General features: G+C 42.6%; 2 protein-coding genes across 2 annotated transcripts in view; both read right to left on the bottom strand.

Moving 5' to 3' along the window:
* Positions 1–1,118: 1,118 nt before the first annotated feature.
* PARVA (parvin alpha) lies at positions 1,119–155,297 on the bottom strand. The gene is made up of 13 exons (XM_012456639.3): positions 155,141–155,297; positions 57,267–57,356; positions 57,118–57,188; positions 55,280–55,382; positions 35,551–35,691; positions 28,315–28,430; positions 23,729–23,787; positions 20,908–20,927; positions 19,097–19,158; positions 18,387–18,455; positions 14,805–14,906; positions 14,008–14,080; positions 1,119–3,344 (listed from the first exon to the last, which is right to left on the bottom strand). The coding sequence occupies exons 1-13, from the start codon at positions 155,274–155,276 to the stop codon at positions 3,268–3,270; spliced, it is 1,119 nt and encodes a 372-aa protein (XP_012312062.2). The 5' UTR covers positions 155,277–155,297; the 3' UTR covers positions 1,119–3,267.
* An 11,984-nt stretch (positions 155,298–167,281) lies between these two features.
* The window catches only part of MICAL2 (microtubule associated monooxygenase, calponin and LIM domain containing 2), a 250,253-nt gene continuing 189,815 nt past the window's right edge, over positions 167,282–227,719 (bottom strand). The window contains exons 31-36 of the mRNA XM_064365173.1: positions 200,188–200,303; positions 195,951–196,043; positions 192,501–192,594; positions 177,090–177,189; positions 172,223–172,296; positions 167,282–168,773 (exon numbers count right to left, since the gene is read on the bottom strand). Coding sequence (XP_064221243.1) covers positions 168,589–168,773; positions 172,223–172,296; positions 177,090–177,189; positions 192,501–192,594; positions 195,951–196,043; positions 200,188–200,303 — 662 coding nt within the window. The 3' untranslated portion in view covers positions 167,282–168,588. The remainder of the gene's footprint in view (positions 168,774–172,222; positions 172,297–177,089; positions 177,190–192,500; positions 192,595–195,950; positions 196,044–200,187; positions 200,304–227,719) is intronic.

Genomic DNA, 227,719 nt, shown 5'->3' on the forward strand with positions numbered 1-227,719 from the left:
TCATAATTAAAAAGTATCAATAGCAGCAATTGAAAATCACAACCAACTCAAGGCAACACTGATGATGTGCTGATAAAGAAACCTTCTCCCAGATCGGGAAATGTCATCTCCGGGCCTGCACGTGTGAAACTGGAGCCTTCTACAACAGCAGGCAAGCACTGCATTGCCGGCAGCTAGATTTTATAGCACAGTGTTATAGGGTGCGTGGCAACCTTTGTGATGCTTAGTGGATAATAAATTAGCAGCGCTGGTCAGATGTAAAAATGAAACCTTCATCAATCTGCATACAATTCACCATCATGTTCCAAAAGAGGACTTAAAAACGTTCAGTTCAAGGCACATGAGGGTGCCTCCGGTAATGTGCCCCAGCCTCTGGTCCCACACCCCATAGGTTTTACTCTCTACCTTTGAAATCATTGTCTAGGCAGCCTTTCCTCCTTTGGCCAGGGCTTTTTTCCTTTCCTAGATCAAGCAGACTGGAGATATGCATTTGGATTTATGAAGGGCTCAGATTCTTATTATAAAATGTGAAAGGAGTTCTTTTAATACCCAGGGCAATGTAATATCCAAGATATAACATTAAGTGATTAAAAAAACCAACGTGTACAACAGTGTGTATAACATCCTACTTGTATTTTTAAAAGCCCACAGACTTTATACGTATGTTTGTGCTTTACATGCCTAGAGTATCTCTGGCAGTATGTATCAGAAATGGATCAAAAGAGTTGCCTCCAGGAAGAGGTAATGGCTGCTGGAGGAGAGAGGGCAGGCTTAGGTTTTCCACTAGATACCTATTTGTGCTTTTAAAATTTTGCATCGTTTATGTATTAACCATTAAAAATAACTATGAATTTAAATTTGAAGAAAAAACAAAACCCAGTGAGCCTGTAAAGTGTTGATTCTCGATTTCTTTTTTTCTTTTAAAGATGAAGGTTAAGTTTGTTTTATTTATTGTTGATTCCTCTTCCGCCTTTCAAAGTCATGGTCATATATTAAGTAGGAGATTCTAGAATCTAAAGTAAAATATCAAAATGAGATGACAGTGTTAGAAAGCCAGGCCCAGGACCTGGAATTCTGGGTCCTGGGCCTGAGGCAAAGAACTCAATCCGAAAACACAATTTTCTGATAAATTAGACCTGTTATTTAAAAACTTTCCTAGTGTTCCAATGTATTTTCACAAGGTGTATATGTAAAACACAAAAGAAGCACTCTTAGTAAGGATACTTGTACATTTGTAACTTGAATGTAAGAAAAAAAGACCCAAAAAGAGACAAAATTCATAAAGCAAAGCATGTTTAAATGAATGCATTTCTCTTATTTCATCCTGCTTCGGTATTGCTCAAGAAAATGAAGCAATTATTCATCTTGATTTGCTACCAGGAATTCTTAAAAAAGCAACAGAAATATTACACTATTTAGTGTTTCCTAATAAAAAATAAAATTTCACTAATTGTGTAAAAAAGAATTATATTCTTTTACATAGATCAACACAAAACAGTACATTGCCTATGTATGTTAAATGCTCATTATAATGAGTGGCAGTTCTAAGAGTAAAGACATGTAGTATATCTGAATTTCATGGGTCCTGACTTACTGCAGATAGACAGTTTAGTAAGAAATGGTAAGAAGGCTGAAAGGAATGTTTTAGACACTATAGGAGGCCTCACTGTGGGTGGTGTAGATACAGATCAAGATGAATTTCTCAAACCGGAGACGGGCTTTGTGGAATGGACCTAAAGTAATGACAAGACAGTCACAGACTTCTGGAGGAGGCTAACTGGGCTGGTGTCTATCTGGCATATTTATGAACATTCCATAATGAGATGTAATATCAGCACAACTGATTATTTAGCCTAAGGCCTTGGTCAATTGACAGCTACAAGCGTTAAGTACCACAAGCCCCACCTCTGTATGTTTAGAATGCAAATATTTTCCCTATGCTTCTCGTCCCCTAGTCACTGCCCAACCCCCTCTGCCCCTTCCCTATTCTTACAGGACCTAGCAGGCTGGCACACTGGAGCTCTGTATTTTAAAGGCAGGTTCACAGGGAGGAGATACAAGTAACCACAAGCCCTGGAGTAACCCACGCAAAGAAACTGCTTGGCTTGGTCTAAATGACTTAAATTTTTCCTCGCCTGGAATTAGCTGGTAATTGCATGTGGGCAGACTTAGCCAGAACAGTCCAAATGATCAATTAGAAGGCAAAAATTAGTTCCTTTCTTTAAAGTTCAAGGGTCCCTGTTGAAGAGCCCTACTTCCAAAGCGATGCTCACATGGGCCCGTGCCCAGCTCTCTGCGGTGCCTGAGCATATTGTACATTTGCTTAACGATAATGAATTTAGTACTTATTTTGCAGGAAAATATAGGGCATTTCCATTACATGCAATCAAGCAAAAAGGCTGCAAAATGTGCCACTCCATTAATTCCAAGCAGAATCTTTCTCAAATGTCACCCTGAAACTAGAGTACAGAGTTATTATGAATCTGAAGGAATTAAGAGTAATTTTCATTTGTACAAAGGATTTGAGGGACATGACTCCTGCCACACACACACTATTAATTGGGTTAAATCCAATTTGCCAATTTCGGTGTGAATCACCAAGCTCTGACCTAGCTTCCCCAGTGGTGAGATCGGTAGGTTCTCATCTCTTTTGGCTCAGGTGTACATATGCACGTGCTCTTATGTGCACACATATGCACAACTTTAGAACATGCAAAGAACATGATGTAATTGACTCGTTGTAAACATGTTGTCCAAAGAGGAAAAAAAATGCCAACTTCTGGGAAGTCATTTCACCTCCGAGCCTTAGTTTCTTTATGTATAAAAGGGGACTGTAACACCTACTTCAGTGGGAGTCCTGAAGATTAATGGCCTTGAGTGTATCAAAACAGAGCACTTAGTGTGGTGCCTGACACATAGTTAGCACCCTTTGAATGGTAACTAGGATCTTTATTTTCATCTTGTGGGGACTCTCTTGCCTAAGCTAGTTCCCAAATCACAAGGGAAATCTGGACGTGGCACCGGGATGGGAACAACCTTCCCAACCTTCATTGCTAGGTTGGTCCCCAGGGCCTGGGAGGGACGGGTCAGCCCACTGAGTTATTGATCATTTCCTTCCTAATTTCAATTCCCACTATCTCTGGGTTGCAGCTGGATTGGTGGGATAGCACAGTGCGAGAGACAGGAATAAGCGGTTAAGGCAGTTCAGAGGAGGTCCGGTCTGCCAACAGCAAGAACTCCTGGGCGGTGGGGGCCCAGGGCAGCCCCTCACTCCACGTTCCGGTACTTGGTGAAGAGGTTGTACAACACTCGTAGTGTGGATTTCAGGTCACAGTTGACAATGTCTGCGTAGAAAACAAAAAACACCAATTGCTTCCGTGGGGCCACGTGTTCCAAAGCTGGCATACACTGTCCCTCCCTTCCACCCTCCACCCATCCCTGTGCACCCAGCATGTTCAGGGGTGGATGGGTAGAGTGGGCAGCGAGAATTCGGAGCAGGGGGCAGTGAGGGTAGAGGTGCTGGGGCACAGCGTCTCCTGATAAGGCCCGACTCTCCCCACAATCCTCACCTGTCCCAGGGGCTCTTTGCCCACTGCCTCCAGCCTCCAGCTTCCACCATAGCGCCAACCATGTGTGGTGGAAAGGAGGGGAATGCTGGGGATACAGTGGGGGACAAGGGGGTGAATTAGGACTCAAGTTGCCTCACAGGAACGTGCCTAGCAGAGAAGGGGGACTTGCAAGGAGTACTCAGGAAGTAGGTGTTATGGGGGACAGACAGCTTCAGACTAAGAACAGAGCAAGGCAGAAGGGTTTGAGGCACTAAAACTTCAGCTGGAGGTTCCTCAGCTTCTATGCCACCATTCCTTCTCTCACTCCCTCCCTCTCTCACTCCTTCCCTCCCTCTGATCCTCCCATCCTCCCTCCCTCCTTCTGATCCTCCCATCTTCCCTCCCTTCCTCCTTCTGATCCTCCCATCCTCCCTCCCTCACTCCTTCTGATCCTCCCATCTTCCCTCCCTCCCTCCTTCTGATCCTCCCATCTTCCCTCCCTTCTTCCTTCTGATCCTCCCATCTCCTTCCCTCCCTCTGAAACCATCCTCCCTCCCTCCCTCTGATCCTTCCATCCTCCCTCCCTCCTTCTGATCCTCCCATCTTCCCTCCCTTCCTCCTTCTGATCCTCCCATCCTCCCTCCCTCACTCCTTCTGATCCTCCCATCTTCCCTCCCTCCCTCCTTCTGATCCTCCCATCTTCCCTCCCTTCTTCCTTCTGATCCTCCCATCTCCTTCCCTCCCTCTGATCCCATCCTCCCTCCCTCCCTCTGATCCTCCCATCCTCCCTCCCTCCTTCTGATCCTCCCATCTTCCCTCCCTTCCTCCTTCTGATCCTCCCATCCTCCCTCCCTTCCTCCTTCTGATCCTCCCATCCTCCCTCCCTCACTCCTTCTGATCCTCCCATCTTCCCTCCCTCCCTCCTTCTGATCCTCCCATCTTCCCTCCCTTCTTCCTTCTGACCCTCCCATCTCCTTCCCTCCCTCTGATCCCATCCTCCCTCCCTCCCTCTGATCCTCCCATCCTCCCTCCCTTCTTCTGATCCTCCCATCTTCCCTCCCTTCCTCCTTCTGATCCTCTCATCTTCCCTCCCTTCCTCCTTCTGATCCTCCCATCTTCCCTCCCTCCCTCTTTCTGATCCTCCCATCTTCCCTCCCTTCTTCCTTCTGATCCTCCCATCTTCCCTCCCTCCTTCGATCCTCCCATCTTCCCTCCCTCCCTCTGATCATCCCATCCTCCCTCCCTCCCTCTGATCCTCCCATCCTCCCTTCCTCCTTCTGATCCTCCCATCTTTCCTCCCTTCCTCCCTCCCTCCTTCTGATCCTCCCATCTTCCCTCCCTCCCTCCTTCTGATCCTCCCATCTTCCCTCCCTCCCTCTTTCTGATCCTCCCATCTTCCCTCTCTCCCTCTTTCTGATCCTCCCATCTTCCCTCCCTCCCTCTTTCTGATCCTCCCATCTTTCCTCCCTCCCTTTCTGATCCTCCCATCTTTCCTCCCTCCCTTTCTGATCCTCCCATCTTTCCTCCCTCCCTCCTTTGATCCTCCCATCTTTCCTCCCTTTCTCCCTCTGATCCTTCCTCCTTCCCTCCCTCCCTCTGATCCTCCCATCTTCCCTCCCTCCCTCTAATCCTCCCTCTTTCCCTCTGATCTTCCCATCCTCACTCTTTGCCTTCCTTCCTTTGCAATAGGAGCTTTCCAGGTAAAGAAGTGGGCAAAGAATTCCAAGTGGAGAGTTTAGTGTATCTTACTAAACCTAGCTATGCTGCAGAATTCCCAATAGTCTAGGATGGCTAGAGAGGCTGGGGTGTGTGCAGCTAGATCCCGGAAGGCCTTGAATTCCGAAGTATGGAGCTTGCATGGTTTTGTAGCTAGAGGCTGGAAACTGGCAGCTGGCAGGCTAGCTGGGACTCACTAACACATTTTGCTTAGCCCTTCCTCCCTCCATCCATCTATTTACTCGTCACCACTTTCTCTGGCTGTTCCTCTAACCCTGTTCTGGCTCCTCTACCTTCCTCCCTCCCCCAAAAAGACCCCCTCTCAATCTTTGAAGATAAGGAGAAGAGAAAACAAAAATATGGAACTCTGTCTACTATTGAGGAATGCATACTTAATAAAATTATAAAGAAAAGCAAAAACAAAAAAGCAAAACCTTGAGGATTGGACTCAGAATAGTGGTCACCTTTAGTGAGAAGGGAGAGGTTATGTTCAAAACGGATGCAGGGCAAGTTGGAGGGAGCTCTTGGGAGCTGGCATGACTCTTTCCTCTGACCTGGGTGGTGGCTGTGTGGTGGCTCGCTTGGTAAAATCTCACTAACCTGGACGTTTATGTTTTGTGCACCTTACTCTCTGTCTGATATTTCTCACAATAAAAATGATTTAAAAAGCAATTGTATGGGAGGTCAAATGAAGAGGTGATTAAGAGAAGGTAATAAATGCTCTGGGATTCAAAGATGGGAGAGATGACACCAAGCCATTGGGAAAGAAGGGGTGGGGGAAGGTGTCAGGATTCTAGCAATGCTCTGCTCAATCCAACAGGGATCCTTCCAGAGTAGGCAGAGTGGGGAGCCAGGGGTCTCAGCCTTGGGACTTTAAAAAAAAAATTTCATTTTATTTTTTATTTCAATAGCTTCTGGGGTACAGGTGGTTTTCTGTTACATGAATGAATTACACAGCAGTGAATTCCGAGATTTCAGTGCACCCATCACCCAAGTACTGCGCATTGTACCTAACATGTATTAGTTTTTTCACTCCTATCCCCGCTCCTGCCTGCGCTGTTCTGTCGCTAAAGTCCATTTTATCTCTCTGTATTTAGCCTTGGGATTCTTGTAACTGGGACTGCCACGGCCTGGCATGCTCAGGCCCCAGGCTCCAGGCCTAGGGCCCGGGGCTAGGGAACCTCCTTAGGTTCCCCCACCTCAGGGCCCCTCCTGCCTGGTCCCTCCCAGGGCTTATCCTGGTTATAGACCAACCCTGCTCCACCCTGGCTGGGCCCAAGGTCTCCTACTGATAGACCAGGGGCTTCCAGAGATCCCTGGAAAGGCCTCAAGTGGCCTGGAGCGCACAGCTTCTGTTTCTGCTCCCGTGGTGGCTCATCACAGATCTGAGCCTCTAGCTGGGGCCGAGCCCTGCTACCCTGCCTTGCTCCTGCTGAGCCAGGAGTCCCACCCTGGATCACCTTCTGCCAGGTAGAATCCCGTGCCCTCTGGGCTGATTCCTGTCTTCCCCTGACTGCTTTTGTTGAGCGTTTCTTAAATTCCACTCAAGTCAAATATTAGGAAGTTACTCCAGGGAGGAACTGCTAGAAACGCAGAGAGGGGCAAAGGTGAGTTCGTCAAGGGAGTGGGTGTAAAGGGGAAGGTAAAGTGGCCCTGGAGCCGCTGCAGCAGGCTCCTAATGAGCTCCTCCTGCCCTCTCCAATCCATTCTACCTACTGGAGTCAGACTATTACAGTCCTCCAGGTAGGGTTGTGCAGGATGTGCACTGCATAACTCCAAGGCACGTCTTTCACACTCCCAGGGCACCACTGTCATAGACTGCAAGGTAAACAGAGCCCTTTTGAGCCGTGTAGCTCACAGCTTGTATGGCCATACAACTATCCAAAATCCTAAATCACGGCTTTGTAAGGTGTAATCTGACCGACCTGCCCACCTTTCCAGTCTCACTTGGTGCCACGCTGCCTCGCTCACTACGTATCACAGTCACTGTGGCTTCCTTTCACTACCCTCCCCATGGGCCGTGCTTGGCCTCTGCCCATGCTTTATAACACAACGTCTAGATCACTGTTCCCAAAGAGCTGGCTCTGGGTCCTGCTGCAGACCTCAGCTCAAAGCACAGGCTCCTGGAGGAGGCCCTCCTGACCTCGGCCTGGGCGCAGCGGGCCTGTTTTATGTTCTCAAGCTCCCACATGCTTCCTTCATAGCACTTACTCCAGGTGTAAATCAGTGACTTGTACGCTTATTGACTAACATCTGCCTCTGCCCTGGACTCTGTGTTCCTTGAACACACAGAGCATGGGCCCTCCAAGGATATTAACAGATCCATGAATGAACGGTTGCCCAGTGTCTTGGAAGCCAAGGAAAAAAGTTCCAGAGAGGATGGACAGCAGGGCCACGTGTTCCCAAGAAGGTGAGGAGATTAAGGACTGAAAAGAGTTCCCAGGGGACACAGGCCCAGCAGGTGACTTGGAAGACAGCAAGGCAAGAGAAGGTGGAGGTAAAGTGTTCACAAGAGCATGGGCAGATAGGAAGTGGAGTCAGTGAGCACGGGTCACAAAGGAGGAATCTGGGGGCCTGATGAAGGACAGATACTGACGGAGGCAGGGGAATTTTTCCCTTTTGAAAGATGGGCGAGTTCTGAGGTGGCTAGAGAAAGAAAATATCCAATATGGGAGAATGTTTTAAACTGGCCATTAGTGGTTACTAAGTGACATTTTTACATTCACAAATGTTTGAAGCCCATCTCTACTACAGCTGTGTGACCCTGGCAGTCACTTAAGTTCTCTGAATCAGTTTTCTCACTGGTAAAATTGGGCAATATCTTTAGGAAAAACACCCAGAATATATGAAAGGCACTCCAAATGGTAGTTTTCTTTCCGTTTTCCCATCTTTGCCCATTCGCAGAGCTGCTATGTACAGCCGTGCAGTCTGTGCACTGCCCAACTCCTGCACCATTCACATGGACTAACAACAGTCAGAGACACTGCTTATCACCTTTCTTACCAAGAAAGCCAAGGGCTGGGCCCCCAGGTAGTCCCAGGCAGACTAGCAGGCCAGCAGGAGATTGGACTATCTCAGCCAGGAGTGGGGCTGTGGATTCCTGGGAACTCCATGCTGTATAAACAAAGCCTCTTCAAGGCCCTGACCTTATAAACGGTGTGATTAGCAGCTCAGTTCAGTTCTGATAGCCTCTGTGTGCTGGCCCAGGGCCCCTCTCTGGGTGCAGACAGCCAGGACTACAGGGCTCCTGGTTAGATACACCAGAACAGAGGCTGTCTGGCAGCCTGGGGCCAAGGAAGAGGCGGCTTTGGAGATAAAACAGCTTCTGGCCAAGAGGAAAGAGCTCACGGTTGACTCCTCCCATCCACTGGCATTAGTGACTCTTTCCATCAGGAGAGGACCATCCAAAATGAGTTCATGATTCTCTAAATGATGCAGAGGTCAAAGGAAGGAGAGGAACTCTCTTCCCAGCAGAAACCGCCTTTGCACAAAGGGACAAGGCCCTCTGTGGCCATTGTGACACCACATCCCGAGGTTTCCTTCATCCCAAGGCACTGCTGAGGTCCCTTCTCCGAAGCTTTCCCCTGGGGTCTCTGAACCCCTTGACCAAGGTGGGAGGCCCCTGCTGGCTCAGGGCTGGCAGCTGGTGGGGCTGGAATCGGTTAGGTGGTGACTAGGCGGTTACTTATGCTCCAGTCCCCAGCCCACCTCCCGGCGCCTCTATCTCATCCTACCTCTGCCTTGCACCTCTGCCTGCTCTCTCTTCCCCACTGGGGCAGGATCCATGCTGTACAGATGCTTCTTTTAGTGGTAACGCACTGCCCTATCTGGTGGTGAGTTTGCCATTTGCTTTAGTTATTTTAAAAAACTTTTAAGTCACGAAAAAAAATTTTAAATATGATAACCAGAAAAAAAACATGCAACATATATGTACTGTTTTAAATATTTGAAAATGAACTCCTGCTCATGTCAAAAATAAAACATTGTTAGTAGCCTAGAAGCATCCCTCTCCTTCTACATTCCCTCTCTCATTCCCCAGAGATAACCACTGTGCTGACGCTTATGATTACTTTCTTGCTTTTTTTAAATTTTTTTGAGACAGAGTTTTGCTCTTGTTACCCAGGCAGGAATGCAGTAGTGTGATCTCACCTCACCACAACCTCCGCCTCCTGGGTTCAAGCAATTCTCCAGCCTTAGCCTCCCAAGTGGCTGGGATTACAGGCAAGTGCCACCACGCCTGGCTAATTTTTTGTATTTTTAGTAGAGACAGGGTTTCTCCATGTTTGTCAGGCTGGTGTTGAACTCCCGACCTCAGGTGATCTGTCTGCCTTGGTCTCCCAAAGCGCTGAAACTACAGATGTGAGCCACTGTGCCCAGCCCTATACCTCCTCGCTTTTCTTACCAGTCCTACATCAACCCGTGCCCTTGAACAGTAGATTCTATTGTTGCCTCTTTGCATATTTCACAGGATTCATCTATGTTGTTGCATGAGCTGCCTGTTTTTTAAGTTTTACTGAAGCATAGTTATGATTATCCAACTATAATTCTATAATTGTTCAAGAATAAAGCTTCTTGACCAGGCGCAGTGGCTCACGTCTGTAATCTCAGCATTTTGGGATGCCGAGGCGGGCGGATCACCTGAGGTCAGGAGTTCAAGACCGGTCTGGCCAACATGTAGAAACCCCATCTCTACTAAAAATACAAAACTTAGCTGGGCGTGGTGGTGGCAGCCGGTCATCCCAGCTACTTGGAAGGCTAAGGCAGGAGAATCGCTTGAACCTGGGAGGGAAAGGTTGCAGTGAGCCAAGATGGTGCCATTGTACTCCAGCCTGGGTGACAAGAGGGAAACTCAGTCTCAAAAAAAAAAAAAATAAGCTTCTTGATTTATTGTCTACCTCTGGTAGTTTTTCAATGCTTCGAAATCATTGTTTTTGATCATTTTGTCCAGTTTTACACTTGCTTTTCTGCAGAGAACAGTTACTGATCTCTTCATGCTGTAGTAACTAGAAGTTCCTTCCCTGACTTCGCAGTTCAGTCTTTTTTATTGTCGTGGTTGTATTAGAGTCCATGATATGAATATGCTCCAGTTTACACAGGCAGTCTGCTGGGGATGTTCGCTCCAGCCTATGCTATCGGGTATTCTTGGGCTTGTCTCCTGGTGTATGGATATGCATGCGTATGGGTGGAATTGCTAGGTCAAGGAGTGTGCTAACTTCCCATTACTGCTGCAGTAAATTAGCATGCATTTTGTGGCCTAAAAACAACACGTATTTATTATCTCTGAATTCTGGAAATCAAAAGCCTCAGTCTCACTGAGATAAAATCCAGATGTCAGCACAGCTGCATTTTTTTCTGGAGGCTCTAATGAAGATCCTTACACTTGCTCTTTCCAAGTGAGGGATGGAATGTTAGGTGGCCATAAGGCAGTTACTCATGTTCTGGCTCCTTACTCATGTTCTAACCCTCTGGGGTTGCCTGCATTCTCTGGCTCATAGCCCTCTTCCATCCTCAAAGCCAGCAATGGTCAGGTGAGCCTTTCTATGCTACGTCACCCTGACACTCCTGACTCCCTCTTCCACTTATACTAAGGACCCCTGTGATGACATTGGGACCACCTAGATAATGTCATCATCTCCAGACCCTAAATTTGATCACATCTGCAAAGCCCCTTTTGCCATGTAAGATACACATGAACAGGTTCTGAGGGTTAGGACCTAGACATTTTTGGCGGGGGGTGGAGAGAGTATCTACCACATTATTTTATAGCATATTCAACTACGTTAGATGAGAATGAACTGTTTTCTACTTTCAGCCAAATAAGGACTGAATAAAAATAAAATGGTTCTATCAATTTAGAACACCAGCAGTTTCTGTTGCTCCACATCCTTGCTAACACTTGGTATGATTAGAGTTTTAAATGTTTGTCACTGTTGGCTTGTGCACACTATTTCCTGGGGAGCTGAACATTTTCCATATTATCAGCCACTGACCAAGTCTTCCCCAAATGAAGTCATCACCTGGAACTAAGCTGCCATCACCTGCCTGTTTTTCAGCATTGGTTGCCATCTAGTCCCAGGTATGAGACTCCTTAAATTTTACACATTTAGTCCTATAGACTTCAATCCTGCCTGGTACTAGATGTCTCCTGAGTCCCTGCCTGCCTGTTATTCTGGGCTCTTAACCATATTTGATGATGAGTCTACTTGAAGGGCGATAACAGGGTGACAGTGCATTTGAAGACATGTGGCGCAATGCCCTAAATAAAAAGCTGCTAGCTTCATGACAATATGTCTTTTTATTTTCTTTTTTTTCAGACAGGGTCTCACTTTGTTGTCCAGGCTAGAGTGCAGTGGTCCAATCTTGGCTCACTGCAACTTCCGCCTCCCAGGCTCAAGTGATCCCTTCCCCGTGGCCTCCCAAGGAGCTGGGACTACAGGCATGCACCATCACACCTGGCTAATTTTTTTGTACAGATGGGGTCTCCCTATGTTGCCCACGCTGGTCTCAAACTCCTGAGCTCAAGCCATCTGCCCGCCTTGGCCTTCCAAAGTGTTGAGATTACAGGTGTGAGCTTCCATGCTTGGCTATTATTTCAACTGCTCCACTGGTTATGAACTTGATGCTAACCCTTGGCTTACACTTAACTGAGGTAGTAAAAGGTCATGAAGCTTGGCCAGCAAGTCATCTCAGCTAGAAACCCAGTTACTGGGGTTTTTCAAGGCACAACAGAGTTTTAAGTGTTAAACAGCATGACAGAGAATGCATTTTCCTGACCTTAAAAATATTTTGTCATGAAAAATGCCTCCACCACAACCAGTTTGATTTTGAAATGTCCTTAAAGAGTTACCGACATTGGCGGCCTTTGAAATGTCTGCATCATTTACTTCCGAATCTCACTTTCCAGGTAGAAGCATAAAAACCAGAGGGAATGCTGGGATATACGTCTCACAAAGTCCAATTTCATAAAATGCCATTTCCATTCCCCTTTACGTACTGGAAATCTACAGCATGGGCATTATGCCCTGTGTCATAACAAATAAAACACGTGTTTTTCCATTCACATCTGTCAGTTTCATATTCAGCTTAATAACTGCATAAAAATATCATCTGTATTCCAAAATATTCCTACAGATTGATTTACGTTGGGAAAATTACCTGTCCCAAGGGAAAGAAATATCCCAATTCTAAAATATCAGAAGTACTTACAATCTGTAACCAGGAAGTTTCATATTAAGCAGTTTAATAACATGGAAGCAAAATGGTGGCCAGAACTTTCCCACTGTGCCTGTCCTCCCAGAAGCAGGGCGCTCATCATCTGCCCACAGAACACAAAAAGTCCATCATTCTCAGTGGCACTGGGAAGGCTGGAGTGGCCTTGCCAAAGAGAGAGCCCTAGAGGGACACCAGCCTTGCCAGAGGTCCTCTGCCAGTTCTCAGTTGACCAGGGGCTTAGGACAAGGTGGTAATAAATGAGAACAGGGGTTGATGTTGGCTAGAGACAATAGATGCTGAATCTGGAAGAAGTCGTGAGACAGGGTCCCCATTCTTCCCCAGGGGGATCTTTTGCTCATGCGGTTATTCTTTCTGGGATGTGCGTACCTCTCTCCCAGTCTCCGTACACCAAAGCTCTACCTGGTCCTTATGGTTTAGCCCCAGTGTCACCATCTCCAGCAAACTCTTCCTCCCCCAAGACGGAAGTGGTATCACCTCTTCAGTTCTCACAGCCTCTTCCTTGTACCTCTTTGACAGCAGTTCCCGTGACTGTCATTTCATTTTGCTTAACTGGCTGCAACTTTTCTCTTCCCTGGTTGACTGCAAGTGCCTTGAGGTTCAGGATGGTCTTACCCCTCTTGGTATATCATGATGTACAGAGTCTCAGGCACACTAGACCAGGGCATGGCCCCCACTATGTGGGGGTTTGGATAGAGGAGCTCAGAGCAGAGGCAGCAAGGGGGCATGAAAGCCCACCATCCTTACTCATCCACTTGCCTGTAAACTACCAGGAAAGTGTAAGCAAAAGGGCCACAAATGGCATTCTCAATGTTCTCATGGGACATATGCAGAAGATTATTGGCAAAACAGTGGTGACTCACCAGCTCTGGTGACATGGAATACTTCAGTCAGTAAGGGGCAGAAAGCAAACATCTGTACCAAGAAGACTGCTAGGAGAAGCATGCCTCCTCTGCTCCCAAATGCACACGCGCACTCCTAGCATGAGTGTGCAAGGGCTGCAGGAGCACTTGTTCCTTCTGCATTTCCCCAGTCTTATATTTACAACCCAAACCCCACATATCAAGCCCTATCCTCAGGCAGAGTCTGAGCAGGCGGAGCTCCACTTCTGTCAGGATAGTAGAAGCAGTTTTGCTCAGCACAGAACTGTCTGCGCTGCACCTTCACCCTGACTGGCAGCGACACAGCTCTTTGGCAGGTCAGCACTCTGTGCAGGGACAGAAAAACCTGGAAATCGGGCACAGGACAGATCCTGCAGCAGCACTTCAGCTCGCGCCCTGATCCCCGCGATCCCATATGCATGGCATGTGTGGGATTTCAGATTCTTTTCTTCCCCTGGCTGTGCGGTTGGCATCTCACAAAGGGTCTCCAAGACTGAGCAGCTGCACCAAGTCCCACCTTCCCCAGCAGTGAGGGCTTCAGAAAATGCTTCCCTCTGCTACAAAATCTGAGTACTTGCATGCAGGGAGAGGGTCTCATTCTGTTGTCACAAACCCAGGAAAGAGCAAAGTACCTTCCGGCCGTGGTTTTGGCTTTTCCAACCCTCCGTCTTGCATGAGCTCAAAGGCAAAGGAGACATTCAAGACCTGGCAAGAGAAATGCAGAGAGCATGCGCCATTGCACACCCAGGAGCCCTGGGACCTGACCCCAGTAAGTGAAGGAGCCCAGCACTGTAGCTAGAGGGGCAGAGGCTGAACTAATTTCAAGGAAAAATATGGCTACCAAAATGGGCAGGCCACAAGGAGAGAGAGCTAGCTGATCCTAGCTTGCTACTGGAGAAGCTCAAAACCCTCTTCATTTCCTACTATGTTCCTCTGTAAACTGCCAGGACTTCAAACTGGGGGTGTCTGTCAGTGCACATGTTGGGAAGAATCAGATGGCAGGACACGTTCAACAGGCAGAACAGACTTTCTGTTGTGGACCAAATGCCTTTGTGTAGCGAGGAGGATGTGGCAGCCTAGGAGAGGCCATCAGAACCAGGCTAAGCGTGAGCCTCAGGTATGACCAGCTTCACAGTCACTTTCCTTGTCATCTCTGGGGAGATATGAGTCAGGCCTGGGGCACTTGACAGGAACACAGGGCAGGGGACCAGGGCCAGGCTTCAGGGGAAGGCAGAGGCAGTCAGGGATGCCCAGTGGTCTGCAGGTAGCTCCTTCCCAGCTCAGCTCTTATCATAATGGGCCCCACCTCCAGGCATTGATGACCTTGGGCAAAGGAGAAGCTCTGCCTTTTTCTGGATAGCCTCAGCGTGGATATGGGCAGATGAGCTGGGGATGTGGGCTAGAGGGCCTCCCTTGATGTCCTTCTTACCTTCTGTTCGAAGCTGTCCGGGGTCAGGAAAAAGCTGTGCAGGGGCACAAAGTAGCCCTCCAGGAGCCCCATGAGCAGCACCAGGTACACCCCATCTGCAAACTGGAGGGAGAGCCAGCTGATGGCACTGGCCCCTGAGCCTCCCAGCCAATCCCCATCCAGGTGGCCCATCAGCTTCTGTGCTATGCCACCTGAAGCCTAACACCCCAGGCAGGCTGCTAGCTGGGGGATAGGGGAGGTGGCCTGAGACAAGGAGGTCTGCTCTGCCCCACGTCTGGCCGGCCCAGCACAGGAGCCACAAGCCCATGGCTCTGCTCAGCTGACCCAGCATTTACTGAGCAGAGGCTGTGTACCAACTCCCTGTCTAGGCATGGGGACCAGAGCGTGGGGGGTCAGAGTGGCTCCTGCCCGGGAGGAGTGGACAGTCTAATAGGGAAACGTGTGGGGGCAATGCACAGCTGCTCTGATGGAAGGAAGAATGGTGGCTTGAGTGGGGTTGAGAAAAGTCACCCATAAGTACCGAAGGCATCAGAGGAGTCCTTCGGAGGGGACAGCGTCTGAGTGGAGGGCTCAGGATGAGCAAGACTGACTAGAGTGGGGCAGAGGGAGGAGGGGGAGGTGATGTCCACAGTGAATGGCATGAGGCTCCTGGGGTGATCTGTGCTTTCCGAACAGAGAAAGGCCAAGTGTCGCATAAGCCTGGGCACTCTTCTTTCTCCCATCTCTCTTTGGTGTTACAGCAGCAGAGTGCAGCTGTTATGAATGTGGGCTCTGAGGCCTGGCCTCCCCAGTGCAAATTCCAGCTCTCTCACCTACCAGCTGTGTGCCTTGGGCAAGTTCTGTCACTTCTCTGTAATCATATCTCTCATCTGTGAAACAGGGATGGTAATAGTATAGTATCTACGTCACGGAGTTATCATGAGGACCAAGCCAGTTAATACGTGGGGAGGGCCTGTAACCTGCTTAGCGTGCAGCATTGAATAAATATTAACTATTGCTATTACTGTCTGGGAAAACAACAACGCAATTGGGACATTACTTATTGGCTCTTGCTGGCAAAAGCAGAACTATGTGCTGAGGGCCCTGGCAAGAGGCTTGGAGCCCGGTCCCTTCCTAGGTAGAAGAGGCCAGATGGGTTGTGAAACCAGGCCCAAGGGACAGGAGAGTTCTTGGTTAATTGCAGAGGCTGCTGGTCTTCTGCTCGGGGCTGGGTGAGGTAGGCATACACTGAGCGCTCAGGGCAGGCTTGTGGAGGCCGGGACGATGGACCTTGGGAGGAGGAGGGGTTCCAGGTATGGGGGATAGACTGAACAAAGACATAGAGGCCAGATGCACATCCGACATTCTAGAACCCTTTCAAAGGAGGCTGGGCCACCAAATGTTTGTGAGTGTAAACAGCAGCTAGGGATCATAGAAGGCCAGATTTCTTGGAATCACCTTAGGAGCCCAGAGTCTGCTCAGAGAGCTTTCCCGGTAGCCAGCTGGCCGGACTGTGGCTCAGCCTTCATTAAGGGCAGAAGACCCTGAGCTTGGGCTTGCCTTAAAGGCAGCTCCTGGCTGAGTGCAGTGATTCATGCCTGTAATCGCAGCACTTTGGGAGGCTGAGGTGGGCAGATTGCTTGAGCTCAGGAGTTCAAGACCAGCCTAGGCAACATGGTGAAACCCTGTCTTTACTAAAAATACAAAAAAATTAGCTGGGTGTGATGGTGCACGCCTGTAGTCCCAGCTGCTTAGGAGGCTGTGGGGGTGGGGGTGGGGGTGGGAGGATCACCTGAACCTGGGAAGTCAAGGATGTAGTGAGCCGTGATCGTGCCACTGCACTCCAGCCTGGATGACGGGAGTAAGACCCTGTGTCAAAAACAAAAGGGTAGCTCCTCCCAGCATCAGGCCTGCAACTCAGGTGGGAAGGGCCTAAGCATGACTCACCCTAGGTGGACATGGGAGAGCAGACTCCAGAGTCTGTCAAAATCAAGGCCTTTCTGGTGGGAGCTGAGCAACTAGGCTTCATTCCAGCTATGGTGAGGAGGAGTTAGGAGTAAAAAAGTCCAATCTGTGGTTGGGGTTGGGGTCACTCACAGCTCTGAGTGCCAGGCTTAGACTGCTCCCCATCTCCCATGGCTGGTTCCGCTGACTTGGTAGGAATAGCAGATCAAACTGGAGGGACCCAAAGAGCTTGGCAGTCACCCCTGTCATAGCACTCCCTGCCCTGAGCCCAATGCAGCTCACTCAAGGAAGCGTCACTTTCTAGAACGTTCTTTATTTCCTACAAGAGTGTATGAAGTTGATTTCAACAGTCTAGACACACTCAGGTGGAGCTCAGCGACAGACTGGCATTTGCCTTTAAAATAAAAGGAGGCACCCAGATGATTGAAAGAGAAGCACAAGGCAGAAGTTCACCAAGAATGAAAGGGGGTGGAGAAGCAGGATTCATCAGTCTCAAAGTATCTCCCCAACAAAGATTAGTTAAGTATAAAGGGAGGAAAAATAACTTTATAGTAGAGAAATCTGGTGACCACCACCCTAACCAAATAATCCAAGTTATCACTAGCAATGGGGATAATGGACAGAGTGGCTCCTCCTGTGATGCCCTGGGAAGAACACAGCATGACTTGGGGAGTGCTCTTAATGAAAATGCATGACCTGAATCTAACATGCGGGGAAAAGACAGTCTATAAACCAACCGGCCTGAACGCTTCAAAAGGTGTCAATGCCATGACAAGAAAGGCCAATATACAAAGTTGTTCTATATTAAGGAGAGAGTAAAGAGATGTGACAAGTAAACGCAGCATGTGAGCACGCTGGGAGAACCGGCAAAATCTGAACAGAGTGTTTTTTCCACCTATATGATGTTGCCATTTTAGTAGGTTAAAAGCAGGAGGCTGGGTGCAGTGGCTCACGCCTGGAATCTCAGCCTTGGGAGGCCGAGGCGGGTGGATCACCTGAGGTCAGGAGTTTGAGACTAGCCTGACCAGCATGGTGAAACCCTGTCTCTATTAGAGATAAAAAATTGGCCAGGCATGGTGGTGCATGCCTGTAATCCCAGCTACTTGGGAGGCTGAGGCAGGAGAATCAAATCGCTTGAACCCGGGAGGTAGAAGTTGCAGTGAGCTGAGATTGTGCCATTGCACTCCAGCCTGGGCAACAAGAGTGAAACTCTGCCTCAAAACAACAACAAAACTGTCGAATGTCAGCAATTTCATATGATTCAATCTAAACAGATTAATGTATTGCATTATGTTAAAACTGCCTGCCTTTGATAGCTATATTGTGGTTATCTGAGAATGTGCTTGTTCTTGAGAGACATATGCTCAAGCACTTAGGGGTGCAGAGAAAGAGAGGTGTGGCCGAATATTAACAATTGGTGCATCCTGGTGAAGAGTATGAGTATTCATTCTTGTAACTTTTCACAATAAAACCTTGGAAAAAATCCAAGAGATGCAGTTCAACCCTCGGAGTGGAACAGATTCCCATGCCCTCATCCCCCTGGGCTGGAAAAGCCCTCCTGGCCATGTGTGGTGGGCCACTTAGAACAGGGGCTGCAGGGCAGGCTTGCCTCCACCTGTGCTGGGGGCTGTCACTCACCTGGGTTTCCAGTTCTGTGACCTCCAGGTTCAGTTTATTCAGGTGCTTATTCACAAAAGTGATAAGTGTCTAAAAGAGAAGCAGAGCAGACCTTGAGCTGGGGACTCGCACTAATGCAGGCATCCTGTGGCTACCCCACGACTCCCGTGAGGGTGAGAGTCAGGGTGAAAGCACAGGATCAGGCCTAGCCAAGAGCCCCGGGCCCAGGAGCTCTCTCTGCAAAGGTCTTTGAGTGTACAGGGAGGGCCACAGGCTCCAGACCTTGCAGCCCCACATGACTCAGGGCTGTGGAAGGAACAAGGAGGCCACAAGAGGCCAATAATAGGAGGAGTGTCTGAGCTGGTGTCGGGGCAAAGTGAGGGGCTGAGATAAAATGACTCCACTGGGTTTCTCCCTCCCGTCCCTTCTTTTGTGCAGGTGCCTAGGCCAGGGAGACAGGGAATTCTGTGAGGAGCAGGGAAGGCTAGGATTGCTGGGGTTAGCCTGGTGGAAAGACAGGGTGCTTATGCTGATGGAGAGGAAAGGGCCTGGTGAGACATCCAGTGAGGATCAGACAGGTACAAGGATGGCATGGGGGAAAGCCCTGCGTGTGCAGAGATTAGGTGATGGCACCAGTTCCGACAGGAAGCTTGCAAGCTGCAGGGATGGGTTTTCCCAATACTCTGCTGTATCTCGCTTCCCTCTCTCCGTCCCAGGCACCCCTTTCCCACCTTTTTCACCACATTCAGCTTGTCTGGGGCATGGTCGAACAAGGTGTCAAAGGCATCACGTTCTGAAAAAGAGGCAAACACAGTGTGGAGCACCAGAGCTGATCCTTGGCAGGGAAGACCACCTGGGGTCTCAGGGCCAGGCGCCTCTCAAGGTAACAGGGTCAACTATCCATGGGAAGCCTCTGGGGTATAGACTGTGCTGGGAACTCTGGAATGTGATCTGGGCCTAGAGTCCGGGGTGATTCTCACCCTGGGAGCCTGTGTCTGTGTCCGTGCGCGTGTACATTATTGGGTTGGGGCAGGCTCAGGGCTCTCTTTGACAGTGTGACCCGGGATTAGTCATTTCCCTTCACTCTATTCCATTATATCCTGATTTAGCCATGGTTCAGGTGTTTCTGAACCTTTGTAGAGGGAGGATGTTATCCAACTATTAAATCATTTCACCCCTAATTTTCAAAAACAGGAGACCCAAGACAAACAAGCTGGCAGAGGGCATAGAGAAGAGGGCTGGGAGCCAGGGATGGGATACGAGCTCTTCCTCTTAAGTGATCTAGGCCACTTCTACTCTTTGTGCCTGAGTTCCCTCTTCTATAAAAAGTCATCTTAAAAATAAACCTCCCTCAGGTTTTTCATGAGGACGAAGGGTGAGAACAAGCACGCACGTGTTCTGTAAAGTCTGACATGTTCTCCTGAAGGGAATATGTTTTAGCATGATTGAAATATTTCAAAATATTACCCACAGTAAATACCAGGATCATAGAAAATAGCAAAGCCGTGCTCCCTGCAGGGATGCTCCTTGCTGCAGCCTCCATGTTCTCAGAACCAAGAGTTGACACAGTGGAAGGGATCTGACTCAGGGAAAGAGAAGGGTCTCCGAGGTGAGCCTGGGGCTGGGAGGCTGTGAGACCCTGAGGCCTGCCTTTTCCAACTCTGGCACCAATGGGTAAATCTGAGCCTATCAGGAAGGGAACAGTGATCTCTAAACATTCATGGACTTCATAAACAAGCCCAGTCCTGAGAAATGGAAGAGACAGGAGCTGCAATGAGGGAAGAAGGAGAAGACAGCCTCTAGAAGGGCTGGACAGAGTGGGGAGAGGGGACAGTCCTTGTGTTCGTACATGTGTTCCTTTATTTCCATGACAGCATTAGAGCAAAGCTGCCCTGAAAATGCCCAGGACCCATCCAGAAGCCTTGGACAAGCTAATGAATCTTTCTGGGCTCCAGGTCTCTCATCTCTAAAATGAGGATAATTACAGTTGATATTTCAGTGGGATGTTCTGAGCATTAGATGATTTAATATCTAGAAATATTTTAGCATACTTCCTAGGATATAGAAAATGCTCAAAACTTTTTTTTTTCTGAATACACTTTCGGTTCTCTTTAAGATTATTACATTGGTTTATCCATCTGCACACCTATAACCCACTAAGCACTTGCAAGTGGTGTACTGGAATGAATACTAAACTGGAGTTAAGTGCTGGATAAACCAAGAGCATAATCTCCTCCCTCGCCCTTGGGGCTACGGGGTCTCGGGGTGTAATTGTGGCTTCCTGTGTTTATCATGAACGTCAGAGATACAGAAGTGCTTCATAAATGGCAAGGTCAATGGCCTGATAACTTTCAAGACAACTGTGCAGGTGTAGGTAGTCTTCTTCCCGCCAGCAAGCTGTCCCTCCCAACCCAATTTGCCATGTCACCAGGCTGATGCAGACATATATCCTGGTGACAAGCTTAGAGCTCGTTCTTCCCAGATGCTGCAGAATTAAGCCCCAGTGCAGCCACCAGTGCCAGAGGTTTCTTATGCCACTTACCATGCCTCCCTGAAAGAGCCCTGGAGGAAAAAGAGAAAGAAAACAGTGTGACTCTTCTGCTGTCCCTTACAAGAGGCCAGTCCTCTGAAAGGCTACTCCATCACTGCTGGAAGCCCACCCCATGCTGCCTGCCACCCACCTGCCTTGGTTGAGGAGCTCAAAAAGCCTTCTTCCATTGGCACTGTATTCTGCACAGCCTCTCATTACCAAGACTTTACCACATTACCACCTATTTCCCCCCTGATGTTACACAGATATAGGGGTGTAGTGCAAAGCCTGGCATAGTGATGCCTAAAGGATTACTTTTTACCTTAGATTTCCAACCAGAGAATCTTAGGATTCTTATGGGTGAACTCAAGCAACCCCTCAATGTGGAATTTTACTGCCTCGGTTGCTGTGGGCAGGTCAGCTTTGTCTCTCTCCTGTCCATCCTGTAATGCCCACCAAGATGAACCTGCCATTGACCCAGGGTAGGTTTTCTTAAAGAGTGCAGGAACTGGAACCACACTCATGGCAGAGAAGCACTGAAGTATCAAGAGCACAAGCTCTAAAGACAGATCACTGAAGTTTAAATTGCACTGAGTGATTTTTTTGCCGTGTGACTGATATGGTTTGACCATGTCCCCACCCAAATCTCAACTTGAATTGTGTCTCCCAGAATTCCCACATGTTGTGGGAGGGACCCAGGGGGATGTAATTGAATCATGGGGGCTGGTCTTCCCTATGCTATTCTCGTGATAGTGAATAATTCTCAAGAGATCTGATGGGTTTATCAGGGTTTCCTCTTTTGCTTCTTCCTCATTTTCTCTTGCTACCATGTGAGAAGAGCCTTTCGCCTCCTGCCATGATTCTGAGGCCTCCCTAGCCATGTGGAACAGCTAAGTCCAATTAAACCTTTTTTCATTCCCAGTTTCGGGTATGTCTTTATCAGCAGTGTGAAAACAAACTAATACAGTGACCTTGGGCAAGCTAATGAACCTTTCTGGGCACCAGGTCTCTTATCTCTAAAATGAAGATGATTATGGTAAATACTTCAGTTGATGTTGTGAGCATGAAATGATTTAGTATCTAGAAATATTTTAGCATAATTCCTAGTATATAGTAAATGCTGAAGACTTTTTTTCCAAATACATTTTTGATTCTCCTTATGATTATTATATTGGTTTATTCATCTGCACACCTATCAATCACCCACTAAGTGAGCACTTGCAAGTACTGCCCTGGAAACAATAATGAACTTGGAGTTAAGTGCTAATAAACCAAGGGTACGGTCTCTTCCTTACCCTTGGGCTGTGGGGCTTTAGGGGGTATAATCATGGCTTCATGTGTTTACTATGAACATCAGTAGATAGGAAAGTGTTCCATAAACTGTACTGTGTTGTCATTATTAGGATGTTGCACCCATGTTTATGTCTTTGTGGCAGAGAGTGGGGCCATGGAAAGCATAACGTGCATCAGAGAGACTGTTTGATAATCTGAAACTTCACACTCCCCGATTCAGGAGTTTCTCCCAGGCCATGCTCCTCTCTGCTCTGTTGTCTTCTTTCCCAGAGGTGAAATAGGGGGCACAGACAAGCCCAGCATGGGGGAGGGGTGGTAGGCAGTGGGAAAGTGAGGAATTCTGCTCCTTTCCCAGCAGGCCTGGCCCCTCCCATCCCTCACAGAACCAAGGCCAAGGCGTACCCTATATATCAGCTGACCCTTCAGCTACCAAGACTGGCCTCTGTGATGATACAGAAGCTGCTTGATGGGGTCTCCGTAGGCCATAAACAGGGCATCTTGGGAAGGGCCACTCTACATCTCTGGCCCCTAGTCTTGGCCTGAAATGCCCATGCCCCTTAGTCCTTGTTAAGCCATGTGCACAATGTGGTCTAGATGGTCAGTGCTCCGGACTTCTGTCAGCCGTGGCTGGGGAGGGAGAGGGAGGGAACCTCCAAGAGACTGGTTGGGCTTGGAAGGTGCAGGTCAGCTGTGCTGGAGAAAAGCTGGAATAGCAGCTACAGAGGGCAAGGGAAGGAAGGCATAGCTGTGACCACAATAAATCCTCCCTACCTCTCTGGGTGGGGAAACTGAGGTTAGAGAGGTTAAGGGACTCACCTGTTAAGTGGCAGAGCCTGGATTTGGATTCAAGTTGGGTTGACTTAGCAGTCCCTGCTCTTTGCACTATGCTGTTCTTGTTCAAGCGGGACTCAGAGAAAAGTCTGGGGAGCAGGGAATGCTGAAAGCTGACTGCCTGGCTTTGCATGGGACCAGGGCTCAGTTCTGCTCGTGATCACAAACCCACCCCACGCTATCCATCTTTCTTCTGCTTGAGGACAAAACTCCTGTTCCTCATGGCAAACTTTTGATAGGTTCTGATATCCCAATTTCTAAAAATAAATGGAAAAAAAAAATACCGAACTAAAAGACAACTCTAAGGTAGGGAGGCTTTCTGGGTCATGGCACATGACCAAACAGATTCAGAAAAGGAGGAAAAACGTCCTTTGAAGGTTAACAATTTAAATTCAACCCAGTGTTTATGGCATGACAGTTTCATGCTGGGTTGGCTTTTTTCGGGCACACTTTTTCCTGGAGTGGCACAAAATTAGAATTTTTCAATCACTGCTAATTCCCTCTCCCCGCTTCCCCACCCAAGTTTGTACCTTAAGCATTGAGAGGCATGTTTTGAATGCATGGAAAAGGCTAAACTATAATCATTGGCTGAAGTCTAATCCCTCCTGCAATCCCAATAAATGAAAACTAAATATCAGCAAATGGATGAATTTCGGAGAAACATCTGTGTTCCATTACAGAATCTCTGGCAACAATGGTGTTGACATACTCTGTGTTACCAGTTATTTCCTCTTGGATTTGCCGAGACTGGAGGATTCCTTCTCGTTTCTGAAATGGGGGTGGGGAAAGGGGTTGGGAGGAGAAGAGAAAACTATGCTTTAGAAAAATACAGAAACACTGATGAGCATTCCTGATATCGGGAAAGTTACTGGTGTTTAAGAAATGCACCCGAGATAAGATAATGCTGGAAGTGAGAGGAGGTCCTGCTTTTCTGGGACCGGCCCGAACCATTAGAACGCAAGTGCAATTAGTGTTTAGTCCAAACAAGTAGGCTGTTTCTTGGATGGTGAATCTTTCCTTTCTTTATTGGAAGACATTCTGCTGGAAGCAAACTGTTTGCCTCCTGGAGTAATCCACAATAAACCAAATGGAAATGAAGGCCAGGGTGTGTCTGCCCTCCAGCTGGGGCCATAGAGGGAAGCTGAGAAACACATTTAACTGGGGGGCAGGGTGGAAGAACTGAGGCCAACTCAGGGAATTCAGACAAGAGGCAGAGGGTTTTTTTTTTTTTTTTTAACTGATAAATATAGGAGCTTTTAAATAAGTAGTACAGTCCTCACTCAGGTAACTAGCTTATTCTCTGAGAAAAGGTTAAGCATGTTGGAAACCCACCCATCCAGCATCCATCCATCCGTCCGTTATCTGTCCTCCCTTCTCCCATCAACTCATCCTTGTTCTTATTCCATTAATCAGTACCTTCTATGTACAAGGCCCTGTGCTGGAGTTAGAACAAATACTATGGAGTATATGATATGGTTTCTGCCCTTGAGGAGCTTAGAGTCAAACGGGAGAGATGAAGCAGACACCTGAGAATGCTTTCCCCAAACAGTCCTGGTTTATGCCTGATGTCCCAGCATATTAGTCAGATTCCCTTTCATCTCAAAAGTGTCATGGATAATAGATATTGTGGTCACCCTCTCCAGAAAGTGCTGAACGCAGGCCAGGAGCAAGCACTTTTAGCTAGAATGGTCAGGAAAACCTTCCAAGGGGAGGGGTGCTGGAGCTGAACTTCAAAGACAGATAGGCTTTGGCTGGGCACTGAGAAGGGGTCACTTCAGTGGGAGGAATGGCCCCAGCCAGGATGCAGAACGCACAAATGCGTTCCAGAGGCCGTCCGGGGCAGGGCGGCTGCCATCAGTCAGTGGGCAGCTCTGAATGCGTTTGGAGGGTTTACACCGCATTGTGTGGGCATGGGAGCTGATGAAAGAGGTAATGTTAGGGTTGAGGAAGACTTTCTGATGGGTGTGAGGAGGGAGATTCATCCTACTAGGTCCCTCCACAGCCAGCACCAGACAACTGGAGGATGGTATGGACATAGCAAGCGACTGACAAAGCAAACGCGTCTTCCCCAAGACTGAGATGAGTGTAAAGAAAGAAGGAGCCTCTGAACGTGGGTGGCTCACCTGAGCCCTGCCTTCTTGAGCCTCCTGCCCAAAGTTCCAGAAACAGCCACAGAAACCAGCATCCTTGTGAAATACTTTTACAGAAGAAAGGAAGAGCTGGATAAGCAAGAGTCTGTCTGGCTTAGGTTAAGAATGGACTTAGCAAAACAAAAAAGGTGAAAGAAAAAAAAATTATCATTTAAAGGGGACCAGGTAAGATAAATCTTGAATTGGTCCCCTTTGTCATTTAAAGAGGACCAGTTCAAGATAAATCAGAACTTCTTTCCACATGCAGTTTCAACACAGGCAATGTTTTCATGTGGGGCTAATGGAGTCTGTGTCCTTGTCCTGCATGGCCATTCACAGACTAAAACCTCCACTCCAACTTCATGCAAAATTAAATGCTTCTGCAAAGAATGGAAAAGAAATCTGGGTTAAGTAACCCCTCACACAGCATCCTGATTCATCTCCACCCATTATTTGTTCCCTAAAGAGTTCTCCCTGTGGTTCAGTCTGTGACTCACCACCAATTCCGAGTCCTGCTTCTGTGCCTGTCCAACCTGATAAAGCAAAAACACCCCATAAAACCTGACGTGCATTAATGCCATTTTATGGAACGCGTCCTCTTTTCTCCCGCATGCTAACAAAACATCCTACAGGAGAAATTAAACCAACAACAGCCTTCTGATGGCCTATAATTGAGCTCAAAATAAGGCAGGAGACACAGGCTTGCAATGACCACTGTTTCAAAATAGTAGTCCCCTCTCTCCTGGTCACATTTGCAGTCATCATTACTGCTTTCTGTCTGTAGTAATTCCAGCAGGCAGATTTTATTATTTCTACTAGAGGGCTGTTTATTCTAGCAGATAAGAAAAGCCCTAAGATGGTCAACAAATTTATGCACCAAGAACTGGAATGGATTGTCACAGAACAGAAGATAAAGAAGGGCAATTTAAATAAAAGTCGTTACCTCCTCTAGTGATAAAAGAGCTATTATAAATGAATATGACAGTATGTTTACTTATGAAAATAATTTTTAAAAATTTCAATGTTAGGGATATGTGGTCACTTTTAAAGTACTCTTTCATGAACTGTTACAGGAACCATGATTTAAAAAACAAATAGATTATATTTTCCAGAGCAGTCTGAGGTTCACAGCAAAATTGAGAGGCAGGTACAGACATTTCCAGAGATTTCCTATGTATTCCCTGACTCGACACATACATGGCCTCACCCACTTTCAACATCCTACATCAGAATGATACACTTTTAATGGCTGATGAACTTATACTTGATATTGTCACTATCACCCAAAGTCCGTAGTTCACATAAGGGTTCACTCTTGGTGCTGTTCATTCTATGGGTTTCAATAAATGTACAGTGACATGTACCTAAAAATCCTCTGTGCTCCCACCTATTCATCCCTGCCTCCCTAATTGTCATCTTTAAAAACATAAAGAATTAAATTTACACATTATTGATTGATAAAAATAGCATGATAGAGATGACCTGGACTCACTAGGAAGATGCTTGAACCAGGGTACTCTGAGTTGGCCACACATCCACAGCAGACATAAAATGCTTAGTGCCATGTTTGATACAGGTGAGGAGCTCAACAAGGACAATTAGGGCCTTTTGGTCAGTAGCATTCAGTATCTGAGCCACACACATTCCCATTTTCTTTCACTCATTCATTCATTCATTCATTCATTCATTTGATGGAGTTTTGCTCTTGTTGCCCAGGCTGGAGTGCAATGGCATGATCTTGATTCATCACAACCTCCACCTCCCGGGTTCAAGCGATTCTCCTGCCTTAGCCTCCCAGGTAGCTGGGATTACTGGCATGCGCCACCATGCCTGGCTAATTTTGTATTTTTAGTAGATATGGGGTTTCACCATGTTGGCCAGGTTGGTCTTGAACTCCTGACCTTAGGTGATCCACCGCCTCGGCTTCCCAAAATACTGGGATTACAGGCATGAGCCACTGTGCCTGGCCTACACGTTCCCATTTTCTATGAGCTCCTGACAGCCCTCTCTGCTTCTTATTTGTAGTCCTATCTCCTCGGCAGGCAGGGCCGAGGTGTCATGTTCCTGTTATACCTTCTTGATGCCTAGTGGAGTTAAGTACCCAGAGATGGGGAAGAAATAATTTTTCATTGGGGGACAACTGATCAGTTGATTAGGAGGACATTGTCCTCCTCTCCTCCTGTTAACAGCTGATCCCTGAAAGTTCAACTCAAAGTCCTTTTGTCTTGGAAACTGGCCTGGTCTAATCAGGCACAGTCTACCAGCCCTCAAGGCTTTTTCTCACCAAGATATGGCAGAGCTGCCGTTATTCCCTATTCCCAGAGGCTGTATTGTCAAGGAGCTGCTTAGATGGAGAGTTCTCTCTTGCTGTATGTTTATTTGCAAAAGAACAGAAACGAGCAAACAAAAGGATGACCTTTGGCTAAATGGGTATAAAGTTGGAAAATAAAATTGAATTTGAGTATTTAATGGGGTTAGGAGCAGAGTGAGATAGTCACAGGGAGAGAGCACACCCTCACTGTGGAAATTACACAGCCATATGTGAATGGAAATTCCATCCAACAATCTGGAAAAGATGACCTGAGATCCCAGCTGTGCTTCTGTGGGTGGGTGAAAGGTGGCAGTGCCTTCAATACAGACATGGCCAGTTGGGGTCTCTCTCAAATGCACGCACATGTACAAACATGTACACACACACTCCATTATATGCACAGATATCTTTTCCCCATACCTAAGTATCATTTGTTTAACCAAAATATTATGGTTTTCCATGGTTTGCAGGGCACCTGCACACTCCTGTATACAAATTCACACACACACCTCTTTCCTCCTGACCCCATGACACACAGCTCACATACATACCACACACCCTCAACTACATATTACAGAGAAGACTCATAAAACACATAAACCATAGGCACATACCCTATACAAGGCGAGCTATACACAAGCACACGCTCTTCCATCTTGTGGACACTTATACCAGGGGAAGCCAATATGCATCAGAAAGCTCACTCAGTGCCTCCCAATATCCTGCACACTCAGCTCACTCAGCATTCATTCAGCCTTCCTTCTAATGATCTACTAGATACACCTTGGCTCTCATAGGAACTTGGCCTCCACAACTCTTTAAAGACACAGATGTTTGTAGTGTTATCTGTCTTACCTGGACCACAACCACTTGGATGGAAACATGGTCTGGGAGTCGGATGGGTGCCCGGAAATACTGAGATAGAGCCACGAGCAGGTGTAAGATGGCCACCAGGCTCTTGGCATGAACAGCTGAAATGAAAGAAGAGGGAAAATTATAGCATCTTCTTCCAGGTTCTAGGCAACATAAACAGATGTCAAAGTATAGTGGTACCTCACTGATAGAGTTTGGATATTTGTCCCTGCCCAAATCTCATGCTGAAATGTAATCCTCAGTGTTGGAGGTGGGGCCTGGTGAGAGGTATTTGGATCATAGGCTGGATTCTTCATGAATGACTTAGTGCCTTCCCCTTGGTGATAAGTATACTCGTGCTCTGAGTTCACAAGAGATCTGGTCGTTGAAAAGTACATAGCATCTCCCCAAGGCCCACTCTCCCTCTTGCTCCTGCTTTTGCCATGTGAAGTGCCTGTTCCCGCTTTGCCTTCTTCCTTGAGTAAAAGGTCCCTGAGGCCTCCCTAGAAGTCACACAGATGCCAGCCAGTTAAACCTCTTATTTATACATTACCCAGCCTCAGGCATTTCTTAACAGCAATGCATGAACGGCCTAATACATCAACCCAATGTCCCTTTATACCATGCCTGAGGGTCGGGGGCACCTGTGGTCATCACAGGCCTCACTCTGGGCCCCTGCAAATCTCTCCTTTCTTGAGGCAGGGTCTTGCTCTGTTGCTCAGGCTGGAGTGCAGTGGCACAATCCTAGCTCACTGCAGCCTCCAAATCCTAGGCTTGAGCAATCCTCCCGCCTCGGCCTTTGTGGAGTAGCTGGGACTACAGGCATGTGCGGCCATGCCCAGCCCCCTCAGTTCTTTGCCAGGTCCCATGGATCTCCTTCTTGGGTCATATAATTGCCAGGTTTCCAATGTGTCACCTCTCTAATCCCAGGTTCCTATCAGGACACTGACAACTGCTAAGTTCTAAGCTCAGATCTGTTCTCCCCAAGTCCCATGTCCCTGCCCACTCCATTCTAATCACCATGAGTATGTCTGCTCTGCACTCCATCTCCCTTTCCACTTTTTTTTTTTTTTTTTGAGACGGAGTTCCGCTCTTGTTACCCAGGCTGGAGTGCAATGGCGCGATCTCGGCTCACCGCAACCTCCGCCTCCTAGGTTCAGGCAATTCTCCTGCCTCAGCCTCCTGAGTAGCTGGGATTATAGGCACACGCCACCATGCCCAGCTAATTTTTTGTATTTTTGGTAAAGACAGGGTTTCACCATGTTAACCAGGATGGTCTCGATCTCTTGGCCTCATGATCCACCCGCCTCGGCCTCCCAAAGTGCTGGGATTACAGGTGTGAGCCACCATACCTGGCCTCTCCCTTCCCACTTAACCATGAACTCTATAGATTATCACTACTACTTTCTCAAGACTTTACACAAAGCAGACCCTTAATAAATCGATGCTGAGTCTGAAACGCTAGGTCCCTTCCTTGGTTCAGGGCTTTAAGATCCCTGGAAGAAGGCATGAGAGAGACATTCAAAGGGCTGTGTTACTCGCTGGAGTGTCACTATGGTCACTGTAGGCAATGCTCTTTAAAAAGCAGTTGTATGGGATGTTATTGAGCCAGGGGACTGCCACAGTTGCTGAGTCATGTGCTGAAAGTTAAGCCATTTACACCAGAGAAGGCTGGGTCACAATAGGTTGTAGTTTTCTTTCTAGATGAGGAGAAATAGACTGACTCAGTGAGGTACACAGAGGATCAGGTAGACTGGAACCTGAATTCTAACTTTATAATCTACCATTTATTTACTGGCTACATGGCCCTGGGTAGGGTAGGCCACTAAAGGCCCCTGAGTCTTAATTTGCTCATCTTTACAAATGGAGGTAGCAGAACCTATGTGGACATACAGGTTTTAAAGATTTTCAAAAAATTTCATTAAAAAAAATGAAAATAGTTACACTAGAGTGGAAAGATAGTCTTAATTTTTTCCTATTTCAAAATATTCTTTAGAATAAAAATATGCCATCTTTTCAATTAAAACAAATTCTAGCCACTGTTGAGCATTTGTGCACTCCTATCATTGCTGCCTCTCAACATGTCTCCTGGGAGTTTTCTCTCTGATGCTCCTGGAACACAGCAGCTGCCCAGGAATGGCTGATATTTTTTATTATAGCTTATGTGAAAGTACCTGGCGCCTAGGCAACTAAAATATGCCAGCTTTCTTCCCTTTCTTTCTCATCAAAGGGAAGATTCACCAGATATTTTGCCTGCCTTCATAGCCCCACCAGCTTCACGGCTCTTCATTATAGGGGGCATTTAAGGGAATAACAAAAAAATGCCTATTTTGTATACTTCACATGCACTCGGTCCATTATTAGGATGTCATCCTGTCTTCCCTGGAATCAGTGAGTCTGCTTTAGCAGAAGCTTTGATAAATCACCAAGAAAAGAAAATGATTCAGACATTCCTTTGTAACTCATTAGGGTTTCTTGTTATCACTGCTACTTCTAAGAAGGTTTTCTACTGATTAGGAACAGCAGCTCACCATCACCACAAACAGAAGATAAACTGCTCTGAACTCCTATCCTTCCAGAAGGTTTCAGTTTTGGGCTTTCAGGCCTTGTCAACTAAGTTTTACCAAGACTCACAGCCTCAAAAAAAGATCCTGATGTGGCACTGACCCACTGTGACCCACTGACATGGTGTGGTCACCATCGGAGGCAAATCCAGGTTTGCTCTTCTGATCAGAACCACCGGCCCACCACCTGGCCTCACTGAGGGTTGTAAGAACATTTGCTACCCCTCTCCCATTTAATGGAAAAATATAATGCTAGAAAAGTTGTGATCAAACAAGTTGTTCTTATACCCTGGTGACACTGTAAGCCATCTCCCTGTCTTGGTGAGCAATCCAGAGCTATATTGTAAGCATCATATAGATGTCAAACTCTTTCAATGAGTGCTCTATCCTTCTGGGATTGTTTTTGAAATACATAGTCTACAGTCTCACACACATACATACCATACTACGTGTACAAAGATGTTAGTTACTGTGTAATATACTATCATTTTGTAAAACCCTGGAAAACACTTTGTCTGATAACAAGAGGATGGTTTAGGTACGCATTTTTCAAACTTTTTAATATTAAGCACAGAAATACTTTGTTCTAAAAGCTGATAGTTAAAACTCACGAAAAAAGTACAACTGCTCTGGTTAAAGTGAGGATTCTGAGTCCTAACTGCAGCCTACCCATGACTTCATGTCTTCTCCTTGGTGATGCTAGAATTTCTCCTTGCAAATCCCTAGTTTTGGACCAACCATAGTTGAATAACCACTGCTTTAAGAAGTTACGATATAGCCACAAAATTAATAGTTTGCATGCATTAAAAATCATAGTTAAGACAGTATAGCTATATGTGTGTGTATGTGTGTATATATCTATACACATGTGTATATGTGTGTAATATACATAGCTGTAAAGTTCGCATTTATGGATATATACATACATAAAAATATATATATACAGATATATATATACACACACACACATACATAGACACACATAAATATGTGCTTGTGGCCAACATTTGGAAAGAAATACATTTTTAAAAATAAAAATAGCTATGCTAGAGTGGAAAGATAGTTGTTGTTTTTTTTTTTTTTTCTGAGATGGAGTTTTGTTCTTGTTGCCTGGGCTGGAGTGCAATGGCACGATCTCGGCTCACTGCAACCTCCTTCTTCTGGGTTCAAGTGATTCTCCTGCCTCAGCCTCCTGAGTAGCTGGGATTACAAGTACACGCCACCACGCCTGGCTAATTTTTGTGATTTTAGTAGAGACAGGGTTTTACCATGTTGGTCAGGCTGGTCTTGAACTCCTGACCTCAAGTGATCTACCCATCTTGGCCTCCCAAAGTGCTGAGATTACAGGTGCCAGCACCCGGCCTTTTTCTCTAATTTGAAATATTCTTTAGAATAAAAATATGCCATATTTTCAATTAAAACAAATTCTACCCACTGTGCACCCTCATCATCATTGTTTAATTTGTTTAAATTAAAACAGATTCTACCCACTGTTTGTGCACCCTCATCATTGCCGCTCTCAAAATGTCTCCTGGGAGTTTTCTCCCTGGTGTTCAATAGAAGCTGAGGCCAACATGTGCCTGCACTCAAGTCAGGATGGCAACATGTGGGATAAGAGCAAGCGCCCAGGTCTCACTATGCAAGCCAGGAACCGCAGCTGCAAGGCTAAGAGTGTCACTGCAGGGCTGGAGAGCAGTATTTAAAATGGAGCTGCGGAGTTAGAAATAGTCTTCCAAACATGTCCCGTGGTGGAAACAGAAATTGGTGTAATTGAGGCAATTTAACATTATGTATTATGACCTTAAAAATGCTCTTACCCTTTGGCCCTCAAATACCACTCTTGAGTATTTATCCTAAAGAATTAATTATGGCTACAAGCAGGGAGAATGCATCCAGCTGTATTGATGATATCAATGGGAAAACGGAAAGCAATCTAAAAATCCATTTTCAGTTAAATAGATTATGATAGATCCATACAGTGTCATGTTATATAATATTAAAGGTGATATACAGAAGAATAGTTAATGATTTGTTAATATACACATCTTCTAAACAACATAAACAGGTTGATCTCATTTTTGTTAAAAATCATGTTTTTTATATATATACATATATAAAGTATTATATGCTATTTACTTATTATACATGTACAGACACATACACACAGAACTTGCAGAACACAGCACAATGTTCGTGGCTCTTGTCTCCAGGTGGGCAGTGAAAAGACAAAAGTCCCTGCCCTCAGGAAGGTTACATCATAGTTTCTTAACCTCTCTATGTCCCAATTTTCCCATCTGTAACATGGGAATAAAAGAATTCTTACTTCAGATGGGTGAGTGAAGATTACACAGATACAAGACATACAATAAGCATCATAAATATGTTAAAAGTATTTAAATTTTAGTTACACTTTCTAAATTTTTAATAATGAAAATCACTGTTATGAATTAGGGGGAAAAAAAGGAAGAAATCTCTGAAGTCCCAGATTAAGAACGTTGGTAACTCAGCAGCCTGTCCCTACCACCCTCATCCTGAGCAGAGAGGCACCACAGTGTCCTCAGGTTTACAACCAGGGAAGGTAACTGAGACAGAAGGAGACAGGGCTTTTCCGCAGGAGCTGTGCCAGCCACATTCCTTATGGAACAAGCCACTGTGACTTTGTAAACAAGCCCAGCTCTTTAAAAGCCCCAAGGCATCACAGGGAGCTAGCCACTGAGGTAATTATTCCCTCTGACCCAGTAATCCATCTCAGTTCTAGAAATCTCTATCTAAAGGGAGGAATTCAAGAAAAGCAAAAAGAGGCACAAGCTAAGATATTCAGTTTGGTGCTATCTGATATTAGAAATAGGTTGGGAAACATCTTAGAAGGATCGGCATCAGCCTAAGGTTTAAGTTAACTATGAGATGTCTACCCTATGAAATAGAAACAGCTATCAAAAATTTTAACTACAAAGACCAAAGGAAATGTAGAAAATATGTGTGATGTAAAAGCAAGAAAAAAATAACAACACACAAAAGTGTATATGACTTGGGCTGGGCGCAGTGGCTAACACCTATAATCCTGGCACTTTGGGAGGTCAAGGCGGGTGGATCACCTGAGGTCAGGAGTTCGAGACCAGCCTGGCCAACATGGCAAAACCCTGTCTCTACTAAAAATACAGAAATTAGCCAGGTGTGGTGGGCATGCCTGTAATCCCAGCTACTCAGGAGGCTGAGGTAGGAGAATCACTTGAACCCGGGAGGCGGAGGTTGCAGTGAGCCAAAATCACACCACTGCACTCCAGTCTGGGCGACAGAGAGAGATGTCTGACTTATTTTTTTGGAGGGAACAGGTAGTTGGTCCATATTCAAAGGAGTGGGAGATAGGATCAAATAAAACTAAGCAGCAGTCTTCATTAGAGGACTTCTCTCTAATGTTCATGACTATTGTGGACTTATAAAATGCAGACACATTTCCCAAACTAGTCATCAACCTCCCTGCCCTCCCTTGTTCCACCCCATTGACACTACTAGCATTCCTGGAGCACAGGGAAACGAAGCCCCTCTCCCTGATAGCATCTAGGGCCCAGAGCACGGCCTTCCCTGCTCCTGTCCTCAGGTGTCTCCCTCTGCAGGCAGAGAATGACCTGTTTCTGGCGCCATGCTGCTGTGCAATGCAGCTGATCACTCTGTGCATGAAAATGTGTAATTATGCTTAGGAGGCACTTGGTGTCTCAGCCCCAATGTCAGATGTTAGAGACCTGCTGGAGAGATTGTGACTGGCCGTTGCTGTATTCCTAAGTTTGCGGTAAAGATTCCTTTTTCTTTCCCAAGTTTGAAAGGTATATTTTTTTGTAGGGGGCTGTTGATCTTAAGTTATATAAATTAGACGTGATAATGCACAGTACTTAATCCCTTAATATTTAAAGGCAAAACAGAGTCTAACCTTTTATTAATCTAAATTTGTATTTTTATCTATTAGAATAAAAAACACAACTTTGGAATCCAGTTGTTGCTGCTAGACTCACCTTATCTGCGGATTAATTCTGAAAGGGACTCATTTAGTCCATATTAGACACCAGGCCTTTGAAGCAGCAAATGAACTAATAATTTATAAACTAATAATAATCACTATAAACTAATAATTTATGCCTTCTGAGGTCTCTGAGCTATGCTAGTTGTGAAAAGCTGAATTTTAAAATCCTGTTCCAGTGCATGTGATCTCAGCCATATCTTTGTTCTTTCTAGAAAATGAAAGGAGGTTGGAAGGGCATGGGCTTTAGAAAAGACAGAGCTGAATCCTTGCTCCCTGCTTCTCAGCTGTGTGAATGTGGGGACCTCAGCTTCCCAAAGCCTCTCCTAGCTGCAGACAACAGCTCTCTCAAAAGGTTGTGCTGAAATAGAAGAAGTAGCTCAGTGAATGAGTTTCCTTCCAGTCCCCATTTCACATGAGGTTTCTATGGAAAGCCTTTTACAGAAGAGAAACATGAGATTTACACATTTTGTTATTTTTCCCCAAGGGTATGTATGGAACTTCTTCCAAGTTCTAAGGAAGCAGGGCATCTTGTTCAAAGACAGATGAGTTTGACCCCCCCACCCTGAAGCCTGCCAAGCTTATGGATGGCTTCTTGGGGAAGCCTCATGGCAGGGACCACAGGCATTGTTTAGCGGTGTCCCTTTCCTTTGTTCAACTCACAATCCACATTCCACTTGATGCTCCTGGGAGGAAGTTTCAGGGTTTCATTGATCTTCTCCAGGACAGTCTGCAGTTTTTGCTTCTGAGCAATCTCTGACTGGGTAACCTCAGCAACATTTAGCTTCTCACTCTCAAGTTTCTCTGAGGGTGACAAGGGAAAAGAGAACAGCTGTTATGCTGGGCCCCAGACCACATGCACTTATTCAGTTATTCAGTCTCCCATGCACTCATGTACTCTCCAAACAATAGATACTGAGTGCCTACCAGCAGAGGGACACTGCTGTCCCCTCATCACCTTATGGTGGCACCAGCAGCATCAGCACTGTAACAGCCTCGTGATGATCTTGAATCCCCAGATCCCAGGAGCATTTAACCTAGCCTGTCATATTTGAACTCTTTTCTATCATTCTGGAGTTTTCTCCTTCTTTTCAAGTCTGCCTTCTCCAAAGACATCTCTGTGTCCCGACTGGAAAGCCTTCTCTATAGAGTTAGTCAAGATATTTTATACATTCCCATAGTACAGTCTGTGTCACGTCCAATCATATTTACCTGTTTTAAGTATCTTCTTTCCTTTTAAACCCACCTGGAAGGTAACTTACTTACTGTGTCATATTTAATCAATTCTAAGGCACATATTTTTCACATTTTAACATCCTTAAAGTCAGATTGTGTCTTACTGGCATCCTACAATGACTGCCAGTTAGGTGGAAGGTCTAAGAGTTATCACTGTCTCTATGTGCGTGAACTTGCTCATAGCTCTTCATAGTGTGATTACTTACATGTCTCAATAAGCCCACATGAGCACCTTCAAAAAGTATAAAATAAAAATTCTCAGCAACAAGAAAGCATTGAGTAAGCTTAAAGTGATTTTTCTCTTTCTGAGTGGTACTTATATGACTTATATAATGGTGTGTTTTAAAAGCAATGGTTTTTGTATGCAATGACACAACTTAATTCTGAAAAGGAAAAACACAGTCTAATCATTTTATTAATCTAAATATATATTTAAATCTATTACAAAGAGCAAAACAACTTTGGACTCCTTAACAGGAAATGGGTTGCCTACCACTGGAACTCGCCTGATCAGTTCTCCAGAATTCATTTAAGATTGACACATTTAAAGTGTCTTTTCTCTTAATTTTTAAGGGCTGCTATACAAACAGATTTTACTATGTATCAGTGTTTCCCCTAATGCTTGCTTGCTTGCTTTATTATTTATTTATTTACTTATTCATTTATTTATTTGAGGTGGAGTCTTGCTGTGTTGCCCAGGCTGGAGTGCAGTGGTAAGATCTTGGCTCACTGCAACTTCTGCCTCCCGGGTTCAAGTGATTCTCCTGCCTTAGCCTCCCAGGTAGCTGGGACTACAGGCATGTGCCACCACACCCAGCTAATTTTTTGTATTTTCAGTAGAGACAGGATTTCACAGTGTTATCTAGGATGGTCTTGATCTCCTGACCTAAACATCCGCCTGCCTCAGCCTCCCAAAGTGCTGGGATTACAGGCGTATTTATTTTTAAGTAACTGTGGCTTATCTAAGCCAAATAACCCTTGGGTCATTCTTTGAAGATAAAGTTGCCCACTGGAGAATTTCTGCAGGTTCTGTGGATTTATGAATTCTTTTAAGCACCTCAGCAGGATAATCTCAAGCTATTCTTACCTGTGATGGCCTGAAATGTTCTCTTTAGTTGCTTCAAGCCATCTTTATCTCTGTAGTTCAGGGATTTAATAAGAATATAGCTACACATCTTCCTCTTACATCTTGAGGAGATCTTGTGTGTGCCTTATCCATTTTTAGGCTGAATTTTTACCTTGGATCCTCTCTTACTGAAAAAATGGCAAGTTGTTTTCTTTTATTTTCCCATTATTTTCGGATGATGTAATTGTCTCTATAGAAGCAAATTATTTTAATCTTACTTTGTAACTACAAGCATTGGATAGAGGCTGCCCAAAATGCTAAGGTAAGAACCTTCTGGTCTTGTCTTGGCTCAGAGGAAAATATTGCAGGGAAAGAGTATTGATTACTGTTGTGGAATGGGTGGGGAGGCGAGGAGTGAGGAGGGGCCATTTATTTGCTAGCTCTGCTGTATGACATCATTGTCTAAAAACGTTCATGTTTAAAATCTGGCATTGAATAGATTTTCAGCTTAGGTCTCTGAGTCTGTTTTCTAGGTCAATAACTTTTTCTTGCACAGTTGTCTATTTGATTCTTGTTTTGTAAAAACTGGTGTGACACAGTAAGAAAGATATATCTAGTCTCCTTGATCCCCTTGCTAGCACAGAACTTCTAAAACCCTTGTAACTTTCTGAAAGATAAGATGATAGCAGCATCTTTTGTTATAATATTTGGGTTTTGTTCCCAGTTCCCAAAAAAGCTCTGAAGCGATTAAGGTGAAAGGAACATCTTCTGTTATTCATAACAAGCACCCTTCACCTACATCTGAGTTTTATGTTAATGAGACAACTTTTAGAAAGTTCTGAGGATGGGGGAGCTGACTGCCAGGAGAAGCCAGTGGATTGGAACATACCCCCGACCCATGAGAAAGGGGAGGGAAGCTGGAGGTTAACTACCAATGGCCAGTGATTTAATCAATTATGCCTACTTAATGACACTTCCATAAAAACTCTGGCCGAAAAGGTTGAGAGAGCTTCCTGGTTGGTAAATACATGAAGGTGCTAGAGGGTCGTGCACATGAGAAGGCATGGAAGCTCTGTGCCTCTCCCGCGAACCATGCCCTATGCATCTCTTCCTGTTGGCTGATTCTGAGTTTTATCCTTTATAATAGACTAGTAAACGTAAGTTCCTTCCTGAGTTCTGTGTGCCATTCTAGCAAATATTCATATCCGAGGGAGGAGTTGTGGAAACCCCTGATGTATCATAGCTAGTTGGTCAGAAGTATGCGAGATCTGAACTTGGTGAATGCCAACTGAAGTGGGGACATGCTTGTGGCCCTTAACCTGCAAGGGCTGTGCTAACTTTGGGCCAGTGGTATTAAAATTAAATTGTAGGACACCCTGTTGGTGTCCATAGAGAACTGGAAAATTGCTTAGTGTGGAAAACCCACACATTTAGTGTCAGAAGCGTTAAGAGTATAGAGAAATGTGTTTTTCATTATTGGATTTCACACCTTACCTACTAAAGAGTCCATTGTTTTTCTGTTTCCATTAATATATTTAACTAGTCTATGATACTAAAATTGTAGTGCATTCTTCCTAAAATTAAATTTTTTCCCTTTGGTGTTTTTTTTTTAGCATCTGGTATTTCTTATTTAGGAGAAGCATTTTTGTGGCTTTGTTTTGCATTGCAAATGTTTTATAAAATGTAATTCTGCTTTACTTCTTTCCATTTTAGTCATTATGCTTTGGATTTATATTCTTGCTTTTAATTTTTGCTGTTGGATATTTTATTTTAGGCATTGATATTGGTATTAAGTGGATTTGCATAAAAATATATCTTGAAATAATCCTTATTAAAACACATACACACGATATTCTTTCTCTCTTTTTTTTTTTTCTTTGAGGTGGAGTCTCATTCTGTCACCCAAGCTGGAGTGCAGTGGCACAGTCTTGGCTTACTGCAACCTCTGCCTCCAGGATTCAAGTGATTCTCCTGTCTCAGCCTCTTGAGTAGCTGGGATTACAGGCATGCACCACCACGCCCAGCTAATTTTTATATTTTTAGTGGAGACAGGGTTTCACCACGTTGGTCAGGCTGGTCTCGAACTCCTGGTCTCAAGTGATCCACCTGCCTCAGCCTCCCAAAGTGCTGGGATTACAGGCATGAGCCACCATACCTGGCTTTCTCTTTCCCTTTTAATAAAAATGAGATTATAGTATATACATATTTTTGCTATTGGCTTTTTCCCACTCATATATATCATAAGTCTTTCTAGGTCAATACATATTAATATAACTCATTATTTTTCAAACCGCATAATGCATTATATGACTTTTTTTTTTAATATGACTTATAACTTATTCAATCAGTCCCCTTGACATATAGCCAGGTTATAACCCACAGTCGCAATAAACATCTTGTGTGTGTGTGTATGTATTACTAACTGATTACTGCTGGTAAACATGAAAGCTATTGCCTTACAGATTTTTTCCTAATATATTGTCATTTTACCAAATCCCTTTATTAGTTCGATTGCTGTTTGAGTCTTCAGCATTCTCTGGGTATGCAATAAAACACTGTTATCTCTATTTTGCAGGCTTATGTCACATATTTTAATTTTCTAACATTTTAAATAAAAGATTAATTTGAGAACTTTTTCTGCTGTTCCTACCCCCTCCTTTATTTTAAGGTATTCAACCATTAAAATATAAGAGGCCCACTCAAATATTTCTATAGCTCAACAGTAATTTACTCAACATTACTAAGGGTTTAAAGATAATGTTCTTTCATGGGCTACTTTCAGTTAGTTCCATAAAATTCTCTATTGCTGAAGTTTTATTCTTCCAGGAAACTGTTTCTCTCATGTTTCCATAGTTACAGAAATTGTTCATAACTAGTTTAACTCTTCATAAGTATTAGGCATGATTTTGAAATTGATAGGATGTGATTTAGAAAATTTTCTCAGGTGGATTATTTTGTGAATCTTTGAGTTGCTTTTGAAGATATTATCCGAATTTGCTTTTGGAGAGACTGTATTTAGAAAACAATGAAACAGTATTCAAAAAGTTCTGCAGCATAAAGACAAGTCAGAATAAACTCAATTACCCTGAACAGTAGAGAACTGAACTGTTCTAACAAACACAATTGTCATATATACCACACTATATTAATGTAACCACCCTTCAAGAACTAAAATATGTAAAATACTCTTTTCATTATGAGCAATTCCTGAGTTGTTTAAAAAATACTTTTGTCTCCAAGTATATTAGGAGGGAAACTTGCATCGTAGTCAGATAATTTCATCTGTATACTAATTTGTTGAAATTTGCTTTATGGACATAGTCAAATTTTTAAGTATTCCATAAGCAGTTGAAAGGAATACAGTTTGCGGGGTATCATATGCTATATGAAGATTAATTAGAGCTGATTAACTGTATTATTCAGATATTCTCTATCAACTTTTTTCTTAATATGTTAAGAGAAGTATGTTAAAAACTACTGCTATGATAGGTTTGTCAAGTTCTTGCAGTAATGATTGTCATTGTTGATTTTTAAATATTTAATATACAAAAGTGCATGTAAGTTTAAAATTTCTATATTTTCGTAGTGACTTTAATTTCTTATTAACATGTAGTGACTCTCTGTAGTAATGCTTTTTGCCTTAAAGTCTATTTTGTATGATGTAAAATAGTTACCCCAGCTTTTAAAAAATTAGTCTAATATACATAATTATTTACACCCTTTTTCTTTCAACCTTTGCATGTCCCTCATTTGGCTGGGCACAGTTGCTCTATGCCTGTAATCCCAGTACTTTGGGAAGCTGAGGCAGGAGGACTGCTTGAGGCCAGAAGTTGGAGACCGGCCGGGCAACATATTGAGACCCTGTCTCTACAAAATATAAGAAGAAACTTAGCTGGGGATCATGATGCACACCCATAGTTCCAGCTACTTGGAAGGCTGAGAAGGGAGGATTGCTTTTGAGCCCAGGGGGTAGAGGCTACAATCAGCTGTGATCATGCCATTGCATTCCAGCCTGGGCAACAGAGCAAGACCCTTTCTCAAAACAACAAAACAAAACTGTGTCTTGTATACAGTAGTTGGCAAGATTTTGTTTTGTTGTTTAGTCTGATACTGATTTTTATCAGTATACTTGGATTCACTTCTACCAGCTTATTCTGAACTTTCTTTTTAGTAGGTTTGCTGATTCTTCTCCCCCTTCCATCCTTGCCTTTTTTTGGATTAATGTTTTTATTCTTTCTCATTCCATTTTCTCCCCATTATTAGTAAGGAGGTTATATACTCTATTATTTCAGTATTTATGATAGAAAATTTATCATTCATATTTAACTTAATAAAATCTTAAGCTAATTAGTATCTTTGCCCATATACTAAACAATATAAAGACCTCGGCACAATTTGACTCCAATAACATAATTCCTGATTTATGTGCTATAGTTGTATGGGATTCTGATTCTATCTTAATTATTTTAATTAATAAATTAGACATTACTGTGATTATTTTATATTCATTTAGATATGGCTTTGATCTACCCACCATGATAATTTTTGTTCATTATTTATTGCATTTTAGATATTTTTGGGGGGTTCATTTTCCTTCCTATTGTACATTCTTTAGAAATTCCTTTAGAGGGGTCTATTGGTAGTAAAACCTCTCAGTTTGTATTCATTGAAAATGCCTTTATTTTCTCTTCACTTTTTTTTTTTTTTTTTTTTTGGAGACAGAGTCTTGCTCTATCACTCAGGCTGGGATGCACAATCTCAGCTCACTGCAACCTCCACCTCCAGGGTTCAAGCGATTCTCCTGCCTCAGCCTACCATCTAGCTGGGATTACAGGCACCTTCCACTATCACCTGGCTAATTCTTGTATTTTTAGTAGAAACTAGGTTTCACCATGTTGATCAGGCTGGTCTCGAACTCCAGAGCGTAGGCAATCCACTTACCTCAGCCTCCCAAAGCACTGGGATTACATGCGTGAGTCACCGAGCCTGGCCTCTCCTCACTTGTAAAGCACACTTTTTTGGCTGTGTATGAACTTATAAGTTGATCACTTTTGTTAGCACTTTAAAGACATCAAAGTGTTTTGATATCTTCAATATTAATTGTTTGGCTTTTTTTGTTCCTTGTGAAGGACAGCTTTCAGTCTGTTGTTCCTTTATAAATAATCTGTTTTTTCCTCTATGCTTTTAGTCATTTGTCTTTAGTGTTCTTAGGTTTCACTGTAAAGTGTGTAGGCGTAGATTTGTCACTACTTATCCTATTTGGGATTGATTCACTGGGCTCCCTGAATCTGAGGATTCACGTCTTTCATCAATTCTAGAAAATTCTCATTCATTATGTTTTCTTTAAATATTTACTATACTCCATTTTTTTTTCTTCTTCTAGATTTCCAACTAGTCACGTATGTTGGATCTACTTAGAGTAACCTCTATGTTTTCTTTTTTTCTTTTTTTTTTTAATCAAATTTTTTAAAAAGCAAATACCTATTAGTGAAGGTAGATTGATCTTATTTTTGTTTTGGTTTTTGGTTTTTGGTTTTTTTTTTTTTTTTAAAGAAAGAAAGAAAGAAAAAGAATAAAGAGGAGGAAAAAGGAAGAGAAAGAGAGAGAGAGAATGGGAGTATTGCTTTCTTGCCCAGGCTAGAATGCATTTTAATAATGGGTATTGAAAACCTCTTTTATACCAATAATTATACTTGATGTAAACAGGAAGGAATAAGGAAAGAAAATAACAAACGAGCAGCCAACCAATATTTCATTTAAACCTATGAAATGCTATGCGATTACTAAAGAGTGATTTACTTCCAATTATGTAGTCACTTATGGAATAGGTGTGAGGTGGTAATGTATGTTTTATGTATTTGAAGTGGAGAGTTCTGTAAATGTTTATTAAGTTTACTTGTTCCGGGTCTGAGTTCAAGTCCTGGATGTCCTTGTTAATTTTCTGTCTCGTTGATCTATAAAATCGTTAGCTCTTCTTGTTACATTGATCCTTTCGCCATTATGTAATGTCCTTCTTTGCCTCTTTTGCTCTTTGTTGCTTTAAAGTCTACTTTATCAGAGGCGAGAATTGCATCTCCTGCTTTTTATTTATTTGTTTATTTTTACTCTCTGATTGGTTGATAAATCTTCCTCCTTCTCTTTGTTTTGAGTCTTTGTGTATCGTTGCATGTGAGATGGGTCTGGATGCAGCATACCAATGGGTTTTGGCTTTTTATCCAATTAGAATATATATAACTTTAATACTGGCATTTGATGCTAGCTGGCTGTTTTGCCCATTAGTTAGTGTAAATTTTTCGTTGTGTTAATGTTCTTTTCTTTTTGATATATTTTTGGAAAGGCTGATATTGGTTGTTCCTTTATATGTATAGTGCTTCTTTCAGAAGCTCTTGTAAAGCAGGCCTGGTGGTGGTGAACTCTCTAAGTACTTGTTTGTTCGCAAAGGATTTAATTTTTCCTTCGATTATAAAGCTTAGTTTGACTGGATAGGAAATTCTGGGTTGAAAGTTCTTTTCTTTAAGGATGTTAAATATTGGTCCCCACTCTTTTCTGGCTTGTAGGGTTTCTGCTGAGAGATCTGCTGTAAGTCTGATAGGTTTCCCTTTATGGGTAACCTGACCTTTCTCTCTGGCTGCCCTTAGTATTTTCTCCTTCATTTCAACCCTAATAAATCTGGCAATTATGTGCCTTGGGGTTGGTCTTCTTGAAGAGTATCTTTGTGGTGTTCTCTGTATTACCTGGAGTTGAATATTACCCTGCCTTGCCAGGTTGGGAAAGTTTTCCTGAATGATATCCTGAAGAGTATTTTCCAACTTGGATTCATTCTCTTCATCACATTCAGGTACACCTATCAAACGTAAATTAGGTCTTTTCACATAGTCCCATATTTCCTAGAGACTTTGCTCATTCCTTTTCATTCTTTTTTCTCCAATCTTGTCTTCTCGTTTCATTTCAATGAGCTGGTTCTTGACTTCTGATATCCTTTCTCTACTTGATCAATTCGACTGTTTAAACTTGTGCATGCTTCGCAAAGTTCTCGTGTTGTGTTTTTCAGCTCCATCAATTCACTTATATTCCTCTCTAAATTGTCCATTCTCGTTAACATTTCGTCAAACCTTTTTTCAAGGTTCTTAGTTTCTTTGCATTGGGTTAGAACAAGTTCTTTTAATTCACAGAAGTTTCTTATCACCCACGTTTTGAAACCTGCTTCTGTTATTGGAACACACTCGTAATCTATTAAGCCTTGTTCCGTTACTGATGAGGAATTGCGATCCCCTGTAGAGGGAGAGGCATTCTGATTTTGAGTATTCTCTGCCTTTTTACGCTGATTTCTTCCCTTCATTATATATTTATCCGTCTGTTGTCTTTGTAATTACCGACTTTCTAACTAGGTCTCTGAGCAGACGTCCAACTTGTTGATTCCCAGCGCCGACATCTGAGCAATCCACTGCACCGGCCAAAATAGCGGTGTTAAGATTGATGGTGCTTTTCTGCCCCGGAATCTCTGGACTCTGCACCAAAAACTGGCACGCTAAGGCACCAGCAAAACCGCCGTGCCAGCCACAAGAGTCGCCCTGGCGACATGTGGGGCTCCTCTGCTGGGAATCTCCTGGTCCGTGAGCCACAAATATTCATCTGAAAGTGTGTCGTCCTCTCGTTCTCTGCGCTTTCACTGGGAACTACGAGCCTGAGCTGCTAGTGATCAGCCATTTTGGATCTCTCTCTTGTTTTCAAATTCTCTTTCTCGTTTTCTATCCTGTTGTGTCTCTATACTGGATTCTAGGTAATTTCTTCAGTGCTTTCTTCTGGTTCATGAATTCCTTCTTTAGCTGTATCTAATATATTGAGGTTTCTAGTTTCATTATTATTCATGCTTTCTCATTTCTAGAAGCTCTATTTGGTTGTTTTTCATATCTACCTCTCCAGTCTTAATAGTTTCTTGTTTTGTCATTTTTCAAGTCTTTTAAAACATTTATTTTGGCATACTAAACATACATATTTTATATTCTATAACTGAATACTTTTTACTTTCTTTTTTTTTTTTTTTGATAGAGATGGGGTCTTGCCATGTTGCCCATGCTAGTCTCAAACTCCTGGGCTTAAGCAATCCTCCCACTTTGGCTTCCCAAAGTGCTGGGCTTACAGGAATGAGCCACCATGCCCAGCCTATAGCTGAACAGTTTCTAATATTTATAGTGTTTGTGGGATGAATCTACAGATTGTTTCTGTTGACAGTGCTCATGGTGGCTTATACTCATGTCTTTGGTGAGTTCTAATTTTTAGGTCATATTTCTTGGAATTTTAACTCTGGGAGTTCTTTGTGGTCTGGGTTTAGAGTTCATTCCTCTTTAAAAGAAGGACATATGTTTACTTCTGCCTTAGGGAACTAGTAACCAGGGATAACTTATAACTGAAATTTTAGTTTAGAGTTTTTAAAATCACATAAGTAGTGTGAATCCTAGCCTTAAATCTGTGTGAGTACAGACTTTTGATTAGGAATTATCTGAAGCAGACTTCTTTTTAGTTGTTCTATTCACATCCAAGGCTAAGATAATTTATTCTTATTGCCTCTTTCTGTGGGACAAGATTTTGTAGTTTACTCATTGAAAGGGTTGCCTTCCAAGACCATGGCTCTGTTCAGGGAGCTCAGATCCGAGCCTCTCTCTTGTTCAGACTCTACCCAGGATTTGTCTCTTGACCCTGTACATGTGACCCTTTAAACTTCAGGCTATAGGCCATTAGGAATGAACACTTATCCCACTAGATGTATACTTCCTTCTTGTTTTTGGAATCAGAAGAATTTCCTTCCTTTTCCCACCAGTTTAGCCATCCCATACAAAAATATGTTCTTAAAGGCTTATCCAGATTTTTTAAGTGTGCTGTACCAATATCACACTTAAAAACATCTAGTCAGTCATAATGCTGATCTATTTCCTTACTATATTAACTTACTATATTAAATGAGTATCTATTTTCTTACTATATTAACTAGGACCTCTACAACACTTATAATAGTTGTAATAGCCATTATTTCTCATGTGTCCCTAATACCACATCTTTGATATTTCACTGTTTAATATGTTCACTGTTAGGTTTTATTTAATGGTCTTTATCATATTTAAGTCCTCTTTCTATTTTACTTGAAATGGCTGTTGAAATATATCAAATGTTATTTGATATCTACTGATGGGTTAATGCAGTTTTGCTCCTGAAATTTACATATACACTCAACCACTTTTAGTAAGACTGATAATATATAAACAGAGAAAATTCAGGCTGTGAAAACTGTCTCCTTTCCATGGCAGTCCCAAGTTCCCTAGTCCCATTCCATAGAGACAGTTTATTATGACTTTATCAGAAATATTCTATGCATACAAACATTATATATGTCCCTTGACACATACACAAACACACAGTAGTTCTCTACCATGCTTTTTTTCTACGTAGTAAGACATTTTAGAGAGCTTCTCTATTACTTATAAAGAATAATAATAAAAAACTTTCATCTAACTTTTGAGTTTTTCAAAGATCAGAAAATGCCTCTTTCAGTTTAAGAATAACAGCATATATTAACAATCCTAAAATCAGACTATTATAGCAGGAAGATCTTCAAGTAGTGCTATTCAACAGAACTTTCTGCTATGATAGCAATGTTCATTTTTAAATTGTCCAATATGGCAGCTACTAGCTACATTTGGCTGTTGAGCACTTGATATGTAGCTGGTGTAACTGAGAAAATAAATGTTCTATTTTAATTGCTTTTAACAGCTGCACATAGCTATTGGTTGCTGAATTGGATAGCTCAGTCATAGAGGTTTTTAAATCACCTTCCTGACTTTACAGAAGCATGATCTGAGTGGCAGAGGTATGTTTTAGTGGTAGAACCAAGATTGGAACTCAGACATCCTGTTTCTTCATTCTTGCTTCAATTTTAGCAGAGCTGCCACTTCAGCCCAGCATTTTGGGGCATAGAAAAGTAGCCCTCAAAGTCAACAAGATCTAACTCTTCAAGATGAAGCTCCTCTTGGGGTTCATGGAGTCACCCCCATTTAACATCCGCCACATAGAATCAGCCTGGTTTACTCTGGCTACAGCTACTCATTCCCTACATCTCTAGGTCCTCTAAGCTTTTTCCCATCCAAACTCTAGTTTGACACTATCCATATCTCATGAGGAGATCTCTGCGGGAGATCTCATGAGGAGACCTTCCACTGTCTCTGAGCAGCCCCCATACTGCTCCTATGTTATTTCCTAAAGCCCCATTTCTGATACGTGTTGTTTTGCTCATAAGCCACCAATAGTTGCCACTACCCAAACAATACCGTCTAAAACCCTTAGTTCATGGACCTCTAATGTGAGCTTCACCTTCTTTCTTTATTTTTTTGATACAGGGTCTCACTTTGTCATCCAGGCCGGAGTGCAGTGGCACGATGTCAGCTCACAGCAATCTCTGCCTCCTGGGCTCAAGTGATCCTCCGGCCTCAGCCTCCCGAGTAGCTGGGATTACAGACACGTGCCACACGCCCCACTAATTTTTGTATTTTTAGTAAAAATGAGGTTTCACCATGTTGGCCAGGCTGGTCCTGAATTCCTGGCTTCAAGTGATCTACCCGCCTCAGCCTCCTAAAATGCTGGGACTATAGGTATGAGCCACTGCACCCAGCCTCTTTCTTTATTTTAAAGAGACTTTTCATTTTAGCATGGTTTTTAGATTGATTGAAAAGTTACAAACAGTACAGACAGTTCCTATGCACTCTGAACTCAGGTTCCCCTATTGTTAACATCTCACATTACTATGGTACATGTCTCCCAAAATGCTGGGATTAAAGGCATGAGCCAAGGGCCGGGCGCGGTGGCTCACACCTGTAATCCCAGCACTTTGGGAGGCCGAGGCGGGTGGATCACGAGGTCAAGAGATTGAGACCATCCTGGTCAACATGGTGAAACCCCGTCTCTACTAAAAATACAAAAAAATTAGCTGGGCACGGTGGTGCATGCCTGTAATCCCAGCTACTCAGGAGGCTGAGGCAGGAGAATTGCCTGAACCCGGGAGGCGGAGGTTGCGGTGAGCCGAGATCGCGCCATTGCACTCCAGCCTGGGTAATAAGAGTGAAACTCCGTCTCAAAAAAATAAATAAATAAATAAAGGCATGAGCCACCTCACCTAGCCAGAGGGGGCATTTTGAATGGGGACTTACAGAAAAATATTTTAACTAAACTCCCTATCTTACCTGGATTCACTAGATTTTTCCAATGCCCTTTCTCTGTTTCTGGAAACTGTCTAGGATACCACTTCTTTTCTTCATCTCTCCTTAGCTTCCTCTGTTCTGTGATGGTTTTTCACTTCCCTGTTTTTACCATGACCTTGGCAGTTTTGAGAAGCGCTGGTCAGGAATGCCTTATTTTTCCTGTTTTTCTCATGGGTAGGCTGGGGAGCAAGACCACAGAAGTGAAATACCCTTTCATTATACCCTCCTCCCACCCCATCCCCACTTCCACACCCTAATCATAGGAAGCCTGTCACTAAATTCAGCCATTCAAAGACTGGGCACTTAATTGCCACCTTTTGAAGGGGTTGTATCTAGGTAAAGTATTTGAAATTCTTTCTATAAGGAAGAGCTGTCTTTTTGTTCCCATTTATTTATTTGTTCAGTTATTTATTTATATCAGTATCAATTTAAGGATATTTATATTAGACTTTGGGTTATAATCCAATACTACTATTAATTTTTTCACTCAAATAATTCCAGCTTTGGCCACTGGGAGCTCTCTCTGGTTGGTTCTTGACATTTTCAGTGTGTGGCCCCATATACATATTTTTTCTTAGTACTTCTTTTTGGCACCTCAAGATACTCTAGGCTCATCTACATTCTCTGCCCCAGGTCTAAAATTAGCCATTTCTCCAAGAAGTCCTGGTTTCTTCTGTTGGAAAACAGTTTAAAACCACGACCTGGGAGCTGGGTCTCATTTTCTTTGTTAGCTTCATATCCCTTTCACCCAACCCTGATGGTCACCTACCTACCCACTGGTTCCTGGCCTCTACAGCATTTTCCCTCTATTAGCACCAAAATTAACAGAAGCTTCCTAGGAACTCTTTTGTTTATTTTTTTGAGACAGGGTCTCACTTTGTTACCCAGGCCGGAGTACAGTAGTGCTATCTCTGTTCACTGCATCCTCTGCCTCCTGGGCTCAAGTGATCCTCCCGCCTCAGCCTCCTGAGTAGCTGGAATTACAGGTGCATGCCACCACGCCCCACTAATTTATGTGGCCAAGGTATCCTGGCTAAAGTGTACTTTTTCCTTCCTCATATGGTTGAGAATCTTTTTCTGTAAGGCCTCATTCAAAATGCCCCTTCTGGCTGGGTGAGGTGGCTCACACCTTTAATCCCAGCACTTTGGGAGGCCAAGGTGGGTGAATCATTAGAGCCCAGTAGTTTGAGACCAGGTTGGGCAACATGGTCTCTACAAAATCCCATCTCTACAAAACATACAAAAATTAGTTGGGTGTGGTGGCACACACCTGTGACCACATCTACCTAGGAGGCTAAGATGGGAAATCTCCTGAGTCCAGGGAGGTCAAGGCTGCAGTGAGCCACGACTGTGCCACTGTACTCCAGCCTGTGGTCTCTCTGGATGATGGTGATGGTCCCTCCCTGAGCTCTCTGGCCCACCTGCATTCATCTGCAGCTGTAGATAGCTCCTAGCACACTGACGGCCATCTCTGGCCCCGAGGCTCTCTCCTTCTCCGTCATCACAGGAGCACAACCTGGAAGTTTTTATTTCCTGCACAGGCAACTCTCAACCACAGTGGGAAGGGAGCCATAGGATAAATGCCCTTGCCACCTGGAACCGGGAAGGGTGATTCTGAGATGTGCTACTAACGTGGTTTCTCAGAATGCCCAGCTATGAGCCCTGGTTGAAACAGAGCTGCTGTTCTTATTAACACACTCTTGTTTGGCACTTCTCTCTTCCCTTCTTACATGCCCTACTCAGTTATTCATATGTTTTAAGGTTACCTCTCATATAAGCTTCCTCCACCCATGTCCTTGTCTCGGCATCTGCTTTTGGGAAAACCTAAACTAAGATCTGCTACTAGGGAAAGTGGAAAAAAGACCCAGGGAATACAGGCAGCAATGGGGCAGCTGGTTTAGGTGGCTGAGAAAGGAGGACTGGGGAGAAGCTGTTCTGAAAGAATCTACCAGAAATGCCTGGGACCTCTGAGAAGGGTGATTTTTCTGCAAGCAAGGAAGACACTGCTGTGAGCAAGAGGTATGTGGCCACACAGAGGTGAGCCAGGCATGCTAATGAGCTCACGATCGGAGAACACCCAGCCAGTCCTTGCCAGCCAAGGTCACATGGCATCTCATGGATGCCCACCTGTTCAGGATTTCACCACAACAACAAAACACACACAACCATCTGCCAAGAGGTCCCTGCTGATATGGTTTTGCTGTATCCCCACCTAAATCTCACCCTGAATTGTAATAATCCCATGTGTCAAGGGTGAGGCCAGGAGGAGATAACTGAATCATGCGGTAGTGAATAAGTCTCACAAGATCTGATGGTTTTAAAAATGAGTGTTCCCTTGCACAAGCTTTTTTGCCTGCCACCATGTAACACATGACTTTGTTCCTCATTCACTTTCAGCCATGATTGTGAGGCTTCACCAGCCATGTGGAACTGTGAGTCAATTAAACCTCTATCCTGTATAAATTAGCCAGTCTTGGGTATATATCTTTATGAGCAGTGTGAGAAGACTCGTATGCTCCCTCACCTTCTCACACACTTCGGCTTCTAGGTTGTGAGTCTTTGCTCCACATTGAAGCCAACATGGCTTCCTGGATTCCATATCCTTTTCTTTTTCTTTTTTTCTTAGAGTTTTGCTCTTATTGCCCAGGTTGGAGTGCAATTGCATGATCTAAGCTCACTGCGACCTCCACCTCCCGGGTTTAAGTGATTCTCCTGCCTCAGCCTCCCAAGTAGCTGGGACTATAGGAACGCACCACCATACCCAGCTAATTATTTGAATTTAGTAAAGATGGGGTTTCACCATGTTGGCCAGGCTGTTCTCAAACTCCTGACCTCAGGTGATCCACCCACCTCGGCCTCCCGAAGTGCTAGGATTATAGGTGTGAGCCACTGAGCCCATCCCCATATCCTTTTCTTGATGTCGGATGTGTGTGCTCTTGGGCTACCAGAGGCCCCTATGCCATTTCCATCATCTTCTAAGTGCTAGTGTTTCATAGTTATTTTACTAATCTCAAACTCAGGCCCCTCCAACTCGCTGCCCAACCAACTCAGTATTAAGGAAGCTCAAGTCCCAGTACGATTAGAAGCTGATTTCTAGGAACAGTCATGCCCGGTTAGTACTACCACGTAAGGGGACTGTACCTAGGTACAGATGTTTGGTTGTTTATGCTGCAGACAACAAGTTAAAAACATTCACCATTATGCCCAAATTTTTATATCTAAATTCTATTCTCCCATAAAATAAATCAGGGCTCCTTGGAGAAGTGATTGATACCAGGACTGGAGTAAGAAAAATATAAGATGGTCTTGGAGTATCTTATGATGCAAAAAACAAAGGAAATGCTCAGGAAAAAAAATATATGGGCAGCTTGTTGAAAGTGTCCCAGAGCCAACCTGAAAGATCTCCCCATGGCCAAAGTTATAAGCAGATGAGCCAAAAAAGTGAACGATAAAGTAGTACTGGATTAAACCCAAAGTATAAAATACATATGTCCATAGTGATAGAAATAGAAATGACGACTCTTCCTTTTAGAATAATTCCAGTTAATAAATGCAGAAGGAAAATTGTGGCAGACACATTCCACCATGGATGCTAAAACTAGAGGGAGAAGTTTAAAGAGAAACAGGATATTTACATGGTCTCAAGGCATCTCTCCTCACATAAATCAATTAAAAAGAGAAAAACAGTAACTTTATAATGGAGAAATCTGGCAGATACCACTTTGACAATGTGATTGAGGTTAACATGACCAGTGATAAGAAAAATAGCCACAGGGGAGCTTAAGGTTGGAGTGCTTACTCAAAACTCTGCCTCCTTTAGACTCACAGGGCTGTTAAACAAAAAACAAACCAAAACATTCCCCAAAATGTCTGCTTCCAGACTGATCCCTCCCAGGAGCTCCTAATGCATATATATATTTTTTTTATTGCAAACTGGCTCTTTCCATCTGAGTATCCTACCTATAGGCTTTGAATATGTATGCCCTGCCTTAGACCTTTGAGATTAGGGTCTAAACTTAAGTTTACAAAATTAGCATCACCTCCATAGTGAATCACCTTTTCAGCATGAAGGGCGAGACTTGAAATGATCTAATCTGCATGTACGTAATGCCTGACTTGGATTGCACAGATGTGACGCTGGACGGTTTCGTAACCATTCCTGGAGGCAAGATTACTCCATGACCATGTTCCATTACTCTGTGGCCATGTTCTACCCTTGCTTTGACAGCCTAGCATAGAAGATTTTGGCAGTTTCAGATGCTGACTAGATGTTTGCTGGAGGAGTTAAAAGCTGTAGTCACTGGGAGAGATGCGTAGTGAGGCTCCCGGCTTAGCCATGTCTTCATGTGCCAAAGCTTTTTCATTTTCTCTCTGTATCAGTTGGAGTTTACAATCCTTTAAATATTAACACTCACAAATACTGATGTCTGAGAATCCAATCAGTTTAGCTTCCTAGAAATTACTTTAGTCGTTCATTCGTTCATTCATCAGTACATTTTTTTTTTTTGAGACAGAGTCTCACTCTATCCCCCATGCTAGAGTGCAATGGCATGATCTTGGCTCACTGCAACCTCTGCCTCCCAGGTTTAAGTGATTCTCCTGCCTCAGCCTCCTGAGTAGCTGGGATTACAGGCACCTGCCTACCACCACACCTGGCTAATTTTTGTATTTTTAGTAAAGATGGGGTTTTACTATGCTGGCCAGGCTGGTCTCAAACACCTGACTTCAGGTGATCTGCCTGCCTTGGCCTCCCAAAGTGCTGGAATTACAGGTGTGAGCCACTGTGCCCGGCCTCAATATGCATTGATTAGGTGCTAGACAACATGTGCTAGACAACCTGTTGGTGCTGGAAAAGCCTGGATAAATATATAGGACATGGCTCTTGCTCTTGGGAAGCCCACACACATTTCCAAAACAGCTACAGACAACATGGCAATTCTTATAATAAGGCATGTATATATACTTAAACACATGTATGTATATAGATAGATATGTGTACATATTTGTATATATACATTCACATACACATATGCATATATGTGCATGTGTATATATATTCCCTCACAGAGAGAGATACATATATGTTGGGGGAACACAAAAAAAAGAGTATATGACTATCTTTTCTAAATGTGACTATAGGGCCAGGTGCGGTGGCTCACTACTATAGTCCCAGCACGTCAGGAGGCTGAGGCAGGTTGCTTGAGTGCAGGAGTTTGAGACCAGCCTGGGCAACATGGCAAAACCTCACCTCCACAAAAAATACAAAAATTAGCTTGGCGTGATGGTGCATGCCTTGTAGTCCAGCTACTCAGGAGGCGGAGGCAGGAAGATCACTTGAACCCTGCAGGTCAAGGCTGCAGTGAGCCAAGATCATGCCACTGCACTCCAGCCTGGGCGACAGAGCGAGAACCTATCTCAAAAAAAAAAAAAGAAAAGTGAAAGTATTGTAAAGGGTGTAACAGGGAGGCACATTTGATTAATTCTAGAGATCAGAAGGATGAGCAATAGTGGTTTGCCCTGGTGGTAAAGGAGGAAGGAAAGCCTTAGAGGCAGAAGGACTAGCACGATCAGAAGTACAGGCATGTTAATATGCATGGCATATGTAATGATGCAGCAATAGTATACATAAAAATAGTAAAACCAACAATGATGACAGACATTTATCGAGCATCTACTATGTGTCAGGCACTATCCTAAGCGCTTTACACATATTACCACACGGATGAGCCGCATGTGTGGGAGTGGCTGGAGGTCTGAAGGTGAGGCTGAGAAGACAGCTGGGGGTCACTGGATGATGAAATGCTTTGAATGTTGTGCCAAGGGGTTTGGACTATGTCCAGCAGGAGAGAGCCACTAAGAGCTATAAATAAGTATTGGTAAGACTGGACTTGTGATTTTAAAAGTTTCCTCTGCTAGCTGTGTTGGTTGGAGGAGGTGAGATGGGACACAAATAAGTGTTTGGACATTTTTTCAATAGTTCAGAGAAGAGCAATTCACAGAAATGAAAATGGCAGAGGATGTATTCAGGAGAGGCAGAAAAGGGTCTTGCTGATCCCTGTATACATGGGGGCAGGGTAGCAAGGAGGAGGGGATTCTGTGAACTCAGAGAGGAACAAACAGCTTTAGAAAAGTGGATGAATTCAGTCTACAGTCTAAGGTAGACTCAGGCAGAGGGGCCCAGAGGGCAGCTAAGGACTGAAGTCTAGAATCTGAGGGGACGGTCTGGGCCAGAGTTAGATTAGGAGCAGTGGGGGACATCTAACTCCATTCAAGCTGAAATTTATCCTTTCATCACTAAGATTACCCCTAAAGAAAGATAATTCTCCTTTCTCTACCCTTTGTCCTTACATTTTCATATGAACAGCTGCAAAGTGACCCAGGGAGGAACACACACACCCACAAGTCCACAGATCACAGAGGAATATACACACACACACACACATGCATCTGAACGTGATGGAGATCTAAAAATTCATACTCATGCCCACACATGTAAATATACCTACAGAGGCCACACATGCATGCTTTTCTGGAGTGGGGGAGGTATACTTTCTAGCTATTAATATATAATGGGGTCCTTTTATCTAGCTGATGATCCTTGGCTGCTAGAAGGAGCAGGCCCATCTGGTCATGAAGACTCCTTCTACAATTCATTCATGTGAAACAGATTCTAAGAGTATATCTAAAGTCTTCACTGAGCTATTATTCCACACTCCACACATTTGTAGTCCATTTCTAGGTAAGCCACTGTAAACTGAGCATAACTAACTCCTTCTAGCTGCAAGTAGGTGATCCAACCACCTGCCATTAAAGCCACATCCACTGCAGCGCTCAACTCTCCTACCGAAAAGCTTCTGTAGGACTTGTCCATCATATAAATCTTCAGCCAGGTCTTTCACAATGATTCTTTCTCCAACCAACACATCATTAATCCAGTCAATTAAGACCTACAGAGAGAGAGAACGTGTAAGAATAAGAAAAGAGTCATGGGGTATTTTCTTATAGACCAGCTTTCTTATCTCAAACAATTAAAATGTAAATGAACTTCAGATTTTAAGTTTCACTTTATTTTAGAGACGGGGTCTCACTATATTGCCTAGGCTGGACTCAAACTCCTGAGCTCAAGTGATCTTCCTGCCTCAGCCTCCTGTAAAGCTGGGACTATGGGTGAGTTTCACTGTGCCCAGCTTTGAATTTCAGATTTTAAAAGCAGCAGAACTAGCCACATGACCCAGTGTGTGCACAGGTAGCTACAAGTGTGAGCCCTATTGGCCTTCTTAATTTTCAGATGTGCATCCTGCTAGTGCTGGTGGCACCAGTGTCCCTGTTAATATCGATAGCCCGTTATTCCTCACTCTAATGGCAAGCAACAAGGATGGACAAAAAAGACAGTCTCTAACCCCAAGAAGCTCACCATTTAGTGAAGTGCATGAGACGCTGTAACGGGACCTGGAGAGCTAAGGACAGGGCCACAGCAGCCGCGGAGGGGCTGAGCCATGGCACTAGAGTTTGGAGCAAGCTTCCTGGAGCAGGTAGCCGTGCTGAGACTTCCAGATGAAGGGCAGGAGAAGCATTCTAGTCAGAGTGGACTGCATTAGCTAGGCTTGGCAGTGAGGAGTGCTGGGAGCATGCATGGGCTGCTGGGAGGGGCAGGTCTGGCATCCCTGTGTTGCTGGGTAGCGGCTGATCTGAGATTGAAGAGGCAGCTAGAGCACGGACTCTAAACACCACCTCCAGAAGTGGCCTGCAACCTGTGGTGGATGGGAAACTCTGACAGGTCTTGCACTGGGGAAATGCGTATTCAGATTTGCGGGGGGAATGAATCACTCTGACATCCAGTGTTTTTTTTTTTTTTTTTGAGACAGGGCCAGGCTGGAGTGCAGTGACAGGATCACGGCTCACTGTAACCTCTGCCTCCCAGGTTCAAGCCCTCCTCCCACCTCAGCCTCCCGAGTAGCTAGGACTACAGGCATGCGCCACCACACTTGACTAATTTTTATATTTTTAGTAGAGATGGTGTTTCACCACGTTGCCCAGGCTGGTCTTGAACTCCTGAGCTCAAGTGATCCACCTGCCTCAGCCTCCGCAGAGTGCTGGGATAACAGGCCTGAATGCCTTTTGTCTTAAGTGCAGCTTGGTTAAGCTGAAGAGGAGGAACATAGAACAGGGAACAAGATGCAGGGGAGAAATTAACAGTTTTAGAAGGACAGGCACACACCAGCCACTATGCAGTTACGTTACACACAGTATGTCACTTCATCTCCTTTATTTCTGCTTGAATTCCGTCTCCTTGTTTATGATCATGAACAAATCACTTGGTTTTTCTGAGACTTGGTTTTGTCATCTGGAAAATGGGAATGAGACTAATTTCTACTCCACTGCATGCTTTTCAGAGTCCTTGAGAAAATAAGCATTTTATGCACTCTGGAATCCTGGCCAACATGAGATTACCTGTACTGACCTGTCTGGTGCTATGACCAGCACCACTCACTGGGCATTTGTCACGTTCCATGCTTACACAATCAGTTATGTTTTTGATGGCCATCTGCTAGACTGAGGCAGGGGCTGCTGTGACTTTTTACCTCCTGTGAGGGGCTCGCGGGGTGCTTGCTCACAGCAGGTGTCATATGGACATCTGGTGGGTCTGTGAGGCACCAGAAGACACTCCTGATTTCTTCTTACCTTCATCAGTTCTTGAAGCTTGGGGTCACTGCGTGAGTTTGGATCCACCATTGTTCGCACCTCATTCTCCTCTTTAAAAAGAAAAGGAATTCAGTGGGGGTGCTGGCACCGGAAAGCTTAAGCCAATTCAGAGAAAAGAGCACAGTTACCCAGCATCGTGTCCTCGGGGTCCAGCTCGAAGGGAATCGGGCTGAGGGGCAGGTTGATGGCGTTCATTCCCTCCTCCTGCAGCTCAGACACTGGAAGAAAAGGAAGAGCAGGGTCACATTTCAGCCGACGGACGGACGGCAGGGGGTTGGAGCTCTGTAACAAGGGTGTTGGATATTGACATTGAGAAAAATACCCACTAAGGGTAGATTACAGCTGTTACTCAGCCTACGATCAATTCACGGCCTCGCCTGGCTGACAGGACCTAATTGTCCCCTTAATCTCACCTCTGCCAATTGTCACCTCACTTGCTTTCCTCAGGGAAACAGGGAAATCTCAACAGCACAGAAATCTCCCTCCTCTCAGAAAAGATTTCAGAATAAACAGAAGCGAGGTGGGCGCTGACTTCTTTCTGACTCTGCCTCCTGGCCGTCCCTCCTTCCAGGACTTCCTGTCTGGTACCCAGTGACTGCTGACAGGATGAACAGGGTCATGGGTTTGAGGCTACATGTACGCTGTAAGGCATTTCCATCCTCAGCTCCAGCCTCCTCTGACTTCTCACCTTTCCTGATTATCTGCCCTCCCACCTCCACCCAACCCCAGCCACTGCTCAAAAATACCTTGGTCCCAGCCCTTCCAGAGTTCGGTCCTATCCCTTCAGATGGAACCAGCTGTGAGACCTGAGGCCAGGCACTTCATCTCTCTTGGCCTGTTTCCTCTGCTAAAAATAGAAAGTTTGACTGGATGAACAGTAAGCTTTTTTACAGTCTTCAAATCCTAGAAATCTACAATTCTATCTTCCTTGGAAAAAACAATAAAAAGAGGTAAAAACTACCAAAGACTACCAGCCCACTCTCCTCCAAGTGCCCAGGCCCCACATGGAGGCTTAGTACAAAAAATTCCTCCCACAAAACCAGTTGTGTGACAGACATTTGCTGAGTGCTGACCTTGGATTACCCCTCCTAAAAGCAGTGACTTAAATCCCCTTGCTTTTCGCCAATTAAGCACAGAAAGGCCATTTTCTCAGAAGGTGTTGGTCACCAAGAGGTTCTTAAAGAGCTAACACAGCAGCTGCAATCAACCTTAATAAAAGCAACGTCCCATCTTTCCATTTTATTTTTTTTTATTGACTCTGGCCTCACCAAGTGCCAGCATAGACTTGCAAGAAATCCTAAGCACAAGGCAGCCACTTACAAAGAGCTCTTTCACATCAGCACACTCACTGATAGCCGCAGTTGGACTGGAACGAGACTGACAAAGGGAGTGAAACACACTATGCCCTGAAGAGACACAACTCGCATGACGAGGCTGCTATTTAGTACCTTTGTAGCGGGCCCTGGACATTGATAGAGGGTACCAGCCAGTCACCACCTTGAATCTCCAAATTCACAGACACACAACATTTCATAGCATTCTCCATAAAATGTAACAAACACCGAAGGGATACCTTCAAAGCTTAAATCAAGCTTGTCCAGCCTGCAGCTCACAGGCTGCAATGTGATCCAGGATGGATTTGAATGCAGCCCAAAAATGCAGAATTTTTAAGAAAATTCATAAACTTTCTTAAAACATTATGAGATTATCAGTTTTTTTTTGCGTATTTTTTTTTTTTTTTTAGCTCATCAGCTATCATTAGTGGTTCATGTATTTTATGTGTGGTTCAAGACAATCTTCCTCCTTCCAACATGGCCCAGGGAAACCAAAAGATTGGGCAGCCCTGGCTTAAATGATTCTGTAGGTACAGGATTGTGTTTGTTTTCTAGCTAAGCACAACTGCTTCCTTAGACTTCTATAGTTTCTTCTAATATTTCCCCTAGAACTACCAGTTTTCTTTCTTTCCCAGGCTATTCCTCACAAAGAAGCACGATTTTCATTACTTTGTTAACAAGCGTTGCCATGAATGCTGTGAGCAGTGGAAATAAAGTCATGTTTAAATGTGGCTGCAAGTCTAGGCTTACTGGCTAGTGAAGGAACTTGCTCCTGCCTGGGACTTTCTCTCCTGAAGCTACACTGATCTGCACTGTTCAATACAGTAGCTACTAGTCACTTGAGCTATTTACATTTCAATGAATAAAAATTCAGCTGCTTAGCTGCACCAACCACATTTCAAATACTCAGTGGCTGCAGGTGGCTGGTACTACAATACTGGACAGCATGGATGTAGAAAGTTTCCATCACAAGATCAAGTGTATTCTCATGATTTAAGTGAGGACGTGCTGTATTTGGTTTTTTTGTTCCTGTGTTAGTTTACTAAGAATAATGGCCTCCAGCTCCTTCCGTGTCCCTGCAAAGGACATGATCCTGTTCTTTTTTTATGGCTGCAGAGTATTCCATGGTGTATATGTACCACATTTTCTTTATCCAGCCTATCGTTGATGGGCATTTAGAAAACAATCCATAAAGCAAACTGTCAAGACACAAGTTTGCCTATGTAACAAACATGTACTCCTGAACTTAAGTGAAAGTTAAAACATAACATTTTAAAAAAAGATTAAGTGGAAAATGTTGTCCTAGGTCATCCCATTCAACTAATGTCCATGTCCACATTTAAATCTCCAGCCTGGGTCTGACTCTGAGCTCCAGGCTTATGAATCTAACCGTGTGCTCCATGTCTCCTCTAAAGTCTATTAATAGAGTTCTCAAATGTACACATCCACACAGAACTTGAGATTCTCAACACCCTCACACCCACTATACCAGCACTAAAATGAACCTGTTCTTCCTTTATTCTTATCCTCCTCAGTAGATGGCACCACTGTTTACACCATGGTTCACACCAAGCTCCGAGGAATCACCCTTAAGTTCTCATTTTCCTCACCTTTTGCATCCGTATGAAACACCGGCAAGTTCTGTGGGCTCCACCTCCAAACCAGGACTCAATTCCAAACACTTCTCACCATCTCCCCGCTCCACCATCCTGACTTGAGCCACCGTTATCTTTTGCCTGGACTATCAGAACCACCGGCTAACTAGTCTGCTGCTTTGCTTGCATTTCCCCAACTCTCACCTACCTCCCACAGTGCAGCCAGAACGTCTTATAAAAACGTAAATAGGATCATACATTCTCCTACTTCAAGCTTTCCTGTGACTTCCCATCATACTCAGAAAAAAACCTCAACTCCTATCTATAACCTATCAGACTCTGATTAGCACTCCCACCTCCCTCTCATGTTTTATATTCTCATCATGATCTGAAATAATAATTTATATGTTTGTTAACTCTCTCCCCCATCAGAATGTAAGTTTTGTAAGGACTGGCACTATTTCTCTCTTGTTCGCTATTAGATCCCCAAAGAGGCCAGACGGTACAGTGGTTAGAAGCCAGGCTGCCTACGCGCACATCCAGACTCTACCACTCACCAGCTCTGTGGCCTTGGGCAAGTTCATCAGCCTCTCAAGCCTTAGATTCCTTATCTGCAAAATGGGAGTGATAGCAATATTGCCTACCTCCTAGGGTTGCTGAGAAGATTAAATGAGTTAATATATGCAAAATACCCAGAAGCATGCCTGGCAGCTGCTAAGAAATAGGTAAACATATGCTACTATTATTATTATTACTTAAAACAACACCTCAAGCATCGTAAGCACTCAAGAAATATTTGTTGAATATCTAATCCAAACTGTCAAGACCACCCTTCAACTGCACAGGTTTTGAGTTGAGGCAGAATTTGCCAAAGTAGAGTATGGGATGCAAAGGATTTTACCTTTTTCCCAGAAAAACAAAATACATGTGCATTTTAGCCTAACTGTGCATGTGTACTTGTGCGTGTGCATGCACGCACATTTCTGGGGGCAGCATTTCCAGCTTACATTTTGTAAGGGATGAAAAGACATATCTGTCCCAAGACTTGTTGTATAGCCAAAGGGAGCCAATTTGCAAATAGAGAGGTATTGAAACATCTCTAAAATGTGACTAGAAACTCAATATTTGAAGCCGAGACTCTGAAAGGTGGGTCTGAACAGGATCTCTTTTTCTGTGTAGATCATCGTTAAAAACGTTTTCAGATGAAAAATCCCCAGTCAGAAACATTCCCCTCTGCCCTACCTCTTTAATTCACTCACAGAGACATAACAAATCCAAGAAGAAAGGCCAAGATATGTTTGCAATTGGAAATGTTTTTTTCAGGAAACGATTTGGTACAGGAACATCATCCCCATTCCATTAACTGCTGACTTGGTGCCAACTGTTTGTAAAAGTGAATATGCAAACTGCCCAGTGCAGGCCTGGCCCCTGCCCCATGGGGCCCCATTAGTGGCCACTTTCCCAAAACAGCCCTCCTGCTTTGGAGGTTTTGTTTCTATGAAACCAAAGCAGGACCCAGCAGAAGCCCCTTGCCAATGCTCACACACTGAAAGAGAAAGAGCTGCAACTGAATTTTCTCAGCACAGAATGGGAATCCAATGTTTATCCCCTGAACCTCCTCTAACAATCTAAAACTAGGTCCAAATCTCGTGGCACCATTAAGTCATAACACACAGATCAAACGCCCAGATGAAGGCTGGGCTAGGGAAAGCAGGGAGATCGCCTGAACCCCTAAAGAGCTCACCATGAGAAACAGGACTTCTGTTTCCAGGGATATGTGGTCTGACTCTGGGTCCACATATACAGAAGAAAGCACCTGGTTAGGCTTTGGCGTGTGGATTTGAACCCTACTTCTATTGTTATCAACTGTGGAACCTTACATAGGTAAGTTAACCTCCCTGAAATTTGGTATAAAACAATTGTGTCCACAACAAGGGTATAGCTGACACTGCTGGTTTGCTCCCCAACATTAACCTGTTTTTCCCGCTGAAAGAACCCTCATTTTGTTCCAGTATACACCCCTCCTTCCTATGCCTCCAGGTAAAGCCCCTATTGGTTTAAACGTATCATGATGATCTTGATCCCCGTAGCAGTGGTTGGCTCAAGCATCACCATGTCAATGCTGGTTAATGAGCTGTGAGAGAAAATTTCTAGAAGCTTCTGGAATCACTTTCTTCATTTTAAAGAGAGGCCCAAGGAAGAGAAGGCAACCTTCTCCTTCTAATCATTATTATCATTATTGTGTCAGGATGTTATACCTGGGTTTGTTGCAGCCATTTTGTGGCCATGCGGTGAGTAAGCTCAAGGAAGAAGCTACTGTGTTGAGGCTGGCAGAGAAGAAATACAGAAAGATGGGGTTCTTATTGATAATATTAAGCCACCACCCCTGGAACCACTCAAGTTCTGTATGTCTTGTTACAGGAGATACAACAAATTCTCTTATTGTTTGAGCCAGTTACAAGAGGTATTTTTCTGGGCCTCAGAGCCCAAACTCCCTAACTGATAACATGGGGATACCAGGATTCTAAAATCAATGGGTGAATAGAGTAGGTCTGCAATGAATGGTAATTTCCCCTGATTTTTGTCCATGAGGAAAAGAAAAGCTGTGTCATCTCTTATACTCTAGAATACATCTAGGGACTCAAGGAATACCAAGGAGAAAGCAAACATGGAGACAAGAATAGACAGAGGTCTCTAAATACGCAAGGCCAGTAATTTCATTCATTCGACCAATAAGCGTTACTGGGCGCCTCCTCTGAAGCAGCCCCCATGCCAGCACTGGGATACATGTTTGGGGATTTGACCAGCCTGCCTCAGTCTGCTCAAGGTGGTGGGAAAGGTAGGCCCATAGATACCACGGTGCTAACACTCAGGGGTGATAGAGATATAAGGAGACAGCCACAGTGGCTCACGTAGAACGAGGCTAACTTTGGATGGAGAAGATTGGGAAGGAGTCCTAGAAAAGGGAACATTTGAACTGGACCTTGAAAATGTAAATTTTCAACCAACACAGGTGCACTACAAAAGGCACATCTTGTGTAAAAATAGCAAGATATGGAAAAACGGCAGGTGTTGAAGTAGTAGTGATTATGTCTGAACACAAGGAATGTAAGTGTGCATGGGGAAGGGGGCGAGGAATGGAACAGCAGATAAGTGGGGCGGGGATCCAGAGTGTTAGGGTCTTGAATTCATCTATTCTCTATGCTCCCTGAATCACGCTCCCTATATCTGTACTTGCGAAATAATCATTCTGAGAGAGGGCAAGAAAAGAGCCAGGATGTTCTTTCTCCTTCAGTGCCAGTGGGCCCCAGGTGAGATGTTCAGGCTGCTCTAGATCCTTATCAGAACTTTGATTATTAATTTCTAGTCCTCTCGAAAGTTACTAAAGCTCCCTTAATTTCTAAATGGTACAAGGGACTATAAAGAAGCTCTTGGCGGCTAAAGACAACTATATTGTCTGGTCAGCAAGTCCATGTTTCTCTATATGAAAAATCAATCTGAAAGAACATCAACAACAACAATTTTTAAAAACCTACAGCTAACATCATACTTCATGGTGAGAAAATGGGATGCTTTGCCCCTAAAAACGGGAACAAGTCAAGGTTGTCTCTTCTCACCATGCCTATTCAAAATTATACTAGAAGTCTTAGCTAGTACAGTAACACAAGAGAAGAAAATAAAAGGTATACAGATTGGGAAGGAAGAAACTGTCTTTGTTTGCAGGTAACATTTCTAAAGAATCAACCAGAAAAACAAAACCCAATGCTCCTCAGTCCCCAAAACTCCTAGAATAAGCAATTCTAGCAAGGTTGCAGGATGCAAGGCTAATATACAGAAGTCAATTGCTTCCTATATACTAGTAATGAATGGTTGAAATGCCACGTATGCACCTATGCAACAATCTTGCATGTTTTTCACATGTACCCCAAAACCTAAAATGCAATTAAAAAAAAAGAATTGAGGTTATGTAAAAAAAAAACAAAAAAAAACACAGTATCATTTATAGCATTACAAAAATGCAATACTTGGGTGTAAATCTAAAAAGATGGGCACAATATATATTTTCTGATGTGCAGAAGATGATAAACCCAGATGAAAGAAATTAAGATCTAAATAAAGGAAGAGATACTCAGTGTTCATGGGCTGGAAAACTTAAGATGTCAGTTCTTTCCAAGTTCATCTATAGATTCAATGTTAATCTCAGTTAAAATCACAGAAAGCTATTTTGTGGATATTGTCAAACTGATTCTAAAGTTTACACAAAAAGGCAAGAGACCTAGAGTAGGCAACAAGATATGAAAGAATAACAAAGTTGGAGGCCGAACACTACTATACTTCAAGACTACGATAAAGATACAATCATCAGTTGTTAAAATGATCACAGATCTATGTTAAAACACAACACCGTAAAACTTCTAGAAAAAAAAATATGAGGAAATCTGTGTGACCTACAATTTGATAATGAGTTTTTAGATATAACACCGAAAAGACAATCAATAAAAGAAAAATTGGTGAGTTGGGCTTTATTAATATTTCTACTCTACAAAATATACTGTTGAGAGAATGAAAAGATAAAGCATAGATGAGAGAAAATATTTGCAAAATACCTATCTGATAAGACTTGTATGCAAAATATGCAAATAATTCTTAAAACTGAACGAGAAAACAAATGACCCAACTACAAAACGGGCAAAAGATCTGATTAAGCCTGTCACCAGAGAAGATGTACATAAAGCAAAGAGGCATATGAGAAGATGTTCATTATCATTTGTGATTAGGGAATGAGAAAACACCAATGAGATATCACTAGACATCAATTAGCATGGTTAAAATGCAAAAAACTGACAACACTAAACACTGGCAAGGGATGTGGAGCACCAGGAACTTTCATTTATTGCTGGTGGGAAAGCAAAATAGTAGAGCCATTTTGGAAGACAGTTTGGTGTTTTCTTTCAAACTGTAATTTTACCATTTAATCCAGCAGTCAGGCTCCTAGGTATTTACCCAACTGATCTGAAAACATGTTCACACAAACCCCTGGATGTGGATATTTATAGCAGCTTTATTCATAATCACCCAAAACTTTAAGCAACCAAGATATCCTCTAATAGGTGAGTAGATAAACTGTAGTATATCTATATGAAAATATTATTTAGTGATAAAAAGAAATGAGCCATAAAGCCATGAAGAGACATGAAAGAACCTTAAGTGCATATTCCTAAGTCAAGGAGGTTGGTCTAAAAAGGCTACATACTGTACAATTCTAATTATATGACATTCTGGAAAAGGTGAAACTAGAGAAAATAAAAAGATAAGTGGAGGAAAAATTGAATAGGCAAAGTACAGAAGATTTTTAAGGCAGTGATAGTGGTCTGTATGATACTGTAATGGCAGACACATAGTATTTATAGCATAAGGAATGTCTTAGTCCATTTTCCATTGCTTATAACAGAATGTCTGAAACTGCGTAATTTATAAAGAAAAAAATTTGTTACAGTTATGGAGGCGTTGAGGGACCACATCCAGTGAGGGCCTTTGTGCTGGTGGGGACTTTCTGCAGGGTCCTGAGGCAGCACATGGCAAAGGGGCTGAGTGTGCCAGCTCACATATCTCTTCCTCTTCTTATAAAGCCACCAGTCCCACTCCATGATAACTCATTAATCTATTAATGGATTAATCTAGGGGCCCCCAACCCCCAGGCTATAAACTAGAACATGGACCAGTACTGGTCCATGGGCTGCTAGGAATTAGGAGGTGAGTAGTGGTTGAGTGAGTATTAACCACCTGAGCTCTGCCTCCTGTCAGATCAGTGGCAGCATTCGATCCTTACAGGAATGTGAACCCTACTGTGAACTGTGCATGCAAGTAATCTAGGTTGTGCACTCCTTATGAGAATCTAATGCCTATCTGAGGTGGAACAGTTTCATCCCAAAATTACCCCCTACCCAACCCCGTGTCCACAGAAATACTGTCTTCCATGAAATTGGTCCCTGGTGCCAAAAAGGTTGGGGACCACTGTATTAATCCAGGTATTCAATCACCTCTCAAAGGCTCCACCTTTCAGTACTACCACATTGGGGATTAAGTTTGAACATAAGTTTCAGAGGGGACAAATATTCAAACCATAGCAAGGAGTAAACCTTAATGCAAACAAATTAAAAAATCATTTAGAAGGTTAGCGGACCCAAGGATGGAATGTGGATTGTAACAATAGAATCTAATTGTATTACAAATGTATGAGATGATCTCACTGAAAGGGGTGGTGGGAATGGTACTAACTTAAATATCTCTGGAAATGAGATGATTCTGTAAGACCAAAGGCAAAAGGAACTGTACCTAAGCACTGCACTCTAGTTGATAAAGTTGTTCCCATAGGGTATGGATTAACAATGCTGATACTGCTATACATGTATACTAGAATTGAACGATTAAGTAAATGGATGGTGGATGGTAGGGGCCAGGTTTCTCACTGGAGTGGGAGGTTACAGATAAACAAGGGGAGAAAGCTAGGATGGTCCATGTGGTAATGCACTGGAGTTAGAGACATCAGTACGAACTTATGTTTACCTTAATGTGGATACAGATGGTTACAAGATACGTGCATATTTCTCTAAGTGTTTCTATAAATTAGTGCACATACATATATTTCCTTACTGTGTTAACTGAGAGGGCCTAGATGCATCAATACGCAAGTAACAATGAATGTACATAGAGCCCAAATGTTCCTTTCTAGTCCTATATTCCAATAAAAGTAACCAGGGCTCCTTGGAAAATGGCTGATTCTAGGACTGCAGAGAAAATACACCAGATAAACTTGGAGCCAGAAAGGAAGTAAGTACTCAGGAGGGGCAGGGAGGGCGAGGGGAAGAGGGATATCAAAGGCCCACAGGAGCTGATTGAAAGAGCTGGCCGAAGTTGGAAACAATTTGAATAACAAAATAAAGTAGTATTGGATTATAATAATCTAAGGTGTAAAATAAATATCTGTGAATCCATACTGATATAAATAATTGAATAAATGAACACATGGATGAGAAGAGACTAATCTGTGCAGAATTTCAAATTTACATAGATCCTCTGTTCTGAAAGAATGGAGCATAATTCCCCATTCTTTATATGAGGGCTGCATCTAGTGACTTCCTTCCAAAGAGTGCTGTATAGGAAGGAGGAAAAAGTGTGCCTTTACAGTGGAGAAAGGTGACAAATACCACCTCAGCCAGGTAAACAAGACCAGCATCCACAGTCATAAACCATGTTGATGTTATGGACCCTCGATATGATGTGATGAAAATGCCACTTTACCTCTGGGACTTCCCTTCCACAAACCCATAACCATAGCCTAAGCATGAAAAAACATCAAATTCCAACAGGAGGACACCCTAAAAAATACTTGACCAGTACTCCTCAAAACTGTCAGTCATAAAACAAAGTCTGAGAAACTGTCACAGCCAAGAGAAGCCTAAGGAGACATGAAGACAAAACGTAGTGTGGAACAGATAGCATACGTTAAGTCCAAGCTAAAGAAATCTGAATAAACTATGGATTTAGACAGAATACAGTATTATCAATAATACTAGTAATATAATAAAAGTAACAATATATCAATAACTGTTAGTAATGTATCACTACTGTCTGTTAATTTTAAGAAATGTACCATACTAATGTAAGATGTTAATAAGAGGGAACTCTGGGTGTGGGATATACAAAAACTCTGCACTACCTTTGCAAATTTTTTGTAAATCTAAAACTATCCTAAAAATATATAGTGTTCATGAAGGGGGGTGGAAATCCATGATTTTATGAGACACAAATGTTTCCTCCCATCACCAAGGAGGTAGTGGTCATTTATCCAACTGAGCTCTGTAGAAGCATCTGGACAGGAGGCAGAGCCCAAACGTCACGACAGCGGAAGCAACTGAGAACTCAGAGTTGTGTTTTGTTGTTTCTGGGGCTGAGATGAGAAAAGTCAGGAGAAGACAGAGCTTCCTCCTAACTTAGGGATGCCTGGTAGGGTCATTTCTACTTTATTAAGAAGGGATCTGTCCCCCTAGTACAAGTGTCACTGAAAGTTCGGTGGTCTCCTCCATGATTTTTCTGTGGAATTGCCTCTATCCATGGTGCCCTATGGAGGTCTTTATACCATGGGCTTTTGTATTAGTTCTCTATTGCTGTAGTAGCAAAAACTTCGTGGCTTAAAACAATGCAAATTTATTATCCTTGTAGACCTGTAGGTTAGAAGACCAACGTGGGTCTCACTGGGCTAAAGTCAAGGAGTCCGCAGGGCTGTGTTCCTTTCTACTGGCTTAGGGAGTCATCCATTTTCTTTCCTTTTCTAGCATCTAGAGGCTGCCCTCATTCCTTGGCCTGTGGTCCCCTTCCTCCATCTCAAAGCCCTTAGTGGGGGTGACAGGCAAATCCCTCTCACTGCATACACCTCCTCTTCTAAGTTGCCTGTGATTATGGAGCCCACCTAGATAATCCAAGCCACTCTCCGTATTTTAGGATCAGCTGATTAGCAACTGAAATTCCCCTTTGCCACATAAGGTAACATATTTACAGATTCTAGGGAATAGGGCATGGACCTCTTTGGGAGGATGAGTATTCTGACTACAATAGCTTTTTCTGTTAAGGGAACAAGTTCTGTTCTTAATACTCACCCCTCCCTACAACATGTGAATTCACTTTTTTTTTTCCATGTGAGATTGCCAAAAGAAAATGCAAAATCTGTACCCCCTCAACCCAGTCCCTTAAACAAGAGAAATTTTATTACTTTTAACAAAAAGGATACTTATTTCAGCGGTCATAATATGTGGCTTCAGGTAAACACGGGAGCCAGCTCTGGGTAGCCCTAGCAGACTGTTGGGGTCTCACCAAACTCTCGTACTTGACACAGCTGTTCAGTCACCAAGGTTGACATACAACCCTTGGAGCACAGCCAAAAAAGGGAACTTAGAGGCTGGTGTTGTGATGGGAGCTAACAGCAGGATCTACAGTCCCAAGTCCTACAGTTTCCACCCATCTTTGTTTTGTTCGGTTTCATAGGCTCTGCAGAGTTGGAAGTCTGCTGAGCAAATGGCCCCAGGCACTTATTCACTGTTCAGCCAACCGCGTGACACGGCTGCCCTCCAATTGCTCACAGGCACTGAATGCTATGGAAGCACCATCGGCTGGCTTCAGGCAGTCCAACAATTGGAGTTGAAACATTGGTTGAAGTCTCAAGTAAGCCATGGGAGTTAAATTTAAACACAAAACAGGCATAGGGGGCCCAGGGAACAATATTCATCACTGTTGTTTGTCTTTTGCCATGCCATCCCCTATTATCTTTTTAGATTGAGAACCAGAACCATTTCCTTGGTTTGAAAGTCTGCTCCTACTTAGAGCAGAAGTGCCATGCCTTTGGGCATGGGTGTGCATGTGTGTGTGGCCACATGCCCTAAGCATTTGTAAAGGCCTTGGGGAGAACACAGAACTTGACCTGGTAAGCTGGCTAATTACATATGAAATATACATACAATAAACCACCTAAACCAAGGACAGCCAGGGTGGAGCTGGCATTACTTATCTCACTGATTCATAAGCATGTAGGGGCATCTCTGGTGACAGGAGATGGGCCAGGAGCTATGAATACAAAGACATGTACCTGCCTTCTGGAGCTGGTTGGTTCCTGAAGGGCAGCCACCTTTGTGGCCCTCAGAGCCCAGCACAGTGCCAGGCACCTGATAAGCACTTACTAAGTACCTGGAGGATGTTTTAATGTGGGGAGGGGGGACACTGCCTTCCCATGAACTGCAATGCAATATGACGGTGCTCACACAGTTCTGAACCAAGTCCTGGGAGCAGCGTGCTCTTCCAGGATGGAGGCAGCAATAGGGGAGCATTTTGGAGCCACAGGCTGTCAGCAGGGCCGTAGGCAAAGGCCACTCGGGCACAAGAGTCACCTGGTGCAGCCTTGTCATCTCACTGGCCTTCATCTTCGCACATCACCTGAGTTTCCTCTCTTCATCTCATTCTCTGTGGCTCTTTGACCTTCATGTCTATATCCTCCTTATTTATGAGTCCTGAAATGAATGACTAATTCATTTTTGCCATGGCTCAATGCTGCTTAAAAAGTGCTACATCCACTACTAGTCCACTGAATTCCTAAGCCTCCTTGGGAACAGCTCTTGGTGGGGCTAGGAAGCAAACAGACATGCTGTGTTCTGGTTGGATCGAGTCACTGGTGGGTCAAATCTGGGTTTGTCTGAAGAGTCAGTGGTTTACCCTGAAAAGCACTGTTTGTGGAAACTCTCTCTTGTGATTGATAATGATGGTGAGAGCGCACACACATGGTACGTCCCTTGTATCGGGTGCATCAATATGACACTTTTTTTTTTACATGTATTAACTCATGTAATCTTTGCAACAATCCAATGAGCAGGTAGTATTATTATCATCATTTTACAGATGAGGAAAATGAGGCCTAGAGAGGTTATATAATCTGACCAAGGCCACACAGCTAGAAAGTGGAGCCCAAGTTTGATCCTGAGCCAGCTGGCTCCAGAGCTCGCATCCTTAACACTATGTTGTCCCAGTTTTATGCAGCAACTTTTGCTTTTTATATGAAAATGTTTCATTCATTAGGTTAGGCAGAGGAAATGCACCCCAAACACAATGCATATCTCTAAAAAAGGCCTGAAAATATATATCACGCCATTTTTTGCAAACTACATTTGTTGTGAAGGCATGGGAACACAGTCACTTCTGCATTCCCATGTAAAGCCTGGAGAAAGTTTAATGGATAATAATCTTGCATAAGCTAAGCCCTAAGGGTTGCCTGGTCATTCTATGGAGGCTCAGCCCCTGCAAGGACAGATTAAAAAGGAGGTGATATTTGAGCAGTACTTTTGTTTGTTTTAAATAACGGTTGATTTTTTTTCTGACTATAAAACATGTTCTTCAAGATAACTTGGAAAATATTTTTAAAAAGAGAAAATAATCCCACTGCTTAGAGTTAAACTCTAACATGTCATATTTTCTCACAAGCATGTCTATGTTTTATCCATAGTTTTAAAACATACTGGATACTTGTAGTTCTATAGCCTGATTTTCAGGTCATATAATCTTGTTATATCTCTATATGCCATGAGAAATATCACTTTAAGTGGCTTCTCAGTTTCTACAGAAGCTACACATTGCACATAACCATTCTGTGACTGTTGAATGTTTAGGTAGTTTCCAGTTTTTGGAAGGGGACAGTTGAGTCATTTCCCAGCTTCAAGGGGTGAGTGGGTGCCCACAGGCAGACCAGCAAGGAATGTGGGGCCTCTGGGAACTCGTGCACAGTCCTAGATGAGAATTATGGCACAGGCTATATTCTTTCATCTTCTTTTTATTTTTGGAGACAGTGTCTCTCTCTCTGTTACCCAAGCTGGCATGCACTAGTGTGATCACAGCTCACTGCAGCCTTGACCTCCTGGGCTTAAGTGATCTTCCCACCTCAGCCTCCTGAGCTGGGACTACAGGCATATTCCACCATGCCCAGCTAATGTTTGTATTTTTTTGTGAAGACAGGGTTTCACCATGTTTCCCAGGCTAGTCTCGAACTCCTGGGCTCAAAAGTGCTGGGATTACAGGCTCAAGCTACCATGCCCAGCTGGCACAGGCTATATTCTTTCTCTTTCATGGATAAGGAAGCCAACATCCAGAAAACTTCAGTGAATTCCCCGAAAAGATCCCTAGAGGATGATTCTAACAGTGAGTTGTCTCCTTTCTCCAAAGTCTTAGTTTGGAGTTGCTTGAAAGCAGGAAAGAAATCCCAGGAAAGGAAAGAGGAAAATGATAGACCCAAAAAGAGGCAATAAAGGTGGGTTTCTACTCTGGTCACCTGTGGGTAACTGGGGCTTACTCCCTACTGGGGCTGAGAAACTGCAAAAAGTATCTCAAGGAGACTTCCCTATTAGTTGCCAGGGAGCTCTGTCTCTTCACACCTCCAGGCTGTGCTGAGTGCATCTAAGTGGGCTTCAGAAGCTAGAGCCTTGAGACAGCAAAGTGGAGGTGTGAGAAGCTAGCACCCTACTGTGTAGACCACAGTCTCCCACAGTGCGGCTGACACAGAGGGGGTACAGTGTGGGGTGCATAAGCATCTGCTGTGCCCACCCAGAGAACTGGGGGCCAGAGTCTTTCTCCTCTTTCCCCAGGAGAGAAATCACAGGAGACTGGCAGGGAGTTAAGGGAGTATATTTTTAGGAGCAAATCTGGGAACACAACATGCTCTTTTCCTCCAAGGAAGAAGCAACCAAGAATGAGCAGTTTGCAGAATCCTGTTCTTTATATGTGACACTAGGCCAGTGTCCTGCAAAAGGAGACATTTCCTCAGTCCTGACTCTATGGAAGCCCCTGCTGAGATGATCAGGACATGAGTCCCGTTCCTGGCCTGACTCAGTCTGGTCTGAGAAAATACAGGCCATGCTGGCTGTGCAGCTCACTCTCAGTAGGGTATGACACTGTCCTGGGAAAACACCTGGGGCCAGGCTCCTGTGCCGAGGACTCTCTATTCATTATTTCATGCTTCACAACTCTTCTGGGAAGAGACACCTTCCTGGGAACGGAGCTTAAGTTTTGGAGCTTGTGCATCATATTAATACAATCATGATCACAGCACTGGGGGAAGCCGGTGACCCCTTCATCTGATGGAATAAAGACATGTAAAATGTGCTCACTCCCTTCCTCCCAGTCTTACACAATAATTGAGCACCTACTGTATGCCACATCCTATTCTAGGAAAGAATGAACCCTGGCCCCAGGAGCTCGCAGTCACACATGCCCCCAGTCTCAGTGGGCTGAGGGCCGACGCAGGCCTAGCTCTAGTGATGAAAGAGCACCTCCAGGTGAGCCTCACACCGCCAGGAGGGCCCAGGGAGGGCTTCATGGCAAAGGTAGTACCAGATCCTTTTGTGGATAGATCTCTGCTCTTCTATCTCACTCACCACAGTTTGCAATTGTGCATCTGTGTGCATATCTGAAGAACACCTGTCTCCCACACCATTTTGAGTGGTCCAAGAGGACTGAGGCCTTGCGCACCACTGTCCTGCCAGCACCTGACACACAATACTTGCTAAATACATATTTACTGAATGGCTGAGTGGTCTGTCAGCACTGGCCCTGAGCAGTCTTCCCCTTCCAGCAGAGCCCCACATCCAAATACACATCTCCCTTCTACACCAGAGCCAGGGCGTTAATCATCAGAGGGTCTAGGTTTTAAGAAGAGAAGCTGGAATGGGGAAGGCTGAGGAACTGAGGCAACAATGGAGGAAGCAGAGGGTGAATGTGTGCTGGTTCTGAGAGTAGGGGTTCAGGACATTTACTGTGAAGCATTTTTGCTTATAACTTAGGCCTCTTCAGCGTGAATGACTAAGCCCTGTTGGCAACTGGAAATCTGTGGACTACTGCGTTGGAAATGGCAGAACATTGCCAGTCACTGTGCAGCACAAGAGCCATGGCAGTACTCTGATGTTTTTTTCTAAACCAACAATTCATGTTGACAGCAAATCTGTACAGAGAACCTATTAAAAGAAATTGTAGTAAATCGAAGATGCTTTAACTGCCTGTCTGACGTTGTGCTGATTGCATGCCTGACACTTCCACTATAGCTTCCTTTTGTACAACCTTCCATTTGATTCGATTCAATGGATAATTATTGAGTCTTGACTATGTGCAAGGCAATGCGTTGGGAGCCTCATTCCAGTTGCATCTTCTAGGCCTAGGGCATAATTTAGCTTGTAGACAAAAATAAACATGCACAATATAAGCATAAATTGGTAAAGGCCATAAGAAACTGTAAAAACCATTTCAAAGAAGATGACATTTTACCCATGTGAGCAAGTGTACAGGCTCATTCATTTAAATATGCATTTAACAACACTGGTGACCAGTGTTCCCAGGTCAGGCCCTGTGCTGTGTCCTAGGGTAAAATGGATGAAAAAGAACCAGCCCCAGAGTACAGTACAGTACGCTATGGGAGCCCGGGGGTATCAGTTAAGTCATCCGAAAGTGGAAATCAGGGAGGGCCTCATGAGGGAGGACATGCTTCAGTTGCTTCTTAAAGGGGATTAGGAGCTCACCAGGTGAAGAGGGAGCCAGACATACAAAAAGACTGGAGACATGAGAACAGGGAACATTTTGGGGAAGGCTGGCTGGAGGGTAATGCAACTGTGGAGTATTGATACAGAGTTAAGTCAAGACCACACAAGCCAGAACATACCAAGCAGGAGTTTAATCCTGAAAGCAATGGGGAGCCACAAGATACTAGCAGAGTTTTACAAGTTTGTAGGATGGCTGGGAACAGGTTCCCTAATGGATCCATTCAAGCAGAAGTCTTCATAGGATATATACCACCCTGACAATACAGTTTAAGTTAGCCTGGGCTCTGGAGAAAGGTAGATCTTGGATTAATCCCAGCTCTGCCTATTATTTAACTTGATCCCCCTCTAAAATGGGAATCATGATACTTAGCTCACAGGTTTATAATGAAGCTTAGATGACACAGCACATATGAAATGCCCAGCACAGTAGCACATGCCGCCGTAAGCACCCTCTAACTCTGGGTTTACCCTTCCCCTACCTTTTCTCAGTACATGCCAACAACTCATACATACCGGGAGGGAGGGAAGGACTGCTCAGTGATGACCTAGTGAAATAAGAATGACTTGGCAAGCCAGCAGAGCTCCAAAACAGAGTTGAAGGAGACTTTAAGAAATTATCATCTATATTCTTGTCTTGGGTTTCAAAGAGACAGCGGGGTAAAAGAAGGACTAGAAAAGGCCCACATAATGAATGCTTCATGACACTGAAGGACATTTTGGAACAAGTGGCATGGTCAAAGTACCCAGGCAGGTTGGAGAAGGAATGTTTCACGGGTGTTACGGAGTCCAGAAGCTAGACGCTTAAGGAAAGAGGAAGATGGTATAGTGGTGGCCTGGGGACTGTCACGGGTGGTGGTGCTGAGAGTGGAAATCGTGTTGAGATGACGTTTCAGAGGTGGCAAGAAGCAGAAAAAAAATAGTGCTCAATTCTCACAGCACCTGGACTGTGGTCTCTAAATAAACATGAATGGTATTATCCACTAAAAGCAATCAGAGCTCCTTGGAAAAATGGCTGATTTTACATCTAAAAATATACAGAGTAGAAAATATATGAGAAGAGCCTAGAACCAGAAACCAATGAGCTATAGATGAGTGCCAGAAACCAGCAAACTGTAGATTTCTACTAGAGAGGGTTGTATCAAGGAGGCTTCCACTGGCCAAAGACAGAAAAATTTGAGCATTAATAAGGATATCAGCAATGGACCAAAACACATCAAAAATATTTAAATCCAAGAGTTAATAATGACACTAGAAAAACAATATACAACCCACGATTAGTTGCCTCTGGAGGATGCTAGGAAACCCACTCATTTTGAAAACTGGTAAATAAAGGGAAATAATCTAATATTTATCCTATCTTTCTAAATCGAAATGTATCTCTGGCTAGTCAAATACTTAATGAGGAAATGTTTACAAAGTATTTCAGCTAATAAATAATGATGGAATGCATGAATGGGAGTATCACCACTTGGAAATCCCTGATGGATTAATTACGTACTCAATGATAATCCATGGCTCCTAACATCACAAAAAGAGAGACAACCAGAAGTAATGCTTCCCCATCCTCCCTGAAGTGACACATCACCATCAGTTCTAGATCTACCCATCAGTTTTTGGGAAACGCAGGAGGCAGAGGAACATGTTAAATGACATCATCGCGGTACAGTAGCAAAGTCTAGATTGTAGACAATTCTACAGGTTTATTTAACAAATACATTTCCAGGAATAAAAGAGACATGACAGGATGTCCACCAGCTGCAATGCATGGACCTTATTTCGATCTTGATTCTAACAAACCAGAAAAATAATAAATAACGATAATCAGAAAAATAAAAAATAAAATAATAAAAAACAGTTGGGCATGGTGACTCACGCCTGATGAAAAATCAAAATTATGAGACTCAATAGCTGAACATGTTAAGGAATTATTTATTTTCCTACATGTAATATAGTTGTGTTTTTTAAAAAGGATCCTTATTTTTAAGAGCTATAAATACATATGCTAAAATGATATATCTGGTAACCACTTCAAAATAATCATCTAGTAGGGGCAGAGGGGCAGATGGGAAGTGTGAGTGAAGCAAAGATGGGCCATGGATTGATGGTCGTTGGCTGCTGGGCGCATTGGGGGTGTATTATACTATTCTTTCTACATTTCTATTTGTTAGAAGTTTTCCAAAGTCAGAAGTTTTTTTTTTTTTAATGATACTTTAGAACTGGATTGTGGGGGTAAAGCAGAAGTGACCCACAGGTTTGTTTGATAACATAAGGAGGCAGATCAAGGCAAGAAGCTTTTCAGATTCAGAATAACGTCCGTCTGAAAAAAGTATTCAACTAACATAGCAGGCACAGATTACTATATTTAATATATAATGACTTTACTGTCAAAATCCATAATGAAAGTCTATCAAAGCCCCTAAGGAAAGTCAACAAATTACATTAAGTAGCAATTCGTGTAAAGAAAAAATTTACACTATTTAGTCAATATTAGAGAAAATGTCCATCTCCATTGGTCTCCACTGAAATGTAGGTGAAACAGTGAAAGGGCTCTTTTCCACAAGCAGGAGCCCCGGGTCCTCTCATCACCTTCTTCCCTTAGTATCTGCTCCGCCCACTTCCTGGATCTAAGGGCAAACCCCAGCTCTGCTGAGGAGCTTCCAGGGGTTGCTTGTGACCTCTGGATCTCTCAAAGTCTCCTGCTTTCCCCACAAGTTACTGTCTTCTCTGGTTGTGACCTTCAATACAAATGCCTTCCTCGAGGGAGCCAAGGATGGATTTGTGGTTTATACATTTATCCGTTAGGAAGGGGCTGCTAATCTGTGATGACAGCACAACAGACCCCAGGGAGAAGCTGTGTCCCCTCCACCCCCCTATGTCTTCAGGGGAACCAAGAGGACTCCCTCACCATGGCCATTCCTTGGGATCCCCTGTGGCTGAAGGTTGCTCAGGGCTACCCTTTTTGTTCCTTTATTAATTGTGTGTGTTTTCAGAACCTGATCAAGGAGCCCAAACTGATGTAACCTTTAACCTGTCAAAATCAACAGGGAGGCGTTTCAGCTCAGCCATCAACCCAAACGTGAATTTTCAAAACCATGTTTAACCTATGGGTGGAAACTGAATGGAAAATCTTGCCAAGAACTTGTATGTGCATCAATAAAATCCATCTCAGTTCTGTTTTAATCTATTCCAAACTATACGGGAGAATTAGAAGGGTCTATTAGCCATTACAGATTAGGAGCTCTTAAAGTAAGATACCTGTACTTCTCCTATCACCATCACTAATGAGAACGACAACACTGTCTCTGCTCCAGCTGTGGAGTAGAGCTGGCTGTCAGGTCTCAGGAAAAGCAAGTAGCAGGCTCATAGCTCACAAAGGCCCAAAGCTGCTTTGTATTGTTTCAGAATCCCCGATTATATTTACCACTATGTAGGAGCACAGGACAGCAAGCAGTAAAATTAGGTAGCGCTTTTCTTCCGTAAGTCCTTCACCCCTTCATTTCTTTGTTCATCTTCACCCCTTCCCTCCTACCCCTAAATATCAGACACCCACCCCCACCCCCCATAGCTACCTCTAACAACAGAGCCACGATACGGCAGGCCAGGATGATATAAAAACCCTTCAGAGGCAAGAGGAAGAGCACTCACCATCTCAGAAACCCAAACCCCAGAGAGGAGCTGGGAGCTGGCCAGGGCGCCCCCAACAAACAATCGCTCCCACCACAGCATGTGCAATTTGTTCAGACTCTGACCTACCTTGAGAGCAAAGTGCCCCACAGCCCATGGTCTAGGATTTCATGGTGATCATGGCAACTTCCTCCCAGAGCTGACCCCCTCCCTGTGGTTTCCCACACCCTTCTGCTTTCAGATCAACTGGAGGTCTGTGAAGCTATAGGATCTTCTCAAATGCTTCCCGAAGAAAATGCCTCCTGCTCAGCACAACTCTCAACTCAGTGCGTCAGTTGCAAACAAGTGGCTGCCTATATAATTTAATACGATGCCACTTGAGACTCACAGACCTGCTGCAAAGCGAGCAGGATTCTGCATCTTCCCTCTTGGCAACCTGAAATCTGAAGTGCCTGCTTGTTTCTGCTCATTCATGGTATATACCTCAAGTTATCTGAATTATCTGTAGAGCAGGGTAGGGGTGGAGGCTGGGCTGGGTACTCAATGTTGGGGGTTACTAAGAAATGTGTCTCACCTGGGGGATCTGAGCTTTCTTAGCTGACTCACAGACTCAGGGTCATGGGTATCTGCAAAGGCAGAGGCAAGTTGTGGATGTAGCTGGGCGACCCCGCAGGCTACCTTGGACACAGAGTGGCCCTGCTGTGCCCTCAAAGCTTTTTCTCAATTTTTATGGGGACAGCCTGTCCTATCAGGTCAGATAACCTAAACCAGTAGTTAGTTCATGAAGATCACGAAGATCTAACTACTAGTTTAGGTTATCTGACCTGATAGGACAGGCTCTCCCCATAGGAGAGGACAGCATTTACATACACTTTTCTAAGCACAAGTGTGTCATCTTAGGCGTGCATTAAAGAAAAGAAGAAAACTTACTCATTTTCGAATAACTGTCATTCTGTCCCTTTAGGTTTGCTGGTTGGTTGCTTTAATGCAAAGCCCTGCCTGGGAGGCAGGCCCTGGAAGCATACACCTGTTTCTGCTTGCAGATAAGGCAGGGAGATGAGCAGCACTGGCCCTGGGCTAAATGGATTGCTCAGGTGCTGGGACCAGTTCATCTGCTCCCTGTGGAGTAGCCCTGTAGGCACTCAGGACTGGTTCCCAAGATACTCGATCTTAGGGGGCTCAGCAAGGATGCCAACCACCGTGGTCTGTCCTCCAGGACCCTGTGCCAAAGTCACACTGCCTCAGGGGTGGGGAGAGACTGAGTAAGGGGACAAAAGTGGTCTTGCTGAGTATCAGACCTATGGAAAATCTCATTTGGAAGGAGGCACTGTGGCTAGAATCCACAGGGACTCTTCCTTCCTGCTCTGTCTGACCCTCAAGACCAAGATGTGGAGTGTTCTCTGAGGGCTGCAAAGGTCCTCAAGGATGCTCAAGAGCCCTGCAGTTTCAGGTGCATTTTCCAAGGCAAGGTACTTGGTGAACCCAAAAATGGAGGGCGGGGTTAGGCCTGGGGGAATTGATATCTAGACCTTCCTTGTTGAGTCCTCTCTAGGAGACTGCTAACTCCCGATGATAGATGGTTTGTTTTATTTTGTTGGAGTGGGGCAGGCGGGTGGTGGCAGCAGGAGACTATCTGGGGTACTCCTCCCTTTTGGAAAAGGACAAAAGTCTAAGCCTCCACAGATCCCCTAAAAGCTCTAGAAGGAGGAATCCTGAGATGTAATTACTATGCTACCCATGATCATTTGAAAAAAGGGGCTCTTTTCATAATCATTGGCTTATGATGTTCATCTAAGAAGCGTAATATTCTTCAAAGAGCCCCTTGAAGAATCAGGCTAAAAACTAGAGTATGCATGCAAATTTAGGTAACATTCTTGGATTAATAACTATTATGTAACTGTTAAGTTGAGCCTTTTGCATACATTTTCTCATTTAATCTACAGGATGTAGACTTTGTGAAAATGAATTTATGTTGTACCTACTGCCTAATGCATTAGCGTACGTAAAAGAGAAAACTAGAAATAGCACTGTAGGACTGAACTAAAAGGTTTTGATTCACGGCAAAGGAAATTTAATTAAAGCATGTAATGTCAATTACTGTCATTCATAATCATATTATACCTCCCCAGAAATAATACAGATATAAAAGTCTAGAGTTACCTGCATGTTTGATATAAATAGGATAAAATTATCTAGGTTCTGAAAATATCCAGATATCAGACAGAAAAGAAAAGCATCTCTACCTAGCCTCATGTGTCACCAAATTTCATTAGGTGGGGACGTGAGCATCCAGCAGCAGGAAAACCCTTCCCTCCTCTGAGAGCAAGTCATAAGGCTTTCGAAGGTGCCTGAAAATCTGGGGTTTAACATAGTCATGAGCTTTTAGCTGCTAGAGATGAGATGCTCTCCTTGTTTTGACAAGCCCCAGGAGAAACCAGAGAACTCTCAATAAACTTCCATCATTTTGAGGACCCTGTATAGTGATAAGGACCAGATCCTCTCATGGGGCAGTTTTGAGGTCCAGTGGAAAGAAGGAACCACAGGAATGCATCAGGGCAGGGAAAACACAGCACATTGACCAAGCCACAGCTAGGCCTCAACTGACTGGAGGCCAACAGCAAATCCCAATGTACAGTGTGATGGTTAATATTGACTGTCAACCTGATTGAACTGAAGGATGCCTAGATAGCTGGTAAAGTTTTGTTTCTGGGTGTGTGTCTGAAGGTGCTGCCAGAGGAGATAAACAATAAAGCAGGCAGCAGAAGGTGGAAGAGCAGACTTGCTGAGTCTTCCCGGCTTCATCTTTCGCCTGTGCGGGATGCTTCCTGCCCTCAAACATCAGCCTCCAAGTTCTTCAGCTTTTGAACTCTTGGACTTCCACTAGTGGTTTGCCAGGGTCTCTTGGGCCTTTGCCCACAGACTGAATGCTGTGGGTCTGACTAACCAGCTACTGGCTTCCTTGCTCCTCACCTTGCAGATGGCCTGTTGTGGGTCAATTCTCCTTAATAAACTTCCTTTCATGTATGCATATCCTATTAGTTCTGTCCCTCTAGAGAACCTTGACTAATACATATGGGCATCCAACACCCTGACGCTTCATTCTCTTTTCCCTTAATCACTTAGCATATGTAGTATTGCCAGACCCAGAGCTGAATAGTGGGGTTACCATAAGATCCACCAGATCAGCAAGGTCCTCACATTCTCTGGATTACTGTGCAGTGGGGAAAATAGACATTGATGTAAGAAATATACAAATTCCTAAATACAAGCCAAGTTCTACTGAATCCTAGTTTCTGCATGTGTGAAATGGGTATTAAAGAATATCTATTCTATGGTGTTGTGGCAAAGATGAAATGAGTCACTATGTGCAAAGCTCTTGACTTAATAAAAATTCTACTGGTACTACTAACTATTATTCTTACTACTACTAAGCAGCTTCAGCTGTTACCAGATGTGTGACCTTGGGCAAGTTACTTAACTCTCTCATGTCTCAGTTTTCTCATGTTCCAGTTTTCCCAAATTGATCAGTTTTAGTAAAATGGGATAACTAGAATTCTTAAGGAAAAAGATTAAATGAGTAAATATGCAGGAAGCGTTTGGAACAATACCTGGTACACGGTAAGAATCTGATCAATGTTGGTTGCTAGTAGTGATTATTATTTTGCAAGAATCGGGGGAATAGAATCCTAAGACATTACATCAGCTCAAAATATGCTTACAGTCTAGCCCAGAGTTTCTCAACAGAGGCACTATTGATCTTTGGACAGGATAATCCCTTGTTGTGGGGGGCTGTTCTGCACATTGTAGAATGTCTAATGGCATCCCTGGCCCCTACCCACTATATGCCAGGAGCACCACCACCCCCAACTCCCACAGTTGTGACAACCAAAAATATCTCCAGACATTGCTTAGTGTTCCATAGAGGAGAGGTTGGTGGGAGCAAAGTCGTCCCCACTGGGAACTACTGATCTAGCTGGGAAGTACCATGTACAGAGAAGAAGGAAGAACAATATGGAGCTAGAACCTGTGGTAAAAGAGCAGCAGTAATCCCATGAAGGGAGCTCATTGACAGAAAGCCAGGGAGGGTTCCATAGATGAGAGAGCCTTAAATGGTGCTTCATGACCATTTTAAATGTATGTCCTGCCAGGCATCGTGGCTCACACACATGTAATCCTAGTACTTAGAGAGGCTGAGGTGGGCAGATCACTTGAGGCCAGGAGTTTGAGACCAGCCCGGCCAACATGGCGAAACCCTGTCTCTACAAAAAGTACAAAAATTAGCCAGGTGTGGTGGTGCGGGCCTGTAATCCTGGCTACTCCAGAGGCTGGGGTAGGAGAATTGCTTGAACCTGGGAGGTGGAGGTTGCAGTGAGCCAAGATGGCACCACTACACTCCAGCCTAGGTGACAGGGGGAGACTCTGTCTCCAAAAACATAAAATAAAGTAAAATAAAAATCTATGTCCCTCTTGGTAAACATAAAAATCTTTTTATTGAGATTTGAAATTTCAAAACAAATTAAACATCATGACTAAACCCAAATTAAAGCAACTATAATATAGTGAGTATTATTTTCCATTACAAACAGTTCCTTCCTCACAAATTCTGATAAAGCTTCTTAGCTGAATGTCAACTCACAGTAATTTAAATAAGCTGGGAAGAGATAACAGAGAGACAGAGAGAAGGGAGCAGGGAGAGAGAACCTACGTCTTCCCTGAAGAAACTGAAGAACTTTTGGAGCTAAGTCCACAGACATCTCTGAAAATTACTCTAAATTTTTTACCCAAGTGGTAGTGAGTCTGCTTTCAAGATAGACAATGATGCCTGGCTTCCAGCTGTTACATCCCATTCTATCCCCTCCCCATGACAGGGAACAGCTATAACTCAATTTTGCCTCATTTTCCAAGACCCATCTTGACCTGAGGCTAACTTGGACTCAGCAGCATCACTGTCTGTCCCCAGGGCACTGCCTCATTCCAATAAACGACAGTTCTGATCCATTACCCAGGTTCTTATCACTGAAGTTCTGCCTGGTCCCTGTTGATGAATCCCTTTCCAAGAATCTGCTGGGCACCCTATCCTAGAGACTTGCCAAGCACCCTTACCCAATGTCTGGAGCTACAACTCCAGGGTGTCCTGAGGCTGCCCTTCTGGACGTCTGAGCATCGTCCCATCTAAAGTTCCTGCTGCTGCACTCATCTACCCATGGAGACATCCTACTACTTTGTCTTGGATCCTTCTGTGTTGCTGTTTAATCTCAGAAGGATCAGACACTGCTGCACCCATGCTGGCCAGACTGCATCTTCACCATTAGCATGCAGGCCAGCGATCCTAGTGCAGTCCTAGCCTGGCGGACAGGTTAGTTCTCTATGACCCCCGTCCGCCTTCCTCATTCCATCGTAGGTAACTGGCCATGCCATAAGACAACCAACAGCAAATCCCAATCTCTGAGTTTTGGTTCTCTCTACTGTATGGTAGATTAATCAGACTGCAGCCCTGCATGTGATTCAAGGTAATTTATATACATTATAAACTGAGCACTTTCTACATGCAAGTTAGCCTGACAGGTGAGGGAGAGAGAGGAGGGCTAATGCTGAAGGTTTATTTTGTACCAGACATTGATTTCTTGCTTAACACAATTATTTTAACTCATAACAAACCCAAGAGGTAGATATATCATCATTAACATTTTCTGTATGAGAAGATCATGTTCAAAGAGCCAGCAAGGCATCAGGCAGGGCCCTCAACAGGGATCCCACTGACTTCAAACCTCATGTTCATTCCCTGATGCTGGGAGTGGTCTTTTTGATGGGTACCTGGAACCCTATGAAGTTTTTATCTTTTTCTTTCTTCCTTTGATACCTTTTGATAATATATTGGGCATCTACTCTCAGGGTTAGTGACTGTACTCAGAGTATCATACACTGCCCTCAGCATCCTCTGCCAGATTTTTCTACTATTAAAATTCAGGTCACACAGAATATGAAATGTGGAGTTCTGCAAACTCTTTCAAGGGAGCTGAGTACAAATAGTCATTACAACTTTATGGGAGCTGCTGTCCCAGCAAGCAAGGCATGAGTGGGACCTGGATTTCTCAGAAGGAAGCCAGTGCACCTATACTGACTGGGACTGTATCTGCAGGGCTCAGCAAGGCGCTCTGGTCCCCCTCTTTGCTAAAGACATGAGGTATGCCAGGGATTGCCCAGGGTGAGCTACACACCAGCCCTGATGGGCTGCTGTTTATAAAAGGGACATGGGGCAAGGCATTTGAAAACTTCACATTTGCATAATGAATTATCTCCTCTCCTGACCCCACCTCTACTTTTGAGATCAGTACTTAATGCTTTAAAAATACGACCAAAAAAAAAAAATACACTAGAGATTGTACTGGGTTTTCCTTACAGTGAGGCATGGCGGGGTGTGTCATTAGATTGATCTTTACATGGATTGACCTGAGCAATTTTATGGTCAAGTAGAAACTGTTACATTGCAGGGTTTGAGTAACACATAGATGGAACCTCATCACGTGTTACAGGTCCCTGGCATTCTCATCAGTCACATTTAGGACAGAGAGAGGAGACAGAGAGCCAAGCATACAACACAGGCCTAAAGAAGTTACTTATCCTGTATGTAAATTTTTCTAAAGACACCACCAGCATTTACCCTGAGACTTAACCTACAGACTTATAGGAGTCATAGCTGTGTTCTCAATTTTCTCTGTTTTTATGGAAAACTTGGCTACATTGAGAATGTATAAAATGAACAATCATGAAACAACGGGCCAGAAACCACAGAATACACTTTTACCACAGGAAAGCAATGAACTGCAAAGTTTAGACTCATCTGAACCTTATAATTGGACAAGGCTATCTTTTACATGATCACAATCATTACTGCTATAGCGTTTTATTGTATGTTTGTCACTTAATATTTAAAGTATATCTCTCCACATACTTACAAAGTGAACCTATCTGATATTTTAATGATAATATAATATTCATTTATCCTAGCCTATTTTAATACATTTAAGTCATCACATAATTGTTGGCCATTGGGTTGTTGCAGTGTAGGTAAAACTATATGATTTTTTATTACTTTAGGATATATTTCTAAAAGTAGAATTGTTGGGTCAGAGTGGAGGATTGATTCTGTGATCTCTGTTGTACATCATGACACTGTTCTCTAGGAGGGAAAAAAAATTATAATGCCTTGTTCAGTGTATGGATGTATCTCTGTCCATGTTAGATTTTGTAGGATTTTTTTTGTGTGTGTGATAATGTAGTAGGGTGGGAGTGGTAACTCATAGTTGTTTTAACTTGAATTTATTAACTTACCTCCCCAGTATTTATATACAGTTGTGTGAATTGTCTACTCATATCCTTTGACCACCTGTCCAATGAAGTCTTGATTGGGACCTTTCAGATTTTTCTAAAACTTTCCCAAAATGTTTGGATATTAAGTTTTTAGATGTCATGTTTATTGCAACTATTTCTCCAATCTGTTACTTCTCTTTTTACCTTTTCGTTTTGTTGATTTTCTTTGTACAAAAAAAAGGTGTATGTGTTTTCTGTAAAGTAATTGAACCCTTCAAACTTGTCACTGATAATTTCTTCAATTGCTTCAATAGTCATAAAATTGTCTTTCCCCAACAACTGGGGTAAGAATACTATTTTAAAAAATTAGCTTTTAAACCATCTGGCGTTTGTTGTGGTATAGGAATACACTGACCATATTTTCTGAATCAAAACTGGAACATGTGATCTGACAAATGCCAGTGTTCTTATGGGCAAAATGGGACAGAATATTTGAAATGGAGACTTTCCTGGAAAATTAAGGACATATGGCCCCCATATGTATGGAGCAAGCTGTTATTTTAAAGGTACAATTCCAGACCCCACTTTTCTCAGCCCCTGTCAACTCTAAGCAACAGCGGTTTTTAGCCTAAGGTTCAGTGTCACCCAGGTCCTGAGCCCAACCTTACAAGGGCAGGCAGAATGTCAGTAGAGCCAGTCCTAAGAGAAGGAAGTATCCAGAATTAGTTATGTTGCAAAGAGCCCGGTGTTTGCCCCTCTAGATCCGTCTCTAGATCCATGCCTTCCCACCCTGTTCCCTGCTCCATGTATCAGTGAGCACACTTACTCTCTGTCCTCAGCTTCCATTAGATCAATGGGAAGTACCCCAAGAAACCTGGGAGAGAGGGAAGAGACAGTCGGGATGTTTATGTCCTGATTCCCCTGCTGTAAGGTCACCATGATCAAAGGTCACAGGCCCTGTCTGTTGGGTGGCCCCTCCAATCCACTTTCTCTCTCTCTGGAATTTAGTAACCATTCACATCCCTCCCGCTTCAGGCATAGGAGAGATACCTGTTCCCCACGATTCCCAGGTTTAGAGTATACTTAGCCCATTTCTATGTGAACAAGTCCTTTATTAGACTGTACTTATGTTAATCAATTGGAGTGTGCCATGGTGTTGGGCGGGGACCCTGATATACCCAGTATGTGGAGCCCAAGACAGGTAATGGAAATGCAATGAAAGACACAGTAACTGGCCTCAGTGAACAAGTACATATACAATCAGAGTTCATTTTCCCCAGACCCCATCACAGTTGGCTCTGTGCACACAAGGGTTAAAAGTCCAGTTCCTCCTAGAAGTACGGCCCTCCTCTAGACCACTGCCTACTTGGCTACTTTGCCAGCTCCTTCTTTATAGGACATGCCCTCTCAGCTCCACCTACTGACTGCAGAATTGCCACACTCTGGATAGACCACCAGGCACAGCGATCCGCTGCTCATGCTAACCTGAAATCCTGAATTCCTATCTTGGTTCTACCCTATCCTAGCTGCTTTCCTTTCCCCCAGACCAGGGCTGAGATCTCAGCCTGGCTCTGGGTTCATCTATGTAGCAATAGCCAGTGGCTTCAGGGGCAACCAGAATACCGGAGATTATATAATGCATTTAAGATAAACTGGTTGGGAGACTGAGGTGGGACGATTGCTTGAGGCCAGGAGTTTGAGACCAGACTGGGCAAAAACAAAAATGTTTTTTAAATAGCTGGGTGTAACTGGGGGGGCATGCCTGTAGTCCCAGCTACTCAGGAGGCTGAGGTGAGCAGATCACTTGAGCCCAGGAGTTCCAGGCTGCAGTGAGTTTTGATCTTGCCACTGCACTCCAGCCTAGGCAACAGAGTGAGACCCTATGTCACTTAAAAAAAAAAAAAGATACACTGGGCTGAGTAATATACATAAAGATTGGTTCGGTCATCACCATGAATTAGTGGGTATTAATTGTCTGAGCTGCCTGCTCTGGCCCTCAACACCCATCTTTATAGGTTACCCATTTCTTCTGGGCCCTTGAATTTCACTGTTGGTACTCTCTGGAACACTTTGCAATGCCTCCACTGACCACCTCTTACCAACAGCAATGCCTGATGCCCTTCTGCATGTTCCCATGAACAACCTGGATTCCGCTTCTACCAAATCCTTACCACTTGGGGCTAACATCAACATGCCCCTCTCTGTGAGGCAACCATGAGCAAAGGGATGCTGAGAGGTGGGTAGGAAGCTACAAACCTGCCTCCCTGAAGCCTCCACATGGTGTCTGAAGTGAGAACCTCGAGATTCAGCTCAATAAGTGTTCATGGAGCCAAGTTTGGTACTACAAAGCCATGCTAAAAAACGACGTGGGGCAAACAGGAATGAGATAGTAAGGCAGTAAAATGGGAGCACAGACAACAAGCAAGTGGTAAGAAGACTGGTAAAGCTTTGGAGAAGAAGCAGGGCTCAACCTGGAACTTGAAGGTAGAGGAGAAGAAGCAAGACCAGAAGCAAAGTCTTCGGAGCAGGAATCAGCAATGGTGACCGTATTGCCTAAGGGGACAGGCAATGGAAAACAAAAATTATGCTACACCTGCTTCCATCCAAGCACCTCGTGTTTCTATCTGATATCCACTAGGCTTCATCTCTGAATCCCCAGGGCCTAGAACATGGTTGAGCAAGTATCAGTAAATGCTTATCAAATAAAAGCATGAATGAATATGCTTAACTCTGTTATTGCCAAAAGCCAAGAGTTCAGTAGTCCTTTTGAACCCTACATCTGCAGGGGAAACAGGTCACTCAAGAGAAGAAGAGGTTTGTGACAGATGCTTTTCAGAAGTCAAGTCAGTGAACATTACAAAACACCTTGATATAGCATCACAAGTTGCCCCATGGCTTTTGGAAACTGCCCTTATGTCCTTTATTTCATGTGTGGCAGCCTCTGCCTTCTACCCTCCTGAAGCTTTGTGGGCAGGCTCTTTTCCCCTCGGTCCTCATGGTGCCTGGATTCTCAGTGAGCCTGGTGAGTAGATCATAGGGGCTCTGCTCTTAGGCTGCACTCCTAAGAGCTCGGCTGGTGTACCTGTGGACAGCCAAGCAGTAAGGCCTTTTTGTCTTGTGCCTGAGACTTCTGCCCTACGTCTCCCCCGCATCTCCCTCTTTACACTTGATCTTAGCCAAAAGGCCGAGAAGCAATCCATCTCCCTCTTTAAAGCAGCCTCAAGCTCCTGAGGTCATAGTTACTGACATTGAAAATGCGGTGTCTTTCATTGTATTCCCATTACCTGTCTTGGGCTCCACATACCTTTTCTTCAGGCACTGGCCATCCACCATCCTAGGTTAGAGTCTCATTTTCTTCCTATTAATAATATGAATACCATCCCTTGCATTTGCTTCATGGTTCCCAAAGCTTATACATGTATCTTACTTAACTCTATAGCAATCCTGCTAAGTAGGCATTGTGATCTCCATTTGACACTGAGGCTCAAAAGAGGTAAGAAGTTTATCCACCTGGACAGCAGCAGCATCGGGCACTGCCCAAAGGTCCTCCCTGTCTAGGACTCCTTATCCTCAATCATAGTTGCTGCCTCCCTACTTCTCACTCACTCTGAAGAGTGTGATTAAGTGGAGCTGATGGCCTCCTGCCTCCGTGCTGCTGAACTGGTCCAAGCCTCAAGGTTTGGACTGGTAGGCTACAGGGGGCAAGGCCCCTTCCAACTCTGAGTCTCTCTGACTCTCTAATCCCACAATCCTTCAACCTGTCGGCAATTTTCCACAAAGTAAGCTTCTCCCTTCAACTCCCCCCAACTTACCACATGCTATTTTTTGACACTCAACTATTACTATACATTTTGTGGAGCTAGGCAGTGAACTGGATAGCAATTCCCTATCTCCAATTTCCTGCAGCGTTGTGGAAAATTGTGTTACATTGGGCAAATGAAAGAGCTAACAGCAGCGGGGGAAAAAATCATTAAAATGTAGTCGTTTTTGTTTAATCCTGCCTCCCTCAGCAGATTTGGTCAGTGACCTCTTTCTGAGTCATGAAAACGCTTTAAAACTTGCTCTGATTTACATCTGAAGGAAACAGAGTTTATGCCTTGCGTTTTAATTTTTTTCTTCATTCTCAAACCATACTTTATTCCCTTCTATGTGGAATTTCTTGATAATACCTCAGGACAAAAATATACATACATAATAGCTTTTTGGCTTCATGGTGTGGATTAACCAAAACCTCTCATTTCAACAAGAGCCTGGAGGCTTTAAGCCAATTACCCCAATGTATTCTGTGAGATTTAGCTGGGCGGTCCTCTCTTGGTCAATTAAGTCATGGGAAAAGGCTCAGGATCACCAATGATCTCACTTGGAGAGTGATCCTCAAGGAAAAGCAATTAAAAAAAAAAGTTTTCTACCAGAGTATAGCGGCGAGGGGCTGTTTTCATTATTTTTGGCATCTGAAGCATGGCAGATGGTCTAATCTTTTGCATCTCTATAGTCTGAACTCAATTCCAGAGGAAAAATAAAGAACCACAATTTAGTAGAGGTCAGGAAAGCAAAGTTTGTAACTTCAGCCCCACCTCCACCTCTAAGGCTGGGGCCTCTGTGGATTATGGGCCATTACTCTTTAGTTGTAAGAAACAGAACCCCCCTCCCCTAACCTAATTAATTAAAGGAGTTTGTTTAAAAATACAGTAGCAGGCAAAATCCTGTGCCTTAAGATTTCCTGCTCCAATCCTGGGACTGAATGTCATGAGATATCATGCCCTGACTATGATAGAGGGATTTTGCAGATGTAATCAAGGGTACTCGTTTTGATTTGAGTTACTCTTTTAAAAGAGGTGATCTGGGTAAACCTAATCTTATCCTTCTTACCCTTTAAAAGCAGAGTTTTCTTCTGCACATAGCAGAAGAGGAAGTCGGAGAGACTCAGTGTGAGAAGGATTCGTTGTGTGAATGATTCTCTGTTGCTGACATGGAGGGGCCCTGTGGCAAGGAGCTGAGAGTAGCCCCTTGGAGGTAAGAATAGTCCCTGGCCAAGGTCAGCAAAGGAATAGGGACTCCAGTCCTATAATGCAAGGAAACAAATTTTGCCAAGAACCTGAATGAGCTTAGAAGCAGATTCTTTCCCAGGGCCACCAGATAAGAACCCTGACTGGCCAACACCTTGGTGTTAGCTTTGTGAGATTCTAAACAGAATTTAGAGAACCCAGTTGAACCCACTGGACTTCTGACCTGTAGAACTGGAATATAATATATGGATTGTTTTAAGCTGCTAAGTTTGTGATAATTTGTTATGCAACATTAGAAAACTAATACAGAGTCCCAGTTCACGGGCACAGGAACTCAAATGTGGTCAGGTCCCAGCGGGAAGGACAGAAGTCCCAAGGAAGCAAAACCTCTCCATCAGTCAGGGGCCACCTGGATGCTCCCCTCAGCTTCCCTTTTTGATCTTGACCAGCTTCCTACACTTACCTATGACCACACATGGCTGCTGGCTCCACGCCTAACTGAACTCACAGAGCCAGCACCAATCACTGACCAAAAAAGCCACTGTGTCCTTAGTTCAAATTCTGAGATTTCTGTATGAAAGGCCAGCCGGTCGTTAGTCATTTATTCATCCAACAAATGTTAATTGAGCATATACAGTGTGTTAAAAATTGTTTCAGGTGCTGCGGATACAGCAATAAACAAGATGCCATCCTGCTCACAGGGAGTTTATATTCTAGTGAAGGAGAGAAACAATGGAAAGGCAAACAAGGAAACAAGCATGCTACTCCAGCAGTGACAAGATATAAGAGAAAACAGAACAGGGTGATGGGATAAAGAGAACCAGGAAGGAGAAGGATTTGAACAGAGACTGCAGTGAAGGAGCCAGTTATGCAAATACATAGGGAACATTCAGGAAGAAGAAACAGGAAGTGCGGAGGCTTTGAAATGTAAATGTACTTGGCTCCTGTAGGGAACAAGAAGGCCAGCAGAGCTGGGGCAGAGAAAGCAGGGAGAGAAGGATAGGAAGTGGGATGGGAGGAGCAGCATGGGCCAACACAGGTAGGGCCAATATAGGAAAACCATCAAGGAGTTTACTGTGAGATAGTGGCATGGATTGCTGGTCCTCAGTCAGAGATCCAAACAAGGTCTAAAACGTGGCATCCCAAGCCTGCCCCTGCAGCTGGCCCTCTGAGTGCATTCCCAGGGCCACTCATTCCCAAATAAAGGGGTAATGAGTGAGTCAGGCTAGACATCTACTTCATGCTCCCATTAGCACTAAGAACAACTTTGGTTAATTCAATAATGTCTCACCATCTTTGATTCCAGCTGGAGGACTGAATCAAAACAGGAGGGTCCACAGACTTAATGGAACATCAGTGGTAAATGAAGGAACAGTATCTATACTGAAGAATCCTTCCTACAGAGATAGCTGGGCTCTCTTTCCATCTCTCCTACCGTGTAGTTTGGAGAAGAATTAGCAGAACCACTGGCCAAGGAGTGGTCCCCTTCCCCATTCACCCTCAAATTCCTATAAAGATGCATCCAATCGAAAGGACACAGTCATCTCAGAAACCATGAAAGGGACTCCAAAAGAATTACTGTTCCTAAAGTGCCCCTGGGATCAGAACTAGATCAGAACTCCTCTGCCACTTTCCTAAACAGTCTACTGTCTGTCCCAAACACGGTCTTATTCATGCATCCTCTCTTTCCCGTGTCATTAGGCCCTCCTGAAGACATGAGCCATCCTGGGCACTACAGTACCTGCCCTAAGACCATTCTGCCTCAATCTTCCTCTGAACTGGTTGGGCCAATTTTTAATCCCAAAGGGTCTCTTTCTTCCCATCCTGGTTTCCGAATTTTCCTGGAATCAATCCAACAAACATTTATTGAGCGCCAACCTTGTGGCATTGTGCAAGGCAGGAGGGACTTAAGCCCTAGGTTCAAAACCTAATGCTGCCACTGACTATCTTAATCTGGGCAAATAACTCAACTTCCTCGAGTCTCATCTATGTAATGGGGACAATAATACCTACTTTAAGGAGGTGTTTAGGGGTTGGGAACAATAAAAGTCAAGTCTCTAGCATGATGCTGGAGTGGGCCCTTAGTGGATATTTATTGAATAAATGAATAAATTGATGAATGCTATGCTTGAATGTCCCCTTCAAAACTCATGCTGAAATGTAAATGCCACTGTAACAGTATTAAGAGGTGGGGCCTCTAAGAGGTGACTAGGCCATAAGGGCTCGGCCCTCATGAAGGAATAAATGCCATTATTGCGGGAGTGGATTCGTTATCCTGGGAGTGGGTTTCTGATAAAAAGGATGAGTTTGGCCTGATTTCCTGTCTCTGGTATGCTTGCTTGCTCTCCCATCACAGGATAAAGTAACAAGGAGCCCCTCACCAGACGAAGCCCCTCAATCTGATACTTCCTAGCCTCCAGAACCTCCAGAGCCAAAAACAAGTCTATGTATGGTATTCTCTTATAGAAGCAGAAGACGGACTGACAACGAATGACAAGGTTGGAAGTACATTCGATGACTGCATATTGATGAAACTCCATGACGAATGTGTCAGCAGAGGTACGAGGTCACGGGGTGAATGGGAAGCACAGACCAAGCTGCCACCTTTCCTTTCTACTCTCTCTCTCTGCCTCCCCTGCACATTCCCCATATGGGCTGCTCAACCTGATTCTGTCTTCAGCTTCAGTGTCTTCCCCACACCATCTGACTCCTCTCCAAAGGAGACTTGGACACTAAGCACAGCCTCTATGCTCTTTTATTCCCACCCCGCACCCCCAACATAGCATCATCCCCGTATCCACTCTCTAAGTCTGCTCTCTCAGTTCAATTCATGTGAACAAACCTTCACTGAGCACCTAAGGTGTGCAAGACAAAGTGGACACAGAGATGAAGAGGCCATGGTCTTTACTCACAGAGCTCATATTGTAGTGAGAAGACCACCAAGATGGCCAGTTCATACACTGTGATGATGCTGGCCAATGGAAACACGTCCATGGCACAACAGCACCACGCAGGCTAATTAACCTCTGGTAAGAGGCTTAGGAGGTGGGGGCAATGTGGGGAAGAGAAGGCTTCCTGGAAGGAGGGACCCAGGAAGTGGGCTTCACAGTATGAATAGGAACTAGCCTGGCAAAGGCAGGGAGAAGATATCCTTCTTATACCTCACTTCTTCTTTCTGAAATCCTTTATTCTTCTAGGGTTCCTTAATCTCTCTGAAGTAAAGGACAAATTTCTTCTATTTTTCTTCTTTCCAAATCATTGCAGACTGATACTTTGCAAAACTATAATAAAATAAACTACTATAAAATATTGAAATATAACACACAAAATACAAGCATGCCAATCACATGCTCAGATGTTGCAGCAATGCCAAACTGCTGTAAACGTTTCTCCTTTGGTGCTGATGGTCCCACACTGAACTGTGCACTTAAAGACAGTGAAGACAGCAACATTTTTGTTATGTGTACTTCAACACACATAAAAAGTTTCCCTTTCATTTTCATAGTATCCCCATATTTCAAGTTTCATTGAAAATTTGGAGTTGTTTTTAAGCCATTTTTGTTCTCATCTCCAATATCAAATTTACCATCAACACCTTTAATAACTTTTTCTTTTGAAATAGTTTGCATTTCCATTCTTTCCTTCCCAATCTAACCCCATACTTCTTCAGATCAGGGTCTGGTTCCAGCAACAACCTGCTGAATAACCTCCCTGCCCCCATCCTCCCAAGCAAAAATGCCTTCCATATAAAAAGGAAGCAAAACTGATCCTCCCAAAACATTGTTTCTTGGCGTTCTCACTCAATAATATTCAATGGCTCACTGTGGCCTCTGGCATCAATTTTAGTTCCCCAATCTAACTTTCACAGATGCCTGTATCACTCATTACTCACTTTATACAACATGACATTTCTATTCCAGGCAGCCAAAGGTCCTCCCAGGCCACCTGTCACTTGTCCCTCTACTCTGGCCCACACGGATCTCTCTCCATCTCCAGGACTTTTACTTTCCAAGGCCACTGAGACCTTGATGGGAGGCTGTTACTGAACGGGCTCTAATTGTATTATGTGTTGCTTCCATAGTCTGAGACCAGCAACCAGTTCTGCTAATTCTCTCCCTTCAACTCTGACACTAGTGTACGAGACAGGTTAATAAAAAATTTTTGGTGAGTTGTCAGGTTTATAATTAGTCTAAGAGGATTTCACTATATCGGCTCAATCATCTTAGCGAATTAAGTCTAGCAAATAATATGTTCCTAATATGCATATTATTCTTAATCCTCAGAAGAGGGAGATCTTGCTATCTATTTTACAAATAAAAACAGAGACTGGGCACAGTGGCTCATGCTTGTAATCCTAGCACTTTGGAAAGCCGAGGCAGGTAGATCACAATGTCAGGAGCTCGAGACCATCCTGGCTAACACGGTGAAACCCCATCTCTTGTAAAAATACAAAAAATTAGCCGGGCGTGGTGACACACACCTGTAATATCAGCTACTTGAGGGGCTGAGGCACGAGAATCACTTGAACCTAGGAGACAGAGGTTGCAGTGAGCCTAGATCACGCCACTGAGCACTACAGCCTGGGTGACAGAGTGAGATTCCATCTCAAAAAAAAAAAAAAAGATACAGCCAGGAGAAGTCAGTTGCCCCAAAATCAGACAACCGTTGAAAGGACAGAGGGATTCTTAATTTAATGTGTAACTCCAAACCCTACATGGTTTCCACTGTACAACCCAGCTTTTGAAATGGAAGCTCTTCTCCAGGATTTAGGAACCACCCATTCATCATTCCTTATGACCTATGAGAGTTTGTACACCCAACATGCAGCTCAAACCCTCCCGTAATTCCATGGGTTTGGCCATTCGGAGCATTGGACACCAGCACTTGCTATCATGGCCAAAACGAGAACTCTTCATTTCTGGGACTTAGAAATAGACCAGAAGCTCTGTCACCCATCTGCGTGTTTCACATCTCATCTGTGTTGAGCGAGAGGGATGTTTTCAGAAGTGTCCTTTGGAATGGTCAACCCTCTGTATTTTTCCCCATGTTCTGGAATCAGGACCTTGACTGGAGTGAGAGGAGAGGGGGCAGAGGATGGGAACTAAGGGAGGAATATATATATATTTTTTGAGACGGAGTCTCGTTCTGTAGCCCAGGATGGAGTGCAATGGTGGGATCTTGGCTCACTGCAACCTCCAGGGAGGAATAATTCTTAAGAAGAAAAGGGAGTCAGTGGGGAAAATGGAACAAATAATGAAAGAGAAGAGAGAGCCTTGAGCAATACCTGTCACAGCTGAGGAAGAGGAGAGCTTCAAGAAGCAGGCAGCTGAAGAGAAATCAAGGAAGATTGGAAAAGAAAGTCTGGAAATTGGGAAGTCCCAGGTAAACTTTGCCAGAACAGTTTCAATGGGTGTTCAAGTCAGACTGCAGTTTGGTGTATGAGTGGAAGCAAAAAAGCAGCACCTTATCTATACGTGAGTTTTCAAGACATTTGGCGAATATGGGCAGGAAAGAAGCTGATTGAGAAGGGACTGGTGTGGGGGGTGGCGGACTCAGGACTGGGGTAATGTTAGAAGCCGGGGGGTTGTTATCAAGTCACTTAGGCAGACAAGTGATTATCTCCAGACCTGGAGCAGGCTCAGTAAAAAATGCCTTCTGAGTTGATTCAAGTTGGGGACTGCTCAGTTTGAGCAGTAAGAACAAAAGGGGCTGGGGGACGGAGGTGGGGCGGGGACTGAGGATGCTGTGAGTATGGCTGGAATAATCAACAGATGACCAGGCTGGGTTGGGAGGGTCTGGAAGGAGAGAGGCCCAGAAGCTAGAGGCTGGAGAGCAAGTCTTCATGGGAGTTACAGAGTTGAAGCGACCTGGAGGTGGGGGGTTGTGGTCAGGGGAAGCTCAGAGGGCACTATGTGTTCAGACACAGCATGATCCAAGACATGAACCATGGGAGCACAGTCACGTGGGTGGGGGCTGTGCTAGCCAGAAAAGCTGAGAAGGTGGAGGAACTCCAAGGCTGGGAGACAGGTCAGCAGGGACGCTGTTAAACTCTCCAGGAAGAAGGAGGCCTGTTTGATAGAGAGCAAGCGCCAGAGTCCCTGCTAAGCATGAAGAGTGCTGGGGGTCCCAGCAGGCACCTCAGCTTCAAAGTAGGGGGCCACAGGGGGATAAGCAACAGTGAACCAGGAGTGTGTATGGAAAACCAGGGAAGCTTGGGAAGAAAGCAGTGGCCCGGAGACAGGCCCAGGTTTCCAGGAAGGCATGAGGAAGGGGCTAAGGACATCGGATGCTGGGAACTTTCTTGGCAATAGAGTCAGGACCCAGACAGGCCCAGGTTTCCAGGAAGGCATGAGGAAGGGGCTAAGGACATCGGATGCTGGGAACTTTCTTGGCAATAGAGTCAGGACCCAGACAGACAGCCTGGGAGATGGGATTAGTAAGGGGCCTGGCAGGAGGAAGGGGAGCAGAACTGAGTGAGAATGAGAAGACAGGAAATGCAGGTAACCAGAGGAGTGGGCCCCATCTCGTGATGGGCCCCACATAGAGAGGTCACCCAGGAGTCTGCACTGAAAGATGCTGGCCATCTTCCAGAGGCCAGAGAGGCCTGTTGTTATCCAAGGGGAGAATTTTGGCCCTGGCTGCTGCCAGCAGACCTGCAACCAGAAACTGGTCACCAGAGTGTGGTTATGGCCACAGGGAAGGACAAGAGGTAAAATCAGCACGGCCTTGGCCACGGAGGACAGAGCTGAGGAAGTGAGGTGGAAAAAAAAGGGACTTCCTCAAGCCTAGCTTATCACTTTGGTTGGACACTGTTCTTCCGAGGGTTTAAAATGGCATTTATGCCTACATAATCCTGAAAAGCACGGGCCTGTCTCAACAAGCTCCTCTCTATACTAGGCCCATTCTGGGTAGTCAACTCTTTTGTCAAGCTCTGACATATATTCCCAAGAACAGCAAGGGCCTCATTCTAATTAATCTGGCTCATCCTGCAGCTGAGATAGCCATCAAAGCAATGGGAATGCAGAATTTATCCACACTCCTTGGGCTGCAAAATGCCACTCATTTCTCTCCCTCTGGGAATGCAGGGCTGCAAAACTGCTCGGTGTCAGTACGTGGGCCTTGACCCCCGCACCGCCTTTCAAAACAGGATGGAAAAACTGCTGACATGATTTTAACCGGAGGGCACTTGGAAACTCAGCATCGAGGGTACCCTGCACATGAGTCCTGGGACCAACCTTGGATTTCTGAACACGTAAAACAGAGCGCTTGCAGTGCTCAGACCTGTGCCACTGAGGTAAGGCAAGCTCGTTCTCGGCTGGCCTCACATTTTTCTCTTTATTTTTATCTGTGGGATCAGGCGCATTGGAGAGAAACGGAGAGGCCTGGTAACAACAGCTTCCCCGTCATTCTTGGTTACTTACATCTGTGGTCAATTTTCCACACTTTATTCCATAAAAGGTAAAGGAGGCACGGTACTTGCAACAGGATAATCTAAACAATATGAACCATGTTACTGTTAAAGACCATCTGGCTGATCACGCCCAGGCCCAGACTTTTAACTCCTTGAGGTAAGAAAGATGCCAAACCCAGAGAGGCTGGGGCAGTTTTCTGGGCTCTTCCTCTGGAGTCTTTTCCTCCCTCTTCAAGTCAATTAAAACAAGAATCTCTAAAATCTCTGCCAATCCTAATATTCTCTCTGATTCTAGGCCGGCTGCCGGTGAAACTCTGCAAGGTTTGTGAATGAGCAACTTACAAAATGCTTCTACCAAATGCCTCTTTTCTTTCTCTTTAAAAGGAAACATTAGAAGCTAAAAAAAAAAAAAAAAGAAAGAAAAAAAAGCCTTCCACACAACCCAAACTGAAATACTCTCAAGTGCTGGGGTTGCTTCCTTCATTGCTGATTCTCTCACTTAAAGCTACGGTATCATTTACATAATTGTAATTTTAAGAAGCAGCTGATACCAGTGAAGAACCAGTGAAGCCCATGCTTTGCTTTTATTTGGGCTTACACATTTTGTGGCCATCTGTTATCCAAGAAAGTTGCAAACTCAAATAAGAGATGGGAAAACTGTAAATCAGATGGTGTTTTTCATCCTTTGGGTGGGGAGCTAATGTTAAAAGATTCCGGGAAAGTTTCAGTTGGGTAAGGTCATCGCAAAAATGAAACTTGGCCTCACTTGTGAGGTGCAGCCTTTCCACCTGCAGAAGGAATTTAGCATTTGACCTAGAGGTTTGGGTGGATTTTATTCTTCAAATAGAATAAGTCATTAAGAACTCTAGCTTTCCAAAAAAAAAAAAAAAGAACTCTAGCTTTCCTAGCTTCCTTTATGGGTATTAAAAACAATTCAATTTAATATAACTTTTAATTTTTTAAACCATGTCTTGCAACATTCCAACAAGAAAGCATCTTTCAGCACCACGGCTACGACAGAGTCCTCATTTCTAGCCACCATCTCTTGTGTGTGTGACCACAGGACCTAAGCAGTCAGTTTTTTGGGAATGGGTTTTCAAAGGTCATGGCAGAAAACAGGTTCAAATACAATAGCTATGCCTGGCTTCAACAATGCAGCCTAAAACCAACTGTGCTGGAACAGAATTTCTCCATTTAAAAGCTCTCCGCTTTTTAAAATATTCTGGAAAAATCTCCATGATACAGAAAAAAATGATGTAAGAGCCTAAAGGAAGACCAGTTGTCATAACGTACACATGACAGATGTGGTTCTTACTTTGTCAGATTACACTGCACAGGCCCAGGTAAGCAGTTATTTTTGGTTTGGTTCTGCTGACTCGCCAAACTTCAACATCCTTCCTTCTTCCTCTATCCACCTTGTAAGTTACCTCTTTGGATTCCCAAAGACAGAGCTGAAGGGGTTAACGGTCACTAGCAGAGTCCTTGGGAGACAAAGCATTGGATCCCATGATCATAAATCTCTTTCAAGGCAAGTTAAACTCAATTCTACTACAGCTCCCAAATTTAGCATTCATCTTCAATTAAGTAAAATGACATTCACATCTATTTGTATTCTCTCTATTTCCCAACACATTTATCTGATGAAATAAAAACTGGAACATACTCCTGTCCTAAACATGCACATTATTTTTAAAAAGAGTTAATGAATCAGGCTAATAGGCCTTTTATTGGAATTCACTTTTAATATACATTCTTTAACACATGTGAGCAATTTTTTTTTTTTTGAGATGGAGTTTTGCTCTTGTTGCCGAGGCTGGAGTGCAACGGCACAATCTCGGCTCACTGTAACCTCTGCCTCCTGGGTTCAAGCAATTCTTCTGCCTCAACCTCCCAAGTAGCTGGGATTACAGGCATGAGCCACCGCGCCCAGCGTGAGCAATATTTTTAAAGAGACACGCGAGAAAGAAAATGAGGGAAAAAAAGACTTAGTCATTTCTCAACTATAGTAGTAATTTCCCAACCCAAAGCAAAGTAGGAAAAATTTAATGTTAATTGTAAAAAGGGTTATATTTTAATTTTATGATCAGATATTGGGCACATTATAGCTCCTTTGCAGAGCTCTTCTCTTTTGGAGAAAGGGGTTTCATTTCATTTATGATTCTGATTAAATGGACAAGCAACCCCAATGTAAACTAGTACCCTCACTTCTATAAGGACCAAGGCTGCAGCCAGAATAAGAAACTTGGGAATTTCAAACAACTGCTGGGTTCAAATGTTTGCTTAGATTTAGAAGCCATAGAAGAAGATGAGAAAAAGTCCCAGAGGGCAAGCGAGGCAGTGTGGCTGTTGATGGCAGCAGAGAGAGTAACAAGAGTGGGGGAAGTTGGCAGGAAGTGGGGAGCCCACGGTGGCATTGGCCTCAGGGGCATGCAGATACAGGCATAAGGCCCAGCTGGGCACAGGGTCTGCCTTTAGGAGGTTCAATAGATGGTTAGGCCCTAGTATGGGACAGGTGGCCTTTCAGGTCAGGTGAGAGCACACAGGTTCTTTAAACCATTTAAAGGACCTAGGATGTGAAAATGAATGAGTGAAGTCACCTGAGAACATGAGGACTGAAAATGTGGGGCAGGAACTTCAGAGAAGGGGCCTTGGGTTCTGCAGACTCTTGCCTGATTCTAAGCTGCTAAGTTCTTCTCTAGTGAAAAACAAAAAATCAGATGGGTCCCACAGCCATGTGGTGGGCCTGAGCCTCCTGGTTTGGATTGGAGGCAGGGGCTGAGTGCACAGGGTGTTAAGTGGCTAAAGGCCACGATTGTGAGGATGGAGGCAGGGGTGACAGATATGTAACAATGTGTAACATCCGGGCACTATCCAGTCTGATACCAGTGCAGGGTCTGGAAGCACTTGCTGTTGCTAGATTATGGGAGGGTCTGGCAGGCCCCAGCGGGAACAGGCTGCCTGCACAGGATGGAAAACACTGGCAGGGGTATTGGGGGACCAGCTATTTATCAACCACTGCAAACATAAACTGATGTGAGTCAGCCTTGAAAGCAGGGGCAAACAGGTTATTCCCGCCTTCCAGTTGGCAGTCTGTCCACATCTGTGTGAAAGGGATATTGCTTAAGAAAGGAAAATAAGGCTCGGGGTGGAGCCAGGAGGAGCCTGTTTTTGTCAGATTTCTCAATAAACATTTGCTTTGCTGGTTAGCACAAACAAAAGCTTGTGCTTTTGCGATTAGGAAGTGTCTCTTTGTTCTTGTGACATGGTTGAGGGAAAAGAAAGGCATAGACTTCTCTGACCTGTCAAGTAGATTTAGATTTCTTCTAGGAGGTGAGATCGGGAGGGAGCTTTTGTACACTTTAGAGTAACTAATTTGACAGCTGCCCAAGTGATCTGTCTGTAACTATCCTCTATTATAGCCAGGCATGGGCCTCCTTTCTTATTCTTTTTTTAAAATACAGATATAAGGGAAAATAAGTGTGAGATGGGAAGGTATCAGTGAATAAGTTAAACGTCATGATTCGTGTGAGTAACAAGGCTTAGGCAAGATCCATGTCAAACCCCGCACAGCATCTCAGTATCAGACTCAGGAAAGAAAGGAGCCTCTACTGTATAAGTTTTCTGCTGGAGGCAGCATGAGCAACCAAGACCTGCATGTCCAGGAGGACATGCTTCACCCAAAGAGAAGAGTTTGACCATCATTAGGAAAGAGGGCAATGGGTGTGTTGGAGCTGGCTCCTACCAGCGCTCAAATGTTAAATGTTCAGGGATTCAGGGAGCCAGTTGTTAAATACAGTCATTATTAAAATCTAAACTTGCAATTAAATAAATTATGCTTAGAAAGGTAATACTAAAACTCATCACTTGTACTGATGATCTGTGTTCTTGAGATTATGTTCTGCATCTATATGGCAGAAGCACTGCTACACAATCGTGTGCTGTTCTTCCCAATTCCATGTCCAGGATACCGCAATATTGGCCCTAGTGGAGTATTTATTTCTTGGAAATCAACAAACATTGCAAATCAGGGTTTGATTTCTCATTTTGTTGATTATCTAGACTTAAGAAAATGATGAAGAAATGTCAATGATGCAGATTAAACTTGAACTGAGTCTGTAAAACTCAAAAGTGTCTATAGTCATTACATCGTGAATAACAAAGAAAGGAAAACACTCTGCCAGTATTTAAAACTGTTATATGATCAGCAAAGAAGGTGCTCATGCCATTGGTGAATGAATGAAGTTATGCCCAGCGCTGAAGCTGAAAGAGGTTTCAGTTTATCCCAGTTATGTCTAGTGTTCCATTACTGGAATGCTAAGCTTGTGGGAGTTATTTATATCCTACCGCTCAAGGTCATCACCAAGGTCTGATTTTTCACAACAAAAATTTGCAACCTCTGGCATAAATGGGTTAATAATGGATGCCAAGATGAAAAATAGTTTAGTGAGCACATATCAGATTTAATGACAATAAATTTATTGGGAAAAGATTAGTGGAGTTATGAAATTCCACTTGACAAATCATTGCTAACCATAGGTTAGCTATGGCTACAAGAGCTCAAAGAATCAATAAAAGTATTCTATCAGAATTGATTGGCTATATGGAATTTACAATAAACAGTGTTGATATTTTATTATTTGTAAATTATGAGCTATACATCCTTTATATCAGTGAAATTATAATTAACTTATACATGCATTAGCACACACATTTTTACTGGTAAGCTGGTTGTTAAACATTTACCAGCGTGCAACTTATTGAGGGTGTCTGCAAAGGTATGCCTCAGGGAGGGGTTTATTCTCCCTATTCTCACTGCTAAAGGGCTAAAGGGTTAGTACTTATTTTAAAACTTTGAGCCAGGCATGGTGGCTCATGCCTGTAATCCAAAGGAGGCCAAGGCGGGAGGACTGTTTGAGGCCAGGAGTTCAAGACCAGCCTGGGCAATAAAGTGAGACCCTGCTTCTACAAAAAATTAAAAAATTAACTGGGCATGGTGGCATGCACCTGTGGTCCCAGCTACTCGGGAAGAAGCTGAGGCAGAAGGATCATTTGAGCCCAGGAGATCAAGGCTGCAGTGAGCTATAATCGTGCCATTGCACCCCAGCCTGGGCAACAGAGAGAGATTCTGTCTCAAACAAAACAAAACAAACAAAAACTCTGAGCCTGGTTTGATTCTAGATTAATAACACACATCATGCTTTTACCAACCCACACAATTTACCCTTCGCCCAAATTCCTGAAGCTCCTTCTATTTTTATTCACTTAGCAAATGATACCCCTGTACTGGCTTTTCAATTTACAACATTTTAAATGTATACTCTGTCTTGTTTTAGGCAAATGTCAGTCTCCAAAGCTTTCTTCGAGACTTTTAAAGGTGCCTGCATGGGGTGAGCATTAAAAAAATTTATTTGCTCAGTCAATTAGTCAACTTACTGTCTTGAACTCTGTACCAGATACTAAGCCAACCCAGGGATTCAGACATGCATGAATATCTTGTCATAATGGAGATGATGGTAATGCAATGATGGCCAGAGTTTACTGAGGACCAAATAGGTGCCAGATACCATACCAGGGACCCTGCATACACTATCTAGATACAGCGGTATTTGTGAACATATGGCTAACTAGCCAAAGATAGTGACTTGAGACTGGGTCTTGGTCATCTCAGTCTTCAGGCCCAGCCGTGTCCTGGCTTAGTAATGCCGAAGCACACGTGTCTGCATGAATGAATGACTGAGTGGCCTACTATTAGCATTTAGTTATCGATCTGCTCTGTCTCTTCACTTCTTTCCTATGTTCCTTCCTTCCAGATGAGAGACTCTATATGGAAAAGGAAGGTGAAGTGGCCTGTACATGACATAGAAAAGCCATACTGCTTTCCTAAGACTGGCAATGTGGCAATACCTAATGCAACACATGGCTGGAGACTCCACATTTGCCTGACTTCTCTGCTCATCGTTTGCCACGGCGCTGTAAATTTCCCAATCCCCTCACAGAAAGCACATGGCACCATTTTAAATGGCTGCTCACTCTCTAAGGGAGGTCCCACAGGCTGGTAGTGAGCCCTGTCCCAATTGTTAAGTTTTCCACAAATGGGGAGACTTCTCCCAGGATGAGGAGAGGCCTGGAGATGGGCATGCAGTGGGCAATGTCAGCTGCCCTTCAGGTTCTGCTGCCCTTTTCCCACCTGGTCAGTATACAAGCTTTGGGGACACACCCTAAACCAGACACAGTTGCATTACCTAGAAATCAGGAACAGGCTTCCTCATCTCTCTGTTTGAGAACCTGAGGGCAACTGACTTCTAACTACTGTCATTCACCTTTTCTCAAGAGAATAAAAGTTAGGAACATAGCAGCTGTATTTGACATTTTTACCTAAAGCTTACAACTTCAATTTGCCCATAGATACTTCATTCTGACTTTATTCAGCCCTACTGATGACCCACAAGACAAAACCTTCAAGATAATTGATTATTTAAATGCCGTTAAGTGTCAAACTTGCTTTTTTTAAAAAAAGTGTCTGTTATGGATGAAAACATTCTGAAGCGGATCAAGCCCACGCTTGCTTCCATCAACAGAGAAGGCTGTACATAATTTAACCTTTGGATCCACTAGTGCAAGGCCATCCTTACTGGTGATAACTGTTGATTTGGGCTACAATAACCATGTATTCATGTCAATGATTTTCATTTTTCTGTCCTGGGAAGGGATTTGAACAGGGTCATGAAGACTAGTCAGCCTTTAACAGGCAGGGAAGGGAGAGGGGAGAAAGTGAAAGCGTAGGCCTCACACAGGGCAGTAGATTGCAGATCAGATTTAAAGACAAATTGTTGACCAGTTTCATTATCTCATGCTATCTAAGTATCTGTTTCAGCTGGATTAGCTAAGTCAGCAAGAGTTACAAATAATATGCCATATACATGACAAATTTATAACAATTTTATTTCCTTTCTCATTCAGTAGTTCTTTCTACTGTATTAATTAAAATTGAAAACCCTGTCTTATTAGGCTGACTTTTACTTCATTTCTGTTCCTATTCTTATTTCCTTTCTCATCCTGTACACTTTAGCTTACTACTTTGTTTCTTTTCTAAATTCTTTAAAATGAGACTTCAAAGCCTTTTTTTGGTCCAAATAAATCATGTCTATTTACTTCAACCCGTATTTCCCTTTCTCTCTCGCTGTCCTCATTCTGCCCCCAGAATATCCATTTCTCTCCAGTCACACCGCATCCCCTGGTCCAAGCTACGACCTCTCACCTGGACTGCTGAAAGTCTCCTCATTTTACCTGCTCCTATACTTGCCCAACTCCTCCAGCCACACAGTGACCAAGTAATCTTGTGGTGGCCAGGCAGTGGTCAGAGCTTGGGCTCTGGAGGCACAAGACAACCTGGTGACATCCTGGCTCCTTCACAAACATACGATGTGACCCTGAGCTTGTTGCTTAACATCTCTGGGCCTTGGTTTCCTCCACTGAAAATGGGCATATTAAAAGCACATAATTAAAAGCACATAAGTCATCTGGACGCTCTCAGTATTAAGTGAGAGAATATATGTATATTGCTTGGAGCAATAAACTGGCTTTAGGCACTTTAAAAAGTCTCTGAAAATGTATATCAGACTGCCTAAAACCCACTTTAACCCAAACACTCTGCCCTGGATCATAAGGGTCCTCCAGATCAGGGCCTGCCTCATCCCATGCCACTTCCCCTCCTTGCTCACCATGCTCCAGCCACACGCCGGCTTCTAGATGACTCTCAAGTCCATTTAACTCTTTCACACCTCAGTGCCTTACATATGCTGTTCCCTCCAACAGGCTTCTTCACCCAGCTTCTCATGGCTAGTGACCCATCCTTCAGCTCTCAGCTTAAATGTCACTTCCTAATCTGACAGAAGCCCAGCTCAACCACCCAGGCTAACTCTAATGGTCCATGTCATTGTCATTCCTTTATAGTACTTAGCAAAATTTGAAGTTATACACTTATTTGTTGGTTGACTTGTTTAAATACGTCTCCCCTGCTAGAGTTTGAACATCATGAAGCATGTTTGCTTTGCTTAACCCTGTCTCCCCAACACCTGGCACATGGCAGCTACCCAATAATTGTCTGTTGAATGAATGGGAGTGGATGGCTGATTACTGAACTTGGAAGATGAGTGTGGTTCCTTGCAAAAACTTTTGCCTTTTTCTCCACATAGGTTATACCAGTTTACTGAAGCTAATAAAACCTGCCCTTGGCCACAGATTTTTACTGGCTCTGCCTGGTAACGAAGTGAGAATTGTTAACGTCTCAACACACTTATTCAATAAGTATTTCTTAACATCTGCCATATATTTAGCCATGTATAGTGGACTCTGTTTGCTAAACAAAAGAAATAGAAGACTTGAGATCTCCCTCCACCCCTATCCCTACAGGGATATTAGACATATGAGATGTACATAATAACACAGGAGATAATTAGATAATATGACAAGGCTATGAATAATTATTTGCCAAGATGAATGGCATACTTAAGGGAAACATTAAGATGAGAGCAGAAAGAAATCACTCGGAGAATCACAAAGACAGGAACTTTGGGATGACTGAAAGGTGAAAAGGAAAAGGGCATTCTCTGCAAGAGAACCTTGGTGTTGGGAAGAGGCAATGAGGAGGCTGAGGTATTTTGGGGATGGGGCACAATTAGAAGACTGATCTGGTAAGATTCACGCTGGGGAAACTAAGGGGTGAGGGAGGGCCTTGAAGAATCCAATGTAGAGGTGATACGACCATTCTCATTTCTTTCTGATGGCCAAAACTGTGTTCACCTTATCCTCTAGCACGTTGCCTAGTGTTTCACAGGCATTTTACGTTCAGCAGTGCTTGTTGAACGAATTATGTTGAATAAAACATTAAAACATAAACAGACAAATGATAGAGAAACTGCTAGGGAAAGTTCTGTCCTCTCTACACACTTCTAAAGGAAGCCCCTAATGGGTTCTCAGAACATCTTCAACTGTTCAAATACCAGTTACATAAATGATTTCAAAATACAGACAAGATTATATGTTACATAAATAAGATCTTGATCTGAAACACCTGAGGACAACACCAACCGAGAGAGAGGGGAAGACAGAACGTATGGATTACAGACATTTTAATTCACAAATATAGTTTAATCATAAATAATATCCTACATACGGAAAAGGGAAATGTTTCAAAAACAAAAACAATTATGAGCTATCCTACAAAGACAGAGCTAGCACATAGGGAAATGATTAGGATAATTCAAAACTTTGATAGAAAAAAATTTTTTACGGTAAGAATTATTTTGGTGGATGCTGGGGCCATCAATAACATTCAACATTAAATCTTCAAAAGAACTCAAAATTGGAAGAGGTGATTTATTCCTTACGATAAAACTAATGATTATAGATGTAAATCTGGGCTTCAGTATTATTCTTTATGTGGAAATTCTAGAGCAATGATATCTATTAGGACTTTCTATAATGACGGAAATATTTATTTCTGCACTGTTCAGTACACCTGGACAACCAGTATTGATAGCAACTAGTTATGTGTGACTATTGAGACTTCAATAAGCTAATGTGACTGAAAAACTGAATTTTTAATTTTATTTTTAATTTATTTAAATTTGAATAGCCAGAAGTGGCTATTAGCTACTGTAATGATGGCACGATCTTAGAGACTTCACTTTGCAAACACAGGTAGACGCATAAGATGTTCCTCTCAGCACTCATGTTGGAGGTAATGGGAAGTATTGCAGGACAAGATGAAAAAGAAATAGAGAATATAGGAAAGATGGAAACAGACATTTCAACTTGTTTTTCATATGATATAAAAGTGTAAATAGAAAAGGCAAGGTCGACCAAACGCATACCACTGCTATAAAGTTAGAAAAGGCAATGAAAAATGGTGCTATTCACAATATTAAAAAACATCTGAGAATTTATATATCTAGATAAATATCTAGTGAGATAAAAGTAATACAATTATAATGGGAAAAATAAAGGAATACCTAAAGAAACAAAGTTATATCCATTCCTCTTGATTTAGAAAATTTAGAGTAATATCAGTAACATTAATCCATATAACAAAAACTAGGTTAACATAATAACAATTATATTCCTGCAAGAATACTCTAGAATGTGATAAATCACTGGCAAAATTAATAAAGAAGAATAAATACATAATAATTCCAAAGAAGATTGCAGGAGGATGTAATAATCAAATTTTAAGACATATTATAAAGTGATCTTCATCAAAACTGAATTTTGCTGAATCAAAGCCAGGACAAAGACTCTACTAAAATAGTGATTCCAAAGATGGATTTAAGCACTTATAAGTCCTCAGGATATAGCAAACAAAACAAAACTAAGAATCACAATAATAGATGTCGGAATCACCATTTAATAAATGCTGGTGGAACAACGTGATGTCAATATGAAGAAAAGTATATTATATCCATAACTCACCATATGTGATAGTACTTTCTAAATTGGTTAATGAACTAATTAAACATGGAAAGCATTTAAAAGAAAAAAAAAGGACAGCATATTTATTTCAGCTATAGCAGAGAGAGAAATTCATGATTAAAAAACCTAAATGGTATTATAGACTGAGGCAGGTGAACTCAAATATCATAAAGTCTATTTAAAGTCCCTTTATACTTTGGAAGGCTGAGGAAGGCAGACTGCTTGAGTCCAGGGGTTCAAGATCAGCCTGGGCAACATGGCAAAACCTTGTCTCTACCAATAAGTAAATAAATACAAAAATTAGCCGGGCATGGTGATGCACACCTGTGGTCCCAGCTACTCAGGAGACTGGGGTGGGAGAATGGCTTGAGCCCCGGAGGTCTAGGCCGAAATGAGCTGTGTTCACACCACCGCATTCCGGTCTAGGTGAGCAAGACCCTGTCTTAAAAATAAATTTTTTTTAAAAAAGCCTCCTTAATGAAAAGTAACATCTAGCCAGATGTGGTGGCTCATGCCTCTAATCCCAACACTTTAGGAGGCCAATGCAGGCAGATCACCTAGGGTCAGGAGTTTGAGACCAGCCTGGCCAACACAGTAAAAGCCTGTCTCTACTAAAAATACAAAAATTAGTCAGGCATGATGGCAGGCGCCTGCAATCTCGGCTACTCAGGAGGGTGAGGCACGAGAATCGTTTGAACCCAGGAGGTGGCGGTTGCAGTGAGCTGAGAAGCTGAGATTACACCATTGCACTCCAGCCTAGGTGACAGAGCAAGACTCAGTCTCAAATAAATAAATAAATAAATAAAGTAACAAATACAAAGGGAGCCAAAAAATGTTAAATTATGATAAATATAATGGATATTTATAATCCAAAATAATAAAATCTTATAGTGTGATATAAACATATATTGTCATCGGTAATGAGAGACTTCATTTGACAAATGGCTAAAGAGTCAAGGGGGAAAGCAGGAAAGAGAAGGACACTAGCAGGTGGCAGCCCTGTGCCAGGCACTTCATAGGTGCATTACACACACTGGGAAATGTACCTTACGAGCCAACACAGGGAAGGTGCTCAGTCTCACTAACTAAGAAACATGAATCAAAATAACTGTTTACCTATTTAAACACAATAAGAGACACACCGGTAAAATAATATTGGGCAGAGCTGTTGGACGACAAGCCCACTCAGCTACTGCCAGGGGCATCGTACATTACTCCAGTGCTTCTGTCAGATGTCTAACAATTTGGAACTAGAGCTATAAAACCATCCATATTTTTGATCCTTAATTCCTCTTTGGGGACTATATCTTGAAGAAATGCTCAAAAAAGAGGCACACAGAAAGAAAAGTAACTGATGTGAGCAATGTTTCTAACAGCATATTAGTAAGAACTGAATCCATCTATATGTCCAACCACAGAGAAATGGCTTAAGTAAATTCAACATAGCAATTCAATAGGATTCTATGACATTATTCAGAACTTTTAAGTGATCATGTGAATTGACCTATGGATAGAAATGTAAATACAAAATTATTTTAAGTTAGGAAAAAAACAAGCAAAAGAACCCTAAATGCAAAACATTTCAAATTGTACACAGAAGATGATGATTGTGAATCAAAATACTTTCCTGGCTGGAATATCCTCCAAATGTGGGGAGAAGTCAAGTTAAAGCAGCAGCAACTGGCTTAGACAGCCGCCCGGGGAGGCTCTGAATTCTACTTGAACTACTCAATCAAGAATGTTCTAGGCCTGACCTGTCCCATATTTCTAGAACTTAGTTCAACTCCAAAACAGCATAATCAGATAAAGATCTGATCAGCCCCAATATTTGTTGAATGCATCCTTTCGGCTTTTCCTCTATTATGTGGATTGAAGAATGAAGTATACCAACTATATTTGCACAATTGCAATTCAAGAATTAAAGCCATTGTTTGCCCCTGAAACACATCAATAACTAAAAACACTACAACTAGAGCATTGCTGGTGAGAGCCTGGTTTGTGACAGCCCATGGCATCATTACTGATCTGTCCACAGAGCATGGCCTGGGCAGCTGTGATACCACCATGTGGGCAGTTGATAGACGCCCCTCTGGCTATCTTACCATGCAAAATCCACTTCGGCAGAACTGTATTCTGCAATCACTTCAAAGGTGTAAGATTTTAAAAGGCAGATTAAAGAAGAAACAAAATCTCTTGCTGAGATTTTTCTGGAATTTAGACTTCCAGTGGAAGAATCTGATAAATGGTGTTGAGGTTACCATCCTGCACACACTCTCTAGGAAAGTTCATTCATTCTCGTGGCTTTAATGGCCACCACCATCGCCCCACAACCTCAAGTCTAGCCTCAGGCCTTTACTTGGATTTCCTAAGGATATAATGTGAATAGTTGAGTTTTGGGCAGAGATGTTTATTCCCTCTTGGGTGCCACACTTGGATGCCCTATCTATGCAACTCTTTGTAGCTGGGTCAGATCCTTAGTTGTCCTTCTTACCAGCCCATCACCTTGTCCATCTCATGTCTAGCAATTCTTAATGGCAAGCTCCAAGTCCATCAAGATACACCAAGTAGTAAGTCATGGTAGTATCACTGTTAGAGCTGGTACAGACTGAAAAGTACAAAAAAGAGTTCTAATAGGCTGATATAAACAGACGGTTGACCACTGCTTGAGTGATCATTGAAGGGTACAGGAATTCAAGACCTCTGGCAGCTAACTCCTTCCATTCTTGCTGGGTAGGGTGGTGTGAAGAGGAAAGGCTCTGGGCCTACCGCTGGACCTGAATGGTAGTTATGCCATTTACTAGCTGTATGACCACGGGTAAACAGATCCATTGGGCCTCAACTTTTTCACCTATAAATTGGGAATAATAATGGTTCTTGCCCCACAAGATTGGTAAGAATATTAAGCGAATTAAGACCTGTAAAGTGCTTAGAACAGTGTCTGGCATGTAGTAAGCACTCAATAAATGTTAGCTATTATTATCATTCTTATCATCCACTAAAAACGTGTTGGGCTCTGGAACTGAGCCCAAAGGACCATCCTTACTTCCAGTAGCTTATAGAACCATACTCTATTATTAGGTGGAAACATCCTCAGTGCCTTTAGGTATAGTTATTTTCCATGTGTCTGCTCCAATCTCTCAGGACACATTAGCTTTATTATCCCTCTGTTCTAGATCTTTTGTCTATATTTAAGAATTTGAACACACTGTCCACACTTTTAAACAGAACAAAAGGTTTAAACCTACGTTTCCTCTCTCTTGCTTGGTGCACTTGGAAGACATCTCATTCGCAAAGTTCCTGTTCAAATTAAACACACAATAATTTGATTTGGTGTTTTTCAAAAAAACCACAAACCTACATTCTTTGCTGGAATTAGTGTCTCCAAAAGGAATAACAGATGTGTACAATAAATGACTATTAGGAATTTTTAACGAGTCCACATTAGAAGGTAAGTCTCTCAGAACTAACCCTTTTTCTCCTAAAGCCTTCATTCCTGTCTAGAGCCATGAATGCCTGATTTCCTTAGTTTTCTCTATTAGTGGAAACTCAAAGACTTCAAGATGTGAACTAGCTACATATGTACTCAGAACATCTACTGAACAGAACTTACAATTAATATAGTTGATTTAACATTTGCTAAAAATAATATACTTTTCCCCATAATGATGGGAGACATTCTGAACAGCAGTATATATGAATCTTAAAAGTGTTTCCGCCAGCATTTCCCTAGGTATTGCCACCACACCTTCAGCAACAGTGTAAGAATTCAGTTTGACGTTAGCTGCAGAAGGGCTAGACTCAACCCATAAGACACCTAGGACAGGTGTGGCCTTGGGTAAGTCCCTGTCCCTCTCTCAACCTCAGATCCCATGTATATAAAATGAAAGGCTGGGCAAGATCACCTCTAATGGGACCCTTTCTAGCTCTAAGAGCAATGATGTCAGTGACTCTAAAGTAATTAAGAAGGAGAAGGCTCCTGGAGAAGACTTGCTCTCTTCTCCACCAGTCAGCTGGCTGCCTCGTAATGAGCCTGGGGTCCAGTCTGCCTCTATTTGCCTCCAAAGGTAGAGTGGTTCCTCATCTCACTAGCCCCACTGCAGGTGGGCAAGGAGCTCTGCTTTTGGTAAGCTAAATCCTGGATTTCCCTTTCCACAGTAACCATGTATACACATGACTTCGGAAAGACACTTATTAATAGAAAATTTTCCTGGTGTGATCAGAAAAACATTGGTGAGCTCTGTGGCTATCCGCTGAATTCATGGTAACAGCCCAGTCCCTCCCTCCAAAGAAATGCATGTTCTATGTTTAGCAAGTTGGGTTGATAGGATTTTAAGAATTTAAGAAAAGGAAATCCCTGGCCCTTATTCTTTTCCTCCTCAGTCATTAATTCTGTCCAATCACTGATAATTAGAAAGAAAGAGACCCTATAAAGTTCTCTTAGAAATATTGATTATGTTGCTGACATGGTCTGTATTCCAACCCGCTGAGGACAGAAATGGGTTGGATGGCCTGTGTTGTACCACACAATCCCACAGCCTGGCCCCGGCTGACTGAGCCCCATGGCCAAGCAGTAGCCCTGCCTGTGGTCTATCAGGAGGCCTGTCACTGCAAGACGAGCTGGGACAAGCCGATGGTCCCTCTCAGGAGTCTGACCAGGGAAATATCAAGAATGAGGTGGCTGGCAGGTGGGAATTACTGCTGAATTGTCCTGACGTCACTGCAGACTGGGAGAGGGCCTGCTGTACAAACAGTGTCCTAAAAGAGCAGGAGCAAGAACAGAGAGAAAAGGTCTCAAGTGGAAATCAAGGAGGCCATCCAGCAGCCAGAGAACAGAACAGTCATGTAATGGCGACAGAGCAGGATGAAAATCCGAAACTTCTACCCTGCCGAGTCCTCTCCTGCCGCCTGGGATTCTGAGCACCATTCTGGCTCCTTCATGTGGTGGACACTCGGCCTGTGGCCTGATCATTCTACTTTTTCAGAGTTCTTGTCAATGGACATCTGTAAAACAAAACCCCAGTTCCCTGAGATGATCTGAAGAAGACCCTTCGCCTCTCTGAAACTCAGACCAACTAGTTGCGGCCTTTGTTTCTGGACGAGGGTCTGAGGAACCACTAAAGCAGAGTGACTGACAGCACAGTCCAGCTGCCCCGGGCTTCTCGGCTCCCAGAACAGTGCTCTCTCCTGGCTTGTTGAACTGTCTTCAGGTAACGCTGCCGCTGCTTTACACTTGCCTGCCTCAGACACGTAGCCCTCCCCTGCCTTTCCGGGCTTTGTAGCAGCAACGAGACCAGGGCTTCTCTTGCCAAGGTGCAGTTCTCTCTGTTTTTAAAATAACGGAAACTGACGGACATGCATGCGTGTCAGCGCTCCCTCTCCTCCCGTTCCCTCGCTCACTCTGGCTGTGCCAGATTGTCACCGAAACCCCTTACAGGGTATGCTGAAAGGGACTAAGAATTTGGCTCTGTGGTCATTTCCTCGGATCTCTGGAAAGCCCTCCCTCTCTCTCAGTCAGCAGCCTCAGCTTCTTCCCGTCATAGCTTTTCTCCGATGCCCTGGCAAAGTCCATTTTATCCCAATCAGTAGATCCTCCCTTTTCCTCAGCTAGGAGAATCTGTCAGCTTCTCCACTCAAATTTCAGCTGAATAATTATTTCCCTAATACGCAGGGCCACTCCTCCCCTTAGATGGTCAAGGGCCCCTCATTTCCCCATCTTCTCCTCATTTATTATGATTTGGACTTTCTAGCTCTCGGCCCTTTAGGACTTTTCTTGCTTTGTCGCAAATAGTGTCTGGTATTGTCAATCTTTTTCTGTCAATTTTGGGCTGGGATCCAATCTCAAATCGCCTTCCCTTAGTTATACTTTCTTATCTTTTTTATTAAGTCTTTCTGAACTGCTCAGCTCCATGTAGGGTGGTGGCTTTTGTCTTCATGTCTTATTTTCCAAACAAAACGGGTGGAATTTGATTCCTCCCTCATCTTACCTGAACTATAAATCATTTCAAATAAACCCACTGGTCAGATATGACATCAAAAGCTAGGAAACAAAAGTAAAAATAGACAAATTGGGCAACATCAAAATGTAAAACATTTATGCCTCAAGCAACCAAATCAACAGAGTGAAAAAAGCAACCCACAGAATGGGAGAAAATACTTATGAATCATCTATCTGATAAGAGGTTAATATCCATAATATACAAAGAGCTCCTACGACAACAAAAATCCATTTAAAAAAGGGCAAAGGACTTTTTGTTTCCAAAAAAGATACACAAATGGTCGTTACACACAGGAAAAGATGCTCAAGTCACTAACCGTTAGGGAAATGCAAATCAAAACCACCAGGAGACACTGCTTCACACCCCTTAGGATGGTCACTATTAATACCAAAAAATACTAACATTAAGTGTTGATGAGGATGTGGGGAAACCGGAACCCTTGTGCCCTGCTGTGGAATGTAAAATGGTGCAGCTACTGTGGAAAACGGTATGGTCACTCCTCAAAAAATTCAACATAGAATTACTTGTATGATCCAGCAATTTAACTTCTTCATACACTCAAAAGAATTGAAAACAGAATCTTGGAGATATATTTGTACACCCACATCCACAGCAGCATTAATCACAATAGTCAAAAGATGGCAGCAATCCAAGTGTCCATCAACGGATGAATGGATGAACAAAATGTAGTCTAAACATGCAATGGAGTATCATGCAGCCTCAAACAGAAAGAACATTCTGACACATGCTACAACACGGATATAGCTCTGGATATTATACTGAATGGAATAAGTCATAAGAAGGCGAATATTTTGTGATTCCACTCATAGGAGGTACCTAGAGTACTCAGATTCATCGAGACAGAAAGCAGGATGTTGGTTGCTAGGGGCTGTGGGGAGGGGAGAAGGGGGGTTGTTTAATGCGTACAGGGTTTCAGTTTTGCAAGATGAAAAGGGTTTAGGAGGTCGGTTACAAAACAGTGTGAATGCACTTTATACTACTGCGCTGTATGCTTAAAAATAGTTAACAAGTTATATGTATTTTACAATTTTTTTTAAGATGGCTGCAAAGACTTTTTAAAAAACCAAAAAAATTTTAAAAAGCAACTCCTTGGTCACAGCCTGGTTACTTCATAAATTCAACCACTTAATAACTGGAGCAGGTTATTCAATCTCTCCATGGTTCAATTTATTCATCTGTAAATGGGATTAGTACCTACCTCATAAACCATTGTGAGGATTAAGTAAATTACTACATGTAAAATGCTTCTTTTCTTTTTTCTTTTTTTTTTTTTGAGATGGAGTCTCACTCTGTCACTAGGCTGGAGTCCCAGTGGCATGATCTCGGCTCACTGCAACCTCCGCCTCCCAGGTTCAAGTGGTTCTCCTGCCTCAGCCTCCCTAGTAGCTGGGACCATAGGCGCCTGCCACCACACCTGGCTAATTTTTGTATTTTTTGTAGAGATGGGGTTTCACTATGTTGGCCAGGCTGGTCTCAAACTCCTGACTTCATTATCCACCCACCTTGGCCTCCCAAAGTGCTGGCGTGAGTACCAAGCGCAGCCCATGTAAAGTGTTTCTAAGAGTTCCTGGTGCAAAGAATTGTTCAGTAAACATCAGTTATCACAGTGACAATGGTTATTATTGTTACAGGGCGCAAGGCAGCATTTGAAGTGCTTCCCTATGTTATGGCATTTAGTCTTCAACCCCCCCACCTCCATTCTCAATATGGTTACATTTTACAAATGAGGAAATAGAGGCTCAGAGGCATTCAGTGATCAGTCTAGGTCACAAAGCCAGTGGTGGGGTGGTAGCAGGGAGCAGGATAAAGATGGACTTTGGCTCCAGTGAGATACAGTTGCCTGATAGAGAATCAAGCAGTCATCACGCTGGCCCAGACCTTCTGTCCCATCCATGAACTGGGTGGGGGAGGCTGTGGTAGGCACGCTGAGAAGCTGGGCTCTGCTCCAAGCCAACAACCCACCCGCTAAAGAATCCCAACTGTCTTCATCCTCCTCCCACACCATCCTGCCCCAGGGATGAGACCAGCTGCTTCCAACACAGAGAACACAAGCCCAAAGTGGGAAGCTGGATCCAGAGGTCACCACTGCGGCCCTCAAGCAGATGGAAGGGCAAGACCTAAACAGGAGGCCACAGAGGCCTGTGGGCGGAGCCTGCTGGGCACCATCACCCAGCCCAAACTAAGGGAACAAAACTCACATCACCCACCCAGGGACCGCGAGTATCTGTCGCAGAGAACTAGGCCCAGGTAGGCGGCCTGGGCTCCAATGATCCACTTCCACCTCAGACTCTCATTGGGCCCCTTGGCCCATGCCGATTTCTGTGGAAAATTTCTGAAATGTGGCAGGAATTCGGTTCCTGATTCTTATTCGAGCCCAGAGGGGGTACCAGCAGGAACCTTCCAGCGACTTGCAGTTTCAGTTTTTTTTGTTTTTTTCTTTCAAGTGACTTCTCTTCCTCACCCCACTCCAAGCTGGCCTTAGGTGGCCTCCAGGCACTCTGCATCAGAACCTGGCAATGCTGGGCTCTCTAATCTGGAGGAAAAGGTGCCTTGCAGGAGGTGCTCCCTGGCCAGAGATGCCTCGCCACTGGGAGATACCCAGCCAGAAAGGGCTAGTTGGCTCCAGAGGATAAGTCAGGTCAGGCCATAAGCAAGAAAGAAGGCTTGGCACCAGGGGGCCCTGAGGATGAAAAAGATCCAGAAACAGGATTTTGACATTTGGGAAAGTTTTTCCCCTTCCCAACACTGGGAGGGGCTCTGTAAATACAAACTTGGGCCCTTCTCTGTGGAAAAACACTTAAATAAATCCTCTTGCAGAGTGAAAAATCCTCCTCTCCTACTGTTTGTTTTTTATATTAAGCAAGTAATACATATTCATGGTAGAAAAGAAATTAGAAAATGTAGACAGAAAAATTAAAATCACTCCAAATCCTACCTTCCAGATTTAGCCACTGTTAATACTGTAGGTACACATTTCCAGACTTTGTTCAATGCAAGTATCAACATATTCTTTTTTAAGTTTCAGTTAATATACCATAAAATTATTCCACAAAAATAATATAGAACTGTAGTATATTTTAATGTTATAGTATTTAAATTATAATACACCATAATTTATTTAACCAAACTTTTCATATTAGACTTATAATTTATCTCAAGTTTTCCATAAGTAGGAACAATGCTGTTATCTACACAGGATTTACAACCTCGTCCAATTATTTCTTAAGAATAAATTCCTAAAGGTGGAACTGCTGGATCAAAATGTATTTGTAATATGCATAAATCTCCCTAATCAGTCGATTTCACTGATACACAAGTTTCCTTACAGTGACAGGCCTTGGCATTGTGCTTATAATCTGAACCAGCCCTGGGTCTTCTCAAACAAAGTTCTCCATTATAAGTAGTTCCAACAAAAATGATTCAGTGGCATTTAAAAGATACACAATTTTATTTTGACTTTAGTAATCTGCTGAAAGAGACCCACAAGACAGATGTCCCAGGATATTGGCCACACAAGATGCATTTGTGCAAAATTAGACTTAACCACCTGCCTTGTGATCATCCCTCATTCTCTCACCTGCCATCTCTCTGTCTGCCCTTATGCCCTCTCCTCCTTTCTCCTCCCTCCCTCCTTCTCTTCCTTCCTTTCTCCCTCCATTGCTTTCTTTCTTCCTTTCTTCTCTCTCTCCTCCCTCTTATCTTTCCTCTCTCCTCCCCTCCCTTTGTAAAACTGCTCTCCTTCTTTCTCTCCATTCCCTTCTTTCTCTTTCTCCCCTGATTTTCTTCCTTCTTTCCTTTTCTCCCTTCCTTCCTGAAGCAGTAGGGACCCTTCATCAGGGCAGACGGACAGTGCTGGCGTCGGTGAAGGTTTCAGCTGTGCAGAGAGCCGTATAAGCTGTGAAATCTTCAGTTTTTGGTATTCATTATTTAAGTTCTGTGGAAATGGGTTTGCTTTGAAGTCTACTGACTCATCTTCCTCTTTAACTTCTTATTTCCTGTAAATGATCCATCAGTTTTTGGCAAGATTCTTGTCACACAGCATTTCCACCAGAGGGGCTGTTCTCCCGCTCGGGACAGTTTGAACACTGTCGCTTGAGGTGGAACTGGATGCAAGATGGGAACGTGTAGACTCTGCTTTCCTCAAAGTTGCCTCAACCAGCCCTGACACTGCCTCGAATTAATAATGTGAAACACATGCTCCATCTGCCTGCTGAAGGGTGACAAAGCCATTTATGCTCATAATGGCCAAAATTATTCTACGGATGAAAATTTTCCTAAAACTAGGCTAGTCAATCAGTTTCACCAAGGGGGAAAATTCTCCCTCAATCATTCCACTTTTGACCTCTTTGCCGAAACAGCCAGTCCACCATAGCATTATGATGTTGAAAGGGAAAACAAATGGAAGCTATAAACAGTTCTAAGTTTTCAAACTTTCTGCCCCTAATAAGGCAAGCATAGATTAGTGCCAAAAGCTAAGCAGAGAAGGTGCTACGCCTTTTCACCAAGATCCAGGGGGCTATGCAGGACTCTGTGGGTTTCAGAGACCAAACAAATCAATTACAAGCCTTCGTCTTTAAGAAAAAAAATAAAATTGGGTTGAAAAGGTACTCAGCAAAATGCTTAATATCTCTTTCTCTCTCTCTCTCTCTCTCTCTTTTTCCTTACTGGTGGGAGAAGAAAGATATCCCTTTGATAGCAGAGCAATAAAATTTGAATTACTGACTGCTCATGTTAATGCTGAATTTTACTACCACCATATTTCAAAATGAAATTATTCTAACATCTATGCCTCAAATTAAGATCTGTGATAATATATATTGCAGTCCAGAAAATGTCTTAGGCTCAGATGAGGTAAAGGCTGATTCCTCTTGAGAGTAAACTCTGGTCATTGTTTCTCATGGACTAAAGCTCTCCTGGTCCCTCCCAGTAAATCTAAGTATTGATGACATCAGGGAGTGCTGCCTGGTTATCGAAGCACATGTGGGGGTGGGCGTGGGGAGGGCAAGGCCATGCCACTTCATTGTCAAAGTGGTTGGTATGTCTTAAATGCAGGGTTGTCAAAATACGGCTTTCTGCTCTGATTTACAAAAATGAAAGACCTATAAGAAAGCTTAACATATGACACATGAAACTTTATGTTCTCTTCCTGTCATGTTGGAATCCTAGTTTCAAGTTTCTCATGCCACCTTTGCTCCCATGAGCCTTATAATGTCTTCTGGGGGTATTCATAGATTTCCAGTCCCCAAACGCCCATCTGTGTAAGCACAGCCTGTAGCTGACGTGCCAGAAATAAACTCTCTCCCTAAGCCACGCCATCCTCAATATTGCCTTTCCTGCTGTTAACACATCACTTCATCAAGGTGTTGGGATGGGATGGAAAGGAAGGGGTTAAGCTACCCACCAGTGCCCAGGCCGGGTTCCTGACAGCCGATGCTAGGTCCACCCTTACATTCTGCAAAGAACGCTGCCCTTGAATCTGTGGGATGATTCCTCCTTAGGGAGGAAAGATGTCTTCACCTCCCCAAAGCCTTCTTATCCAAAGGCTTGCCAACTTCCACCAGGCCCACTAATTAGATATTAGTTAACATCGATCCAGGGCTGGCCACAACCCACAGAACTCCTGGCCTAGCCCTGCAGATGGCTCCACGCTATGAACGCTGTAAGAATCTAATTCCATGTTTTGAATTACTTTTCACAATTCTTTCACTTCATATGAAAACAAGATCAAATGTTTATAAGGACTCATTTGAATATATTTTCACTTTCCAAGCACACACTTAGAGACAAAAAAAAAATGAAAATTTCGGCAGCCACAAGAGAAGAATGTATTTCTCCTGCTACCAAATCAGATCATGATGTAATAAAAACATCATCTCCAAATGCTTTCTGATACATTCTCTCATTTAATCTTACAACTCCTTAACGTTCACATTTTAATTGCAGTTTTAGAGCCTTAAAATCCTCCAGCAGTGCTGAAAGATGAAAGAATTTAAAAATTATTTAATACTAACTTCAAGCAAAAGCAAAGGCCTTTCAGGAGGCTAACACAAAAGTTTCACATTTAAACCACTCAAACTTCTCAGAATCTGCATAAAACTCAGCAAACTAAGTCTGCTGGATCTTTGACTAAGGAAGTGGGCTGCTATAAAATGTAAACTCCTAACGGGCATCTCCAGCTCTTTTTGTTTTAATTTAAAAACTGGAGTGTAATTATCTCTTATTTACAAGAGTCACAAACACTGCCAAAGGGAAAATAAACCACTTCTTTTGGGATGAAGTTGCTGACAAAGGTTTGACATAGAAAAATAATTAATAGCTCTGTGCTGGCACGGGGCGAGTCCCAGAGCTTGCTGAAGTGAACTTGAGGATGTGCCACGCACAGCTGCCATGTGGCCCTGGGATCCCAGGGTCCCGGTCAAAAGCGGGGAGCATGACTGGTCCTGAGAATCCGGGCAGCTTTGAGAGGGACTTAAGCTATGGCGTGGGACAAAAGTCCAAGAGGTTTTTGAACATCCTTCTTAAGTTACTGTTTTGTGCAGAAACTACTTTGTTCTCTGGTTACAAACTTTCTCCTGTTCAAGAGACCTGTCCATGGGTGATTAATGTCTTTCAGCTGGGGGCTCGAGTGTTCTCCAAGTTTAGTTCTGGGCTCTACTGTTTAGAATCCCCATCCTGAGAAATAGAGGCAAGAGAGCCTTCGGGACAGGGAGCCGCCTGTGCCTGCTCCCTGGAGCCTGCCTGGCACCTCATCTGACCACAGTTGTACCTGAGGGTTAAAGCAGAGGAGAGATGCAGGTAAGATCATTTGCAACTGGGTCAAAACCCTTGGAAGGAAGAGTCTGCCTCTTAAAAGGGTGTGAGTTTAGCTAGGCGCAGTGGCTCACGCCTATAATCCCAGCACTTTGGGAGGCCGAGGCAGGCAGATCATGAGGTCAGGAGTCCAAGACCAGCCTGGCCAACATGGTGAAACCCCGTCTCTACTAAAAACACAAAAATTAGCTGGGCATGGTGGCGGGTACCTGTAGTCCCAGCTACTCAGGAGGCTGAGGCTGAGGCAGAAGAACTGCTTGAACCCGGGAGGTAGAGGTTGCAGTGAGGCCAGGTAGTGCCACTGCACTCCAGCCTGGGCAACAGAGCGAGACTCCATCTCAAAAAAACAAAAAAAGTGTGAGTTTACAGGTTCCATTGTAACACTGCTTTTAAAGTAAACTACAAGAATCTTTTGAATACAAACCATATCACATTCTAGCAGACATCCCTCTGTATTTTCATTTGTCTACATGAATGCTAGGAAGCTCATGGCCCAAAACAGTAAGATATTATCATCCTTTCATCATTATTATTAATGATGGATGTTCTTGTAATGCCTACGCATTTCTGCCTCGTGTAATAATCCCATCCCTTCCCTCCCCTGGAGCACAGATATGTTTTAAGATTGGCAACTATTTCATATCCTTTTGAGGTGTGTCTGGGTGATTGGAAAGGGTTCAGGTCTTGACGCTAGACACAATCTGATTTCTAGCCTTGACAAATCATGCAATGTTCCCGGGCCTCACTTTTCTCATCTATGAAATGGAGATAATATCTTTGCAGCAGAATGGGCAGGGATTATACTGGTCTAATTCCCCTCGCATGCCCAAAAACAAATGCCTGGCACAGGCAGATGCCTCCATCCCAATGCCTGGCATGAAGCTGGCACCCAATGCACAAGAGCTATTGTTAGTATTACTGTTAATAACGCAAACAAAAAAAAAAAAACAAAACAGTGGATGTTACTGACCCCAGAGAGCAATTTCTAATTCAAGCTTCATTATTTCAAATTAACTCAGCTGTTTTCCCCTCTCCTTATAGAATTTTAAAAAAGCCCCGAGATTTTGGCTTCAACTTCTCAGTGATACTTCTGGCTTTAGGAATATCCATTAAGAGTTTGCAATCCAAGGAGAATTATGAACACTGACATGGAAAGGGAAATTAGGAAGTCCGAATGAAGTAAAGGTCTGCTCATGCATATAACAAGACCATTTTTCCTGCAAATATTATTTCTTGGCTCTCAGGATCTTTTGTTCCTATCTCTGTAGACTGGCACCTCTGGGGCAAAGGACAGTGAGGGGCCCACACATGTTTGAAGAACAGGCTGGTACATCCTGTCCTTGCTACAGAGCCTGGCACATCAGCAGCAAAACAGACCTCTCTTTTTACACACTTTCTTAGGATTCTGCCAGACCAAGGCTTGCTGCTGAAGCCACCACTGAGCCTTCCTCTCGGCCTGGGCTGGTGAACTGCATCCTGGAGCCCCCTGGTGGCCCTTTCCATATTCACACCTCATTCCCATACCTGCTGGGGCAGGGAGAAAATGGCCTTAAAAGATCCACCCAAGGGTAAATCACCAGTATCTATCATCCACTGGGGCACCCCATTTGCTTAGGACAAAGGCAACGTGCTCTGTGTTAAGGTTGGTATAAAACAGCATGTTTCTCTAACATCAGAGTCATTCATTAAGCATCTCTTAAGCACCTACTGTGTGCCAGGCTCATGCTGGACATGAGGAATAGAGAGGATTATGACTCAGCTCTTGCTCTCCAGAAGCTTCCAGTGTAGAGGAAGATTCAGACACAAGAGCTGACAAGGACAACAGAGAGATGTGCCCGGGAAGCCCTGGAGACAGTGTCAGTCTCTGTGGGGAAAGTGGGAACGGAATCAGGGAGGAAGGAAAAGTTAAACTGGATCTTAGAGTCTGTGTAGAGACTAGAAAGCAATTAGGCAGCCAGAGAAAGGAGGGAAGGCATTCCTGGGGAATGAGTCGATATGCCTCAATGCCCGGACCTATTAGGGGAATGCTGAGAGGCTGGGGGTGCCTGCAGCAGGAAGGAGTGATAAAGCAGCCTGGTGATGTCAGCAGGGGTTGGAGTGAGAAGGACCTCGTAGGTCACACCAGGGAGTGTAGACTTGATCTTCTCCAGTGATTTTTCAAACCATGTTTTTGGACTTCCCATAAACATTAGATTTTAATTTCATGGATGCTGAGACTAAGGGAAAACGGAATTGGTCATCCAATATCCGCTAACTTTACATTTCTGTGTTCAATTCCAGTCTAACCATGAGAAGAATATCAGATAAATCCTAGTAGAGGGGCATCCTACAAAACACCTGACCAATACAACTAAAAATTGTCAAGGCCATCAAAAACAAGGAAAGTCTAAAAAGCTATTACAGCCAAGAGGAACCTAAGGAGATGTGACAACCTAATGTACTATGGTACCTTCCCTGATGGAACCCTGCAACAGAAAAAGAAACCTATTAGGTAAATACTAAGGAGTTCAAATAAACTATGAACTTTAGTTGATGACTATGTATTAATATCGGTTTGTTAATTGTAATAAATGTACCATACCACTGTGCAATGTTGACAACTGGGGAAACTGGGTACAGGGCATGTGGGAACTCTCTGCACTATCACGCAATGTCTTGTAAATCTAAAACTCTTCTATTAGGTTGGTGCCAAGGTAATTGCTGTTTTTACCATAAAAATGGCAAAGATTGCAATTACCTTTGCAGCAACCTAATAAAAAGTGAAATCTTTTAAAAATCCTTTGTTCATCCAAACAGTCAAATTATTGTCACTGACGGGCTTTTTAACTGTTATAAATTAGAACTTAGAAAATTAATTTACGCTCTAGTAACGTTAACTCATTAATTTGGTAGCTCTACCAGGCCGGGCATTCTGCTAAGTACTCTACAGACCTTATCACATTTGATCTCCACAACAGCCTCATGAACTAGGGATCGTCAGTGTCACACCCCCATTTTACAGCTGAGGAAAGTGAGGCACAGAGAGGTTAGACAGCTTGCTTGAGGTCATACAGCTAAGTGGCACAGCCTGCATATGGACCCAGGTCTGTCTGATGCCAGAGTCCAGATGCTTAATGATGAACATTCCATGTGATACTTCATTGAAAAAGAAGGGCACATACAAGTTTCATTTATTTATTTCTTTTTAACACAGAAAGCCATAGCTATAGATGGGGTGAAGGGCGGAAGAGATCCTCGGTAGTTTTCCACTGTAGGAGGAACTAGGTCAGAGTTGGGTTTGGGAATGAACATTCTGGCAGCTACAGTGTGAAAGATGGGCTGGCGTAGACACTGGGCCCCTCCTGCTGAGGTTTCTAGTGATGTCTCCAAAAGGAGAGGGAGAAGCAACCGGAGAGAATGAACTTCCCTAAAAGGATAAAGCAAAAGCCCTCACGTAGCAGCCCTTCGGATCTAGCCCCAACCAATCAAACCACAGGCATTGCTGAGCCCCTAAATGTATGTCTGGCACAGGCCTGTCCCCACAGACAGGAGCCAACAGTAAAGAGAAAATAACCGCAGCTCAAGAGATGAAGCAGCTGGCCTGGAGTCCCTGCCGGGGGAAGGGCAGACCTTGGAGGGAATGCTTCCTGTGGCCTGGGGTAGCAGGGGTGCTCCCTGGAGGAGGCCTGTGGGCTGAGGCCTGTGGGCTGAGCCCTGAAGATGAAGAAAGGGCAGATAGGTGGACTTCAAGCAGAGCCAGGCCAGCACAAGGCAAACCTGATCCCTGCCCTGCTGTCCCAGGGCCTGGGTGGCCCAGCCCAGCAGGGTCTAGGGCTAAGAGCCTAATCCCTTACCATGAGCTCTGTAGTTTCTCCTGCCCTCCTGGGTCAATCAAAAGTGGGACTCACTTCGCCAGTGTACTTGAGAGGCTACTATGTGCCACCTAGAGGCACATTTGGAATTTGGCACTCCTACAGTTTACAGAAAACAGCAAGTCCCATAGATAGTCAACTCTGCAAAAGCAAAGATGCTGTCTCAGACCGCCTGGCATGTAGTAGGCACCAATCAATAGACAGTGAACTCAAGAAAGAATGAAAACTGCATGGCTCATGGGTAATACTGGAGTGCAATAAACTGAAGCTGACAATGTTTGGTGCAAAAACCTTGTACTTGCTTCCAATTGTGGCTCTAACAAATTATTAAATGCTTAGTGGCTTACAACACTAATTTGTTATTTCACAATTCTGGAGGTTAGAAGTCGAGCAAAATCAACATGCTGGCAGGGCTGCATTCCACGCTGAGGGCTCTAGGGGAGAATCCATTTCCTTGCCATTTCCACCTTCTAGCAGCCACCTCCTTTCTCGGTTTGTGGCCCCTTACTCCATCTGCAAAGCCAGTGGCATCACATCTCCATGGCCATTCTTCCATAGTCACACCTCCTTCTGACTCTTTCTTCTGTCCTCTCTTCCACTTTTAAAGACACTTGTGATCACATTAGGTGCACCTGGATAATTCAGGAAACTCTCCCTATTTGAAGGTCAGCTGATTAGCAACCTTAACTCCATCTGCAACTTCAGTTCCCCTTTATCATATAAGATAACATACCTACAAAGTCCAGGGATCAGAACATAGACACTTTCAGGCTGCCACTATTCAGCCTACCACCAAACTCAGATTTTACGGTCAAACGGTAGGAGGTAACCATTCTGTCTCCAAAATGTGAAAACAGTAATGACTTCTTATGAAACACCTCTGTGTACCAGGCACACCACTACATATTTTATGTACATCATCTTACTTAATTGTGTTTGATGTTCAAAGAACACTGTTAAGAAACCAGAACTGGTCACTCACTTGCTAAAATCCTCTAATGACTTTCCATATGTTCTTGAGAAAATTCATAGCCTTCCAGTGACCCTACGAGGCCCTGTGGGACCTACCCTTGGCCCAACACCTACCACCATCCCCTCTGGCCTCTCCCAGGACCTCCATGCTTCAGCCATGGGGGTCTCCTTTTGGTTCCTGGAACTCTCGTGGCTGTACCTACTGACCCCTCTTTCCAGAACATTCATTCCCAAGATCATATAGTTAGTCCCACTTCATTATTCCAACCTCAGCTCAAATACCCTGTCCTCAAGGAGGCCTTCCTTAGCCATCTGCCCTGAAGTGACCACCCCGCTTCCCACCAAGCCACTGTTATCTAAAATGCTCATTGTTTGTTTGATATTGCCTGTCTGGTCCATGAGGTCAGAAACCTAGTCTACCCTATTCACTGCTATATCCTCCAACTCCTAAAATAGGGCTTAGTACATAGTAGGTTCTTAAGAAATATTTGTTAAGTGAGCAGTTCTGAATTGCATACATGAAAAAACTAAGTGATACCAGCACAGAGGAAAGCAGTTTGATGCTCTAAGGCCTGGAAGTAAGTGTTATGTTCCCCCTGCATCACCCTCCGGGTGTGCATGGCTCAGCCCTCTTGAAGGACCTTAGCACGGGGGTTAAGAACTGGGTAGCTGGGATTCCAAAAAAGGATGTACTCTACATTCCAGCCTCTGAAGGAACCATCCCTGACCTCTTCATCACAGGGTCTGGCTGGGAGGCACAGGAATGAAAACACTGGGTCCAGCTCCCAAGCAGTCCCCAGCCCCAGGAAGCACAGTGAAACCATGACAGAGGCCTTCTTCTGTGGCCCAGCCAATCAGCGCATCTCTAGGTATGGTCTGCAGCTCAGCCATCCGAGAGGGCTGAGACAGGAGAGGATGTGGTCACCACAAACCAGGAATGCACAATCAAGTTGGGGAAACCAACCCCAAATGTGAAACGGTCAGTGGCACCAGGAGGCGTATGTGCCTGGGTTCACTGCTGCGACAGGAAAGGCTGCAGGGCCAGATGTGTGAGAGACAATGGGGTGGCAGTGTCTGGATTTAATAAGTAGGGCCAGGCCGGGATGGGGGCATGTGGTGACAACACAGAAATGTCCGAGCAAAGGTGCAGACCTTAGAACTGGCAGGACACACGTGAACAACAGTCAGCAGAAGCTGCATATTATAGAGCAAAGGAAAACAACGCCAAGGAAGAGCCAGACTCTAGAGTCCTTAAACCTGGACTCAGGAACTGATACTTCCTCTTTCAAAGGATGGCAACTCATTGCAGGTTCTTGAACAAGAGAGAAGCCTGTGTTTTAGGAAGATTTGTTTTAGCAGTAGAAGGTAGGATGGGTCAGATGGCAGGGAGACCTGCTCCTTATGAGGTGCAAAAAGGCCTCCAATCACAAAACACCTTTGCATCTCATAGCCATCTGTCAGGGCTCTGTTAAGCATTGCCCTCATGCAAAGGTCCTTCAAGAGGGTTGAGCCATGCACACCCTGAGGGTGATGCAGGGAGAACCTAACACTTCCAGGCCTTAGAGCATCAAACTGCTTTCCTCTGTGCTGGATGATTTGAACAGCTGGGGACGTTTAGGAGCGTGTGAGAAGAGACCACAGGAGAAAAAACTGGACACTGGGACATGTAACTGGAGTCTAAGAAATCCCTTCTCTCATGCCCCCAAAGTGAATATTTACAGTTTCCTTATTTCAGAAAACACCTTAAAAATCTGGCTGGAAACAACTGTTTATTTACTGGGCATGTTTTAAATGAAACATTTAAAAATATCCTTTCATGATTGATCTCCTCTATGCTTCAACTCCAAAGAATAGCAGTGTACATTTCTATGCGCTTTCCCTAGCATCAGTTCTATCTATGATGCCTACAGTAGAAAACTAAATTTATACACTATTTCTGCTGAAGACATGCAAGGTAGAACTGAAACGTCAGAAATAAGCCTTAAAAAAGAAAAAAGATGGTTCCAGACTCCCAAGGAATTGATATTTCCAAATGCTAACATATCACAGGTATACACATTTTAAACATCAAGACAGTCGATCCACTTTGATACTGATGGTATTGGCCCAAGGATCACACTTTGAGAAGCAACATCCCAGGGAAACGTTAGCAATGTACATCAAAAGCTTAAAATCTTCATACCTTGACCCAGTAATTCCATGCTAATGAATATCTTCTAGGAACTAATATAACATACAGAAGAATACGCACAAAAAGATGTTAATAAGAATATTTATAATAAAAACCAGATACAACCTAAATATCTAACAATGTGGAAATTTTAAATAAATCATGAGGAAGCCATTTGATGAAAAGTCAATATAGTCATTAAATATCAAATTCTTGTAGAATGTTTGGTGTTATGCAAAAATGTGCATGACATGCAAAGTAAAAAAAAAAAAATCAAAATATAAAACTGGGGTATGCAATATGTTACAGTTTTATATGTTACCTTGGCTAGGATACAGTATCCTGTTATTTAATCAAACACTAGTCTAGATGTTGCTCTGAAGGTATTTTGTAGATTTGATTAATGTCTACAATCGGCTGACTCTAAGTAAATGAGATTATCCTCCATAAGATGTCTGGACCTCATCCAATCAGTCGAAGGCCTTAAGAACAAAAACTGAGATTTCTCAGAGAAGATGGAATTCTATTGTAAAATAACAGATTTAATTAATTCCTGCCTGAGTGTCCAGCTTGAAGGGTTGCTTATGGATTTTGGACTTCCCAGCCTCCACAATCACCTGAGCCAACTCCTTAAAATAAATCTATTTGTGTGTGTGTGTGTGTGTGTGTGTGTGTGTGTGTGTGTGTATCTTCCCTATTGGTTCTGTTTCTCTGGATAACCCTAATAAACAGTATGATTTCATTTTTGTAAAAACAAAGCTAAAATCACATACGTGTATAAATAACACTGAAAAAATTTTGGTCTCATAATTGAATATGTAGTATGATTCCAATTATTTTTTCTTTTGAGCCAGAGTCTGACTCTGTCTCCCAGGCTGGAATGCAGTGGCAGGATCTCAGCTCACTGCAACCTCTGCCTCCCAGGTTCAAGCAATTCTCCTGCCTCAGCCTCCTGAGTAGCTGGGATTACAGGCATCTGCCAATACACCCAGCTAATATTTGTATTTTTAGTAAAGATGGGGTTTCACCATGTTGGTTAGGCTGGACTCAAACTCCTGGACTCAAACTCCTCAAGTAATCCAACCACCTCAGCCTCCCAAACTGCTGGGATTACAGGTGTGAGCCACCACCACGTTCAGCTCCAATTCTATTATTACAAAATTAGATATATGAACAATGAAAGAGAAAACATATCCAACTATTAACAGTAAAAAGACTACGGTTTATTTTAATGTTTGTCTTTAGTATTATTTTTTTAGGCATGGTCACACTCTGTCACCCAGGCTAGAGTTCAGTGGTGGACTCATGGCTCACTGCAGCCTTGACCTCCAGGGCCCAAGTGATCCTCCCCCTTAGGCCCCAAAGTGCTGAGATTACAGGCATGAGGCACCGCTCCTGGCTTTTCTTTATACTTAATATATTTTTCTAAACTTTTTCCTATAAGCATGTGTTATTTTTGTAATCAGGGAAAACATAATTACAATGTGATTTGAATTCAGTGAAGCAATTTCAATGCCCACTCAAAGGTATATGGTGCAATTTTAGGTAATCTGAAGAAGAGAACACTCTTCTTTACCAACTCACATCAAAAATCCGATTCCTGGCCTTTCCTCTGGACCTGTCCCAGCCCCGCCTTAATGTTGTTCTTGTTCCTTTCTGTCTTCTGACTCTTTCTTCTTGCCCAGAAGGAAAAAGCCTATTCTCTCAAATGAAAAACCTGTTAGATGAGCCAGGCAGAGACTTTTATTAGCTGTTTTATAAATGAGGAAACTGAGGCAAAGAGGGTTTAAGTGAGTTGCACCTAGATTCCCAGCTGATAGTTAACACAGCCCAGATTCCTTCCTTTGTAAACTGTAAAGCTAGACACATGGGACTTTCACTACTGTTCCTATACGGACAGTGGGAGAACCATGTCAATTACATTACAGGGTTTTCTCCTTGGCCTTCCACAGCTTTCTTCAGTGACTTCAGACAATGGGTCATTAAGCTCCAGAAAAGATGAGAATGTGAGGATGGTCAGGGTCAGGTGCCAGGACCAAAACTGCTCTGGGCTATGCCATGTGCCCAAAGCATCTGGCCAGGACCCCTAATGACTCAAGCTCCACAGCTGGAAACAAACAGGGCCACCCGCGCTACCCTAAATGGGACCAAATTCTGCACTTTCTTTCAGTCTCAGCAGCCTCTCCAGTCCCCATCTAATTATTGGCACAAGGCCCTGGCCACCTGCCATCCCATGCACATGAAGGGATAGCTCAACTGCAGAAGATTTAGGATACAAAAGCAACTCCTTTTGCCAGCAACTTCAAATTCTGCTTCTGTGAAGGCTTTGATTGAGTCCTAGCACCAAAGGTTTTCCCTCTTCCCTCCTGGGCCCACCTAGACTGAGCGTACTCTTGAATCCCTTTAGGACTGGACCCTTTTCTGGGGCCCTCACGCTCTCCTTGGCACCCCCAGGGAACTGGGCCCTGCTATATCAGCATCCCTGCAACAAATGGACTGATCTCCCCAAATCATGAGCCTTTCATTCCCAAGCACTGACACCCTGGAATATCCTGCTATAATCTGCAACCCTAAGACCTGGTGGTAATGCAGGCTGGGATAATTTCCAGTGTTTGCTGAAAAAATGAATAAACAGACTACACATAGGCTACACTACTGAGGTCCTGGCAAGTCTCCTATCCAAGCATTTCTCAGTGATTAAAAAAAAGAACTATATTAAACAGCGAGCCAACTGGGCAGCTGCCTGGGGTGCGAGTTTATAAGAAATGCTAAAATATCCCTAGAATAAATTGGAAATATGGTACCAGTTAACTCAGGTTTCTACATGCTGCTTCTTCCATAACTGGTAAAGTGTAAATTGTTTCCATTTCTGTCAAAGAAGATAGTGCATTTGGTGAGGGGGGGTAAAAATCACAGTCCTCTCTGAGAGCTACTTTGGATGAACATGTTCATACTGCCAAAAGGGCAAGGTGCAAATAGAGGTGCCACCAACCCCGAAACCAGCTGGCTGACAGAACCTGATGTTGGGAGGTGCAGGTCAGCTGAAAGTTTGAAACCAAACTAACCCTAGACATTAGAGCTGTTTGGTGGGAATGAGCAATGTATCTGAGTAGCTAAATTTTAACTCCTTTACTATATTTTCTAAGACATTGCTTAGTGCAGAATATGACATATAATAAACACTTCTAATCTCTCATTTTGAATATATAGAGACCGGCATACTGGCTTTGTTAATGTAACGTCAGTTTCTCCCTATAACTAAACATTGAGCACACACCTCAAGTATTTGGCCTGCTACCTTCTGGGTACCACTGCATCAGAACCTCCTAGGCACATCATCACCATGCAAAAGCCTTCACCTTCCCTGAAGGTGTGTAGGCTTCCATCACCTGCTAGGGGACTCGTCAGAGTACCTGTTGCTCCCCATCCTAGTGACCTCAAAACCAAGGACTCAGGCTGCTCCTGGCAAAACCAGAAAAGCAAGAGGATATTGCGATAAATATAAATGGTGGAGGGAGGGGGACAGGAGTGGGTTAAATGCAAGGCGGAGTAGAATAGGGGTTTCACAATGAAGACTTGGAAAAAAGAGAGAGAGAGAAAGGAGACTGAGAAGAGGGGACAGGCCCTTCGAGCTGCCCTGTGCCGGCCCCTCTGGGGAGGCAGGCAGCGGGGCTGACGATGTGTGCTTTAGTACCAAGATTTAATGGGCAGGGCTAACCACAGCCTACAGAGAGGGACTGAGAACGACACATTCTCAGCCGTGCCAAGTACATTACAGGAAAGTTACCATCAGCATCAGAAAAATGTATTTAGATTTCTGAGACAGAGTTGAGGACCAGAATGGAGACCCATCCACTCTAAGTAACAAAATGAGAAAGGCATTCAACTTTCCAACAGAGGGCCAGACCCAGGAGGAAAATAAACTCCTTCTTACGTATGTGTGCACAGTCTCTGCAACAAAGCAGAATGAACATGTCAACATCTCTTTGAAACTGTGAGGAAGGGAAACAGCTCATTGCTTCATACGTATTGAGAGCCTACTTATGGGTCAGGCACTATTTGCTCTATGCATTTAATGTGTATTAACTTATTAACTTACATCATGGAAATAAACTAGTAATATCTCCTTTAGAGAGAGAGAGAAAGCTTAGGCACAATGAGGTTAAGTAATTTCCAATTTTCCAAAAGTTACACATATAGTAATAGCAATCCTATAGAACTTGTGACCAAGGGGAAAAAGGAAATTAACTGCATAGTACCCATCAACCTTAGTTAACATTTACTATGCTAAATATCCACTTGCCCCTCCGTCCACTCTGTACTGTGGTTGGGTTTGGCCAACGGATGACATCAGGAATGATGGATGTTTATTCCTCTGGTTCCCTCCCTCCTGGGCCACACATTGGCAGTGATTGTTTTGCTCTTCTGAGGGAAACAGTTCCTGCTGAGGGCATCTTCTGCATCTATAGCTTTCTCCCCAGCTGCAGGTCAATATCCTGTCCCCTTACCCCTTAAGGTCTAAGGATAGTCACTGCTCCCTGCTGTTGCCTTGGGCGCTTCACCCTCATTGGTTCCCTTCCAGCCCACTCTTTGTGAATGGTCCCTTCACTACTCTATTCAATCGCTCCATAGAGTGTGCAAAGTGTTCCCTCCCAGGGCCTTGACTCATACATGAGGTTGTAACACTTTACATGAATTTTTAATCCCTCCATCAACCGATAAATGGGTGAAATTATTATCCACATTCTCTAGTTGGGGAACTTGAAAATTCTGATGGGTCGACTAACTGCTTAAAGCTAATTAAGCAAAGTCTGGATTTGACACAAGCAGTCACACTCCCATGCTTGTATTACACCTTAGCTACTGTGCAGTATCGTACCAGTACTGTAAATTGTGTAAAATATCCTAACATACTGGGCTGTCTTGATTGTTCTATTTTAGTAAAAGGAAAAAACATTTTTTTCAGTGTCATCAGAGACTGCCCTGTGATCATGGTTTCCCAATTCTATTGTTCCCTAAATGTTTCTGCTCTGTCACTGGACACAAAGGAAAGTTGGGGAACATGACTGCATTCACATCCAGCCCTTATAAAGTAGGGACCATCATTCCCACTTCACAGATAATTCTATACTTCAGTACAATGACCTCAACTTCTTAAGATTCATGACCAAGGTGGACATCAATGCTACAGATGCTGGGCTGGCACCAGCATGCTCCACTGTCTGTGTGTGCTGCAGAAGGGTGCTGTGCAAGAGGTTAGTAGGTGCTTTTTGAAAAATAGGATCCAGCTGCAAAAAGAGTTTTGAAAAAACTGCATATTAAATCCTCCCTTTGCGTCTTCTTTGGAAATTGAAATAGTGTGTTAAGCCTTAGCAGAAAAAGAAGCCCCTTTAGCCTTGCTTTTTCCAAACTAATTTGAGCGCACTATATACTTTTTTCCTGTGGATATTTACTAATTAACAGAGCTTTCCTAAATGTAAAATTGATATCCACATATTTTAGCCACTTATAATTATTTGCCTGTGAGGTTGCTGCAGATTCCAAGTATGCTCTTTCATTTTGATTAAAAATATCTGACAGCCCAGGGAAGGGACCCAAAGCTTGTTAAGGTAAGAATCGACCATGATGGAATACCCTGGTCCCACTACACGCCACAGTGGCACACACTTTGAAAGGGTACACTTTGGTGCATACTGAGAAGTCATTGTCTTATTGATAAACATCTCCTCACATTACTAAACAACACATGAGCCCTCAATAAGTCTCCTCAAGGAAAATACAGGTCAACATTTATCGCCAGACTCCAACCCAAACTGCCTACATTGCTCCTCATGCCTCACTTTGCCCACACTGCTGGTATAGTACAGATCACATGGGAATACGGATAAATGTCTGTGTTCAGGCATCTAGAAGTTCCTAAAATCATCCAGATTTCAAATATTATTCTTGCTTTCCTTATAATTAACAAAAATATGTCAGAAATTCCAATGGATGAAAAACAGTTGCAAAAATTGATTAATTCAAGCTGGTATGTAATGCTTATAAAATAGGCCCAATTCACATAAAAGAGAGGGAGGGAAAGAAAAAAAAACAAGACTGAAGAAATAAATGGAACTACTCAAGAAAAGTCCCACACACTTGCTACATTATCGATGAATAGTATTTGCTATGAATTCAAGAGTGTTTCTAAAGACAAGGACCATCAAGATCATATAAAAGTACTCTCTGGCCGGGCGCAGTGGCTCACGCCTGTAATCCCAGCACTTTGGGAGGCTGAGGCAGGAGGATCACCTGAGGTTGGGAGTTCGAGATCAGCCTGACTAACATGGAGAAATCTCGTCTCAACTAAAAATAAAAAATTAGCCAGGCGTGGTGGCGCATGCCTGTAATCCCAGCTACTTGGGAGGTTGAGGCAGGAGAATCACTTGAACCTGGGAGGAGGAGGTTGTGGTGAGCCAAGATTGCACCACTGCAGTCCAGCCTGGGCAACAAGAGCAAAACTCTGCCTCAGAAAAAAAAAAAAAAAAGTACTCCCCAGTTCTGACAGCAGAGAAAAGGAGAAGGATCTAGACAGTGGAGATAAGGTATGTCCATATGCACAGACTTTCTGCACAAATTTACTTGGCCTCCAATCTAAAGTAGTTTGAAATCTACTCAATAAATTTTTATTCTAGTGTCCAACTGATTACAAAGCAAAAGAAGAAATACAAATGGCTTTATGCAAGAAAAATGTTCAACCTCACTGGTAATCACGAAATTCAAATCAAAACAAAGTTGTTCCCACTAAGCAAATTTAATAAATTATAATAAATGCAGAAAAGAATATAGTTAAATAGGCACTCTCATAGACTACTGCTGGGAACATATGTTGGCACATCCTTTTTAAAAAGTAATTTGGATTCGGTCAGGCATTATATCAAGTAATTTTTTTAATTTTTATTTTTTAATAGACATTGGGTCTCACTATGTTGTCCAAGCTGGTCTCAAACTCCTGGGCTCAAGTGATCCTCCTGCCATCTATCGAGAAATTTAAAAGTCTTCGTAATGTTTGGCTCAGTAATTCCATTCTAGGAAATCTACCCTAAAGAAGTAACACTAACTATGGAAAAAAATTTATATATAACTTTATCAATGTATCTTTATGATAGCAAATAACTGGAAACATAACCGAGGGAAAAGGTTGGTAATCTATGGTACATCTTCCAAATGGCACAGATTATTTACATTGTAGTCACTAAAGAAAATATACGAGAATTATTTTCTGTATATTGTAATGGGAAATGTAGTGAGAAAAAAATTTTAAAAAAGTATATACAAACTAAAAACAACAACAAAACACAAAACATTTTTGGAAATAAATACGGTAAAATGCAAACAGTGTTTATCTAGGTCAGTCCCACACAGAGTGTGATCTGCAGCCCAGCATCAGCCTGGGAACTGTTTGCTACCAGTCCATGACAAGACAGTTTATTCATGCATAAAATGAGGATAAAAACAGAACCTATCTCGTAGGGTTCAGCATGATTAAATAAGTCAATAAATAAAATTGGAACACGAAAACCTCTAAATAAGCACCCACTATTATTATTACAAGTCATGGGCATGGGTGATAGCCACAGTCAGACCATATCTCCCAATGTCTTATTTGCAACATGGGTCAAGAGGAATGGTATATGTGGTAATAACAGCAAGTAATATTAAGTGCTTTATATGAGCCCAGTTCCATGCCAAGCACTTAACATGAATTAGCTCCTTAATTATTAACACTAGAGATCGGGTACTGAGTTCTTATGCCCATTTTGTAGATGGGAAAACCAAGATTCAAAGAAATGAACTGATATGTCCAGGGTCACCAAGCTATTAGGTCTGTCTCCCTCCAGGGTGCTAGGCTAGGCACAGGAGGACAGGGGTCCCTAGAAGCTAGACTGTGAACCCCTTATAAAAGTAGAAATGCCCTCTCATTTCCAGGGGTTCACAGTCTAGGCTCTAGGGACCCCTGTCCTCCTGTGCCTAGCCCAGTCAGGGCTCTTACAATAGCCAGGGTCACCAGCCTATTCAAAAGACCAGGCCAAAATAAAAATCCAGAACTTGTTTCCAGCCAGGGCCCTCAGCTGGTCCCTGTCACACAGGCCAGCAAACAGCAGCTGTCTTCCTCCGCAACCTGGTTGGGGTGCTGTTCCCAGGGAGTGATCTAAGTCCCAAGGAAGGCAGCTCTTGGAATATAACAGAGGATGCAGGGGCTGGTGAGTCATTCAACACTCCCTCCTGAGCATGGCTTTGGATGTGATTTATTATCTTCATCATTTGGGTGTCTGCTCCTAGTTGGCTGGGGGTTGGTCACGCAGTCATCCCTAAAAGGAAATCAGCCTGTTAACAAGTCCCATCTCTCCCTGCCAAATGGACTGGAAGCAGAGGGAAGGGCACTGGCAGGGCCAGCTGTTTCGGGGCCTGGAGGAATTCGAGGGGGCAGAGAGGCATGTGCTGGGCTGGTGGAACACTTAGCAACCAGGGGCTTCAGACCTCCACGTGGGGATGCTCTTCCGTGACTTCCTTCTCTAGTCAGAAATCAGGGCCCTCTGCATCCAGAGAAGTATACAATCTCTAAACAATTATCCTCAAAGTTGAAGGAAAAAAAAAAAAAAAAAGACCTTCCCCCAGAAAATGGGGCAGGAGACTTGAGAGTGGAGAGATGGTTAAGAACACACAGGATTTCGCCTTGAAATTCAGAGCATCCTTTCTAGACCAACGTGCTGAAGTTAGGAGCCTGAGAATTTGTTGCCTAAAAATATGTGGCCAAAGAGAAGTATTTCCAATAAAATTAGAGATTGGGATAACTTTCAGTTTCCACCTTCTCTTTTCAAGACTGAATTCTCAAGAAGAAATAAGAGTTTTACTAAAATGTGTGTAGGTGTTTTTCTTCCCTAGCATTTCCTTTTTGGAGAGCAATGTGGTAAAATACAGCAAAATCCAAACTTAAAAACGTTTTGCCTCAGCAATTCCACCTCTAAGAATTTATTGTGCAGATAAACTGATGTAGAATATTGTTTGCAAGCATGTTTAATACAGCATTGTTCAGTGTAGCAAAACACTAAAAAATAATTTAAGCTGGGTGCAGTGGCTCATGCCTGTAGTCCCAGCTACTGGAGAGGTCAAGGCAGGAGGATCACTTGAACCCAAGAGTTCAAGTCCAGCCTGGGCAACATAGCAATAACCCATCTCTAAAAATAATAAAGATATGATCAAATTATCTCCAGTCTATTAAAAAATTTAAATGTTCATCAATAGGGAACTAAACGCCTTAATGCATTGAGTGGTACATCCAAGCAATGCATAAAGCTGTTTATAAAAATGAGGTCAAAATTCCCCATGTGAAACATACCCAGGACAAATAGGTATGTGAAAAAGAATAAACTGCTGAATGCTCTTAACAACAGTATTGCGGTTGCATATAAACAAGTACATATGTTTGCAAAGTAAGCATTTCTGACAGGCTACACTATTACCGTCAAAGCCTGGAAGTGAGAAAGAGGGGGCCCTTACTTTTCAGTTTATATTTCTATCCTTTAAAAATTCTGTTTTACCATAACCTAAACAGTTTTAGCCAGGTTAATACACTTAGAAGTCATAATATCAACTGGTTAAACATACTCTGAACAAGAGGAAGTTCCATGAAAGCAAAGACATAGAGCCTGGGCCATGCCTGGCAGGGGATCCTATTTCTGGAATGGGTACTGAAGGCCAGGCCCTGTTTTAAACAGTTTACAAGTATCAATTCCTATCATCTTCAAGGCAACCTTATGAGACAGGTGCTAGTCATGCCATTTTGCAGATGAGGAGTCTGGAGCTCAGAGAGAATGATGAACCTGTCCCAGGTGACACAGCCAGTGTGTGCTAGGACCAGGCTCTTTGCTTCCAGGACCCAGACACCAACCGCCCAGGCTTGCCTCGCAATCAACATTTGTTGAACAAATGGACAAACTAACAGCACCTTTAAAAACTAAAGACATGGCAAATTATTAAACAGTTTCTATTGTCACTGTTAATTTATCACTATTAATAATTATCGATGAATGAAAAATACTTCAGAAAAGTCAGCTGTGTTATAGGGGGCAAAGAGTTAGACTTCAGTATGAAGAAACCAAATTGAAATCCCTGTTCTACCAATCAGTAGCTGGGATATCTCAGACAAGTCACTTCACTTCTCTGGGCCTCAGTTTCCTCATCTGTAAAATGGGGACCTCCCAGGTTCCTGTAAGGATTAAATGTGACATCACACATGGAGGCCCCTAGGTGCTTGGCATATGTTGGATACGTATATAAATAAAAGGACAAATGCTGAAGATGGAATAGACTATATGCTCAGAGCATTGCCAAGCATAATCTTTCTTTGTCAACCTTCTGAGTTTTTAAAGATAACTGCAAATCTTATATTCACACATATTCCAATGATCTGAATAGGAAAGCAGGGTTTTAATTGTTATGATCCTGCCTCCAAAATATTGATTTAGGACATTTAATACCATCTCCAAATGCCAGGCTTAATTTGCATTGAGTCAGAAGCTGGGCTGCCAAGTGTTGGCTGCTGATTTTAGGAGGAGAATTGGGAGGTCCTCCTGGCCAGCCGTGAGCAAGCTTCACCTGGGACTCAAGAGAATTGGCCAGTGGAGGAGGTCGACTCTTTGATGGATTTTCACTGTTTAATTAAAGTGCACCTGGGGTCTGGGCTTTCAAGCAAGATATAAGTCATGGATTGAACAACTAACCCAGGCTGAGCCAATCTGGCCAGGACAGAGCCCAGACTTTGGCCTGGCCTCCCTGTCACCCAGGAAGCCTGTGCTTCTACCTTTTAGAGGGTCCAGGGCCCATTTTCAGCAGCCTGATTCTCAGGCACTAACCACTGCCTCCAGGAGTATCTCAGAATCAGAGTTCAATAGCTGACCAATGACTCCCAGAGTCCCAGAAGACCTGTGTAAAGCTGTGTAAACATGTTTGACGCTCTGAGTTTACTATCTGGGGACTACAGAAAGTCTACACTCATCGTTCATTGAAGTCTTTTTTTAAAATCATACAGTTGACCCTTGAACAACACCAGTTTGAGCTGTGAGGACCCACTCATATGTGGACTTTTTTCAACCAAACGTGGATAGAAAATAAAGTATTTGTAATATGCAAAACCCATGGGAAAACCTCCATAGGGCCCTCCCTCCCTCTCTCTCCCTCTCTCTCTCTTTATTTTTTGAGACAGAGTTTCACTCTTGTTGCCCAGGCTGGAGTGCAATGGCGGCGTGATCTCGGCTCACTACAACCTTCGCCTCCCGTGTTCAAGCGATTCTCCTGCCTAAGCCTCCTGAGTAGCTGGGTTAAAGGCATGAGCAGCCACCACACCTGGCTAATTTTGTATTTTTAGTAGAGATGGGGTTTCACCATGTTGGTCAAGCTGTTTTCAAATTCCTGATGGCTGGTGATCCACCCGCCTCTCCTCCCAAAGTGCTGGGATTACAGGCGTGAACCACCACGCCCAGCCCATAGGGCCTTTTCATATAGGTTGGTTCCATAGAGCTGACTGCAGGACTTGAGCGTGCTTGGATCTGGGTATAAACAGGGGTCCTGGGACCAGTCTCCTGTGTATATAGGGGTATGACTGTAATCATAACGGAAAATTTCAGATATACCCGGAGTAGACAGAATACTACAGCAACCTTCCACATACCCACCACCATTCTACAATACAGAACAACTTGTGCCTACTCTTGATTCCATGTTCATCTTGACCCCCACACTGCATTATTTGATACAAATCCTAGACATTTTATCGTGTCATCCACAAACATTTCAGTATGTACCTCGAAAAAAAAAAAGATAACCGCAACATCATTCTTACACCCAGTAAGTTAACAAAGATTGCTTAATATCATCGGATATCCCATGAGTGTTTACATTTTCTTGATAGTCTCCTAAGTGACTTGTAGAAGTTGATTTGTTTGAAACAGGATTCAAACAACTAGCTGGGTTTTGACTTTAAATTGTGTCTCTGGTGGCTTTGGATTTTTCATCTTTTTTCCTCTTCCCTTCAATCCCTTCCTAGCACAGTGGTTGTGTGGGGAGCATTCAAAGCCCAGTGATACCTCTCTTAATAATATAGCCTTGGACATGGACCCAAGCTCTCTATTTCAGCTTCCTCACCTGGTAAATGAAAATAACAATAATTCCCTATCTAACAGGGTATTGTAAAAATTCAATAAAATAGAACATGTAAAATGCTTATAACAGTGGCTGGCATAGAGCAAATACTTGCTTAATATTGGTTTTTATTGTTTTTCTTTTTCTGAAAGGCAGTGACTTCAGCAGCATCTAGGCAACCAAATGTAGTTATATGTAGGAAGAAAACTGAGCAAAAACCTGTGCAACCACACATTTTCCCCAGGCCTCTGAACTACTGTTCAGAGGAAGGTAGAAGAGTGGGCCACTCAAGAATGAGCTTCTGCAGCCAGACTGTCTGGGTTCAAATCCATGTCTTCCACTTGCTACCAGTAGCAAAATGAAGCATGTGTTTGCCCAAACCCATTTCCTTTCCCCTGGGGCCAAGAACAAAATTATTTTTCTCTTGCACTTAGGTGTGGCCACATAGCTGAGTTCTGGCCACTAGGAGGTGGCAGATGTGACATCCACCACATTCAGCCTGGTCCCCCAAGACCTCCCACTGAGTCCTTGCTTTCTTTCTCACCCACCAACTGAGTGATGAAGACTTGAAGAACCTTCAGGAAGGCAGAGCCATAAGATGAAAGGGGCCTGGATCCCTGAATGACCATGTGGAAGACAACTCAATCAAAAACAATGCCACCAGGTTCTGCTGCAAGCAAGAAATAAGCTTACTATGTTAAGCTTCCAAGAACCTAGGGTTTATCTGTTACAGCAACTAATGTTATCTTAACTAGTACACTAGCTTTCACTTTGGGCAAGTTACCCGGCCTCTCTGTGCCTCAGTTTCCTCATCTGTAAAGGGGCAAAGATGCTAATAATATTAATACCTATTTTGTGAGGTTGTTGGGAAGACCAACTACATTAATAAATGTAAAGCTACCACATTGCCTGGCCCATAATAGCACTTTATAAGTGCCTGTCCCTGATACACTTATATTATTATTGTTGTTGTTATTAATAATATTATTTGAAAAATAATGGTACATCATCGAGAACGTCTACATTTCACTTATGTGTAAATCTTTGCTACTTTTCTGGTATTATTTTTTCTTTTTTCTTTTTTTTTTTACAATTTGGAGTTAAAATTGTTTCCAGCCAACAATTTCCAATTTGACAATAAAAGCTAGTGATGTAATAGGATTGTGACAATTTTCTTCACAGGAAATATTTCAGGAGCACAGTCATTCTGCAAGATGAAACACCTAATACAAGATGCAGCATGTCTCTGGTGTCCTAGTCAGGGTTAAAAAATGGGAGGAGACCCACAGTGCACACCTTTCTGGGTTAACAGCTAGATATCTCATAAGGCTTGGGACTGAGGAGATGTGCACTGAACTCTGTAAAGTTTTAAAATATACTTGGGTGTATATTCCTAGGTATATATCTAAGACAAATAAAAATATATGTTCACACTGAAACTTGTACATGAAAACTCATAGTCACATTATTCATAATTGCCAAAAAGTACGAACATCCAAGTGTTCATCAACTGATAAATAAACAAAAGGTAGCATATCCAAATAATATTTTTTAGCCATAAAAAGGAATGAAGTGGCCAGGTGCGGTAGCTCATTCCAATAATCCCAGCACTTTGGGAGGCCAAGGCAGGCAGATCACTTGAGGTCAAGAGTTCAAGACCAGCCTGGCCAACATGGTGAAACCCTGTCTCTACTAAAAATACAAAAGTTACCTGGGCGTGGTGCCTGTAATCCCAGCTACTTGGGAGGCTGAGACAGGAGAATTGCTTGAACCCAAGAGGCAGAGGTTGCAGTGAGCTGAGATGGCACCACTGCACTCCAGCCTGGGCGACAGAGTGAGACTCCATCTCAAAAAAAAAAAATAAGGAATGAAGTACTGATACATGCTACAACATAGAGGAAACCTTGAAAATATTATGCTAAGCATAAAGGCCAGTCACGAAACACCACATATTCTATTATTCCATTCCATATATCATTCCATTATTCCATTCCATATATATGTTATTCCATTATTACAATAATATATATTATCCCATTTACATGGAATGTCCAGAGTAGGCAAATCCAGAGAGACAGAAAGTAGATTAGTGATGACTTGGGGTTAGGAAGTGGGGAGGGGAGGGGGAGTGACTGCTAATGGGTACAGGCTTGCTTTTTGGGAGGATGAAAATGCTCTAAAATTGATTGTGGCAATGGTTGCACAACTATGAATATAATAAAAACTACTGAATTATGCCTTTAAATGGGTGAATTGTATCTCAATAAAGCCGCTTTTTTAAAAAAGTGCCCACTCCTCCAAATGGGTCAGACCACCTCTCCTCTGGACTTGAGCTTCCAGCAGAAGGCAGAGCACATTCCCAGCTCATAAGAAGTCTTTGGGAATTCCGTGCTCTGTGTTAAAATCCAGGACCATCTCTGTGTGCAAGTGACAATGACATGACACACACATGCTAATGAGTCTGAAGTAAAGATGAGAGGTCATGGCTGGAAGTGTAGCTTGGGGAGTTACCAGCATATACAGGTAGGAGATGAAATTGTCGTCCACACTCACATGAAAACTGATAACCCATTGATACCAACCCTGCACAAACATAGCCTTCCAACCCAGAGATACAAGCAGGAGTGTTGTTTTTCTTTTTCACACAAGAGCATAAGCTAGACCATGAATCACACTTCCCAGAACCAGTAATACTGAAAGGGCTAGGTAGCTGGGAGCCCAAATTACTTAAATTGATGTCATATCATCTGAAGAGGCGACATTTGGGTCTCACAAACTGAATGACAATTGCCATCTAGCCAATTCATGGCCCCGGACTCCTGTTTCCCACCTGCTCTAACACCAATTTAAGCAATTTTGAACTTTGATCTCCAAAGCAGAATGTCTCAGATTTATTGAAGCATCAAGTCCCAATTGTGCTAACATCCACCCTGGCAGGGCCATTATGAGGTGTGAAATCTGGGTGCCTATCACCCCGGCCACGTTCAGCATAGTGACAATCAGAAGGAACAAATCAATCTGCCTCTCTGTAGTCATCATGAGAGCCTTGCAATTTACTGTAATGATGGCCATGGAGGAAGTGCAGGCGAAGGGATCATTCTGTTCTCTGGGAACTTGGGCATGTGCTGAGGGAGCTGCTGAGCCCACCAAGAGAGGCCTTGCAACATTCAGCCAAGAGGCAGCTGCTACTCCTTACATGGGGCTATTTCATAACTCGCCTGTATCCTCAGAGCTGCTTTAAAATGGAATTGTGTTACCCTCCTCCTGTGTTTTGCAAACAGCATCAAAACTGTTGGTTCCTGCTGCCCCAGCTTCTCCCAGCTGTCATTATTAATTACCTGTCATCTGTAGGTCTGCCTCACCAGGGCTGGGAGCCAGGGAGAGCTCAGCCTTATGGTAAATAGAAAAACCCCTCCCAACAGAGAGGAAAGTTTATTTCCAAGTCTTAAATGTGGGAGAATGGGATGAGGGAGGCAAGAACCAGGGTACCTTTGTGAGTCTCCCCACCAACTTCCACTTTGTAGGGCTAGGGAGTTCTGATTCCACATAGAGACTACAGCAGCCTCTGCCCCTTACCTACTCAGCTAGGGTCGTAACCTGCCTGCTACATTCTGCCAGCTTCTGTCCCCAGGACTCCGAATCTGAGACCTCACCCTAGACTCTGAGGAGTCTCCTTGATTCAGGACTCAGGCACTTGAGAGATGCCAAGAATTCTCTGCTCAGAATCTCTGCACCCTGCTGTCTCGCTGCCCACCTCAAAAGACCTGGTGTGTCCTGCTTCCTAAATGTGGCGATTAGAACTACAGACCCCCTCCTGAATTCCTCTCTCCTTCCCCATCCCCACCAAGGGCTCCCAACACATCCCACAGCCAAAACCACGCTGCCCAAGACAAAAAATGCTTTCAGAATAATTGTTTTGAATTGAAAAGTCAATGTAATACTGTAATTGGCAGATTAATGATTCTGCCCATGAATGTATCCTGGAAAGAAATGAGCACAGAGTCTGCTCCACCTGGGTTTATGTTACTGAGGGAGCAGAAACAGGCCGCCAGCTGTGCCCCTTGGTAGTCCAACATCATCATCCCCAGGAGATGGGCTGCATTTTCATGAAGAGCCTCATTCACAGCTCCTCAAAGCCAGGCTGCTTTTCACAAAGTAGAAGAGGGGAGTTGCCCCTGGATTTTAAAAGAGATAAGGGAATGAGTGAATGGAATGGAGTATGATTCAATGATGAAATAAATGCCCTGACACATGCCTCCCAGGGAGAGCATCTACCTCCTCTAGTGACTCCCCCAAAACACTCCCTGAGGTGTCAGGTGTGATAATGATATGCTCCAACGGGCTCAGATTCATTCTTCAGAGATGCAATGAGATAACTGCCTACTGAGTTCTAAGGCAGGTAAAGGAAACTGAGCCCCTGAGGCATCAGCCCAACCCACTCTGTCAAAACCCAGCTGAAACTTGGAAGGTTCCCAAAGCCCATCCCTTCTCTTGTTTCCCTGGAGGGGAAAAGTGTGGAAGGGGGATTCCCTTTGCTGACTTCAAGACCCAGCTTGAAATCACCATGTCTCCTAAGGGCTCCACCTAAATGTGTCTACCGCAGCACTCAGCCCACTGTCTTGCGATTACCTCCCATTTGTCTGTGATTGCCAAGTTTGTTGTAAGTCCAAGAACTCAGAAGTTGGGAGGTGGGGAGAAAAGTGTGCAAGAGAAAGAGACTTCTTGACCAGACCTCCACTGGCTCTCACACAGGAGTGTCGAGGGCTCAGAGGGGAAGAAGGGATGATGGCCGTGCTTCCCAGGCGGCTTCAATGATGGCAGTTCCCAAGGCAACCACACCCTGGGCTCTGTCAGAAGGGAGTTGACACTGGGGTGACACATAGAGCCATATATGGATGGCAAGATGGTCATAGAGAATGTTCTCAAATAAAGGCCTGCCTCTGAGCATGTTACTGGCCAGATTGAAAATGTCCTCTCCCTGACCCATCACCCTCCCATCCCACCCCTTAGGTAACCTGGTCCTGCCAGCCCAAGGCAAACAGAAACTTTCAGCCTCACAATTTTGATTTTACTTCCAAGCAACCTATCAGGGAGATCACCCAGACCCAAAGGCAATCATTTCTTCTTGACTATCAGTTTTAACCTATTGATGATAAACAAGCTAATTATCACACTCTGACCCTGTAATTGCACTTTTAGGACTTTATCCAAAGGAAAGTACTATGAATTTTTTTTTTAAAAGCTTTAGGTTGCATTATTTACAGAATAAGATACCCAGTGATGATTCAGACAGTTAGTTAAGAAGCATTTTAGGGAGCATTTGTTAAGTACTAGGTACTATCCTAGGCACCAAAGATACCAAAGCAAGCAGAACAAACACAACTGCTCCCCTCATGGCGTCTGCAGAGCAAACAAAAAAGAAAGGACGCTGCCCAGTGCCTACGCCGGAGGCCTCCGAGTGCTGGCGCTCTGGCCCTCAGGCAACGCCCTCATTGGATTTCCTACTGATTTCAGGCTGCACAACCTATTGAAAACCTAACAGAACGTGTTTACATCTACTTTTTTAAAGTATTTTATTTTTGAAATAATAGTAGGGCTTTCCTCAAATGTTGTTCTTTGTTCCATGACAGCAAATGGAGATTTTAGATGCTTACAAATGTTTACATGAGGATTTCATCTCTTCTCCTGGACTAATGACTGGAACATAATTATGAACTGTGCTTGTTCACCAAATAGAGATATTCCATGAGACAAGAAGGCTGATTCCTAATATGGAGGTGTCCTTGGGCCGGGGCCCACTTATCCTGGTATCCATCTCCTCCTCCCGACACAGAGGTGCCTTCATTAGTACAGGAAAGAAAGAGGTCTTTGTGATGATGTAATTCCCAGACCACCCTACACAGACAATAAAACTGAATTTGTGAGAAGCCTGGTGAAATAAGAGCTCAGAAATCACAGAATATCAGTGCAGCAAGGGCCTAAGAAGTTATTTAGCCTAATCTTCTAATGTTAGAAATGGGCAAATAACACCAAAAGGGGAAGAGATTTGTCTAAAATTACACAGCCAGTTAATGCTGGGCTATTTTCACCAAGGCAAATATAGGGAAATTCATTCCACAGAATTTCTAATATCTATGTGTTTGATGATATTATGATAGGCAGGAGGGCTCTCACCATAGTGTGTGTGACAAGTGGCTGCAATGTAACATGGCCAGTGCTAGCACAGAGTATAAACAAGGGACCACAGAGGAGGAAGCATCTCACTCTTCCTGGAGGCACTGTGGAAGGCTTCATGCAGAAGGGGACTTCTGAGTTGGGTCTTTATGAATGAATAGGAGTTGGTTGTATAGAAAAGGGAAGAGGTCTTTCCAGAAATACGGAACAGCATGTAAAAGCACAAACACGTGAAAGAACATGATGTGTTTGGGGGATAAAGAGTGGCTTGCCATGGTAAAAAACGGAGATTTCTTGGAAGGAAAATAGAAGAGACACTAAAAAGGTAAAGGAAGGAGTAGTTGTGAAGGCCTTGGATGGCATGCTAAGATCTCTGTCCTGAAGAGAAGTTATCTTTGCACTTTAAAAAACAATGTAGTGGCAAAAGGAGGAAGAATGGGTTGAACAAAAGTGGACTCAAGATAGGAAGCCTAGCTGGGTGGATAATATAGTATTTCAGGTGGAAAATAAAGAGAGTAAAAATTTTGAAAATGAACGATCAATCTAAAGCACTTGTGAAGGCTGAATTAAAGCAGTGATATTTAGATGGTAGACTCAGCAGGATTTCATAAGAGATGATTAGACATGGGGAATCAAATGGAGGAGGAGGCAGCAAACCACTGCCCTTGGGTCATGTGCGGGCTGCCGTCTATTTTGTACAGCCCGAGTGCTGAGTATGGTTCTTACATTCAGGCTGTTGTACATGCTTCCTTCAATGGCTGAGAGGAAACAAAAGAAGCATATTTTGTAACACATGAAAATCACATGAAATTCAAATTTCAGTGTCCATAATTAAACTTTTATGGGAAGACAGCCACATTTTTTCATTTACCTATTATCTCTGGCAGCAAAGGCAGAATTGAATAGTGCAAACCAAGTCATAGGACTCCTAAAACCTTAGATATTTACTATTTGGCCCTTTCAGAAAAAGTTGCTGACCTCCTGCAAGATTCTCCAACTCCGTTAAAATCAGCTCATCCTTCCAGTTGCCCAGACCAAAACCTTTGGGGTCGTCTTAATTCTACTTTTATGTGCCATCCAATCTTTCATCAAGATCTGTTGTATTTTCAAAATTATCCAGAATTTGACACTCACTCGTTCCCTTGCTACCACTCTATTCCTGACCACTACCATCTCTCAGCTGGGTCATTCTAGTAGCCTTCATTTATTTATTTATTATTTATTGAGACAGAGACTTACTCCAGTAAGTCTCATAGACTGGAGTGCAGTGGTACAAGCACAGCTCACTGCAGTCCTGAACTCCTAGGCTCAAGCTATCCTCCCATGTCAGCTTCCTGAGTAGCTGAGACTACAGCTGTGTACCACCACCCATGGTTAATTTTTCGTAGAGATGGTGTTTCGCCATGTTGCCCAGGCTGGTCTTGAACTCCTGAGCTCAAGCGATCCATGCACAGGGCCTCCCAAAGTGCTGGGATTATACGCACAAGCCACCATGCCCAGCCTCATTCTAGAAACTTTTTGCCTCATCTCCCTGCTTCATCTCTGCCCCCTTAAGTCACTTAACACCATCAGTTAAAACAGAAGTGAGATCACAGCATTCCTCTACACAAAATTTTCCCAAGCCTGCCCATCTAACTCTGAGTAAAGGCCCAAGTCTTACAACGGCTTCCAGGGCCCTACACAACCTGCCTCTGCCCTTCCTCTCATCATGCCTGGGACCAACCCCACTTCCACAGTCATGCTCCCTCTCTTCTCCAGTCGCATCAACCTCCTTGCTGGTCCTCAATAATGTACCAGGTCCACACCTGCCTCAAGGTCTTTGCATCTGCCATTCCTTCCACCTGTAATGTTCTTTCCCAAGATATACATATGGCTGTCTCCTTCACCTCCTTCAGATTGGGACTCAAATCTACCCTTCTCAATGAGGCCTTCTCTAGCCATCCTATTTAATATTGTCAACCATCCTCAGACCACAACCCTCCATTTCTATTTTTCTTGCTTTATTCTGCTCTCTAGCTCTTACTAACACTCAAACAAAATACACACGTTACCAATTTAATCTTGTTTATTATCTTCTCCCCTACTAGAATGTAAGCTCCAGGAAGGCAGGAGTTTTTGTTTTGTTTTCCTTTCTAGCACCTAGTACAGTGCCTGGTACATGTTAGGCACTCAATAAATAGTTGCTGAAAGAATGGAAACAATGGATCAGAAAGTGACTAGGAGGGCCAGGCACGGTGGCTCACGCCTGTAATCCCAGCACTTTGGGAGGCCGAGCCGGGTGGATCACGAGGTCAAGAGATGGAGACCATCCTGGTCAACATGGTGAAACCCCGTCTCTACTAAAAATACAAAAAATTAGCTGGGCATGGTGGTGCGTGCCTGTAATCCCAGCTACTCAGGAGGCTGAGGCAGGAGAATTGCCTGAACCCAGAAGGCGGAGGTTGCGGTGAGCCGAGATCGTGCCATTGCACTCCAGCCTGGGTAACAAGAGCAGAACTCCGTCTCAAAAAAAAAAAAAAAGAAAAAAAAAGAAAGTGACTAGGAGATAAGAAAAGAGAAGCCAAGCAGAGATAACTCTTTCAAGGCATCTGGTGAGTAGCTTAAAAGGAAACCAGTATCAGATTTTCTCCAAATGGGAAAGACTCAAGCATATTTACAGAACGTCAGGGCCACAGAGTGGCAAAAAAAGATGGGAAATGAGAAATAGGATATCTGGCTATGCCAAGTCTGGGAGAAAGCTGAAAGAAATGCCCTTATGAATGAGGAAAGAGGGGACCTCCTTGGAAGGGACTAGGGCTGGAAGGGAGCACGAAAGGACAGTTGCACATATGGATGAGACTGGGCAGATATGGTAGAAAGGGAACTTGAAGGGGCTCATAGCTGGTCTCAATTTTCTATCAGGGAAGGGTTTTAGGGGCTGTGGACAACAACATGGATCCAATTGTTCAAGGGGTGCCCCTTGAACAATGCAGGTTTGAATTTCAAGAGTCCACTTACATGTAAATGTTTAAATGTATTAGAAATTTTCTTGAGATTTGCAACAATTTGAAAAAAATTGCAGATGAACCATGTGATCTAGAAATAAAAAAACTAAGAAAAAGTTAGATATGCCCAGGAGTTTGAGACCCACCAGGGCAACATAGCGAGACCCCATCTCTATAAGAAAAGATAGATTTTAGAAGAATGAGGATGCACACTGATTAGAAGAAAAGGATAGCTCTGCAGTGCTAAGGGTGCTACTCACTCTAGAAACCATACATTTGTTGCAAGGTTTGTGGATTTTTCTCCAGCAACACTGGGCAGCCAATGATAATCAAGTGGTAAGAACTAGTACTATTAAAAGAATTATGAAATTAAAGCCTTCATCGGATACTTCAGGTCCTGATCAAAATGTAAAACTCTGGGGGATAAAAACTTAAGTGAATGGGTAAATGACAGGAATGACCAGTGCTGCTGGCCTAATTCAGGTGCCTTCAGCAGACAGGTACAATTCAAGATGGTGTTCCTCGAAAGAGCAAGTCTTGACGACAGATTCAGAGAAAGAAAGTTGAAAGTGGCCCTCTGGCAAGTAGACTCTGAAACGGTAGTCTAAGAATCCACACAGAAGGGCCATGTCCAACAGAAATGGGATTGAAAACCCAAAAGAAAAAGAAAAAGATCAACAGAGAAAAACAAAAGCCACTTAAGCTACAACTCGTAAGAATGGTGTTCTTATGACATCATAAGAAAGACACCATAAGAAAAAGAGAAATGGAGGGCTGTGGTCTGAGGATGGTTGTCATAAAGTGCTGAAATGTGACATCTTGGGAAACAGGAAGATCTCACTTGCAAAGAAAGATCCCTTAACTCCTAAAGAGACAAAACAGTGTCACACAGGTTCCATACAGTCATGGGCTACTAGCCTATTTACAGAACCTGAAAAAGCTATGCAATCCATAATAAAAAGACTTTTTCAAATTTCAAAGACCAATGAAAATTGAGTTGTCAGTTTTAATAGGTGCCATTACTTGTGCCATGCAATGCATTTTACATTCTTGATCTCATTGAAACTTCACGACTTCCATGTAAAGAAGGAATTCTTATTCTCATTTTATAGATGAAGACACAGAGGCTTACAAGGGTTAAGGAACTTGTCTTAAGTCATAAAATAAATAAGCAGTTGAATCAGAAATCAAATTGAAATGTGTCTGATACGAAAGACCATGCTTTCAAACCCTATTCTCTCTTGGACTCTAACACTACTTTTTCTTAGGAAAACACAGAAGTGATGACTAGTTGAATGCATTCTTATGAGATTCATAGTCATTCTATGATGTAGGTTTCCTTAGGAGGACATTTTTTACATGAAATTATTAACATAATACAATTGATCCTTGAACAACACAGGTTTGAACTGCAAGGGTCCACTTATATGCAAATTTTTTCAATAACTATATGGGAAAATGTTTTTGGAGATTTGTGACAATTAGAAAAACCTTGCAGATGAACCATGTAGCCTAGAAACATAAAAAAAAGTTACTCATGTCATAAATGCATTAAAATATACATTGATACTTATCTACCTTCTCATTTGCTACCATAAAATATAAACAAATCTATTATAAAAAGTTAGAACTTATCAAAATGTACACATACACAAAAAAACTGTACGTGATGCCATTTGCAGTTGAGAGAAATGTAAACGTAAAAGTGCAGTATTAAATCCTCACTGCACAAAATGAACTGTCGTACATACTGTACTACTGTAATAATTCCATAGCTACCTCCTGTTGCTATTGTGGTGAGCTCAAGTGCTGCAAGTATCTGCTTAAAACACCATGTGATGCTAATCATCTCCACGTGAACAGTTCAACTCTCCAGTAAACTGTGTATGGCAGTTAAAAGTGATCTCTTGAGGTTCTCGTGTATTTTTCATCATGTTTAGTGCAATACCATAAACCTTGAATAACACCATGGGACTCTAACGAAGTGCCATTAGAGATGCTAGAAGTACTCCCAAGTATCAGAGAAAGTCATGACATTATAAGAAAAGTTGAATTGCTTGATACGTACCATAGACTGAGGTGTGCAGCTGTGGTTACCCGCCATTTCAGACAATGATGTAAACTTATGATATCGATAAATGCAGCACAGTTCTGCAAATGTATTTTCTCCTATGATTTTCTTAATAACATTTTTTTCTCCAGTTTTCTTTATTGAAAGAATACAGTATGTGATACAAAATATGTGTTGATTGACTGTTATCAGTAAGGTTTCTGGTCAACAGTAGGCTATTAGTAGTTAACTTTTGGGGGAGTTAAACTATACACAGATTTTTGACTGTACAGGGGGTCAGCATCCATAACCCCCACGTAGTTCAAGGGTCAACTATATTCTAACAAGTATTATATTTTTCCATTTGTTGGGTCCTACAGGGGGGCACAGCAGGTATCAAATGAATGAATGGGAGTCCTTGGGCCCAGGAGAATTCTACATCAAAGCATGGAGATAATTTGTGGACAGACTAATGGCAGTGATCTTGAGGAATGACAGGTTCAAGAACACCAGGGAGAAAGGAGAAGAAGGTAGATTCTACAGAGCACAAAGCTGTGAGCTTATCCAGCACTCAGAGCAAGACCCAGCCTTATTATTACTGAAGTGATGGTTAATGGGGCCCTACACCTACCAGCCAACACTTCAGCACTGATCATTGTGATCCAGCACATACTCACTAAGGACAGTCATTTCAGAACAACCCACAGCCTTCTTTGGGCTTGCAGAAACACCATGTGCAGCAGCAAGCAGCTGGAGCTGGGTGGTGGCCAGCCCTTCAGAAGAGGCTATGTGTTCTCCCACTCATCTATTTACAGCCCCTGGATTAGCTGACAGACTGAATGACAGAATCAGGACTTTACAGTGAAATATAACAAGGATGAAAATAAGATCTTGCACTTGGTTTCAAAAACCCAACTGAGTAAATCCAAGACAGGGAAGGGTGTGATTTAGGAGCAACAAATATAAAAATGTCTTTGAGTAAGCTGATAGCAAAGCTCAATAACAGATCACAATGCGACATAGCTGGCAGAATAGCGAAAAGCAACCTTAGCTGCATTAAAAGAACATAGTGTCTGTGCTAGAATAAGGGAGGCGACAGTCCTAATCTGGGCTGGCTGATTTGCATTACAACTGCACTATGGTGACTTCTGGAGAGCTCACTTTGAGCACGTCTGCTAACAGGTTGATCTTCTAGGTAGTCTCCATTTACCCCGTCCCTACTGTGATCTATTCTCTGCACTGCTCTGTGCCCTAAGGAAGCTGCCTCTATATATTGCATTATCTAGATCCCTTGCTCTGATGACTCCCCACTGGGTTCAGCACCAGTAGGAGACGCAAGGGCAAGAAGAGAGAGAATAAGCAGAATGTGCATTTCTCGTGTCACTCTCTCCTTGCTCCATCTGCATATTTCTGGCAGCGGCTGCATCCCTCTATGACTACAGTTCCTGTCCAGTAGCCCCTCGCCCATAGCCCCAGCTTGTAATAGGTTCCATTTTGCTTCCCTTGTCCCTTCAGGCCTTGGAGTGGTAAGTGCTTCTCCCTGTTGCTAGCCCCTGGGGACCTCAGCATCCCTTCTTAGTTCCCTTAACCCTGCCCACAGCTCCGTCAATGGTCCCTTTACTAAATTATTTTCAAAATCTCAACTAAATTGGCCTTCTTTTTCCTGCAGGGACCCTGACTGAAACTAAAAAGACAGGATACAAAGGGCCTTAAAATTACGTCTGTGAGGAATACAGGATGTTGGACCTGGTAGAGAGAAGACTCTAGAAAGCAGGATAGCCTACATCAGCAAGGTATTAATAAAAGTCCACCTCGGACTCATTCTCTGGCTCCACCAACAGCAGTAGGTATGGAGAGATAAATTTTGGGCTAAATATAAAGTAAACCTTTCTACATAGTAGGTAAAGATGGTTCTCCTGGTAGGTCATAAGCTTCAATATTTCTCAGTTGCCCCATCTTAAACTGGATGAGCCTATGTCAGGAAAGCTGTGAAGAAGAAGTTAGAAATATGATCTAGAAAAGAGCTTTCCAAGCCAGGGTTTCATGATTTGCCACCAACTGTACACTACTCAATGGGTTACCAAAATAACCAAATTGTGGAGAAACTTTCATATGTGTTTTGCTACTTCTTGTTTCAATCTAGGGAACAGAAGTCTGGTTCTTCATCAAGTCTGATAATCCTCAACACTGAAGATGCTTTTATACTTTTAGATAATTTACAAACATAACACATTTTACACATCATCACAGCTTTTAAAAGGTTATTTCCAATTCACAGAGCAATCTATTAAAAACATTTTTTAGGGGAGAAGAGAATTTGATTAATGGTTACAAATATACCATTTGATAGAAGAAATAAGACCTAGTGTTAGACTAGTAAAGTAACTACAGTTTATAATAACCTATTGTATATTTCAAAATATCTAGAATTCCAATGGTCCAGCACAGAGAAAAGACAAATATTTAAGGTGATGGATATCCCAAGTACACTGATTTTGTCAGAGGCACGTAAACCAGAGCAACTCCATCTTTAATGGGGCTAGGTAAAATAAGGCTGACTGAGACCTACTGGGCTGCATTCCCAAAAGGGTAAGCCATTCTAACTTACAGGATGAGATAGGATGTCAGCACAAAATACAGGTCATAAAGACCCTGCTGATAAAACAGGTTTCAGTAAAGAAGCCAGCTAAAACCCACCAAAACCACAAAGGTGATGAGAGTGACCTCTGGTCCTTCTCACTGCTACACTCCCACCAGCGCCATGACAGTTTACAAATGCCATGGCCACGTCAGGGAGTTACCCTACATGGTCTAAAAAGAGGAGGCATGAATAATCCACCCCTTGTTTAGCACATCATCAAGAAATAACCATAAAAATGGGCAACCCGGAGCCCTGGGGGCTGCTCCATCTATGGAGTAACCATTCTTTTATTCCTCTACTTTCTCAATAAACTTGCCTTCACTTTACTGCATGGACTCATCCTGAATTCTTTGTTGCGTGAGATCCAAGAACCCTCTCTTGGGGTCTGAATCGGGACCCCTTTCCTGTAACAATTTGATCTCCACAAATTACATTAAATTATCACATGTACATGGTAAACTCCCACCCAAGGAGAAAACTTGCGGGAGACACAAACATAGCCATGGGCCTCGACGCTGCTGTGAACTCAGGCATTCAGGGTTTTTGCAAAAATCCTTTTTTCCCCCCCCGACCACGGTGAATTGAGGAGACCTCACACTTTTTTTTTCCCAGAGTGGTTTGCACGTAGAATATTTCCCCGAAGGTACGCTAGGTTTGCCAATTTTCCGCTCATTCATTCAACAAACACTCGATGTCCACCTACTCCTATTAACAGAGCCCTTCTCGGCCCTTGGGATGGGCAAAAGATCCGAAGAGGCCAACACTGAGACGCCGCTGCCAGAGGACGTCAGCAGGTCCAGGAAACGACCTGATTTTAAGGACCAATGAAGGCAACGACTGAGAGTGACGGCGCCCAGGAAAGTTGCGGCGGAAACTTGGGAAATGCCAGCCTTCGGGCGCAGAGGGCGGGGCAGGGCCTACAGAACTGCGCCGCCTGCGGGCTGGGGCCCGGCCTGGGCTCGGGTCCCGCCGCCTCCGGCCGCCACGCGGCGCCCGCCCACGGCCCGGCGGGGGCGTCGGCCTGGTCCCCAGCCCAGGAAGCCAGCGCCCGGACGGCCGCGAGCGGGTGTGAAGGCCCCGATAGCCCGCGAGCCCCTGACTCAGTGTGGGGCGCGCGTCGTTCCTGCCCGACGTGCCCGGGAAACGCGCGCACGCATTGCCGCGCGCCCCACCGCGCCGGGCACCCGCGGCGCGCTCCCGCCCGGCCCCAGCGCCCCGGCCCCTAGGCCCCTCCAGCACCTCAGGCTTCCACCGCCCACCCGGCCCGCGCGGCCGCACTCACCCTCCTTGGCTTTCTTCCTCCGGGCCAGGGTCCCTCCGAGTTTTCCCAAGAAGGAGTCATCTTTCTTGCGGGACGGGGGCGACTTGGGAGTGGGGGACTTGGGGACAGAAGGCGACTTCTGCGGGGAGGTGGCCATGGCGCGGCGCAGGCAGCCGCGGGCCGGTCGGGACGCGGAGCTAGAGCTGGGCGGACGCGGCGGGCGGCGGCGGGACTGAGGCTGCGGCTTTCCAAACGGAAGCGGAATTATTCCAAGCATTTGAGGCAGCTCACGCTCGCCTTTCCCTTCCCTCGCTCCCTCCCTCGCTCCCTCCCTCGCGCCGCCCTCTGCCCTGGAAGGAGCTGCGCTCCCGGGGCTGCACCCTGCGCCCCTGGCCTGCCCCAAGCAGGGAGGATGCCCCAAAACTGTCCCTCGCAGGACACGAGGCCGTGTGTGCTCAGTTTGGGAGCGCTCGAAGCGGAAAGCTTCATTTACCCAGACTCTGCACCCACCACACAGCCTGGCGGAAAACAGATCTGAGAACCAACCCAACCCTGTTACTGCCCCAGGGCCTTCCAGCCCGGCTGGCTCTTCCCCAGCACTGCTGCCTGTGGGGTTATCAGGCCCACGTCTTGTGCCCACGAGACGGCAGCTCCTGGAAGAAATTATTGGAGTGAACCAAAATGTGTCCAGGCCCCACCAAAGTGGGCACAACCAATCACTCTTGAACCTATCCATGACCGTCAACCTCTTCTCCCATCCAAGACTGAGAAACTTGGAGTGCACAAGGGTAGAGCCGAGGCTTCTTATTCTTGTAAGACATCCGTGTTTCTAGCAGCTCAGTGGCTTATACAAAGGAAGATCCCACATGGTGGCAGAAACATGAATGGGAAAGGCACAACCATAAGCTCCTACAGGACCTTCCCCCAAATTTACCCTGCCTAAGTAAAAGCAAGAGAGTGACAACCAGACTCATTGGAGATAACAGGGGAGTCACACAAAGCGCAGTGTTGGAAGGACTCATACTAGAAATGATTGAAAAAGCATGTGTTATTTATTGTGCTTGCGCACCTCAAGTTCTCACTCGGGCTCTTTGTCCCTCTGTCTCTCTCTCACACACACAGACTCACAGCGCCTTGGCAACTGTGTTTCCTCCTTGTGGCCCTTTCCTTCTAGGCTACAGCTGATTGAACCTGGGTGAACACCTGAGCCAAAGGGCGCTACTGCTTTACTGGAGAGCAGCCTATCGGCTAGCCCCACTTAAAACTCTGCCCTAAGCTGGAGAGACTTGTCAGAAGTTGTCCACGTGACTGATGATCATTCGCAGTCAAGACGGGTGGCTGTTTCTAGCCACGTGCATGCTAACTAGTAGGGAAACAAAAAAATGGAACGAAGAAGTGTGCTCAAGAAGCCACGTGGTCTGAGTAATGGAAACCATGGGGAGTAGCTGCCTGGACCTTGAATCTTTTCCCAGACCGCCCTTGCACTTCCTGTCAGGGTCAGCTGCAATTCCTTCCCAGGAGATGTTACTCAGCCTTTTATTAACGCATCCACCTTTCCTTAGACTAAATAAACTGACAAGCAGCAGTTTCTGAGTAGAACTAAAATTTAATCAAGATAGTCAATAGGTTCTCAACACTGTATAGGTTCATTTTATCTTTGCTTGAGAGTCATAATTTTACTTTTTTTTTTTTAATTCTACTTTAGTTGGTGCCTCTTACCTAGAAGCAAAGAAGTCATGATGTCTGCTAGCCTGGGAAGATTACTACAACTCCTCCCAGCCAATAAATCTTAAAGGGATGGTGAGAAGCCAAAATAGAAGTGTGTTTTGATTACATCATTAATCATTTTTGTTCAGGATATCAGATATAGGACATTTCCAAAAGTGTATCTCCAGTCCCGGGAGCTCTTGTCAGGGAATTAAGAGACACGTAGCTCAATAGCTGTGTGATCTTGGGAAGGTTTACTCCCTTTTCTGAATCTCCATTTCCTCATCTACAAAATGAAATGGTTGGTACAGAATGGTGGTTCTCAAACTCGATTGTGCATCACAGTCCCCTAGGAGTTTGTTACATTCACAGGCCCCATCTCCAGAAATCCTGATTCAGTAGATCTCAGGTGAAACCAAGGGATAGGTATGTTTTAAACAGAGTACATCAGGTAATTTCAATGTATTAATTGCTGATTCACACACTGATGTCTTGCCAGTTAGGGCTACTTTGAGCTCTAACAGTCTGTGGTTCTCTATTCTTTCAAAAATTGCTAATATCTGTATGCAAGGCTTAGTCCTAAATGTGGCATAATCAAATTACCCTTGGAGATGCCTTCAATTGCCCATGCATGCTTTTGCATATATAATACTCCTCAGTAACTGTTATGTACACTAAACTTTGAAACCCACTGAGCAACACTAAATGGAAGAATAAAGTCTTGATTGTTGAATGGTAGCTCCCAGAAAATATCAGCAAAAGAAGCTGTGGAAGAAGGCAAAGCTGCATTTTTTGTACACTATGATAAAGAGAACCCTGCCTTGCCAGAGTCTTAGTAGCATCTTAAAGTGGGGGAAGGCAAAGGAGGGATATTTATAAGGTTTTAGAATCTTGATTAAGACAGGCCTTTCAGTGCGGTGGTGCTTGATTAAATTTGACTAAGGATCATGATATAATAGTTTAGGACTGGTAGACTCAAGGCAAAGCTTTCCTAGAGTCTTGCAGAGTAAATAGTCTTTTTATTGCTATCTATTGAAAAGTCTAATGGGTTTATGTTCATCTCAGTGAAATTTGGGGGCGAGTTATTGAAAAGAATAAGAAAGTTATTCATAACTTTTATCCTCCTGGGCAAGAAATTTTTGGAAGATAGACAGGGGAACAATCAAGTCCTGTTAATGTATGCAGTAACCTGCATTGATGTGAATGGTTTGCAGGGCCTCAATATTATGCCGATATCTTGTTATTCAAGCATTTCTACTTGTGAGATCATTATCAGTCTCTCTCTAAAGACCAGTAGGAATGGGTGATGAATCATAAATCAGTGCTGCTCACAGCATACTCTGCAAACGAGTATTGATCTGGATACCATTATTAGCCAGTGATATAAATGTAGAAATTGAGAGCTTTTACAAACTTTTAGAGCAATTTAACAACACTTATGTCTGTTTAATCTAATAATGAGAATCAGAAGCTTGAATTTTGAATATCTTTTCATTCAATTTTGCTAGTAATTTTTATTTTTATTTTATTTACAAAAATATTGCTTTGCGATGAATTGGTCCTTTAGCACAGATTGCTTGAGAAGCTCTGTTCTACATTGTTCCTGTTTACTTACGGAGTTCATCTACTCGCTTTTAATATGCTTCTAGAATCCTTAAGAATGTGAATTGATCTGGTTTTTGTTTGGAAGATTAAATGAGATAATCTATGGGAAAGCACCATCTCTGGGTCTGGCACTGAAGTCGACTGAATCTAAATCTTACTTAGTCAGAGACATGCTGCATGCTGTTCTTGGATAAGATGAGAAGACCTTGTACCAGCTCCCTCCAATCTAGTTGGTTTTACTATGTCCCCACTGAACAGCAGCCCTGCTCATGCTTGGTCATTGTTTTCATCTTACACAAGGGGTTAGATTATAAGGACAGATCATCAATTAAATGTGTGTTGTGTGAGACTCTGCTGAATCTCTAGGCAGCCTCTTCTTGAAATTGGGGCTTAGACACACCACACTGGAAGAGAATAAACTCAGGTTCCAATCTTAGCTCAGCAGCCAGGTGATCTTGTACAAATCTCTTCCCTTGCTGCATTTATTTTTCCCATCATATATAAAATGAAGCCGAGGCAGTACCTACTAAAGCCCAACCATCATACATACCTTATGATCAGCAATTTCAATTATAGGTTATACCCAACAAAAGTGAGTACGTGTTTACACCCAGATACAGGCTCTAGAAAGTTCACAGAAGCACCATTCAAGTGCCTGTTAACAGTTGAATTGATGAATTGTGATAGTCACATCAATGAGAGCGAACAATTTGCAACTACAGGCACAATAGGAATGTATCTCACAATATAATGTTGAGCAAAAGAAACCAGACACAAAAGAGCACATACTGTATAATTCTATTTACATAAAGTTCACAATCAGGCAAAACTACTCCATAATGTTAGAAGTCAGGATATTGATTAGCCTTGGACGGGGTAGTGACTAGAATGGGGTGGGCAGCATGAGGAAGGCCACTGGAGTTGGTAATGTTCTGTTTCCTGATCTGCGTACTGGTTACATGGATATATTCACTTTTAAAAATCAATGGGACATACACTTAGTACTTTCAGCACACATTTTCTGTATATATTTTATACTTCAATAAAAATCTACTGCTGGGCATGGTGGCTCACACCTGTAATCCCAGCACTTTGGGAGGCCAAGGCGGGGTGGATCACTTGAGTTCAGAGTTCAAAGCCAGCCTGGACAACATGGCAAAAACTTGTCTCTACAAAAAATACAAAAATTAGCCAGGTATGGTGGTGTGCACCTGTAGTCCCAGCTAATCAGGAGGCTGGGGTGCAAAAATGGCTTCAGCCAAGGAGGCAAAGGCTGCAGGGAGCCGATATTAGACCACTGCACTCCAGGCTGGGCAACGGAGCCAGACCCTGACTCAAAAACAAACAAACAGGCTGGGCGTAGTGGCTCACGCCTGTAATCCAAGCACTTTGGAGGTCAAGGCGGGTGGATCACCTGAGATTGGGAGTTCAAGACAGGCCTGACCAACATGGAGAAACCCCATCTCTACTAAAAATACACATAAAAAATTAGCCAGGCATGGTGGTGCATGCCTGTAATCCCAGCTACTCGGGAGGCTGAGGCAGGAGAATCACTTGAACCCGGGAGGTGGATGTTGCAGTGAGCCAAGATTGTACCATTGCACTCCAGCAGCGTGGGCAACAAGAACAAAACTCTTGTCTCCAAAAAAAAAAAAGGCTAGGCCAGTCCTGTCCCCAGCCTTTTTCTTAGGCAATTACATTTCTAGCTAAACTTGTGCTGCTGTCAGCCAGCCAGCAGCTTTCCTATCTCAGTCCTGTCATCTTTCTTCTATAATGCCAATAGTCAGGCTGTGTGATGTACGAGGCAGGATCATGCAGTGGTGAAGCATATGGGTTCAAATCACCATTCTGCAGCCAAAGCTGTATAATCCTGTGCAAGTTGTTTAACCTTGTTGTTTCCTCAGTTTTATCATAAAATGAGTACTTTCCTCATGAGGTTGTTGAGAGGACCAAGAGAATGAGAATAAATAAGCAACTCAGCTCAATGCCTGGCAGATGGTAAGACCTGAGTTCAAGAAATATTGGCTATTAGTATCTCATTTGAGACTCATACATGGTATTATCATCACCGCCATTTTATGGACAAGTTATTCGAAACCCAGAATGTAAATTATGGGCTACAGATCACAAGTAGCCAATAATGAGAGAGAGATTAATACTTCAGCTTTTAGGATCTGTTCTCCCAAATATCTATAGAATTCATACTTTTTTTTTTTTTTTTTGAGACAGAGTCTCACTCTTGTCACCCAGGCTGGAGTGTAATGGCGTGATCTTGGCTCATTGCAGCCTCCGGAGGGGAGCCTGTTGCTTTGGGCCCACTTTTCCCTTAGGGATATCCGCTAATTCAGATGAAGCAGTCAGAGAAAGAGAAAAGTTGTACCAACCTAACAAGGACAAGTAGAAAAAAGTTCAGGCAGCACCCAAATCAGGGGATTTCTAGCAAGCCCTCCAAAAGAGTCCACTTGGCTGGTACAATGACTCATGCTTGTAATCCCTGCACTTTGGGAGGCCAAAGTGGGAGGATCATTTGAGACCAGGAGTTCCAGACCAGCCAGTCAACCTAGCAAGACCACCCCTGACCTTCTCTACCAGAAAAAAAGAAAAAAATTAGCCCAGTGTAGGGGTGCACACCTGTAGTCCCAGCTACTCCAAAGGTTGAGGTGGGAGGATCTCTTGAGCCCAGGAGTTCGAGGCTGCAGTGAGCTATGATCATGCCACTGAGTACCTGGGCAACAGAGCAAGACTCCGTTTCTAAAAAACAAATGAACAAACCCGGAAGAGCCTAACCTAGTAGACAAGGAGATCATAACAATATTTTCAGTTAAAAAAACCCATCTGAGAAAAATTGTTAATAGTTGATCCAAACAAGAGGAAATACTGAAGTGAATGGCAGAAGGAAAAACATCTCAAGTGAGAGCTTGGTGACACAGGCAAGAGTAAAGAACAAAGGGTAAATATATGGTAAGCCGAAAAGCCTACTCACTGTACAGAACAACAGAAATAATACGGGATTTAAAAATATAAATCAAATTAAAATACACAAAAGCAGAAGCATTACAATTGGGAAGTCAGTAAATGGAGTTAAGTGTTTTAAGATCCAGGCATTGTCTAGGAAGAAGTAAAAGTAGCGATTTCTATTGGACTCTAAAAATCAAGGATCACTTTGTAACCTCTAGAGTAACAATTAAAGGGATAATAAAAGAGTAACTATAAGTACCAAGATAATGGAAAGAAAATTGGAGTCTAGATACTTCGTTCAGATTTCATAAATTACATGTATTCTATATCTGTCATATAGAAGGAAGCTTTTCTTTTGCATTCTGTTTTCTATTTATTTTTCTGGGTTGCTTTTTATTGAATAGCTTAAAACCCTAGATATAGGTAAACTAATCATATCAAAGCAAATTAAGGCAAAACTCAAACCCAAAGTGGCTTTCTCTAGGAAAAGATATGCTTCCTAAATGTGAAGGCCATCTGTTATGGTTTGAATTGTGTCCCCTAAAAAGGACACAGTACTTCAGAATGGGACCCTGTTTGGAAGTAGGGCCATTGCCAGTGGAATAGTTGCTAAAAATTGTATTTTAGGTCATACTGGAATATGGTGGGCACCTAATCCAATGAGACTGGTATTTTTATGAGAAGAGAAAAATTTGGACACAGACATGTACAGAGGGAATGTGATGCAAAGATACAGGAAGAAGATGGCTACTGGATTGATGCAGCCACAAGCCAAGGGATGCCTGGGACATCCTTAAGGAAGCTGGAGGAGGCGAGGAAGAATCCTCCCCTAGAGTCTCAGAGGGAACTTGGCTCAGCAGACACCTTAATTTTGAATTTCTAGCCTCTAGGACTGGGAGATAATGCATTTCTGCTGTTTTAAACCTGCTGTACTTGGTGGCAGCAGCCCTAGGAGACTCTCAGTCTTCCAGATCACAATGACCTCGGAAAGGATCAGGGAGATGAAAATCAAGACCTTGGGTGTAATCTCAGTGGCCTGGGACATGGACCACACACCATTAAAGGGACAAAATGGCATCCCCTGCAGATCAAGATGCGGGTTTTACAAAAGCTCTGGATCCCAATCAATAATCAGAATTATTTGACCACAGCAAAGCAGGAGGGGAAAGGGAGAAGCCAGCCAGAGCCTCTTGGGGATCTCTTTGATCACTGCAAGCAAGGTGTGCTTTTAGGATGAAAGTAATGCATGAGAGATGAAATGCCTGTGGAGTGGGGGTCTTAAGGGAGAAGCCTCATTGCACATCATTGCACATCCCCCTTGGGAACTCTGGGATATTAGCAGTGGCCTTTGAAGGTCAGCCTGCCTATGAGCATGTCCTCCAGGAGTTCTACCTTTCTGGTGAAGGTTGTCAGGTGGCAGGGGTGGAATGGGAGAATAGGACTTCTCTTGGTGGGCAGTGAAGTCACAGGACAGAGTAAGTTGGACAACCTCTGTCTTGGTAGCATGGTGGACTGAGGCAGGGCTGTTTCTGACGATCACACAGGATGATGCCACTCAACCTCTGATTCAGCCATGGGGAAATGTATCCAAAGTTCTTTGAGACAGATGACTTGCTCACCTACCCATCAGGGGTAAGAATGAACTATAGACAGTGGTGGAGAGATTTTTTTCACCTGAGCATGACAGCTGAGGGCCAGCTGCAGAAGTGATGCCTGAAAATCAGTAGTTCCTTCTTGGGTCATCTAACAGAGGAATGAAGAACACACAGGGGAACAAGAGCACAGAAACACTTTTAAAGACGGAAAGCAGTAGGTATGAGCCACTGCAGACCCAGCCATGCAGGGGGGAATACCTGGGGCCCCAGTGATTACACTGGTGTGTGGTCCATGTCCCAGGCCACTGAGATTATACCCGAAGTCTTGATTTTCCTCTCCCCAATTCTTTCCTAGGTCAGTGTGATCTGGAGGAGTGAGAGACTCCGCTTCCATCTTTGTTGGGGAAGATATTAAAGCTATTCATACAATGGATGTTTCCTTTTAGGGAGGAAGGTTAGAAGTATCATCTCTGACAACGAAATGGAACCAATCACCAAGGCCAGATGGCATCTCCTGGAAACACTAACAGGTATACTTGAAGGAGTATTGGCCAAAGAGCTGTGCAAGGGGCTGGACATCTGGTCAGTAGAAGACAGTTCAAAGAGATGGTCCCCAAAGAGATTCCACAAGCACTCTGGTGAGTCAGACAAAATCAGAGAGGTGACAGAGCTCTGGTGAGTTTCCTGTCCTAGTTTACCTGGCAGGTGAGAAAAGCTGAGTTTGCAGTAGGTGTTACCATTATCAGGGTCAGAGGGACTAGGGGAAGGGTGCTGTGATGTTTGGTTTTGTTTTCATTTATTTCTTTTTTTTTTGAGACGGAGTTTCTCTCTTGTTACCTAGGCTGGAGTGCAATGGCGCGATCTCGGCTCACCGCAACCTCCACCTCCTGGTTTCAGGCAATTCTCCTGCTTCAGCCTCCTGAGTAGCTGGGATTACAGGCACGCGCCACCGTGCCCAGCTAATTTTTTGTATTTTTAGTAGAGACGGGGTTTCACCATGTTGACCAGGATGTTCTCGATCTCTTGACCTCGTGATCCACCCGCCTCGGCCTCCCAAAGTGCTGGGATTACAGGCGTGAGCCACCGCGTCCGGCCCTGTTTTCATTTATTTCTAAGTGAACTGGCAGAAGGAGTGAGCATGAAATTACCAAGCGTGCCCTGAAGGCTCAGAGATGGTGAGTTGCAGCAATGGCTGAAGAGTCTGCAGCTCTGTAAGCCTGAGAAGGCGAGCTGAGCCCCAGCATGTGCCCAAGGAAAACCTGCAAAGCGCCATCAGAAGTGGCTGTTTCTTGGAGCTCTTTTTTCCACACATTAGTGCTGGTAAAACAGGAGCTCTCATCTGAAGTTATGTATATTTGTTGTTGATGCTCAATGGAAAAATCATTTCAAATATTTGATCTGCAGACAAAAGCTTTCAAACAAAGGGGGCACCTTCATGTGGAATGATGAGAGCTCTTGGGACTGACGGGTTGATTAATGTGATGTGGCAGTTCTGGTGTATCCTGCACTCACAGTTTAAGAATATGCATGTGCTGGGGTTAAAGAGATAAAACGAACAAACTGAAAGAGTGTGACTTGAAGGAAGAGGCTAGTTCTGTGCAGAAGGAAACGTTATTGTTGAGTGAATTCAATACAAAACCAGGTAAGAAGGTGAGAGAAAGTGGGAGGCCGGGGCTACCATAAGCCTCATCCCTTCCCTTTCCCAGCCCTGAAAATAGCTTTCTTTGTTGAAGAACACACCTGAGGTGAGCATTCTTCACTCATCCTCCCATTCAAATCCAATTTGCTACTCAGGTAAGTCCTTCCAGGTGCCTCGTGGTAATAAAACCTCCCGGGTTAATTCACAGACTCCCTCAGAAAATCAAAGCTCTGCCCAGGCTCTTTCACTGAGAAGAAAGAAATGAAATGGATGCTGCCCTCAGAGGTGCCAGAACAAGCCCACATGAAAATGTTTTGATTCCTGAGACACAAAACCATTTATTTTTGGTTCATTTCAGTATCTATAGCAGTGCAAAAATAACACGTTTCCATTCACATGAATAGTTTCCAATTGTTGGAGCAAATTAATCTTTTACAAGCTACTCAGCAGTGAGGTTAGAAGATAAACAGCAGATGAAATCGTACACTTTCCCCTGTATGTGAACTTTCTTATTACAATAAACTCCCACATTTCAGCTCACCACATCCAATGACTGCTGCTCTCTGTTCATGCGGCGGCCCCGGCTGCCCCCTGCCACCTCTGCCCTGCTGAGGTAGTTCTCTGATCAACCACCTGGGTGGGGCATGCTGCCATTTTCAGTTTGGAAGGAAAAGCCTGTAAATCTGCTTCCTGGGAAGACAGACACTGCTGAATTGTTATTTGCCTCCAGAATGCAGAAAACATCAATTTCATTGCAGCTCATCAGGGTTGGAAACACCTGCCACTTCCTTTCTCAGTTGCAATTAACATGCTGCATCTTGGCATTGATTGAGTCCAAGCAGCCTGACACTGCCAAAGTCTAGGTTTAAATGAAACAGTACAACCTGATATTATTTTTCACAGTTTCAAAAACACAAACTTATTTTTATTGCCAAAGAAGCACTGTGATCATGGGGAATATGCCTTTATGCTTGAGATAAACATGAGCAGAATAGGGTGATGCTTATAATAAAAATAGCTTTCATCTTTGTATTTGGGGATGGTACTTATTTCTTGATCTTTGTATTTATTTGGAGTCCACCTCCAAATAAATACAAAGATCAAGTCTTTATTAATTAAGGACTAATATTCTTTCTGTATCTCAGCATCTGGTACAGGGCTGCAGAACCCCATGAGCATTCAGAGGATGTTAAATAAATAGACACATAAATGGTTTGGGACAGCAAGCTTAAGAACAGTCCTTTTGGCGGAACTTAGGTAAAATTCTGACCTTATAACTATCATAAACACTTTGATTTAACTTAGAAGCTGTATGAGACTGACTGTGAAATATGACCTGAGGCTGGGCTTCCTGTCCCATTCAAAGTCCTAAATAGTTGGGCCTTGATCACATTCACTAGTGCCCTTTTATGGGGCAGTGAAGACTCTGTGTTCATCATAATCCTACTCATATTGCATACAAAGAAACTCTTCAAAATGTACAATATTTTACATTTTGAGAGTCTTAGAACACTCTTGTAAATAAGGAATGGAATCATTTCAGATAGTCCAACGGACACAATATGTGTGTCCACTGGATATGCTGAAATAGTTTTATGTACTAGTAAAACAGAAAGCCAGTGTATGTAGAAAACTGTTAAGGATGAGGTTTATGTTTTAAGTTGGCCAGATAAAACTGAGCCGTAAACCACAGAACACAGTCTGTAGAATAAAGTGAACAAATTGCTTCTCTCATCTATTAACAGAATACCAGGGGCCAAGAACCACCTTCTCTCTCCGCCCTCTTGGGAGACTCATTCTTTGGGATGGAAATAAAGGAAATTAAAATAAGTGGCCGTTAATTCTTTTGCACAATAACAACTCAAACATGATGCACTTGAGCATCATCTGTTAAATGTATGCAAGTATCAAAGGATGTACTTTTATGCAACTGACAGAAAAGACTGGGGCCTGAATATTACTGCATATTCTAGAATGAAAACTGAAGTTATAAATCTTTTTCTTCTAATGAGCTGATTGATATTCCTGTGCATCCATAATCTTACCTCTAAATGCCTGATAGCTGAAATCTTTAATACTATACAACTCACTGCCCCAAACATCTGGGTTATTTGTATATTAAATAGCTTATGTACCATTTTCTTAGTGCTAATAGGTCTTCTCCAAATTATAACACCGGAAAACCTGAATTATGAGGAAATCATATTATCAATTCTCACCAATATACAAATAAATAAAAACAGATAAATATCCAGAAATGGTACAGTTTTCATAGGTGGGTAGGTAGGTAGATGCCTCCTCATATTGCCTAATAATAGAATTAAGGCACTGGAAGAACTGATTCTTATTTTTTTTAAAAAAAAAGGAAGGAAGGAAGGAAAAGAAAAAAGAACTACAACCTTTGGAACTTGGTATGACATAGAAGGATTGTGCTTAAATATAACCCAAAGCGTTGGCTGACTCAGAGGAAATCCAGTTATACGTCTAATTTCTGGCTTGTCAGCTGGCCAGATTCGTGTGCGCACAGAGCATCTCTGACAGAAGCAGTTCACGGATCAGCTTGAGAGAAATTTGGTCTCCAGTCAGAGCCAACTGTTGTAGAGCACCTTTTGTCTAATGACACATTTAAACACTTGCCGAAATGAGAGCAGCCAAATATACAACCAAGAGTTCTTTAGTGTTTCTCTTATCAACAACAGACTAAATCTTCAAAGAATCCCAGTGAGCAAAAACAATCAAATGTTTTATGACAACACATCACCATATTAAATCTTCTCTTCTTCGGCCCCCATAGGAACTGTCAAAATGCCCCAGGAATTCTAACAAGTCAGGACAGAAACTCCATCTTCCAGTTTTCTTTTCAAACTGAAATGTCATTTAAAAAATCCATGACCCAGTTTGGGATGTGGTAAATAGGGTCACTGCATTCAGCTCTCCCTCTAAGTCAGAAGTGATTTTGTCCTTGCTCTGTGGAGTTCCTGGGGAGAGGGAGAGATACTTCCCTCTCCGAGTCTAAGAAGACCACCAGCAAGAAGCGTTCCTTCTCTTGTACCCTAGCATGTTCAGTTTCAGTAGCAGCATGAACCTCACGAATATTTTATCAACAAATAAAATAAGTTCCCTTTTTTTTTTGCCATCATCAACACTTATTTTAAAGTACTTTAAAATTGTTCCTTTTCTGAAAATGCTTTTTATTATTTTCCAGGGGGGGCATAAAAAGAGTAGCATGGGGACAAAAAACTTTTCTAAGCCAGCAGTGTTTGGTGAACACTAACAATCCCACTGGCATAAAGTTAAAGTTTTATTTCCTTTCCTCTTAAAATAAAGGCTCAAATGTTCTATTAAGCTCTCATTGCTTATGTATATTATATTAAGGCTTACAAATGCACCTGGTAAATTAAATTCACCCTGGATTGAATTAACACCTGCTATATGAGTTATTTGTTTTATGTAATCAGTAATCTCAAGGTTTCTCCTCTTTCTCTGGAAACACAATTTAAATATTAACCTAATCTTTAAACTGCGGCTGCTTCTTTCTGACATTTGGAAACCGGTCATCCATATAAAAAAGGCAAATATGGATATATTAGTGGAAAGGCAGCTTCTCAAAAATCTTAAAGTATGTAACTCAATGAATTGGGAAGAAAAATGATAAAAGCAGCAGGAAAGTCAAGTCTTTGTGTCACTTTCTAGGGAAAACAATGCTGGTCATTTGCCAACAACACCTCCAGTCTGAGAGCCTGGCTGAAGCTGACTGCCAATTTCCAAAGACTCTTTGGGTTTTCTTCATTATAATCTCTGGAAGGACCATGGGAAGCTGCCCTGCGTGCAAGAGAATTTTAATTTTAACAAATGCACTAAGTTCCAGGGATGATTAATCCTGCAGAAGGACCCGTGAGGGTATGTGGTGCACTTGGCCTGATCCGGTCCTAGCTTGCAGCCAGGGAGAGGGACCATGAGCTTCCTCAAGTCCTGCTCAGCTGACAGCCGCTGGAGAATATGAAGCTTTCAAAGTGCTGGTCCTCCGCTTTTTCTCTGACACGTTGTTCCTCTAAGGAATTGACAAGTTTATCCCTTTGCGTAATCACTTGCATCAGCTCGGTGAATATTTCTTGCTCTTCATTTAGATCCTTCTCATCTTTCTGGCTCTCTAAAGGAAAAAAAGAAAAACACAGGGCTCAGAGAAGATTGGGCCCCAGGAGAGTTCTTGGCACGGACATTCTCGATTGTTGTGGACTTGTTCTGCCTTTTAATTTTAATGGAGAAAACAAGGAAATGAATTTAACACCAAGGAACCGCCCTTTAAGCCAGAGAGGAGAAAGGTGGGTGCTGTGAACTAGTTCACTCAGTTTTCATTTTGAAGATATGTACAAAGCGACAGTGAAAATCCCTTTGTAAGAAAAAGAACTTAATACCAGCTAAGCCCTATCAGGTCCCCCAACCTTCTCTCTACCCAGAAGAGAAACTTACAAAACAACAAAAAGGTGGTTTCCATAAACATGTCTGAGGCACAGCAAAGAAATCTGTGAGAAGTTTCTAATAAACCATCTATCTGCACCAGGGGCTACTGTTTCAATGACCAGAATCTTTTTTATCTTTTTGAGAGAGTCTCCCTCTGTTGCCCAGGCTGTAGTGCAGTGGCGTGACCTCGGCTCACTGAAACCTCCGCCTCCTGGATTCAAGTGATTCTCCTGCCTCAGCCTCCCAAGTAGCTGGGATTATAGGCGCCTGCCACCAAGCCTGGCTAATTTTTTTGTATTTTTAGTAGAGATGAGGCTTCACCATGTTGGCCAGGCTGGTCTCGAACCCCTGACCTCATGATCTGCCCACCTCGGTTTCCCAAAGTGCTAGAATTATAGGTATGAGCCACCGTGCCCAACCAGAATCTCTTTTACCTGTAGTTAATGACAAACTGTAGCCTTTTGTGTAGGGACCACAGGGAAGCAAAGTGAGGCTACAGACAGGAAGGTGTTTCCACACTGACTCTGCTTTTCCCTTTGTCTTCGCTAGTACCTGACCTTCATAATTGGCCTGAGGCATTCAGTTGCCTGGGGGAGACAGGATTGATAGAAGATGAAAGGAGAGTAGGAAACAAGTAGTAATGAGCTTTGGACACAGAAAATAGGAGTTTGAAGCCAGATTTAAGTCTTGTCAAGCAGATGATTGCCTTGAGAGAGACCTTTCTAAATTCCTAGAGCCTCTCTGTCTAACACATGGAGGACTGGGTGGGAAGCCCCATCCCAGAGTACAGAGGGTGCCACTGTCCCTTGTCAGGCTGAGCTCTGAGGTCTGGGCCAGGAAGCAGGTAGATCTGATGAAAGGGAGACAAAGAAGCACTACCCCTTGTACCTCAAGATTTAAGCAGAGAAGAGAGAGGCAGGAGGGGCAGAGGGTTAGAGCCCCATGTTCGATCTCTCCCTCTGGGCCTTGGAAGCCCCAAAGGGGGCAGGAAATGTCATATCTCATTTGATGGGAACAGTGGGGGAGGGAGGTGGATGGGGGAGGGAGGTGGACGGGCAAAGGACTCTTGCCCTGCCCTTGTTCAGAATTCTGGAAAGAAGCCAGCTTAAAGGGCACCCTTATGTATAAACATAGGACAGCACTTCATGATTGGGCAGAGAAGAAGGGTCTGAGTGTGGCTCCCCAGATCTCGGTGTGCTGTATGTGGCATGGGTGGAGCCTAGAAGCGTCCACTTGCCCCACTGTTGCCAAAGACAGCTGGCTGGTGGACCTGCCACAGGGCTCCCCCATGGAGCAAAGTGACCTCACAGGAGACACTGTCTGGCTGCGCTGAATGGAGGATGTGCTGAGGTGAGGCTGGGCGAGCCAGGAATGCCCACAGGCTCCCAGGCATGCTGAGAGTGTGGCCAGACTACAGATGACACCAGCACACACCTCAGCTGTGGATGCCCGCAGAGAGAGTTGCAGCCCAATGATGGGGGATGCTGTGTGGGGACTCAATGAGCAGAGCACCCCACACGGATTCCTAATGCTACAAGGTTATACAGACCTGCCTCTTCCCATTACCTGCCAGTCACCCTGGGAAGAGACGCAGAAAGGAGGGGAGGCATCTTCAAGACTGCACATTTTCATCCCAAAGAGACTGAGTATCTCCTACAAGGACTGTTTAAGTTATTGCATCAGATTAAGTTTACCCATAGAGGGATAAAGAGTTCCTATTTTTTTCCTTGCTAATTAGTGGCAGGAAGCATATGCAGAAGATGAGCTCAGGTACAGACAGAATAAAGAAACTACATTTTTTGGATACATCTGAGAGAAGTGAGAAAAACATATGACCTTTACTCCTTAGTAAAAATTTTTTTTAAAAAGAATCAAAGGTAGCATATAGTCTTTGGTGGTATTTATTTACTATCCTTAAACAGAACAAATTAAACTCTTCAAATCAGATATATAAATCTGCTATTAGTTAGACCCTAGGTTTATTAAATTAGATATATTCCAGGATTACTACTCAGTTAATAAACAGCACAGAAAAAAAAATCCTCTCTCTGTTTAGGCTTGTTGTGGATGGACCCGTCTGAGCCCCTTCTGACATATAAAAGATGATTTATACCGCTTTAGTCTGTACAGTGCTGCTGCATACGGATTTTGTTAGAATTCTCTTGCTATAAAGAAACAGTCTGCAAATCAATGCCATATGGGAAAGGACAGGAGGCCCTGATCTGTGATCTATTCCTAAATCTTAGCCCTACCATTTACCTTGAGCACATTATTTAAATTCTCTGAGACTCAGTTTTCTAATTTGTAAATTGAGTGCAAAAATACCTAAATAAAAATAAGTGATAATGATGCCTAATATTTGCTAAGTACTTGCTCTATACTGGGCGACCTCATAAGGTGGGTGCAGTGTTAGTTCCATAAGGTATAGACATTCTTTAAGTTGTTCTTTTAGATCTAGGACTGAATATAGGAAGGTCATGCATGGATCTGGCGCCACAAACACACAGGCACAAAACAGAGTGAATATGCCTTTCTGGCGGGAACTAATAAATGCATACAGCAGTAACATCCGTATATCTCCACCCTCCCTCCTTCCTGTGGGAATCGTTTTCTCATGTGTGATGCCCTGGCCCTGCCCAACGCTGGGAGGGAATGTTTCCTCTACCAGCTCTAGTGTCTGGCAGCACTAGGCCCACCTTTCCCTGTGATCCCAAAGCCCTTCTGTTGTGGCCTTCATCTCACTGAACTAGCATTACTGGTCTGGGGGTGTTAGTCTTCCCAGTGAGACCACAAAGTCCTACAGGACAGGGGTTGCTCTTTACCACAAACTGGGCCCATAGTTCCCAGTAAATGTGTGTGAAATGAATGGGTGGATCCGTGAATGAGTAAGTGAACATAGAACTGTGTTCCTACTGCCACATGGGATGGGGGAAAACACTGCCCTCATGGCCCAAGCAATGAGGCTAAATGGTGCTTGTGGTGCTGGTGGGGGCAGAAGGCAGGCTGGCTTCTGACTTTCCTCTGACTCGCAGGCTGGCAGGAAGAGCACCCCACTCTGGGATTTGCAGCATGCTCTGCTCAAGAGCCTTTCTGGGGGAAAGTGTTCCGAACAAGGGCCCAAGACAACAGCATACTCACCCTCCTTGAGCATTTTCTCTCTCAGTTTCTGCTCCAGTCTGCTTTGATGGTCTTCTAATTCTAGTTCCTGGGCCCTGGGTATGAGAAAATGTTCAAACTTTATAAATACTAGAGATTTGTGAGGAAACATTGATGAATAAGCCCACTGAGAGTAGCTATAGCTTTCTTTTTTCCTTATTAAAATTGGAGTCTTAGCCTATCTTTGTTTATTATAATAATTATTATTTTTGAGACCAAGTCTTATTCTGTTGTCCAGACTGGAGTGCAGTGGTGCCATCTCAGCTCACTGCAACTTTTGCCTCCACGGTTCAAGTGATTCTCCTGCTTCAGCCTCCTGGGTAGCTGGGATTACAGGCATGCACTATCATGCCCAGCTAATTTTTTTTTTTTTTTTTGAGATAGAGTTTCACTCTTGTTGCCTAGGCTAGAGTGCAATGGCACAGTCTTGGCTCACTGCAACCTCCGCCTCCTTTATTCCAGCGATTCTCCTGCCTCAGCCTTCTGAGTAGCTGGGAATACAGGCACCTGCCACATGCCCAGCTAATTTTTGTGTTTTTAGTAGAGACAGGGTTTCACCATGTTGGCCAGGCTGTTCTCCTGACCTCAGGTGATCCACCCTCCTTGGCCTCCCAAACTGCTGGAATTACAGGCATGCCACTACACTTGGCCTTAGCCTGTCTTTAAATGGCATGTTCTGCTGCTGCTGGGATCGCTGAAGGTGCCTGGAAAGATTGCTGAGATGCACTGAACTGAAGAGACCAGGGGGCAGCCGCTGAAGGCTGCAATGTGCTCTCAGTAGCTTTGGAAGGCCACCCAGACCACCCTTTAGGGATGGGGTGGGGGTGAGGAGAATAGTGAAGAAATGACTAGCATAGGCCCCGGGAGAAGCAATGACAATCAAATACTTTTGTCTCTTTTAGGAGTAACTTGACTTAGAGCATTATCTCCAATGACTCTCAAGTCTCTGACTGTGGTAAATGAGAAAACAAAATGCAGGAAACAAAAGTGAGACATTTTTATGTGGGTGGGGGCCTTAAAACTTAGGCAACTCTCCAGCTGGCTGTAGGAAAGGTGGAAAGAGTCAGTGAGGCTTTGGGGTAGTCAAGCTTGAGTGCTGGGGACTCAGCATTTCCACTGAGAGGAGCGGCAAAGTCAAGAAATTGTTGAGTCCTCAGTGAAGGTCAGATGGAGCTTAAGTCTTCCATGCTGGGGGAAGTGGGTGTGTGAGCTTCCCACAGGCGAGCCCATGTGGTAACGTGAAGGCTCCCAAATGCCACTCTGAAGTTCTCAGGAGAAATGAGGACCACACACAGATGTGGCAGTGGTCAGAGGTGAGAGCTGAAGTTGTGTGATCCCTAAAAGGAAGGCTATAGAGAAAGAAACAGTTTGAAAACAGAAGCCTGAAAATACCTACACTTAGAAGCCAAATGAAAAAGGTAGACCAGGACGAAGCCATCCAAAGTTTGGAAGGACAAAACAAGAAATGCGCCATCACAGAGACAAGCAAGGGATGTTTTGAGAGAAAAGAGAAAGATCAAGGGTGTTCACTGCAGCAGAGACTTGAAGAGGGTGAGGGCTGAGACTAGGTCCCTGGGTTTGAGCTGGTGGGGCATCCTCTTCCAGCCTCCACCTGTCATCTGCATGTGTATCAGGCATCGGCCCTGTGAGTGCTGGGGTCACTTTGTTATACCCTGTTACTGGTGTTATTTTTACTACTTCTGCTACTACAGGGGCCAAGGTCCCTGCCTCTTGTTATCAACCCTAAACTTCTTGTGGCCCACTGTGTTAGCCAATGGAGATGGTTCAGTCAGATCTTCCTTTAAGAGAACTTTCTGGGAGAAGCGTAGTGAGCTCACTGCTGCTGCAAAATCCACTTCCATGTCATGCAGACTGGGCACAGAGGTGCTGCAGTTGCCCCGTTCCTGCCCTGCATGGAGCTCCTGGATGGGCGGTCTTTGCACTGATATTCCCATTGATTGGCCAAGACTTTCTCAGAGCTGCGCTGAATCTGGGGCTCCTCCTGCCCAATTCTTCTCCCTCCCTATGCTCCTTTTACAGGCATCAGAACTGCAGTGGAGTCTGGAGACTTCTCACTTCCTCCTGCTCCCTCTCCCTTCACAGACATTTCCCCCAGTAGACCTCTTGTTATTCCAAGTGTCTTGACATCTGGTTCCCAAAGGCCTTGATTCAACATACCAATAAGATATTTCTCCATACTCATTCAGGGCTTTCCCCAAACTAAAACCCATCCTTTAGCAGAGCTCCTACAGGCCTTTGTCTAGTTCACAGGCCCAAGTTTTCCGATTCACTCTCCTTTGAGAGGAAAGTCCTTCCAACGGTGCATTGACTAGGGAAGCTGCAGTTATGGAACATAAGTAGCAGCTGTGCCTCCCTGACTCTCAGGCAGACCTTTCTATCACCATGGAGCTCTTCTGGGTTTTCTTATTACTATTGTGCTATGCATGTGCACATCTGCCTCCCTCAAAACAATAAGCCCCTAGAAGATAGAGTCTAAGACCTTATTCACCTTTATTTCCACAGAACCCAGCAGAGTTCCTGATGCATGGAATGTGCTTGATAAATTACTGACAATTTTTAAATAATTTTTACATTTTTATAATTTATCATTCACACCTGGCCTCAATGCAGACACTGTAGCTATATAAAAAGGGCTTTGTAGTCAGGTAGAGTGGGCAAATTACTTAGTTTCCCTGAGTCTCAGTATATGCATCAACTTAAAAAGTTGTAATAAGACTGGGCAGGGTGACTCACGTCTGTAATCCCAGTACTTTGGTAGGTCGAGGTGGGCGGATCACTTGAGGTCAGGAGTTCGAGACCAGCCTGGTCAACATGGTAAAACCCTGTCTCTACTAAAAATAAAATAATTAGCTGGGTGTGTTATGCACCTGTAGCCCCAGCTACTTGGGAGGCTGAGGCAGGAGAATCACTTAAATCTAGGAGGTGGAGGCTGCAGTAAGCCAAAATCATGCCACTGCACTCCAGCCAGGGCAACAGAGCAAGACTCTGTCTCAAACAAACAAACAAACAAAAAGTTGTAATAAAACAAATCATCACTAGAGATGATCCCCCTTCTTCCCCATTCCTGGAATTGCCTTCCATGTCAACGGAACTCAATGAATGTAACTCTGGTCCGCCTTTCCCAACCCTACCCGTCCTCACTCTCACCTTAGGGGAGGTAAACTTGGGAAAAATAGACTATGTGAGCCCAACTCACTCCTCTCTTTCTCTCCCAGGTTCAGCCAGTCTTCAGCAAATACGTGTTCTCAATTAGCCTTGCCATAGTTTTAGGGCAAGGTTTTTCAGCCTTGACACTTTTGACATTTTAGGCCAAATAATTCTTTTTTGGTGGTAGGAAAGGACTGTTCTGGACTTTGTAGAATGTTTAGTAGCATCCTTGGCCTCTACTCACTGGATATCAGTAGCAACCCTGCACCCAGATGTGACCACAAAAATGCCTTCAGCCATTGCCAAATATCCTCTGAGGTTACTGCCCCTGGCTGAACCCCACTGGTCTAGGATAACAGCCTTGCCCCTAAGGAGCAGGTAAGTCCACTACCTTTTGTAATTAGATAGGTATATGTCTACTTCTGGAGTTGATTAGTGTAGTGGGTTGAATAGTGACCTCCTAAAAGATATGTCTACATCCTAACCCATGGAAACTGAATGTGACCTTAATTGTAAAAGGTCTTTGCAGATGCAATTAAGTTAAGGACCTTGAGATGAGAACATTCTGGATTATCTCAGTGGGTCCTAAACCCAATAACTCAAGTGTCTTTATAAGAGCAAAGGAGGAGACGACACAGACACACAGAGAAGGCTGTGTGAAGATAGGAGCAGACACTGGAGTGATGCAGCCACCAACTCAGGAAAGCTCGGAGCCAGGAAAAGTGGCAAGGGCAAGAACGGCTCTCCCAACACCTTGATTTTGAACTTCTGGCTTCCAGACAGTGAGAGAATAAATTTCTGTTGTAAGTCATCCAGTCTGTGGTAATTTGTTATTGCAGCCTAGGAAATTAATACAACTAGCAAGCACATCTGGGCTGTCCTAGTAAGCTATGTACCAGCCATTATCATAGAAGCCATTATTGGTAATAAAGATAACATTTTGATGTTCCATCTATTAACTTGGTTGTCTTATTTCTCACCTGGCTCAGAACCCAGGAAGGAAGAGTGGTAATATTTATTATACCCCTTCAAAAGCCCTTAAAATCCCCTCCTGGGATTGGGGCAAAAATGAAATGAGACAGCATAAATGGAAGCACCCAGCATGACTTGTGGCACTTAAATTTATACTGTTACTTTTTCCCTCTAGAATGATGACAGGCATAGTGACCTTCAGCTTTTTCAGAGTGTGGTGAGATCTATCTCCACTTTTTGATCTCCCAACCAGGCTGCAACTGCTCATTCAGAGAGGACAGCGAGATGGATCTCAGTCCTTCATTCTCTTAAAGCCACAGAAGTGGTCAGGCATATGTCACTGAGTCCTTCCCAAGATTCACACTCAGAGGCCAGACACAGCCTTCCCATTGCAGTGTATGATCTCTCCTTTAAGATGGGCTCAGGGAACAGGGATAGATTCAAACTGCCTTATCCAAATGACCTTCAGCTCCAGACCCATTACCCGAAATCTATTTTAGCCATAGGACTCTGCAGAGAGAACAGACAGCTAAAGATGCTTTGCACTAATGCCAGCATGATATGCAAGACATAACATATCAATTTGCCTCAATCACTACTCTGTATGCACAAGGAGAAAAAGTCCCGAGACTTCAGCCTTGGAGGGTAAGCCACCCTCCTTTCCCCATTTGCTTTTAGGACTCACCGGTATCTGTGTTGCCTTACTTACATGATTAGGAGCTCTGACTCATATCGCATTAATTTATTCTTCTCCAGAACCAGCTTAAACCATTCCTGCAAAAGCTGTGCTTCATCCTGTGTGCCTGAATCTGCTTAAGAAATCAACAGCAAATGGGTTAGATTTGTGTTTCTCTCCCCATGATCAAACTCCTTTGAGCCACTTTAGCAAGTTATATTTGTCGTGAGAAGAGCTCTGCAGGCAGCACCCCCCACACCCTGTAGATGCCTCCAAGTTATGGGCATGACAAATAAAACCCACCTGTGCATGCTCTGGGTACGTGTGTTGGGGGTCTTCTCGGACACTCAGGGCATGACTACTCCAGTTCTAATGGTCATATAACCATGACAACATCCCACTACAAACGACCCTCTCCCTGCCTATTCATATACTCTTTGTACAATTTACACATGTGTATGCATCACATCCTTCACCAAGGATAACACTAGCTACTGGCCATCATTTCCTTCTTTTTCTTCCCCAGATCAAATGGCTATTGAGTGCCCAGGTGGCATGTGGCTCCCTCCACGGAGCAGGGAAGCTCACACCACATTTGGTCATAGAGGAGTGCTGACTGGCATTTTAATTTTTTTGAACAAAGAAAAGTCAAATAATAAAAAAAAAGTTATTAGCTTTGTGTCTCATGGGGGTAAAGTTATATCCATATATTCTTATTACTTAGATTATGACCTTTATTAAACAGAAGAAGAATCATGAGAAAACTGGTGCTGCTTCTTAGATATTTAATGTTAGATACTAAATATTTAGGTACTAAAACGTTAAAAGGTGGCTTTCTAATATTTCACCCTGAAAGAAGAACACAAGCTGTATGGCAAAGCTCATGGCCATCCTAGAAGGATTTATACTGGAGGGTCCCATATGCAGAGGGGAAAACAAGGCAGACAGAAGATTTGTGTGACCTTGTGCAAGTTGCTTAACTTCTTGGAGCCTCTGCTTCCTCATTGGTTAAATCGGAATAATAAGATGCACAGGCAATATAATAATAATGAGCTACTGTTTATTTTGTAGTGATGACATGCCAGTTGATGGGCTATGTACCTTATACGTAGCATCTAATTTAATCCTCATAACCTACTCACTTGTAGATACACTTATCATCACCACTTGGTAGCTGAAGAAATAGAGGTTTAAAAGATTAAACTTGCCCAAGTTCACAGTAAGCAGCAAAGCTAGAGCCTGAACTTAACTGTGTCTGATCATAAACCCACGATCTTCACTGCTATGTGTATTTCTCCCTCCTTCCTGCTAAAGTAGTCTTTCAAGGTAAATAATATACCTAGTTCATTGCCTTGCACACAGCAGGAAATCCATAGAAATTAGTTCCCTTTTCTCCCTGTCTCCTGGACCACCTTTTTATTGATAAGGAAATTGGAGCCCAGAAAGATTTATAGTCATCTCTCAGTATTTATGAAGGACTAGTTCTAGGACCCCCTCTTGGATATCAAAATCCATGGGTGCTCAAGTCTCTTACATATAATGACATAGTATGTTCAGCTCTTCAAATCTGTGGGTTCCTCATCTGTGGATTCAACCAGCTGTGGATCAAAAATATTCAGAAAAAAATATTTCACAAAGTTCCAAAAACAAAACTTAAATTTTCTGCACTTCAAGTACTATGTTGAATCCATTCAAATGAAGTGATTTGTAGGAACTGCATTTGGTGTTGAGTGATCCAGAGATGATTTTAAAGTATGGGAAGATGTGCATAGGTTATACGCAAATACTATGCCTTTTTTTTTTTTTTTTTTTTTTTTTTTTTGAGACAGAGGCTTGCTTTCTTGCCCAGTCTGGAGTACAGTGGACAATCGTGGCTCACTGCAACTTCCACCTCCCGGGTTCCAGTGATTCTCCTGCCTCAGCCTCCTGAGTAGCTGGGACTACAGGCATGCACCACCACGCCCAGCTAAGTTTTGTATTTTTAGTAGAGACGGGTTTCCTCATGTTAGCCAGGCTGGCCTCAGGTGATCTGCCCACGTTGGCCTCCCAAAGTGCTGGGATTACAGGTGTGAGCTGCCATGCCCAGCGTACTATATCATTTCATATCAGGGTCTTGTTCATCCATACATTTTGGTATCTGCACAGTTCCGGAACCAGTTCCCGACAGATGCTGAGGGGTGACTGTATTTGCATATAACCTATACACATCCTCTAGTAAACTTTATATTATCTCTAGATTATTTATAATACTGAATATTTAGTATATTGTATTGGTTTTTCCATTTGTATTATTTTTTATCATATTTAAAATTTTCTCTAAATATTTTCAATTTGCAGATGCAGAAGGGTGGACTGTGTATGCAACATCCCAAATTATTTAGTTTATGGGCAAACTGGTGCTAGAATGCAGAGCTTGACTTCTGTTTTATCCATTCACTTAATAACACCTATCTATCAGACATCTCCTATGTGTTGGTATTGCCTTAGGTACTGGAGATATAGTGATATGTAACATTACATTGCATGAGAAATTTGCAGATAGTAAGGCATTGTGCCTACCAAAAAGAATCTTATTAGATACTCTTTGGATCAGAGGGACTCAAAGAAGCTAGAATAAAATAGAATATTAGAAAATAATCACAATAAAGCAACAAAAAGCACTCTGAGCACACAGGGGAGGGAGGATTTTCCTGATCAGGGTGTGAGGCTGAGCTTCCTGAGGGACTAGGGCGGAAGAACAGATGACACTTTTGAGAGGAAATAATGAGGGTGGAAGAGGGCATTTTTCAAGAGGGAATAACTTGAGGAAAGACAAGGGAATGGGAAAGAAGATGGTGGAGACAGAGATTGGGAAGGGCTGAGGGGCACGGAGGGGTGAGCAAGGAGGCCTGGCATTTTATGATGGTCTCATCAGAGAGAGTAGTGCTGAGGCATTTGCACTTTATGCTGTAGAACACAAACGGACATTAAAGGAGGTGGAGTACAAGAATGATGTCTGAAGTGTCGTGTATGAAGGACTACATTGAGAGAAGGGCGGGAGGGGGAAAATAAGGTGTTATTCTTTCTTAGGTTTCCTGAGTGAATGAATGTTTGAGCAAACAAACTTATAAACATTGTGGGCCAACATCTTCTAATCATTGTTTGTGGTGCCAGACAGGGATGAGTAAACACTGGTTCCAGCTCTTTAGGTAACTGGGAGCTCATGGTCCATTGGGGAAAACCAGCGTAGCCAAATAGAATACAACATGCCTCTTGTGACAACACAGGAGGCAGGCAATTAATTATGTGCCGAGAAAGCAAGGGAAAACCTTAGAGAGGAGACAGCAGGTGTGCTCAGTCTAAATGGATGAGAAAGTTTGCCAGGGAGAGGAGGGGAAGAACAAGAACAAGGCATTCACCTGGGCATTTGTTATTGGATGAAGAATGAAGTATGCACACCAGAGATCACATAGAACATAGAAGTTAAGAATGTACACTTTAAACTCAGACTTGGGATCAAAATGCCACTCCTCTACTTCCCATTGTGTGGGCTTGAGCTATTATCAGAGCCTTCCCAAGTCTCAGTCTCTTTATCTGCTGTGCAGCTGCAGTGGGGTTATGCACACAAAGCCCTTATCTAGGTCCTGGCACATAGTATACGCTCAATAAATGGGAACAGTCACTGCTGAAATCATACAGTATACAAGGTGGAAGAAACGTCTGAGGTCATCTGGTCCAGCCATTAGCCAATGCAGGAATTCTCTCCACTCTTCCCTGACAGGTGGCTGCTCTACAATTATCCATGGGATGAGGGGGCTCCCTGCTGTGCAGGAAGCCCACTGCAGGGCTGTGTACTTTAAGTCCTGAACAATTCTTTCTATTGGCCTCCAATGGGTTAACCGCTAGCCACTGATTCCAGTTTTTCTCCCTAGAGGAAAATGGAAAACGGTAACTGTATATTTTACATGACAGATCTTCAGATATTTGAGGACACATCTCACAATTCACTGAAGTTTGCTCTTTTCATAGTCAGCACCTCCAGATCGTCTGTCATTTTGTCAAAGGAAGGATGCCCATTCTGCTTACCCTATAATTTTCCATGATATATCTTAAAGAGATTCTAGAATTAAAAAATATATAAACAACACAAAATGGAGAGACCCTCTCACACCTTCATCCTATGACCAGAGACTGCAGAAGTCTTTTTAGCAGCATCTTCACTGGGCCTCTTATTTACTAGTAAATGAACTCTGGCCTTTCCACAGTAGTAGTAGTGAAGTCTGATACCTTCATCTTCTACTTGTGCAAGTGATCTTTTTCATAATCCAATTCAAGACTTTATATATATATATCTTGTTAAATATCACCTTATTTATTTTGTCCTGTTATGGCGACATTGTCTGAATATTTTATCTGGCTGATACATTCCTCCTAACTCTGAGATTGCTGCAGAATTGATAAATGGGCATCCTGTACATTTATGTGATATTAGAAAGCAAAGTGTCAGATGGAACTGGACATGGAAGAAAGCCATCTGGCCCATCATTAGGGACCTTTCTCAGCCTTTGGATGAAGCCAACTCTGATTGGAACCATCCAGCCCACCTTGCTATATCTTGTCTATGAGGCTGTTACAGAAATGACCAAGGTCAAAATAATTTCCTAAAATCAAGCTCCATAACGTCTGTTATATTCATTGGTACCATAAACCTTGCAACGTCACCCAGAAAAAGAAATGGTATTTGTTTTTCACAGCTTCTCAGTAAATACTAATGGTTTCTAGTAATCTCAAATTCTTTCTAAATACAATTTTTAAAATAATTGTTTCTAGAACTTTGACAAGGACCATAAGTCATGTTTATTTTCCATATGAAAAGTGGGAAATATGCTCCAAAACCTCTTTTGGTTCCAAAATTCTCCATGAGTTTTTAAAGACTAAGGTCATATGTGCAAGCTTGCTCTTCCCTCCCTCCTTCCCTCCTTCCCTCCTTCCCTCCTTTCTCCCTCCCTCTCTTTCAACTGTGTCTCACCCTGTTGCCCAGGTTGAAGTACAGTGGCATGATCTCAGCTCACTTTAACCTCTGCCCCCCTGTTCAAGAGACTCTCCTGCCTCAGCCTCCTGACTAGCTGGGATTACAGGTGTATGCCACTATGCCTAACTAATTTTTGTGTTTTTAGTAGAGATGGGGTTTTGCCATGTTGCCCAGGCTGGTCTTCAATTTCTGGGCTCAAGCGATCCACCTACCTCAGCCTCCCAAACTGCTGGGATTACACGTATGAGCCATCATGCCCAGTCAATGTATAAGATATTTCAAAATCAGGAGCTTAATTGAGCAACTTCTGATTGAGTAATGCTATATCCAAGACACTGCTCTATGTTCCACCTTTCACCTGGGCATATGGCTCTCATTTTTTCCACTTATCTAGATTCAATCCCTTCTAGATATTTGTTTAATGTTTCTAGATTGAGGATCATTTTTCCTTGATAAACAGAAAAGCTGAGAGCTGAGAATTCTGCCTTTCCTCCTCATCTAACATTATACCATCTGCCACACGCACTGGGCCTTTCCTTCCTCGTTCTCAATCCAAAAGAAACAGCTTTCAAGACACTATTTTGCTGTCTTTAGAACATTTTTTGTTGTTGTTTTTCAGATTCAGCCTCTTTGCTGCATTATGCCCACAAGTTCTAGCTGGATTTTTATCCTGGATTACATGCCCTTTTCTCAATCTTAGGTGTCCTAAAATCTGGCCTGTTAGAGAGTTCCCTGCACTGCCACACTGATTCCCCTTGACACTGTACTTGACAAACACCAGTTGAACAGAGTCACTCAAGTTAATTCTTTTTTCAGTGGAATAACTTGCAATTTTATTGGCTACAGTTCATTTTTTTTTTAATGGGATGAAGTTTCGCTCTTGTTGCCAAGGCTGGAGTGCAATGGTGTGATCACAGCTTACCTCAACAACTGCCTCCTAGATTCAAGCAATTCTCCTGCCTCAGCCTCCCAAGCAGCTGAGATTACAGGTGTCCGCACCATTCCTGGCTAATTTCTGTATTTTTAGTAGAGATACGGTTTCATCACGTTGGCCAGGCTGGTCTTGAATTCCTGACCTCAGGTGATCCACCCACCTTGGCTTCCCAAAGTGCTGAGATTACAGGCGTGAGCTACGACACTGGCCTATTTTTTAGAGTTTCCCTTCCTTCAGTAGTAAAAAGCACTTTGGGGGGGTCTTTGCATGTGAAATCAAGTGCAGGTTTCCAGGGAATCTGCCTTCCCAAAGTGTTGGGTTCAGGGGACTGTGCCTAGCTCAGCTTTGCCTTGCTGTCCACTCCGACCACGCACCAATAGGTTTCTCTATGATTTCCATTAACTCCCTAGTCAGATTCCTTCCTGTGGGTCCTGAGGAAGGCAGCATTGCCCCTCACTATAAACACAACAGAGCAAAGTGAAAGAAGTATGGGCTTTGAAGTCAATCAAACCTTGCTCTGCCACTTACAAATGTGTGACCTTGGGCACGTAACCTCACATCTCTCTGCCTCAGTCTCCTCTTGTGGAAAATGGGGATGGTAATGACAGTATCTACCTTTTAAATTGGATTAAATGAACTGATGCATGTAAAATGGTTAGCATTGTGCTTGGCATGTAGTAAACACTCAGTAAACTGTACCATTGTTATTCCTACCTTGCCATTTCTTCCAACATCTAGTTCTATGGTTCAGTATGGATTATCTTCTGTTCACCTTTAGAATTCTGCTAGAGTGTAACCTCTGCCTTGATTATACATGGCTAAACTTTATTTTGTAACTTAACCTGAAGTTAACAAAAACTCACAAGTAATAATTATTTTTTTGGCCTCATGTAAATGAAAAGGTCATGTGGCTGTGTGGATCATCTGCACTTCTTGGGAAGACATAAGCACCTGGTACCTATGCGGATGCTTTGCTCATCTCCATCTCCATCTGGTCCCCTGGCTGCTGGTGCATAGAAAGCCCTTTCAAGGCACGGTTGGGACTCATGACCAGCTAGGAACCAAGATTCAGCTGCAATGGGGCAGCCAAAATGCAAGCAGCTTCTGGCTGTGAATAGAATGGCCCAGTTCTCCAGCGCTTTCTTCTCTCACCCTCTGCCTGGGTCCACTATCAACTGACTCTTCAGCTGCTCCCGTGTCGTCACCTCATGCCTTTTCCTGCGCAAAATGTAAGTATCCCACTTGCTGAGGTGAAATGATCAAAACCCAACACAAAATGACTTTTTAGCTCTCAAAATTGCAAAGCACACTATGTCACTTCCAACTATCAAGCCTGGTAAATCTTAGTCCCTGCTTTAGGGTGACTGGCATGTAAAGGTCAGTAACTTTTTTCTTTTTCTTTCTTTTTTTTTTTTTGAGACAGAGTCTCACTCTGATGCCCAGGCTAGAGTGCAGGGGCCTAATTTCGGCTCACCACAACCTCTTCCTCCCGGGTTCGAGTGATTCTTTCACCTCAGCCTTCCAAGTAGCTGGCACTACAGGCACGTGCCACCATGCCTGTCTAATTTTTATGTTTTTAGTAGAGATGGGGTTTCACCATGTTGGCCAGGCTGGTCTTGAACTCCTGACCTCAGGTGATCTGCCTGCCTTGGCCTCCCAGGATGATGGGATTACAGGCACGAGCCACTGTGCCAGGCCAATAACTTTTTTTGGAATGAATAGTAGTAGAGAAAAAAATGAACTATTCTATAAACTCATGTTTTTGTTTTTTTTTTTGAGACGGAGTTTCGCTCTTGTTACCCAGGCTGGAGTGCAATGGCGCGATCTCGGCTCACTGCAACCTCCGCCTCCTGGGTTCAGGCAATTCTCCTGCCTCAGTCTCCTTTTTGTTTTTTTTTTTTAGCCATTTTCTTTTGTAGGTAATGCTGAAGACTTCTCTGATTATGTATCAGTATGTTTTTTTCCAAGTTGGGTCTTATTTTGTCGTGTGGTTCATAACTATTTCTTTTGATGTGATTTTGTACCTCCTTAGAATCTGTGAGAAGTCCTAATTCAGTATTTGCTGCAATTTTGTTGATGTACTCTTCATCCTCACCGATGGTCTGGGGACTTCAGGGGGCTTTAGAGAAAGTGGAGCAGGAACTCTCAACAGCACTGTGCAGGGCCTCTCCCCTGGACTGGCTGCGTTTCAGCCCCTGCCTTTTGTTCTCTGGTCTGTGGTCAGCGCTTCATTCTGGTGCTCATGCACAGACCTGTTTCATTCAAGTCTCTACCAACCTTCATACCCGGAGCTCTGGGGATGTCTGCCTCCCACAGGCTCCTTACCTAGAATGATGCTAATCCAGAAAGCTGTGCTGTGGATCTGGCCTGATTCAGTCTTGACAAGCCCAGGATGCTAGTAGCTAGCTCACAATTCCATTCTGGGAGCCGGAGCGTGGCAGCTAAAAAACAAAAATTCGAATCTTTCCCTTTGAAATTACTTCTTTTTTATTTGAAACCGTTTATTTTTTAGAAACAAAAAAGAATTAGTTTTTCTTAACTTTGGGCTCTATTGAAATTATATTATACTGTATATATTCTTTCAAAACTTGTTTTAAATTTAAAATTATGTTGTAAAAAGGAATCCATGTCCCTCATTCATTTTCACTGCTCTATATATAATATTCAGTTGTATGACTATACCACAAATTATCCATTTTCCTGTTAATGGATGTCTGGGTTGTTCTTAAAGTTCTGCTATTATGACATGCTGTTATGAGCATTCTTGTATGTGTCTTTTGGCCCATGTGGGTAAGAGATTCTTTTGAATATATATTAGGAATGAAATTCTTAAATTGTAGGGTATACACATATTCAACTTTACAGCCTAAAGCCAAATTGTTTTCCAAAGTGTTGTGACAATTTATGCTCCTACTAACATTGAATAAGAGCGACACTTGTCCCTCACCCTTGCCAAATACTTAGTATTATCAGATTTTTAAAGTTTTGAAAATTTAATAGTTTTCAATAGTTTCTTACTATAGTCTGAATTTGTATGTTCCTGTCTTTTTCATAGGTTTATTAAACATTTAGTATTCTTCTGTGAAAAGTATATTTATGCCATTTATCTATATTTATATTGGGTTGCTTGCCTATTTCTTACTGATTTGTAAGAGTGAGAATATTCTAGAATGCTGATTCTTTTTTGGTTATATTTTTTGCAAGCACAGTTGACAATCTATATCTCAGGGTTTTACATCCTCAGATTCAACCAACTGTGGATTGAAAATATTCTGGAGAAAAAAAGATGATTGTGTCTGTACTGATCATACACAGACTTTTTTTCTTGTCATTATTCCCTAAACAATACAGTATAACAACTATTTACACATTTACATTGTATTCAGTATTACGAATAATCTAGAGATGATTTCAAGTATGAGAGAGTCCATGCATAGGTTATATGCAGTTACTATGCCATTTTATATCAGGGACTTGAGCACCCTCAAATTTTGGTAACTTCAGGGGTTCTGGAACAAATCCTCTGTGGATAACAGAATGTGACTGTGTATTTTCCAAATGAGTGGCTTTTCATTTCCTTTACAGTATCTATTGACTAACAACTTGAGGTCAAAAAAAGATTCTTCTTAACATCTCAAGTTTCAATTTTCACATTAAAGTCCTTAATCTTTATGGAATTGATTTGTTTGTATGGTACAAAACAAGACTCAATTTTGTTTTTTCCTCTATAGAAACCAATTGTCTCAGAATCACTTACTTCCTGTGATCTCTAATGCTACTGCTGGCTTATATCAACTTTTCATATATATGAGATTATGTTTAGGTCCTTTGGTGACTTTCAGCAAAGTATTAAAATCGGCTCCATAAGACGGTGCATGTTCTTTGTTAGATTTACTCCTAGGTATCTTATATTTTTTTATGTTAATGTAAGTGACATCTTAGTTGCTTTATTTTCTAGGTGTCTGATGCTGAGATATTGAAATGCAATTAATTTTTCTAGTTTGAGCTTATATCCAGTCACTGTGATTTAGGCCCTTATTATTTTTAATAGTTTACTTGTGCATTTTGGGGGATTTTTCAGATAGACAATCCTTGCATCTGGATACAATGAATTTTTTTTCTTCCTTTCCAAACCTCTTGCCTTTCCCTGCCTTGTCTTACCACACTGGTTGGGATCTGCTGCACAATGTTAAATAGAAGACAGAAGAGTAGGCAACATTATTTAATTACTGATTTTTAAAGAAATGCTTCTATTTAACAGTGATGTTTACTGCATGGTTTTGGAAGATACGTTTCAAATTAAGAAAGTTCTATCCTGTTCTATTGCTTTTTTTGGCTAAAAGTTTTTAGCAAATGGGTGTTGAATTTCGTCAAATGATTTTCCTTCTTCTATTGAAAAGACCATAAGATTTTCCTCTTTAATTTTTCAATATAGTAGTTGTAAAATCACCCTTAGATTGCCAGATTTAAAAATTAATGGGATTAAGTGTTCATTATATTCTTTTATCTTTTTGAATCTTTGCTGTATCTGTGGTTGCATCTGCCCTTTTCATTTCTTATTTCTATCTTCTATCTTGTTTTTTAAAAAAAACAATTTAAGACGGTCAGCTTTAGTCTTTTATTGGTTTGTTCAATATTTGGCTTGCAATGAAGCCATGGACTTCCTACAGAATGGTCAGTGAAGCTGGAAACTTATTACTCCTGGCCATTTTCTATAAGGTTGGTGTCCTTTTCTGACAATATCCCATTATATTATGTGACAAAATAATATTATCTGTGTTTCCATGTTCATGGCTACCTGTATTTAGAGAGACTCCTCTAGAATCACGGAGGGATGGCAACCCTTCCCCTGCTCTGCTGACCTATGAATGCGCAGTAACCAGATGTGTCTAATGATGAATGAGAGGGTACAACCTTTAACCCACTGTCTTCTAGTACCTTTTGAGAACAAACAGTTATGGAAGGAAATCTAAAGAATATCTATTTCCTAAAACCCATTCCCAAATTGTGGCAGACTGTCAGAGAGGCATGGCTTGAAACTCATAGTCTGCTAACTTTGTTGAACAGCTTTTATTGTATTGCTGTTTTGGGGGGCAGGCAGTGGCGGGGGTGCAAGAGTGGCAACAATGAGTTCTCACTGAGATCTTTGTTTGGGCCAGGCATGCAAAATTCATGTATTACAAAAATTCATAGAAACCAGCTTAAATCTCTTTTAGGGAGTATAGTTATAAATGAATGTGAAAGAATGAACAAACAAATGAATACAATTTGAGAATTAATTGATCATCCAGCTGTGTTCTACAATAACAGGGATAGAAAAGAAAAGGGAAGAAATATTTTTGAATGCCTATTGTATTTCAGGCCCTTTTTTGGGTGCTTTATTAATATTATCACTTAATCTTTTCTTCATAGCATTCCTATGAGGTTGGTATTATTCATCCCATTTTACAGATGAGAAGAAAATTTGGCAGAAAAGTAAATAATTGTATAAGGATTACATTGGGATTCAAACTTAAGAATGTCTGACTCTAATGCCTGTGCTCTGTCCAGGACACCTCACTGTTACATTATCCAGGAATTTTTATTCCTTGGCTCCTCAGCAGCAGCGAAAACCACGAAGTCTAAGCCAAACTACTTCCCCAGTCCTGGTGAGGCTTTCGTTGGCATTTCTCACCATAATGTGTGCTCCTGCTGCCACCTGCTGGCACCTTGCACATCCTGATTTTTCTTGGTAAATCCCTCAATCTCGGGAAATGAGAAACCATCCGGCTCCAAAAAAAGCAAGAAGCTCCATGCAGACAAATAGCTAGTAAATCGTCCCCAAAGCTGGTAAAGCTATAAGGGAATAATAATTCTCATCAAACTCCCCTGGGGAGAAATCCTTTCTTCTTCGAAGTTACTCAGTTTTCATCAGATTCCAGGTATTGAAAGCAAGCCCAGATTGTGTTATCCAGACCATTTAAATGTGAATGGTAGTCTCTTCTAGATTGGGGTATTCCATGCCCCTAGTATGTAACACTGATCATCATATTGACAAGCAACAGCCAGAAGGTAACAAACAGTGCCTCAACCAAGAAGAGTCTAAGTGGCTGTAAAGCTGGGCTTAGCCTCCTCCCAGAAGGTGGTAGGGCCCCCAGGAATCAGGTCACTGCATATCCCAGTCTTTCACCTGGGCATCTGGGACCAAGAGGGGACTCTTTTCCCTTTGTCAAAGACAACACACACACACACACACACACACACACGCATGAGTCCACGTCCTGCAAAACATAATGATTTGTCATCTGGGTGGATTGTTAGATTTTTGTTTTTCTTTGTTTCCCTTTCCTTGACAAAATGGGGAAAAACCCTTCCCAGGGCAGGAGAGCTTATTTCTGACTGCTGGAAAAAAAGAAAGCGGGAATTGTTGTCAGGACAATGAGGAGCTCATCAAAGCCTCATTTTGCTCATCAGTCATCACTGCCCTCCGTCCTGCACCCCCGCATGTTCCGCTAATTCAATGCCCGCCTAATGAATAACTCCCAGAACAAAAGCCCCTTTCAGGCTGCCTACATAATTATCAGAGGAGCCTTGCATAACTGTCGCAGGCTACTCATGTTTTCAGGTCTGTCTCTAAATTTGGTTATTCACAACCTTTATAGCTCTATATTATTGCCTAACTGTGATCATTTTCTAATTATCCTAATAATACCTATTAAATAATTCCCATTAAATCACTTGAACCGGAGCAGCACAGGCCAGCTCAAATAGAACTTAACCTAATAAGCATTGGTCATTCATTAAGCAACAGGGCAATCTCTTAAAAGGACTGAATAGAATATTAAACCGCCAAGGAATATTATTATTGCACAAATGTTATTACAAGTTAGAGTATATTAATTTTGGTGCCTGGTTTGCAAAACTTCCATTTGGTTGCTTTTGAGGCCACTCTCCGTGACTTGACTCTTTTAGTCTCCAGTCCCTTGTTGATCTGCATCTGTCACCCACACAAGGATAATCAAGGGAAAAAGGCCCATAAACTTAACAGGGGAATTAAATTACCAAGGGAATGAATGGTATCCATCTTCTGGCTGGCTAGGCACACCTCTGAACCATCACAAGCTGGCCAGATTCCTTTTGCTATAACTTAAAATAGCTCTCTCTTTCCTTCCTTTTTCTCATATTTGGAGATGAGGAGGATTTTCAGAAGATGCTTTACAATTTTGGTTTCTATCATTTAAATTTCAAGCAGTAAAAATTAGACAAATTCTTTAAAAGAAGATACGTGTGGACACTTAGTAATATTTTGTAAAATGATATGAGGTAGTGTTTACTGAATGCCTACAACGTAATCAGTGCTCTGGCAGAGACTCTGCCCATCAACACACCTAATCCTCAAAATGACCTGGTAATATGGGGATAATAATCTTCACTTTTCAGATAAGAAAACTAGGGCCAGAGAGGTTAAGTGATTTGTCCAGGACTAGTCAGCCTAAGTGGAGTGGAAGAGAATTTGAACACAGGGCTTGCTGGCGCCCACAGCTCCCCACTTCCCACTATGCCACCTGTTGGCCTGTGTTGCTGGCAGCAAACTGAAGCATGCCCTGGCTTTTCTGGTTTTTCCTTTTCCTTTCTAAGGCTGTCACTGAGATCAGCAGATTCCCAAAGACAAGGACCAGAGCCTTCTGGACTGGGAATATGATCAAACGCCTAACAAGGGCAGTTCATTCTACCGAAAGTCCCGCAGCAGCTGTAGGGATACACAGTGACTCTCAGTCCAAGCAGCAAGAAACTCTTCATATTTGTAATAATAAGCCTTATTTGTAATAAGCCTACAAATGAGCAAATATGGGTCATCTTTGCAAGGAAATCCAGTGCATTTTAGTAAAAAAAGACAAATATTGATTAATCATCTGCTCCATGCCAGGCACTGGGCTATGGGTATTACATAAATTGTTTTAGCTAATCCTCACCACAAATACAAGAAACAAGTATTATTATCACTCCCAATTTACCAACAAGGAAACTGAAGCACAGAAGAGGTAAAGTCTGACTCCAGCATTTCCCTGAAATCTAGTGCTAAATTAACCATGCAGTTAATGAAACTGAAACCTCAGGACCCCTTACTTGGATGGGTCCTTGCAAGGTTCTGGAAGCAGCCCTCACAATTTTACATGCATGACTTTGCATGAACTCCAGGCCTCGGGAAATCTAGGTCTGCCCCTGCTAGTGTCATCACTCTCAAATAACTGAACTTTTAAAGAATTGAAATCCTACATTTCACTTGTTAAGTAACAAGTAACCTGTTTATATTATTGCACATTATTTCAGTGCTCGGTTTTTCACCTTTTATATCCCAAATACTGAAGGCTGAAAACATCCATCACAAAACTAAAGAGACAATACCCCCAACAAACTCTTAGGGCCCTCCAATTCATTAGCCACACCCCTACTGGAAGATTTCTGAAAATGTAAATTTCTTTCAGCCATTCCTTACCTGAAAACCCTTCACTGGCTCATTCATGAAGATAGTTCATGTCTTTTCACATTTGAGCTTTGCAGGTGCTGTTCCCTCTGTTAGAACAATCTTCTCTTCACTGGTTAACTCTTGTTCCTCCTCAGGTTCTCATCTTGTAGATCACCCCTTCCCGGAAGCCTAGACTGATGGCTCTCCTTGCCCCAAGGTCAGTTAGGAACCTCTTGGTTCTGTCCACATTGTACCCTAATGCTTGTTCCTATCACAGCATTAGGGTACATACTGTACTGTGGCTTATCTCTTTACCTATGTGTGTCTCTCAATGGACTATAAACTTCTCAAGGTAAAAACTGCGTCATACTCATTGTTACAGACCCAGTGTTTTAATGTCTAATGCTCGGTAGGTCTTCACCAGATGAGTTCTGTTTGAATCTAAGAATCTGAAGCTATCACTGGAATAACTACCACTTATTGCTTTACCTTGAGCCAGGCGATGTGTTACCTAACCATAATATATAATTTCATCTTCAATCCTTTTATCAGTTCTATAAAGGAGAAAACCACTATTATCCTCATTTTAGGTGAGAAAATGAAGAAGTATAAGGGTTTATAACATGACTGGCCCAAGGTCATACAGGTAGTAAAGGAAAAGCCAGGACATTGACTCTCACTCTGGGCTTTGAATTACTACCAACCTTACTCCAATACCCACATATTTCTCCTGAATTTATCTTAACCCCTGAATTGCAAAGAACATTTGTGTTAGCCAGTGGAGAGGTGGGGCTGAACAGTTATAAGGCCTGTGGGCTGACCAATGCTCCTGGGAATTTCAAATTGGGCCAATAGTTTGATTTTTACACTTGATCTTGGCCAAAAGGCCAAGAAGCAATAATGTGATGTTTAAAGTGTGCAGCAGTTGTGGATTTAGCACATGTCCATGCTGACAGATCCCCAGCAGGTGACAAGGTCTGTTTTGCTCAGATGGTTAGACTAGCACTATTCTCAGACCACGCCCACTGCTCCAGATCTGCTAGGATGCCGTACCTGCTTCTCCTCGCAATGCCTTCTCCAACCTCACACCTTGGATCTCAGAAGCCCTCTGCCGCTCCTCCACCTCCTCCAGCTGCCTCTGGATGGCCTGCAACATCAGGATCACATGTCACACAAGTACTCTCCACAGTCCTAAGAGGAGCAGATTCTGCCACTTCCTTTCCAGGAAAAAGAGGCCCTTTCACTCGTGATGGTCCTGCCTTGAGTAACTAAGCAAGGACCTCTGAATTCCCAGACAGCTATATCCTGATGTTTCCCTTCCTTAGTATGCAACATGAAGCAAGGAATCTGTGTGTATGTTCAATTGGCCCCTCAGTGGACATTAAAACAGTCCCCTTAGACAACATCAATCACAGATGTCCTCCAAGACAGAGGCTGTTGGGTGAGGTGGGCAGTCGTCACGGCTCCTGGACTCCTTGGAGCCCACAGCCTCTGACTGTGGCCGTGGCATAATGATTGAAGCTGCAGCCCCTATTCAGAGGCAAACTCAATATGCGCATAATCTCTTTTCCCCAGGAAGAACCAGCCCATACCTCCTAAGGAGTCACTGTGGAGCAAGAGACCTGGGCCAGCTTCTGGGGTTTTGTGCTCCTGTTTCAGATTGTCCTGCTCCTATCCTTAGCTACAAATTGTACGTGGTCTTTCACTGCACCATGGGCAGATGCCCAGCATTCTTTCACCGTGGAAGTGTACTGTGGCTTTGTTACTAGCAGGTTATTAAGACAAGACACAAGATGTTTAACTCATTAGGTGATGACATCATATCTCCTTAGGCTCATTATAGGCACCTATTAAGGTCTGTGGTCATGATTGGGTTGGCATTTACATATTTATTTTCCCTACTAACTATTAATCTCTTGTGTATATTAGAAAGAAAAGTTAGGGGCCAGGTGTAATGGCACACGCCTGTAATCCCAGCTCTTTGGGAGGCTGAGGCGGGCAGATCACGAGGTCAGGAGTTTGAAACCAGTCTGTTCAACATAGTGAAACCCAGTCTCTACTAAAAATACAAAAAATTAGCCAGGCCGGTAATCTCAGCTACTTGGGAGGCTGAGGCAGGAGAATTGCTTGAACCCGGGAGGTGGAGGTTGCAGTCCTCCGCACTCCAGCCTGGGCAACAGTGCGAGACTCCGTCTCAAAAAAAAAAAAAGAAAGTAAGTAAGTTATGGAAAAGCCTTTCCTATACAAATTTTGTTCATCCCCATCCATTTTCTCTGCTTTCAAATACCATGCTGTCAAAGGCACATCCCTTGGCAGGACAGACTTTGCACCTGGCAGAACAGGTATATTTAAGGAACCATCAGCTATTTGGGCAGGCAGAATGCGTGTGTTCCTCCTTTGTTTTACTTTTACTTCCGCTCTGTCTCACTCCCCTTCCTCCTTAACCCCATGTCTTTCTAAATCGCCCCTGAAATCACAAGTACAGAGCCAAGGCCCCTCAAACCCTGTAAAGAGACCCAAGCAGGGAGGGGTGGGGCCTGCACAGCCACCCAGCTCTTCTTGTCTCAGCTATGAGTGCTTAAGTTCCAACATAAAATCTGAAATAGATGGAAAGTCTACTTAAAACTATTTGTAATTTCATGACCTCTTCCTGTCTCTCCCTTAAAGACAATGATATCTTTACAAATCCATCTCTTGCCGGCATGCTGTAGAACTGCTAAAGAAGGGAAGCACTTAAATGACTTTATTACTGTTCACTGTGTAGTTACAGCTATGTGGTTCTTAGGGACTGAATTGTGTCCCACTCCAAACGCGTACATTGAAGCCCTAACCAGCAATGTGACTGTATTTGGAGATAGAACCTTTAAGGAGGTAATTAAGGTTAAATGAAGTCCTAAGGTTGGAGCCCTAATCCAATATGGCTGATGTCCTTATAAGAGGAAAAGACACCAGAGATACTTTTCTCTGCTCACGCGAACTCACAGAAAGATCATGTGAGGACACAGCAAGAAGGCAGCTGCCTACGAGCCAGGAAGAGAGGCCTAACCAGGCACCAAACCCACCAGCACCTTGATCTTGGACTTCTAGGCTCCAGAACGTAAGGAAAATAAATTTCTGTTGTTTAAGCCATTTGGTCCATGGTATTTTGTTATGGCAGCCCAAGCAGACTAATACAGTGGTCATTCTTTAGAAACTAAGGATGAGGCTGGGTGTGGTGGTTCACGCCAGTAATCTCAGCATTTTGGGAAGCTGAGGTGGGAGGATCACTTGAGCTCAGGAGTTTTGAGACCAGCATGGCCAACATGGTGAAACCCTCCCTACTAAAAATTAAAAAATTAGCTGGGTGTGGTAGTAGGCATCTGCAGTCCCAGCTACTCGGAGGCTGAGGCAAGAGAATCACTTGAACCCAGGAGGCAGTTGCAGTGAGCTGAGATCGCGCCACTGTACTCCAGCCTGGGCAACAGAGCAAGACTCTGTCTCAAAGAACCAAACTAAGGATGAAAGTCTCAGAGATTAAAGAGGGCTGCTATGGGTGCCAGCAGGACTCAAAAGGCTATTGTAATTCTTCTCTTATTATAACCAACTGTCTGGGGTGAAAATACAAGGAAGATACATTGCCTAGTTTGCCAATCAATATCATAAGAGTTGTCATGTTCTTAGAAGGAAAAGTTGCAGTGTTTTTAAGAAACCTGTTTTAGAGGTTGCAAGTGGACAGAAGTGACTTTTCCCCATTCACTAGGTGAAAGAAGTAGCTCCCACATCAGCCACAGGGAAGGGTAAAGGAGGGTGGACTGAATGACATCACTCTGGTCAGAAATAGTGTGTAGGATTATTAGCCAGATAAAGGGAATAACTGGAGAAAGGGATGTGAGGATATGCTGGATTAACATGAGTGGTCATTCTAAGTCCGTATGTCCTAAAACCCAACTCTTGTTCAAGTCTAGGCTTGGGGTCCTCAGAGAGATGGAGGATGCCTTGACTTTCTGCTTCATTTTGCCTGTCTGTGATGGAGTGGGGCAGAGCAACTTGGGAGGAAATGTTTGAAGTAAGCAATCAGGCCGGGAAATCTTTATTGGAATGTTAGATACTTACAATTTCAACTAATCTTGAAATGGAGACAGCCTTTAATAGCTGTCAGTTTAGTAAAGACACTGTTGGGGTGTTGGTGGAAGGTATGTGTCTACAGAGAACAAAACTAAGGTCACTGCTACATGGCAGTCAGGGATGACTCCCAGGGCCACGCACTGTCTCTTGTTCCAACCTCACATGTCTGAAGATGGAGGAGTGGCTGAGAATAGGCCGTATTAACACCTGGGTTGTTCATGACCCAGAGTCCTAAGCCAGGGCCTCTTTAAAACAGCCACAAATCTGGTCCCTCAGAGAAGAAGACTGACCTTTCTCCAGCCTGCGTTCCCTAATACAATACAGACTCTCAAACCTCTTTCCCATCCAGAGTCCCAGGGGACCCAGGCCCACTCACTCATCTCGAGTTTATTTACTGACCTGAGCCTTATAGAGTCTTTTCAATTCTTCTTGCTTAACCAACTGCTTCATTGCTTTTTCCAGCTTCTTTCTTCTTCTAAGTGTCTTCTTCTCCTATGACAACAAATAGAGAAAAAAATTATGTCTGAGAAAAATGAGGTTGAAATTTACAAAATATCATTATAGGCTTCTGCCCTTTCCAACTAATGATTCCTAGCCACTGCTCAGTTTCCAAAATAACGACATCGGTAAAACTCTCTGCATTGATAGAAATAACCTATTGCTGTGCTATCTAAAATCCGGAAGCCACTAGCCCCATTTGAAAGGAAGTGAGTGTGAATTATAAAGTGAATTTTAAATGTTATTCAATTTTAATGAATTTAAGTGTAAATTTAAGTAGCCATGTGTTGCTAGTAGGTTCTGGATTGGGAAGCTGCTGTGTGTGTATGGGGAGGGAGCATATGTATAGGTCTGTAGCTGGGAATTGCTATATAGAATACTGGCTGGGTTCAGCTGAGAGAAAGAATGGTACAAGAATTATACTTTACAGGGGTGCTATGATATAGCTCAGGGATGAGGGGCCTGGGAGAGAGAGACAGGCAGGCAAACAGACAGGTATACACACACATGCTCTCTCTCTCCTACATGTAAACTAGTTAACAACTTTAAATAGTGCTTAAGTTGAGTCTACAGTGGCTAATTAAACCTGGAAATAGAGAAATGTATCATTCCAGTGAAAGTGTTTTTTGGCTTGAGGGAAGCCTGAGATTGCTTCTCTTCCCAACCTCACTTTGTTTACACAATTACAGCATTACTGTCACTGGGTTGTGTATGTACCCATGCTTGTTAAAAAAAAATTCAAAACTAATGCATAGAAAGTAGAAGTCTAGATCTTGATAGTGTCACTTCCAGGTTTTAAACACAAGAGAAAAGAGAAATGATGGTGTGGCCAATTCCACATACTAGAAAGTTCAGGAGATACTTCTGATGGGAGACATAGCAGAGACTAATGGTTGAGCACTGGGTCCACAAGACAGGCAAAGCTTGCATCCAATCCCAGCTGAGCTGTGTGAGCTTCAGAATGTCACACAATGTTCTGAACTTCAGTGCCTTCTTTAGAGTAATGAGAAGAATTTAGTGCCTAGGATTAAATGAAATAATAAGGCTAAGCCCTTTGTAGAATACTTGAAAGAGACATGGGATAAACTCCCAGTAAATATTAATAGCATGATTTTTATTATTAGCATGCCTATTATATTTTAAATTAGCATGATTATCACTTTTTACTAAAATCTATTTATGATTTTTGTGTGGAGTATATATTATATATACACACACAGACATTCTGTATCTACAAAATAAATGTTCAAATTGGGCTATTTTTACTCTGTTTGCCTTCTCTGAGCATACACAACTTCATGTAAACTAGGATGAGGATTAGAGCATTCTAGGCATTTCTTTTTAATGCTGGAAGAAACAAAAATATGAAATTTAAAAATTGTTATAGCTAGCTTGGTGCCTATAGGCTATTTTTCTGGAATTCTACTTAGGACCTCAAATCCTAAAGATCTTCTTCATCCTTGGAAGAAAATTTTGACTCTCAGAACTCAACTTATTCCACATAGTATCATCTCTGCTTCCAGGAGATGACTACCAGATTGACTGTCAATCACTCTGAATGGAGATTCCAGACATTTTGCATGGGGGATTCCTCACTGGGCAATTAGGATCTTTCTGGAAAGGCTCTAGGGAAGAGGTGGTGGGGATCAACGGTAACTGTCATCCAGAGATTGTCTAACTTAGTCTATATGGAGTCAGTTCATTTATTAACATGTGTCCCTTGAGCTTCCATTATAGTAACCTATGTAATAAATCCTCACATTTACTAAATGCTGCATGTCAGATACTATACTAATTAATTCACATGTGTCATCGCATTTATTCCTCAAATTGCACTTACTTTACAGATAAGGAAATCAAAACTCAGAGAGGAAATTAACTTGTACAAGATGATGCAATTACTAATAGGCAAAGCCAGGAGTTAGGCACAGGTAGCCTGAATCTAGTATCCACATTTCATCTACTCTATACTGCCTTTTCTTGTGCCAAATACCATTTAAACCCATCAAGGCCCTACTCTAAAGTGAGACTACAGAAAAGAAATGCCAATGTTCCTCCTTAAATGAAGACCACTGAATGCAATTCCAAGGTGAAAGGTGGGGGGATTTGCCTCAAGAGCATCATGTGGTCTTAGCGCTTTCCAGCAGCAACGCTATCAGACTCTGACTACTTTATCAAGAGTCAGCAAAACAGAACCTAGAAAAAGAAAGTCATTTATTGCCTTTTATTAAAAGTTGCTGACACATAAAAGAAGGATGCATCATTAATAAAGACACAGCCTTATGTATACAACGCACAGTTCTTATATCCTCACTGATGGTGCAGAGAGGGAAAGAAGCTAAGGGCTATAGAAGAAAAGATGCAGAAATCTGGCAGAATCAAAGACAAGCTGCTGCATCTCTTCCTGCCTTAGTCTCTTAGATCTAGGTGGTGGTGTGGGAGGAAAGGCAGTGGGGAACAAGGGTGAAGCAAAGAGAAGAGGCCGAGAGGACACATCTTGCCTCCGGTTTCCTGTGCAAAGGTTCATTTGAGCTGTCATGGGCTCTGTGCCACCTGGCTGGGGACACACCTGCATGGGACAGAAGAGACAAAGAAACCAGAGGACGAAAACCTCCTCTCGTTCCTTCAGTGTGAGCCCTCGAGAGGTTGGAAAGAAGAAATATTGTTGCCAGCTTCCCTTCCTTTAAGAGTGGGCCAGGTCCGAAGCCAGGTGAGGCAGGCATGCTTTACCGCCTGGCAAGCTGATGTGATGGTGGGCTCTGTTCTGGACCAGCAGGAGGACAAGGAGCTATTTGTGAGACTGGTGCTAGATACCACCGTCTTGCAATTTCAATAAGTTTGGGCCATTCTGTTCTTTTATTCTCCGTGTCAAGATGGCTGATGCTGGAATCTCCGCCTAATTTGAATACAGAATTAACTCAGGGTCACTCAAGGGGATGAGAGGGGCAGTAAGAAAACCACAGAAATCAATACAACACACACAGAATTCATTTGTGTTGAATACTGAACTAATCAGAGACATCATTGTTAGAAATGAGAAATTCATACATCTTTCTCCCTCAATCTGTACTCCCTCCCTCTCTCTTTCTTCCCTTCCCCGATGTGCCTCCCATCTCTCTGTCTCTCTCTCTCACACACACACACATGCACACACACACTCTCACACATGTCCCAGACCCCTCCTGCCTTACTCCAAGCTGGGCCATGGGGAGTTGGAACCCCTGAGTGACTTGAGATGATGCCAAAGCTCCTAATGCCAGATATGGAAAAGTTGAGTGTATAAATAAATTTGCTTTTCCTCCTCCCTCCCCAGATCCTCACTACTCCAGAAAATAAACACTACCAGAGCAGCAAACTGCTTCTCTTTCTGCATTTTAGGTCCAACCATTCAGTAACACCCCACCCCCCCCACCACCCTCGCCAAGTACTCTACTGTCTTAGTGAAAATGCTCCAGCTTCAGTGGATAAAGAAAACAATGGTGGGCTTTGGTTATGGGACGTCTGTCTCTGTCAATGTGACATACAGACACATTTATAGATATATACAATGTTTGTGTTTTTTAATCTATGGATATGAGAGTTTAAAGAGTTCTCCAGAAACATTAATGTTCATTGAGAAAAGAAGTCTACTGTCTCCCCAGCTGGCACGGAGCTTGTCCCTTTCAAGCAGGGATCCTTGGAGTATCTATGTCTAGATGCAACTGCATGGTTCATTTCATATTTCTGATTAGAATAAACATAACATTTTCCATGCAATCTGCCTCTAGTGCTTCTTAAATGAAGCTGTGCTTCCCCCAGGGAAATATGCATCTGTTTGTTGTAATTTTTTCAATGGTTTGCTTGTTGGACCATATATTAAACCCACTTTAAGAGCTGCCGTCACCAAATGGTTTCCAGTAAATATGTCTCTCCTTTTTTTCTCCCCAGTGTGGGTCTGAGAAAGGCAAACTTGTACAAGTTTTTTTTTAAAGATACAACTCTTGGTGTGTTCCAGGTAAAGAGAGGATCATGTCGGATGCAATGAAACATGATCCTCCTAACGAAACCACTGCAGCTGGAGCCCACACTGGGTCTGAAATCTGGATGGTAAGCAGCCCCTGCTAGCCAAGGCCCTCTTTGGGGAACCAAGTGTTGTTACCTTTAACTGCAAGGAAAGCTGGGGATCAAATTCTTCATCTGCAGAGGAGGAGGTGGTAGAAGAGGCACAAGAGGAAGTCTCTGTTACCTGTGCTCTGAGGGGAAAGTTCTTGGAGTCTGAAATGGGAACAGAAAAACTCAGTGAACTGCTAGCTTCGCTTCCTGCTTTATGAACCAAAGCTGCTCCTTCCTCCTCCCCGCTTCCTCTCATTTCCTTCCTCCCCGCCCTCCCCTTACTGCACCTGCTGTGAGCACGAGGCAACAGTACCTAAGGGCAACTGAAAATTTGGCCCTCCACGTTAATTACATTTCTGGGTTCCTGCCAAGAGCTTTGCAGCTCTCTTTTCACATTAAAAAAAAAAGCCAAGGTATTGCGCAGAAATCAATTAATTCCTTAAACACCATTTATATGGTGCCTTGTTCAGAATGCATTGAGATAAAAATCCATTATTAAAATGCATGTCTGAAGTTAGCTGAGTTACCTAAATGCTTGTGTAAGGTTTGTTCTGCAGAGTAATTGAATGCAAAAAAGTTGGAGCCAGCTCTTAAACAAATCGCCCTTCTGTGGCTCACAGCATCTGGCACCCATTTTTACTACATGACATCTGCTCAGTGTAAAAGAGCTGGCGTCAGAATGTCTGGTCATAGAAAAAAAAAATCCCAAATGTAATCAGAAGCAAAAGGACTCAGCCTAAGGTTTTATCACATAGTCTCATGCAACATAAATATTTCATTAATTATGGCTAAACAAATGGCATTTTTATTTTCCCAACTTGCAGATATTATCACATCATCGAAGTAGTGATTCAAATGCCAGGAAAGGCCGTTTAAGATAGGGATGGCTCAACAATACAGGGCCCAAGGGAGAGCCGAAGTCGAGGAGATAGGCCAACCTCTGAACAAGAGGTAGATGGTGAGAGGCAGCAAAATGCCCATGTTAACTAGAATCTTCTGTGATCTGGCTGGGGACCCTGTCTGATAAGGTCCTCCAGGTGCCACAGGAGGCTTTTATTCTTCTCAGCAAGAACATCTGCCCCTACGTATCAACATGATGCAGAGTTAATGAGTAATAGCTGGATTAACCCACTATGATCACTGACTATCAGGACCAGCTAGGACTCCATGATATCAAATTTACTAATTTGACTCTTTTATGGCTGCTTATGTCTGAATAGAAATATGTGTTGGGTTGGGGGAAAGGAGGAGAAGCAACTCCATGTCAACTAACCTTCTTTCCAGCCTGCCTTTTCCTCTCTAAAATGTTCAACTATTCACCCTAGTGAGAGAGGCCAAGTTTGACAAAATAAGGGTAGTTTAGCCTCCAGGAGCACATTAACATATGTTATTCAAAGCAAAATAATGCAAAACATCTATATAATAATACAGCCTCTCTGGGAAAGGAGTTGGCTGTTTTCCAGTTTAATTTGCCAGATGGAAAGCTCAGGTAAAGACAGAATCAGAGAGCAGTATAATCATGGGAGGAGGCATTGTTACTGATGAGCTGAGATTGTTTCCCAATTCTAGCCACCAAACGACCACTGAGTAATTTAGTCACGGAGTTTTCACTTCTTAGCGTATGATCTTGAGGAAATAATTTTACCTCCTTGAGTTTCTCAGGACCATGATTTCTAACTTGCAGAACTGTTGTGGAAGGGTGAAGATTATCAGTGTACTGTGCCTAGCACAATGCCTGGTATATTAGCAGTGCCTAAGTAAATGTTCTTCTTGTTGGCAGCAGCAAGAGCAGCAGGAACCACTTTATCATCATCAGTGATCTAAATTAACAATACTGCAACATTAGAAAACTGCCTAGTTAGCCTTTGTTTATGGAAAAATATAAACCTAAAGTTGAAACTTCTTCTAACTTTCAAAAAATAAGTATTTCCATTGAAACTTCTTTTGAAATTGAGGAGAAAATGCTTCCAAACATAAGGCATTTCTTATACTTCTGTCAAGAAAGAAGTTATATAGTTGCCACTGAGTCTTTTTCTTGTTACCCTCTCCATCACAGAACCAACCATTCTAGTACATATTTGTTTTCTTTTCTTTGAGAAGGAGTCTTGCTCTGTCACTCAGCCTGGTGTGCAGTGGCATGATCTGAGCTTACTGCAACCTCCTTGTCCCGAGTTCAAGTGATCCTCATGCCTCAGCTTCCTGAGTAGCTGGGATTACAGGCACCTGCCACCACACCCAGCTAATTTTTGTATTTTTAGCAGAGATGGGTTTCGCCATGTTGGCCAGGCTGCTTTTGAACTCCTGACCTCAGGTAATCTGCCTGCCTCAGCCTCCGAAAGTGCTGGGAGTACAGGCATGAGCCACGGCACCTGGTCTCCTGCTCTAGCAAACTTTTCATTTGTAAAATCTTAAAGACTTTGCAACATTGTTCCACTCTGGCTACGTTAGAATGACTGATTCTGGAATTCATCTCCCAACCCAAAGCACTGAAAATTAGGACAAAATACATGAAGCATCTATTTTCAGGCATGGGACAACAGGCAGTGCAGAACTGTGATAAAGGCAAGAATGGAAGCAAAAGAGGAAAGTTCTACAATCACAGTAGCTTTCTGCTTAGAGAGATTTTCCAGATCACAATGCAGGTAAGAAGAAACTAAAAAAGCATAACAGATTCATTGAGTTGAAAAGACAGATGAGAGTTTGGGCAGGCTGAGACAGCTGGAATATGTCAGGCATAGTATTGGAGAAGAGGGAGCTATGCAAAGAAGAAATTTAGACATAAGCATAGAAATCCCCTTAAGTCTATTGCTTATAGTAAACTATAGATGCATAGAAAGAAACTCTATGAGGTTGGGAAAATAGCTGCTGTGAAGCCATAGGCTAAACAATCTTGAAAGCTTCTAAAGGACTGGGGTATGTTCAAGTTCTACCTAGCCAGCGTAGAACAAAAATTTAAGGCATTGATAGAGGAGACCAAAGAAAAATCACAGGGAATGAATTAGCCCTAGAGTAAAGGTTATTATAGATTTACCTGAACAAAACTGAAAAGCAAGCCTTGAAAGGAAAACAAGTTATCTGCAAGTTACCCTACTGCCTGCCAAATATTCTTTATTGCCTGCCAAACATTCTTTACTGCCTATTTAATTCTTAAAGAAACAAAATATAGACATGCTACAATGTAACATTAAAAGTCTGGCAGTTGGTAAACAGTTACTAGATATGTAAAAAAGCAGGACAAGTCTGATAAGCAAGAGAAAAATTAGTCAATAAAAGCAGACCCAGAAATGACAGAGATGATGGAATTAGCATATGAGAATTTTGAAATAGCTATTATAAGTGTGCTCAAAAACTCCACCAAAAAAAGCTATTATAAGAAACCAGTAAAGTTACAGTATACAAAATTAACATAGGAAAATCAGTAGCATTTCTATACACTAACAACAAAGTATCTGAAAAAGAATTTAAAAAACTATCATTTATAACTTCCAAAAAAACCCGCTTAGGAATAAATTTAACCAAGGAAGTGAAAGACCATACACTGAAAATTATAAAACATTAATAAAAGAAATTTAAGAAGACACAAATAAATCTCATGTTCATGTATTGAAACAGTTACTGTCAACTAAATATATAGTCAAAGCATTGTAATTAAAAAGAAGATATTGTCAGACTAGATTTTTAAACAGCAAGAACCTGCTATATGTTGTCTACAATAAATTTATGTTAAATATAAGGAGAAATTAAAAGTAAAAATTTAGAAAAACTAGAGTGTGAAAACTTGAATCAATAAGAAAGCTCATGAGGCTATATCAAAGTGATTTTTGGACAGAGAATATTAACAAAGATAAAGAGACATTCCATAATAAAAGGTAAATCTATCAAGAAAATGAAACAATTTTAAATATATATGCAGTTGATTAGAGAGCTCCAAAATACATGAAGCAAAAACTGACCAAACTGAAAAGAAAAATAGACAATTCAAAAATTATAGCTAAGGAGTATTAACTCTCTTCTGTTGGAAATTGATACACTAAGTAGACAAAAGTAAGAATGTGTGACTTGTGCACATTATTAAACAAATTGACCTATTTCACATCATAGAACACTTCACCAAACAGCAACAGTTTATTTGAAAGTGCACCAGAAACATTTCCTAAGTTAGACTATATCCTGAGCTTTAAAACAATCTTGATAAAGTTACAAGACGATTGAAATAATAAGAACCATGTTCTCTGACCACAAGAGAATTAAATTAAAAATTAATAACTAAAAGATACTCTGGAATATCCCCCAAATATCTGAAAATTAAATAACACACTTCTAAATAACCCATAGGTCAAAAAAAGAAATCACAAAGAAAATTAAAACAATTTATGTTTCAGACAGTCTCATTCTGTCACCCAGACTACAAAGAAAATTAGAAAGAATTTGAATGAAATGAAAACACAACATACTAGAATTTGTAGGATTCAGCTAAAGCAGAGCCCAGAGGGAAATGTATGGCTTTACATTGTTTATATTAGAACAGAAGAAAGTTTTTAAATAAATGATTTAAGCATACTGTAAAAAGCTAACAAAAATGAATTAAATTCGAAGAATTAAAAATGAGACTGATGATTGACTTAGAAGAGAAACAATGGAAGCTGTGAACAATGGCATGATATCATTAAATGATGAAGGACAATGCTAACTGCCAACTTGCAGTCTACATTCTAAAGAAATATTCTGTAAAAATAAAGGCAAAAGTGGAATGTTTTCAAACAAAGCCTGACAGAATTATCCTCAGCAGACTCACAGTAAAAGGAATGCCACAGGGAATTCTCCAGGCAGAAGAAAATCAATCCAAGATGGAAGTATAGTGATGCAGAAAAAGATGAAGAACCACTAAAATAGAAAATGTTCATGAATCCAAATGGAAATGGATGGCTTCTTTTTTTTTGTTTTTGTTTTTTTCTTTTACATTCTTCAATCCTACAACAAAAGAACTGTTTCAAAGCATAATTATTATATCTATGGGTTTAAAATATGTATTGAATTAAAATATATAGCAGCAATTGCACAAAAGTTGAAAGATGGTAAATGGAGTTTAAAGTTTTCTAAAGTCTTAGGTTATCCTGAAGGAGATAAGAGAACTAATTTAACAGAGATTCATTTAGTTATTGATTAACATTATAGTCTCTTGGGTAACCACCAAAATAATAATGAACAAAGTATACCTAAACACTGACACTATATACTATGTATTGCATAAATATAAGTAAAAGAAAAGAAATTGAATTTAAAAATTCCAGATTAAAAATAAATCAAGAAAAGAAAAAAAATGAACAAGTCAGATGAGACAACTGAAAGACAAACAGTAAACTGATAGATTTAAAGTCACATTTATCAGTAATTACATTAACTGTAAGTACACTAAATACGCAAAATAAAAGACAAAGACCATCAAATTGGATTTTCAAAAACCCAAACTATAGGTTGCTTATAAGACAGACACTTTAAATACAATAATTCATTAAGGTTAAAGTAAAAAGAAGGAAAAAGGGATCTCATGTGAAAAACAAACCAAAAGAAAGGTTGTATAGCTATCAAAAAAAATCAGACCAAGACATTAAGACCAGAAATATAACAAATATAAGAGACATTTAATGATTATCAAAGCATCAATTCAAAAGTATACTATAACAATCATAAATGTGTATATACCTAACAGCATAGGCTCAAACTATATAAAGCAAAAACTTACTGAATTAAAAAAAGAAACAGTCAAACCCCTCAACCATTGTTAGATATTTTAAACAAAGCTCTCTTAGCAAGTAACAGAAAAACCAGACCAGAGAAAAAAAAATCAGCAAGGATATAGAAGATATAACTAAACACTATTAATAAATTTGACCTAATTGATAAGCAAATATAGAACATCACATCCAATAACTAGAAAATGTATATATTAATATCTATGCATATATACACACATATATATTATTTGAAGTATATAAGAAACATTTATTAAATGATCATATGTCAAGCTATAAAGCAAGTACCAACAAATCTCAAAGGACTTCAGTCACATACCATATGTCTTTGGATAACAGTGGAATTAAGCTAGAAATCAATACAATCATGTAGAAATTGTAGGGGGTCTCAGAAGCAGCTTTCTCTGACCTTCTCCTGCCCTCCCGGCCTCTCATTCTTCCCTGCGACTATCCATAGAAACTAGACTCCCTCTTCCTGAAGGCAGTTCATAACAACCAGAACCCCTTTTCCTCAGAGCCAGACATAAAACCTACAAGTATTATTCTAACTTTCCACCCACCTTTCTGTGTAACTACTGGCCATAAAGAAATGATCTGACTTGCCTTGTTTGACTCTAGGTCTTAAGACTCCTATTCCAGAGAAGATCCTGCCCCATACCCAAAATGAAGAAATGTGGTACAGAGAGGCCAAGAAGGATCTAAAGAGACAAGACTGGCTGGGGTTCCCCAGTCTATTAGCATGAGATTTTACTCTTTTGTTCAATTATATTTCTTCATGACTATCCATATTTCGTTGAAGCATAAAAACGAACAGTATCCCTCTATCTTTGGGGCTTCATTCTGAAGACTCCCATGTCACATAAAACCATGATCAAATAAATGTGTATGCCTTTTCTCCTCTTAAACTGCCTTTTGTTGGTGATTTTCAGCAACCTTTCAGAGGGTGAGGGGGAAGTTTTCTCTTGGACTTGACAAACTTAAGTAATATTTTTCTAAACATCCCATGGATCAAAGAAGACATATAAATAAATTTAAACTGATGACAAAAGTGTAACACAACAGAATGACTGGGATGCAGTTAGTCGTAATTAGAGAGATACTTAGAGCCTTACATAAAGCATACATCATGCAAAAAGAAAAAAAATGTTGAGAAATGTTGTTCTAAGATCCATTTCAAGACGCTAGAAAAAGAACCACAATTGAACCTAAAGAGTGTAAAAGAAAGCAAATAAGAACAGACTTATTATAAAAGACAATAAAGATAAGGCATAAATAAAACAAAATCAACAAAGTAAAAATTTGACTCTAAAAATACAAAACTGATTAAGAATGATTAAGAAAACATGGGCAGAAAAAATTCCAATATCAGGGATGAAAAGTCCTATAGAGTATTATTAAAGGAAGTTATTACATAAACTATTATATAATGATAAATTTGAAAATGTAGTTTAAATAAATTCATTTGAAAAACACAATTTGCCAAAACAAACACAAGAAGAAATAGGAAATCTGAATAGTTCTCTATTAAAGGGACAGAATTTATAATTAAAAGCAGTTCTAGATTATATGACTTCATTTGTTTTCAAATGTTTAATAAAAGAATCACCAATATTAAAATACAAAACTCTTCCAGATAATAGAAAAAGGACACTTTCAAGTTGTGTTATGAGGCTAGTATAAGCTTAATACTAAAACCTGATAAAGATATTGCAAGAAAGAAAAATTTGGCCAGGTGTGGTGGCTCACGCCAGTAATTCCAGCACTTTGGGAGGCCTAGGCGGGTGGATCACTTGAGGTCAGAAGTTCGAGACCAGGCTGGCCAACATCATGCAACCCTATCTCTATGAAAAATATAAAAATTAGCTGGGCATGGTGGTGTGCACCTCTAATCCCAGCTACTCTGGAGGCTAAGGCAGGAGGATTGCTTGAACCCCAGAGGCAGAGATTGCAGTGAGCCAAGATTGCGCCACTGCACTCCAGCCTAAGCAACAGAACAAGACTCTGTCTCAAAACAAACAAAACAAAAAAAGAAAGAAAAATTTTAGGCCAACATCATTTATAAACACAGGTGTGAAACTCTGAAAAATAATTAGTAAATGCAATAAAGTGAGATATAAAAAGGTAGTATATTATGACCAAGTTGTGTTTATTTCAGGAACACAATAATGATTTAACATTCAAAAATCTATATAGTTTTAGCCAGAGCAGTTAGTCAAGAGAAAGAAATAAGCGGCATCCAAACTGGAATGGAAGGAGTCAAATTATCCTTATTTGCAGATGACATGATTTTATGTTTAGAAAAACTGAATGACTCCACACAAAAACCCTCTCAGAACTGATAAACTTATTAAATTTGGAGAATACAAAATCAATATGCAAAAAGTAGTAGCATTTCTATATACTAATTGCAGTCAATAGAGATTCTTTTCTGAAAAAATAAATCAAGAAAGTAATGCCATTTACAATAGCTACAAACACAACAACAACAACAACAACAAAGCCACCTAAGGATAAATTTAACCAAAGAAGTGAAAGATCTCTACAAGAAAAACTATAAAACACTGATGAAAGAAATTGAAGAGGACACCCAAGGCATGGAAAGAAATCCCATCCTCATGAATTGGAAGAATTAATATTGTTAAAATGTCTATACTACCCAAAGCCATCTGCAGATTCAATGCAACCCCTATCAAAATACCAATGACATCCTTCACAGAAAAAAAAAATCCCAAAATTTGTACAGAACCACAAAAGACTCCAAATAGCTAAAGTATTCCTGAGCCAAAAGAACAAAGCTAGAGGCATCATATTACTTGATTTCAAATTATTACAAAGCTATTACAAAGCTATAGTAACCAAAAGCATGGTACTGGCATAAAAACAGACACATTGCAAAGCTATAGCAACCAAAGCTATAGTAACCAAAGCTATAGTAACCAAAGCTATAGTATTATTACAAAGCTATAGTAACCAAAAGCATGGTACTGGCATAAAAACAGACACATTGCAAAGCTATAGTAACCAAAGCTATAGTATTATTACAAAGCTATAGTAACCAAAGCTATAGTAACCAAAGCTATAGTATTATTACAAAGCTATAGTAACCAAAAGCATGGTACTGGCATAAAAACAGACACATGAACCAATGGAACAGAATAGAGAACTCAGAAATAAGTCCATACCCTTATAGTCAACTCATTTTAACAAAGGTGCCAAGAACATACATTGGGGAATGGATAGTTTCTTCAATAAATAGTACTGGGAAAACTCAATATTCACATGCAAAAGAATAAAACTATACCCCATCTTTCACCATATACAAAAATAAACTCAAAGTGAATTAAAGACTTGAATTTAAGGACCGAATATATGAAGCTACTAGACAAAAACACTGGAGAAGTGCTCCAGGACATTGGTCTGGGCAAAGATTTTCTGGGAAAGACATCAAAAGCACAGTTAACAAAAGCAAAAATAGGCAATCAAGGTTATATCAAGCAAAAAAGCCTATATACAGCAAAGGAAACAATTAACAGCATGAAGACACAACCTAAAGAATGAGGGAGAGTGTTTGTAAACTATCCATCTGAAAAGGGATTAATAACCAAAATACATAAGCAACTCAACTCAATACCAAAAAACCAAATAACTCAAATAAAAAAATGAGCAAAAGACCTAAATAGATATTTATTTTTTATATTTAAAGTTCTGGGGTACATGTGCAGAACATGTAGGTTTGTTCCATAGGTATACACATGCCATGTTGGTTTGCGGCACCCATCAACCTGTTACCTACATTAGCTATTTCTCCTAATGCTATCTCTCCCCTAACCCCCACCCCCCAGCAGGCCCCAGTTAGAATGGCTATTTTAAAAAAATCAAAAATGCTGCCAAGGATGTGGAGAAAGGGGAACATTTACTTACACACTGTTGATGAAAATGTAGAGTAGTAAAACCATTATGAAAAACAGTATGGCAGTTTCTCAAAAAACTAAAAACAGAACTGCCATATGATCCAGCAGGCCTACTGCTGAGTATATAACACAAAGAAAGGAATCAGTATACTGAAGAGACATCTACATTCCCACGTTTATTGCAGCAGAATAGCCAAGATACAGCATCAACCTAAGTGTCCATCAATGGATGAATGAATAAAGAAAATGTGGGCCAGGTGCGGTGGCTCACACCTGTAATCCCAGCACTTTGGGAGGCTGAGGCAGGCAGATCATGAGGTCAGGAGATCAAGACCATCCTGGCCAACATGGTAAAACTCCGTCTCTACTAAAAATTCAAAAATTAGCTGGGCATGGTGGTGCATGCCTGTAGTCCCAGCTACTCAGGAGGCTGAGGCAGGAGAATCACTTGAACCCAGGAGCAGAGGCTGCAGTGAGCCGAGATCATGCCACTGCACTCCAATATGGGCGACAGAGCAAGACTGTCCACCCTCCCCCCAACAAAAAAGAAAGAAAATGTGATATATATACACAATGGAATATTATTCAGCCATAAAGAAATAAAATCTTTTCATTTGCATCAACATGGATGAAACTGGAGGTCATTATGTTAAGTGAAATAAACCAGGCCCAGAAAGACAAATTTCACATGTTATCACTTATGCAGGAGCTAAAAATGAAAAAGTGGATCTCAAGAGTATAGAGAGTAGAATGGTGGTTACCAGGGAAGTGGAAGTGGGAAGGGAGGGCTGAAGAGAAGTTGGGTAATGGGTACAAAATAAAATTAGTAGAAAAAATAAGTTATAATATTTGATAGTACAATAGGAAAATTATAGTTAACAATGATTTATAGTAAATTTCAAAATACTAGAAGAATTTTAAGTTTCCTAAGACAAATAAGAGATAAATGTTTGAAGTAATAGATATTCCAATTACTCTGATTTGATCATGATGCACTGCATTTATGCATCAAAATATCACATATATCCCAAACACATGTAAAACTATGATTTATCAATTAAAAAATACAAAAAAGCTACATATAAATTATGTCATTTAGCACATATTGACTAAAGTAACAAAAGCATATGAATATCCAACAGATGCAGAAAAAGCATTTGTTTACATTTATCATTACCCATGATTAAAACTCATAGCAAGCTAAGAATAGAAAAAAGTCGTATTGATCTAATAAAGGACTGACAAAAGAAATCTACAGTAAACATTATACTCAATGGAGAAATACAGTCCCTCTCCTATTGGGAAAAAGACAATGCTGTACACTATCACCACTTCTATTCAGCACTGTATAGGAAGTCCTAGGCAGTGCAGTAAGGTGAGAGAATGGAACAAAAGGTATACAAACAGGAAAGGAAGATGTCAGGCTGTCTTTATTGGTAGAAGACATGACTATCTTGTTAAAATTCTATTTAAAAGCTATTACAATAATAAGTAAGTTTAGTAAGGTCAATATAAAGTTAATTTGCTTCTACATATTAATAATGAACAACTTAAAAGCAAAATTAAGAAAGCAATTTTATTTACAATGGCAACAAAACATGAAATACTTAAAAGATAAATTTAATATGTGTGAAAAATCCACACACTAAATGGATGAAAGCTAAACAAGTGTCCATTTATTCCAAATTGATCTATAGATTACAAGCAAAATTCCAGTAGGCTTTTTTGGTAAAAACTGATAAGCCAATTCTAAAATTTATATGAAAACACAAAAGACCTAGAGCAGCCACATTAATTTTTAAGAAGAACAAAGTTGTAAGATTTCCCCTACCTGTTTTCAAGACTTACTATAGCTGAGCATGGTGGCTCACAGCTATAATCCCAAAACTTTGGAAAGCCAAAGCAGGACGATCACTTGAGCTTAGGAGTTGAAGACTAGCCTGGACCACATAGTGAGACCTTGTCTCTACTAAAAAAACTTTTTTTTTTTTTTTTTTTGAGACGGAGTTTCGCTCTTGTTACCCAGCTGAAGTGCAATGGCGCGATCTCGGCTCACCGCAACCTCTGCCTCCTGTGTTCAGGCAATTCTCCTGCCTCAGCCTCCTGAGTAGCTGGGATTACAGGCACGCGCCACCACGCCCAGCTAATTTTTTGTATTTTTAGTAGAGACGGGGTTTCACCATGTTGACCAGGATGGTCTCGATCTCTTGACCTCGTGATCCACCCGCCTCCGCCTCCCAAAGTGCTGGGATTACAGGCGTGAGCCACCGCGCCCGGCCCAAAAAACTTTTTTTAATTAGCCAGGCATGCTGATGCATGCCTGCAGTTCCAGCTACTCAGGAGGCTAAGACAAAAGGATCACTTGAGCCCAGGAGGTGGAGCCTGTAGTGAGCTATGATTAAGTCACTGCACTCCAGCTTGGGCAACAGAATGAGGCTCTGTTTCAAAGACAAGACAAGAAAAAGACTGACTTACTCTAAAGCTGCGATAATCAAGAAAGTGTGCTTTTAGTATAAGGATGATCATATAGATTAATGGAACAGATTAGAGAGTATAGAGATAGACCTACACGTATATGGTCAATTGATTATATATAAAGGTGCCAAAGTAACTCAATGTGGAAAGAATAGTCTTTCAAACAAGTGGTACTAAAGCAGCTAGATACCTATGGGCAAACAACAACAACAACAAAAGTATAGTAAATTTTATATTTACTATAAAAAATTAACTAGAATCTTGCATTCATTGCAATGTAAAAAAATCATCTAGAATCAGCTTATAGGCTGAAGACTAAAAGCTAGAAACTATAAAACTTTTGGGAGAACACATGAGAAATTCGTAGTGACTTCGAGTTTAGCAAAGATAACTATAACTCAAATTATAAAAGAAAAAATCAATAAATTTGACTTTATTGTATTAAAAAGTTCTGATCTTTGAAAGATACTGTAATGAAAATGAAACAACAATCCACTAACTAGGAGAGAATGTTGCAAACATATATCTGATAAAGGATTTATATGCAGAACACTTAAAACTCAATACTAAGAAATAACACCATTTAAAAATGGGCAAAAGATTTGAAAGCACTTGACCAAAAAATATACAAATGAAAAATTCATACATCAAAAGAAGCTCAACATCATTAGTCACTAGGGAAATGCAAATTAAAATTGCAATGAGATACTACTATATGCATTAGAATGGCTAGAATGTAAGTCTGACAACATCAAGTATTAGCATGGATGTACAGTAACTGAAACTCTTGTGCATGGTTGTATGTCATGTCACTTTGGAAAACAATTTGACAATTAAAAAAATAAAATTTAACATGCACTTACCAAATGACCAAGCAGCCCCAAAGCTAGGAACTTAGCTAAGGTAAATGAAAACATTTGTCTATACAGAGACCTGTATATTAACATTCATAGAAGCTTTATTCACATTAAAAAACTAAACCCCATCTCATGTCTATCAACTGGTAGATGGATAAACAAATAGTGGTGCATCCATACAATGAAATCCTACTAGCAATAAAAAGGAATGGATTACTGATATGTGCAACAACATGTATAAATCTCAAAAGTATCATGCTAAGTGAAATGAGCCAGAAACAAAAAACAATATACTGTATGATTCCATTTATATGACATTCTAGGAAAGGAAACACTATTGAGACAGAAAACAAATCAGTGTTTTTCAGGGGCTGGGAATATGGGATGGGGATTGATTACAAAGAGGCATGAGAAGACCATTTAGGGTGGTGAAAATATCTCTAGTCTGATTTTGGAAGCAGTTCCATTACTATGTACAATTGTAAAAACACATGGAACTGCACATTCTGAAAGGGTAAATTTTATTGCATGTAAATTATACCTCAATAAAAAAATTAGAGTTTGGTAGAGTAGCTGAATTGTTTTCCTACCCAAATGACCATATAGTCAATCACAGAACTGACAGATAAATCACAGTATATTCCCACAATGAAATATAGTTTACCAGGGGAATAATATAGCCGCAAGATAGAATGAGGCTAAATCTCATAAAAACAATGTTGAATGAAATAAACCAGAAAGAAAAGGTTCCATTTACCTAATGAATACTGGTAGAAATCAGTGGTTATTTTTGTGGTAGGTGGTGACCATGTGGGATTAGTGACTGAAAGAAACAGGACTTTTGGAGTTCTGGCAATGTTCTGTCTTCATCTCGCTCCTACTACATGTATATGTTCAATTGTGAAAAGTCATCAAGCTCTATACTTATAAGTATTGTTCGTTTGTGTATAATAAGCAACAAAAATGACTGTCTAGGAATAAACCTTCAAACATACAAAACACCTTTATGAACAATACTATAAAATCTAAAGAATTTTTAAAAATCTGGCTACAGGGTGTTCTTAGATGGGAAGCCTCAATATTCTAAAGCTATCAAATGTCTTTAATCAATCAGAAATCATATCATTTAAATCCACATTTTAAAAACCCCACATGCCCTGGGAAAATATCTAATGAAAATTGTGCAAGGTCTCTACAAGTATAAAACATTAAGAAAAATTGAAGAAGACCTCAATAAATTTAGAGATGTATCATGTCCATGGATTTGATGACTCACTGCAGTTGTATCCCATATTCACAGTTGCACTTTCCTCAGTTTCAGTTACCAATTTGAGTACGGTACAGTAAGATATTTTGTGCGAGACAGATCACAGGCACATAACTTTTATTACAGTATATCGTTATAATTATTCTATTACTTTCAATTTCTCACTGTGGTAATTTATAAATTAAATTTTATCATAGGTATGTATGTACCAGAAAAAAATGTGGTATATACAGTGATATGGTTTGGCTCTGTGTCTCCATCCAAATCTCATCTTGAATTGTAATACCCAAATGTCAAAAGAAGGACCTGTATTCCCATGTTGAGAGAGGGAAGTGATTGGATTATGGGGGTGGTCTCCCCTGTGCTGTTCTCGTGATAGTGATTTCTCACAAGATCTGATGGTTATATAAGGGGCTGTTTCCCCTTTGCTTCTCACACACATGCTTTCTCTTGCCTGCCACCATATAAGATGCCCCTGCCTCCCCTTCTGCCACAATTGTAAGTTTCCTGAGGCCTCTCCGGCCATGTGGAACTGTGAGTCAATTAAACCCTTTTTCTTTATAAGTTACCCAGTCTTGGGTAGTATCTTGATAGCAGTGTGAGAATGAACTAATACAGTATTTTCCATGGATTCAGGTATCCACTGGGGGTCTTGGAATGTACCCTTTACAGATAAGGGGGATACTACTGTATTGCAAAGATGTTAATTCTCCCCAAATTTATCTATAGATTAAATGCAATCCCATTCAAATGCCCAGAAAATGTTGTAGAAATTGATGAATTCATTCCATAAGTCACATGGCAATGCAAAAGGCCAAGAATGCTAAGACAATCTTGAAGAAGAACAAAGTGAAGGATCTACTCTAGACTATGACAATTTATTATAAAACCATATAATGAAAACAGTGTGATTCAGGAACAAGGACAGACAAACCAACCAGTGAAACAAAATAGAAGGTCCTAAAACAGACTGCTTAACTTATAACAAAACTGTCACTGCAATACAGTGGGAGGAGAAGAATGGCCTTTTTTTAAAGACAGAGTTTCACTCTTATTGCCCAGGCTGGAGTGCAATGGTGTGATCTCAGCTCACTGCAACCTCCGCCTCCCAGGTTCAAGCAATTCACCTGCCTCAGCCTCCCGAGTAGCTGGGATTACAGGCACGCACCACCATGCCTGGCTAATTTTTTTTTTTCTATTTTTAGTAGAGATTGGGTTTCTCCATATTGGTCAGGCTGGTCTCGAACTCCCGGCCTCAGGTGATCTGCCCACCTCGGCCTCCCAAAGTGCTGGGATTACAGGGGTCGGCCACTGTGCCTGGCCTTTTTAATAAATGCTGCTTAATTGATTGTATAACAACATGGAAGAAAGTAAACCTTCACCTTACCTCACAGAATACCCAAAAAATCTATCCTAGTTTCATCATAGATATGACTTTGAAAGGAAAAATAATAAAGCTTCTGTAACACTGTTATCCAATCGAAATATAATACAAGCCATGCATATAATTTAGAATTCTAATAGCTGCATTTAAAATGTTTAAAAAATAAAATTAATTTTAATATATTTTATTTACCCCCAATTTCAAAAATCAAAAATCTTATCATTTCAACATGTTTTACTTATTTATTTGTTTGTTGATTTATGACTGGTACTGCTCGCTTGCCCAGGCTGGAGTGCAGTGGCGCAATCGTGGCTCACTGCAGCCTTGACCTCCTGGTCTTAAGTGATCCTCACACCTCCCAAGTAGGTGGGACTATGAGCATGGTTAACATGCCTGGCTTTTTTTTTTTTTAGTTTTTATAGAGACAGGGTCTCCCTATGTTGCCCAAACTCGTCTTGAACTTCTGGACTCAAGCAGTCCTCTTCCTCAGCCTCTCAAAGTACATATATCTGACAAAGGACTTACTTATATCCAGAATCTATACAGATTACAAATAAAAGACAAAAGAGCTAAAACCACAATAAAAGTATGGGCAAAAGACTTCAATAGAGACTTCTTACAGAAGACTATCTAAATAAGCATTTGAAATGTTATGTAACATCGTTTGGCATGAGCCACCGCACTGAGCCAAGAATTATTAGTGAGATGTTTTGCATTATTTCATTCATACTGAGTCTTATTTTACACTTATAGTATATCTGAACAGAGGTTCAGATGATACATTTTTAATGGTTAAAGTGAAATGTAACCCTATCAAATAAAGTTGTGTTTAATAGAAAAACATTTTACACTGCTTCAGTTTTTAAATTCAAATTCATTAAAATTTTAAAAATTAAAAATTCAGTTCCTCATTCATACTAGCTACATCTCAAGTATGAAATAGTGGCGACTATATTTAGACAGCACAGTTCTAGAAGGTAAGATAGAACATCTACGTGACCTTAGAGTAGGGAAAGATTTCATAAACAGGATGCAAACATCAGCAGCAATAACGGAAAGTGACATTGTTTGGCTCCATGTCCCCACCCACATCTCACCTTGAATTGTAATCCCCATAATCCCCATGTGTCAAGAGTGGGACCAGGTAGAGGTAACTGGATCATGGGGGCGGTTTCCCTCATGCTGTTTTTGTGATATTGAGTGACTCTCACAAAACCTGATGGTTTTATAAGCGTCTGGCATTTCTCCTGTCTTGCTGCCCCGTGAAGAAGTGCTTTCCACCATGACTGCAAATTTCCTGAGGCCTCCCCAGCAATGTGGAACTGTGAGTTGATTAAATCTCTTTCCTTTATAAATTATCCAGTCTCAGGTATTTCTTCATAGCAGTGTGAGAACTAATGCAGAAAGTATTGGTAAATTTGGCTTTATTAAAATAAACACTTCTGGCCAGGTGCAGTGGCATCTGCCTGTAATCCCTGCTACTTAGGAGGCTGAAGTAGGAGAACTGCTTGAGGCCAAAAGTTTGAGGTTTCTGTGCATTATGATTGTGCCACTGCATTCCCAGGCTTTTATTAGAGATATTGTCCCTTTAAAAAAAAAAAGTACTTCTGTTTATCCAAAGACACCATTAGAGAGTGAGAAAGTGAGCCAAAGAGTAGGAGAAGACAACACAATAAAAGTGTGGGCAAAAGACTTCAACAGAGACTTCATACAGAAGAATATCTAAATAAGCATGTGAAAAGTTATGCAACATCATTATCAGGTAAATGAAAATTAAAATCATAATGAGATACCACTGTACACCCATAAAAATAGCAACATCGACTAAACAAAACAAAGCTGAGACTATCAAGTGTTGACAAAGATGTGGAGCAAGGGGAGTTCTCATTCCCTACTGAGAGTGCATACATTGGTACAACCACTTTGGAAAACTGTTTGATAGTATCTACTAAACCTATCATACATACCTAGCCTATGACCTAGCAATTCCACTCTCAGGTATATGCTAATGTTCTCTTCTTAGCCAAACCCTAGCTAGGCTCCTCTGAATCCTCTTTTCAACAAGGCCTCACCTTGGCCTGTGAAAAGAACAGATTCTGGAAATAAGTGTTTTTGTCCATTCCTTTTCTCTCTACATTAAAAGGCTTAAACAAACACTAACATAGTTTCTGAAAGCTCAAGACCCAATCACTAAGATGGCCATAGCCTCCCTTAAAGTACCTGCCTAAGAAAACTCAAGGTTGCCAAAAGAATGGACTGTTTGTTTTAGCGAACACCTGATGACAGGCACCACTGCCACTCATTCTCAGAATATTTATTAAAAAGAGCTTACAACTGTGAATCCTTCCTCTGTCCATTTGAGACATACGTGTATCTCCTACAACTCAGGAGTGTCTTTCTCAAGGACCTGAAAGCCATTCCTTTGAAATGTAATCATCAGGAAAGATAGGGCCACTGTCTCCCAGTCTCTGTGGAAAGAGAGGATTTTGACTTTCTTAACTGCCTGCTAACAAAGGCAGCTGGCCTAATCTGTAGGACACTGACCAGCCCTTTGTGACTTTTCACTTCCCTGACTCTACTGACCCCAGCCTGACCACCTCCCTCTGCCCTCCTTCTCCCTATAAAACACTCAGTTGCTTCTGTAGAAATGGAAGTTGAGCTCAGTTCACACTGGAACCTCTTCCTTATTATAGTGCATGTTACTGATTAAAATCTGCCCTTATTATTTTAACTACTGTCCAGCTTTATTATCTTTGGCAATACTCAACAGACACAAGTACATATGTGCACCCAAAATATGTACGTATAAGAGTGCTCAAAGCAGCATTATTCACAATCAAAACAACTGAAAACAATCTCAATGCCCAACAACAGAAGGCACAAATAAAATTGTGATATATTCATACAATGGAATAAAATGGAGCAATGGAAAAGGACGAACCACTTCTACACATAACAACATGGATAAAGCCCTCACCCCCACAAAATGTGATATGGTTTGGCTGTGTTCCCACCCAAATCTCAACTTGAACTGTATCTCCCAGAATCGCTGTGTGTTGTTGGAGGGACCCAGGGCTAGGTAATTGAATCATGGGAGCCAGTCTTTCCTGTGCTATTCTCATGATAGTGAGTAAGTCTGATGAGATGTGATGGCTTTATCAGGGGTTTCTCCTTTTGCATCTTCCTCATTTTCTCTTGCCACCATCATGTAAGAAGTGCCTTTCACCTCCTACCATGATTCTGAGGACTTTCCAGCCATGTGGAATTGTAAGCCCAATTAAACTTCTTTTTCTTCCCAGTCTCGGTTATGTCTTCATCAGCAGTGTGAAAAGGGACTAATACAGAATGTTTAATGAAAGAAGCCAGGCACAAAAGAGTACATATTTGTATGGGTTTTTCTATTGTTGTGGAACCAATTACCACAAGTTTAGCAGGTTTACAACAACACTCTTTTATTATCTGACAGTTCTGTAGGTTGGAAGACCAGGCATGGCTCAATGGGGCCCTTTGCTCAGGGTCTTACAAGGCCGCAATTAAAGTGTCAGCTGGGCTGCAGGTCTCATCTGTAACTCAGGATCCTCTTCCAAGCACATTCAGTTTGATGGCAGAATTCAGTTTCTAGTGATTGGAGGGCACAGGGGCTGCTTTCTTGCTGCTTATCAGCTGGAGATCAATCTCAGCTCCTAGAGGTGGCCTGTTCCTAGGCCCTCTCATACCATGGCAAATTTACTACTTCAAGGCCAGGAGGACCATGTCTCTCTCAAGCTTTGAATCCAGTCTCTGACTTCAGGAAGTACTTGTTAAGGGCTCACCTGATTGAGTTAGGCCTACCCAGGACAATTTCTCTAACTCAAAGTTAATTGTTTTGGGGCTTAATTATATTTGCACAATCCCCTAACTTAATCATGGGATGAAATGAAATCCATCACATTTATGTTCCCACCATATTCCAGGGGACTAGATTCTTTTTTTTTTTTTTTTGAGATGGAGTTTTGCTCTTGTTGCCCAGGCTGAAGTGTAATGTTACAATCTTGTCAGCTCACTGCAACCTCTGCCTCCTGGGTTCAATTGATTCTCCTGCCTTTGCCCCCCAAGTAGCTGGGATTACAGGTGCCTGCCACCATGTCCAGCTAATTTTTGTATTTTTAGTAGAGATGGGGTTTCACCATGCTGGCCAAGCTGGTCTTGAACTCCTGACCTCAGGTGATAGATACACCTTGGCCTTCCAAAGTGCTGGGATTATAGGTGTGAGCCACTGTACCTGGCCCAGAGGACTAGATTCTACATAGTAAGCACACTTGGAGGCAGGAAACATGGGATCCTTTTAGAATTCTGCCTATCATAATACTGAACGATTCAATTTTTATACAGTAAAACAAAACAACACAAAAACTGCAAGAGTAATCTAAGATAATAAGAGGCAGATGATAAGTACCTTTGTTGGGCAGAGCATAGAGTGGGGAGAAAGCATGAGGGAGTCTTCTGGGTACTGGTAACATTCTATAGCTTGATCTCAGGGGTGATTACACAAATGTGCACTTTGCAAAAATTAATCAGCTGTAGGCTTAACATATGTGGATATTACTGTACATATGTAATACTGCGATAGAAATGTTTATGCAAAAAATTAAAGAAGGTTCTCAAGGCATGTTTTTAAATTATACACAGAATAACTAGTACTAAAATTGTTTTTATAAAATAAGCACTGATAAGTACCTGAAACTAGTTTACGCCTCCAAGTCATTCAAATACGCCAGTAAGTTTATGTATACCATTAATTTAATCAGAAAGTTGTCTTGTAAAAATACAAACAAATTAAATAATTTCAGCCTGGCTGTTGTTCAAATGATCATAAATTTTAGGTACTTCAAGTTGAATGAGCATGATACTGTTTCCTCTCTCCGTTGCACGGACATGTGTACCTACAAATTAAATGTGGAGGCAACAGTGTCAGTGCATATGTGAGTGTGTGTTTGGTGGACTGAGCAGGGAAATAAAAAAAAAAGACTGATGAGTCTAATCTGATACATTAGGTAAAATCTTTACATTCTTAGGATACTGACCTAAGAGCACTTGAGACAAACACAAAACTCTTCTAAGAGATAGGTGCAGGGGCTACTTTCAGAGCTGGCTAACTCTAACCTAATTCCATTCCGTACTTTCCCATTCTGTTCCAACGCAAGGAAGTCATACTATTTTCTGATGAATATAAATGGATGTAGTTCTTCATGCTAAGTAAACCAGGAAAATACATTTACCCTAACTGATTATAATTAGCACATACAGAAATCATATAAATGTGATATCAGTGAACTGTAGGCCAATATTACCTATGAATTTAATATAAAATGTTATCAAACATAATAAAAAAAAGACATCATGTAAAGTAATAAAACAAAGTAATAATACATCAGAACCAAATGAGATTTATCTCAGTAATGCAAGGATGGTTAAATATCTGTAAATTTACTATGTAATTCATAATATTAATCAAATTAAGGAGAAAAAATCAGACATCTCAAAAAATGCTGAAAAGACATTTGACAAAATTCGGCATCTATCTGTGATTAAAAATATGCTCAGTAAAATAGAACTAGATGGCTATATCCTCAAAATGATAAAATATATCTCAGTCAACCCAGAAGCCACTTATCATGCTTATATGAGAAAAATACCAGCAGCATTCTCATTAACAGTAGGAATATATTAGGGAAATCATTATCACTACTTTTACTTAATATTGTTCTGGAGATTCTGAAAACAAAATAAACCAGGGAGACAAGATAAATTAGAGGTATACAATTTAAAAGCTAAAAGTAAAGTTATAATTTGCAGGTGTTTTATGATTGTATACACAAGGGGAAACTCAGAGGAATCCACTGAAAAAACTTTTATAACAAAGAGAATGCAATAAAATGGATGGGTACAAAATTACTATACAAAAATCAATAACTTTCATAAGTACAAACAACAGTAGAAAGATAAACTGGAAAAGATCTTGATGACAATAGCAACAAAAACTAATATATCTGTTAATAAAATAAATAGGCTCTTGGAACCAAGATGGCCAAATAGGAACAGCTCTGGAGTGCAGTTCCCAGTGAGAACAATGCAGAGGGTGAGTGATCACCTCATTTCCAAACAAGTTTTTACTGCCCACAGACCAGAAGATTCCTGGGCTGAAAAGCACCACGAGTTTCCAGCACAGCTGTTTCAGCTGGCGCAGTGGGTCTCTGCACAAAAACTCACATAAATCTGGGCAGCCATTTCAACTGGTGCCTGGAATGCCTGGGAGACACAGTCACCCATTCAACTGAAAAAAAGGGGCTGAAACAGGGAGCCAGGTGATCTGGCTTGGTGGGTCCCACCCCACAAAGACCAACAATCTGAAACGCTCTGGATTGAGAGTTTTGCAGCAAGTGCAGCTGGACCCGGGATGGTCCAGCTCTGTAGGGGGAAGGGAGTATGCCATTACTGCCATTACCAAGGCAGTCTGCCATTACTGAAGCAATCTGCCATTACTGAGGCAGTCCACCATTACCAAGGCAGTCCACCATTACTGAGGCAGACCTCATTACTGAGGCAGTTTTAACCATACCTCTCTAAACAAAATTGCAAGAAAGTTCATACAACAGCTGGGCAGACTGTGACTAGGCTACCTCCTTGTTGCACAGGGCATCTCTGAAAACAAAGGCAGCAGCACATCAGGAACTTATAAATAAAGCCCCATTTTCCCAGGACAGAGCACCTGGGAAAAAAGGCAGTTATGAGCAGACTTAAACATACCTGCCTAGCAACTCTGAATGGAACAACGGAGCTCCCAGCACAGCACTTGAGCTCCTATAAGGGACAGACTGTCTCTTCAAGCAGCTCCCTGACCCTCATATATCCAAAGAGACACCTCATAAAGGAGAGCTCAGGCTGACATCTGGCAGGTATCCTTCTAGGACGAAGATAACAGCAGAAGAAACTGGCAGCAACCCTTACTGTTCTGCAGCCACCACAGGTGATCCCCAGGCAAGCAGGGTCTGGAGTGGACCTCTAGCAGTCCTACAGCAGAGGGGCCTGTTAGAAGGACAACTAAAAAACAGAAAGAAATAACTTCAATGTCAACAAAAAGGATATCCACTCAGAGGGCTCATCTGAAAGTCACTAACTAAAAAGACTACAGGTAGATAAATCCACAAAGATGTGAAGAAACCAGCACAAAAAGGATGAAAACACCCAAAACCAGAATACCTCTCCTCCTCCAAGGGATCACAACTCCTCACCAGCAAGGGAACAAAGCTGGATGGAGAATGAGTCTGATGAATTGACAGAAACAGGCTTCAGAAGGTGGGTAATAGCAAACTTCTCTGAGCTAAAAGAACATGTTCTAACCCAGTGCAAAGAAACTAAGAACCTTGAAAAAAGGTTTGACGAAATGCTAACAAGAATAAACAGCTTAGAGAAGAATAAAAATGACTTGATGGAGCTGAAAAACACAACATGAAAACTTCGTGAAGCATACACAAGTTTCAACAGCTGAATTGACCAAGCAGAAGAAAGGTATCAGAGGTTGAAGATCAACTCAATGAAATAAAACAAGAAGGCAAGATTAGAGAAAAAAGAGTGAAAAGAAATGAACAAAGCCTGAAAGAAATAAGGCATTATGTGAAAAGACCTAATTTACGTTTGGTAGGTGTACCTGAATGTGACGGAGAGAATGAATCCAAGTTGGAAAACACTCTTCAGGATATTATCCAGGAGAACTTCCCCAACCTAGCAAGGCAGACCAATATTCAAGTCCAGGAAATAGAACATGACAAAAATTTTCTGGAAGAAGAGCAACCCCAAGGCACATAATTGTCAGATTCACCAGGGTTGAAATGAAGGAAAAAATGCTAAGGGCAGCCAGAGAGAAAGGTCGGGTTACCCACAAAGGGAAGCCCATCAGACTCACAGCGGATCTCTTGGCAGAAATCCGACAAGCCAGAAGAGAGTGGGGGCCAATATTCAACATCCTTAAAGAAAAGAACTTTCTTTTTTATTGCATTTTAGGTTTTGGGGTACATGTGAAGAACATGCAATGCAATAAAAAATATATATATATATTAAATAAAAATTATTGTTCATATACATACTTGAATAAATGTACAACTTATATAAATAGGTATCTTAATGAATAGTCCTATTTTACAGCCAATAACAAGAATGGCAAGCAGTAACAATAGTAAACACATTATTAAGCTCTCACTATATGTCAGACATGGTTCTAAGGACTTTGTATTATTATTATTATTTTTTGCCTAAATTGTTACAATAACTCTTTGAGGTAGGTACCACTTAATGATAAATAATAAAATAACATAGTAATTGAGAGCACAAGTCCTGGAGTCAGATATCTGGGTTCAAATATAAATTCTGCTACTTGATTGCTATGTGACCTGGGGCAAGTTCCTTAACCTTTCTGAGTACCAGCTTCCTTATCTATAAAATGAGGATGATGATAATGATAATAATAGTTCCTACTTTATTGGGGGTTTAAAATAGTTACTACATGTGAAGTCCAGGCACTAAGGCTAGAGCCTAGCCTATAACTATTATTATCCCTATTTTAAATATGTTAAAATTGAGGCTCAGAGAAATCAATTTACTCTGTCCAAGCTTATTCTGTGAAAACTATTTTTTAAATAAAAATTCTGTTTAACATGCCACTTTCTTTATATAAAATCTTTGTTAATTCATCATTTTATACAAAATAAAGTCTAATTCCTAAAAAAAAAAAAGAACTTTCAACCTAGAATTTCATATCCAGCTAAACTAAGCTTCATAAGCAAAAGAGAAATAAAATCCTTTATGAACAAGCAATTGCTCAGATATTTCATCACCTCCAGGCCTGCCTTACAAGAGCTCCTGAAAGAAGCACTAAACATAGAAAGAAACAACCAGTACCAGCCACTCCAAAAATGTACCAAATGGTAAAGAGCATCAACACAATGAAGAAACTGTGTTAACTAAGGGGCAAAACAACCAGCTAGCATCAAAATGGCAGAATCAAATTCACACATAACAATGTTAACCTTAAATGTAAATGGGCTAAATGTCCCAGTCAAAAGACACAGACTGGCAAATTGGATAAAAAGTCAAAACCCATCTGACTTTTTGTGTGTGTCCAGGAAATGCATCTCACATGCAAAGACACACATGGTCTCAAAATAAAGGGATGGAGGAAGATTTACTAAGCAAATGGAGAGAAAAAAAAAAAAAAAGCAGAAGTTGCAATCCTAGTCTCTGATAAAATATACTTTAAACCAACAAAGATCAAAAGAGACAAAGAAGGGCATTACATAATGGTAAAAGGATCAATGCATCAAGAAGAGCTAACGATCCTAAATATATATGCACCCAATACAGGAGCACCCAGATATATAAAGCAAGTTCTTAACGACCTACAAAGAGACTTAGATTCCCACACAATAATAGTGGGAGACATTAATACTCCACTGTCAATATTAGACAGATCAACGAGACAGAAAATTAACAAGCATATGTAGGACTTGAACTCAGATCTGGATCAAGCAAACCCAATAGACATCTACAGAACTCTCCACCCCCAATACACAGAATATACATTCTTCTCAGCACCACATCGCACCTACTCTAAAACTGACCACATAATTAGAAGTAAATCACTCCTCAGCAAATGCAAAAGAATGGAAATCATAACAAACAGTCTCTCATACCACAGTGCAATCAAATTAGAACTCAGGATTAAGAAACTAACTCAGAACCGCACAACTTCATGGCAACTGTACAACTGGTTCTTGAATGTTGACTGGATAAACAATGAAATGAAGGCAGAAATAAAGATGTTCTTAGAAACCAACGAGAATGAAGACACAATGTACCAGCATCTCTGGGACACATTTAAAGCAGTGTCTAGAGGGAAATTTATAGCAATAAATGCCCACATGAGAAGCAAGGAAAGATATAAAATCGACACCTTATCATCAAAATTGAAAGAGCTAGAGAAGCAAGATCAAAAGGACTCAAAAGCTATCAGAAGACAAGAAATAACTAAGATCAGAGCAGAACTGAAGGAGACAGAGACACAAAAAACCCTTCAAAAAAAAAAATCAATAAATCCAGGAGCTGGTTTTTTGAAAAGATCAACAAAATAGACCACTAGCCAGATTTTTAAAAAAAAGAAAAGAGAGAAGAATCAAATAGACGCAATAAAAAGCGATCAAGGGGATACACCACTGATTCCACAGAAATACAAACCACCATCAGAGATTACTACAAACAACTCTATGCACATAAACCAGTAAACCTGGAAGAAATTGATAAATTCCTGGACACTTGCACCCTCCCAAGCCTAAACCCAGAAGAAGTCAAAACCCTGAATAGACCAATAACAAGGGCTGAAGTTGAGGCAGCAATTAATAGCCTACCAACCAAAAAATGCCCAGGTCCAGATGGGTTCACAGCCGAATTCTTCCAGACATACAAAGAGCAGCTGGTATCACTCCTTCTGAAACTATTCCAAACAATACAAAAAGAAGGAATCCTTCCCAAATCATTTTATGAGACCAACATCATCCTGATACCAAAACCAGGCAGAGACTCAACAAGAAAAGAAAACTTCAGGCCAATATCCATGATGAACATAGATGCAAAAATCTTCAATAAAATACTGGCAAACCGATTGCAACAGCACATCAAAAAGCTTATCCATCATGATCAAGTAGGCTTCATCCTAGGGATGCTTGGTTCAACATACGCAAGTCTATAAATGTAATTCACCACATAAACAGAACCAAAGACAAAAACTATACGATTATCTCAATAAGTGCAGAGAAGGCCTTTGACAAAATTCAACAGCCCTTTATGCTAAAAACTCTCAATAAACTAGGTATTGACAGAACATATCTCAAAATAATAAAAGCTATTTATGACAAACCAACAGCCAATATCATACTGAATGGGCAAAAACTGGAAGCATTCCCTTTGAAATCTGGCACTAGATAAGGATGCCCTCTCTCACCACTCCTATTCAATATAGTATTGGAAGTTCTAGCCAGAGCAATCAGGCAAGGAAATGAAATAAAGGGTATTCAATTAGGAAAGGAGGAAGTCAAGTTGTCTCTATTTGCAGATGACATGATTATATATTTAGAAGATGCCATTGTCTCAGCCCAAAATCTCCTGAAACTGATAAGCAACTTCAGCAAAGTCTCAGGATACAAAATCAATGTGCAGAAATCACAAGCATTCCTATACACCAATAACAGACTTAAAGAGAGCCAAATGAAGAACAAACTGCCATTCACAACTGCTACAAAGAGAATAAAATACCTAGGAATACAACTAACAAAGGATGTGAAGGACCTCTTCAAGGAGAACTACAAACCACTGCTCAACGAAATACGAGAGGACAGAAACAGATGGAAAAACATTCCATGCTCATGGTTAGGAAGAGTCAATATTGTGAAAATGGCCATACTGCCCAAAATAATTTATAGATTCAATGCTATCCCCATCAAGCTACCTATGACCCTCTTCACAGAACTGGAAAAAACCACCTTAAACTTTATATGGAACCAAAAGAGAGCCTGCATATCCAAGACAATCCTAAGCAAAAAAGAACAAAGCTGGAGGCATCATGCTACCTGACTTTAAACTATACTACTAGCTACAGTGATCAAAACAGCATGGTACTGGTACCAAAACAGCATGGTACTGGTACCAAAACAGCATGGTACTGGTACCAAAACAGAGATATAGACCAATGGAACAGAACAGATGCCTCGGAGGCAACACCACACATCTACAACCATCTGATATTTGACAAATCTGACAAAAACAAGCAATGGGGAAAGGATTCCCTGTTTAATAAATGGTGTTGGGAAAACTGGCTAGCCATGTGCAGAAAGCAGAAACTGGACC

Source organism: Aotus nancymaae, unplaced genomic scaffold (assembly GCF_030222135.1).
Source record: "Aotus nancymaae isolate 86718 unplaced genomic scaffold, 86718_ANA_hifiasm-v0.15.2.pri h1tg000059l, whole genome shotgun sequence".
Classification (NCBI taxonomy): Eukaryota; Metazoa; Chordata; class Mammalia; order Primates; family Aotidae; genus Aotus; species Aotus nancymaae.

What these genes read in the sequence shown, in the direction of transcription:
- PARVA (XM_012456639.3), bottom strand. Translation starts at nt 155,276, where the DNA reads ATGGCCACCTCCCCGCAGAAGTCGCCTTCTGTCCCCAAGTCCCCCACT. An exon ending in AGCTTCAAGAACTGATGAAG is followed by an intron (nt 55,383 to 57,117) that starts GTAAGAAGAAAT and finishes CTCTCTCTGTAG; the next exon opens with GTCTTAATTGACTGGATTAA. An exon ending in TCCAAGTGGTTGTGGTCCAG is followed by an intron (nt 23,788 to 28,314) that starts GTAAGACAGATA and finishes CCCCCATTTCAG; the next exon opens with AAACGAGAAGGAATCCTCCA.